Source organism: Amphibalanus amphitrite, unplaced genomic scaffold (genome assembly GCF_019059575.1).
Source record: "Amphibalanus amphitrite isolate SeventyFive unplaced genomic scaffold, NRLGWU_Aamphi_draft 000049F_arrow, whole genome shotgun sequence".
NCBI lineage: Eukaryota > Metazoa > Arthropoda > Thecostraca > Balanomorpha > Balanidae > Amphibalanus > Amphibalanus amphitrite.
The window spans coordinates 399,144-676,319 of NW_024881545.1; the positions used below are offsets into that span (position 1 = coordinate 399,144).

At 49.1% G+C, this 277,176-nt stretch overlaps 9 protein-coding genes and 1 long non-coding RNA gene across 28 annotated transcripts; 5 read left to right on the forward strand and 5 right to left on the reverse strand.

Moving 5' to 3' along the window:
• Positions 1 to 5,693: 5,693 nt before the first annotated feature.
• On the reverse strand, positions 5,694 to 30,855 carry LOC122377692 (calcium-activated chloride channel regulator 1-like). The gene is made up of 18 exons (XM_043358023.1): positions 30,604 to 30,855; positions 28,601 to 28,738; positions 28,277 to 28,436; positions 27,786 to 27,954; positions 27,167 to 27,299; positions 26,693 to 26,823; positions 26,322 to 26,427; positions 24,587 to 24,814; positions 21,059 to 21,228; positions 20,094 to 20,253; positions 19,606 to 19,833; positions 18,698 to 18,774; positions 12,113 to 12,250; positions 11,750 to 11,879; positions 11,270 to 11,423; positions 7,438 to 7,611; positions 6,875 to 7,075; positions 5,694 to 6,679 (listed from the first exon to the last, which is right to left on the reverse strand). The coding sequence occupies exons 1-18, from the start codon at positions 30,772 to 30,774 to the stop codon at positions 6,489 to 6,491; spliced, it is 2,859 nt and encodes a 952-aa protein (XP_043213958.1). The 5' UTR covers positions 30,775 to 30,855; the 3' UTR covers positions 5,694 to 6,488.
• Positions 30,856 to 40,833: 9,978 nt separating this feature from the next.
• Positions 40,834 to 84,565, forward strand: LOC122377694 (synaptotagmin-17-like). The gene is made up of 9 exons (XM_043358024.1): positions 40,834 to 40,963; positions 64,243 to 64,484; positions 66,010 to 66,149; positions 70,375 to 71,067; positions 73,380 to 73,500; positions 77,750 to 77,855; positions 79,658 to 79,779; positions 81,152 to 81,249; positions 82,378 to 84,565. Exons 2-9 carry the CDS (start codon positions 64,433 to 64,435, stop codon positions 82,405 to 82,407), a joined length of 1,362 nt encoding a protein of 453 aa, XP_043213959.1. The 5' UTR covers positions 40,834 to 40,963; positions 64,243 to 64,432; the 3' UTR covers positions 82,408 to 84,565.
• A 3,927-nt stretch (positions 84,566 to 88,492) lies between these two features.
• LOC122377696 (calcium-activated chloride channel regulator 1-like) lies at positions 88,493 to 108,804 on the forward strand. Its single transcript, XM_043358030.1, has 18 exons — positions 88,493 to 88,794; positions 89,817 to 89,954; positions 90,100 to 90,259; positions 92,952 to 93,120; positions 93,287 to 93,419; positions 94,314 to 94,444; positions 97,756 to 97,879; positions 98,208 to 98,435; positions 98,623 to 98,789; positions 99,153 to 99,312; positions 99,692 to 99,919; positions 103,121 to 103,197; positions 103,825 to 103,962; positions 106,089 to 106,218; positions 106,724 to 106,877; positions 107,334 to 107,507; positions 107,863 to 108,063; positions 108,267 to 108,804. Exons 1-18 carry the CDS (start codon positions 88,624 to 88,626, stop codon positions 108,455 to 108,457), a joined length of 2,874 nt encoding a protein of 957 aa, XP_043213965.1. The 5' UTR covers positions 88,493 to 88,623; the 3' UTR covers positions 108,458 to 108,804.
• A 246-nt stretch (positions 108,805 to 109,050) lies between these two features.
• On the reverse strand, positions 109,051 to 116,779 carry LOC122377698 (all trans-polyprenyl-diphosphate synthase PDSS2-like). Its single transcript, XM_043358032.1, has 6 exons — positions 115,942 to 116,779; positions 115,515 to 115,655; positions 114,646 to 114,847; positions 113,658 to 113,906; positions 110,623 to 110,808; positions 109,051 to 110,223 (listed from the first exon to the last, which is right to left on the reverse strand). Exons 1-6 carry the CDS (start codon positions 116,352 to 116,354, stop codon positions 110,086 to 110,088), a joined length of 1,329 nt encoding a protein of 442 aa, XP_043213967.1. The 5' UTR covers positions 116,355 to 116,779; the 3' UTR covers positions 109,051 to 110,085.
• A 767-nt stretch (positions 116,780 to 117,546) lies between these two features.
• Positions 117,547 to 156,006, forward strand: LOC122377695 (protein lap4-like). Of its 4 annotated transcripts, XM_043358026.1 has the most exons (31): positions 117,560 to 117,901; positions 118,237 to 118,354; positions 118,709 to 118,787; positions 119,163 to 119,252; positions 122,871 to 122,991; positions 123,511 to 123,585; positions 124,007 to 124,224; positions 125,216 to 125,349; positions 125,766 to 125,877; positions 126,250 to 126,425; positions 126,802 to 126,947; positions 127,447 to 127,572; positions 129,413 to 129,605; positions 130,005 to 130,152; positions 130,183 to 130,354; positions 130,628 to 130,876; positions 131,125 to 131,253; positions 131,628 to 132,707; positions 133,000 to 133,080; positions 133,639 to 134,421; positions 144,891 to 145,004; positions 145,413 to 145,592; positions 146,085 to 146,300; positions 146,730 to 147,056; positions 147,457 to 147,594; positions 152,131 to 152,352; positions 152,684 to 152,879; positions 153,126 to 153,339; positions 153,657 to 153,852; positions 154,111 to 154,281; positions 155,228 to 156,006. In XM_043358026.1, exons 1-31 carry the CDS (start codon positions 117,740 to 117,742, stop codon positions 155,297 to 155,299), a joined length of 6,438 nt encoding a protein of 2,145 aa, XP_043213961.1. In that variant the 5' UTR covers positions 117,560 to 117,739; the 3' UTR covers positions 155,300 to 156,006. The 4 variants fall into 4 exon arrangements, with proteins under 4 accessions (XP_043213960.1, XP_043213961.1, XP_043213962.1 ...); XM_043358025.1 differs by having other exon boundaries at positions 117,547 to 117,901; positions 130,005 to 130,354; XM_043358027.1 differs by having other exon boundaries at positions 130,005 to 130,354; positions 154,111 to 154,337; positions 155,228 to 155,358.
• LOC122377699 lies at positions 134,933 to 136,597 on the forward strand. Its single transcript, XR_006255907.1, has 2 exons — positions 134,933 to 135,673; positions 136,186 to 136,597. It is a non-coding gene; the product is annotated as an uncharacterized LOC122377699 (long non-coding RNA).
• A 286-nt stretch (positions 156,007 to 156,292) lies between the features above and the next one.
• Positions 156,293 to 158,149, reverse strand: LOC122377697 (alpha-amylase 1-like). The gene has a single exon (XM_043358031.1). It carries the CDS (start codon positions 157,904 to 157,906, stop codon positions 156,404 to 156,406), a length of 1,503 nt encoding a protein of 500 aa, XP_043213966.1. The 5' UTR covers positions 157,907 to 158,149; the 3' UTR covers positions 156,293 to 156,403.
• A 2,299-nt stretch (positions 158,150 to 160,448) lies between these two features.
• On the reverse strand, positions 160,449 to 172,546 carry LOC122377700 (parafibromin-like). The gene is made up of 12 exons (XM_043358033.1): positions 172,232 to 172,546; positions 167,588 to 167,693; positions 167,147 to 167,266; positions 166,702 to 166,844; positions 166,361 to 166,479; positions 166,002 to 166,096; positions 165,316 to 165,636; positions 164,888 to 165,012; positions 164,497 to 164,595; positions 164,041 to 164,171; positions 163,537 to 163,678; positions 160,449 to 160,803 (listed from the first exon to the last, which is right to left on the reverse strand). The coding sequence occupies exons 1-12, from the start codon at positions 172,360 to 172,362 to the stop codon at positions 160,767 to 160,769; spliced, it is 1,569 nt and encodes a 522-aa protein (XP_043213968.1). The 5' UTR covers positions 172,363 to 172,546; the 3' UTR covers positions 160,449 to 160,766.
• Positions 172,547 to 173,020: 474 nt separating this feature from the next.
• Positions 173,021 to 218,840, reverse strand: LOC122377701 (protein vav-like). Of its 15 annotated transcripts, none has more exons than XM_043358039.1 (21): positions 218,619 to 218,806; positions 216,321 to 216,794; positions 215,704 to 215,820; positions 215,224 to 215,282; positions 214,603 to 214,677; positions 210,168 to 210,267; positions 206,058 to 206,228; positions 205,239 to 205,442; positions 204,029 to 204,148; positions 198,532 to 198,654; positions 196,793 to 196,914; positions 195,950 to 195,998; positions 188,631 to 188,702; positions 184,695 to 184,885; positions 184,141 to 184,258; positions 182,242 to 182,418; positions 181,240 to 181,278; positions 175,263 to 175,513; positions 174,966 to 175,112; positions 174,220 to 174,397; positions 173,021 to 173,795 (listed from the first exon to the last, which is right to left on the reverse strand). In XM_043358039.1, exons 2-21 carry the CDS (start codon positions 216,537 to 216,539, stop codon positions 173,754 to 173,756), a joined length of 2,574 nt encoding a protein of 857 aa, XP_043213974.1. In that variant the 5' UTR covers positions 216,540 to 216,794; positions 218,619 to 218,806; the 3' UTR covers positions 173,021 to 173,753. The 15 variants fall into 15 exon arrangements, with proteins under 15 accessions (XP_043213974.1, XP_043213970.1, XP_043213971.1 ...); XM_043358035.1 differs by having other exon boundaries at positions 181,240 to 181,362; XM_043358036.1 differs by lacking the exons at positions 188,631 to 188,702; positions 210,168 to 210,267 and adding exons at positions 185,833 to 185,853; positions 212,600 to 212,717 and having other exon boundaries at positions 181,240 to 181,362; positions 218,619 to 218,793.
• Positions 218,841 to 253,171: 34,331 nt separating this feature from the next.
• LOC122377703 (amino acid transporter AVT3C-like) lies at positions 253,172 to 267,241 on the forward strand. 2 transcript variants are annotated; one of them, XM_043358052.1, is made up of 10 exons: positions 253,172 to 253,397; positions 255,354 to 255,440; positions 255,621 to 255,682; positions 255,972 to 256,140; positions 256,972 to 257,145; positions 257,416 to 257,660; positions 259,965 to 260,174; positions 260,448 to 260,640; positions 260,939 to 261,124; positions 266,370 to 267,241. In XM_043358052.1, exons 1-9 carry the CDS (start codon positions 253,330 to 253,332, stop codon positions 261,078 to 261,080), a joined length of 1,350 nt encoding a protein of 449 aa, XP_043213987.1. In that variant the 5' UTR covers positions 253,172 to 253,329; the 3' UTR covers positions 261,081 to 261,124; positions 266,370 to 267,241. The 2 variants fall into 2 exon arrangements, with proteins under 2 accessions (XP_043213987.1, XP_043213985.1); XM_043358050.1 differs by having other exon boundaries at positions 253,216 to 253,397; positions 256,972 to 257,660.
• Positions 267,242 to 277,176: the final 9,935 nt, after the last annotated feature.

A 277,176-nucleotide genomic window follows, 5' to 3' on the forward strand; every position in this document is an offset into this window, starting at 1 on the left:
AACAGTACCAACAAAAACCTTATTTACTATACTTTTTGTGTACCCCCAATCTCAATGATCTGTATCCGCCTATGATTTTTGAAAATGCATATTTTTAGGATCCATGTGAATTCCTGGTTCATTCTCTATCGATCGGCAAAAGTTGCGTTAAGATTGGTTCAGAAACCTGGCCGTGATAAACAGTCTAAAATGTATCTGCAATTTGCCCGTTTTTACCCCCCTCTACCCCCCTATTGACATTTTTAATTTTTATTTTTTAGAATTGTAGATCACGTTGAGCGAAATCGAATGCCGTTTGAATTTTGAAAATCGGCCCGTTAGATCTCGAGATATCAAGGGGGGTCGTAAACAGCCCCCCTGCCACTAATAGGGGTAGCCAGGAGCCTGCCACTAATAGGGTTAATGACATGAATGGTACCAGCACTTGTCGCAAGTAGCTCTCGTCAGCGGATGAGATGGAAAACATCTGTCGCTATAAAAAAAAAACGGATAGGTACCTTCCTGTTACAGTGTTGCCAAGTTTTCATTAGTGAGAGTTGACGAATTCAAACCAGAGATGAGAGATGTATGGTGAAACACTGGATGCTCCATCCGGGACCACATCAAATGGAAAGATGTCGCCGTAGTGACATTCGGGTGTTCACTGTTCATATTTGTCCATACTCTGCAATAGCTGCAATGTTAAATTCCAGTACCTAGGTTTATATAAGGTGGCATAGCCCCATGCCAAGATTCCTTTACTACTCAGGTTGGTTCACTGGGGAACGCCGTGGTGACGTCATCAGAGGAAATCCCTTGCGTTCAAATGAAGGGGTCATTTGAATTGCTGATTTTGGCTCGATATAGTCCTATTTTTTTAGTTTCAGCCCCATTTATCGTAATGAGGCGAACTCATTGTTACATTGGTACAACTTTTGATGACACATAATCCTTGTTTTTTGTTCTCCAGCTCGCTCGAAAGATGATGAAATTTGCATACATGCCTATGGATGAAGAGCAGGGATGCGGAGCCGGAGCCGGAGTCGGAGCCGGAGCCGCCGGAGCCGGCATATTTTGCCCGGAGCCGGAGCCGGAGCCGGAGCCGTGAAACAATATAGACCGGAGCCGGAGCCGGAGCCGGAGCCGCCAAAAAGGGGGCGACTCCGGCTCCTTTTTATTTTTTGAAGAGGAAAAAAAAAATAATTGACCTAGTTCGGTTTGACAGTACAAGGCAGTGAAACATATGGTATGTACTTACGTCATGGGCAATCAAGTGAATGAAAAAAGCCGAATATCCCCAGTATCCCACAGTACGCAATCAACTTCCTGTCTGCTCCTCCCCCCCCCACGTCTACTGCATCCCCAGAACATGAGGACCGGTCATCAGGTGACGGCCATTGTTTTCAAGCCAGTGCAGTGGACTGCGACTCCCAGCACCGTCTCTGCCGAGACGGGTGTCAGCTTACGATGGTTCAGTGAACTCCGATTCGCGGCGACTGCGTTTCCAATGCCATCGCTTCCTAGTCCTTTGTTCTGCCAGTTCTCTCCGAGGTGCGTTTGCGCGGGGACGCGGTCATGAGCCGGTCATGGCAAAGAGTAACGCGTATAACCAATCCAATTTTTCTTCCACCCGTATTTAATTGATTGCATAGGGGATGTACTGAGTCGGAGTCGGAGTCGGAGCCGGAGCCGGAGCCGCCGGAGCCGGACCATTTTACTCGGAGCCGGAGCCGGAGCCGGAGCCGCCATAACATTTCACCCGGAGCCGGAGCCGGAGCCGGAGCCGATTTTTTCTCCGGAGCCGGAGCCGGAGCCGGAGCCGTCTGAAATTTCCACGGCTCCGCATCCCTGATGAAGAGAGATTCTACCGCCGTGGTGACGTCACGGTAAAGGGATTCTGGAGCTCGTGAACGGGGGCTGCCCCATGCCCCCCCCCCTCCCCGGCCCTCCTCTCGTGACCCCCAGGCGCACAAAAGGGCTGGTAGGAAGTGTGCTGATTGTGTGTTAAACCCATTAAAAGCCCCATACGGGCCAGAACATGTCCGTCAAGACAGCCCATATTCAGCCCATTATTAACATGGCCAGAATGCCCATTATAGGAGACAGGCAAACCGCCTCCTCAGAAGGGGCAGGTCGTTCGACACCAACGCCATCTATGATCATTATGATGAACTAAGCGAAAAGCCTTGTTGCGTTTCCTAGCGTAGAGTAAAAACAAAAAGACCGACACGGGTTTTTAACGGTGACATATCGTAGGCAAGGGACCAATGTAACAGCCACATTTTTTTTTGATAATTTTTGTTCTTTGATTTCTAGGAGATATTACCGCATTTTGTCAAAAATCAGAGTTTTGTCCCTCAAACTTTTTGACTTTGCCATCGCGATTTTTTTCCAAAATAGCACTTTAGTGCTCATTCCGTGATCACAACACTCATAGGATCAGAATTTGACCTAAAGCCATTGATAAAAAATAAGTTGCAAAAACCACCCACCCTAATGAGTACCTACCCAGTAAACATGCCGACGTCAGCCCGACGTCGGCCGACGTCGGGGTGACGTCGGCAACTCGGCATCGACATGCCGACGTCGGCCCGACGTCGGTCCAACCTCGGCACGACGTCGGCTGGATGTCGGATATGCCCGCATGTTCCGACGTCCAGCCGAGGTCCAGCCGACGTCGGACCGACGTCGGACCGAGATCAATTGCTGAGGTCCAGCCGACGTTGGGCCGACGTCGGGGCGACGTCGGACCGATATCGGCCGCTGTTTTGACCGTTAAAATAATATAAAATACATGTTTCATGTTTCATAAAGAGCTTCTGTATTCAAAATATCCTCAGGAAACTCAAATCTTCCTCCACGCCGCAACCCCCTGATCCCGACTGGACGGGAAACTTTATCCCCGGGGATTGCCCGTAAGCCGAGCTCGCCCGTAGCCGGGTGCGGTGAGTGCTTGGGGGCTGCTCGGCCTATCCTTTGGTCAGGCTCAGCCCCGGCAACTCACCAGGGCCGGGCCCAGTTCATATAGAAAGGCCAGTCGGCAAGTGTCACCTTGCCAAAGTGCCACTTATCAAAGGGACACTTTGGGAAACGTTGGTGCAGGTGTGTAAGAGTGGCTATATGAATCCATTGTGGGGTCGCCCTTTCTTTCCAATAAGTGTCACGTAACAGCAATAGGACCAGGGACCCTATATGAACTGGACCCAGGGTGCTCGCCAAGAAGACCAATGTCTCCATCCTATGATCCTTCCGGCTCTGAAATGGTCTTGTCAGACCGAAAGGGCATAACCCAACAAAACAAACCAAGTTCGTTAGCTGGCTGCGTGGTGTAGTGGTTAGCGCACTAACCTCGCGTACGAATGACACGGGATTCGAATCCCATTGCCGGCTGATGCTTTTAGCGTGTTGTCCCAGTAAATATGCCGACGTCGGCGACTGGGGGGCTCGAATCCCGCCGCCGGTTGATATTTTTGGCGCGTTGTCCCAATAAACATGCCGACGTCGGCCCCGTCGGTCCAACGACAAACGATCTCGTCAACCTCGGCAAACGATCTCGGCCCGACGTCGGCTCGACGTCGGCTGAACTTCGGCTGGACGTCGGAACATGCGGGCATATCCGACGTCCAGCCGATGTCGGGCCGAGGTTGAACCGACGTTGGGCCGACGTCGGGCCGAGCCTCGGCCCGAGGTCGGGCCGACGTCGGCATGTTTACTGGGTATGTAGGTACCTATGTAAGAAATATTTTGAGTCAATATTACAAACATTGTTATCATCTTTACGAGTATAGCAGTGTATTATTAATGTAGGGTAGCCTGGGGCAAGACGCCCCAGATAATTTATTTTGCTACATTACTTTTGTCCCACATCACCTGGAAGGCCAAATTTGTGCTCAATGCGTTCTTTGGACATTTGACTTCAAATTCCACCCCTCAAATTCATTGACTTATGCTCGGACTCCTAGCTAGGAAGTGATTTGTGAAGCAACTGCAAATGGGGCATTTTGCCCCAACCCCAGGGCAAAACGCCCCACGGCCTGGGGCAAGAAACCCCATACTCTATAGATTAAAGATTAGGGGAAGCCGGGGGAAGCCCGGGCGCGGGGGAAGCCCGGCCACCCCGTTTCCGGCTAAATCATTCACAATAAAATGCTCAACTGTTTGTCCTTTCAGCGTGGCAGCTAAGGTAACGCCAGCAAAAAAGTTAAGGCTGACAAAAATTGCATATTGTTTAAGTTATAGCGCAAAAATGATATTTTAAGGGTTTTTAGCTAAAAAGTGAGATATGTTGCACTGTTAATGTTATGCCATTCAGTACTAATATTTATACGAATGTTATGTAAGGACCGTTTAAGTGTTTGTAGTGAGGGGTGACGAGGCAGGCTGGCTTAAGTATGACATTTTTTTCGAATATCGCTGTTCTAAAATAAAAATTAGCACATTGGGGTAACCCCGGGCGAGTGGCCAAGCTTACCCCCAACCGAGAGCAATGCCACTAAACCACTATTTTCTATGAGATAATAGGTACTGAGCAGGTTTGGTTTACACCTAGATCAAAGATAAATTTCGAAAATAAACATGTTATCTTAGACAAAGCCAGTCATGTCACTTAAGGTCAACTAGGGTTTAACTACGTTTTTGCAGATAACGCGACAGACAATGAAGCTAGAGCTTCAACAATGGTGTCGTTGTGTTCTTCTTCATCAGCCGAGTCGAATGATATGCAATATGATGCATTAAGGTAAAAAGAAAAAGAAATTTTAAGGAATTTGGAAATACACGTTTTTTGTTAATTTTGCATCACGATTTTCATCGACCTGTACTGTATATGTAGTAGACGCTAGCTAAAATACCAGTATAGTGTCATAAACTCTAAGATGTCCAGAGCTAATCAGTACCTTAATATTTCACTTTCCGTTACTTTTTGGAAAACACATAATGGTTCCATCAACTCGTTGTAAAGCGCTGGGGAGGTGGCCGGCGTTACCCCTATCCCGGGCTTACCCCAGAAAAATCAACACTTTTTTAAAACTCGATTTTCTCAACCTCATACTTATTCCACGAAACCGAATTTTTGGGAAAACACGGCCAATGAACTTAGCTAGCTAGCAGGCTATCAACATTTTATACGGCACGTATGGTATGTAATAAAAATGAAAAAGAGCTTACTATGCCGGGCTTCCCCCGGCTTCCCCTAAATATGCTAGTTGACTTAAATCTTATATGAGAGGTCTGTTAGACCTTGGGAAGCACGGCACTGAAGTTAGCTCCTTCCATCCTATCAGGTGTTCAGCTATGGCACTATTGTATGAGCAGGTTTTTCACCTGCCTCATAAGGCCAAATAATAAATTATTGCAATGGAAATTTTAACAAAATACTTCCTTTGCCATCCAGTTGCTGAGAAAAGTACATATAAATGCATAGAAACTTACTGTTAGCCAGCTATCGAACATTAGGAAGTGGGTAGTCCGAACAACACATGAGGTAAAACGTCCCATGGGGCGTTTTGCCCCGCGACCTACTGGGGCGTTTTACCCCATCGCGTAGTTCGGTCAGAGATCAACGCCTTGCACTCCAGCAAGGCATAATTTAACACGAACCAACCCGGCATTATAAGCGTTAGATAAAGTTGTTCAAAATACATAAAAGTCGTTAACCTGATGTGAACCATAAAAGAACGCCATGATGCATATAAGCTGACAACAAAACATAAAAATCACTCCAAAAACAAATTTTTGGGTATATTTCTCTAAAGAGTCATCACAATTTTTTTCCAGTCTGCTCATATAATGATCATATATATAGTGCACGTTTTATAGAAGAGATGATGTTTCTCCAGAACCTTGCCAGTTCCGAGAAACATAGGTGAGTCGTTTTACCTCGGCGGGGCGACTTGCCCCGGTCTACCCTATTTACACATTCTCTCGCATCTTACGAACAATCATTTCCATACCTAACAAATTGTGATTTTTATATATAATTTCATGCAGTAAAACGCCTTATACCTATTCATTTCATATTCTGGATAACATTTGGCACTTAGCAGTTAGCAGTAAGGTATAGGCTTCATACAGTCCATCAAAAGTGAAAAGAATTAACATTCTGGTTATGGTCCTCAAAATACCTAAAGATTATGTCAGCACAGAAAGAAGAATACACGCTGTTGACATGAGCCTCCGACGATTATCTAACTTCCTAGTCATTTCGCATAAATTAAGGCAGTAACACTAACATCAAAACATTCATAACTCAATCATTACAATTAGGTACCTATTCTGCAAATGCGGTCACAAATTACGATGTTGATACATGCCTTGTCTTTTTCTGCAACAATACAGTGCCACTGATATAGAGGAAACAACTAAGGAACTATGACAAGTATGAGCGAATTTCTCTTGTCAACCAGCCACGAAACAGTGAACAAGTGGGTAAGTCGAGCGAGTGTCAGCAATTAAAAATAATCAACAGCAGGAAGCAGGTAAAGTCAACCGGCCGCCAGATGGCAGGCCGATCACGCGCCATCCACCTTCGTACGTCGACGGTTGTTGACGAAAACGCCGATCAGAACGACGGCGACGACGACCACCAGCACGCCGATGACGATGCCGGCGATGGCTCCGGGCGACAGTCCGTCGTCGGGGGGCGCCGGCACGGCCCCCATGTAGAGGATGGCTGTGTTGGAGACGGCGCTCCAGTTGTCGGCTGGGGGCGGACACGGGCTGCCGTGAGTCTTCATGGATGGGGAATAGGCAGTTCGGGTCTAAACTTCTCACACTACCCACTGTCGGTGATTGAACATGGTGCCATTGCTTATTTTTAACGGCAATCGACCGCATTTCCAACGTTCAAGCGTTGGGAAATGCCAATAGGAGAAGCGAGCTTCAAGTAGGGACTCACTCTGGTCGTCGCGAGTGCGCATGGCCATGAAGAAGCTGCTGGCCTCCAGTCCTTTGGGGACGTCGATGGTGAGCGTCTGGATGGTGCCGCTGGTCTCTGGTGCCGGCACCAGCGTGGCGTTCACCAGCACCCCCTTGGTGAGGAACTGGGACGGCGACAGGTCGCTGGACACGTTTGACCACCGGAACTCGTACTCGGTGGCTGGAAAACGGGTAGATGATACAAGTGAACACGAAATGAGTGAAAACCGACATATAGGTACGACTGAACACGGGATGGGTAGAAACGGACAGATACTACAACTGGACAGGGGGTTAGGATGTGTCAAACTGCAGGGTAAGCACTAGGCAGCACAACTGAACACAGACTCGGTGACTGAAAAGGGACAGTGATGGCAGACGGGACTGAACTTTGGAGCTGGGTGTTAAATGCAGTATCATTTATAACAACACCACACATCACCCTTCCGCCTGATTTTCATCCATTCCTAGTCCGTGAGCATTTGGCATATATCCAGAAACCTTCATCACAGTATCATATACCATAGCCTACCGACATCTTACCGGTTCCCTGGTCCAGGTCGGCGCCGGGAGCGGTCCACTGGACAGTGGCGGTGTTTTTGGAACGGGACCGCTGCTGCAGCACCAGATCAGTGACCTGACCCGGCGGCAGGATGCCCTTCTGAGGGTCATTCATGATCTGGAACGCTCCGGCACTGATTGTTCGCGTGAAGTTTCCTGTCAGAAGGAGAGAGCACGATAAAACGGTAACGCTTCTCCGCGCGCGTAACATGCGAGGAAGCTAGACTTGATTTGTTTCATTTATCCCGCGCCTCGCTGGGGGGGGGGGGGGCAGAATATGCACCCTCCCGTTTTTCGCCAACAACTTCTAAACGCGTTATGCCAGCGACGTCAAATTTTCAGTACCTTATTGTACATCAAGTTGACACGTTCTCTGAAAGTTTGAGCGAAATCCGTTGGAATTTTTTTTGAGAAAATGACGTTTAAGTGACGTCATGTCACGCCATTTTCGCCTCAAAAAACGGCAAAACTTCAAACGCCGCTAACATCTTCATTTTTAAAGAAATCAAGACGCAGAAGAAGGTTATACGTGTTTTTACTTTGTCTATCAAATGGCTATCTCGGTTTTTTGAAACTTTTGAATTTTGGCCCTTTTTTTCTTGAAAAATCTGACTTTTTTGGAAAATAATTTAACCCGGCCGGGCCCGGGGGGTAATCCCAACCACCGCAGCCCGGGGGGCGTTTTTCGCCCCCCCTGTCTAACTCCGTAAATAAGGGAGCTACGGAAACAAAAGCGATACCAAATGAAAGGTCCTTACGAGACGATTCTAAAGCACCTAAAATTTTTGACCTCAGGTCAATTTTCAAGGTCAGAGGTCAAGGTCAAAGGCAAAAACTGGCACATGTGTAATGATCTCAAAGTAAGCCTTCTAGAAGACGGCAGGCGGCATCAAACCGGCAAAATTGGGTGTCAAACGAAAGAAGAGAATCTGAGGATTCTGAAAATGTGCTCAAAGTGAAAGGTCAAGGTCAAGGTCACGCTCAAAATTGACCTCAAACTTGGCACTTTTTCGCACATCTTGCGTGCTAACTTCCAATATGTTTTGAAATGTTTTGAGGCTTATCAGTTCCCTATTTGTGGTTCATCTTACGATACAAGGCTGCTCAAAGGTCAAGGTCACTGAAGAGTATCCCTGCTAGAGGCTATTTCACTAATTCAAGTTAGTAATAATAAATAAGACAATTTTGCCATCCGGAAGCTCTAAATGAAGGCTTAGAGGAAAATAGATGCCAGATTCGTGATCAGCGTGTACAAATACATCATAAACGACCTTTCATGTGTCAAGGTCAACCAGAGGTCATTCGAGGTCACATGAGGTCAACATAAAACTTGACCTTTTCCGAACAAAATATATATCATTCGACGCGGCTTGACAAGGCGAATGCGATGGTACCACTGCCGTAGCTCTAGGACCATTTTTGTCGAAGTTATTTGCGAAAAACTAAAACCACATTTCGGGGTCGTTGACCTGACCTCTGACCTCAGGTCACCAAAACTATTTTTCTATTTTTCTCTAGGTCAAACGCTACACAACCGTGCTCGTAATTTGTCTTTATCTCTAAAACTCTATTTTTAGCAGCTATTTGAAGTTTGCGTCTGTGACGCCGAAGTTTGCCGTGCAGGCGTCTAGAAAAATGGACCTTGTGACGTCATCAAGGGGGCTAGGTCCAAATTTTTTACTTCAGAAGATGTCAAATTGATGGGAGAAAAGGTACTGAAAGTTTCGCTTTCCTATCCCTAAGCGTTTGGGAGCTATCGCAAATATTCGCCAGGGGGGGGGGGCGAAAAACGCCCCCCCCGGGCCCGCGAGGGTTAAAAATCCAAAATTTTGAGCGTATAAAAAACGGAATATATTCAAAGAAGTGGTCTATGTGCACTTACACCTACCAATTTTTAGAAGAATCGGTTCAAAAATGTTGAAGCTATTCAAAATGATATTACGTCACGACACACAATTCCTTCTTTGGAAAATTATTTTTCTTGGAATGTTTAGACCTCGTACGGGAACTAAAATAGCACCATTCGATTCGCCGTGTAAAACTGCATCAGATAGACACCATTTTAGGTCTAAACAACCAACTTCGAAATTTGACCTTACTTGACCTGACCTTGACCTGACCTCGACCGAAGATGCATCCAGATGTGGTCCATATCACTTATTGAGTGTGCCTTTTGGATTCTATGAATAAAATGACCCATAAAATATATTTCGCACATGCCCTTTCTAGATTTCGTTTTTGGTGACCTGACCTGACCTTGACCTTGACCCTTGCGTGATATTTTATGCCTCAACTATTGTCTTGGTAGCCTAAGAACACGTTTTGGGCAATCAGTCTCAGTCCATTCTTCGGCAACTACGGTGCAAGGCCGATACTGTAGAAACTTGCATTTTGCACCCTTAACCTGACCTTGACCTGACCTCAGACCTACTTAAGCAAAAAAATAGCTCTTAAGATTTGCGTTGTTGAGAGCTTTCGATTGCCGTTTTCCCCGTCTTTCTACGACTATCGATTCGGAAGTTAGACAGGGGGGGGGGGCAGAATCTGCCCCCCCCCCCCAGCAGGGCGCGTATGGCTGAATAGCCCAGCGGGGCGCGGGTTATGACACCCTTGTTCCTGACAAACAAAACAAAAAGTGAATTATTTAAACGGGTCGCTGCCATATTTACCCACCGATGGGATAAGTTTTTTTTTAATATTTTCGTTGCCCGACCCGGGCTTTTGTCGTTAGTAGCACATATTCATACTGGGTTAGTACACTATATACACGGCAGTGGTACGAATCGTTTTCGGCACCCGCTACGCGGGACAGCCTTGACCGCACGCTTCCTGTCACTCACCCCAGGTGACACCGCACTGGTGCGCACGCTGGGGCTATCCCGCTTTCTCGGGCCCGGCAGGTCAGAGGGCTGCTCCGGGACATGAAGCGAGGCCGTGCCCTCGGGACATGTCACCGGACCGAAGGATCTGTTTAAAGGCGGATCAGGCCCGTGTACCTGCGGCCGGGGGCGCTGGCTGGCACAGCGGTAATCCCCAAGACCGAGCAAACACTCCCTAGTTACTGCCATCTCCTGGGTAGGAGCCGGCCGAGGAAAACGCTGCCAGAGGTCAGCTTTGATCCAAGGACCTCCCACACCAAACGTGAACGCACTTGCCAACTGCGCCACAAGGGTGGTACGATGGGATAAGTGCTACCATATGAACGGCTAAACACACAAGTGGAACGTGTGGTGCCACATATGTACTAGTGGTTTAACTTCCAATTTTGCCCAAAGCGAGAGCAATTCCAATTCTTTTTCGATTATTTTGCATTTTTGCGTAAATTTTAAAAGCGCATTGGCCTTGTGTTCCGATGAATTTCCAAAAAATCTTAAGAATTCCGTTCAAATTCCAAATTGAAATTGTAAAAAATGGAATTTCAAGAACAGAAATTCCGATTGGCACCACTAATAGCCGTTTTCACGAAGGGCTATCCGGCGAGTGCACCTAATTTGACCAAAGATGCACCTAATCTCTTTTACAGCAAATATATTTATTTTATGAATTTATTTCAGTGTTTTAATCGACGATACTCTGATAATATGACAAAACAGGCACATAAGTAAATAGTGCAACACTAGCTGATAGCTACTAAGAGACACACTGAACCTAATTTGACCAAAGCTTCACCTAATCTGCACCAGATGTGCACCAAATATGTACCAGATGGTCGTCGTGAAACGGCTAATCTATATTATGAATATGTACTTATATTTAGGACGGGAGTTACCATATGTAACCGGTGGGATAAGTACTACTACATATGTGCACCCACCGGTGGGACGGGTGTTGCCGACGGGACTCGTGCTGCCACAGCACCACGAGCTGTCGCTGTTCTTGGGGTTCGGCATGGCTCCAGAGGCGCTGAAGCCCTCGTTGATGACTGCGTTACCGTCGTTTCGTACCTCGCAGACCACCGAGTACCGACCCTGGAAATTTGATCATTTTAAAACAAAATAAGCCGTGACGAAGGGCTGAATTGGCAGGAAAGTGGCTGGCAACAACTCAGTACCTATCTATTGACAACGCTGCAATGCTCCTCATCAGCTGGGCAGCCGATGATTGTGCAGTACGTGCACGTGTTTGACTTCGATGTTCAGTGGAAACTCCAGTTTACCTACACGACTTATTGTGCTAGCAAATCCATTTGATGCTATTCTAGCGACCAACAATCGCTAAGAGCCTGAAGCTGCCCCTGCACTGTGCGCTGACCCAAGGTCTCTTCACCTGACCTTAGGTGGGCACGACTGTTCACCTTTTTGTTGAACTGAGTAAAGTACTTGGTGTAGATGCCGTCATCGCGGATGGCGTCGGCTCCCACTCCAGTATCGAGCAGCTGCATATCGACCACTCCTGAGGTTGAGTCAGGAGTCGTGACATGTGCCCTGTTACGGACAGAGGTACGGTCAGGCGGAATAGCATTAGGTACAGCGGAGGCTGGTGATTGGTGAGCCGCGTCTGGTAATAAATAGGTGATAATATCGCATATATTCGAGAGCTCTATGGGGAAAGTGCGACATTTAGATGATAGCGCTCGGGAGGAAACGTCAACTTCAAGACAGCTTCACAAAGTTATGCCAGAAGCTGACATTAGTGATCCGAAGACAGAGCTACTCACATGACAGTGGCCTGGAGGACGGCGTTCTGTCCCTGGCGCACCTTCCCGAGCACCGAGAGCCGGGTGTTTTTGTCGACCGTTACCTGGCCGGTACTGCCGATCCAGCACTCGACTGTCAGCGGCAGCACATCGTGGGACCTGCAGAAAAGACGCGGTGGGGGGGGGGGGGAAGGGTGACTTAACAGGGACGGGAGATTAGAGGGTCTAGGTGGAACAGGAGCGTGTATGTTTGGGGGAGGGTCGGTCATTGAACAATGAGCATGTAAGGCTGAGTGCATGCGGAAAAGGACCTGATGACTTGCGTGTGCTAGTTGGAACGTTTAAGCATACAACCCTTCAAACCCAACCCAACATAACCCAGATAATGAAATTAGACCGGCATATAACTAGTGTATACTGTATAACATGTTATATTTTTAAGGGCCACTTGAAGTCAAGTCGGCTAAGTGGCAAGCAGCGGCGTATTTAGAAAATCGCGAAGGGGGGGGGGCCAAGGGTTTGGAGGGCGCCACCTCACCCAAGGAGGGCGCCATACGGTCGCGAGATAAAAAATCGCTCAGTGGGGGTTGGGGGGTTGGGAGGCGTTTTTTACCATGCCACCAGTTTTTTTTTTTTGCGTAACCTCGTATAGGTCGTGCTGCATTGATTTTGCATCGTGTGTATTCTTTATACTCCAGGTCACAAAAGGTCAAGTGTTCTTGAAATGCTGCGCCGAAGGCGCGCGAAATTTTTGAAAACAACCTTTTCCTCCGCTTTTTTAGGCACGCCTTTTATACGATCACTGTATAAAGCTCCTCTCGCTCTTTTACCAAATTTGAAGGTGTAAAAAATACCTAAGGTTTGGTCGGGCCGCTGCCACACAAACTGTAGGTGTAGGTACAGAAAGCTTGGCTCATGGGTGTCGATGTATAAAAGTTTATTGGCGGTGGCATATCTACGCACCAGATCACCGTATCGGATTGATACCGGAGCGCGAGATGCGTAAACATCATCCAAATTACCTCAGACCAGCCTTCATAGCCTTCTCACAGATGCATACAGTGTACCCACATAACCAGTTTCAATCACCGAAACTTCAGATGCCTGCTGTTGCGCCCGAACCTGTTGACAATACTTAATCGTAATCCATATAGATGCCATGATGCACGTAAAGTAGGATCAATCCCAAAGACGTGTTTTATGCATCGTAGAGCGTAGATAGTTTTGGTAGGTATAGATACTTCATTCATTGTGCTGAATGCACGTTCATTTGTGGCAGTTTTCACAGGCAAGACATCAACTATGTGCAATAGAACGACTAAGTTGAAAAACATGCCAAAGGAGTAAATAAATGATAGGAGGGCAGCGATCAACGGATGTTGCCAATAGGTAGAAGGGCTGCGATCCACAGGAGGGCACTAATAGGTAGAAGAGCCCCGATCAACATCCCGAGTTTCGACAGTAGGGCACCGATAGGTAGGAAGTTGGCGAGCAGCAGGAGGGCGCCAATGGATAGAAGGGCAGCGATCAACAGGAGGGCACCAATAGGTAGGAGGGCGCCGATCAACAATCAACAGGAGGGCGCCACCAGGTAAGAGGGTGGCGAGGAACAGGAGAGCACCAATAGGAGGGTGGCGATCAACAAGAGGTCGCCAATAGGTGGGAGGGCGGTCATCAACTGGAAGTCGCCAATGAGCGGAAGGGTGACGATTAAAATGGGGGTGGCAATGGTGAGGAGGGCGCCTTTGCTCAAGAGGATGACATGAACAGGAGGGCGTCTGTGCGGAGGGCGCTGGTCAACAGGAAGGTGCCAGTGGATAGGAGGGCGGTGATCAACAGGAGGGTGCCAGTGGTTAGGAGGGCGGCGATCTACACGAGGGCGCCAATAGGAGAAGGGCCCCGATTAACATTCAACAGGAAGGACTAGGGAACCAGTGGCGCAGCCAGGGGGGGTCAGAGGGTCAGCTGACCCCCCCGAAATTTCTGTCAGGGGCCCGCTCGAGAGAGAGAGTGAGAGAGAGAGAGAGAGAGAGAGAGAGAGAGAGAGAGAGAGAGAGAGAGAGAGAGAGAGAGAGAGAGAGAGAGAGAGAGAGAGAGAGGAGAGAGAGAGGTCCTAATCTAATCGGACGAGCCCGCTTCGAGAAATGCCCACTGCGACACCTCGGGTGAGGGGTCGGCCTGGGGCCCCAGGTGGACAGGGCCCGGGCCCCCAGGAGAACGGGCCCGGCCCCCTGGGTGGATGGGACCCGGGCCCCCTGTAGATGGGTCCGGGCCCCCGGGTGGATAGGGCCCGGGCCCCCCGGCGGATGGGGCCCCGGTGGATGGATCCGAGCCACCGGGAGAACGGGCCCCGGGTGGACGGGGCCCGGACCCCCGGGTCCCGTGAGAACGGGTCCAGGCCCCTCGGGTGGATGGGGCCCGAGGCTCCGGGAGAGCGGGCCCGGGCCCCCCGGGTGGACGGGGCCGGACCCCCGGTTGGATGGGGCCCGGGCCCCGGGAGAACGGGCCCGGGCCCCCTGGGTGGATAGGGCACGGGCCCCTGGGTGGATAGGGCACAGGCCCCGGGTGGATGGGGCCCGGGCCCCGGGAGAACGGGCCCGGGCCCCTTAGGTGGATGGGGCACGGCCCCCCGGGTAGATGGGGCCAGGGCCCCCCGATGGATGGGTCCGGGCCCCCGGGAGTACGGACCCCAGGCCCCGGGTGGACGGGGCCCGGGCCCCCGGCTGGATGGGGCCCGGGCCCCCTGGTGGGCGGGCCCCGGAGCCCCGGGTGGACGAGGCCCGGAGCCCAGGTGAACGTGGCCCGGGCCCCCGTATGGATAGGGCTTGGTCCCCCATGTGGATAGGGCCCGAGCCCCCGGGTGAATGGGGCCCGCTAGGGTGACCCGCTTGCTTCGCAACGCGAATAAGGGGTATTTTCGATCGGTGGGCGTTTGGTTGGTCTTGTGTCTGTGGGTTATGTATCCATTACGGTCGATTGCCTTTTGACGGCTAAGCATTTTGGTTTTGGGAAAAAATATCCATCGCATCGAGGTGCTCGTGTCTGATAATAACCATGCGTTCTACTATAGAACATGCCAAGTGTATTTCATGACATAGGTTGGCGTAGGGTATTGAAGAGTGAAAGCCATCGATGAATTACTATGTAGAGGTTTGAAACATTTATTTTCTTAAGAATATTGTTGCTCGTCATGCAAAAGCGATGATTGGACCTTGGTCACAATTGAATGCTCTTCCAATCTATGCCCATTTCAATTGTCAAACATACCAGGTTATGTAGCAAAACCCCTGTAATTAAGTAAGTCATAAGCAAATGCTATTTTCTCCAGCAATTTGTTCCACCTTGTTTTTGATCAATTAGCTTTTCACAATTTTCCCATGAGAGGCGGTAGGTACATTTCTCTTGCCAACAAGCGTTGTTTGAACCCGCTCCGTCTGACAGTCACCCAAAAATAGCATTAAGTCCAAAATCCGTCCAAAACGTCAATTTTCAAGCATAAGTGCCCTCACGGGTGCACGTGGCGCGTGCCATCCCTGCACCGCACACCATTCGATAGCCCGTTCGATTCTCATGCACGATACTGTGTTCCTCGTGCCGATCGGACCCACGGTTACCGAGATACTGCACGGGGACCGGACCCGTGTCGGGCAAGTTGAGCCATTGTCGCCCATTTTTGCAAGCCGATTTATGCATGTAACGTCTATGACGCGAATTTGCACTTTTTGAGCACGCGCCATGTGCTCACCACCGGCCCGATCGAGCTGTGACTCTTCACAGGCACGTTACCCATCCTTGTTCTATAAGTTGCGCGAATTTCAGCGCACTATGGAAGTTACGTCGCGATCAGCCGCTTTTTTACGCGAGTTCTTCGCGAAAAAAACCTTAGGGGGTTGCATCAACCCCTCCCCCCTGTGCCGGCGAGGGTTAAAACTTCTTACGAGCGAATTCACGTAATGAAGAAGAATAAAAGCACAATCTACTACAGCAGCGAATAGATGACTTAGGACAGGCACATGGGACTACTTTTAAATCTTGTGCGACAGAAGCAGGCAACAGTTCCGATTGCATATAATATGCTATGCATATTGCGGAATTGGGGCTCATATCGGACTCGAAAGATACGAAGTCATACGTCATAGTAACATATTTCTGTCGTGGTCAATTTGCGTAAAAAGTGAAGACCGGGTGATTACCGAGCTACTGTTCTATGCAAATTTTCTGATTCAAACTCGCTCAGGGTTATCGTGCAGGTAAAGGGGGCCCGCCCAGCAGAATGCGTATGAAATATGGAGAGATTCTGAAAAATGGGTGGGGGCGCGCACACTAGGGGGCCCGCTTTGGAAGCGATGACCCCCCCCCCCCCCCGAAACGAAATCCTGGCTGCGCCACTGTAGGGAACCAATAGGTAGGAGGGCGGCACTGAACAAGAGGGTGCCAAAAGGGAGAAAGGCGGCCTTCAAAATTTCACATGAGGGCGCAATAGGTAGGAGAGCGCCAATAATTATGAGGACGCCGATCAGCAGAAGGGCGGCAATGTGTAGCAGGGTGGCGACCTACAGGAGGGCGCCTTCGGGTGAGAGGGCGCTTATTTACAGGACAGCGGCTTACATAGGCGACCACCGTTACGCTTAGAGAGCTACAGCCTACAAATGTGGTTGGAGGGCGCCCGAGGGAGCCCTCCAACCGTATTTGGAGGGCGTATTTGGAATGGGCGTCCTCCGAGGGCGCCCTCCATCCGTATTTCCCTGTAAACACATTCGCGATTGGAGGGCGCCCTCCAGTCGCGATTGTTTTTCGATTCGATTATATCACAATTGCATTTGCGATTGGAGGGCGCCTTCGGCGCCCAAGGGGGGGGGCCATGGCCCAGTGGCCCCCCCCCCTGCCTACGCCCCTGGTGGCAAGTGACAACTCCGTTGACAACTTCATGGGAAAAGGTGCAAAAGCTTAGTGCTCATCACTCATCAGAAGTAATCAAATACTTTACCAGTTTAAGCGTATTCTTTCGTTATTAGAACATTTGGACTTGTGTGACGTTGTAAGTATATGTTGTAGGTATATATAAGTTTAGGTATTCGAAGTGTTTCGTCAATAAATCCCGATCAAATTGAACTAGCGAGTCGGAAAAGGCACTAATGCGCTGAATGGTGGATACCTAAGCTGAGCGGCATTGTACTGCCCCCATGGCCTAAAGTCCAACACCTTTGACCTTTCCAAAGCAAAAGGCTCATTATTCGAAGCAACTGAACTTGACATATGTATGTGATGCACCAAAATCTCTGCTAAAGAAACATTTTGGCGAGGATCTGACCGTACTGAACCCTACCAGAAATCGAATCTGGCTTACCACACAAAACTCGGATTTGAGACTCATCGAAACTGCCTTTAACCCGCGCGGGGCTGGGGTCTCCAGCCGAACGCGCGGGGCTGGGGGGGGGGGGGGTAAATTTTACCCCCCCCCTGTTATCTCCCGAACTAATGGTCCGATTTGGAAAATTCAAACGCCAATCGAAAGCTCTCATCACGAACTACTAAAAACATGTACTTAATTTAAAGTTTGAGGTCAAGGTCAAGGTCAGGTCAAGGGTACAAATTGCAAGTTTCTACAGTATCGGCCTTGCACCGTAGTTGCCGAAGAATGGAGTCATGGACTGAGACTGATCGCCCAAAACGTGTTCTTAGGCTACCAAGACAATATTCGTTGCATACAATATCATTCAGAGGTCAAGGTCAAGGTCAGGTCAGGTCAGGTCAGGTCACCAAAAAACAAAATATAGAAAAGGGCATGTGCGACACATGTTTTATGGGTCATTTTACTCATAGAATTCAATAGGCACACTCAATAAGTGATATGGACCACCTCTGGATGAATTTCAGGTCGAGGTCAGGTCAAGGTCAGGTCAAGTGAGGTCAAATTTTGAAGTTGGTTTTTAAGGCCTAAAAAGGTGTCTATCTGATGCAGTTTTTCACGGCCAATCGAATGGTGCTATTTTTGTTTCCGTACGAGGTCTAGAACTTCCAAAAAAGCCATTTTTAAAAAAATTGTGTGTCGTGACGTCATAAAATTTTGAATAACTCCCACATTTTTGAACCGATTCTTCTAAAATTTGGTATGTAGGTGCACATAGACCACTTCTCTGACATATATTCCGGTTTTTTCGATAGACTCAAAATTTTGGATTTTATAATGATTTTCCCAAAAAAATCAGTTTTTTGAAAAAAATTAGGCCAAAATCCAAAATTTTCAAAAAACCGAGATAACCATTTGATAGACAAAGTAAAATTACGTATAACCTTTTTTGTTACGTCTTGATTCCTTTAAAAATGAAGATGTTAGCGGCGTTTAAACTTTTGCCGTTTTTGAGGCGAAAATGACGAACATGACGTCACTAAAACGTCAATTTCTCAAAAATTTCCGACGGATTTCGCTCAAATTTTCAGGGAACGTGTCAAATTGATGTAAGAAAAGGTACTGAAAGTTTGGCGGCGCTGCGCGCCGCCGTTTTTGAGATATCGCAAAAATTCGCGAGGGGGGGGGTAAAATTTACCCCCCCAGCCCCGCGCGGGTTAAACTCCAGAAGTATGTGAATGACCTCATGCGCTTACCGTGCTTTTGATGTGGTGGTGATGACCATGTCTACTGAAGCCCTCGTGAAAGTGATGTTAAAACTCCAGTCACCTTCCTGCAACAACGAGATCACCCAACGGGATCAATATAGGACACGATGGAAATGCGACTTGCATACAGCGTAATGCGTATCTCAAGCGTTGGTATTGGTTGCATTTTACTCGAAATGAACAAATCTACGACCAGTGGCGCGGGAACCGGGAGAGGGGGGGGGGCTAGCGGGGGCTGAGCCCCTTCAACTTTTCGGCTGGAGGGGGCTCGTAATGTAAATTTGAGCTCCCCCCCCCCCCCAGCTGGAGGAATCGAAATAGGAAATCTGCCAACATAATTTCATAGATTCATACATAAGCGCGGGAACCGGGGGAGGGGGCAGTGGGGGAAGCTTGCCCCCACAACTGTGGGGCCGGGGGTGGTGCTCCACAACTTTTCATGAGGTCAAGAACCGTTGGGGCAGCTTGTTCTCCACAAATTAGTGGTTGTGGGTCAAAAAGGAAGAAAGCATGTAAGTGAAAAATCCACCTCTTTCACTGGCTCGGCAACTCATTGGCAGATCAAAACCTTTATTTCAGGTTGCCAAAACGGCAGTTCCTTCACTCAGTTGAGACATAATTATTTTTTTGCAAATATTTTCGTTTTTTTTTTTCGTTGAAAAGGCCAAGGTCCATGAAAAATAAGTGGCCTAAAACCGGTGAGAAAACTTGATTTGTGGGTACCCTAGGTTGATCTCTATTATGGTTGAACCCCCCCCCCCCCCCAGTCTTGAAGAAGCCTGGAAGACAGGTTTTGAGCTTGCAGATCGATCTTCAAGCGTGCAAAAGTTCCCGCGAAAAAAACGCATTGGGGATGATCGAACACCCCCGGCCAGGCGCGGGCTAAGTCGACCTACCTCAGCCATTGGCACTTCGATGGTTCCGAAGTTCTCCCCGGAAACGTAGGTGATATTTGTGACATGTGCTCCGCTTGGAGACAGTAAGATGACAGAAGAGATCTTGCTTGGAGCTGAGGCGTCGGAATACTCGATTTTGAAGATGAGGTCACGGCCAGTGGTCGGGTCGATTGAAAACATGCCGGAGAAAGAGTTCACAGCAGAGGCTCCAATGTGCTGTTGGAAAAGCTGTCGAAGATATCGAAACAATTAAATCAAACACCGCACCATACCAATTACGGACGTTCAATGTGTTAACACTTGAGCAAGGATGCACTGGGATAGTGTTACACGAGCAAAACATGACGGAATCGCGTTATATAAGCCCTACTCGACTAAATCAGAAGTCTGTCTGATCCATGATCTATCTTTAAACTCTTTGGGCAGGAACATTGTCTTCAACTTGAAAATTATTCGATTATCCGTGGCCGTCGACTCTTTTCACTAACCACGATGTCCTTTTCGGTTTCGACGGTGATGTCCGGTTGGTAGGTGAGGCAGCCCTGGAACGCCTGGTCCAGGTCCAGAGCCGCCTTTGTATCGTCGATGAAGTAAGTCCTCCCACCGCTTATTTCGGCAAACTTCTCCAGCCTTGTGTCTGCGCTGGTGCTGTAACCAAACACTTCAATTCAGCTGAAAATTTACAAATGAGCATAAGAACAGTTTGGTATAATTATAAACAATGGTGTTTATGTGCATCAAAGAGCAAAAGCCCACTCCCACGTTTGTTTAAAGGGACCCTCCCACCTTAACATTAGATTTGAGTTGAGATAGCCAAAATGGGGTCCCTGGCTCACAATTACCGGTTTCGGCACTCACAACATCGAGAAATGCCTTAAATCGGAAATATTGAATTTCAAAATTGCAGCATTTTGATTCAGAGGGGCTAATGCTTAGGAATACCCCTCTGAATGTGTGACGTCAGCGCAGATATCTAACGATTTTTAAATGTTTGACTAAAACGTTTTGTAGCACGCGGTGGTATATGCTGCTTTGCGCGCAACAAGTGCCGCACTTTCAGCTGCCAAACTATTGCTTCCAAATAAAGTCGCTAGGAACAGCGGAGATCCCAAAAAGTAAACAAAAGTAAAAGTCTAATATCTTGAAAACCGGTGAATATTTTTCGGTGAAATTTGGTAGATATTCGTTTTCGCTCTTTCTGAACCGAGCGACATCACTTTCATGCCAATTCATAAACTTTTTTGAAGGTGGGAGGGTCCCTTTAACAAAATTCAAGCTGTCAAAATACATTGCCATGGATTTCATCCGCCGTGACAACATGCCAAGGCAACTACCTCGCTACCGTTTTTACTTCATAGCCAACGTTGATGAAATACTATATCAGGACAAATCTGGAATTATTTTATGTATATTGTATAATTAACCAACAACCGAAAGTTGTCGCTCCCCTTACCCAAAGGCCATGGTGACCACAATGACCTGGGCCTCCTCTACCGGTCCGTAAAGATCGGTCATGTCCCATGAGTGACCGGGTGCATTGGGGTTGACGCAACCGGTATTCTCGTCACCGTCCGTCATAAGAATAATGATTCCACCGGGTCCACCGAGGGCTTTTTGCAGAGTCTGGAACACACATAATGTAAACGCCTCAGGTCATATTGTAATATAGGATGGGATATATTTCGCTATGGACTTTAGTTACACTTGCACGTAATACTCAGTTCAGCTGTGTCGTCATGAGCCGGGCACACTGGCGGATCCAGGGACGCGGTCTTGGATGCTGCGGGGGACATGCTCCCCCCCCCCAAAAAAAATCGCCAGATTCCGGGAGCTCATCGAATTTCGATCCCTTATTGCACTGCTGTGCAGTTCAAAACAAACTTTTCCTGATAAAAGTTGTTTAGTTTCGTTTTATTTTCGAAAAAACCGAAAATTGTCGTCATTTTGGGCGCTGCGGGGGATTACCTCAAATGCCTCTCCCCTGGATCCGCCAGTGGTCGGCGAGACAGGCAACTGTGATTCAGGCGATCGATCCGAACGGGTGCTGTGGCCTGTGTGCATGCATTTGCGCTCACAATGCTTTCTAATGCAACACTTAATTGATTAAATGAACTGTGCTAAAATTAACGTCTGACATTGCAGAAGACCATAACGAAGCCATGGAATAAGGAGGGGCAAAGAGAAGAAACATTGCCCTGTGAGGTGAGCCGACTGTTGTGGTCGAGTCCACGTCAAATCCGAAGGGAGGCCGTTGCCGAGCCTGCAGTTCAATGGGACAGTAGGAAGCGAGAATTCAGCTCGGGTGACCCGTCAAACCATCTCTGGCTGGTGATGCCGGAGAGCGAATTACTCGTATGTATGTTATGTATGTATGCCGACTGCAGTTTGTTGCATCATGGATGCAAATGCAGGTGCTGCGTAGTAGATCTACCTTAACCCGCGCCCCGCTTGGGGGGGGGGGGGCGGAATCTGCCCCCTCCCGTTTTTCGCCAATAACTTCAAAACGCTATAAGCCAGCGACGTCAAACTTTCAGTACCTTATTATACATCAATTTGACACGTTCCCTGAAAATATAAGCGAAACCCGTCGGAAAATTTCTGAGAAAATAACGTTTTAGTGACATGTTCGCCATTTTCGCCTAAAAAAACGGCAAAATTTCAAACGCCGCTAATATCTTCATTTTTTAAGGAATCAAGACATAACAAAAAGGTTATATGTGATTTTACTTTGTCTATCAAATGGCAATCACAGTTTTTTGAAAATGTTGAATTTTGGCCCAAAGAAAAAAAAACTAACTTTTTTTGGGAAAATAATTATAAATCAAAATTTTAAGTGTATCGAAAAAAAAAACGGAATACATGTCAGAGAACTGGTCTATGTGCACCTACGTACCAATTTTTATCAGAATCGGTTCAAAAATGTGGGAGTTATTCAAAATTGTATGACGTCACGACACACAATTTTTGAAAAATGATTTTTGGAAGTTGTGGACCTCGTACGGAAACAAAAATAGCACCATTCGATTTGCCGTGAAAAACTGCATCAGATAGACACCTTTTAAGGCCTTAACAACCAACTTCAAAATTTGATCTCACTTGACCTGAACTTGACCTGACCTTTACCTGAAATTCATCCAGAGGTGGTCCATATCACTTATTGAGTATGCCTATTGAATTCTATGAATAAAATGACCCATAAACCATGTGTCGCACATGCCTTTTTCTATATTTTGTTTTTGGTGACCTGACCTGACCTGACCTGACCTTGGCCTTGACCTTCGAATGGTGTTGTATGCAACGAATATTGTCTTGGTAGCCTAAGAACACGTTTTGGGCAATCAGTCTCAGTCCATTCTTCGGCAACTACGGTGCAAGGCCGATACTGTAGAAACTTGCATTTTGTACCCTTGACCTGACCTTGACCTGACCTCTGACCTACTTAACCCGCGCCCCACTGGGGTCTGCGTATAACACGCCCTACTGGGGGGGGGGGGGGCTATTCATAGTCCCCCCTCCTAACTCCGAAACTACTGGGCCGATCGTCAAAATTCAAACGGCGTCTGATAGCCCCGGAAAAACTGTCGAGCGAAACCTAATTTCATTGACCTCGAGGTCACTGATGACGTCACAGGTCAGGTCAAAGTAAAAATTATTAGCATTTTGGCTTGTTCACGTTTTGGGCTCTGGCCGCCGTCTTACAAGTCAGATCAGGCTCATTTTTGGTTCACACACTCGTGAACAGATGATCTAGATACCCTGAGGGTACCAAACTTGTACTTTGATTTTCAGGTCAAGGTCAGGTCATCACAGGTCACGAAAATATTATATCATGCGTCGGTCACGTGACACATGTTTTATGGTCCATTTAGGCCAAAGATTTCGAATTTGATGTCGTCTGTGTCATTCGAGGTCATTTTGAGTCGAATTTAGCTTAGGTCAGGTCACTTTCAGGTCAAAAAAGGTCAAATTTTGAAGTTATAATTTTTCAACAGAAAAGATGTCTGTTGGATGCAGTTTGAGCTCAGGAACACGATGGTGCTATTTATATTGGCATACGATGTCAAATACGCGGTGAAGAATTGATTTGAAAAATTAATAATTGTGAATTTTTTGCAATAATGCGTATAACTTGGCCATTTTTGAAGATATTTAGCTAAAACTTGCTAGAGTTATTCATAATAACGCGTTCTATCACATATATTCCGTTTTTTTCGAAAAGTCAAAAACTTTTTGAAAAAAATGTAAAAATGTAAATTTTGAATTTTATTATAATAAATTTTCAAAATTTTCAAAATTTCGAAAATCCGAGATAGCAGTTTGATAGCGCAGTCTATTCTGAGTCCTCTCATGCAAAGAAATTGGATCTAGCTTAAAAACTGAGCCCTTGGGAGCGATTGCCGTGGTTCAATGTTTTGCGTCGAAATCGGCCGAACATGACGTCACTCTGACGTCATTTCCGGCCGACCTATGGTAGCTACGAAGTTCAAATTTTGACACAAGGTGTCAAATTGATGCAGCCGAAGGTACTGAAAGTTTGGCGTCGATACGTCAAGCGGTTTGGAAGTTATTGCAGAAAAACGGGAGGGGGGCTTTAAATAGCCCCCCCCCCAGTGGGGCGCGGGTTAAGAAAACAAAAATTTGGGCTCTTAAGACTGCCTTGTTGAGAGCTTTCGATTGCCGTTTTCCCCGTCTTTCTACGACCATCGGTTCGGAAGTTAGACAGGGGTGGGGGGCAGAATCTGCCCCCCCCCCTAGCAGGGCGCGTAGGTATGGCTGAATAGCCCAGCGGGGCGCGGGTTAAAAAGTTTAGAGAACCATGAAGGTAAGAACCATTCAACTGGATATTGAGTGCCTATTTAACAGGATATGTTGATCCTTTGTGGGACAGTTGCCCCACTAAGGATAACGAGGCGTGATGTATGTTAACATGACATACATGACAGGTCACGAGGTGACCAATCATGTATTTTCTGACTCTTACCTTGAGGGCCTTGTCCAATCCGTTGCAAATGCAGGTGCCTCCACCTGCACTTTTCGGCACATAACTTGCCAGCCTGTTTCGAGAAGCGTCGTCCTCGATCTGTATGAAATCAGTTTGCAGGTATCCGACGGTAGTAAATGTTACGATAGATACCCAGGTACCGTTCTGGAGCTCGTACTTGATCCATTTGGTTGCTGCGTTGTTGAGCTGGGCGATCCTGCTGCCGCTCTGAAATGTATTCGTAGATGTTATATGCTGCTTATCAAGAGGCGATCAGAAAATAGTAGCAAGAACAACTTAAAATTGGAAACAGGATATCATATCTGCGCACCACCATGCAAGGCGGCTTAGTAAGGTTGGTATATTACCATCGTTTTGGGCAGCTGTAACCATCAGGATATTTTTCAACAAAGCTATGGCTTGACCGTGGATCGGGCTTAAATCACATAGGATGTATACAATGTACCGACACAATGTACAATGTATACTAACCCTCGCATGTGTGCGGCGTTTTCCAGCTTCTAATGTGTAGGGGGGGGGTCGGTTGGACCCCCCCCCCCCTTGCCGTTTGGCCCCTGATCGAGCTAGAGCTTCGCGGAAAAAACGAGCGTGTTGCCCGTGACGAGAGGAAGCCGATGATACCCAATTTTAAGGTCCTAGGTCATTGGTTGACCTTCCAGGTCAGGTCAATGACCCAAGGTCGGGAAAATCGGGACCTGTTAGAAAGTCGTAAAGTGTGGCTGCTAAGGGGTTTTCCGGGGTGCTGATCACGAATATCGTGTTAGTTTTGATCACAGATGATGTCTTTAAGCATTTAGACCAGGTCGGGTCAGGTCAGGTCAGGTCAACCAGTAGGCGTCGTGACGGGTATTAGTATTACGTGTCAACCGCCTCTGACAGCTTCGTAACATGTTACGAAGTCACCAAAACTACTTCGTAAATGTTCAAATGGTTGCTAAATTCGAATTCAGCTCCAAAAACTTGCCTAGAAACATGTAAAACTCGAAAAAGTGCACCGAGGTCACCAAAGGTCAATGACCTGACCTGACCTTCAGGTGACCTTGACACCCACCCTGATGCATGGGAGCAACATCAAATCACATGTTTGAACGTTTGAAACCACGAAAAGCTTGCAAACGCGCGGCTAATGCGAGCCGACATACGCGGAATCGCGATTCCGGCCAAACATGGTCTCGGAAAAGAGGTCACAGGTCAAAGGTCATTGGGGTCAGGGTCATGAAATTTTCAGGGTAGGTGTAAAATTGATCAATGCGAGGGTACTGAAAGTTTCGTCGCGATCGGCCGCTTTTTACGCGAGTTATTCGCGAAAAACCATGGGGGGGGTCCATCCGACCCCCCCCCCCTACACATGCGAGGGCTAAGTAAATACAGGTGAACGCACAAATGCGACTTTACGTACTGCACTATCCTTGTGTCACCAGTTTTAAAAAGAGCCTTTAAATTCAGATTTCTAGTTTTTCTCCTTTTTCTATTCGCTCAGGGACCATGCTGCTTGAAAACATAGAAAATCTGGATGTATTTAGTTGTAGGTATTTGTTTATCCAAAGTTGTTTGTATATCGAATATTTTCTTTCCTAGCTTGTTTCGAAAGAACCGTTTCGCATGCCTTCGTTAACGGCCCAGCTCCAGTCGGCCTACCTATAGGGGTAGGTTGCTTGCGGTTTGCAAACAATCTGCAGCATGCATAATGTCAGTTTCTGGTTATTTGTCTCACCATGCTGCCGGATGTATCGAGCACCAGGACGTAACGAGCGTCCGTCTGACGCACCACCTCGAACGAGGGCTCGATCTGGGTCGGGGTCAGGTCGGCCGGCGGGTTCCTGGTCAGACAGGTCAGAATGTTATTGCTTTACAGCACACCAGCATGAGAGAGAAGTCATGCGCGTATATATGCATGCCACGTAGATTATCTACACGCTACTCGTATGCATTAAAGTGTTATTGGTTGATGTTATCGTATTGAACATGCCTCCTAAAATGTGAATAACCATAGCTGCATGGTTTCAGCCATCACTGTATGATCGTCTATCCCTTAACAAGTAAATAGTCTATCTGTCCTAATGAGAGTTCAGCGCTAGTTCTTACGCGCCGCCGGCGAAGTCGTCGTTGTCGGCGATCACATCCCAGACGGATCTCTGGTTACAGCGGACGTTGTGCTTGTTGGGCGCGTCGGCACGGTGATGTTTCTCCTCGGTGCTGTCACAGAAGTGGCTCACCTGTCGAGTATCTGACGTCAATGATGGCATGACAGGGAAAAGGCCACATCATCTATCTTGTCTCTACCGATCGAAAGCGAAACACGTAGCCATGAATTATGAAGCCATTAAAAAAGTGAAGATGGTGGCATCGCATACTGCGTGTGTATTGTCTTTATTCAGCGTACCGTAAGCGTACTGCGGTTTCTCACTTCCTGCAATGCTCCACGTCTGTAGTTTGTTTGAAGGTTCAGATGCAGATAGAGATGAGGGACCCTCATTAGTCATTAGCAATGAATATGAATGAATGAATGAATGAATGAATAAAGGGACAAATGAATGGCACTAAAATAAATCAGCCTACCGATTCGAGGTAGGTGAACGACATGAGTGACGTCACGGCGTCGTTATCGTCGTACGGGTAGAACCAGCAGTCGCTGTCCGGCAGGCCCGTCGAATCGTCGAACGTGCAGTCGCTTCCACCGGTCTTTCGGTTGCTGTGAGCGAGAATTAATGGAACTGCAGACAGGCACATCAGTTTTGTATATGTCAAACAGCCTCGAGTCGATCGGTGCACATTTTACCAGATTGATGGCAAATACACGAGATGATATTTCAAACAGGAAACTTTATCAGCGTGCCGACAACAGACACATATCAGTGGTTCTTTCTGCACATTTTATGTGTCGGAACATGCTGCACATGCACGTGAACCGCTGGGTAGGGTCATACCGCTCATGCAGGTGGACGGTGCACTCACAAATATATGAATTTGCAATCTCAATTATATTTATCATTGCACTATTGATTGATCATTTTATTGAATGACAACGTTATGCATTTGCTTTTGTACATATGCCCAAGCTAAGCGAATGGGTAATGAATATACTATACATGAGGGGAAAGATGCAGCCCTGTACACTGTCATTATTGAAGTGCCCTATACATATAAGGTACGAGCAGACGTAAGCAATTACACCCACTAAGTCTGTCCCTTGAGGGTGGTGTTGGAGCAGAAGTTGGGCACCAGCAGCGGCTCGCCGTTATCCTGAATGCTGTAGTAGAAGAGCGGGTACGCCGGGTCGCCCGGGTAGCCGTACTCTTCGAACACGCCGTAGCGCAGGTGGGCCCACTCGTGAGTCACCACCTTGCCTGAAAACGTGCACAAATGATGTGTACCATGGTGTCAGGGCAGATGCTGGCACGATCGCAAGGCGACAATCTACAAGCAAACATTGCGAGCAGCATTCACTATCAAACTGCCCTCATGGCTCATGTTAGCTGAAGTCTAGATCAACAATCCGAGAGTGATCTTGAGATTAGATGCTTTACAACAGCAAACATTTTCATACCTTGAATGACGATGAAGTCACATGCACTGATAGTCACAAGCAAACAGCCAAATGTTTCAAAATCTATTTATCTTATCGACATGCACACCTCTCGCTGTGTGTGCGGACTTGCGGCCACCCACCTGCCGGTCCGAAGCGTCGCTTCATGGTGTCGTTGATGAAGCGCAGGTAGTCGGGCGTCACGTGGATGTACTCGCCCGGCTCGCCACAGCCGCCCGGCTGCAGCGTGTACGGGTTGTCGCCGTAGGCCGGGTTCGGCGGCGCCACGCGCACCTCCGACTCCTGCAGGATACCAAAATGACGTTAATAAACGATTAATAACATATTGAACTGAACACGAACAAACATAAAAAAATGCTGAGTTATATCAGGCGAAATTTTGTCATAACAATACACTGGTGAGCTCAAATGCTCTTATGTGTGAAAAACATACAGTACATACATACCTCGTATACTTCAGAATTAGCCATCCTGTCGATGGAGGTATTGGTCCACGTCATGGGAATGAGAATGGTGACCTTCTTGAAGTAGGCCCGCTTCTCCGTGGCAGTGAACAGAGCCGGTGACGCCTCTCGGAACATGGCCTAAAACAAAACAGCCAAAGATGTCGAACTCATTTCTGAATCTGGGGAAGTATGTGTGTGGCAACTTTTCGTGGTCGCCATTTCGTAGATGTGGCATATACAGGGTGATTTTTTTTAACTTTTAAAAAGTAAACGTCAATGGTGGCCCCTAAATAGAAAAATCTTGTGCAAAAAAGCAATGCACGTGATAGATAAATCTGGGACATTTTGTATGGTGTCATGATTTGTCCCTTTTAACCGAAGGCCTCGGCCCCAACGGAGCCTGAAAATGTCTCACCAATCGGGCACGCATGGTCCACCGCCGTTCAGTAAGGAACGACACAAAACGGTGATTTTGAAGCATTGAGGCAGTTCGAAGCATACGATCATCAAGGAGATACCTCAGAAAGACGTTAAATAATGCACGAACAAGCTTGTAGTCATAAATAACCTTCAAACGGTCCATCTGGCGTATGTGCAGCCTCTGAAGAATCAGTCTTCAGGGACAAACAAAAACAGCGAATCAGACACCACCAGGGTCGCCAGTAGCAAAATCCTCGACCTGCTCTTTCTATACTTCTAGTTTTTGGACCCAGGTATGGCAGATATAACAAGAAAACATTGGAAATATCTGGCAGAGCTGAAAATGGGTGATAGAAGCCTTTTCAGTCCGCCTAATGAGCATGGGAGTCCATGGTGCTGTTCAACACGTGCTCAGGCGGGCTGATTCGTGTTGGTGAGAGAGGGGGCAACTTCAAGCACAAGTAAAATACACGATGGACGTTCCTTCACATCGTGTCTGCATGAAATCAAAATGTCCCAGAATGCTCGTCATGCTGGTATATAATTTTACAATATATATTTGCATTTTAACGCCACTAAACCTCATTACTTTTTAACAAGTAAAAAAAAAAAATCACCCTGTAATCATGAAGGCAGGTGGCCATTTCTTTTTTGTTTTTACCCCATGGATAGAATGAAATACTGGGACATGTATGTCTGCAATTCAGGTCACGACAATAAGACGTTATCAAAGGAACAACTTATGACAAGAAATAAGAGGCCGAAAATTTATGCTTTCGACAGACAGCCCCTGACTTGAATGAGCAACAGGATGTCCCAGAAGCTTTGATGCCATTTCGGTGAAGTGTTACTCGCATGCGCACGCATGAAAATAAATACCAGTATAACGCCTTTTGGGGCGACTAACGGAGCGAGCGAGAGGGTGAGCCTTGCACGTGCGAAATTGCGAAATTGCTCCAACTAAGTTGTGCACGACACCCTACTAACCGGTCTCTAGCGATGTGCCAAATTTGAGCACAATCGGCCCAGCTGCTCTCGAGATCTGGAAACGGCACCCTGCACGTGCGCACGTGCAAAATGGGTCCCAACTGACTTGTGCACGGCAACCTGCTAACTGGTCCCTAACCGTGTACCATATTTGTGTTGGGGACGCGTAACCGTGTAACATTTATCCCCCAAACCCCCCATAAATATTAACCTAGAGCAACAAAATTTGCACAGGGGCGAAAACTTCAGAGGGCCCACCTACCTACCAAATTTGGTGTTTCTAGGTGCCGTAGGAGCCAATCGCGAGGGGGTGTCGCATCGACCCCCCCCCCCCTGCCAGGCCTGTTATGAAAAATGCCCTGGCAGGGCGAGGGTTAATATAACTATATGCATTATGCAATGCAAAACGTGTGCCAAATATATGCTGGCAAGTGCACCAAACTTGACAAATCTAAGTAAATGTCTGTTACAAATCTATTCATTCAATATTTATCCTTTATTATACGTTTGATAACCCACTCAATTACACAAACATCATAAAGCCGTTTTAACTTTTCCAGCCGTAACTTTTCTCGAGCGTTCTAAGCGCCTCGCACCTTGATGGCCTCGATGAGCTGCGGTCCGTCGTCCTCGGGAACATCCTTGGAGATGCCCACCACCAGTCCCGAGTAGCCGTTGTCGGTAATGGTGACCTCTGCCGAGGCGGCGGCCAGCAGGCCAGCGGCGACCGCCAGCGCCGTCAGAGCTCCGAGCGAGCAGCGCGTCATCGTCCGCGGAGACGTGCCACCAGCGCCACCGACACCGGTCGAATGACGCCTGACCAACCGAGCCGGCCGGCAGGCGGCCCATATCGCATCCGGAAATCACAGCCAGACGTCTGAGCAATAAGTGCTATCGCAGCAATTGTGGTCAACATGATACAAATGCGCAATGATTACTCACAAAGAAGTACCGAGCGCGAGAGAGCTCATGTGATCAAAGCATGATATGCCGTCGATTGCGCTTAAGAACTCTGCCGAATACTCGTATGTCTTGTGACATGCGTTCAGATGCATTGCGTGGTAGCAATCGTGTGACAAAGTTCAAGTGTATAGAGTTTTTCGCCTCAAACTCGGCATACTCTAAGACCGTGGCCACTCAAGGGAGCGGAAACCTATTTATATGCTTGCTAGTTGTTATTACGAGCAAGCGAGCGCAGCGAGCGAAGCGAACTCTTTTCAATATAGCGGAAAAATCTCAGTATGGGCCGGGCTGGGCCGGCCCGGCCCAGCCCGGCCCGGCCTGTAACGCTTTTCAGAGGCTTATAACTCAGCAACCGCTGGGCTGATTGACATGCGTTCTTTTTTGTTGGGTAGCCCCATCCCTTCTTCCCCGTGGTTGACTATTTTTGATGCATCCAGGCGACCGTCGTGGTACGTGCCACGTGAAAAGTCAAGGTTGTTCAAGCAGATCTACAGAAATAGCGCTTTTGGGAGGCCTATATCTCGGTAACTGCTTAGATGATTGATTTGCGGTTGTTTTTGCAGGGTAGTTGCATCCCTTCTACAAAACATAGAATACTCTCAATGCATGTGGGGCACCCCCAGTGCACGTGCAAAATGCCACAAAAAGAGGTGCTAAATTTGTTCCCATTTTTATAACTCGGTAATTACTGGGGCGATTTCGCTTAACCCTCGCCCGTATCGGTGTTTTTCCAGCCGCGAACGTATAAAGGGGGGGGGGTCCAGTTGGACCCCCCTTGCCGTTTCGCCCCTGATCGAGCTAGAGCCAAAGGTCATTTGGGTCAGGGTCATGAAATTTTCAGGGTAGGTGTAAAATTGATCAACTCGAGGGTACTGAAAGTTTCGTCGCGATCGGCCGCTTTTTACGCGAGTTATTCGCGAAAAACCGAGGGGGGGGGTCCGTTCGACCCCCCCCCCCTATACGGGTGAGGGTTAAACTTGCCATACAGGTAGGCCCCACCAGGCAATGCATTCCTATATGTTGCGGTTAGGGTGCTACGGTACGTCCGCAGTGCGCACGTGCAGGGCACCAGATCTCGAGAACGGTTGGGCCCGCTCAAATTTGGTACACGGTTGGGGACTGGTTAGTAGGGTGCCATGCAAAAGTCAGTTTGGACCCCGTTTGCACGTGCGCACGTGCAGAATGCCGCTTCCATATCTCAGGAACGGCTGGGCCAATTGCATTCAAATTTGGCACACCGCTAGCAACCGGTTAGAAGAGTGCTTTGCTCAAGCCCGTTGCAAGTACCTTCTCGCCCTTCCGCACGTGCAGGGCTCACTATCTCACTCGCTCGTTCTTCGACCAAAAGGCGTTTTACTGATGATAGCATGGTTGGATAATCTACAAAACTAATAATAACAAGCGACAGAGAAGCATAAAGCTAATACTTTGGTCTAATGGAAACACATCGGTACGAGCAGGCCATTCCAGCCTGGTCCAGCGCGGTCTGTAGAACACCTTTGGAATGCTACATTGTATCAATCATAAGCAAGGTTTCACAGATATCCTCTATGCTGGGTAGTCCTATCACATCTGCCACACATTCAACGACTGATGCTGTACCCGCATGTCTGCCACGGTACCTGTCACATTCTGAATACAAGGTGCTGAAATTGTTGCGCCCTTACACTAGCTCTGGAATAGCTGTTTCGATTGCGTTGAAGCTAGTCTTATCGTTGGGCAACCAAACGGGCAATACATTTTGATTTTGATATGCTACGGTTGGTGTGCACGTGCAGGACTCCTACATACATGCGGTCTCAAGAACCGATGGACCGATTGCACTCAAGGCTGGTATGTCACAAGGATCCGGCTAGATGGGTGACGCGTAAAGGTCAGGTTGGGATTTCAGGGTTCATTTATTTGCATTTCCAAGTTATCATGAAGTCAATTTTGCGTGTAGAAGCGCAAAACTTAAACCACCTGTAAGTTCCTGGTGACAAACTGCGTTGGATAGACATCCGTTTCATGCTAAGAAACAACTTTTAATCTGACCTTGTTTAACAAGATTTTGACCTGACTTTAACATAACTTTGACCCTATCTGTCGTTAATGGCCAAGAGACCGCTGCTCATGAACTTGCGATCCAAACCTAATGACATTTCATTGGCCCATCATATATTTGCAGCAATCGGTGACCTGTTGGGGCCTGGCCAGTGTGACCTGGCCTGGACGAAAGTTGGCGTCATCTTCTGATATATAGCTTGAAGCAGGAATAGCAAACATTGTATAAGCTTTTAATTTCTGTGTCATTTAACCCTCGCCCGTAAACGGCGATCTGCCACCTTCGCCCATGCAGGGGGGGGGGGTTGGTGCGACCCCCCCTGTTACGAACAAAGCATACATGCATTATAGGTAATAGCCGGGTGTTGTTGATATGGTGGCGCCCGAGGCTAACGAGTTCGTGCAGCACGTGTTTTATTTAATTTCAAAATGTAGGACAAACATGAAAATGTGTTGTGTGTGGTCAAAAATGTAGGCTTAGTGTTGAATGTTTAATTTTGAAGAGGGATATCTTTAAATACAATGCATCGGCCTCAAAAGAGATTTTAAGTTTACAACATGGTCCTCCGGGCCGGATCTTTAGTAACCAGTAATTCTAATGGATCCGTGTTTTTTCTTTGTTTGGAATGATATACGGGTAAAATGAGTAGCACAACGGAATCATTAAAAACCCGTAGTGTCGTGTCTGCTTCGTCGAGAAGTTCCACGGTAAGGCGTGAGGCAGAGCTGGCCAAGCTTCGTCTGTCACAGCAGCGACAACGAAGCGAGCTGGAGCGACAGCTTCAGGAGGCTGAGCGGCGACTGAAAGAGTCCGCGCTCGCTCATGAGGTCGAGCTTCTCGAAGCGGAGGCAGACCTCATTGAACGGGACGAGCGGGATGTTAGTGATGACGAGCGTGTGCGTGGCGGCGGCGACTCCAGAGTGCAGTCGCCCGCGGCAGCCGGACAGCCGCCTCCCACTGCTGTCACGGACCATCAGCCGCCGTGTGACGCGGCACCGGTGACTGCCGCCGATCGCACCAGCCGCTGGATCAGCGAGCTGGGGAGCCGGGCCTGCTCCCCGGAGAGAACGCCGCCTGGAACCTGGATCGACCAGCTGCTTCCCTCCACACGTCCTGAGATGGGTAAGCCAGGACAGCACTGCACGGCCGCAGCACCCTCTCCTCTACCAAGACTGGCGCTAGAGAAGTTTCAAGGTGACCCGCTGCAGTGGCCCAGGTGGAGCGCTCTGTTTAAGTCTTTAGTTCATGATAGACGCGAGCTGTCTGACGCAGAGCGACTGACCCACCTTCAGACGTGTCTCGAAGGGCCGGCACGAGACGCCGTCAGTGGCCTCCTGTGTGACGGCTCCCTTTACGGAGAAGCTCTCCGCGAGCTACAGGAGCAGTTTGGTGACCCGACGGCGGTTGTGAGGTCCAGCATTCGTCAGGTGCTACAGCTGCCTCCTGTGACGGAACACAGCCTGACTGGTCTGGCCGAGCTGTCCCGCGCCCTGCACGCCGCCGTCAGCGTGCTGCGGTCGATGGGCTACCACGCTGACCTCGCAGCTACCTCTAATATCGCAGCAGTCGTCTCGAAGTTGCCTCTGTCACTCGCATGGAAGTGGGGAGAGGAAGCTCTGGCGAAGAGACCTGCGCAGCCTACCCTTGGAGAGTTAGACAACTGGTTAAGAAGACAGACGCTAGCTGCACGTGCAGTACGAGACGAGCCAATTGAGAGAAGCGACCATGAGGGTCGGGACAGCAGACGGGACGGGACACTATCGACCTCGAGACGGGACTCTATCAGCCGCAACAAGAGTAGACGAGACGGAAGTCGCGGAGTGGCTGCCGGGGCCGCCGCAACCCGCACGGCCGGCATATCTGCTGTCGCGTCGGCGCCGTCTTCCCCGTGTAGCTGCTGCGGCGGTGGCCACGGGTTAGACTCATGCGAGGAACTCTTGCTCATGAGTTTGACCGACCGAATGCATGTCGTCACTCAGGCGCGGGCGTGCTACGTGTGTCTCACGACTGGTCATACCGCGCGCAACTGCGGGCTGAGGAGAAGATGTCCTGTGGACGGGTGTGACCGGTACCATCACCAGTTACTACACGGCGCTGCGGCTCCAGCCTCGAGTATACCCGGCGCTGGCAGTGCGATGGCTCAGCTCTCGTCCGTCCGACCACACGGGGGTATGGATTCTGTGACCCGGGTGGGCACACAGACCACCGCCGGAGCTGACGGATCACCGGCAGCCGGTAGGGCTCATCTGATCCTGCAGGTGGTGCCGTTAACTGTCCACGGACCGAACGGGAGTCGCAAGATAAACGCTCTGTTGGATCTGGGAAGCCAGATATCCCTAGTGACGGAGAACCTGGCAGGTCAACTGGGTCTGACAGGGCCAGTGCAGCCCCTGCGGATCGCCACTGTCGATCACACCACAGCCAGGCCATCACGGCGGGTTAAGTTTAGTGTACAGCCTATGGAGTCCGAGGAGTCGTTCGAAGTGGTGGATGCACAAACAACTCCTACGCTCAACATATCCGGGCAGGCCGTGAACTGGCCGTCGGAAAAGTTGAAGTGGCCACATCTGGCGGACCTAGGCCTCCTTGAAGCGACCTCGGAAGGAGTGGAAGTTTTGCTCGGAGCCGATGTATTTGGCCTGATTGTGCCCCGTGAAGTCCGAGAGGGCCCATCAGGGAGCCCGTCGGCGGTGCGCACACGGCTGGGCTGGATAGCAACCGGTCGCCTTCCAACGCTCTACCGAGATGACACGCGGCTGGTTCACCACATCCGCGCGCCAGATGATGACGTTCTACACAGCCAGGTGGAGCAGTTTTGGACGACAGAGTCATTCGGCACTAAGTACAGCTCGCCGCCGAGGAGGTCAAAAAAGGAAGAGGCGGCGCTCCAGATGCTGGAAGCTAGCACGATATTGAGGGACGGCCACTACGAGACTGGTCTGCTATGGAGTCGACCGGACGTCGAGTTGCCCGATAATCGTGCTGCCGCCCTCACACGGCTGCATCACACAGAACGGAAGCTGGATCGAGACGCGCGGCTGGCACGTCGGTACACGGACGTCATCGAGGGCTATATCAAAGACGGATATGCGCGAAAGGTTACTCCTGACGAGATAAGCCGGTCAGAGCGTCAGTGGTACCTGCCCCATCACGGTGTCATCTGTCCAAAGAAGCCAGACAAGCTGCGGGTGGTGTTCGATGCCGCCGCCCGCTGTCGCGGAACGTCTTTGAATGAAAACCTTCTGACAGGGCCCGACCTAGCTAATAGTCTGGTCGGCGTCCTCCTGCGCTTTCGACAGAGGCCATTTCCGGTATCAGCTGATATTCAGGCCATGTATCACCAGGTACGAGTCACCGAGACGGATCAGCCGGCGCTGCGCTTCTTGTGGCGGGGATTCGACCGGAAGCGTGAGCCGGACACGTACCAAATGCAGGTACATGTGTTCGGAGCTGCGTCGTCCTCGTGCGTCGCGAACTATGCGCTCAGAAAATGTGCTTCTGAGAACGCTGTGGAGTTCCCAGAGGCGGCGGCGGCTGTGGAAAGACGGTTTTATGTGGACGACTACCTGGATTCGCTGGACACAGCAGAGGAAGCTGATCACCTGCAGAACACGCTGACTGCCATGCTGAAACGGGGAGGCTTCCATCTCACCAAGTGGGTAACACCCCACAAGAGGGAAGCCGATTCAACTCAGCGGGATCTGGATCTAGATGACGCACCGATGGAGAGAGCGCTGGGAGTATACTGGGACGTCGGATGCGACTGTTTTGTTTTCATGGTGACGAAAATGGACAGAGAATGCACTAAGCGCTGCATACTGAGCCAGGTATCGTCCATCTTCGATCCTCTGGGGATGGCAGCGCCGTTCGTCATGCGTGCGAAGGGGCTGCTGCAGCGCATTTGGATGCAAGGATACGACTGGGACCAAGAAATCGACAATGAAGACCTCTGCAGCGCCTGGCACGAGTGGCTGGACGACCTCAGCGACCTTGACATGTTCTGCATGAACAGGTGCTATCGTCCGACCGCCGCTCCGCCTGTGGACTGTCAACTGCATGTGTTCTGTGACGCGTCCCTGCTGGGTTACGGAGCTGTGGCGTACTTCCGACTAAGCCTGGAAGATGGGAGCGTCTGGTGCTCGTTTGTAATGGCGAAGTGTCGAGTGGCACCCGTTCGACAGATGAGTGTCCCTCGGCTGGAGCTGCAGGCCGCAGTTCTGGCTGTCCGACTCTCAGCCCAGCTTGGCCAGGAGCACGACGTTCGGATCGACTCTGTGCACTTCTGGTCCGATTCACGCACCGTACTTCAGTGGATTCGTAGCGAAAGCAGGCGATTTCACACATTTGTCGCGAACAGGGTCGCAGAGATACACGACTCGTCGGCCGTCGAAAGCTGGAGACACGTACCCGGCGTCATGAACCCGGCGGACATGCTTTCCCGAGGATGTCTCGCGGCTGAGCTCTGCCAGGAGGGCTCTGACTGGCTGAGGGGTCCCGGCTTCCTCTGGCTGCCGCCGGCTGAATGGCCGGTGGAAAGTCGCACGGAAGAGGAGGATCACACAGAGGACCGGTGTGCCATCACGGTGACGACGACTCTCGAGCCGGTCATCGACCCTGCCGACTACTCCTCGTGGCTGAGGCTCCTCCGCGTTACTGCGTGGACTCGCCGATTCGCAAAAAACTGCCGAATGCCGAGAACAGATCGTCACTACGGTCCACTAACCGCGCCAGAAATTCATGAAGCTGAGTTATCCTGGCTCCGCCGCGCGCAGAATGATGATTTTCAGCCCGAGTTGGACGCCCTGAAGCAGCGCATGCCGCTGCCCCGTCGGAGCCGGCTTCTGGCTCTCAGTCCATACCTGGACGGAGACGGCCTGCTGCGCGTCGGAGGACGGATCGAGCGGGCGGCTCTGCCCTACGAGAGTCGACATCAAATCCTACTCTTTCCGAGTCACCAGGTGACCCGTCTCATCGTGTCTGACAGACACCGGCGGCTGTGTCACAGTGGCCCCGACCACGTGCTGTGCTCTCTGAGACAGCGTTATTGGATCGTGCGCGGGCGTTCTGCCGTGAAGAAATGGACAGCCGCATGCTTCTACTGCAAGAGGCGTCGTGCTGCCCCACGTCCGCCATTGATGGCTGAACTGCCTGCCGGTCGAGTCGAATCGACGGGTCTACCGTTCAGGCGTGTGGGCATCGACTACTTTGGACCAATCACGGTAAAAAAGATGCGGAAGTCAGAGAAGCGATATGGGTGCCTGGTCACGTGCCTTGCGACCCGTGCCGTCCACATCGAGATAGCTCATTCTCTGGACGCGGACAGCCTGATCATGGCGCTGCGACGCATGATCGCCCGACGTGGCCGGCCCAGCCAGATCTACAGTGACAATGGAACTAACCTGAAGGCCGGGGAGAAAGAACTGCGCCTGTGTCTCCAAAGGCTAAATCAGGCTCAGCTCGCAGATGCCCTGACACAAGAACAGGTAGACTGGTGCTTCAGCCCACCGGCCTCGCCTCACTTCGGTGGCTGCTGGGAGAGGCTGGTGAGGTCGGTAAAGCGCGCCCTACATGCGGTGATTGGTGACCGCGCAGTGACAGACGAGATGCTCCTGACCGTCATGGCTGAGGTCGAGGGGCTCCTCAACAGTCGGCCGCTAACCCACGTCAGTACGGACCCGAACGACTATGAGGCCCTAACGCCTAATCACTTTCTGCTCGGTCACGCCTCTCCGAACCTACCCCCGGGAATCTTCGAGGACGGTGACCTGTGCAGCCGAAGGCGTTGGCGGCACACGCAGCGACTCGTGGATCATATTTGGAAAAGATGGCGTCGAGAGTACCTGCCGACGCTGACTGTTCGACAGAAGTGGACTAGAGAGACACGGCCACTGCAAACGGGAGACCTGGTGCTGATTGTAGAGGATGATGAGCCGCGCGGCCACTGGCCTCTGGCGCGTGTTGTCCGCCCGATCCCCGGGGCCGACGGCCGCGTGCGCGCCGCCGAGGTGAAGACAGCCGGCGGTGTGTACACACGACCGACAGTCCGGCTGTGCCTGCTAGAAGAGGGATAGTGGTGAGAAATGTGACTGAAGGCAGCTCAGATTTGGTGCTAATCTGATCAGTTGAAGATGGCTTCCTGCGTGATCATAGTTCGATGTTTGCTTGATCTCATGCATGGTTTGCTCGAGTTCAGGATGATAATTCGTAAACGGAGCTGGGTCGAATTATGGGGAGGCTGTTACGAACAAAGCATACATGCATTATAGGTAATAGCCGGGTGTTGTTGATATGGTGGCGCCCGAGGCTAACGAGTTCGTGCAGCACGTGTTTTATTTAATTTCAAAATGTAGGACAAACATGAAAATGTGTTGTGTGTGGTCAAAAATGTAGGCTTAGTGTTGAATGTTTAATTTTGAAGAGGGATATCTTTAAATACAATGCATCGGCCTCAAAAGAGATTTTAAGTTTACAACACCCCCCTTGGCGTTTGAAAACGGAGCGTCGTAGAGCTTAGCGGAAAAGACCAACGGATTGCTCTCGCCGAGATCTCGCGATTGGTGGTATATTTTTTGGTCCTAGGCCAACATTTGACCTACTTTTGACCGGTCAAAGGTCAAATTTTCGGAAAAATAGACTTTTTTCAACTTTCCGCGGCGATTGCGGCAAAACGGTGGGAGATATCGACTTGAAACCTTCACTATCGTGTTCCTTGATCAATTCTCTATCGTTTGGTATGTATTTCGTTTCCCTAGCTCTAAAAATGGCGCGTTGGGAGCGCCGGAAGTCGGCAAGGTCACAGTCGGCGGCAGAAATTCGAAAAATCAAAATTTAAATTTTTGAAATCTGATTGTATTTTTGGATTTGGAAGGTCCATTTGCTCCCTATAGAAGCTAATATTGCTGCATATTCCCATTGAGGTGACAAGAATTAGCAAAATAGTGGTTCGGGCGCTTTTCAAAAATAGTACCGGACGCTGTTCCTCTTGTGACGTCATAGCTCCGTGACCTGACCTGACCCGGTCAAGTTTCTTATACCATATGATAGCCAATACTTGCCCCAACATGCATGGGAAGTTTCATCACGATCCATCAACCGATGTCCGTACCACCGGCAGGAAACCTCGGGCGTTGGCACTCAGTTTGTGAAAATCCGGCCGGAGGCTGTTCCCTTTGTGACGTCATAACTCCGTGACCTGACATGACCCGGTCAAATTTTTTTTTATCAAAAGATGCGCAAGGTTTGCCCCATAAGGCACCCAAAATTTGGCGGCGCTGCGCGCCGCCGTTTTTGCACTATTTCCGAAAAACCTCAGGGGGGGGGGGTTGCACCAACCCCCCCCCTACATGGGCGAGGGTTAATTTGTCCATAGTGTTGCATAAAGGTTTAAAGGTTGAACTAACTTTTGACGTCATCTGCGACAATGCGGTCAGTAAATCTGAATTATCTGGTATATCTTGGCGGGGTTATCGATAACCGTTTGAATTTTCACCGGCTAAATGGTTTGAAGATAGAAGAGAGCCGTAAAGGCCACCTCCACGTTAAGCAGATCAGGTAGTATCCCATCGAAACGTCGCGCCATGCAAACTCCCGGCCAAAACAGAACTTCTATCACTGAGTCCATATGAGCTGCCATGACGTGCTCGCCGTCCGAGTCAGGTCGGGGTCGGCCGGCGGCGCTGGCCGGCGTCCGTCTCTGCACGTGGCGCACCATATGTTGCTGCTGCGCACCAGTCTGTGCCGACACGGGCCAGTCGATCGGCCGACGCCCCCGCCGCAGCCGACACCGACGGAGCGAGGCGTCCGTCGCCGCCGGCGGCCCCGCCAGTCTGCTTCGTCCGACGCGACGGTGCGACCTGGGCAGCGGTCGGGTCAGCCGACACCGTCAGTCATCAGCGTCAGCAAAAGAACCGGCCGCCGGCTTGGAACCCGCCAGGCCAGTGCAAGCTAAAGTAAGTCCGCGAGTTATCTGATTGTTCTGCAAATGTCGGGGTTCTCAATTGTACTGCGAGATGGTGCTTATCTCCAAATGACGGAACGATAGCCAACGACGGCAGCTCAGGTAGCGGACCAACATGCTCCTTTACGATATTTGTCGATTAGAGTAGCTTCTTTTTATCAGAGAAAATTAATATTTTATGCACTATTGGTCTCAAGATAGGGCCCAGGCGAACTGTAGTTTTGATGCAGTGATTACTCCTACCCTCGCCACAGCTCGGGCCGAGTGCACCCCTCCTCCCACCCAGTCCCCCCCCCACCCGAGTTGTGGCGAGGGTGAGGGTATTCACCGCATCTGAACTACAAGTCACCTGGGCCCTTATCTTGCGACCAATAGTACATGTTTTGACTAGATATCGAACTGAAGGCGAGTTCCCTTCCAAACGCTTATAAACCGTTGCATACATGATCGTCTCCTGGGTCGAGTGGCACTGTGGCTCTCCGCAGCCCGTTCCTCCCATCGTCCGGCAGCACCAGCTGGAACACCCGGGGGACTCGGGCACTCGCCTGCGGAGACCGCCACCACTCGCGACGCGTCCTAGCTGACGTGTCAGCCGAGATTGTGTTTGCGCGGTCCGTCCGTCTTTTTGTTTTCTCGTCCCGACGCAGAGTGTGTTTTCTATTGGAGAGTCTGCCACAGCTGTTCGAATATTTGTAGTCAATATTTGCAATCATTTTCCGCTCTTTTCTGGATTGGAAATGTGAAAATATCAGACACATAATTATTGTTTTCTAAAAAAAATGCAACTTTTTGCCGGTTAGCTGTGAAGAACGATTGACACAAAACAGAATAACGCGTTTATGACAGCATTCAGCTTGTCGATATTTGTTCAATTGCGTAAATCGGCATACTACTATATATGGCCTTGGGCATACTGAACAACGACATTTGGCGTCGAAACATCGATATCATGTATCATTTTTACTATTATTCATCTGTTTTGTTCCTGTCCTGTTGTTTATGGGTAGCTTCTGATGCCATCTTTTTTTCTAAGCACATCGCCCTCAGCGTTCACTAATGTGCTGCTGCCGACTAGGGTAACTGAATAGCGATAGAGGTAATTCGATTACACCTGCTAATGTGAGCGGGATTAATTAGGCAGACTTAACAATCAGCTGTAGGTACATGCATCATGCCAGATGGTCGTTAGCTTATCATGATGGAGCATTGGAGCATGATTGTGGTAATATATTTCCTCCTCCTTTAGTAGCAACAATAAATAGGTAGATAGCATTGATAACTGTTAGACAGTGAAACTTGGTCAACATTCCTGTATGCATGCTTATGCAGGAATGCAATTGCCATTCATCAATTATATTTATCAAAATAAAAAATACACTGATTGGAGTGAGCTGGTCAAATTCAACATTTTCTTACCAATATAGACAGTAAATGGATTGCTGTTTTCAAGTTGGACTAACCAAATATATCATTTATAAATACAAATGCATGAAACTTGATGGATTCGAGAAGATCGCCAACCAAATCCGACATTATGATACCGACACGGTAATAACAAAAAACACACGTTTACAAATTAGTCATCACACCAGTTTCACGGTTTTCTTATTACATTATCCATTCCCGAACGTTTATGTAAATGAAAGTAGGCCTGGCGCCAGCAGACGGTCATGCTGCACCGCCAGGCTTTGGTGTACTGCGGCTCAGTCTACCAGTGCAGAACCTCTCAGTCCCGGCGGGTACGGATAATTTATATCTTTTCAATGGATGCTTTCAACCTAGCTGGAATTGTGAACTAAGTTCGTCGAATAAGGCTAGGCTGGATGCAAAGAAACCATTGAAAAGGTCAGATAGATCAAACTAAGCCTAATGCACCGCCCATACTGTGTTAATATGTTTTGGTTGGTGTTTTCTATATAATAATGCGGGTTAAGATAATGATCTCAGCAGCGACATCTTACGGCGTTAAGGTCATCTAAGCTTAGATGTATGGCATGAGGGTTATTTAATTTAAAAACTATAGTTTATATGTTCTTGATTATGTTGCTTGCATTCACACCACCCTCCTCATGGTCGTGGAAAAGGCAACAGCGGCTAAATTCATCGCCATCATTTAGCGATGCAGCATTTAAGCAGCAGTTACCGGCTAGGGCAGAAAATCAGTATATCTGAACGGTCGGATGCGCCAAAAAATGTTTACCCCATCGCGAGTCCTGCCGTCATTGGTTCAAACTAGCCACAAAAAACATAGTTAGTGGAGCTGACTGTAGCTAGCGAAGCCGGAAAATTTGATAGTGGCTCGACTGGGCGCAATTCGAGCCTGAAAGCCTACGTGTCCGATCCAAAAGATAGATGGATGTTCAGGAAGCTGAACAGCTTCACCCATTAACAATTATCACTCAGGCGAAAGCATGCTCAATTGCATTGTGTTCAGAAATCTGAACCAAATTGCAATGTCACCATTTGGCTTGTGCGGTCATGCGCGAAATCAAATTGCAGCGCCCACTGACGCTGCTCTGTTTGATCATGGTATCTGCACACTAAATATGCCATGGTATCTGTATTGGTTTGGAAACATGCATGCAAATACAGTTTTGTGGCTCATGTAAGCATGCATTATGTATTTATGCTCTACGCAACAGCGGCCGATTTTGTGGTTCCGCACATTATAGAAGCATGGACATTGTACATTGCACAGGAGACTTTTTTTTAGGCAGTATACAAGCTGTAATGTCTTATGAATTGCCATGTGGTTCGGGTTTCCCTGTTTGAAATAAACCGACATGTTTCGGCTGCGATTGATCATTTCTGCAATAAAAGTAACCGTTTTCATATTTGTCCTTTACTTATAACGGTGAGGTCACGTGACCCACACAGCCTCAGTTGACTTAGGGAAAATTTTGAGGCAAACAAATTTTGAGGCCTCTGAAGGCTACAAATTTAACAGCTGTAAAGCGTTGGGGGTTCTGTAAAGCGTCGCAAAAAATGTGGGGGAATTAACGCCCCCCCCCCCCCAACCAGCAAGCTGCTTGTAGTTAACCATCAAGTATTACTACAGCACTACAACATAACTAAGCCTGACCACACTAGTCACGATATGCATGCAATAGAGATAGGATATATTGTCCAAGCCGACTTTTTTTATCGTTCTTTGATACTGCATTGCATTGGTTGGTATGATAAACTCTGAAAGCATATTTGTATTATTAGCTCAGCATAAGACCATTCTTATCATCCACAAAGGACGTCGCATCAAACCCATATCCTTCTGAAATGAAATATGTTAACCATACGTATTGATATGGAATTATCGGTAAGTTTTAACCTAGCGGCGAAGTTGATAACCCAGTGTTGTATGATACAATAAAGTAACGCATTGAAACATATGAGAACACTTGTATGAAAATATACGGTATGAAAGTCTTAAATACTGCTCATTTATATCGCCCGAAAAAAACTCTGATTTACTTGTTGTCATGACGTAATTGTGTGTGCTCTTTTTTTAATCAATGTTGTTATACTGATACCGATTATTATCATGGTCTGAATTTTATTGCAAATATTAGAACAGAACTTCTGAAGCAGCGTTTGAAGGGACCCTCCCACCTTCAAAAAGCTAATTAATTGGCATAAAAGTGATGTCGCTCGGTTCAGAAAGAGCGAAAACGAATATCTACCAAATTTCAAAAATATTCACCGGTTTTGACTTTTACTTTTGTTTACTTTTTGGGATCTTCGCTGTTCCTAGCGACTTTTTTCTTAGGCAGCTGAAAGTGAGGCACTTGTTGCGCGCAAAGCAGCATATACCACCGCGTGCTACCAAACGCTTTAGTAAAAGATTTAAAATCGTTAGATCTGCGCTGACGTCACACATTCAGAGGGGGCATTCCAATGCATTAGCCCCTCTGAATCGAAGTGCTGCAATTTTGAAATGAGATACTTTTGATTTAAGGCATTTCTCGCGTTGTTGTGAGTGCTCAAACCGGTAAGTGCAGGCCAGGGACCCCATAGGATATCTCAACTCAAAACTAATGTTAAGGTGGGATGGCTACTTTAAGGTGATTCCGATTAACAAAATATTGTCCATGAATAAACATTGTTGAAAACTGAGCAAATAAGTTGCCGGATTGACTCAAACAGTACTTCATCGTGCTTTTATGTACGTTTTTAGAAAATTTGAAAGCGGCGTATACAGGAGAAATTGAATTCATGTCTATTTCTCCTTTTCATAATTTCGTTACAAATTTCATATACTCAAAACCCTGACACAAGTGTCAGGGTCGGTGTGCAGGCTGAAAACGACATAGATAGGACTCTGACATCAACTACTATACCATATCATCAATGGCTGAACAAACGAGCTCTCAGCGCCTGAAAAACGAGCCAATCCGGCTGCCACTCTCGGCACTGCGGCGACACTCGACGGTCCCGACGACCCTGGCGTGACAGCGGACCGTTCGTCGTCGCTACCGACGTCCGACGACCTGCCGCGCGGTGACCAAAACGGCCTGGCCGGACGGCACCGATGGCCTCTCCGGGGGAGTGGCCGCGGGCACGGCGCCGGTCGGGATGGGACGTCTTCCTGCACTCGGCCAGAGAGAGACAGTGAGAGTGGGAGAGAGAGAGAGAGAGAGAGAGAGAGAGAGAGAGAGAGAGAGAGAGAGAGAGAGAGAGAGAGAGAGAGAGAGAGGGTACAGAGAGGGATGGAGGGCAACCCGGAGCCCCGCCCGTCCGCTGTCACCACCTGACTCGGGAGTGGAAACTAGAATTCTCGGCCGATGTCATTCTGCCGTCGCCGTGCCCCGTTTTCTGAACAGTGTCTGAGCGAAGAGGATGGGATCTCATTTTGTCTGCGAGTGCCGGCGTCCACCGTCCCCTGAGACTGTTCTATCGACGGTGTTGAGACGGCTCACGAAGTGCTCGTTCCTGTTGACGCTCCACTTGGTGGCGAAATCGCTGCCGAGACAGCGCTGGTCCGGCCCCGACCCACGCATGTGAACCCTACAGTAGAGTAGCACAGACTGCAACGCAGTGCATTTGTCGGAGCAATGGATAAACCGTCACTGAAAAGCTTCAAGTACCCTTTGATCCAATTGAAGTGTGGTACTTGTTTGTTGAGTGCCGACTTTAACTGTGCAACCGATTGCTTTATATATATTTCATTAGCTTCGATGAGGTGATGTTCAAGCATTCTTCAGCTCAAACGCATTGGGGGTGCTCGAATCATTGGAGATGACATCGATGACTGCTTGATGACAACTGATATCAGGCAGCTTGATGTATGTACACTTATGTACATACTTACTCATGGGTACGTGTAGGGTAATTTCATTAATTTCTACATCCCATCTCCATTGTTGCGTTGAATCATAGAGTCTCGTGAGTAATGTGATTGTAGCTCAACTGCCACAACGTTTACCAACATATGTACATTGTTACAAACTCAATTTTGTGTACATATTTTCTCATTTAAAACTGCAAATATTACCACAATACCTATTTTATTCCTCATTATATTATTATGCTAATTTTAGTTCTTTACTGTCATCCTTCTTCACCTTTAGATCAAAAGGCAAAAGCCCTGAACAATGTCACACTTTACTTTTCCGGTTTTCCCTGCACTTCTCGTTTCGTCTGCCAGTCGTCCTCAGACTTTGTCCGACACTCCTGATTGGCTCTCTATAGCTGTCGCAAATCCCTGCAAATTGCAAACTGCAACAACACTTTGCAAGTCCCTGGGTCTAATGCCTGGTTAAATTACCACAATAACTGTCAACTATAGAGAAAAGTAAGGACCCGACTTAGTTATTATGTGCTGCCGCCTCGGACTCACACAAGGCTCGAGTTCCGACGAGACTCAGTCAACACTCCTTTCTTCGAGTTCGCCCGATGTTTGTCCGAGCCAATGAAGCCCCAATCGACGATGTCAATCAGTGACTCTATCATGGTCGACTCTCCCCTCTCCCTTTTATCTTCTCTTTCCTCTCTCCTCTCTCTCTCTCTCTCTCTCTCTCTCTCTCTCTCTCTCTCTCTCTCTCTCTCTCTCTCTCTCTCTCTCTCTCTCTCTTTCGCTGTTTTCGCTGTTCTGTTCTGGTCAGTTCCGACTGTCTCTGGTAAACACCGGTCGAGCCCCCTCCTCTCTCCTCCCCTTACCCCCCCTCCCTATCACATCGATCGTCTGGACCGGCCCGGCCAGGTGGGCCGTGGGATCGACTGGTCCCATCCAACAATGGACATCAGACGAACACAGCGTCTGTGAAAAAGAAACAGGCGTCCTACACATACCTACCTACCTGATGACAGTGGAATGCAACGGGAAAGGGAAGCAAAGACATCGCTTCAAGAGAGCGTACATATAGAAACGTTTGTCGCCAAAAAGCATAAAGTCACATTCAACAAAGATGCTATATTTTCAGACGGGAAATGTGTTGGTTTCCATAATTATCCCTAGATTCAGTGTGTCTCCGTTGTTTTTCTTCTCGCAGGGCAAAAGTTGAATTCTGAAATGATACACATCGCCAGTCGTTTGTGGAGTGAAGTATTGACAACCACTCCTTAGTCAGCTCAGATGCCTTGTAATGCGCTGAGTCAGTCGTGCCGGACTTTGACCTTCGTTTATCCGCTGACCAGTGGCCACGGTCGTGTTTCGGTCAGCTGCAGCCAGCTCAGCACTCAGCAGTGCGCAGCTCCGGGTGGGTAAAATCCCGGTAAATGAGCCACCGACCAACTAACGACGGGACAAAGCCGGCGCTGTGCTTCATTGCCTTTCCGCCCACACTGGCTGCGGATGACTGGTCAAGCTGTGTGGTGGCGCTGACAAGGTTAGTACAGATATCAGACTACTATATTCAGACTCAGATACAGACACAGATTCAGATACAGACTAGTAGGTATTCAATTCAGTAGTATTTTTTGCATTTCTCTTTTCTCTTTCTCTCTCTCTCTCTCTCTCTCTCTCTCTCTCTCTCTCTCTCTCTCTCTCTCTCTCTCTCTCTCTCTCTCTCTCTCTCTCTCTCTCTAACACTTTTCTCTGCCCTCGCGGTATTGCTTTTTATCATCGCGGTGCCTCCGCAGAATAGTATTACAGCGCTATTGCACTGGTCAGACGCAGCCTATCTCAGCCAGAGCGTCCCAGCGGTACCTTGCCCTGTATGTCGCCTGCCACCGACGCGGACGGCGGGAGAACAGAAACCCAATCCATCCAGCAAGGACTACTGCAGGTTGTTCGCATGGGCGATGCATGTGAATTCAGTTTGAAGGGTATGGCTCGCAACTCCCTCACGGTTCAAAGAAGACTGGAGGTCGTATACGACCTTAATCTTAAAAAAATATATTTTTTAAGATTTCGTACAAAGATATTTAAAAAGTCGTACTTTCATTAGTGTCATCGCATTTGCGGTAAATCAGGAAAGAAGAGAAACTGCATTTGCTATTCGGATGCGTCATGTGATGTGGATACAACGTGTTTTGTGTGCAATTGTCTATTCAAGCTGGAGCGCATATTTCTTTTCGGTTTTGATCGAGTCTCTTTGAACTGAATTGATCATATCCAAACATTTGCGTAACCCTTCATCCGTTAAAATGATATTGGTGTTTTTATTATCACCAAACTCCTTACTAAAATCAAGCAAACTAGGAAGTAGGAAGCATTACAGTTTTCAATCATTTAAGCATAAGTAGTTGGTACAGGGTACTCGTTGGAATCTTTGATATACCTACTTACCTATTGATTATCCGGGACTACTGCGTTCGAGTGACAGCTTGATTTGTTATGCTTTTATCGTGCAAAAACATTCCACTTTGGGGCATCACGCATCATTGCTGGACAGGTTCCGTGCATCCCATACGATACACCAAAAGGCCATCCGCCTGTAGAAGCGGTACAGCTCACGGCTGCACCTGCAGTGTCAGGAGGCAGGGTCATCGCCTACTGCGTATCATCCGTCCGTGTGGATGCGTACGGTTGGACCGGGAGTTGCTGCTCCTGCTCTGCTGTCAGCGGAGAGCGGGCATTAACTACTTGAGGGGATGTCGTTAGTGGTGACTATCTCGTCACGTGGGAAATATAATAGATTGTCATCAAAGATGTAACTGATTATCTGACAGTCTTGCCCAAGGCCATATATAGTGTCTTGCCTATAGCGGCTTTGCCCAAGGCTTTGCCCATGGCCTTGGTCTTGCCGTCGAAACAGTCAGTAGGGATTTGATAAGGATGGCTTTGTTGAAATATGTTTCATGTGTTTCGCTCACCAGCGTTATGGATTACTAGCGGTTTGTGCACGGAGAGAAAAAATCACTCTATATAGAGTCAGTGACACCAAGTTTAGGAGTCATGATTCCTTTTTATAGTGTCACAAATCATTTCGACTCTGTAATTGACTCTATGTAGTGTCATCTAACGAAGAGTCATTTGACTCCCTTAAACTGACACCCTATTGGCGGATACAAATGACTCTCTACGGAGTCGTCTGCACCATGTTTGGGAGTCATAACCCATTTTTTAGTGTCACTTTTTATTTTGACTCTATGAATATTCAGAGGTGATTGACTCCTTACGGTGTCGCATTAAGAATCACTTAACTTCCATCAGATGACCCTATATTTTATTCGTATTTACAGTGTCACTCAAAAACTTTTGACGAAGAGTTAAAATATGGTATAGGTACTCAACTCATGGCAAGGCTGGTTGGCATAATGATGCATGCTTCGTTGTATAGAAGCGTTACGAAAAGAGAGGCTGCATGCGGTGGTTAGAACTTAACGTGGATTCTTCACACGGATAAAAATAATTAGTCCCCCCGGGAATCACGATCCACTATTTGGGAATCAACTGACACCCATGTTGTAATCCGATTCTGAAAAAGTGTCCATACACCACCGTTTTTTAGTGTAAATTGATCTGGGTCAGAATCACATACCCAAGGGTCATTTGACTCCCAAAATTTTGGCTCCCAAGTTTCTGCACGGTGTCAGTGTAAAATGACACATCTAAGCGTTTTTTGACGCCATCATGAGGAGTTTTTATATCCTATGGGTGTCATTTCACACAGTTGAGCGTTTTCGCAATCCGTGACTCCCTTATTAGGTGTAATTTGGTTCTCAGTGGTGTCATAATATTCCGTTCAAATGACTTATTGGGTGTAATTTGACCCTCAGAAGTGTCATAATATTCCGGTGTCATTTGAGCCCCATTGGGTTCAAATGACACTAGAATATTATGGCACCACTGAGGGTCAAATTACACCTAATAAGCGAGTCACGGATTACGAAAACACTCAACTGAGTGAAATGACACCCATTGGGGTTAAAAACTCCACATGATAGCGTCAAAAGACGTTCAGATGTCTAATTAACGTGATTATAAACACGTGCTGATATCAATACTGTGTAGTAAGTGACCGTGAGTGTGAATGACACGGGGGTATCATTGTTGATATTGACAATTTGCCACGATGTCAGACACATTCAAGAGTGTTCAGCAAAGGTACTACCGGGTGTAGGGAACATTCCAGTAAGAGTCATGAAATGTGTTAAAGTTTAAACCCTAAATCACAAGAGAGATTGTTTTGACGTCACTGGTGGTAGGAGTCAAGACCGCGAAATCAATGGATTTTCGGTGACTCAGACTTCGACTCCAGCTCCGGCTTCCAAAATCGACTCTGACTCTGACTCCAGCCAGAACTGTCGACTCCAACCGACTCTGACTTTGACTCCGTAACCCTAGTGGGAACCACAGCTCAGGTCCAGTGGTTTGAGTCGTTTGAGTCAATGCCCAATCAGCAAGCTGCATTGTCGTGTGACGTCATTTGTGTGCTGGCCATGCCGGTCCGCCACGAAGATAAAATAGCTCGACCTTGCAGAAAAACCGTTAGAAAAGCCGTTGGCGCTTCAGTTGCCGGCGGTGTGGCCACGTGCGTGCGTGTGGTGTGAGCTAGGAGAGGAATTTATTTGAATTTACGCGCTTGTTATGTCGCTAAACGTTGTTTAAAGTGTTGTTTTATTTTAAGTGATAGTGCGTTAACGATAAACTTCAGTTTTTATTTGTAGTTTGCTCATCATGTGTATTCAAATGACGAGGCGCCCTGCACTCGGTGAAATTTTCAAGACAGGAGAAGAAAGCAGCGCACCATGGAAACGGAAGCAAGTTTTATGTTATTCAATCGCAGAATAACGTCTGAGTAGCGATAATCGCCGGTTGATGGAACATTGTTGAGATGTGAGTACTTCCTCATGCAGGCTCGGACCAAAGGGGCATGCCTGGCATTCGGACATTGCGTGTGTGAGATATAGAGCGCTGGTTTGCGCGATGGTTAGGCCCAGAGTCTGCCTTTTCGGGGTTACTTTCGAATGTTTTTGAAGTGTTTAATTGGCTGTGTGCATGGTAGGTTCTGCAGGACAACCTGGCGACCGTGCTCCTTTAATATATTCCTACAAGGACCAGCTTGTTTTACTAGAAGAGTGGAACGATGCAGCCGCCACGCAGTTTGTGACATTGACAATGTCCATTTAGTTTCGCTGTCGGGTAAAATCACGATATTGCTACATCATATCGCAATTTTACCCCCGCTACAGGAGTCAATATATGGGCGTTGTTAGTGCCAAACACGGTTTCATAGTACACGACGACCTAGTGTCGCTTGACTCGAGGCGCAGGTGTTGAGCGGGCGGAGTCAAATGACTAGCATGGGTGTCGTCATAAAACACACACTGAATCAAAGAGTCAAAATCCGATTCATTATAACGTGTCGCGTGACTCGTGGAAGAGTCGCATGACACCCTCTGGTGTTTTAAGACTCTCTTATACAGTGCAAATTTACTCTACATTCCAGTATCAAATGAGAAGTAATTTGACTCTAGGCGCGGGTACAAAAAAGGAACCGAGTCATTTTTGGTCTCCCTAGAGTCATTTTTTTTCTCAGTGTGTATTGGCATCATTAGGCCGATGTTGATCAATGAGAACAATATCGAAGGTCGTACTTCTGAAATCCATAACTTACTGTGCATGGTCAATTGGTCACATACTATCACCGTAAGTCACAGACAAATGATCTGACGTAACATCACAAAGCAGGCTTATTACTAGTGACTACAATCGGGAGCTCATACAAACGACTTGTGATCGGTAAAGTGATAAATATTTACGTCATTTATTCGGCTACATGCTGACTCGCCAGAATGATTCAATTTGTATGTTTTGGCTGTCAAACCCCATTTTACTTGACTAATAGCCAAATATGTACATTTATGTAGTGTTAACTGTTAGGTGCATTATTGATGATTACATAGTCAAAGCAGTGACTCAAAGTATTCTGGGAATGAATATAGGAACTATCTAAATCATCGATGAACATTCAAAATTATTGTGCATGAATTTCTGCCGCTGTGTTTTGCCGCAGAAAAACAACCTACAATTCAGATGTGCTCTGAACAAAATGTATCAGTGGGAGATTCTCACAGCAGGTTTTAAAACGAGCGAGGTGCTGAGCGAACAGGAATAATTTGGAAATTCGCGTCCCGAGGCGTGTTGGAAAAGCAAACTGCATCCTCACGAAGAGCAGCAGCAATTCGCACACAATCGCCCCGAAACACCGCAATCGGCTTTTCAGCGACGAGCGCGGCGTTGATTCAGAGACAGAGCTGAACTTTTGCCGTATTTTCTGGGAACCACCGCCCTACCACCGACGTGTCAACAGTGACGCTCGGCCTTCAGTGACGATGATGTTGCATTGACAGTTGACGGCTGCTGTCTTCACAGGAGTTTTCCAATGTCCAGGAATGTGCTGGCAGCTTCCAAAGCCACCTGAGCGTTGCATTTCACGCTGAGGCAGATGCGACACACATCGCACTTCACCGGGCTATTGCTCAGAACGTTCGCCCATTCTTACACCGGGCATTGACACTGAACACTGATCTCACGTAAAATATAGACGCCGATCCCTCATCAACTAGGCACATTTATTACAGCGTGGTCACAGGTTCACCCATGAAATGGTCCCTGAGCCCTCGCGAAATTTAACGCGGAATGGATGCAAAGCAAAACGAGTCATTTTGCCTTGGCATATGATTCAATCGGCACCTGTTTATGCTTATGGTGTTAATAAACTGAACATGCTTTAAATGCGCTATATTACAAAAAGGGATTAATTGAATTTTTATGTAACTACTATATTTCCATTTCCATTTTTGTGAAGTATGTATATGTGACAAGCGGCTGTGCTGCTCTCCTTTTAGCAGCACACGTTGTGTTTACGTTGCTGCTATAAAATACAGGTTACTGCCGTTCGTTGTCGAACAGGTTTGGTTCATTAATGTTGGGTTAAAAATGTAAGTAAAATGTTTAAATTCTTCGTTTCATTTATTCACCATATCAGCCACGGGACATGCCCATTTATGGCCAAAGTCACAGCATATTAAAAATACATAAAAAATACAGTCTTCATAGAATTAGCCCTATTGCCAGAGTAAAAAATATAAATAAACAAGCAGCACGAATTGTACGAGTTGTATGCGTGACGAAACGGCCAAGCCGAAGCGCGACCGCAAGAAGCTGGAGTCGACATTATTTTTCAATATATGCGTGTCGAGAACATTAAATCATGTTGAGTTCGTCTCACATTCAGTGGACAAAGAGAAAAGTGATAAAAGAGCGACTATAGTCGAGAGTTTCTGAATATTCTGAATACTTGAATATTTTTATATAAATACTATGTTTCTTATGTTGCTGAATATTCTGAACTTTTGACCTTTTGGAAGCTCAGTGTTTAAGTTTTCACCTGATAGGAGCTGCGTTGAATTATAAATAAACTATTCTAGGATATTTGGAACGACGCCTGTCACGTTTCGCTAAGTTGCTGAGAAACGGGGATATGTAGAGAAGGTAGGTGCTTAAGCACTTCCCCGAGAGAAGCATGCAAGTTCAGGGCCCTAACGGCATGAGGTTTTATCCTATGACCCGATCTGCTGCTGCCGGCGGTGCTGGAAAAGTACGCACTCATCACCGGTATTCCACTAGCCTAATCTGTGCTCGAACTTCCTCAACAACTCCTAAATGTGTTCATCAGTAGGCGGCTTGAGCTTGGCCTTATCAGAGCGTACGGCGCACTAACGGCGATATCAAAGGGCATCGTCCCCCACGAGTAACCTGCGCCGCACTGTGCGGCCTCTCTGTCGGATATCATGGTGGCGGTGCAGTGTTGTTTCGGGAAGTCTGTGCCCGCGGCGGCCACCCCCGTCGGCGTTTCTCGGAGCTGAGAGCTGACCCCAGGGCAGCAAAGGTCGTGGCTTTATTGGCGTTTGTTACGGCTTTGATGCGGCTCATCGCTGGCTTTCTGAGACGTAAAGAGCATGGGCGTAGCCGCGATTACCGCGAGCTGTCCCGGTATCCGACGGCTCTGAAAAGGTAAATAGCTTAGATAGGTGTACAAATGACGTGTGTGCGGCCAGATAATATCGAGGGTGATGGTACATACATGAGTCATAGCGATAAATATGCCTTCACGGAGACTCATTCATGTATTGTTGTGCAGTTGACAGTTGACATCCCAATTAATATTGAGATGTGAGGAAAAATTGATCTGCGAACCAATACCCTTCATGAAAATTATTCTTTCTATCTCGTGTTATGGAAAGTATAAGCAGAACACTGATGCATGCATATTATATTTGTTTAGCATTTTATTGCACGCATGAAGAAGTTTATGTTAGCAATAGGTGTATACACGTACGGATTACGAATTATATGCCGCATTGGATAGGTGTGTAATGTTATAATGCATGTAAATTGTACCATGTATGTAATTGTACATACACTGTGCAGTTGTCATGAGATACAAAATTGCTACAGAGGTAATAAGAAATGGCTGTTGAAACTCGCCGCTCCGGTTTTCACTGAAATCCAATGTTTGTATTCGTCTGATCACAGGCATTGTGGATCAAAGGACTGCAGTTTATTGGGATGCAGATCCAGTTTCACGCTATTTTGAAGTGGTAACTAGATTGGCTGATTGACGAGAGACAGCGAGAGGTTCATGCAATAAACACAAAACACCGAAGAAGCTTAGGATAAGCCGAAGCTAACTTCATGTTTAGGTATCAAAACAGTCGAAAATGTGTTGCATCGCAGGCTAAGATTTGTTGAAGATACATATACCCCCGCATTTGCATTCCTTGCCTGGCTCATTTCTTGAAATTGATGAAATACGACACCGTGTGACATCGCCTTGTGCGACTTACATAGCTATGTAATACGTGCTCCAAAATGGTTAGCATCTGTGTTTGTGCCAATACTTTGCGTCTTCAGGCATCATCGCTGGTTTTTCTGAGTGGTGTAGCTAGGCATTCAGTGTACCGCTTCATGTAGTTGACATGCTTGCCGGCAGCTTGTAGCTGATTGACTCATTCAAGGCTGGAACAGTTATTTTGGCTGCAAGTGGAAGCCAAGCTGTATTCATTAGTCACACCTCATCCGTGAAGCATGAAATTGAATTAAGTATTAGTTGTTCATCCCAGCCAGGACACTCCAAAAGAGTTTTTGGAGTCTCTGACTCTACCCGCACTTGTTCAAATTTAACCCCCCTTTCCGTTAAGCGCCAGTCATGCAGAGGGCACCGCACGCATCCAACAGCCGTATTGTCATTGGTCTTCGCAGCTGCAGACTGCACAGAGCCCAGTCCTGTTCAGAGTCAAAGTTCATAATCCAGAGTTGTTTTCAACTGAATTTACTCTCCAGTATCACGCAGAGTCTTGCTATGCTGTTCAGAATGTACTCGTAGTCTCATGTTTCAATTTTGAGCCCAACTTTTATTGAATTTTAGTATCGATTTGTATAGATAGTTTTTAACTTCAGCAAGTTAAGAACTACCTATGCACTCAGTATGCGCTTAAGCGTTATTTGACCCCATGCCATGCATTTGTGTCGAAATGTCTCCAGCATCCTGTGCCACCCGATCCTGAATCCAGCACCTCGCCTACGGCAATCAATTGCCATCCGAACTCGTCTGATTGGGAACTTCCTCGAAGTCCCAGCATTGTGAGGCAAATGAGACACGCGGCGCGGGCCAGAAATGTCCAGCCACCTCCAGCCGGAGCTGCTGCAGTACGTAACTACAAGACCGAATTCGAAGTGGAAAGAGGATGAATACTGAGCTTGATACATCATTCGGAAGGTGACACAGGTCCATCAAATCACAGCCAATTCGCCTGTAAATAATTAACCCATGGACAGAGAGCAGTAGGCCGTCAGTGGGGAACCGCAGATGCTACTAATGTAACTACAGAATTTGCAATTGGTGCAGGAAGGCGACTGAATACAGGGGCGTCGCCACGGATTTTTGAGTGGGGGGTCGGGTTTCTAGTCTTCACCCGATGGGTAGGGGTGTTTTTTTTGCCACACTTGCCAGTTTTGTGCGTGCGTATGTGCATGTGTGCGCGTGTAACAAAGCGGCGTGCAGCGCCGCGAAATTTGGTATAACCTATTAGGTAGGTATACCTACCTACATCACTTGCGTAAAAATTATCACTGGTCACTTAAGGTCAGGTCGCTATGTCAAGTTCAGTTATACGGTATACCTCTATCAAACTTTCCCCTCTCGCCATTCTTGTAGCTTTTCTCCCATAACTTCGAAATTTGGTACACTGTATACCTAATGTATGGGGTTATACGTGTCAGCAATTCATGATTCTGAGGATTTACATCTATGATCTGGAGGCAGGTCAAATACGTGACCTCATCATAAGAAAATAATGAGAAATTATAAAAAGCACGAATGCCTCCTGCTTTGAAAAAGTTCGTCAGAAACGCAAAATATCTTTGGAGCCATGACAAATCAGCTCATCATTGCCAGGGACAGGGTGCAACTTATGGCGAGTGATGACTCGAAAGGTCATTAGTGGAAATGTCCATCGATGGCCACCAGCATTTTTTTTCTACAACTTTTGACGAAGACGCGGTAGAGCGATGACAGCACCTGGAAGGTGTTCATAGTTCAGCTCAACAACACGGATCCATTCATATGCAGCAGGAGGTCCTTTTTCGATCTGGACATAACGTTGACCTGAGGTCGTTTTAACGTTAATTCTGAATGGTCAAATTTTAACTCATGTGACGCGTCTCAAAGAGATAAACACAGTGGTGACAAGACAACATATGTAAATACCATACAAACTCACGGAATCTAAAGTTATTGCAAAGCAAATGTTTCGGCAGAATCTGTCCAGTTAGCTGTTTGCCTTCTATGGGCAAAACATAGACCTGAGATGAAATCTGACCCGAAGCTAGCGAAAGAGCGTTGAAAGAGCTATCAAATATGTTTTCTGCTTCACTGTAGCCCTTCTATTGGTGGGCTCCCAGTCGCTAACTTATAACGTATACTAAAGTAACGCTGATGTATGCTTTCGACCCCTGATCGATCTAGAGGTTTGCGGAAAAAGAGCATGCTGCCCGTGACGAGAGAAAGCCGATGATACCCATTTACAAGGTTTCGGGTCATCTCAGGACTCAGGTCATCGCCAATACGTAGGGAAACTCGGGACCTGCTAGAACTTTGCGAATGTAAGTTGTGATGGTTTTTCGAGGTTCTGATTACGAATGTTATCTTAGTTTTGAACGAAGATGATGACTCCATGCATTTGGGGTAGATCAGGTCAGGTCAGATCGACCAGTACCTAATAGTGGATGACCACCACCGATTGCTTCCTAACATGTTATACATATGTATAAGCAACACAACTACTTCTTAAATGTTCAGATGGGCGCTAAGTTCAAAATCAGCTCCAAAAACTATCCTATACCTAAATTAAAAGCATGTTATGAAAAAGTGAACCAAGGTCATCTTTATTTGAATCAGGGATATCGATTTATTTTTAAGTAGGTGATTAACACGAGCGCACCGGAAGTTTCGTTGCAATCGGCTCCTTTTGCGCGACTTCTTTGCGGAAGCCCGAGACGGTTTCATCTGACTCCCTTTCCCCTACATGTGCACTGTACAGCTAGTTGTGACGCCATGGGGCTGAGGCTAGTTTGTAGTTGTAGTTAGGTACTGATCCGACGAATCGACTGCGACCATTTTTTTTTTAAACGATCAGACGAACGCTCGGGGCAGTTTTGGCGCGTCCAATCCTTTGAGGGATAAAAAGGTACTAGAATGGTGGCTACTTAAAAATATTGTTGTGCTGGTGTTCCCCGCCTACAGCTAATTGAACTTTAGGTAATTGGCTAATTGGCTTTAGGGAGCTCTTGAAGCGATTCTGAATCTGATGTATTTGTTGGTGTTGCTGACGCCTGCTTCACTGACATAAAAGCTAAAAAAGCATACTCAGCATCGCAAAAAGTGGGGGGGGGGTCGACACCCCCAGTTTTCAAGAGTGGGGGGGTCACGACCCCCCCCCCCCCGACCCCCCCGTCGGCGACGCCCCTGACTGAATATGTTGCGAGCCAATTAAATTAGCTTTCCGGGCGGTGGCAAATGCAGAGCTGCCAGCAGGCGGCTAATGAACAGTGACATAACATAGGGACGCAGATAATGAAGGACGTCTCACCATCACAAACTGCTGTATGTCATTAAAGGTCAGTAGGTATCGGAAGGAAAAATATGCGCGAACGTATAGAACAAATATCATTATCGAATAGCTCATGATTACATGGAGTAAGAAACATCCTGTATTCTGTTCTGATTCTGATTCTGATTGATTGTTTCTATCGTCTGTTAATCTTGTCTGACGTGACCTTGACATTAGCCTGACATTCCATGATATTGTCGACATTCTTGAACTTCTCTTAGCAGGAAATGATAAATATGTACGCCGTTCAACATCAACGAGTCTTGGCAATGAATGTTCAATTCAATTTACACTGTATTTAAGATGCAATGATTATGGTCTTACATGAAAGGTACATACATGGCTGTTTTTGCCAACAGCGCTTCTCGGACACTGACCATTTGGCCAATGACGACTTTTCAAGTAGCCCAGCGTTTTTTTTTTAAATGAAACCTTGAATGAGGTTATGATTGACGACGCACTCGCTTCGAGGCATGATTGGGCTCACATTGTCCCTGATGTGAGCCTGCCAAAGATGGTCATGGGCCATACTGATTTCTGACCGGGAATAATCTTATCACGCTTATCACATATTCCTCAAACTCGAACAGCATTAGAGCGATCCCGGCAATGAGCAAGACCAGCTACATATCTAAAGTCCTTCACCACGCACTCATGCTCTCACCCTGCAAAGCAAGCAATCAAGTGCCGTTCTGGTATCGAAAGGACATGCCTACTTCACGCACACCGATAGGACCCAGATGAGTGATCCTATATCAGCAGTACATAAGAAGCCGTTTGGGGCAGCAAAAGACGAACTTATTAGTGATACGAGTGCACGAACGCAAGTACATACAAGATGAGACACCCAACTAAATTGTTTGGAATCGTTCTTTACGGTCCACGAGGAGTTACCAAATTCGAGCGCAGTCGGTTCTACCGTTCTTGAGATGCAAAACCAGTCACCTATTCGAAAGTGCTCGCAAAGAGAGACTCTAACTGAACTTTGCGGACAGTCTTCCTTACTGATTTCCAACGGTGGATGTTGATTTTTTGAGCGATGGATTATGTCATCGAATACGTAAACCTGAAATGATGAATAGCTTCACAAATATTTCAGTAAAATTCCTTCTATCGGGCTGTTTCATTACGACGGGCATGGTATATGGGTTACAGCATTAATTTAGGGCAATGGATTACGGCAGGATGGTATGGATTTGTACGGAACAAAAAATAACGTTGCACTTCTTGCAAGGATGGCATTATAGCAGTGACCTATGCCGTTCCACTCTCGCATCGTCTGACATCGTAGCAGCAGTCTAGCACAATAAGAACAATTATTCATGTGTTTTCGGACAAGGCTGTCGACTGATCAGCTAAATATTTTATCTACCACAAGAATGAATGTCTGTCACGATAAACACAATATAAGTACAAAATTTGGATTTTCACTATGCACTCCATCATCTTTGACTCTATTTTTTTCTCTTCTCTCTCCCTCACGCTCTACTTTTACTCCCCTCGTTTTCTTTTTGTTTCTCTCTTTCTCTCTCTTTCTCTCTTTCTCTTTCTCTCTTTCTCTCTCTCTCTCTTTCTCTCTCTCTCTCTCTCTCTCTCTCTCTCTCTCTCTCTCTCTCTCTCTCTCTCTCTCTCTCTCTCTCTCTCTCTCTCTCTCTCTCTCTCTCTCTCTCTCTCTCTCTCTCTCTCTCTCTCTTTGCTCGTCTTCCCTTCTTCTGTACCTATGTCTCAAGTCGGAGGCAGGCCTTCTATCCGAAGCGAGGCTTTTAGTTGATTGCGCTGAGCGACACCCTTTTGATGTTGTGAAAAGCTTCTTCCAAAAAAAATACTGTTCTTGCCTTATGTCATGGATGAGATAATAATGGATTGGTGTCTTCGCAGTTTTTGGCGACATTGAGCTCAGGCCTGCCATCTAGCGGGAGAATTGTCGTAAGTTAGGAGCAAGCCGAGTGAACGCCGCTGATTAGCATTGTGACACACGGGAGTGTGTTGTAGTAGCAGGCTTGTTGTGCAATTTTTCAACAGGTTATGTCCTTATATGTCAGTGAAGGCGAAAAAATTAATAGATTTATGTGCAGGGTCAGTAATAAGATAAGCAGTTCCATGTTATTTCCTCATTAAATCGTGAAACAGGGAGTTATTGGAGACTTCGCTAGCACGTGTCGTTTTCGCTATTTTTCACATGAGTCTTTACTTGGCCTAAATCAAACAAATTGTCCGGATCAAAGAACAAAACGAACGTAAGTACCTACTATCTATAAGTATAATGAAAAGTTAAACGGAATTGCTAACGTCATTGCCGCTCAATATGTAATTCAAAAGACGCTCTATGAAAAGGACCCAACCAGTGCTGCGTAGTCGATGAAATTTCAGTGACTTTGGCTCCAACTCCGATTCCGGTATTCAAATATCGACTCCGACTCCTCCGGGCAGAACTATCGGTTCACACAGACTCCGACTCTGGCTCCGGCTCTGCAGCGCTGGTAAGTCTGTGGAGTCGATGACTTTTCGGTGACCTTCGACTCATACTCAGACTACAGCTTTTAAAAATCAACCGACTCCGGGTCGTAAGAGAACCGCTGGCTCTGACTTCAATTCCGCAGCCCTGGCCCAAGATAGCCGCCTAAAACAACTTTGATGTGTGAACTTCTTCGTACATGGTCATGTTATTTTAAACAAGGAATGGAAAAGGGAGACGAAGCCTTCACAAACAGGGATCTCCTGTTGCGGATCAATCAGCTGCTGAAACAGAAAGGCATAAACACCACGCGGCACGCATCTCATTTCATCGTTTTCCTAATGACTCTGCACCAATGTAAGCACTGATCAATGCAGTGCGAGCATCGATGTGACATTTGTATACCAAGTTTGAGTGTTATCCGCCCAGCCGTTCTTGAGATATGGAAGCGGCAGTCGGCACCCCGCACGTGCGCACGTGCAGTAGCACCCCCATAGTGACACATGGACATGCATTGGCCACTGGGTGCCTAACTATTGAAGTTTTACTGTAATGGGCCCAGCCATTGCGGAGTTACTTTATGTGGAACAATTTCGACAGCCCTAAGTTGGCACGTGGCACGTGCCGTAACATTAACTAAGATGAAGAAAATCGGGCGAAATTCGGAGAAGAAGGAATAAGCCTACCAAATACTTGTATGACATATTGTCAAACTGCTGTACCCTTGTGAGTAAATGACCACATAAAAGGTACAAGCCGATCGGACTGGGCGTTTCAATACACACCGTCTTACGCATTTTATTTTCGTTATTACCTAAAGGCTGCTTGACGTTTTTGGCTTTCAAGCATTTAAGACATTTTTTGTCGTCTCAGGTCAAGTAAGATTACCTCCAACTCGTGGGAATATGCACTTCAAGCCAACTAACACACCACATCCACGTGTGCCATAATGCTGAGAGATGGCGTTCACTCGGCTTGCTCCTAACTTACGATAATTCTCTCGCTAGATGGCAGGCCTGATCCCAATGTCGCGGATCCCAATGTTAATTTCCACGAGACACCAATCCAGTGTTATATCATCCATGCTTATGTTGTGTGCTACCATTTTTAAATTTTACTTTGAACGACTTGTCATTTAATCTTGTCAAGCTTCAAGGGCATCCCCCCTCAATCACCCCCCCCCACACACACACACACATACAGCAGGGCGTTTTGGTGAGGCCTCCAACTGGCCAACTGCGGTTCGGTCGGACGCCGCAGCCCGTCGCACTGGCCCGGGCATCGATTCAGGTGTGGGCGGTTCTAAGTTGGGATCTCACCGGCCGCGGCTGGGCCCAGGTCTGGGAGCGGGCCCTGGGGCCGGGGAGGGGTCAGGGGTCAGGATGCATGCTGCCGACCAATAGCGATCGATCCGGCCGATGGCCGGTCACTATCTGCGGCTGGCTCGACGGGACAGCCGGTCGGCTGGTGGGCGCCACGGCGGGGTCTAATCGCGACACGGGCTCGGACAGCCGACGGACGTATTGTGGCCCGATGGACAGCCGACGGTGGTGGTATTGCGGCCGGGACACAGCCGCAGGGGGTTATTGTACCGGGACCCGCAGAGCTGACACGCTGGCCGCTGGATGGTGATACTCTGCAGGGTCACAGCCGCCGCGGGGTGCCTGATATGTGGCGAAAAACCAAGAGTGGTGTATACCCAGCGGGACCTAAGACGTTTTTTTTTTTATTCACTGGGTACTTGTTGAAACACGGGTCTTATGCACATGGGTCCTTAAAGCACGTGCTCTGGTACTGTTCTATGCTCTTGATACTGCTTTCAGTTAGTACTGTTCCAATATCATGTGATGAAAGAGAGGGAGAGATAGAGAGAGAGAGAGAGAGAGAGAGAGAGAGGGGGGGGGAACAACGCTTGCGCTGATCACTCATCGTCCAACTTCTTATCATAAATTAACTTCCTGGAAAATGTTTCCAGGATACTTTTACTTTCTAGGATACTTTTTTGCGCCGAAAAGTATCCTAGCATTATTTATTAATAAAGATGTTTGAGCTCTAGTTCAATACCACCGCATGAATAATTTTGTTGAGCGTTTCAAGTCCCAATAGTCACTTACATACAATAAAACGCTTGATGAGAGCAACGCAGAGTGAAATTTGATAACTTTGATAGCTTCTGTGTAGTGTCTAGGTAGTTACATATGTAGTGCCTAGTAACATTACCTATACATTGTATGCAAGTACACCGTTAACTACTCGTATTTTATGTAACTCCTGGTGCCTTTAGTGGTTTTATTAGCATTACATCGGTACGTGTTGTTGGTCACCTTTGACTTACAAATGGTTGGTATTTGCCAATACACAGCTATTCGTATGTACCACAAAACATGAATACAGAGATCAGGTATTGTATAGGGTAGGTCTGCAACATCAAATTTCACATGCAGGCTTCAATACAGAGTTCAGGTATTGTATAGGCCATAGGGTAGGTCTGCAACATCAAATTTCACATGCAACGCTTCTCAGTAGCCAGCTTGACCTTACCGGGCTCAAATTAAGACGTGCCTTGACAGCGGACATTGAGTAGCATACAAAACAGTCAGCCTCACAAGAGTGAGCTTCAGCTTTCTTATTCATCAGCTTTTGTGGCGCTTTATAAAACAGTAAACATATTTGTTTAGCTCTAGTTTTCCAAACATCACATTATTTTTTATTATTATGCCCGGGAATATTCTGTATCCAATAAGTCTGTGCTGTATGAGACCTTGCATAACCTCTCTTATATTTCCAAGTCACGTTGTCTGAACCAATCAAATAATAGAGTTGATCCGGCTTTCGCATTCTGTCCCAGTGCACAGCGCGAATGCCTGACGTTCACTGCTCTCCAGTCAGACTCCAGGGTGATTCTGTTACACCGCAGCCGAACAATGACCTCCTCACGAATGGAGTTGGTCTAGAGGCGAGACGTTGGGCCGCAGCTGGTCCACCGGCCTCCATTTGGACGCCTCTGTGGCATGCTCATTGCTCAGGGTTGGCTCAGAGCACCGCGTCCGGCCGGCTGCTCAGCGCCTCGCGGCTGCACGGCAAACAAATCCCCCTGCGAAATTGGCTCCACGAAATCGAATGTAGCCGACGGCGGCTCGGCGTGGCGTCGGTGGGGAGGGGGGAGGGGGAGGGGAAGGGGCAGGAGCGGGACGGGTCGCGAGGTGGCACGGTTCGCCTCGTTTTCACAGACGACTGAGCGCGGCTGTTGCTCATTTCAGGCCAGCCCAGCAGTGGGCCCGGCGGCGGCGGCGGCGGCGGTGCCGGCTCCCCCGGGTGCCGCCCACTCGGCCGGCGCTGATGACGTCCCGCGGCACCTGGAGGACGTCATTTGGCCGCCTCTGGTGACGTCACGCGGTCTGATTCTGGTGACGTCACGGCCAGCTGCTGACAGCCGTTGTCGGTAGCAGTATGTTCTCCGATCCGGCTTTCTATGCTGACGAGGAGTCGGAGGAGATTGAGGGTGAGTTCAATACCCGGGGAGACCGGCGAAGAAAATTTGGGAGTTTTGTTGATTGCCTCCAACTCCTTGGGGGATGAAAAGAAAGCGCAGTAACCAACATTCTCCGGCATATAACAGGAACACAAATGTTAACCACCCCATAGTTGACAGTAGATGTATGAAGACAGGAAGGAGATACGAAGCAGCAATTTACTTAAAACAAAAAGCATATTTTGACCTAATTTGGGCACCGCTCTCAAATAAATTTTCTTTTGCCAAATGTGCGATATCCGAACAGCTAGATTCCAAAGCTTCGGCCTGTTACTTGTAACACTGATGTTTTTGTGTCAGTGTCACAAGCCGGCACGCTTTGACGCATAATGAAAACAAACAAACCATAAGCGAGTGATCGGGTGAACTTCAGCTTTGAACCTTATATTTTCATTTGTGGACTACTTGACATCATAGCCAAGATTGATTCTGGTCTGGTGACCTACAAAACCTCACACTAACACAGATCCTTCAAGTTTAAGATCAACATCATTAGCGAGTTCTCTTTGCGTCGCTCCCCGTCTCAAGAGTACCTGAACCTTGGACTCAGTCAATGTTGAGAGCGAGGGTTTCTGGCGCCAATTACGGATCAGACGCTGCGGCTACCGATAATCCCAAAGCTTTGGTATCCGTATGTTTACACGGAGTGGAACCTTTTGAACAGGAGTTTAGTGGTCAAATGCATTGATTCTGAACATTTGTATGGCCTGCACACAAAATGTACCAATGGTAGGTTTGAGAGCTGTTAGTTATGTTATTCTTATTCATGATGTGTCCATATCTTTACTTGACGGAGCAAATTAATTATATGAATCATCCAAATTTTCAAGTACCGCACTCCCAAAACCTGTCAACAAACCGCACACCACTGCCTACTGTTAATACGTAAAAGCAAAAGGTGCCTATACTTTACCTAGCTAGTACAACTTCAAAACTAAGGGTGCCCAAAGTGGAGGCTCAAGTAACAGTTCAAGGAAAGTTTGGAAGGTTGGAAGTGATTTGGGTATTGCGATAGTTATCCAAAATTTATACTCAAATGTAAATGGGAATATTGCATACGCATTTGCATGATTGTAAGCACCCATTAAATACCAAACTTATGCATAAGCCTTACCAATTGGTAAGACTTTATCCACCCTGTGCACTTTATCTTTATTTTATTTTTTTCAGCTCGCAGTGCCGTCTTCTGCGGAGCGAGCTAGAGCCCATGCAGTTATACCGCGCATATCCCGCTGGGACGCAGGCAGTTTGCAGCTCCGGGAGGTCCACGTTCATAATGCCAAGTCGACTGAAGTTATGTCCGCGGTAGTGCATAACATGACATTCATGCCAAGACATTCATTATTTCTGGGAAGAAATTAAGTGGAACGACCCTTACACTGACATTTGTTGTCACAGCCAGAGAAACTACGACTATGAAATCTGTTCGGAGACTTGGATGGCCTACCCCTCGTTCAGCTGACCTGATCTGACCTGACCTGACCTTGCCCGGCAGGTGAGCGGCCTTCGGCTGCCTACAGGCTCTTCCACTGGATCTGCTGTTGCGGTTGCATCACCTACTGCGTCACGTCCCTGCAGAGCTGGCAGCAGCGCACTGCCAGAGATCGCAAGAAGCGCAGCATCCGCGTGATACGGGTACGTCGAACGAATGCCTGACGTGTGGACGGGTGGGTATGGCGGACGGACAGATGGAAGACGGACGGGCAGACTGATGGACGGACGGGCCAACGGACAGATGGACGACAGACGGACGGATGGACGGACGGCTGGTGGGTTGGCGGGCGAACGGGTGGACAGGCGGATGGACGGACGGACGGATGGATGGGCGTAAGCACAGATGGACGGGCAGACGGACGGACGAGCACGAACGAACGGATAGAGGAACGGAAAGATGGAAGGATACGCGGAGGGATGAATGAAAGGAAAGGACGGAAAGACAGAGGGATGGGGCAGTAGGCACACCAGCGGATAGGCAGTGGGACGAACGGATGAACGAGCATCCGACCAAGAGATCACGCGAATGAAGATAGACGGATAGACGATCAGATAGATGGACGAAGAGATGGATGGATAGACGTAGACGGACGAAAGGCGGACGAGCATACGCAATGGCGCACGCACTTTCACGCACACGCCATTTGCCTGGCGCTGATGTATGGAGCAGGATGTCGACCGACGACGGACCATTACTTTTGCGTATACGGTAGCTGAAACATGGCCAAGTATTCAAAAACACCGTCCTGTGTACTGTTATGACGTGACGCCGTATCGTTGCGTCGCTCGGTAGGTCGTCTCTCGGCGGCCATGTCTGCCTGGCTGGTGGTCCTCGGAGGCTAGTTTCCGCGTGCGATCAGTTTATCGATTTATCGGCGACTGTGTGGTGTGTGTGCCGTCGTACGATCAGGTGCGCCGGACGCAGTCGGGACGTGGTGCACTGTGTTCACTAGTAGAGGCCATAGATAACGTCACGATGGTGCAACAGCGGCAGGCTGATGTCATAATTGCCAGAAGGGGTCTACCGCAACGTTACATCGGCAGAGCGGGTGAAACGTCATACCTGTTCGTGGTAGGGTGGCCGCAACGGTGCGTTATGAGATTGGGCCGTCGTTCGAGTTATCGACATATTAGTGCAGACATTGTTTCGTGTTAGTTCGGTCCACCGGAAATTGCCCAGCGAGAGGTTGGTGAGACATAAACCACGACCGTTTTCCGAATTTATAGCGCGTTTTTAGGCAAGTCAATAGGAAAGTTTAAAACAATAAGATATTACAATAACAATTTCAAACAATACCATTAGGACAAGCAGTGAGAAACCTGATAATGATGACAGCCTTATGAAATAGATGCGTAAAATATGCAGCACAAAATCCCCCATTCCGATCCATTTAACGAATATTTCATAGAGCGTGCATATACATGGAAAACTGCGGAGATTTCGTAAAAGACGAGAAGGTCAAAGGTTGTGTGTCGCGGACTGTAAGAGCCCTGGATGTTACACGGATCACCGCTGCTCTCGTTGTAGCAGCATGGTTCGGGGTCACGGAGAACTAACGTGGGTCGGACGAATGAAATCCGATGCGCAGAGGAAAAGAAGCGAGAGAGGCCGATATGGAAAAGATGGGAGAGAGGATGAGGGAGGGCGGAAGGTAGGAAGGGAGAGAGGGAGAGAGAAAGCGTGAAGGGAGAAGGAAGTGGGAGGATGGGAGGAAGATAGGAAGGGAGAGAGCGAGAGGGGAGGGAGAGGGATGTAGGGAGAGAGAGAGAGGGGAGAGAGAGGGAGAGAGAGATAGAGAGAGAAATAGAGAGAGAGAGAGAGAGAGAGAGAGAGAGAGAGAGAGAGAGAGAGAGAGAGAGAGAGAGAGAGAGAGAGAGAGAGAGAGAGAGAGAGAGAGAGAGAGAGAGATGGCGAGAACTAAGAAAGGGGTAAAAGAGGCTGGTTAATCTCTTATATCCACCCTCTCTTCATTTCAAGACTGGGGATTGCCAGCCAAGGCTTGTCTGGCCTGGGTCGCAAATAGTTCTCCAGCTGCCCTGTGTGCCTCACGTGAATGTCAATGAGGCCTACCACCCTCCGACTCCTTGGCTTAATCTAAGCAAGTGACTTGGATGAGATTTGGCAACACCGCCTGGATTAAGTGCCCGTACGTAAACAGCACAGTAGACAGAGGTTTTGCGCCCATATGCAGCTACCTGAGTCACCCAGCATTGACCAGCCAGAACCTTGCCGAATAACATGGTAACTACACATAACGACGGTATCATCGAGACATTTTCAAATGGCATGAGTATCAAATGACCAACTATATAGTATGGGTCATTCGGTAGGATTGCGGGCCGGGATGAGCCCCAGCCGACCAGCCTGGCTATTTTGAAGTCGGCATAATCATTGCTACCTGATGGTGGAAGCCAATCTGCCACGCTGTCCGCAACGAGACAATTTGGTCCGGACTTTGGAGATTGAATGAGATGAGTTTTGCATGGAGCGCTCAGTAAAGTCAAGAGCGGAAACTGGATAACTTCGGTACAAATACTTTTACCTACTTGCTGGTCAATATCCTGGCATGTTAGCCCAGGCAAATGAATGCTATTGGCAATGTCTTTGATGCCAGAAAACTGCGTATTATTTTGTTAAGAACCGAGTGTCTTGGAACATTACATTCGAGCTCAACCCGACTTTGTTGAAATGAACATATTCATAGGGATATCTCATACCGCTACCACACAGACAAGGGCTGCGCAACGTGCAATGTGCAATACTGCCAGTTTTCAGTTCAGCATCAGGCAGGATGTGAGCTGGCAATCGATACTCCCAACGGAGACGCGATTCGGCGGCAGCCGAGCTTTGCAACTTGGACAGGCCGGCGTCTTTCATAGAACTAACCGCGACAAACCTCAACGTCTCTTGCCAATTTAATTTCAGGTACATCCAGAATAGGTTGTTACAGCTTACAAGAATTGAGCTTCCCGCTCTCGTGGAAAGCTTGTCTAAATCCTCTTACCAAGAGGAACGGTTGTCCTAGGGCTACATTGGGTATGGTCAAAAATATTAGTTAAGGACATGAAAATCAAGTCTCTGAATGCACCAGTTCCAAGTTTGTAATATGCTTCGGTGCTATAATATTTTGTAATATGCTTCAATGTTTCAGTGTTTGAAAGCGTGCATCTGCGTGCTCCATGCGCTGAGATCTTCCTATAGCTAAATGGTCCCAGGGGAGGTCTTACAACGCATTAGCCGTTTTCACGACGGGCTATCCGGCGAATGCACCTGATTTGACCAAATCTGCACCTAATTTCTTTTACAGCAAATATCTTCATTTTTTGAATTCATTTCAGTGTTTTAATTGATGATGCTCTCTGATAATATGACAAAGCAGGCTTATAAGCAATTGGTGCAACCCTAGCTGATAGCTGCTAAGAGGCACACTAAACCTGATTTGACCAAATCTGCACCTAATCTGTACCAGATGTGCACCAAATGTGTACCAGATGGCCGTCGTGAAAACGGCTATTATGTACTTTGTAGGTCCTTATGATCTGCGTGTATATCAATTACAATTTTCAAGCCACGCTACCTCGCTGTCCACTGTCCAGCTAATCAGGAGTCATTTTCTGTATGACTTGGCCCACGTAGATCCCGTAACCCCTATCTTGATATACGGCAGGTCGCTCCATGCTATATGCGGCTCATTTACCTGACCCGTTCCCGGATCTGGTTGCCGGACATTGGTCTCCGCCACCGGTGGCTGAAGTGATTAAATCGGCCAGCACGGTCCGGCCGTGTCGGCGCCGACCGACCGGGGCCGACCGACGGCCATGGACGGCCACCAAGGCACCATTACGGGCCGTTGGCGAGGCGCGTGAGACACTGATGGCTGGCGTTCATTTCAGGCCGGACAGCCACAATGGCGCCACTATGGCGGCGCGCCGTGCGCCATCACTCAACCATGCACGATCGTACAGAAATAGCAGTGAACGCTGCGAGCGACATCCAGGGAATCAGAATCGATTTATTTTGCAGTCGGGACAAAATGAAAAAGCAGTAAAATTAGTGTTAGTGATAATTGGTGAAAGTAAAACACCAGTTTGATGTTGAAAAGATTGGAGTTGTTGACACCTACCTTTGCAAAAACAGGGAATGTTCATAGTCCTATAGATGATTAATTTATGATCATTCATCATGCTTATATGTTTTTTTCTTTTAACAAGAGATCATCCTCAAACGCACTTCAGAAGCCGTTTGGTGAGTCGAAGACTAATATCGGCAAATCGCTGTGTGCACCGTCCACTAACATCTGTGCCACTGACGGCGCCGTGCTCTGATATCTGAGCCACTGACAGCGCCCGTCCTCTGTCTCTACAGGATGACCCGGAGGACTCGGCGGCCGAGGAGCGCTCTCTGCTCGGCCGCACGCCCTCCCTCACCTCCTCCGGCTGCAGCTCGTCCTCGTCCCGGGACCTGAAGGCCGACCTGTACACGCAGATCGAGCGGCGCCGCTCGGCGGGCCCGGTGCGGCCTCTCTCCTGCGGCGGCCAGGTGCCGTTCTGGCCGGGCGCGCCGCCCACGCCGCCGGCGGTCGGCACTCCGCGCACCCACGGCCTGCAGCCGCAGCTGTATGAGGTGACTGAGGAGGCCGCCAGCGCCGGTCCGCAGCCGCCCGACCTCGGCCAGCTGCAGTTCAGCCTGGCCTACCGGCCGCAGCAGGGAGCGCTGCTGGTGCGCGTGCTGGAGGCTCGAGACCTGGTGGCGCCGGCTCTGCGCGACAGCGCCGACCTGGCGCACTCCAACCCGTACGTGCGCGTGTGGCTGGCGCCCGGGCCGCGCCGCTGCCGCCAGACCAGGGTCCGCCGACGCACACAGAACCCGCGCTTCGACGAGACATTCAGCTTCGATGTCAGCGTGGCGGAGCTGGAGCGGGTGCGACTGCACCTGCTGGTGAAGGACTTTGACAAGTTCTCGCGTCAGTGTGTGATCGGTGAGGTGACGCTGCCGCTCGCGCAGCTGCATGGAATCTGTGGACAGCTGCTCTGGAGGCCACTGGCGCCATGTGTGCAGGTGAGCGCATTCACTTACCCTTGGTAAAGTAAAGAGGTATACGGTCACCTCCTGTGGAGGCCAATGAAGCCCTGTGTTCAGGCTTGCGGTGGGTTTTATGACACTGGGTATTTAACACGGCCATAATGACATCATAGTACGAATGAACTTATTCAATATGCGAAGACCTTTCATTCATTTGCTCTCCGCGCAGTTCAAATTGAGCTGATGACATCATCGGCAGCGCGGTCAGCGGACAGGCACCGCGCCGGTCCCCGACGGGACCCCCGGCTATCTGCAGACGGCCGGTAATCCTAGCCACTATTCTCTAACCGATTTCACTGACGATAACCGAGCGCCCTTGGAGAGAAATGGCCAGGGAGGAGCTCTCGTGCAGTAAGTCCTGGAGATAGGTGGTCCCTCTGCGCGCAGGCCAAAACAGACCCATTGCTCATGTGTCCGTCCCGGGCTGCAACTGAGCGCTGGCTGGCGAATGTGTGCGAATTGCCTCGGAAGCGTGGGTCTAAGGAGCCAAGGCAAGGAGGCAAGACGATAAGATATGCAGCATCAGTTATCCCTGCAGTGTTTTCTGGTTGAATCATTTATAACGTTGATATTCCTTCACATGCTTTATATCACTGGCTCAGTTGTGGATTTACCGGCACCGGTTTAGTGATTTGCACGAAGGCAATAAAAGAGGTTGAAGCTGCTTCACAGCTGAGTCATATAAACTGCATGGGTAATCAAGATCATCGTTTAAGAAAAACGTGGCAACTATGTATGCAAAAAGATATGTAACGATAATAATGATAATGGTGCAGATGGAATCACAATAGCGTTTCCGCAGTAATTTCGTGAGGACATTTCTATTCGGTCTAATTGCACCGATATCCATCGCTTGCAACCTCCACCTTATATTCACGCATGAGCTGCAGAGTAGCACTGAACTCTAATCAATGAAAAGTAAATGAGTTTAATTTACGACCGATTTTTAACACACATTTTGTTAGGTACCTACCTAAAATGTTACTATAGTCTATATACCTAGGAATTATCTACTTTAAGATCTCTATCCCCTACTAAAAGTACGTAAATTTTGAGGAAGCTATATTCTGAGGCCACCAGTGCCACTCCCCAGCTTCAGCGTCCGTTCCGGTTCGCTGTCGAGCTGCTTTTATTACACCACAGAGTTTCAAAAATACCAGCATGCCACCACCCCGCAGCGAGCATTGACATCGTTTGAGCTCAAAAGTGCAGCTGTTCGCTGCTCCATAAGGTCAATTTAGGCGCTATATTTAGGCCGGGATGCGAGAAACGGTTACCCGATCCAGTCCACCTGTATCCTGTTCTGTGCACCACGTGTATGCGCACGTTTGAGGGCAGAGGTGAGCTTTGCCATTAATGAGTTTTCGTATTGCACTAACTTTATCAATAATTTTCCAAAGTTCGATGGCTCACTTTTCACTAATTGTGAGAATACAAAGTATATGTAAATCAATCGCGAATATGGGCATTCCGAGGCTGTTTTGAAAGCTAAAAGGACAATGTTGCTGCATATGCATAATATCGATTTCCACCTTCAAATATGCAGATGGTATGGCTCCGAAGCTGAAGCCTGAAGTCAGTTATCGGTCACCACCCGAGTAAAAAAAAAAAAATGGCAACTGGGTTATCGATCGGTGTGTTTGATCAAAACTGTCGTAAGATTATCATAAGCCTGATAAAATGTATTTAGAAACGGAGGATTATTAATTGGACGATGATATCATTCTCCTGTTCTATTGGCAATCATGTACTTACTTGGAGACGAAAGTTGGTTAGTCACGCTGCCTTATCAGATTCGCTCGATCATTTGCAAGCATACTGTGACCTGGCGCGATAGAGTTTACAGTTGTTAGGTTTACGCCCGGTATGCTCATATGCCTTTATTCACTTTTTAGGTTTTCTCGATGCGGGCTGGCGTGATCCGTCTGACCATACCTGTGGGAACGTGCAATCCGTGTTACTAGCAAGCCTCCCAACCCGTCCCAGGCCTTCCGACCCTTCCAACCACACCAGTCTCTTTCTGAGATGCTCTGTATTGACCTGACCTGTCCAGCAACACCTGTTTTTATGGTTAATCTGACCTGCTCTGGCCTGCTCACCGACTATGTCCAACCACGTCTGTCGTCCTGAGGTAACCAGACTTGTTGAACCACACCTGTCTTTCCGAGTCCCGAATCTTACCTGCCTTTCTCAGTTGACCTGAAATGACACAGCCTGTCTAATCGCACCTGTCTCTTTCAAACACGTCTTCCTGAGCTGACCTGACTAATTTCTGGTGGTATTTTCAGTACGAGGAGGACTGCGGGGACATTCTTCTGACGATGAACTACCTCCCGCGGGCCGGCCGACTCAATGTCGACGTGGTGCGGTGTCGTCACCTACCCGCCGTCGACCTCAACGGAAGAACTGGTGCGTGTAGTGCGGTATATGTCCATACAATCACCGTAACATCAGGTGCTTGTCACCAGTCATCGACGCTAGCCTTACCAGCTACGTCACGTAACACCTCGATGATGTTATATATCGATGACCGGAAGCAACACTCCTTTTCGACACCTAGTCTTAGCACTTCTGAGTGAGCGTCCTCGTGTCAGCTTTTGTCAAGTGATCTAGATGTGTGACGTGATTCAACAGGTTACTAGTCCAGCCCGATAGCCGATGGGAATTTATCACATTATCACTTGGTCCTACCCACTCAAAATTGGTTGGTATGGCATCTCGAGACCAATTCAAGTGTTCAGCTTAGTTCAATCGCCGCAATCGACTTACCATTTGTTGAACGGCGTATAATCTTTAGCTCATAAGGCTTCTGCTTTGTAAGCCTGCATGTCTACGTTGATCCCTTGACGAGGTTGCACAGCTTCAGCACCTGGCGGGATTGCAAAGTACCACCTCGTATGACTGCTTCTGTCGACGAATTTTCTTTAAATTGCTGCATATTTTAGTTACCGGGTAAAGGGAAATTTACACACAAAATCCATACGCGGCCCTTCAACGTTTTGTCACTTCATTTTGCAGAATGCTTAGACCACACGTCACCATTTCGGTACGTCTTGTTTTCAACTATATTTCACATTAGTTGCGGGAAATCATTCGCATGGCGCTAGTGGTCGATTGTCACAAAAGGAAAGAAATCAGACAAGTCTCCATCCCTCCTGTTCTTCGCCAATAAATCGCGCCGTAATAATTCCATTAACGTCAGATTTTCAGCAGCTATCTAGGATTGAATTACGGATCGTCCCGTGCAAGAAAAAAGTAAATTGGTCCACAACTTTTCTAGTAACAAGGGTGTAAAGTCAAGCATCCTGCCGGGTCGGCGGCCGGCGCCGGCCGTTACTAGCCGCCTGACTGGTAGACTGTGCCGGTGGCGGACGGTCCCGTCTCAGTCTTTGCATTGTGCTGCTTACCGCTGCTAATGGCCGATTCGCGTCAAACCCTCTGTGAAGATTCAGAAATGTTCGGGCAATCTTATGGTAAAAGAATTCGAAAATCATCCGGTAACATTTTGGGTTACAAGGGTGTAAACACAACATTGCTACGGAAACGTTTCCCCCGTCGCGTCGGCCGCCCCCGCCCCAGCCGGCGATATCTTACTCTTATATAGCAGGCTTCTAACTGCCATTGTTATGGTTGGATTAACCCTCGCCCGTAAACGGCGATCTGCCACCTTCGCCCATGCAGGGGGGGGGGGGTTGGTGCGACCCCCCCCTTGGCATTTGAAAACGGAGCGTCGTAGAGCTTAGCGGAAAAGACCAACGGATTGCTCTCGCCGAGATCTCGCGATTGGTGGTATATTTTTTGGTCCTAGGTCAACATTTGACCTACTTTTGACCGGTCAAAGGTCAAATTTTCGGAAAAATAGACTTTTTCAAATTTTCCGCGGCGATTGCGGTAAAACGGTGGGAGATATCGACTTGAAACCTTCACTATCGTGTTCCTTGATCAATTCTCTATCGTTTGGTATGTATTTCGTTTCCCTAGCTCTAAAAATGGCGCGTTGGGAGCGCCGGAAGTCGGCAAGGTCACAGTCGGCGGCAGAAATTCAAAAAATAAAAATTTAAATTTTTGAAATCTGATTGTATTTTTGGATTTGGGATGTCCATTTGCTCCCTATAGAAGCTAATATTGCTGCATATTCCCATTGAGGTGACAAGAATTAGCAAAATAGTGGTTCGGGCGCTTTTCAAAAATAGTACCGGACGCTGTTCCTCTTGTGACGTCATAGCTCCGTGACCTGACCTGACCCGGTCAAGTTTCTTATACCATATGATAGCCAATACTTGCCCCAACATGCATGGGAAGTTTCATCACGATCCATCAACCGATGTCCGTACCACCGGCAGGAAACCTCGGGCGTTGGCACTCAGTTTGTGAAAATCCGGCCGGAGGCTGTTCCCTTTGTGACGTCATAACTCCGTGACCTGACATGACCCGGTCAAATTTTTTTATCAAAAGATGCGCAAGGTTTGCCCCATAAGGTACCCAAAATTTGGCGGCGCTGCGCGCCGCCGTTTTTGCACTATTTCCGAAAAACCTCAGGGGGGGTTGCACCAACCCCCCCTACATGGGCGAGGGTTAAAAAGAGATTCTCCACCCAGATGAATACATGTGTACATGTATAACATGTGTACATGCTTTGAGCATACATGTGTATGCTAAAAAATGTATGCACTCTCGTATAGTAAAAGATATAGGACATTCGGTCCGTAACTTTTTGAGTGATGGGCGTTTTAACACAGCATATTCCCTCACATGGCAAGTTTGGCCACGTTTGACCTCATTTGACCTTGAAGACATTAACCTAGGGTCATGAAATTAGCACACAACAGAGTTTCCTACCGATTCCACCCACCTTCCAAATTTTGTCTTTTTGGCTCCCATAGAAGCTGAGATCTTAAGGGGGCGACGTTGCCCCCCCCCCCCCCACTGGGCGTAGTTCTCGGAACCCTTCCCCTGCGCGTGTTAAGAAGCGAAATAATGGCATTCAATAAGCGGTTGCAACAATGATGTCGTTCAGTTGTTCCTAACTTTGGACACTGGCTGTTCCTGGTAGTCATAAAGCCCTGTTCCCACCTGCGCTTCATGTTACCACCGCGATCCTCAGCGCACTCACCGGCAATCGGGCTATTTGTCTTCGCTATCTGTTCACGGCCTCTGCCGGCGGAACGTCACTGGTTTGCGGGAAACTGAGGTCATTGAGATGACGTCATTGGCTCCCGACAGGTGCGCGTCGGACCTGCAGCGTCGATCGGGAACTTCCCGGATCGTGTTCTTTAATCCCGTATTAGCTTTTGGAACCGTCACGCTGGGGTGCTCCAGATAGCTTTAAAAGTGTCCGATTCAAATGTTTGCCTGCGATAGATTTTTTTTAGAACGTTGAATAAAAATGTGCGCTTACAATTAACTTTTGCTTGTCAAGAGCATAAGCGATTCGGGTTCTGTACAGGGTGGGGCAGCGAAATCGGAAAAAACGACAGGCTGATCTGGTCATATGACATATGAAAGGTATTCCCGATTATGTTGCTTCATCCTGCTTGGAAGCTGACGACAAAGAAATTATTGCATGATGACGTTGATATAACTCGTATCGTTAAAATGGTTTGCGTTTGCCTGGCATATCTGATATGGGTATCCCGTACCTGTTTTTTTACTAAGAAAATGATATGGATGATTCAATGACCCCGATCATTTACCACGTCGATAAAGTGGTTACCAGTATCCGGACAGCCGCAGCAAGACTTGGCCTGCCGCCAAGGACGGTGATTTTCTCAGAAGTTGGCCGGCTCCGCGTCGCAAATCACGGGCACCTTTGTGGCACCGCTATCGCACTATGGGTCGTAAAGCACCATCTCTGAGACCGAGGGCTGGGGAGGGTGTCTATCGGCATGGCCCGGGGTCGCCAGGGTCATGACATCAGGTCATCACCTCCGGCGCAGGCTGATATGGCAGGGGATGTGGTCTGAAGAAAAGAGGGATGTGTTGGACTTGCTCGCTATTCAGACTAATGTTTATACAAATTTGAACACGCCCGTTCTTCACTAGCGGGAGGGTGATGGCGTCTGCTCTAGCGCTTGCAACTTGCAAAGGTGGAGACCTTAATTTTTGGGGTGCAACCAAGCACTCCACTCAGTATTTTTTAAGAGGAAGAGAGACGATCGAAACCAATTGCAAGGACAGATTTTCAGGTCGAAATGTGATTGAAAGGACAAACATTTGAAACCATACACCTCTGTATACATGTATACGAGTACACACACAGAAAAATATTAACACCGTTAGCGGTGTAATTGCACAGTACATATCTGAGCATTTGAGGAAAGTTAATTTAGTCCCTTCCCCGCTTAAATTACTCGCGCTTCTAAATGAACACCAGGAAGAAGGTAATAGAACACTGTTAGGAGGGTTGGGTGTTTTGCTACATGTAGTAAAACACCCAACCCTCCTAACAGTGTTCTATTACCTTCTTCCTGGTGTCCATTTAGAAGCGCGAGTAATTTAAGCGGGGAAGGGACTAAATTAACTTTCCTCAAGTGCTCAGATATGTACTGTGCAATTACACCGCTAACGGTGTCAATATTTTTCTGTGTGCAGAGGTCTATTTTGAAATGGATCATACCGTTTCACGAGTGCGTGCTAATCGAGCAGTCTGATGTTTCAGATCCCTGTGTGCGAGTTTCGCTTGTTCTCGGAGAGAAGCACATCAAAACAAAACGGACAACCTGCCACAAGATGACCACCGATCCGGTGTTTAACGAGCGCATTAGGTGAGTGAAGGTTGAGTGTCTCGAACGCACCCCCCCCCCCCCCACCCACCCTACCGCTAGAAGGCTGGTGGCTATCCAACCGTGTAAAACAGTGGCCTTAGCTGTGATTTATATTCAAGAAACTGAATAGTGGCAGTTGTCAGAGTCGCGATTTTGCGCTGTCGTTATTAATGCGGATAATAGGTCTGTGATACATAGTACACACATATGCTTGTGATATGCTTTCTAGTGAGATTTTATCATCTCAATAAAATGTTTTTACGAGCGAGCGAGCGCAGCGAGCGAAGTGAGTCTTTTTTCAATATAACGGAAAAATATCAGTATGAGCGGCCCGGCCCGGCCCGGCCCGGCCTGTAACGCTTTTGAGAGGCTTATATCTCAGCAACCGCTGGACCGATTGGCCTGCGGTCTTTTTTGCTGGGTAGCCCCATCCCTTCTACCCCGTAATTGACTACTTTTGATACATCTCAGTGACCGTCGTGGCACGTGCCACGTGAAAAGTCAAGGGTGTTCAAGCTGTTTTGCAAAAGTAGTGATTTTGAGAGGCTCATATCTCAGCAGCCGCTTGGGCGATTGACTTGCGGTAATTTTTGTAGGGTAGCAGCATCCCTTCTACCCAAAATAGGATACTCTCGATGCATGTGGGTCACCCCCAGTGCACGTGCAAAATACAACAATAAGAGGTGCCAAATTTGTTCCCATTTCAGTAACTCGGTAATTACTGGGGCGATTTCGCTGAAACTTGGCATACCTACAGGTAGGCACCCACCAGGAAATGCATTCCCATGTGTTGCGGTTAGGGTGCTACTGCACGTGCGCACGTGCAGGGGGCGTTTCCAGATCTCGAGAACGGCTGGGCCGATTGCGCTCAAATTTGGTACACGGTTGGGGACCAGTTAGTAGGGTGCCGTGCAAAAGTCATTTTGGACCCCGTTTGCACGTGCGCACGTGCAGAATGCCGCTTCCAGCTCTCAAGAACGGCTGGGCCGATTGCGTTCAAATTTGGCACACCGCTAGCGACCAGTTAGAAGGGTGCTTTGCGCAAGCCCGTTGGAAGCGCCCTCTCGCCCTTCCGCACGTGCAGGGCTCACTATCTCGCTCGCTCGTTCTTCGCCCAAAAGGCGTTTTACTGGTTTCATATTTCAGTCGTACATGGTATTTTTATCGTCGTTCGTTCTATTTTTGGCATAGCCCCATCCCGTGTCGCAGTTACCACTATAATTGAATCATTTATCGTTTTCAGTCTTTTGATAATTTTCTCAATTTGTTCTTTTACTATCTGTCTGACGGAAAGCCACAGTCGCTTAATCGACCGCTGCCTTTTGAGCCAAAGGGCAACAGTTAACGAGAGTTTGAGCACGAACGAGGGATAATTTCAACCCTCTCGAGTCTCGTCTTGTCGAGGCGAAATGAGTGTCGAGGGTGTGCTGCTTCAACCGAGCCCAGAAATAGAATAATGATATGCGGTCGGATATTGAGTGTCATGGAACTTAAGCATGCAGGTTCACAATTTTATTTTAACATCGATGGGATGAGCCTAAATTTTCCTGAAATCAATATACTCCGATTTATTTTCTTACACAAAAGCTGGAATTTAAATGACAAGGAAGCTGGAAGGATGACTGAAGAGACCAGAGATCTTCCTCAAACCGAAATAATACATTAGACACTCATGTGATGGAGACACTCCCACAGGCCTCGTGGCCTGACCTTGCCTCTTTTCTGCTCAAACAAGACCCCAGGTCAGCGACTGTGACTGCTGGCTCTATGATCTCGTGCTGATTGGCGTGTGAACCCCTCAGTTTCAGTGTGATGCCTGCCGAGGTGTCGGAAGTCACCCTAGTGCTGTCTGTGTGGGACGTGCGTGCTACTGCGGTCCGACAGGAGCCCATCGCCAGACTGGCGTTCGGTCGACACTCTACCGGTGGGTGACACAATCACTGTATGTCTTGTCTGTATGTCTGTCTGTCGGTCGGTCGGTCGGTCCGTCCGTTCTGCCGTCCGTGCGTCCGTCTGTCCGTATAATTGACTGACTCACTTTATCACACATCATTCTCAATTTGCCCTGCTTCTCTCTCTTTCTCTCTTTCTCTCACTCTCTCTTCCTGACCTGACCTCATTATAGCAATTGCCCCATCTCTACGAGTATGCATTCATGTTTGCGCACTTCTTTCGTAGTCTTCTACAGCTTCACCCCATGTTTGGACAAGCCCTCATGCTCGTAATTCACATCACTATACAAAGAACGTCATCATGTACCTACTGCTAAGAAAGTGGAGCAATAGTCCTATCATGATAACAGATTGCAGTACCAGTACCTATGCGTAATCGTCTAGTCCTAATCTGCAGCTGTAACCATTGCATAGTTACCTTATAAAAAAAGCTGTAACCAGTAAATGTACATCACGGACTGTACTTTATGGAAACCTAGGAAATAATCAGCTTCAATAATCAGTTGCATTCAACAGTCTGCGGAGGCCATGCCTCCTTGGTAAAGTCACGTTTCATTTCACTGCCATCATGATTCATTTTATCAATATGCTCGTATCAGATCTGCGTGATTGACATGACCAAAGCAATTGACGGACCTGGAACGAATATTATGTATTGATCTACTAATTGACCTTATTGATACGAATGATGTGACTAGCGGGGCTGAGGCGGTTCGGAAGTTTTCTATACGGACCGCACCTTATCAAATAAGACGCACGACTCTGCACGTTCGCGGGCATATGACGTGTCCGATGACGATGCTGATGGATCAATGATTGACGAAACTGACGTATCTGACTGACGAATTGAGGCTGTCGAACCACTGGTACCTGAGTGACGTTACATTTGGTTGTTCCACGTCAATTGATGTGTGGCCTGTGTCACTGGCTTATTTTACTGATGCTATATGACTAACTACTACTATGGCTACTAACTATACGTTACTGACGTATAGTATGTGAGTAGTTTGTCAACTTCATATGCAGCTGAGTCACTGGCGTTGTCCATTGATAAACGTTTTCGACTTACTACCGAGTGCCGACTGACGTCATTAACATTAACGACGCGCCTCAATGACGCTAAAGAACGACGTGACTGACGTTATCGACTAGCATCACTGCCGAATGCCGACATAGCGTCAGTAACGTTTTCTATTGCCATCAATATCGTTTTCGACTAGCCTCACTGTCGAGTGCCTAATGACGTTGCTGGCGTTTTGGACTGACGTCACTGACGTTTTCGACTAGTCTCACTGGCGAGTGCCGACTGACTGACGGCCTCACTGACGTCCCTGTGTCCGGCAGGTCCGGAAGAGGTGGCCCACTGGTCCCACATGATCCGCGCCCATCGCTCCGCAGGAACCCAGTGGCACAGACTGAAAACCTACACATTCTGCCATAAGGTAACACATAGTTCGAACGCTGGTCATCAGACCTGATATTTCCTGAACGTTACCGCAGGCCTAGGGGACTTCAAGGCTAAATAATTTACCAATATGCACAGAAGGACCTAACGATAAGCGTGACATGTTTGTCAAGTTAGCTTTTTTAAGAGAAACAAAACGCAGTACCATGTCATAGAGGCGGATGTTATCCGTGTCACAGTTGTATAATCTCGGTGTGAACAGAAGCCTTGGCGAGAGTGGAGGCCGGAGGCCAGATAAGGCGCTATGAGCTGTCGTGTCTGCGTCGACCCTCGAGCCTATCTGTTTCGTATGTTTGCCGATCTTGGGTAGATTTCCTGTCCTCCGTGCGCCAGTACCGCAGTCCGCATGTATCAAACGCAGTACAAAAACCACGATGGCGTGCTGAGCCGAGATCGGGGATTGCTTCAACTCGCATTTGGTAACAAAGTTTGGGAGGCCTCCATGTTGCCGTGTCTGAACTAGAGGTGGCAAAAGATGAAAATTTTGGGAACCAGACTCGAACCAGACCCGGCTGGACATTTCTGGAACCAGTCGGACCCGGTCTTAGTTGGAATCGGAACCAGTTGGACCCGTTCCCCAAAAGTCAATTAATACAAACTACTTGTAGGTATCATTAGTTGCATCATGTAAAACAGCATATTTCCCACTGGGAATACTCATGAGATACTGTGTGCAAAGAACCATTCACTTCATATTTTGCGGTAATGTGCAGTGTGCAAGATGTATAGTTAATGGTAGGACCCGGTTGGACCCGTCAGAAAAGTTCCAGGAACCGGTCTGGACCCATATGGGTCCAGACTGGTTCTTTGGACCGGGTCCTCGGGTCCACATTTTGCCACCTCTAGTCTGAACTAGGTGTCTCATGGCCGAAGTTCGATGTTAGTTTGTCTATTGGTCTTATAGAGGGCTGACAGTTGACAGTTGACATTTGCGTTTCCCGGAGTTCATCTCTCTAAGCCCGAAGGCTGCCTGCGTCCTTTGCATTTATATTGCAAAGGACAAAGAAAGAAAAAAGGCGACAACTTGCAAAACCGTCAAATGTTAGCAGAAGCCAGAATCGTTGCTTTACTTCTGGTAACGGAACGTCTTTCCTATTCTCCACAGGTATCGCCAGCATCTCGCATAGTTCCATGAATCAGCGCTGGACGAATGTCTCGCATCGTTTCGTGAATTAGTGCTGGCGACTCGCATCAGAACACATGCGTGAGAACAGAGCCGTCCCGCTCCATCCACAGTGCGGCGGTGTCTCAGGTCGGGTCACCACTCGGGTCAGGTCAGGTCAGAGCGTGGCGTAGCGGGCTCTAGCGAACATGCGAAGCAGCATCTAGTGACAGCACCTGCTGTATTTGCCACCTGAGACCCGGTCAGCCGGTATGTGCGGACCGTCCAGTGTCGACACTCGCTAAGGGCGCCGACAGACAACCACACGTGTGACGTTCCCAGACGGGCAGCTCCGGTCGACAGAGGGTGCGTGGACTGTATGTCTGTCAGCAGGCAGGCCGGGTGGCACCAGCTGGGCTCTGCCACTCCGCGCAGGGAACCACGAACTGTCTGCCAGCCCCAGCAGTCGTGGGCTGTATTGGACTGCATGGGGAGAGCCATGACAACTGGCACCAGCCGAACTCCAACGTCGAGGAACAACGACTGTGTGCATGGGATGGGATGGGGCCGGCATAGAAAGAGTTACGAACTGGATGCCACCGGCCGAGCTGTGATGGAACATGGAAGAGTTACGAACTATGTAGGTGCCACTGGGTGAATGTACTGAATCGGACCGCAGTCAACTGACGCGTTTGTCATTGCCTTGACACGTGACTGTCTTGGAAGTCAAGTTCTAGACTCAGTCAGGCACAGCGATCTAACGCATCGACAAGCAGTGTTTATCCCGAACGGCTGACGATAGCTGATGTCAGTCAAAGACAGATGATAAAAGCGTCCACGATCACTCACATGCTCGCGCAAGTGATGATCTGTTACTCGTGATAAGCGCTTAGTTATATGTGCATCGATCACACCTGCGCACTGGAGCCTGGCATGTGGTCAGCGGTATCACAAAATGTGAAACGTTATAATGGAGTGTTCTATGGAGGTGAACTAACTACATTGGGCGTAACACATTTGCGTGCTGCGTCACAAAGATAAATGATGACCATTCCCACCACCCGTGATAGGCAATGTTTATGTAATGCAGCAAAAGTCCCAATTGCAATAGTGGAAGAAGATTAACAGCAGGTTCAGTATCACGCCAAATTTGTGAGGGGGTTTAAATGCTGTAATCGTGTTTGGATATAGTTGTTTGAGGAACTTATCAGTAGTACGATACGGACGATACTTTTGGAATCTATAAGAACTCTGTGCGATGCAATACTCAGACCGTTGAAACAAAGTATCTGGCGTTTATCGTCACACAACAACTCTTTCCGACTGCATCCACTCAAAATGGGATTTTCGCTGCATCTAGTTATCCCTCGCCCTGGCAGGGCATTTTTCATAACACGGCCTGGCAGGGGGGGGGGGGGTCGAGGCGACCCCCCCTCGCGATTGGCTCCTATGGCACCTAGAAACACCAAATTTTGTAGGTAGGTGGGTCCCCTAGAGTTCTCGCCCCTGTGCAAATTTGGTTGCTCTAGGTCAATATTTAGGGGGGTTTTGGGGGGTATAAATGTAAAAATTTCGCTAAAAACAGGTCAAAAGTTTTTCGCTTATAACTTTTGATTTAATTAAGATAGAGCAAAAAAAAAAGCACCACTGAACTCAGCACATTAAGGCGCGTCGAATGATATACTTTTTATCTTGCTTGAATGTACTTAAAGTTTTTCTTAAATTTTAAGTAAACTTAAATTAATAAATTAAGTTAAAGTTACCCAAATTGCATCATATCGCATATCATTCGATTGGGCTGATCACCAGGAACACAATGATACCATTTTTTAAGCTCTAGCGTCATTATGTGCCAAGTTATTGGCAAAAACGTCATTTGACCTCAGTTGACCTCATTTGACCTGACCCATGGATAAGTACACCAAACAAAGAAGCACCAAGTGACCTGCTGTTAAGTACTGTGGTTTCAAAGCACAAAAGTGATAGAACGAAGCGGATATCTCCAGTATTTTCCGAATTTAGTATTTTCCCATAGGCTTAACATTACGATGTAATGACCTCTAACTGACCTCAGGTCAGTGACCTCAAAAAACCCGAACTATATGTTATACAACTCGGTGAACTTAGCACATCCTGAAAGTTTGAAGGAAATCAGTGCAAAACTGTGAGTTGGACAGGTGCAAAAAGAAAATTGAAATTTGACCATGACCTTGTACCGGTTTTTCTGACCTGGTGACCTGACCCAAGGTCACCCGAACCTGAAATTTTCAGGTCATATGTAAAAAGGTTGCCCCATAGGCTGTGCCAAATCGCGCCGCCGTTTTTACGCTATCTTCGAAAAACCTTAGGGGGGTCGCATCGACCCCCCCCCCCCTGCCAGGGCGAGGGTTATGAACATTCGGGGTCTACCCTGCCACTGCGATGGCTCCCGTGTTTTGTGTATGTACGCGTGTAAAGGATTGTGCTGCGTCGGCTGATTGTCATGTGCCATACTCGTATATACGTGCGTCGTTGTGCAGTACGACTGTATACCTACTTCCCTGTGTTGTGTACTGCACGGCTGTGTATGCCTGTATTTGCAGCTGCGATGGGGGACGGCTGTGAGTGTCAAACATGGTGTTCAGTGTTCGATGTATTGCTCGCTCCCATGGCTCGCGGATTGTGTGCCACTCTCGCTGTTGTCGCCATCTTATTGAATCTCTCCTTTCTCGCTCTCCCCTCCCTCTCTCTCTCTCTCTCTCTCTCTCTCTCTCTCTCTCTCTCTCTCTCTCTCTCTCTCTCTCTCTCTCTCTCTCTCTCTCCTCTCTCTCTCTCTCTCTCTATCTATCTATCTATCTATCTATCTATCTATCTATCTATCTATCTATCTATCTATCTATCTATCTATCTATCTATCCTACTCTTGCCTTCTTGGCTCCTCGCTCTGACTCCATATCATCTTTCTATTACTCATCCTGATCAAGTCACCCTTAATATGCGTACAACTGCCGTTTCCTGCCAGAAGTTTGGCTTAAAGAGATTGTGTGCACAAGTAGCCCCAAATATGCAATGTCAATACACAAACCAAACAATTTTCAGTCAAAGGCCGTGCCTCGGGCTCCCTAATGCCAACAGTCAATAGCACAGTTATAGCGATGAATGGAGCGTGACACGACGCGCCCCGTAATGTGCAAACACGACTCACGCACACAGGGGTGATTACTTTTACAAGACGATCGACACGACAATATTGCGTGATAGCGATGGCGAAGACTGACAAGGATCAGGCGGCGATCAATGTCCTAGTCGTTTGAGTGGAATGGAATATCGTAGGATGCAACTTATCGCACGTTGCTATTGACTGACAGGAAATGAATGTAACAATGTCAAGGGCAATGGATTTTATGCAATATGCATGCACTTAAGTAAATAATTTACGGATGTTTTTTGCTGTGTTGCGCACGAAAAGGATGTCTAATGATTTCATTTGCTAAGTACCTACTTCATTATAAAAGGTTCCTGGTTTCATCTTCACTTACATCTCATCAAGCTTGAATAATGTTATATCACTATTATCTCACATTTGCAAAGGTCCAAATGCTTTTCAAATGAACCAAAGTTGTCATTTCCATCGCCATTGTGCAACGCACGTTACAGCTCCGCTCTCATTCGGAGGCGCGCTGTCCCCACGCGTCATGGCCTGGCCACCGACCCAAATATAGCCGTCGGTCAGTGGCCGAGGGCTGTCGGTGTTCCGAAACCACCGCTGCTCTGCGCTGGGAACATTCAGAACTGTGAACATTTTGAATACATCTCTCTGCCCGTTCAGACGTGCCTCTCGTCTCGCCTTTGGTGCCTCCGCGACACCATGCAGGTATATATGACACGTCGAGGATGTTTTCCCAGACGTAACTTGAGCCTTGGAGCTCTGAGTGAAGCGCGCTCCGCCCCAGGCATGTCATTTGAGCTGGCCGATTGGCACAGCCCCGCCAAGTGTCACCTGAGCTTGGCACGTTCAGGATGTGTCTACCGAGCTGAGGCTCAGATATCGCCGGGTGTAAGCTTATCCTCAGGGAGTGGGAGACGGCCTCAGAGAGAGAGAGAGAGAGAGAGAGAGAGAGAGAGAGAGAGAGAGAGAGAGAGAGAGAGAGAGAGAGAGAGAGAGAGAGAGAGAGAGAGAGAGAGAGAGAGAGAGAGAGAGAGAGAGAGAGAGAGAGAGAGAGAGAGAGAGAGAGAGAGAGAGAGAGAGAGAGAGAGAAAGAGAGAGAGAGAGAGAGAAAGAGAGAGAGAGAGAGAGAGAGAGAGAGAGAGAGAGAGAGAGAGAGAGAGAGAGAGAGACCGTGCTGAGCGCAGTACCGATCACCGGCCAGGCAGGCCTTGGAGAATCTGACCTTCAGTGGCCGACAGCGAATGGCACACAGTTGAGTAAATGTGGTCAGCGCAGTCCGCTTGTGCGACGATCTAGATCAAAAGATCACTGGCCAAGTCTGTCGATAAAGTGGATTTGTGGAGCGTGTCAAGTGCTGTGTAAATAATTCGGTCGGCAAGCTTGTCAAAGCGGGCATTGCTTGTTCAAAGTTCAAGACGGGATTTGTTGCGTAGGCTTAGAGGAATTGAATGGTGTTATTGCAGGGGTTTTCCATGATCGTCATTTTTTGTGATTTTATATCGATTCAATGCATGCTAAGGTCTGCATCATTTCAGTACATGCTTAGGTCTGCAGCAGTTCAAACTTAAGTGATTGCATAAGGTGTTTTCAAGCACTGTAGGTATCGGGAACATCTGAACGGCTGCTTATCACTGCAAATATCGCTCTAGTGTTGGATGATCTGAGATCTCGCTAGCTTTCAGTTCGAGTCATGCCAACGACCGACTTCCAGCTCAGATTAATGGTTTAGAACAATGCTAGCATATCCATTGTGCATCATGCACACGACGGAAGACATATTAACCGTTTTCACGACGGCCATCTGGTACACATTTGGTGCACATCTGGTACAGATTAGGTGCAGATTTGGTCAAATCAGGTTCAGTGTGTCTCTTAGCAGCTATCAGCTAGGGTTGCACTAATTGCTTATATGCCTGCTTTGTCATATTATCAGAGAGCATCATCGATTAAAACACTGAAATAAATTCATAAAATGAATATATTTGCTGTAAAAGAAATTAGGTCCAGATTTGGTCAAATCAGGTGCATTCGCCGGATAGCCCGTCGTGAAAACGGCTAATATTTGTTAATATTAGATCATTTTATGTACATATATTATGTACTGCTATCGAGTTATATAGCCTTCGACAAATTTAAGCTACGTCATTGTTAGAACACTGGTCACAATGCAATAACAATTATTTGATATAATAATTTATTAATATAATCTATTTTTAGGTACACTCGCCAAAAAGCAAACGGGAAAGCAAGAAACAATAATCGGACTATGAATGAGATAACGCCGAGAAGGACGTTTTGATCGTCTGAAATAACTTTTGAGAGGTCATTTTTTCGGCGTATGCACACAGAAAAAATATTAACACCGTTAGCGGTGTACATGTACATGTACACCGCTACATGTAGCAAAACACCCAACCCTCCTAACAGTGTTCTATTACCTTCTTCCTGGTGTTCATTTAGAAGCGCGAGTAATTTAAGCGGGGAAGGGACTAAATTAACTTTCCTCAAGTGCTCAGATATGTACTGTGCAATTACACCGCTAACGGTGTTAATATTTTTCTGTGTGTGCAATATGCATGCGATGTTTCTGTCACAACCAACTTGGGTGACGCACCAAAAGGAAGTTTTTGTGTTGTATTTACCGTGCAAGGACTATGTAGTTTTCAATACTAGTGAAAAATGTTACTGGATATTGGAGGATGATATAGGTATTCGAAGGATATTTGAATTGGTTAGCAGCACATGCCTCTTACTCGGTCGGAAAGTTACAGGCACTATCATTCCGTTCCATCAAACAGTACCGATTGGAGTGCAATGAGCGCTGATACGACAGAAAAATGCGTCACATACCACCCACCTCCTCTAGTCTAGCTGGATGACCTGGCAACATATTGGAGACGATGCGTTATCATACTGCTCGCAGGAGCTCGCGGCTATCAGAGGCATGTGGGCGACCAGGCGGGTCAGTCGAGGACCTATCAGGTCGCGCGCGGGCCGAATACGATAGATAGGCGCGGCTGTGTGTGCGGGCTCGGCCAGCACGCACTCTGGCTGGCCCTTCTGCCGGTGTCAGTGGCGCTGGTGGCACGTCTCCGCGGACGATGACGCGCTGCTCGGTCGGAGCTCTGGCGGCGCTGGCGGTCGCCGCTGGCCTGCTGGCCGCCGCCTCGGCAGAGGTCACCATTACCGACAACGGCTACTCGGGACTGGTGGTGGGCATCTCCAAGGATGTGCCCGAGGACGACGGACCGCAGCTCATCGAGGCCATCAAGGTGCGAGGCGCTATAGGATTTTAAAGTGCTTATACGTCTTTGTCATTGAACAAACTCATGTCGATACGTTGATGTTTGCGAACTGTTAAGTATAGACAGAGACGTAATGCACTTTGCAAGTAAATGTTGACATTGTTTCGGAATATAAGTAATGAAACGCCAACTGCACTACCAGGTAAGACATATTAACCGCAACCAGAGTGCCGGCCGAACTCTCCTGCTCCATTTACAAAAAGGAATTTATGCGACATATCCCGATCGTTTCCCTTGTACCGATGAAAAAGGACCAGACGGGAACTCTTAAGTTGTTGCAACCGCTGGATATAGGTCTGATTCGTTTAGGATATTTCAAACATATCAGACACGTGGAGGGTCTTATGAAATTTCTTGTTTTTTTTCCCGACTTTCCATAGCTGTAGGCATCAGGACTCAGTTTCTCGCTGGGACACAAATAAAACGTGAAAAGTTTCACAGCCATATTGCCCTAGCCAGGAAGACCACATAATGTTGCCTAGATGAGATGTGTTTAGAGTTGAAGAGAGCGAACCAGAACTTTCCCAAAATGCACCGAACTGATGCGTGCAATGTTAGGCATGCTATCAGTCAAACAGCGACCCTGTGTGGCACGATTTCCATTTGCTGCGTCTTGCCAATGATGTGCGTAACAGCAGCCGTTTTCACGAAGACCATCTGTTACACATTTGGTATTATGTGCAGATTGGGTGCAGATTTGTTAAAATTAGGCTCATTGTGTCTCTTAAAAGTTGTCATTTTTGGTTGCACAGATGCTTATAGACTTCAATTTTCATACCTATTATCAGGCATTGTTTTCGATTAAAACACTGAACTAAATTCATGATATGAAGATATTTAGCTGTAAAAGAGTTTGATGCATACAAGTATTTGGTCAAATTAGGTGCATTCGCCAGATAACCCGTCGTGAAAACGGCTATTGTGAACGAGGGAGGGGCATTAACAGTCAAGAAAACAGCGTGAGATTTACTAGTGTTATCTTGTTTCAGGCCATGTTCCGAGAGGCGTCACCGGCTCTGTTCACTGCCACGGAGCAACGGGCCTACTTCAAGAAGGTCACCATTCTCATTCCCATGACGTGGACCAATACCTCCATCGATAGGGTGGCTAATTCTGAAGTTTATGAGGTATGTTTTTCACACATAATAGCACTTAAACTCACCCTTGTATTGTTATGACATAATTTGACCTTATACAATCCCGAGCATTCTGATGTTTTTCGTGTTCAGTATGTTACTAATCATTTGTTAACGTCATTTTGGTATCCTGCAGGAGTCGGAGGTGCGCGTGGCGCCGCCGAACCCGGCCTACGGCGACAACCCGTACACGCTGCAGCCGGGCGGCTGTGGCGAGCCGGGCGAGTACATCCACGTGACGCCCGACTACCTGCGCTTCATCAACGACACCATGAAGCGACGCTTCGGACCGGCAGGTGGGTCAGCTGTGGCATCACTCGTCATGGTGGTCGGTGGTGAATTGTCACTCATGGCGCGCCTGGCGCATGCGGCATGCGTTTTACTGAATTTGTTAGAGCTCTCTTCGCATTCAGTCTATCTTACTAGTGTCTCAGCGTTCACACTCCTTACCTATCGCATTTTGTCACCTCGCCAACTAACTTTTGCGATATTAATAGCTATAAAATGCTTAAAACAAGCTAGCGGGGCTGCAGCTACTTAAACAACCATATTTGAATGATGTGTAAACACACTCTTTTCTTAATGAAAGATGCCAGTGAAACATAGTGTTTTTTCATGGTTAACCGCGTCAAATAATAAACGTTGCTTCAGTCTGGCTAAGTAAGCCTAGCATGTTGACCTCAGGTCAAGGTCAGGACAAAGCCGTTCTGGTCAAGAAGCTGGTCGAAGGAGGTCATGACAGCCCTGTTCACGACGGAACATTGGGCATGAACCTATTTGGTCCTTTTGATCTGTTTGATACCTGATAAATTTTAGTAGCTGCTTATTATATAGAAGGGTTTCCACCTTCCGAACGAAATGTCGATTAATGTAGGAAGTATCATTAGAATATATGACCTTCTCCTCGGAAAATGACCAAATGAATGAAAATGATTATTTATTGATGAATTGATGATATTTCGGTCACAGACCTTCGTCTAAATCGAATTCGATTTAGACGAAGGTCTGTGACCGAAATATCATCAATTCATCAATAAATAATCATTTTCATTCATTTGGTCATTTTCCGAGGAGAAGGTCATATATTCTAATGATACTTCCTACATTTATCATGCTCCTCGCAGCAGCTCTCAACGATATACGAAATGTCGATTATTTTGCTTCTTCTCTTTCAAGTTCAATCAAATGGCTGTTCAATGTTTCGCAGTGAAAAGGACTATTGCACATCACTCATTTCGGCAGGTCTTTTTTTTCCATTGGCGGCTTCGGCTCGCTAGCGCAATTTGATCGGAAGCTCTCGACGATAAGTTCCGATAACCTCAAGCAGCCAAAGTGACGTTATACATATATGACGCCACGTATCCAAAGTCACGTATCATATCAGTCACGTATGGGTTAAATGTGCAATTTCAAGCATTGAACCTGCAAAGACCGGATAACATCACTCTTGACTCTTGAGATAGTCCCAGATGATTTTCGGCGTCAAAATAACAGCTTACAATCTTCCTCATTGGGTTACCTAATTATGAATCATAATATGGCCAGCCTGACCTGACCTCAGGTGACCTTTGTTAGAATATAATATTCGGGAGAACGCGGCTTATTATTTTTTTTTTTTTCTTAAATACATCTGGTAAGTAGTAAGTTTCATCTCCCTGCGAAAAAATTCCCTTTAGTCGAAGAGGTGAGGCCGTTGTGAAGCTGCAACATCTTAGGACCGTGCAGAGGTACAGTCCACCGCTAAAGTAATGTGCGGTTTTACCAATCTGAACGGATGGCTTTGATCGGCGATTTTTTAATGCGGAGTGATCGAAAAGAAGACGTCAATAGAAAAAGTTGCAGCTGCAAGGGCGACGATACATATAAACTACATTCAACGTTTAATTGTAGTCTGGGTAATCGTTCTTAAGCTTCAGAAGCAGAACAAACCCATGACTGAAATCGCACATTACTTCTGCTGTGGACTGTACATACACTTAAGACGTCATAGATCAGTGACCGGACCTGATCTGAAAACGCAATTGTTTTCACAAGGTTCTGTTTGAATCAAACACCCAGATATGTTAAACTCAAGCTTTCTCTTGCTAAGGTGTTCCGAAGATTGGTGAGAAAACGCTCATAGGGAGAGATGGCATCAACCCCCTTGCTTCTAGGTCGGTGCAGGTTAAAGCCGGTAACAATGACCTCACATTGAGTGGTCGTGTCGTGACTGTGAGCCAAAGTTTACAAAGCTCATGCGAAAAAAGAGTTGAATAAGGTGTGTTGCAAAAAATTATTTTAATGTGTTTCTTAGCTACACTACACTACTTTGCGTTGCGCGTCAATAAGTGTTATTTGTTTCATGACGTACACATGACACAGAAGTCGGAATCGGAGTTGGAATCGAAGCCGGAGTCGGAGACAGAGTCGGAGTCATAGGCGGATTCGGAGTCGGTTAGAAGCCTGAAGTCATACTTCACTGCCGGGGGTCGGAACAAGGTCACTACGACTCCGAAATCGTTTCATTTTGGAAAAGGCTCGTTGAGAGCTTTGAGTGCGCTTTTTGCGCTCTTTTCAAATTTTTAGATAATCGGGATTGGCATTTTAGCCTCATCACAATGGTGAAGTTGGCTGAGACACCAACCCATCACTCGCGTTTATTCAGAGGCTGACTTTTGGTGAATTTCGTAACAGTAAGCTTGTTTGTGTGTTAGAAGAGTTGGACATTTTGTTTTGTTTTTCTCACAGATAATGACAATACAATGACAATGTAAATAAAATCAGTATACAATGTTCAGCTGCTACGTAACAAAAAACGCCATTAAAAACGAATACATATACCTGCAATAACAAAATTTGCATACTGCTGAAGTCGCACCCTACTTCAATATAATTTACATTTGCTAGCATCATTAGGTACTAGCGGTTATCGAATCGATATTCTTGCTACTTTAGTTATTACCAATTGTCATAAACCAAAACCATTTGTCCATTTGCACACGTTTTCAGGCAAGGTGGTGACCCACGAGTGGGCCCACCTGCGCTACGGCGTGTTCGAAGAGTACGGCTACCCGGGCGACCCGGCGTACCCGCTCTTCTACTACAGCATTCAGGAGAACGGCGAGCCGCTGCTGGTGCCCAACTTCTGCTCCAATACCACCCTCAGAGGATACACTTAGTGAGTGTGCAATAGGTAGCAAGGTCTTTTTACAATCTTTAGTCAAACCAAAATGAATAAATAAGTTGTTTTCTGCAACAAGTTAGGCTCAAATATCCACAAAAATATGGTATCGTATCATCGTGCGAAGCGTCATGGTTATTTACATGTTATCTATCATTCATAGCAATCAGAAGACTGGCGGCGGTGACTGCACGTTCGACGATTCGACGGGCCTGCCGGACAGCGACTGCTGGTTCTACCCATACGACGATAACGACGCCGTGACGTCACTCATGTCCTTCACCTACCTCAACTCGGTAGGTTGGCACTCTTTAACTAATGTAAAGTACCGTGGAAAGTATGATGTGGGTAATCCTAAGCGATTGTGTGACTGTTTGGTTTACTGTCACTTAACGGCCTAAATTTAATAATTGATGTTAAATTATTAAGAATAACCCGCACAAATATATAGCCATAACTGTGTATGAAAAAAAATAACAGGAGAATGGCATTGGAAGTCCGCAAGTCGCTCACGATATAGGTACTTCAGATCCTTTAACCTTCGCCGGCACAGGCCGTTTTGCGTCCTTCGACGGCACAAAGGGGGGTTGGAACGACCCCCCTCGCGTTTGGCCCTTGATCGAGCTAGAGCTTCGCGTAAGAAACGAGAGTCTTGGCCGTGACGAGAGGAAGCCGTTGATACCCAATTTTAAGGTGAAAGGTCCTAGATCATCGGTTGGCCTTCCAGGTCAGGTCAATAACCCAAAAGTCGGGAATTAGTTGGGACCTGTTAGAACGTCGTAAAGTGTGGCTGCCATGGGATTCTTAGGAGTGCTGATCACGAATTTCATGTTAGTTTTGATCACAGATGATGTCTTTATGCATTTAGGCCAGGTCGGGTCAGGTCAGGTCAGGTCAAGTCAACCAGTAGGGGTCTTGCCGGGTATTCGTAGTACTGTCTACCACCTCTGACAGCTTCGTATACATACATGTTACGACCAAAACTACTTCGTAACGTAAATGTTCAAATGGTTGCTTAATTCGAATTCAGCTTCAAAAAACTAGCCTAGAAACATGTAAAACTCAAAAAGTGAACCGAGGGCATTAAAAGTCAATGACCTGACTTGACCTTCAGGTGACCTTGACATACACCCTTGACGTAAACCATATAATCCGTGCTACCGTCATCACTGACGCGACATCCCTGACAGGTGAGCCACTTCTGTGACGGCAGCGAGGAGAAACATCACCACGCCGACGCGCCCAACAAGCACAACGTCCGCTGTAACCAGAGATCCGTCTGGGATGTGATTGCCGACAACGACGACTTCGCCGGCGGCGCGTAAGAATCCGTCATGCGTTTATTTAACCCGCGCACCGACGGGGGGGCGGATATCCGCCCCCCCTGAGGTTTTTCGCGAATAGCGGGAAAACCGCGGCGCGTAGCGCCGCGAAATTTGGTATGACTATTCCCTCATCAATTTTACACATGGTGTGCAAGTTTGAACCTCCTACCTTTCAAGGTCAGGTCACCAGGTCACTTTGAATGACCCAACCTCAAGTCACTTTTTTGCAACTTTGTTACCGTGCCAGAGCTACAGTAGATGTCGGAGGCCTTTGAAAGTCGCAGGATGTTATTAGGTCATTAATAGCTACAATTTGTATATCTCGGAATTTTGATATCGGTGACCTAAGGTCAGGTCAATTTCGCGACCTCCCCATTATAAGTCAATGGGGGAAAAATCAACTCCCTGTTTTTACCACTAAAACGGGTCGGAATGGCCCCATATACCATACATGACTTCATATACGATCAACCTGCACTACCTTGAGGTCTGTTTTGCTGTTGGGCAGTTGTGAGGTCATGTGACGTCATCAAAGGTCACCAAAGGTTTTTGGCCAATAACTCCGTACAGGAACAAGATACAGACGCGTGGATGGTCTCATTGTGTTCAGCTCGTCAAGACGCATCGAATGATATACGGGGCATTCCACGTCAAATCAAACACCGAAATCCGTCATCCCCTTCGATTTTTCTGAAAATTTGTAGGCAGACTGGGCATGGTTCAAAACTGAGTTACGTATAATATTTTCGAAATTTGATAACGTATCGCTGAGATATAGGTCATCGAATATAGTGAAAAATGCCACACATCAATTTTTTAAATGGCTATAACTCTGGTTCCTTTTCTGGTATCAAAATGATATTAACAGGGTCTTATAGGCAATTGATAAGGCTTTGATTTTTAATTATAAGATGAAATTGAAGTGACCTTGAAATGCTTTTGACCTTGAATTAAAACATAAAAATTTAAATAGCAAAAAACACGTCACCTTCGATTTGGCTAATTTTTACATATTATGTCCGTCACAATGTTCCTAACCATCTGTGAAAAAATTGGAGTGGGCCATTCATAACTTTCGCGGCAAACGCCGTTTTCATGCATCAACATCACGCAACCGCGCGTGACCTTGAAAGACAGAGTCAAGACATGCTTGCTTGTGTACACTTTCTTAAATGAATGATTGCTGATTAGTGATATCCTAAACTCTGCGAGAATGGAAATGCATAGTCATCGTAGTCAAGCATTCACGTTCCATAGTAAAAGTGTCTCAGGCAAACGGTATTTTGCGGTGAATTTTGAGCCGTGTGGAAATGCATCATGAAGTAAATTCAACGAAAACATTATCACGCAACGATATCTTCACGTCTTTTGATCTTCACTATACGAAAGAACATACATTTTATAGTATGTATGGGGAATTTCTAGTTAATCCAATAATAAATATGGCAGTTAAAGGCCTGCTAAGAGTAACATGTCGCCGGCTGCAAGGCGGGCTCGGCCGATGCGGGAAATGCAGTAATCACAATTTTCTGTTTACACGTTCATATTTCAATTGTTTACCAACCGATTTTCAAAATTCTTTCACCATAAGATTGCCTGTACATTTCTTAGTCTTCTCACAAAATTGGACGCGAATCGAACGAAATCAGCGGTAGGGAGCGCGATGTAAAGACGGAACCGTTCCGTTCCGTCCCGGCACAGTCTACAATTCAGGCGGCGCGTAGCGGTCGGCGCCGGCTGCCGAGTCGCCGCGTCGCTGCGGCGACAGGATGTTCACTTTACACCGCTATTACTAGAACAGTTGTGAACCGATTTTCTTATTGCTTGCACGATGAGATGTCCAATTCAATTCTTGACAGGTAGCCATAATTAATTTCGCATTAATCTTATGAGATATTGGCGAAAAACAGGAGGGGTGGGCGAAATTCGCTCTTCCTCCTCCACTGCGCGTGCTAACATACGTTTGCATATGTGCAGTTTTCTTCAAAACTTATGAATGGCCCACTCTAATTTTTTCACAGGTTGTTAAGAATATGATAGGCAATAAAATATATGAAAATGAGCCAAATCGATGGTGACGTGTTTTTTGCTATTTCGATATTTGTGCTTAAGAACAGAGTTAAGCAAATTTCAAGGTCATATATTTAAGTAGGTGCAATTCTAAACAAATGCTTAAGAAATTACCTAAATAGTAAGGGTTATTTCATTCAAATCAAACAAGTACAACCAAAGTTATGGTCATTCAAAAATATAAAGATGCAACATTTTGTAAAAATTTGATGCCCTATATTTAGAAGACCTTTGGTCAGAATGTGCAAAAAACATCAATGTAATGTCCGGGGCCACACAGGAACTCGCTCACAAATTTATAATGAAATCGCTGATGGTAAGGTGCAAAACAGCCGATTTTTGTTCGATTTGACGTGGAATGCCCCATACATGATGACCTCGAGGTCACGTGACCTGAGGTCAACCTTTGACCTTGACCTTTCTAGGTCAACATATATGTCATTCGATGCGGATTGACGAGAGGATCACGATGATGCCCATAGTTTGTTCCTATCTTGACTAATTCGAAAGTTATTCGAGAAAAACTCTCTCCATATTCAGCGCCGCCATTTTGACTTTTTCGACCCCTGTGACGTCATCTTTGACCTGACCTGAAAATGACCTTTGTAAAAATTGTAGATCTTGACCGTGCGTATCCGATGCCGTTTACCGCTTGTCGCTATCTTGCTTCGTTCTCGAGATCTCAGGGGGGGCGGTCATCCGCCCCCCCCCCCCCCCGTCGGTACTAAGTTGGCGCAGACCCCCGTCGGTGCGCGGGTTAACTTTGAAGTCACCATTTTTACTAATCGAGCATTCTTGCCACTTTTCAACCTAAGTGGTTCTGCAATTCAGGCTTGTGGTTAACATGTTTTCATTTGATTTACTTTTTGCCTCAGGTGCTATTTGGCCATTTTAACTAGGTATTTATTGGGATATGTGTTCAATGATGACGGTACTACGGCTGAAGTGGAAGTCCACCCCACACCTGATGACGCAGTCGGGGACGATGCCCGCGGAACGGGCGGAATCGAGAATCAAACCCGAAACCCGGCCCCGCCCACACCGCGGGTCGGCGCCTTTACCGACTGCGTCACCAGGGCCTAGGTCGCACGGGTGCACATTTTTCTTAGATATAAGTCTTTGCTGCAGTGTTTTTCATATGACCAAACAGTTCATCCTAATGAAAGCTGTCTTTGCAATAGACTGTGTGTACTGGTATCCCCTTCACGTCATTCGGTTCATTTGCCCTTCCGTACAGGAACCCGCCGGCCGACCTGACCCCGACCCAGATCGAGCCCTCGTTCGAGGTGGTGCAGCAGGCGGATGCTCGTTACGTTCTGGTGCTCGATACATCGGGCAGCATGAGTCCCTCGTCAGGACAGGTGGGAGCGGCTGTTTAAAACCCGAGGCTGATACACACCGGGCGAACCGATACAATCGAGGTGTTTTAGCTGTTAGAACGATGGCAATGGAAGCAGCTCTTAATAGTGTATCGGTTAATTGACTATCGCCTTAAACTTTCAGAGGGGAACACGTTAGAAGGCTGAAGGCAATTCACCCACTGATGAGAAAATCGCTTAAATAAATACCCATGTCTATAGAAGCATGCTCCATGGGGCAGGAAAAATGCGCCTCTCAGCAATATTTTAAGCTGCTTAGCGTCGACACATATACTTACTGATGCTCACACCCCATCACGATCTGTTACAGCCTTATGACCGCATTTCGATGCTTCACAACGCAGCCACCAAATGGATCAAGTATGAACTGCAAAACGGCACTTGGGTCTCCATTATAACGTTCACGACAGTCGGGGAGCTAAAGACAGACTTTATTCGCATTGAAGACGACGCGTCGCGAGAGAGACTGGCCAGCTTTGTACCAACAACAGCTACCGGCGGCACTTGCATCTGTAATGGTGTTGACCTCGCTCTGAAGGTAGGCAAAGAGATGTGTATTGTGTAATGATTAGCCCCTTCGTTATCAAGGCCCTAATATAAATAAAAAGCACAAACATTTATTGATTAGGAGTACCTTATGACGTGGGAGCTGTGTTGACTGCAACAATTAACATGCACAATGCACATAAACAGATGTCCGACCGACCACTGCGCCGCCCTTTCAGACCCTCAACGCAGCGCTGGAAGGACCAGGCGGTATCATTGTACTCATGACAGATGGCGAAGAGAACACAAACTGCAAAAACCCGGACACCGGCAAAACCTGGGACCTAACAGATCTGTTCGAACCCGTGGAGGAGGCTGACGTTCGGGTGATCACCATGGCTTTCGGGTAAAACAGAGACTAGTTCTCGAAATCAAATGGCTTTGCTATTGTCCCTCGACAGCCAGGTCCTTCCCGCTCTTGGACATTTTTTTCTTCTTCTCAGCTTAGAACATGTTATGTGTATGTAAGTCATTCCTGTTGGCTGTACCAGCCTAATTGTTGTTAACGTTTCAGTGATAAGAGAATTTTTGCTGAATCTTGAATACCGACTGATTTAGGTAGCTAGTCCACAATCACATACACATTTGCACCCATGATGCATGAATTCATACAGGCTTGTGTAGTGTACGCTACAGTTTGCTGCAAAACATCGACAGGCATTATGAATTATGATGTTTATGCATGGTTTGCAATCTTTTTTTTCTGTAGCACCAGGGCAGACGAAAATCTTGAAAAGTTTGCTGAGATCAGCGATGGACTAACGTACTTCATCGACGATACAAAGGCAGCGTTGGACCTGGACCAGGCGTTCCAGGGCTGTCTCACCTACCAACCGGACATCACCGTAGAAACCGAAAAGGACATTGTGGTTAGTGCCATATTTGGCTATCTTTTTACATACTTTTTTAGTTACGTATTATCGTTTCATGTATCAGAAAAGGCAAGATGACTGAGGTGGCCTCCCTTCTACCGCCATCACTGACGTGAGCGCCACGCATTTTACGTGTTTATAAGAAACGAGCAATAAGAAACGAGAACTGCAACATGCATAGTTAAATTGGCAATGAGATGCTCATATGGCACCGCTTATAAAATTTGTATTTTATTTTCAGCCTCAGATATCAGCAATTGGTTATGCCGTGTTACTTTTTCAGCTTGTTTTCTTCTCAAATGGCACGAGCTCTTTGTCGGCAAAGTATGATCAAGAACTGCTCTGCTGACACATTTTGCATTGCTGTGCGTGGCAGCTTTTCCAGCAGCACTTTGGAGCCTCGGCTGTGAAGTCATTCTCCAGCATGTTTTCGATCGACCCCACCACGGGACGTGATGTCGTCTTCAAGATTGAGTTTGCTGAGGCATCGACACAACAAGATATTACTTCTGTTGAACTGGAGTCGCCGACTGGACAGATTGTCGACAACATCACCTACCCAACCGGGGAAAACTTCGGAACTATCGAACTCGACATGGCTGAGGTAAGATGCCTTTAGAATAAGGTGAATTTTTCCTAATATCTTTCCATAACGCACGCATTCAAGACTGCGCTTATCGGTCTACTATTGCTTACGAAAAACTCAACAACAAGTGCTATTCGCTAATAATTTGATGCTTTTATCAATACGTTCCACTAGGCATAGGCAAATGCAAGCAATTTGCGAACCCACGTTTAACAAAAATAAGAGCTCATCATGGGATACAAAATGAAAGACAGCAGCACAAGATAGGGGAAGCCGGGGGAAGCCCGGCATAGTAAGCTCTTTTTCATTTTTATTACATATCATACGTGCTGTATAAAATGTTGATATCCTGTTAGCTAGCTAAGTTCATTGGCCGTGTTTTCCCAAAAATTCGGTTTCGTGGAATAAGTATAAGGTTGAGAAAATCGAGTTTTAAAAAAGTGTTGATTTTTCTGGGGTAAGCCCGGCATAGGGGTAACGCCGGCCACCTCCCCAGCGCTTTACAACGAGTTGATGAAACCATTATGTGTCTTCCAAATATTTACGGAAAGTGAAATATTAAGGTACTGATAAGCTCTGGACATCTTAGAGTTTATGTTACTACTGGTATTTTAGCTAGCGTCTACCACATATACAGTACAGGTCGATGAAAATCGTGATACAAAATTGACAAAAAATGTGTATTTCAAAATTCCTTAAAATTTATTTTTCTTTTTACCTTAATGTATCATATTGCATATCATTCGACTCGGCTGATGAAGAAGAACACAACGACACCATTTTTGAAGCTCTAGCTTCATTGTCTGTCGCGTTATCTGCAAAAACGTAGTTTGACCCTAGTTGACCTTAAGTGACATGACTGGCTTTGTCTATGATGACATGTTTATTTTCGAAATTTATCTTTGATCTAGGTGTAAACCAAACCTGCTCAGTACCAATTATATCATGGAAAATAGTGGTTTAGTGGCATTGCTCTCGGTTGGGGGTATGCTTGGCCACTCGCCCGGGGTTACCCCAATGTGCTAATTTGTATTTTAGAACAGCGATATTCGAAAAAATGTCATACTTAAGCCAGTCTGCCTCGTCACCCCTCACTACAAACACTTAAACGGTCCTTACATAACATTCGTATAAATATTAGTACTGTATGGTATAACATTAACAGTGCAACATATCTCACTTTTTAGCTAAAAACCCTTAAAATATCATTTTTGCGCTATAACTTTAACAATATGCAATTTTTGTTAGCCTTAACTTTTTTGCTGGCGTTACCTTAGTTGCCACGCTGAAAGGACAAACAGTTGAGCATTTTATTGTGAATAATTTAGCCGGAAACGGGTTGGCCGGGCTTTCCCCGCGCCCGGGCTTCCCCCGGCTTCCCCTATTGCCACACATTCGAACTGCAGGTGGTTGATATCAGCGTAAGCTGGAGACACAATTTGGGTCATCATTTACAGTGGCACAGCCGAAAAAGACGCTTACATTATGTTCTAGTGCCATCTGGGGATGTAGCTTTCGACAGAATGCATTGCGGCACAGCATAGAAGTAGGCGCATGATACCATCGCCATCTAGCGGCAGTTTTCGGCAGTGTGTACTGCGGTACAGTCTGGTTGCAGGCGCGTGATGCCATCGCCATCTAATGGCAGTTTTCGGCACTGTGTACTGCGGTACAGTCTAGCTACAGGCGCGCGACTTTGCCGCCATCTAGGGACAGAGTTTTCGGCAGAAGGCATTGCGGCACAACATACCAACAGCCGCCGGATACCGGTGGGATCTGAGAACTTTTTGGAAAGCATTGGTTGGGGCACACACTGGCATATTCGGGGGGGGGGGGGGGCTGATGCCTCCACAGCGCCGGAAATCGACGAAAATTGCGTTTTTTTTTATAAAACAGAAACTAAACGGCTTTTAATTGGAAAAGTTGTTGTGAACTGCACGGCAGTGCGTACTGCGTAAGGAATCAAAAACCGATGAGTTTTTGGAATTTGGAGAAACTTTTGTGAGGGTGCGCCCCCCGCAGCGTCCATCACCGTCTTTCTGGATTCGCCAGTGGGGCACAACGGAACTGGAGGCGCCAGATTCAAATGCTATCTGTGAAGTAATTAGCAAATGCATCGCACCCTTCATCCCTGTTTATTTCTATTTTCATTAACTGCCACCAGTGACTTGTAACAGCCATCAGTTGCGGCTAGTGCAGGACTCAGATTGATTGATGAATCAATCGAGATCAGATTGATGAACATGAGTCACCAATTCAGCTTACCACATTTCTCCATTTTTTTTTTCCGGCAGAAGGGCGACTGGTCGTTTACGGTCACCACATTCGAACTGCAGGTGGTTGATATCAGCGTAAGCTGGAGACACAATTTGGGTCATCATTTACAGTGGCACAGCCGAAAAAGACGCTTACATTATGTTCTAGTGCCATCTGGGGATGTAGCTTTCGACAGAATGCATTGCGGCACAGCATAGAAGTAGGCGCATGATACCATCGCCATCTAGCGGCAGTTTTCGGCAGTGTGTACTGCGGTACAGTCTGGTTGCAGGCGCGTGATGCCATCGCCATCTAATGGCAGTTTTCGGCACTGTGTACTGCGGTACAGTCTAGCTACAGGCGCGCGACTTTGCCGCCATCTAGGGACAGAGTTTTCGGCAGAAGGCATTGCGGCACAACATACCAACAGCCGCCGGATACCGGTGGGATCTGAGAACTTTTTGGAAAGCATTGGTTGGGGCACACACTGGCATATTCGGGGGGGGGGGGCTGATGCCTCCACAGCGCCGGAAATCGACGAAAATTGCGTTTTTTTTTATAAAACAGAAACTAAACGGCTTTTAATTGGAAAAGTTGTTGTGAACTGCACGGCAGTGCGTACTGCGTAAGGAATCAAAAACCGATGAGTTTTTGGAATTTGGAGAAACTTTTGTGAGGGTGCGCCCCCCGCAGCGTCCATCACCGTCTTTCTGGATTCGCCAGTGGGGCACAACGGAACTGGAGGCGCCAGATTCAAATGCTATCTGTGAAGTAATTAGCAAATGCATCGCACCCTTCATCCCTGTTTATTTCTATTTTCATTAACTGCCACCAGTGACTTGTAACAGCCATCAGTTGCGGCTAGTGTAGGACTCAGATTGATTGATGAATCAATCGAGATCAGATTGATGAACATGAGTCACCAATTCAGCTTACCACATTTCTCCATTTTTTTTCCGGCAGAAGGGCGACTGGTCGTTTACGGTCACTTTCAAGAGGGCCTCAGTTGACATGGTCATTACTACCACCTCTAAGGCCAGGTAAGGTCGCGGCTCCTGCACCAGGCAGAGAAGTTTCGGTTCGTCTTATAACGCCAAAGCAAGGGACACAGAAGTGAGAGAAAATATCAACGTCAACATCTTCCTGTGTAGTGTTTGTTTCGTTTAGGGTTGAACTTAAGTTACGTAAATCCTTGCGTAAATCATAGGAACTGGAAGCGTTGTGTTCGCAATCAGATCGACGTAAGTGATCGCCGTTCTAGTTATATATGGCCTTGGCCGTTTGTCGGTAGATGACCTTGGCTTGACCTCACTGGATAGCTGTTGACACCGGCCCCATGACCAGTCCCGCAGTGCGATGTTTCAAATATATCAGTTCAGTATCGACAGACCCAACACTATAATGGGCTGGAACAGCTCCACATCATTGTGCGACCTTTCACAGGTCCTCCTAGTATTCTTGTTGTACATGCCATGGTGCATCCACGTCTCATCAATGCCATGGGTCTCGTCACCGTCAGGTCCCAACAATTTCCCGTATCCGCCAGATCATGACACCCCGTGTGTCCCGTCAGGTCTTATCATCCCTCCGCTTGTCCCTCCACGTCGCTCTAACCTCTCAATTCCCTACCATGACTCCCCCCCCCCCCTGCTGCGTCTTTTCTGCAGGTCCCACGATGTGCTGCCGCTGACAGTCGAGTGCTGGATCGGCAGTACCGGTCAGGTGACGGTCGACAAAAACACCCGGCTCTCGGTGCTCGGGAAGGTGCGCCAGGGGCAGAACGCCGTCCTCCAGGCCACTGTCATGTGAGTTACTCTGTCCTCGAGTCGTCACTCGCCATCATTGACTTTTGACGTAATTTCAAGATATCACCAGTATAACGCCTTTTGGGGCGACTAACGGAGCGAGCGAGAGGGTGGGCCTTGCACGTGCGAAATTGCGAGGAGGTACCTCCAACTGACTTGTGCACGGCACCCTACTAACCGGTCTCTAGCGATGTGCCAAATTTGAGCACAATCGGCCCAGCCGTTCTTGAGATCTGGAAGCGGCACCCTGCACGTGCGCACGTGCAAAATGGGTCCCAACTGACTTGTGCACGGCACCCTACTAACTGCTCCGTAACCGTGTACCAAATTTGAGCGCAATCGGTCCAGCCGTTCTCGAGATCTGGGAAACGACCCCTGCACGTGCGCACGTGCAGCAGCACCCCAACGCTGGCACTTGGATATGCAGTGCCTAGTGAGTGCCTACCTACATGCCAACTTTCAGCGCAATCGGCCAAGTAGTTACCGAGATATTGCAACAATTACAAAACTGACACCTCTTCGTTTTGCGCGTGGCACGTGCGTAAGGGGTCACCCACATGCATCGGGAATAGTCCAATACTTGGTAGAAGGAATGAAGCTACCCTACAAAAATTACCCCGTGTAAATCGGTCAAGTGGTTGCTGAGATATAAGCCTCGCAAAAGCGTCCGCACGGCCGGCCGGCCGCTCATACTCAGAAACTTCCGTTAAAGGGACACTCCCACCTTAACACCAGTATAGCGCCTTTTGGGGCGACTAACGGAGCGAGCGAGAGGGTGAGCCTTGCACGTGCGAAATTTCGAGGGGGTACCTCCAACTGACTTGTGCACGGCACCCTACTGACCGGTTTCTAGCGATGTGCCAAATTTGAGCACAATCGGCCCAGCCGTTCTCGAGATCTGGGAGCGGCACCCTGCACGTGCGCACGTGCAAAATGGGTCCCGACTGGCTTTTGCACGGCACCCTACTAACCGGTCCCTAACTGTGTACCAAATTTGAGCGCAATCGGTCCAGCCGTTCTCGAGATCTGGAAACGACCTCTGCACGTGCGCACGTGCAGCGGCACCCCAACTCTGGCACATGGATATGCAGTGCCTAGTGGGTGCCTACCTACATGCCAACTTTCAGCGCAATCGGCCAAGTAGTTACCGAAATATTGCAACAATTGCAAAACTGACACCTCTTCGTTTTGCACGTGGCACGTGCATAAGGGGTCACCCACATGCATCGGGAATAGTCCAATACTTGGTAGAAGGAATGAAGCTACCCTATAAAAATTACCGCGTGTAAATCGGTCAAGTGGTTGCTGAGATATAAGCCTCGCAAAAGCGTCCGCACGGCCGGCCGGCCGGCCGGCCGGCCGGCCGGCCGGCCGGCCGCTCATACTCAGAAATTTCCGTTATTCTACGTAAGACTCCGCTCGCTTCGCTCGCTCCGTAATTAGTTTTGAGTTGAGATAGCCAAATTGGTGGCCATGGCCTGCAAATACCGGTTTGGGCACTCACAACATCAACAAATGCTTTAATTCGGAGATGGAATTTCAAACTTGCAGTTTTCGGATTCTAAGGGGCTAGTGCATTGGTATGCCCCCTTAGAATTTGTGACGTCAGCGGAGATCTAACGATTTTTAAATCTTTTACTAAAACGTTTGGTAGCACGCGGTGGTATATGCTGCTTTGCGCGCAACAAATGCCGCACTTTCAAATAAGTCGCTAGGAACAGCGGAGATCCCAAAAAGTAAACAAAAGTAAAAGTCTAATATCTTGAAAACCGGTGAATATTTTTCGATGAAATTTGGTAGATATTCGTTTTCGCTCTTTCTGAACCGAGCGACATCACTTTCGTGCCAATTCATTAACTTTTTTGAAGGTGGGAGGGTCCCTTTAATCTAAGGAAAGACTACGCTCGCTTCGCTCGCTCCGTAATGAAATAGCCTGAGCATGAAATAGTCATGAAATGTATGACCTCCTCCAAAATGCTGTTATGTCCAACTTTCCACCATTGACCATATCGCTCTCGATGTATGAAATGTTATACCTATACCAACTGCACCTTCTTATTACCAGGCGTCATTCTCCAGCCTCCGCTGTCAGCTTCCCTACCTGACCGCACCTCTGTTCATAACAGGGCGCATGTCACGACTCCGGACGCCAACTCTCCAGTGGTCGACATGCAGCTGCTCGATAGTGGTGTGGGAGCCGACGCCATCCGCGATGACGGGATCTACACCAAGTACTTCACCCAGTTCAATAATAAGGTAAGCAGTAGGAATGGCCTATGTGTGTGTTTGTTTCAGCCACGGCAGGAAACTGGTTTCGATCTTCCCCCTCTTGTCGGAAGCATTTTAATCTATAGCTAAGCAAATTTTGATAAGGCTGCGTAGCTGTATGATAGGTATACAGCTTCTGTTTACACGCTTTCAGATAGGTTCTTCTTCGGTTATTCTAAGAGCTTTGATGCATACTCAGCTAAAATAAAAATGATGGGTAAGATGTCAGTGTCTGAGTCATTTTCTTATTTTTCATTCAGCAGTCCGCGAAGTAGCAAACGCCATAAGAGGAAGCGAAACCACCATCTCGCCCTCTATCAATGCATGCAGACTACAAATACCTACATTTTAGCTAGTGTCCTTTCTTGACAAATGACATATTCACCGAGTTTACGTCCAATACCTTTTATTTCAGATAAAATCACACAAAATGATAGCAATTAGGGAAATAACAACGATCTTACGCTCTTCAGTTCTCTGCTTCTATTTTCAGGGTCGGTACTCTGTGGTCTGCGAGGTACGAAACGACGGTAACGCAGTCATCAACGAGGGCTTCAGCGCCTCTGGAGCCATGCCGAACCCCAAGAACAGTGACAGCTCGTGGTGCTGTGGCAGCACGAGTCCCGTCGGCAACACCCGTCCCACCGGTGGGTGCATATGGTAACACCCGTCCCACTGGTGGATATATATGGTGGCACTTATCCCACCGATAGGTATACTCGTATATGGTAACACCCGCCCCACCAGTGGGAACATCAGGTAAGACGGGTCCCAACAGTGAGCATCTACATGTGGGAGCCCGGAGCACTGATCCTGCAACGGTTGATAGTTGATACATATATAGAAACGGTTCTGTCCCACATTCCACAGGCCACGCTCGATGCGATGATAGCCAAGCGTTGCAGTGGGAGGGTGTGTGCGTAATAGACCGACCTCTGGCTCCTCCCTCTGCGCCCCAATCGCAATATGGCGAACTGTCGAATGCTCGCTTCATTACTAGCCACCACCGGCTTCAGGACACAGGATTCAGAATACACGCTCACTTATATAAATCGTGTCCAGTTATACCGCCCCCTCTCTAACTGAACCCCTTCTTCCGACAGGGAACTTCACGCGCACGGTCAGCGCCGGAGCGTTCCAGATCTTAAACACGCCTCAGAAGGGCATCCTGCCGCCGGGTCAGGTCACTGATCTGGTGCTGCAGCAGCGGTCCCGTTCCAAAAACACCGCCACTGTCCAGTGGACCGCTCCCGGAGCCGACCTGGACCAGGGAACCGGTAAGATGTCGGTAGGCTATGGTATATGATACTGTGATGAAGGTTTCTGGATATATGCCAAATGCTCACGGACTAGGAATGGATGAAGATCAGGCGGAAGTGATATGATAGATATGACATGATAGTGCATTTAATACCCAGCTCCAAAGTTCAGTCCCGTCTACCATCACTGTCCCTTTTCAGTCACCGAGTCCGTGTTCAACTGTGCTGCCTAGTGCTTACCCTGCAGTTTGACACATCCTTACCCCCTGTCCAGTTGTAGTATCTGTCCGTTTCTACCCATCCCGTGTTCAGTCGTATATATGTCGGTTTTCACCCATTTCGCGTTCACTTGCATCATCTACCCGTTTTTCAGCCACCGAGTACGAGTTCCGATGGTCGAACGTGTCCAGCGACCTGTCGCCGTCCCAGTTCCTCACCAAGGGGGTGCTGGTGAACGCCACGCTGGTGCCGGCACCAGAGACCAGCGGCACCATCCAGACGCTCACCATCGACGTCCCCAAAGGACTGGAGGCCAGCAGCTTCTTCATGGCCATGCGCACTCGTGACGACCAGGGTAAGTCCCTACTTGAAACCCGCTTCTCTTATTGGCATTTCCAAACGCTTGAGCGTTGGAAATGCGGTCGATTGCCGTTAAAAATAAGCAGTGGAACCATGTTCAATTGTTCAATCACCGACAGTGGGTAGCGTGAGGAGTTTAGACCCGAACTGCCTGTTCCCCATCCATGAAGACTCACGGCAGCCCGTGTCCGCCCCCAGCCGACAACTGGAGCGCCGTCTCCAACACAGCCATCCTCTACATGGGGGCCGTGCCGGCGCCCCCCGACGACGGACTGTCACCCGGAGCCATCGCCGGCATCGTCATCGGCGTGCTGGTGGTCGTCGTCGCCGTCGTTGTGGCCGGCGTGTTCGTCAACAACCGTCGACGCATGAGGGTGGACGGTGCCTGATCGGCCTGCCATCTGACGGCTGAATGGAGAACCACTAGTCACCGTTGCAGCCGGAAAAGGCGCTGTCCGCGCACGCTTGGCGGCGGTGGACTGCCCCCTTGGACTATGCGATTTAGTGCAGAAGTGGTGCATTCAGCTCAGCTATTGGTGACAGACAAGTGGCTTAGATAATTGCTGAGGATCCAAAGGCAGGTGTTGTGTATAATTCTTGTGATTTTATCGCAGTGTTTCTATGAGTCCATCTACCTCATATCAAATATTCGTTGACAATCGCTGAGGAGCGAAGTTCAAGTGAACATTAGGGTTTGTGTGAATCATGAGCCAGAATATAGCATATACAACCATTACAAAGGCTACTGAGAAGGCCAACTGTCGGCCAGTTTCTACCACTTTCAACTGTACGTGAGGAAAGTCATCAGCTAACGACATAATTCAGCTCCAAATAATTTGGCAGAACTTATCAGAACACAAACTGCCACAATTATTTTCACTTCACGCAAAAAGCAAGGCGATAAAGAGTTGGGTCTAGTACTCCTGGCCAGCCGCTTAAAGCCATCGACACACATGACAACACAACGCAAGATACGCAACAACGCAGGACGAGTTTGTCATATATTTTTGCATAGTCCACCACCATTCTACATCGCTACGCGAAACGGTGCACTGAACAGTACCCACTAGGGGACCCTCCCCCGTTCCGCTGACGAGCGCCGGGCGGGGACAGGGAGGGGGGGGCACGCCGGTTTAGAGACGGGGGCCGTCCGCTATACATGGACGGAAACGCGCGGCCGCCGCTCTCAGGGCCGCTAAGGAGGAGGCGCGCGCCAGCCGCGCTCGACTGTGAGTATTGAGGTTCCGCTCGTGCGGGGCAGAACGGCCCAGCTCTGGGCCGTGGGAGCCTCCTCTGAGGAACCGGCCGAGTGTGGACGGCAGGGAGGTATTGGCTCAGCTCCGAGGCTCCAGAGATGGGCGAAACACGGAGAAGCGTCTACCACTAGCTACCGGCAGTACAGCTCACTCACACAGACAACAGTCACACGTAAAAACAGAGGGCTCACCCAGCCGACGGTAAAAATAGAATACTCTCCTGCTACGACGACACACGGCCAGTCGCATAACAATTTGTGCTCTGCCTAACCTAACACTGGCGCTCTAGGAGAGGCCGGAGAGATGTTCCCTCCGACCGTCCCGTACCTGACACAGTAATACTATATTGTTCGGTGGCAGCCAGCCGGAAATATCCGCCCAGTGCCGGAGTATAACGATTCCTGCCAGTGGTAACGTGTCCCGCGCAGATGACGGCGATTAACAACAGAGAGCTTTGGTCCTCTGGTAAAACAATAACGTCATAGAGAGAAAGCTCTAGTCCATCACCGATGTCAACAGAGTTAAACGGCCGCAGCGGGGAGCAGCTAGCAGCCGCTGGGAAAACTGGCCTCTTCCGCCACGTCATGGGTCTGAAAACGGCGAACTTGCTTGCCGAAAAACATTCCTCTAGCACGGTTCCAAATAGAGAAATTACAAGGCTTAGTTTTCAGCCTTTTCTCCACAGTGCCTCATCAGGCGCGGGAGGCCTGTGCGCTTACCAGTGACGTCATCCCGACGTACCAGTGACGTCACGCCGGCGTCTAGTCGCACTCCATGATGGCATGGATGATGTTCTCGAGTGCCTCGCGCGCGTCCGAGCGCTCAAAGTCAGCGAGGACGTCGAGCGCCTTACGAGCGTGCTGCATACACAACTCCAGGCCCTGCTTCACTCCGGGACCCTGTCGGGCACACGGGAGACACGATGAGTAAGATATGCTCGGCGTGGGAGGGAGAGGAGGGGAGAGCACAGAGCGAAGCAAGAGAGAAGGAAAGGGGAGAGTAATAAAATAAGTGGGGTGTATCGTAACCAGGTACCCTCGAAATATAGTAAATAACACCTGGAAGGAAAGACGTAGAAAAATGTATAACATTTCAGGCCAGCATTCAAAGTTCAAACTCATCAGAACTCAGAAGCATTCAAAACATTGCAGCTTTTTAAACGAATGATTCGAATTGGTCATGTGGATTGGCGGCAGGCGAACTCCACTCTCGACAGTTCCGCTGTCACAAGAAACCTAACAAACACACAGAATACAGACAATAGAGACTCCCTCCATGCCGCCCCCGCGTCTACCCACCTGCATGATGGTCTGGTGGAGGTACTTGAAGTCGAGGTTGTCGATGGAGTCGCCGCACGACTGGATGTAGTCAAGCAGCTCCGGGTGCTGCTGACAGTGGAGCAGCACGGGCGCCGAGCAGAGGTCGAACTGGGTGCCCGGCGGACACCGGTACAGGTCCAGGAACGGCTGCAGGTCCGCGTGCGCCTGACGGACGAACGGAGGGGGGAGGGGGTGTCAGGTCAGTGGTGCCCGGCGGACACCGGTACAGGTCCAGGAACGACTGCATGTCCGCGTGAGCCTGACGGACCCGAGGCGGAGGGGGGTGTTAGAGGTGGTATACACTGGCACAGGCCCGCGTGAGCCTGACGGACGGAACGGGAGGAGTGTTAGTGGTGGTGGACACTGATACAGGCGCAGGTGAGCTTGGCGGACGGAATGGGGGGGGGGGGAGGTGTTAGTGTTGTCATACTCTCGACAAAGGTTCGCGTGTGCCTTACGGGTCGACGGGGAGGGGTGTTGGTGGTGGTGGCCGGCGGACAGGGCCGGACACTGGCACAAACGGCTGCAGGTCTGCGTGCACTTGACGGAGGAATGGGGACGGGTGTCAGTCAGTGGTGGCAGAGACGAACGCACCGGAAAGTACAGAAGAATGATGTAACAATATGCAGTCGACGTTTGGACAAACTGCGCGTAATGACAAAGTGTGTTCCTGACATCACATGACCAATTTTGCGACCAATACCCCCCGAACCCGATTACGACTCGCTGACGAAGTTTTGTAAATACAATTCGAAAGCTTTGACCCGAACGATTTCTTGTGGAGTAAAGTCCTCATTCACTTAGTACTACATGACCATATGTCACGGAAGGATAGGGAGGTATTTAGATCATAAAAAGTCATGTGATACTGTCTCGCAACGGCAAACACATTGTGATAAAACTGTGTGCCGAGACAAGGGACCAAAGTTGATGCTTTCAGGCGTCAATGGAAAGCCCGGGATTTGATATTACGTCACTGTTTTCGGCAAATATAAAAACATTTTGCAGTTCACACGCACATGGAAAGATGCAAGGTTGATGTCTGGAACATTAATGACCTTCTGTACACGAACAACGCTGTCGCTGCATACAATTCGATGCTACATCGCCATAGTGCGGCTTAAATATTTTTTTCTTCTTCCGGACGTTTTTAGATCTATAAAAATCAGGCTTTCAGAACTTTCGGACTTTTCATATTCGACCACCGTCACCATACCATGACGTGTGCGAGTGGGCATTTGACTGAGTGGTATTAACAAGGTAAAAAAGCAGCAACTGCAAACAAAAAGCCGTTCCACCGGACCACACACCCGCCGCATCCCGTAGAAGCCCCAGCGCAGCGAACCATCCCTCGGGCCTGACTGCAGTGTGAATTGTGGTATGGTAATGACCGGAAATCACCTGTGCCAACCAGTGAAAGTTCGTCACGTCCGCGTTCCCGTGCCTGACCCCATCACTGAGTGACGTCACACGGCATCGGCCAATCACAGACCAGCCTGATCCCGGCCTACTGCGCACCAAGGGACTCGCGTGCTTTCGCCAGCGAACAGTCAACGCCAACGAAAGCGAACATTACGTGCATGGAATTTAGTGTCCTATGCTGACGACGACACCCGACGTGGTGGCCAGTGGGCTAGGCAGGCAGTAGGCACCCCGGTGGATTTAACACTAGGCCTAGCGCAATGCGAACCAGAGCTGAAGCGGCATGCCGGCAATATATTTATGCCGATGGACGCATTCCAGCCCCAAGTGCGACGTTAAATTTTTACGATGACGATGAGCTACGATGAGTAAATATTAAAACAGTTATCACACGTTATCACACAGCCAGCTATCTTGTCGTTCGTAGTTTTTGGGCTCCAGCTGTATAAGGCGCGCCACACGGCCGGCGGCGGGCGCAGGTGGCTCTGCGGCTAACGGTAGTTTGAAGCCCGCGGCCGTCGGCTGGCCGGCATCTGCCGCCGCGCGGCGCCGGTACCGTAACGTTTCCCAACGGCCGGCCGGCCCGAGTCGGCCGCACCGGCACGGCGGCGGAGGGACGGAGGAATGTTCGAGCCCAGCCGGCGAGACGCGGCAGTCCAACGGACAGACTGAACAGGGAGAGGAGAATCCTCCGTATGCTACTTCTATCAAATTGGCACTTCTCGTCTGTACCTATCGGCTATCGTATGTTTTGTTTTCTGTCTATCTGGCATCTGCCGACTTTCGTAAAATATGGAAATACCCCAGCGCGAATGAGAAGTCAAGAAAGGGTCAGCGGCTGGCCGAGAATCGATCTGACCAGGGTAGGCAACAATCGCAAATCGCATTTGTTTCGTTTTACTTGTAAAACAGCTGCGAGCCGCAGAATATGGTGTGTCTGCATCAACTATCGTCCACACGAGCAACTGACAAACACTCACTAGTAATAAATAAATAAATTAAATATAAATTCATTCATTCATTCATTCATTCAATCATTTCTTCATTCATTCCTCAATGAGTCATCGATCCATTCATTCCACGCCATGCTTCGTATTTGTCAGGCGTCAGCAGTCCCGCCAGACTCTAGCTCCGCTGAATCCGGCCGACATCCCCTCACCCTGTCCCCTCCCCTCCCAACCACCGCATACCATTAGATACGCTATCGCCGACTGGCGGCCATCGCCGGTCGTTCTACCCAGCCCGGGTCATGGACAGATAGACACGCGGATTCTACGTTCGCCCGGGACCGGCGGGGTGGGCTGGAGAGGCGTCACTACGTACCGGCGAATAGAAGCGCCTCTGACAAGACGAACGAGTATGTAACGAACAAGAGGCCAAGTGGTTTGTAATTGACAATGACTTCCAAATGAGTGTTTGTTGTGATACTCAATCAAAACGTGATCTAAAATAAGTTAGTGCAGTTTGTTCGATACCTATAAAAACAGCGTGTATCCAAGTTAAATAACGTCTAACCCGAACGAATCTCTCCCGTCACCAGCCATCTCCCTCCCATCTGCCCCTCCAACCATCGTTTCTCGGCCACGACCCACCTGCCACGAGTAGGCGATCTGTTTGCCGAACTCGAAGCCCTTCTGCTGCATGTCCTCCGAGTGCCCGGCTAGCACCAGGGTGGCCTGGCAGCTCTTGGCCATCAGACTGCCGGCAGCCAGGTAGTTGCGCGCCGCCCACTCCTCCATGGTCATGTTTTTCGTCGGGATGGCGTTGCTCTGCGTGTCCTGTACGCCGATAAACTCTGCCTCCATAAAATCCGAGATGGAGGTGCTGATAAGCTCCACCACCTGGCGATGGGACGGCAAAGGGTCAGCTGGGGAGAGGGGAAAGGGTCGAGATGAGGTACAGAGATAATGACGGGCGGAAAACAGCCGTACCTACGGCGGGAGAGGAGACCGCGACTGACAAACACGTTGGGGAGACCAGAAGAGCTGGTCGACAGGTGTTCGCGAAAATGCGTACTAATTCATCCGCAAAACGCAAAAGCCCCAGGGAAACACGCATAATATATATCAGCAGATACCATCTTAAACGGCATGATCTCAGTTCATTGACGTGAAACTCCTGGAAATAGTCGCTCAGTGCACAAGTTTCATGCAACAGCACCGACTCCGTTCCGCCAGTGTGGCCAAATTGTTTTAGCGTTAGGGGGAGGATGTATAAAAAAGTTGTATGAGGATGTCACTATTTTCAAAAAACTCGTCTTTAGTGTCATTTTAGGTGCAGTTTTTACAAGTTATGTGGAAAAACTATACCTAACGTCAAACTCTGGTGAAAAGTACCTAAAAAAATCAAATATTGTCATCAAAGATGAAAAAAACATTGCAAGCGCGACAGTACGAGTATGACGGTGCGAATCGTACATTGGAACATTTTTAGTCTTTATTCCTTCACAAGGTATGCTTTCACGACAAAAACGTTGTGATGATGTAATTTTAAAATTTCTGAGGATGTCATTATGCTTTTCATTGGGGGTGACTTTCCCCGCAACATCACCAATTTGGCCACACTGCGTTCCGCACCCACCTTGGAGTTTTTGAGGGCGGCGAGACCGGTGCAGGCGTTGGAGAGCAGGTAGTCGCCGCTGAGGATGGCGATCTTGTTGCCGAACGTCATGTCCTGCAGCGTGTTGCCGTCAGGGAAGTCGGACGGGGTGAGGTTGACGACGCCCTTATGGATCAGATGGGCGGTGTGGATCATCTCCGTGATCTCCGCCAGAGACCGCTGGCTGGAGAACAGATAGATGGATTAATACGACTGTTCGCGCGTATTCGTGTTCGTTCACACGGTTTGTCACCCAGAGGAATAAATGAAGATACAGCTCATCTATGCATGATGGTCTATTCTAGGTTGATAATGAAACGATAAAGATGAGTAGGAGGCAGCTGTCACGAATACAATACACCCGTCATCCCGTCGTTAACGTGCCGCGTCGGCCACGTGGTGCACCGGCGCGGCCTCGCACTGTTGAAGACTGTCGCGCTCCCATCCTGTCTCAGCCCTCATAGTGCCCAACATGTGGGCGTGAGAACCAGGACAGGGGCCACACGGTGACGGTACACGAGGATCGGTGTCGTGGACCGACTGCGCCTAGCGCTGGCCATCTTTGCTCTTAACAATGACAGAAGGGTTGCACCAAAATGTGTTCTCAAAAGTATGCAGGATTGGGCATTAATACCATGGGCAGTTGGGTACTGTACTGACTAAACTAAATTCACAGTATAACCAACACATACCAACACAATAAGCATCAAACACTTCACAAAACTGGAACATTGGTGATGGCTTGAGAGAATTTGTTCATTACCCACATTTTCATTAGGTACCAATGACTTAAGGGCTGCTCAATGACTCAAACTGTCTACTAATCAGAACACATGACAATATCTACAGACCTGTGTGACACTCCAGCTGGCTTGTCCTGCTCATCAGCTACTTCCAGCTCCTCTGGGTTCATGTGACCGGCAGCCTTGGAGAGGAGCAGCACAATCAGCCCGCGGGTCTGCATATTGTTCCGACCATTGTAGATCAGCCGCCTATCAGGATTACAGGGTTAAACGTCACATGATCAGGGTCATTAGCCTAGATCAAGATTACAAAGAATTGCATAGCAGCCAAGGGATGGGGCAGTTGGTCACCCCACTTTGCACCAACAATGAAAAATGAAAAAACTTGGTAGACATTACAAACTTAATAAAATGGAAAATAGGTATGACATTAATGAAGCATAACCTATCACTGCAAAATTTTTTAGAAGAAGAGTTTTAGAAGAAGTAGACAAGAATACCTACCTTGAGCCATAAAACTATCATGAGTACTTACTTCGCAGTCTTCAGAAGAGGGTGGCTGGTGCCAACTAGTTTCCGTACATGCACAGCAATATTGGAAATCTCGTCACTCAGCAAACAACGCAAGCTGAGATATGATGTTGGATATCCAACTATTTTCTCAGCATCGGATACAGCTCTATTCCAATCAGGCTTTTTTGTCACGGTTTGATTTGGATTGCTTTGCTGAGTAAGCTGTTGATCACTGACTAGTGACCCGAAGAGGCCATCAGCATAGCTGGTAGGCGAAATTGATGGCGTTTTCGACACGTTAGACATGGTCCGTGAGGGCACATCCCGGCTTCTCGTCTTGGATCCCACATCGTGCACCACTCCAGAAACTGGCGATATGTTCAAGCCTTTGTGAAGTCGCAATTTCTTGGCAAGGAAAGATATGTTGCGAGACATTTTAAAATGTTTGCCAGCCTCAAAACAGAAAACCACCACCAACAAGTATGCAACCCCACCACAGCACCACGCGTGTGAAAATAGTGACTGGAGTGACTGCTCGTTGCGTAAGGTCAAGGTGGGTAACTGTAAAATGCCAAGCTCAACTACGTGAAATGAAAGTGGTGAAAAACCAGTGACATCACAATCCGTGGACAATCGTCACAGATAAACTTGCACTTGTATGGCTCGAGTATGCAAATTTAATCAAATTTTTTATTTTAAATAAGTACTTTATTATAAGCAAAAAGTAAAAAAACGTTAACAGTATTCATAAAAGCATTTTATCTCATTTTAAAAAGACAAAATTTTACGTTCCATGACGTAAGATTATAGTCATCAATGCAAGAGTAATATGAACTGCGCTACAATTGTAATAGGACGGCAAATGTGACACGTACACAAAAGGCTTGTCCACTAATGCAGCTATTTTGCTGCTTCTCAGCGCTCACGGATTGAGATGTGCATAAAATGGTATTTTCTCTTCAATAAAATCTATGAATTTAAAGGTTCGAAGATTTGATGAAGATCATTTGGCACGAAATCAGACAAGAAAAAGTTCTTTGCATTGAATTAGTAGCTGCTTTTATCTAAGCCTTGTTTTCTGAGCTCGCTTTATACAAGTTTAACTTATCTCTTTTTGATGACGTATCCAGCAGCAACTTCGATTTATGTTTAATTCCTCTGTTTTAATGTCATTAGACCTAAAATTGTTTTGATGAATTTGTTTTTCAAAACCTGTTTTGAATGTGAACGATTACGATGTAATTGCAATTTGTTGCTATTTATCAAATGTTTAATAATTCATAGTTAACCAATGAAACTCCTCATGATAATTGCGTCATCAGACCATTTTAAATATCGCTACTCAGAGGGGTGTTCACGGGCACCGCACACTGCTGCGTGCGGTGTGTGCGGTACGTCCAGCAGGCGTGGGGGTAGGGGATGGGTAGGCGGCTCTGACGTCACGGCTGCGTGCGGTGGACGGTCCGCTGTGGCCAGTCCCGACCGGCCACAGCGGTCGCTGTGTGCGGTGACGCAAGGCTGACGTAGGGACGCAGTGGGCGGAGCTTGGAGGCTGTGTGCGGTCCGACCGCACACAGGGTCCGTGAACAGCCCTCTGATTTGCGATTCAACAAACAACAGGGGAAACTTGTGGTGGAATGATGAAGATGGGTGTGGGGTGGTGTTGTCCTTTGCATGTTGCGAATTTTTGGTGTGGTAGTTACAGTTCTTTGTTAACTAACATGCCCATACCGTAAGCTTTTTATCAAGTATTGGCTTTCAAGATTTGCTGAGGGCCTTGATTTGCTGGTCGCTGGGCTTGGCCCACAGAAGTTGCCATCATGTTCCGGTGTATGCCAATGTTCAAAGGATGCAAGAGTCAGGTTGAATGTATTGACAAGCGTCACTGCTCATTGGTATATGTACCGGATGAGATTCTTCGTTACGCTCGTACTCTTGAAGAGCTTCATCTTGATGCCAACCACATCAGAGAGTTGCCAAAGGTGAGAAATTGCCGGATAGCCAGTAATAGACATTTACATGTACAATCACTTGGATAGTTAAGTATATTTTTATTTGTGTTATTATCAACAGTGTGAATTGATATGCAAGTGATCATAACCTTTGTTATAGCTAGATTCTTCAGGAGCTTGGTTCTACTTAGTAATGAAGTTATGCATTTGAAATTACAGTGCTAATGGATTATGGTCTTTGAAAAGGAGACAAAGACCCCAACTCATTCAGAAGTAAGGTCATTAGCTTGCTGAAACATACCTATTATGTTGGATCTTACTTCATACACTTTGTGGTTGTGCTTATTGGTGTACTTGTGTTTCAGAATTTGTTTCGTCTCACCAAGCTGAGGAAGCTTGGATTGAGTGACAATGAAATACAGAAGCTGCCCCCAGACATTATGTATTTGGAGAACCTGGCAGAGCTGGATGTTTCTAGAAATGGTATGGGGGTACAGGGCTTACATATCATCCAATTCTTTATTATAATCACCAGTCTGATAGGATGTGTATTGAGAAAGTTGTCTATTATATATCATAGCAAGGTCTGCCTAGTGATCTTGTATCACAGATATGCTGCTATATTATTTGTGCTGTTCTACTTGCAAATAGCTATGTTAGTAGATCATTATGTTTCCTATTCAGAAATAGCAATGTGGGCTTCTATATGTATTATTTAAGAGAAAAGCATTTACTTTGTATTTATTTACCTATCACTTAAGAAATGCAATGCATGATATTTAAAAAATGTTATTATTAACTGTATCTTTCAAACCAATTCTGCTTGACATGCTTCAGATGTGCCTGATATCCCAGAAGAAATCAAGAACTGTAAATGTTTACAAGTCATTGACTTTAGCAGCAATCCTATTACAAAGTAAGTTGATATACTAGTGAGTGTGGTCATTTTCATGCCCCCATCTCCCTCTCCCTCTCCCTTTCCACCTCTCTTTTCTCCTATTCCTTTTCATTTTCCTTCTTCCTCTCCCTCCTCTTTCTCTCTTCAAATCGACTCATGGCTCGAATGGCAACATGCAACATTCAAAAGATGATGAGAATAATAATGAAATTTAAAGGCCTTTTCTTCGCTGCGTGCAAAGGCAAAAACAATTGCATCGGGCCAGGGGTCATTACCTCAGGCCAGAGGTTACCCTAATGGAATCGGTTTTGTCTGCTTACGGCAGTTTGGTGCTGTGCTTTGACATGCTGCTGATACTGTCTCACTCTTAGTCACCCGTTTGCTCCATTACAGACTGCCCCAGGGCTTTGTGCAGCTGCGGACACTGACGATGCTGAGCATGAACGACATGTCCATCACCTCTCTGCCCTCGGACTTCGGCAGGTGGGTCCCCGTGCCTCTCGGCGTCTCCACTGTTATCCCCGGAGCTGGGCAACCAGTTGAGGGCGGTGCCATTGAGGGGTTGTTACGAAAATGGGCAAATGATATTTAGAGACAGAGTGGTAACAGCGATGGAATGTAGGATATGCATTGAATAAACAAAGCGAGTGGGTGGATCATCATTTTCAGCAGAAAGGGGAATTAAACATTTCCGGAATTGCATCAGAGTCCAGATTTCTGGATTTGACACGTTTTGCGGTCTCTTATTCGTTGATTAATACCTGCGTAAACTCGTAACAGAATAGCTGTTGGACCAGCAGCTATTCTGTTACGAATGTTGGTACAAATGAAGATTTGTGACAGGCTTAACTCTGCGGACCTTTTGGTGCGATATCTAACCGTTCACCTGTTCAGAACCGCATTATGTCGCTCCTCCCCCCCCCCCCCGACTGCGTGCTTGCTTATCCGCCCGCCCCGAGCCGTTAGAGGGTCCGGTTTTCGGCCGTCCTTGCCGCGAGCGGCCCGATATTGTACGGTGCACTATTGCCTTTATTATCGGTCGATCGTTGAAGCGTGCGTGCGCGAGCCCGGTGAACGCTCGTGCTAGGAGTCGTCCTTCATTTTAACCGGTTGACGCTGGACCCGACATTGAGGCGTTATAGCGACCCGGAAAACGAGCGTGACTGTCACTGTTGTCAGTCATGTAGGGCGTCAGTCATGCTGGAGGGGCTGAGGGTGGAATCTCGATAAATGTGCATCACCAGGTCTACATTCCAAACTACCAAGTACCAACCATTTGCGCTGATACTCTATCCTCCGCTAGGCCGCGACGGAATGTCAGTTTATTCGCCGCGTTGCATGTCCTTATTTCTTGAAAATCATATCGCGAGCGAGCGTGTCAATTGTTTGACTTTTTATCATCGCATATAATAGGCTGATACGTAACGTGATACAGTGCTAGTTCCTTGGTCTTGAGCGGTGTTATTGTGGGTGTCAAGTTTCCTTTACTCGAAACGGAACCTGAAACGAAGTATTTGTGCCAAAGGAATGCTATTGGATGTGTTTTGTGTTGTCTTAAGCTCTTCCCATTTGTTGTCCCTGCATTGCTACCAAGTAGTCAATGGCTGGTTGAAGTTGGAATAGCGATAGCACACGTATCGTAGTACGAGGCTGCCATGTCTGCGTGGTTGTAGTAGCACCGCGTGTCTTGCTATCGTGGAACGTATGCTGAGCGTGTTTGCAAGGATGATTGTCGGTGCAAGCCGGGGGCGATAACATCCGAAAGATTGTTGACTTTGTGACAGACCTAAGACGTCGAGCTGTCTAGCATGGCACAGTTCTGGCCATTTGATACTGACAAAAGAGGTATCAGGTGGGGAATTTAAATATCAGATAAGAGTTTTGTACGGGTATGAACTATGGAGGACAACTTGGCAGGTCTCGAGAGGTACGAGCTCAGTCGGCGTCAGTCGTTTACAGAAGAGAGCTGACTGGTATTCCGTTTACGAGCGAGTCGTCGAGAAGACCCACCGCGACGCCCCCCCCCCCCCCCCCCTCGGCCGTGCAGTCCGTCGTCGGCCAGGCTGGTTCCGCTCTGTGTCACGTCGTCCGATGTAAACTGTGACCTCAGAGGCGTCCTGCCGTCTGCACCAGCTGTCTGAGAGGAATCCGACTTGTGGGGGGGTGCCGGCTTATCTCCTATGATGAGTTGGAGGCATCGTCAGCAGATATGGACTGAATGTAAACAAATACCAGAAACGGTAGCGGGTTTTGTTTGTTTTACTTTGGCAATGTTTTGGGATAGATCGATGATGAGGGACTAATTAAGCTGAGATAGATCGTTACGATACCCGTCCGACACCACTGGGAATGCGGTGAGTCCAATCGCCGGGGTGGGGGAGCCGGTGTTAGGTTGGGGAGCCCTAGGCCAGCCGGCGGACATCAGTGCAGCTGCCGGGGATGGTCCGATATCACCGCGGAGGGGAGCGGCGCTCGGCCCCGCCAGGCGCCAGGTGTGCCACCCGCCGCCGACCCGCCGCCGACCCGCCGCCGACCCGCCGCCAGCAGAGGTCAGGCGGCGTCGTGACCCGACGACTCGGCGTGTCGACGCTCGGTAACAGGCCGTAAAGCGGCCGCTGCGCCGGCGCCGACCGTGTTGGTCTGGTGGCACTCTGTATACAGAGTCATGGGCCGCGGTAGGAGAGGGGCGCGGGTGACTCTGTGACTCACCCGACAGCGGTCTACTGGCGGGCGAACATCGTTAGAGCTGATTATGGGCCGGCTCGGGATGCCGCGCTGCCCCATATACCAGAGGTATTTATACCCGACCGGGGTAATGAGACGGCGCTCCAAAACAAGGCGCCAACATATGGCCCGGGTAAGAATAGAACGACGTTCGCTGAGACAGACTATGGGCACAGGCTATTTCAGACTCGGCCATTCGTTTGCCTGCTGGCTTTTCGTTGAATGCAAATCGGGCGGACATATAACATGATACAGATGTCAGCCGCCGCGCTGGTGGAAGTCGATCTCCCGCTCCCCGGCAGCGTTACTCGTACGTTCGTTCCTACGTATCGGTCGCCGGAGAACCGCCTGTGGTATGCCGGATTGGCGCTGAACGGCCTATGAAGGGTGCGGCCGTGCTCGTGGCGGCGGGCCGGTCTCGTCGTTGCCGCACCCGAGCTGTGCCGTAGCTGCACCCGCGCCCGTGCCGTAGCCGCACCCGTGCTGTGCCGTAGCAGCACCCGTGCTGTGCCGTAGCCGTGCGCAGCGATCGTTTGGCGCTCCCTAGTAAACAGGCTGGCCTCCCGGCCCTTCCGTTCGCCCGTCGGCCCGTCGGTCGGTCGGTGACGGCGGGGGCTATTCTCAGAGCGTTACCTCAGTGACCTGGCCCGGCATGTGAGCGCACGCGGCGTGGGAACGGCGAGACTAACCGACGGAGGAGAGGGGTGCGGCTGTAGGGAGCAAGGTCGGACTGTGGAGCTGCCAACGGATGGGGTGGAATTAATCGGTAGTGATTTGCATCCCCAAACGGATGGGACCGGAGTTCTGCAGATTTCGCAATACCCAGGTTCGAGCATATGTAATAGAGCTGCAGGAATGTTCTAAAAACATGAGCTACGGCTCGCGTTTCAGCTGAATCTCATTGTTTCCAGTAGATGTAAGCGGAAAAGGATTCGTCCGTTACCATTTAACCATACACTACGAGTATATTAACAGCGTCTTTTAGCCAGTTACAGGGGATAAATGGCTGCGTATTTCACCTCTGACACGCTCCGGCACATTGGTCGCTCTTTATGGACCCTCCACTCTGGCAGCTGACTCGTTGCCTACGAGACCCGTCTCGGTTCTGCCGCCAGTCCGGTCTCGCCTGTCGGTGACACGTTAATTCATGAGGTCGGCCATTCAGTGGTGTGTCAAGATCTGGCGGGCCACCAGCCAATACTGGTCGCCTAGTGCGTCACGCGGTCTGTGCTGATGGCGATGGCTAATCAGATGCTGACGATAGCAATGCGATTGCGATGATGATGTTGATGGCTTCCTGATGATGATATGACGGTGATGATAACGATGATGGGGTGATGACGGTGACTAACATGTGCCGTGCCCCCGACGTTCCAGTCTGATAAACCTGGAGTCGCTGGAGCTGCGAGAGAACCTGCTACAGACGCTGCCGCCGTCGCTGGCGCAGCTCAGACGTCTGGAGAGGCTCGACATCGGCGACAACGAGATCGAACAGCTGGTGGGTATGACGTCACTCGTAACGGTGTGAGGTCACTCGTGGTGATGTATCTGTCTCGGTACCAGTTCTGGAGCGCGATGTTGGTGCCGATTTGGAACATGCCGGCACAGTATGAGGTGTTAGAATGGACCAGAATGTAACTCTTCCTGTAAATACGAATATGATGAATGCAGTAAGCTTTGTTTTGTTGTAACCTCATTCGCTGCAATTGCTAGATATTAGATCTATATGTCCATGAAAACGCAATAACAAAAATGTGAACTGGTGCTGTCCATCACCGCCACGTCCCGTCCACTGCGACGTATCCCTTTACCTCTGCATCCTGTCTTGGTGCCAGGGTGACTTCTAATCGATCTATTGATGCGTATAAGCCGCTCGTCGGTTACATAACAACACCTTCGATGTTTGTTACACATTGTTACGCAGGAGGTGGTGTTTATCCTCACCGAACTATCCGTATCGCCTGCTGTCACCTCTGCGGCCGTCTGACCTCGTCTAACTGCTCCTCTCTGTTACTAGCCGAAGACGGTGGGCAGTCTGCCGGCCCTGAAGGAGCTCTGGCTCGACCACAACCAGCTGGCACACCTGCCGCCGGTAAGAGCGACCGGGAGAGAGTGGGGGGGGGGGGGGAATGCGGCGTGTGTAGAGAGAGAGGAGGGATTAATTTGGATCGAAGAGGGTGGGGGAAAGAAAGCAGATAAGGATGTTGGCGTCTTTAGACACTGGGAGTTTGAACACTACTGTTACCGAATCACTAGACTTGTGTAATTGGCTTCCTACGGAAGGTGCAAAACTGCATTGCTGCGCACGCTTCGTTGAAGCTCCGCGAAACAACCCAGACACAGTGTTTCGAATGAACATGCTGCTCGTTGGTTTGGTCCAACCAATTTCTTTCAATTTCATTTGCCACTAAATTGCCATGTCAGTGGGATCCGCAGCCGCCGTTATTATCACGATTGTAGTAGGCTACGCTGCCATTCACCCGTCTGATTCCGTTTTTGTGACCACGCTGCAGGAGATCGGCCACCTGCGCAGTCTCAAGTGTCTGGACGTGTCAGAGAACCGGTTGGAGGACGTGCCGGAGGACATCGGCGGCCTCTTCAGCCTGGAGGACCTGCTGCTGTCGCAGAACTTCCTGGAGGATCTGCCGGACGGCATCGGGAAGCTCTCCGAACTGATGATCTTCAAGGTGGATCTCAACCGGCTGACGCGGCTCAACCCTGTCATCGGAAAGTAAGTACGGTGCCGTGATTGAGGGATAGGTAGTGGATGGTCAGGGAAGTACTCATGAGTACGGACTGGGCATGAGAGGCGGTCATATCACAGGCCAGTGGATAGTGGGTAGTGAATGTGAGACTGTGGTTGTGAACTTTTGGATTGTTGGAGGTGGATGTTCAACGGCTGACGATGAACAGTGAGGCGAATGGCAATTGGGAGCTGGTACTTGTGTAGAAATCAGAAACTGTAGATAGTCTGGGCAGTGGGCAGCTACTGTCAGCTAGCGGTCAACGTTAATCTGTTCGTAGAAGACGGTTGACAGTGGACTTAACACGGTGCAAATTGGGTGGTAAAGACATACTGTGATCGGAGAACGTCGCACGGTGCAGTCCGAACGGACAGCTGATGCGGTCGCCGGACTCCGAACCACCCGGTGATTGGCAGCAGTCCTCAGCCGGGCGGTCCGAGGTTATCGGCAGACTGACCAGCCCCGCCGGCGCTCCGCTGGCCGTCAGCCAGCCCCCTGCACGGCTAAGGCATCTGTGGCTCGCGGCGTAATTTGTGTGTGTCACCGCGCGTGGCCTGTGTCACGTGCCTGTGTCAGAGCTCCGTTGTTGTCAGGCTGACAGCTCCTGCTGACACGACGCTTGAGAAACTCCCTTCTCCCAGTTTACAGTCACAACGCGGCGTTGTTGGCATCCTATAAACACAATTAGTGATGGAGAGCGGGGGCCATATTTCTGCCACTCTGACAGGGAGTTGATTATCAGTAAATACGAGTAAATTGGGTTCAGCAGAGGTTATTTACCACTGTTAATTTCCTTTCAGATGCGTTATTTTAGCTGGTGGTCTCAGGTCTGTAATCTTGACAGCGAAATGAGCATAAAGTCAGCTCCCTGAAACCTCGATAAACAAGGCATGTTTACTGTTTGGCCGACTTTCCAACGTAGCAGAACCCTATCGTCGTTGACTTCCACACTGACTCCTCCTTTCTCTTCCTCCACAGGTGTACCAAGCTGGAGGAGCTGGTGGTGACGGAGAACTTTATCCACGAGCTGCCAGAGTCTATCGGTAACCTGCGGCGCGTCACGCACCTGAACGCCGACCGCAACCGGCTGGAGACGCTGCCTCAGCAGATAGGTGAGGGACGGGTGGGAACGGGAGGGAAGGGACGCTGTCCCAGAAGATAGTGAGGGACGGGAGGGGACGCTGTCCCAGCAGATAGGTGAGGGACGGCAGGGAAGGGGACGCTGTCCCAGAAGATAGTGAGGGACAGGAGGGACGCTGTCCCAGCAGAAAGATGAGGGACTGGAGGGGACACGTCTGCCTCACGCCTCGCCATATAGGTTAGGGAAGGGTAGGGCGTGGGTGGGACGGAGCCCCCAGCAGCTAAGTGAGGGACGGAAGGGGTCAAGAGATCATTGCAAATCGGAAGGGGACGGCTAGGTTGCGGTAGTGGACGCTGCCTCAGTAGATAGATGCCGTAGGGCAGGGGTGGCCATTAAGCTATCCACTGCTACAAAGTGACACCTTGTGTGTGTTTCTGTGTCCCCCAGGTCACCTACAACAGCTGGGCGTGCTCTCGCTGCGCTGTAACCGGCTCCAGTACCTGCCCGACACCATCGGAAACTGTACGGCCCTGCACGTACTGGATGTATCGGGAAACAGGTACGACGCTACGGGGCTTCTCTAGTGAGGCGGTGGCGCGACGCTGGCCCGGTGGAGTGGTTACCGGGTCTTTGTTGTTGTCGCAATGGCTAGAATGATTGACCACATATACGAGTATTGTTGTTCAGTGACGGTTTCTTTGAGTCGAACATTTTGTTTTATGTGCATTCTAAATTTCTCTAGCTAGACATAATATCGTTGATTGCTATGGTGGTTTTATTGTGTAACCGTCAGGTTAAATATGGTTCATTGATTTTTTACGCAGGAAATGTGACTAACTCAGAGCTCAATTAATGCATCAATCATTAACTCGTAAAATGGCTCAACCGCTCCCCCCTCTAAGAGCGTCTCCTCGCCCCATTCTGTGCACAGGCTGCAGTACCTGCCGGCCTCGCTGCAGAACCTGAACCTGAAGGCGGTCTGGCTGTCGGAGAACCAGGGGAAGCCGATGCTGCAGTTCCAGACGGACTGGGACGAGCACAGCGGCCAGGAGGTGCTCACCTGTTTCCTGTTGCCGCAGCTGGACGAACATGAGCCGCCAGAGAATGGTGAGGTGCCGGGGAGAGGGAGGGATGAGACGGGAGAGAGGGCGAGACAAGAGAGGACGGTTAAGTGGGTAGGATGAAGGGAGGAAGCGGGGAGAAGGAGAGCAGCGCTAGACAGAGATTAAGGAAGTGAGTATTTAATAGGAATACTCACTTTTGTTAAAGACTGAAACAGACTTTCGGCAGTCAGGAAATCGCTTACGAAGGCCTTTTTAAATATATCATCTCTCGCTCGCATCAATCGCATACATCTTCGTCTGTGCGATGGATACCTACGAGCTTTTGATGTACGTAAGAGAACCACCAATTACGCATCGTCTTATCTCTCTGAGCCCGACTCACACCCACCATCTCACTTCACCCGTCCCCCCGCCGCCAGGTCTGGAGGGTCTGAACGGCAGCACTGCCGGCGACGTGACACTCGGGGCGGGCTCTGACTGGGACCCGGCCGAGGCCAGCCGCACGTCCGTGGTCCAGTTCCAGGGACAGGGCTCGGCTGACGAGGACGGCGACAGCGACAAGGAGGTAATGAGGGACGCGGCATGGCTTATAAAGAATGAGGAGAAGTGGGTGGTGGGTGGTAGCCAATGGCTGGAGACAGTGGAGATTGAGGCTGTGTAAGAGACAAATGTTCAGCGTTTCATTGGAAACATCTTGTTTAAGTTGTGTGTGTGTGTGTGTGTTGGACGAGATAAGGGAAGTGCAGCTGCTGCTGCATATTGATGTGGGCAAGTAAGGGAAGGTGGGATGAGCCTTGGCTAACGTCAAATTCACTGCTTGTCTATCGGAACCAAGTGATATAGGATCTGGTGTCATAACCTTTACCTCTTATCGTCAAATAGCTCACAAATTGCGCAACTGTTTATTTCTTTTTGAAAATGATAGGGCAGTAATAACCCTCGTTTCGCTACCGATGGTAATGCAGTCAAAGAGTCGTCGCGCTATGTCAGGCCTGACAGCTGCTGGTCTGACCACCATTACCCACCTGACCGTCCGTCCCCGCCGTCCCATTTCGTCCGGACAGAGTCACTTTGTGCGTCAGAACACGCCACACCCGCGGGAGCTGAAGGCCAAGGCGCACAAACTGTTCGCCAAGGGAAAGAACGTGGATGGCAGCATGCTGGCGCACTCGGAGGACCGCACAGCTGAGGTGGGTGAGAGCACTGTGTGTACACAGCAGTGTACGCTGTACAGCAGCGGTACCAGGGTACCGACGTCTTGGGTTCATAGTGCAGATAAGATTCGTCTGTAGGCTGGCAGCCGCGGCCATTCATTGTTTAATAGTTGTTGTGATAACGGATTGAAAAGGATTGTTTTTCACAAAGGAGATGTTACTTGCGGTTTAGTGATGGATGGGTCTGCGGCATAGAAAGCATGGCACATGCATAAAACAAAAGTAATATCGGACTAGACTGCTATGTGAAACTCGATTCCGCTTGAGCCGATTCTGTCCTAATTCTTTATCCCTCCCTTATCACTGTTCTGTATTACCCCTGCACGCACCCCTCCCACCCGGTCCGCCGCCCCCTCCCCCATCCTGCCTGAAACAGAACAGTTTCACCCACATTTGAGTCACGCCCCTCGAACCTGTGCTGCATGGCCGTCCCAAGTTTAACGACAACCGCTGCTCGAGTCAGGGGCGGTGATCCGCCCTGTGATAGCCGCGCACGGCTGATCACTGAGGCCACGCTGCTACGCTGCTCCCCTACGTCCGGCCGACGCAGTGCTACTTGCCTATGCGGGCTCATATTAATAGTAAAATAATTGTGACTCATTTTTGTGTTCCCTTATAAGCCCGGGCTGCCACCACCTACACTATCCCGACAGTGTCGTCTGTCGGGATTGATTGTCGTCACAATTGACTGTCGTCAATTGTAGCTTTCGGTTTCATTGATTCACTTTAGAATCGCGGTGGCCTATGGCGCTACCGGTCTGCAGGCCTCCCTCACGATGTACCTGGCGTACTACCGCCATTGTTTTCTGTTTATGCTAAGATATTTCGTCCTATTTACACTCTTAGCAGCTTCTGTTTTTCAATTACGCACTATTTCACCACAAACCCGTCTGTCTGTCCTTGTCTTTATGTCTGCCTGCCTGCTTAGTAGCACGCACGACCGTGCCTCTTTCCTCTCCCGTCCCTGCTTGAGCTGTGGGTCTCAGTCTAGCGAAGGACGCCGCTCCACCTCTGACGCTGGTTCTCGGCGGCAACAGTCGCTGCTGCGCTTTGTCCTGGCAGTGCAACCAGTGCATTTAGTGCGCTCGTTTGTTAGTACCAGAGTGTCCTGCTAAGCAGTGGTTAGCCAGTTTGTGGTTTGGTGCTAACAAGTGAAACTTAAACATGACGGCCCCGACTCAAATAGTTTATCGTGTTGTTTATCGAATCAAGGTGGGTTAATAAATAAGTTTGGTCGTTTGCTGCGTCCCTGGTGTATCTGTGAAGCTCAGTTGGACGTTGTTTTTCTCAAATGTTTCCCTGGCGTGTTCATCATTTCTGAAATATTTGTTATATATTGATTTTTCTTTTCATAATGGCTATTGGCCAGTACTGTTTTTTTTTGGGGGGGAGGGGGAGCAATGGTGCTCAGGTTGTTTCCTATAATTCGCTTACAGTGCTTGTATTTGCTTCCTATTATCTTTATGTACCGGCAAAGTTCTCTCCCACTTATAATGATAAAACCCTCCCAGCACGACCGTCCGTCTGTCCCGCTGCTCGTCCGTCAATGCTCCCCTCTCCTCACCAGTCACCACCACCCTTCCAGCCTGACCTAGGCGCTTTTCGGTCGCAGTTTTTTTTTTTTTTACCAGCAGGCTGCGAGCATGCTGATTGCTGCTATTTCTTGGCTCCTCATTGGTCAAATTCACGTGGTCTCTTCATTTGACCAATTAGAGGCCAAGAAGCGCCAGCAACAGCTTCATTATATGGAAAAAACCGACAACATGCTGATGAAAAACAGTGACCGAACAGAGCTCTGGCCCCGTCTCTCGACCAGGATCAGCCGATGTCCTTCCGACCGGGACGGGTGAGCCCCCCGCCGGCGGCCGAGCCGGCCCGCCCGCCGCAGCAGAGTCGGTTCAACCCGGGCTTCCGGCGCGACCTGCCGCGGTCGGTACACACCAGCGGCGCCAACACGCCCGAGCCGCTGCCGGAGCCGCCCGATACCAGTGTCGAGCTCACCGAGCAGGGTGAGTGGGGAGGAGGAGAGAGGGAGGAAAGGAGAGAGGAGAGAAAAGGAGAGAGGGAGAGAACGAGAGGAGAATGGAGGGAGGGATAGGACTAGAGGGTAGTGGGCGGATAGTAGTCTGACGACATGGAGAGGCGTCGTGTTATCGAATTATTTGGTTAAACGTGTTGTCGAATTATTTTCTGAAATATGGTCTTTTTCTGTAATTGATGTCTCATGTAAGCACAAACGACTTCTAATCGTGCATTATTGTGACATATGGTGCGCTTCGACGAGACTGTTCGTAATTTGTTATGCCATGTGAGGCCGCTCAATGTATTATGTGTGATGTGAAAATTGTCTTTCATTTCTCACACCGCTCGACCATGTATCGCCCCTGACGCCCCGCCGCGCCCTCCAGAGGACTCTCCGACGCCTCTGCCCACTCTGGAGCGTCAGTCTGCTGTGGAGGACACCGACTCGGAGCGTCCGGAGCCGACTCCGCCGCCGCCGCCTCAGTCTCAGCAGCAGCCCTCGCAGCCCTCCCCGCAGCCCCAGCAGCCCTCTCCACAGCCCCAGCAGCCCTCTCCACAGCCGCAGCAGCCCTCGCCGCAGCCCGCGGAGCCCCAGCAGCCGCCGGAGAGGCGCCAGGTCGGGTTCGTCTCGGATGGTACCGAGGCCGATGATGAGGAGCCGGTGGAGCGCCACACCCGGCTGCACCGCCGCGATACGCCGCATCACCTGAAAAACAAACGCATCGTCACCAACAAGGTACGCTCGCAGCACTGAAGCTTTGCTTTGGTACATGCAGCTGTGCTTTCAGGCCTTGCAGGATAGCGGATTCCTAGAAGTGTGATGTGGGGCGAACAACATTCAACAGACTCAGGTGTCTCTTAACTTATTTATGAGGCTGTTGGATATCTGAAGTGACGTGTTTTTTTTTCGACGTCTTTCCGATATCGTTGCCTTGTTGCCAAGATTGTAATAACCAATTTGCGCTACTACCTAACGCGCCACTCGCTGCGTTCTCCTCTGCCCTATCAGGTTGATCAGGAGAAGGTGGCATCCATTATCGCCGAGGCCCTGCAGCGGAACGGTGGTGCCGCCGCCGGCGAGCTGGGTCTGCCGCCGGCGCCGCCCAGTCCCCTGCCGCCTGACGCTGCCGACGGACCCGCGCCGCCGCTGCCGCCGCCGCCCCAGAACCGCCAGCAGCTGGCGCAGCCGGCGCAGCAGCTGCCGCCGCCGGAGCCGACCGTGGTCGTAGAGGAGACTCAGCTGGAACTGACCGTCCAGGTGCGTATCGGCTGGACTGTAGTCTGTACCCAGAGGGTCATGCGAGAGATAATAGTTTCGATGTTATGATTGCTGGGTAAATGGTCTGCCTCGCTTGTTTCGTTGTAAGGTTTCGGTTTCGGTTTCGTTGGGTTGTAAGCGTATGAAAGTATTGATGACGAGCGGACCATGACTATCGTGTCCAGCTGCCGCAGCTGAGCTTATTACCAGGTGAACTGACAGTCACCCTGTGTCTGTCTGTGTTGCAGCGGGCATCCACCGGTCTGGGTCTGAGTATCGCCGGCGGGCGCGGCTCCACGCCGTTCAGAGGTGATGATGAGGACGTCTTCATCTCCAAGGTGCTGCCCGGAGGACCGGCCGACCGCGCCGGACTGAAGGTCAGTGACATGGCTGACGGCGCAGTGTAACGACTTTGGGAGTAGAGGGGAATGAGGATGAACTCGCAGTGATGCCTTGAAGATTGATAAAGGTGCTGGTTCTCATTTACCTCCTGGTCGTTTGACTCTTGGCCTTTGAACCTCTGAACTGTAACTCATATGTTGTAGGTAATGCACGATCGTTCCTGAGTCGTTTTCCGAAAATATATCATCATGCAACACTACTGAGACGTCTTCTGTAAACCAGTAGCTTATTAAAACCACTAGCTACTGATTCTGTGTGACTCAGCCTTCTAAAACGCTGCAGCACTGACCTCTGCCCTATGATCAGTGTCGTTGACCTGTGCCCCCCCCCCCCCCTCCACCCGTCCTAGGTGGCCGATAAGCTGGTATCGGTGAACGGGGTACCTACACTCGGCGCCGACCACTACGAGGCGGTGGGCATTCTGAAGGCGGCCGGCGCCACACTGAGGATGCTGGTTATGAGGGAGGTGACCCGACTGGTGCCGCCGACTGCGGCTCCTGCCCCGGCGCCGGCTCCTGTCTCGGCTCCTGCTCCGGCTCCTATCTCTGTTGCTGCTCCTGCCCCGGCCCCTGCCCCTGCTCCTGTCCCCACCCAGGCTCCCGCCGCTGCCCCGGCTCCTGCCGTTGCCCCCGCGCCAGCTCCAGCGCCTGTGTATCAGACGGCTCCCCACCCGGTGCCGGTGCCTCGGCAGTCGACGCTGGAACACGCTGCCACCAGTCGCCCGACAGCGCCGGCGCCGACGGCTGCCGTGACGAGCCACGCGCCGGCGCCGGCACAGAAGGTCGTCCCACAGCCGGTGGTAGCCGCTGCGGCGGTGACGGCGGCTCACACCACGCACCAACCTGCGCACACCACTCACCAGCCCGCATACACCACTCACCAGCCCGCGTACACCACTCACCAGCCTGCCTACACCACCCACCAGCCGTCGCACCGGCCGAGTTCGGTGCAGAGCCGCGGCTCACCCTCGCCGGCGCCCGCCGCTGCCCCGGCGCCGGTCACCTCCCTCACCGCCCGCCCGGCTCCCTCCGCCGGCCTGTCCGCCACCGACGGCGCAGGGGACGACCCGGTAGTGCGTCAGCGACACGCACATCAGCGGCAGCTCAACAGAGAGCTGGAGCAGCGTGCTGACCGACTGCGCGCAGAGGTGGTCTCCAGCAGTCGCGTGCCCTCCTCCAGTCCTGCCGTCACGCGCCGGCCGCTGCTGGGCCTGAGCGCTCCGGCCGTTAGTCCGGGCCCACTGCGGCGACCGACCGCCGAGCCGCCGCCGCCGCCGCCGCCGCCGCCCGCACAGGTGAACGGACAGGCCTCTGAGGAGCTGGTGCCCAAAATAGAGACAATCCACACCACACTGATGCGCGACAAGAGCGGTCTGGGCTTCAGCATCGCTGGAGGAAAGGGAGCGGCACCCTACGTGGAAGGAAGCGACGTGAGTATCGGTGGCGGTGAAAGGCGGGACTTGGGTGCATGATGGGGAATGCAGGCGTATCAAGAGGGGCTATGGTATGTTTTGATATTCAGGTAGCATTGTGAGACTCAAGGCTCACTGCTGTTAAACCGGTGTATTATAATGGATTTGATCTTGAAATGTGTGGTGGGAGACTATATCGCTTATCTCCGCTTTCTTGCGTCACCAATTAAATTTATTACGCGTAATTTCCTTCCGTTGAAAGTTAGCTGTTCGGCCCCGGTGCCTGTGACCTGTCGTGTCTCCTCCCTAGGCGGTTCACATATCGAAGATTACGGAGGGCGGCGTTGCGGAGCGGGATGGAAAGCTGAAGGTCGGCGATCAGGTTATCTCGGTGAGTATGAACCGCGGTAAAGTAGCCCGTCCATGTCGCCTCTGTCGGCAATTACAGTAGCCGCGGGCTTCGCCAACAGCCGCGGCTGTAGGCTGTGGTAAAGCTGGCGCTCTACCGGCCACACCGTGCTGATAGAGGGCGTGTGTTTAATCAACTGATAGCGCGGCCAATCATGATAGATACCAGAACACCCAAGTGTGCCAGTGAGTCATGCTTGTGTACGCCTAAAGTCTAAAGCCTGGCCATGAGCTCGATTACACAAATCGGGTGGACTTAGATTGCTGAAATGGGAGTACTGGTTTTCATTGGATAGTCCAAAAGGAGGTCGTGTCTTTTGTGCTATTCTGTGCTAGTTTGGAATGTAGGGAGCTAAGGACATTAAAAAGAGTTTTGTCAAACATGTACTGGTTCCTATCTTATCGTAATCGTTGACGATTGATTGCTGCTAAGCCCCCGCCCTATCTCACTAGCATGGTGTACGAGGTCTGCGCGCGATACGCCCCTCCCGTCGCGTCAGTGCTGACCAGGTGCCGGCATCGGCCGCCCGTGTGTCCCCAGATCAACGGCGTGGACGTGCAGGGCGCTCGACACGACCAGGCCGTGTCTCTGCTGACCGGTCTGGAGCGGTTTGTGCGGCTGATTGTACAGCGCCGCCGGCTGGTCACTGCCGCTGAGGCCGCCGCCTCGCCCGGCCGGCCGCGCGCCTACGCGGGGTACTCACCCGGGAGCTCGGCGTACTCGCCCGGCAGCTCGACTTACTCGCCGGGCAGTTCGGCCTACTCGCCGGGTAGTTATATGTCGAGTAGGACCGGGTTCGGTGCCTACCGACGGCCCGACCTCAGTGGAGCCGAGAACCGCGCGCCCGTCGCTCCGGCCCTGACCTCAGCCGCCGCGCCAGCTCCGAGTGCGGCTCCCTTCTCTGCACATTCTGCCGCTGCTGCCGCCCCACCCGCTGCTGCGCCGCCTCCGATGGCTTCCACCGCCGCTGCTGCCGGTCCGGCGCCGTCTGCCGCGCCGCCGCCGCCGCCTCCGGCCGCCGCGCCCGCGCAGGTACCTGCCGAGGAGGAGCCCCCGGGCGGCACCCTGGAGACCATCTCCCCCGAGCAGTTCCAGGAGCTGATTCCGGCGCACTTCACCCACCCGCCGGCGCCGGGCGGCCACGGCGCCTCGGTGGTAGTGGACCGGCACACCCCGCACGTACCCGTCCAGCTGGCGCAATTCCCGCCGGCGCCCACCAAACCGGGCGTCTGGACGGAGAGTGTCACCAAGAGCACCTACACGGAGACGACCACCACTCGGCGCACTGAGAACATACTGGTGCGGCCGCCGCCGCCCTCGCAGGTGAGTGGTACTGCGCCGCTGGTGACGGGCTGGTGACGGGGCCGGGATGATCGCATGGCACTGAGGGCTGCGGGGAACAGGCAACCCACTCTGACAAGTGACATGGCTCATTTGGTTTTAAAAATGTCGATCCAAAACTCAGGACAGATTGAAAATAAAACGATAGATGTGATTGCAACAGGACGATGATTCTATCCTATTGATTTACTTTATCCTGCTTCTAAGTTGCAGTCGCTTGCAGTCGTATTTGTACGTCAAAATGTATGGGATTTACCTCTATTTTTTTTAGCATTTCCTAAATCATTCATGTTGTGTTGATAAAGCAAAGAGCCGTTTTAAGCGGAACTAGGCCGAGTTGATGCTGAATCCAGTTAGTTCAAACTCCAGTGAGCGCGACAGCCATGCTGGTATAAGATAGTCCGCAATGACATACTAAAAGTTAGGCCCTTGTATATAGGACCCATTCACCTTTTACCGCTTCCGCTCCGGAGTCGGTCCCCGCAGGGGGCTGACCGTGGTCAGAGCCGTTGCTTGGCCGGGACCATTGGGCTCTGGCCTCGCGGCGGCTGTGACTTCGGCCAGTAAGGGGAGTAGCGCCCCCTCGGCCCCAGCTTGACTTGCGTTTGACCTCGGCTCTGATTTGATTGTCGGATGGATTTTCTGCAAGATTGGCCCCGCAGGGGGCTGGCGGTGGCCTGGGTTCCTTGGGCCCGCGTCCTGCGGCGGCCCTGACCTCCGCCAGCAAGGGGAGTAGCGCCCCCTCGGCCCCAGCTTGACTCATGCTCGATTACAACCGGACTCGACCCTGGATTGATAGACGACAAGTCAGACCTTTCTTGGTTTCTTTTTTTCCCTTTGTGTCTGATGAGTGTCTTTTTTGCGCCCGGTTCCGCTCCTTCCGGGTGTTTCTCCTCACTGCCAGCTTATACTGCCTTGCCGTCTTCTCACGTGGTTTGCACTAAGTTTTTGCACTTGTCTGTTGCCCAGCTTTCTTGCGAGCATTTTCATTGGTTGCCTTTTCTGCATTCTCACGCACCGCACGGACACACTCGGGTGAAGTGGAATAGCGCCCCCCCCCCCCCTCAGCCCTAGATACACATATGTGTAATCTTGACCTTGCCCACATTTGCTGGATTTGATGTTTGCACAATGCCACTGCCAGTCGGCCGCGTTGCCGTCTTCTCACGCGAATTTCTCCTGGCTGGTTTGCACTCATTTGGTTGCCTACCTCATCGGTTTCGCACGCTTCCCAGTTTTTTTTTAACACTTGCTCATCTTCTCTGTGCACGATTCCATTGCATAATGCGATTCCAGTCTCTAATCGTGCCATCTTCTCACGTGAATTGCTCTTGGTCGTCTTGTACCCGTTTGTTGCCCATATTTCTTTTGCGGTCACCGGCATTGGCTGCGTTTTCAGTCTTCTTGCGCTGTACCGGTCTTGCAGGCTGCTTGCCTCACCGGTTCCGCACGCTTCCCCAGTTTCTTTTTTTTACACTTGCTTATTTTCCTTGTGCACGATTCCATTGCCAGTTTGCTGCATTGCACTCTTTTCACGTGAATTGCTCTTGGTTGTTTTGTACCTGTCTGTTGCCTTTTTTGCGGATACTCGCGTTGATTGCCATATGTGTGATCTTGACTTTGCCCACATTTGCTGGATTTGATGTTTGCCCAATGCCATTGCCAGTCGGCCTCGTTGCCGTCTTCTCACCTGGCTGGTTTGCACTCATTTGGTTGCTTACCTCATCGGTTTCGCACGCTTCCCAGGTTTTTTTTTAACACTTGCTCATCTTCTCTGTGCACGATTCCATTGCATAATGCGATTCCAGTCTCTAATCGTGCCATCTTCTCACGCGAATTGCTCTTGGTCGTCTTGTACCCGTTTGTTGCCCATATTTCTTTTGCGGTCACTGGCATTGGCTGCGTTTTCAGTCTTCTTGCGCTGTACCGGTCTTGCAGGCTGCTTGCCTCACCGGTTCCGCACGCTTCCCCAGTTTTCTTTTGTTTTTTTTTTACACTTGCTTATCTTCCTTGTGCACGATTCCATTGCCAGTTTGCTGCATTGCACTCTTTTCACGTGAATTGCTCTTGGTTGTTTTGTACCTGTCTGTTGCCTTTTTTGCGGATACTCGCGTTGATTGCGTTTTCAGTTTTCCTACGCTGTACCGGTCTTGCAGGCTGCTTGCCTCATCGGTTTCGCACGCTTCCCCCAGTTTTTTTTTTGCACTCGCTCATCTTCTTTGTTCTCTGGTTCCCCTGGTTTTATCGGTCTAGCCGTACCTTCGGCCCAAAGACCGGGGAGAGGATGTCTGGGCGTTGAGGGGGCTGCCCTGCGGGTTAGTCGGGGCAGCCTTCCAACACATGCCTTTGGCGCCAATCCCCGGATCTGCGGGATGCCCCATGTTGGCCTCGCATGAGGGAAATCGGCCGGTCAGGCGTCGCCCTGTGCAGCACTGGCTAATCGGGGTCAAGGGGGCTGGGCGACGGGTATGCGGGGGGCTGCCGCCGGGTGCAGGGGCCGCCTGATTCCTTCAGCGCGGGGCTTAGCGCCACCGTATCCATGTCCGCGCGCGGGATCAGGTCCGGTCCCGTGCCGCATGGCTCTGCGGCGGCCGCGGCTCACGCGGCCCCGTACCCGGCGGCTTCGTCTTGCTGCTTTTGGCGTCCCGGCCCCCGTATAGTCCTGCAGTACTCCTGGCGGACCACCACCCTACGGGGGAGTGTGGCCGTCCCCCAGTTGGGCTCCGAGGTGGGTGGGAGGCTGCGGGACCGAAACAATTACACTTTCCATGGATTCTCACTTGGCACCCCCACGGACCACAGCCTCGGCTGAACCCCTTGCACCTAGTGCAGTCGGTGGAGCACGACCAAAAGTTCTTATATTCACATCCGACGAACGAAAACTCGCGTCGCTGTCTCCCTTTCAGAGACGAGAGGGCTGTGACAGATTTGGTAAGATTGCGAGGTGTGAAAAACTTAGAGACGGAGGCATCGAAGTAGAGTTTGTTGACGATAGAGAGGCGGAAAGGGCCCTGAAAGCTACTCACTTCACATACACAGTTAAGGATCAGCAGGGCAGAAAGGAAGTAAACCTTTCGGTCAGCGTTTCGCCGCATCGCACGAAAAATTCCAGCCGAGGGGTCATTTTTTGCGACGATCTGGAGGGCATGCAAAACGACGAGATCGCCGAAGGCCTGTCACAGTTTGGGGTCTCCGCCGCCCGCCGCATCTACACCAAGAGAAGTGGCGCTCTCGCACCCACGCACAGTATCATTTTGACTTTCAACTCGCTGGAACTGCCGAGGGAGGTGATGATAGGATATCTGTCCGTGAAAGTTCGACCATATGTCCCGAGTCCCATGCGTTGTTTTCAGTGTCTCCGATTCGGTCACACTCGAGACAGCTGTCGGAACAGACCAGCATGCGGGAGCTGTGCGGCAAATGACCATAGCAGTGCCGAATGTTCGTCGTCCGAGTTGAGATGCGTCAATTGTGACGACTCTCAGACTCCACATTCCTCGTTTGATGGGCGATGCCCGGCCCTCCAGAGAGAAAAAGAAATAATGTCCCTGAAGGTCACCGAAAGGCTGTCATTTCGTCAGGCCCGAGACCGCTTTGCTGCCCTCCATCCCAAGCGGTCTTATGCTAGTGTGGCCAACGGTTCTAGACAGCGCTGCCCCACTGAAACTGATACCAACAACAGCATCGGTCAGTTAATAGCGATTCTGAAGTCATTCGGCTTCTGCTTTGTCCCAGATGCCAACAGTCACAGCAACTCATCAGTTCAACAGGAGCCCCCTAAAGCGTTGTCGTGCTCCGCCACGCAGACGTCGCCAAGCAGGAGGAGAGGAGTCTCGTCCCCCTCCCGTGGGGGAGGAAGAGAGGATGAGACTGGGGCGGGGGTGGAGGCTTCAGCCGCCCCCGAGGATACGGCCACGCCGCGGGGTGGTGAGTGGACCCTCGCCCGGGGTCGTCGCCGGGGCCCGCCCCCACCGCCGCGCTCTGTCGAACGGACCCCGTTCACGTCTCCGGAGATCCGTCGACCCCCGCCCAGGGAGACTGCAGTCATGGCGGCTCTGCGCCGCGGTCGGGAGGAGCGGCTTGAGCAGGACGCCAGACTAGGGCGGAGGATGGCCCAGGCTCTTGAGGAGCGTCGAGCGTCCTCTGTCCGTGGAGGTCCTGGTGGGCCGGGGGCGGCCCCGTCACCTCTGATGGGACCTCCCCCTACCCCTCCACCCCCTCCTCCACCTCCGCCCCCTCCACCTCCTCCGCCCCCTCCACCTCCTCCGCCCCCTCCACTTTCTCCCCCACCCCCGCTCCCACCGCCACCACCACCCCCTCCACCCCCTCCACTTCCTCCACTCCCTCCACCCCATTCACAGCGTCCTTCTGGTGCCCCTCCGGTGCCCGCCTCGGGCGAGGGGTCGGGACCCCGACCCCCGCCATGCACACCACCATCGGAGCCGAGACCGGCGGGGCCGCCGCCCGCCCCGGGCCGCCCCACGAAGCGCACACTTCCGTGGGAGTTATCTCCGTCAAACGATGGTAGCCCCCGCTCGCGGCTGAAGTTTCAACCGGGAGCTACGGGCCGGCCTAGGTCGGCCGATGGACGGCTCCGCGAGGGCCATCCAAAGGTAGCCTTTGGCGGTGGCCCGGGCCCCGGTGGCGAGGAGCATTTTTAAGTCCCCGCCTTTTTTTAACTCAAGTCAAAGTCGCCAGTTTTAGACACCTTTCGCTTACCCCAAGCGCTCAAAACTACAGCAATAACACGTTTTATCCTGCAGTGGAACTGCAGAGGCTTGCGTTCTAGCACTCCAGAACTGCAAGCACTAATCCGCTCTCAGCGACCTTTGGTTGCTTGCATCCAAGAAACCAAACTCAGATCTGAGTCCAGGTTCCCCATGAAAGGATTTTCGGTTTTTCGCAGGGACCTTGCTACTGAAACCGTCGCGCACGGAGGTGTTATGGTTCTGGTCCATAACGCCGTGCCTGCGAGATGTATTGATTTAAGCTCGCCCCTTCAGGCGGTAGCGGTCCGCATTCATCTAGGCCAGCGTGACATCACTGTGTGCTCACTTTACTGTCCCCCTGGCGCAGCTCTTCCTCTTCTGGAACTACGCCGGCTAATTGCCGAGCTCCCTCCACCTGTGATGCTTCTGGGTGATTTTAACTCTCACCACTCTGCATGGGGATGTGATTCTGTGTGTACACGCGGTCGACTTTTAGCGTCCTTGATAGACGAGGAGGGCCTTTGTGTTTTAAACACTGGTGCTGCTACCCATTTCACCATGCCGTCGGGACATTCATCAGTTCTAGATCTCAGCCTTGTCAGTCCACACCTTGTGCCGCTTTTTACGTGGCGAGTGGACGCGGACTCTTTTGGTAGTGACCATTTCCCCATATGGCTTGAACTGCGTGAGCGGCCCTCGGTTGGCTGCCGGCCACCGAGATGGAACCTGCGGAGGGCAGACTGGGAGAAATTTCAAACGTGCTTGGAGGATGCTCTCTCATCTGACCCTACAGATGATCTGTCAGTAACCGATTTCACCTCCTTACTCATTGAAGCAGCCAAGGCATCCATTCCTCGTACATCGGGGGCGCCTTCTCGCCGGCCGGTCCCATGGTGGTCCGATGCGTGTCGAGACGCCATCAGAGCGCGGAAACGAGCGCTGCGCGCTTTCAGGCATAACTGCACCACCGCAAACATGATCGCGTTTAGAAAAGCCAGAGCGTTCGCTAGGTGGACGGTCAAGAAAGCTAAACACGAATCCTGGGTGGAATACATCAGCCAGCTTAACAGATTCACGCCAATCTCCGAGGTTTGGTCCCGTATAAAACGTATATCAGGTCGTTTCTCCTCATCCCCTCTTCCTGTTCTGAGTGTGTTTGGCAGAAATGTGTTGAACCCAGCTGATGTAGCGTACGAAATAGGCCGTGCGTTACATGACCGCTGTGTCGGTGACTGTTCTGACCCCGACTTCGCCCGCCATCGTGCTCGGTGCGAATCGACTGGCGTCAATTTTAACACATCACAACATTTTAGCTACAATGATCCCTTTACTATGGAAGAGTTAAAGTCCGCTATAGGTGGCCTGAAGTGTGTCGCAGAAGGCCCTGATCTTGTACACAATGAGATGCTTCGGCGTCTCCCGTCACCGGGACTTGAAGCATTGCTCCATCTTTTCAATGCGCTCTGGGAAAGAGGGCTGTATCCCGAAACATGGCGGACGGCCATCATTATCCCGGTGCTGAAGGCTGGTAAAAGCGGGCTTGATCCGCTTCACTACCGCCCTATTGCGTTGACATCTGCCCTGGGCAAGCTGCTTGAGCGAGTTGTAAACGCGCGTCTCGTCTGGTTTCTGGAGGAACAAGGTGTTTTATCTAACTCGCAGTGCGGTTTCAGAAAGTATCGGAGCACAGTAGATCACATTTTAGCCCTTGATACCGAGGTTCGTTGCGCATTTAGGCGGAAGCGACACATTGGTGCATTGTTTTTCGACATTGAGGCTGCGTATGATACCACTTGGCGTTTCGGTATTTTACAAAAGCTTTTCAAGTACGGTATACGCGGTACAATGGGCCATTTCCTCGCCAGCTTTTTATCTAACCGGTCTTTCAGAGTCCGTGTCGGTGGCAACCTCTCAGAGCAGTTCCCCCAGGTCAACGGTGTCCCCCAAGGAGGAGTCCTAAGTGTTGTGCTGTTCGGGGTAATGATTAACGATATTGCCGATCACCTGCCCCCTTCCATTGGCCGTGCCCTTTTTGTGGATGACTTCTCTATCTGGGCCAGTGGTGCAACCACACGTATAGTAGAGAGACAGCTCCAGTTGGCAATTAAAAGATTAGAAAACTGGAGTGCTGTTAACGGACTACGATTCTCGACAGCCAAAACTGTAGGTGTCCACTTTTGCCGTTTTCGCCGTAATTGCCCTGACTTCTCTGTCAGGCTAAGGGGTGCAGTGATCCCTGTGAAGTCGGAGGTGAAGTTTCTTGGGATGGTAATAGACAGCCGTCTTACCTACCGCACTCACCTGAAAGAGCTCCGCGACCGATGTTTTCGAGCTATGAATGTTTTGAAATGTGTTGCGCGTACCTGCTATGGGGCGGATCGTAAGACACTGCTCTTGCTTTATCGTGCTCTTGTCCGTTCTAGACTTGACTACGGCTGTTTTATATACGATAACGCCACGGAGACCTCGAAACGTATTCTGGACTCTGTGCACCATACTGCTCTTCGTATTGCCACTGGTGCGTTCCGGACCACCCCAGTAGCCAGCCTCCTTGTAGAGGCCCACGAGCCACCTCTTGCCTTGCGTCGCCAGCTACTGGGCATGAGATATACCATAAAACTCCGCCAGTTGCCTTCCCACCCTGCCTATGATGCAGTTTTCTCACGTGCCAACCTGGCGCTTTTCAGAACCGGAGAAGGTGCACGTACTGTCCGCTACCCCCCTTTCTGCTCTCGTATGCAATCGCTGCTCTCGGAAGCTCAAATTAAACTTCGGGGGGTCATGCGTAAGGAGTGGCCATCTGTCCCACCGTGGAGACAAGTCCCGCCAAAGGTGGACCTTTCCCTCACCGATGTGAGAAAAGGCGACATCCCTCCAGCTGTTTTAAAGGCTCGTGCGCTGGAACATATTTCAAGGTACTCTGACTACATAGCCTGTTATACTGACGGCTCAAAGACTGATGACGGTGCCGGGTGTGCTTTCGTCTGCGGCGACGCTGTGCGGTGTTTTACCTTACCTAAACATGCATCCGTTTTTTCCTGCGAATTGGTCGCTATCCTCAAACTCCTGTGTTTTATCGAGATTAATCCCGCTCGGTCATATGTTATTCTTTCTGACTCATTGAGTGGTCTCCAGTCCTTGTCACAATTCTACCCTTCTGACCCCCTCGCACAGGAGATTCTTCTTCGTGTGACAGCCCTCGACCGAGAGGGTACGTCGGTGTCTTTTTGCTGGATCCCTAGCCACGTCGGTATTCACGGCAACGAACGGGCGGACCGAGCTGCGAACCATGCTGCGCAGTATCTGTGCTCCCGCCGATTCCCTCTACCCGCCAGGGACTTTGTACCGGCGGTGGGCTATTTCCTCCTCGGAAAGTGGCAGGAGGCCTGGAGCCAATCCCACGGTAACAAACTTTTACGTATCAAGCCAGGTTTAGCTACCTGGTTGTCGGCCTCACGCAGATCGCGACGCGAGGAGGTGGTCCTCTGCCGGCTTCGTACCGGGCACACTTATGGCACCCATGGGTTCCTTATCGGCGTTGGCTCCAGGCCTATTTGTACCAGATGTGGTGACCGACTTTCGGTCCGACACGTCTTGGTCGAGTGCCCGAGACTGGACGCTGAGCGATTGCGGTTTTTTGGATTGCGTGGCCCCCAGCTCTCTTTGAGAACACTTCTCCGCGACGACTCCCCTTTTCTCGATTCCGTTCGCCTCTTTTCGTTCATCACGGCCTCCGGGCTTCAGGTGATTTTTAACCCCCGACTTTGAGGAAGATTGGTTAGATATGGGCGCCATATAGCCTCGTTGCTGGTGCGCCCTAAAACACCAAATCATCATCATCATCCGGAGTCGGTTGACAGAAGTGTGTGGGCTCGACCTCGGGAACAGATGAGACTAGGACGAGGCGCCGCGCGGGATATCACTCTGTAAGTCCGACGGCACGGCCTTTTTACACCCCATGGGGCGATTAACGAAAGCGGTAGATGCATGTGCTCGTTTTTATTAACTTTGCCTAGCGATATGACCCTGCACCCTGGCAGACGGGTGTCTGGCATCTCACGACTGGCGTTTGTGGTTTAAATTGTCGGCGGCACAGCCAGCATTTTAGTCATAAGGGCTTCAGAGGTATGCAAGGCTGGTCACTGGTCAGCGAAGCGGCATGCGCTGTGGTCTCGGCATGGATTCGGATGGCAATGAATGCCGCATTACTTTGGTTACTTGCAGCATTTCGCTTGCAGTCGTAATTGGCAGTTGGATGAAAGTTTGTTTTGATGGTAATGCTTTTTTTATTTGCTGATAGATATGATAACTGTAGATGTGACAGCTATATAACTGCAAGCGTGCACTAATGGGATGCATTTGGATTGAAAAGTGTAAATATATCGGTAATTACTAATTAGTAAGTTTTTGTGTTTTTGCATGGCGCATGCCATCATTCTTTTTTCACTAATTTTTGCCATTTTATTTCGTCTTCAGTTTAGATAAGGTTTCATTAATTTGTGATGCTAGAAACATTTCAATCTTGAGCTGAGTAGCTTTTTGCGTAGCTACCAAATTTTTTGCAATTGTCAATCACTATTCGCTTTTGTTTTGATGTAAATGTTCAGTTACAATGTCATATGGACTTATTAGCTTAGGTAATATACCAAGTGCTGACATCAGTGCGCATTGTATTCCTTGGAAACAATGAGTAAGCAAACGTACGTTTATGAATTGTCAGAAATTTAAGTTTGTTAATGTTTTTCTACAAGTCGTGTGACTTAATCGCATTGGTTTTCTAAAGAATCGTTTGCATTTATAGTCTCGTATACGTGGCGTTTCCAAACAGTTTGGCCGTTTGGCATCCGTTGTGATTTATTGACCACTGGCCAGTGACCACTATAAAAGTTGTCAGGTACAACAATGTTCCGATGTCATGGTTTGTGTCCTGGTTGTTTTACTATGCGGGTACTATTGCCATTTTGTATTGCCGTCTTTCTTCAGACGTATTGCCAATCAAATCATAGACATGTGTATCAGTAGGTGACTTATTTTGAATGCGCTCCATTGAACAGTCAGATTATATTCGTTCATACAGTATGACTGGTCGCTTGTTGGTCGTGTGGATCGGGTGTATGGCACAGACTTCTCCCCACCCACCGAGTCTCCCGCTTGCTGCTGAGGCGTTCTTTCGTTCGACCCTCTTTAGTGTCACTTTGGTTGACCCTTGTCTCCGGCTTAAACTACCTTCCCGCTGTCACCGTCCGTTACTATTTCCACTGACCGTAACCTCTATTCGTGACAATTGCCACCATTACGTGGCCATCCCCGCCGTTTGACCCCCGTTTCCCCGCTTTCCGAGACTGCTATCTCTCTATCACTGACACCGAGGCCGACTGTTCCTCAAACAGCTGATCGGCTACCTCCAGCTCCGCCCTCTTTCAATCCCCCATTTCTCGAAAGCCGTTTCCTCTAACAAGACTTGTCCATCCCCACCTCTCCCTGCTACGTCCCCTCGAGGCTCGAATCCAGGCGCCCTCGTCTAACCTAGACTCTTCCAACTCTGCCTCTTTCAACAGCTCCGCCCTTCTCCAACTCCGCCTTCCTCCAAATCTGCAGCCCTTCCCAGCTCTGTGTGCTCCAACTCCGTCCTACAATTCTCCCTGCGCCAACTCCGTCATCCTACAACTCTGCCTCATACAAATCCGCTCCGCCACCGACCGCCGCCGTCACTAACCGCTCCCCCGTTCCATCCATTCACAGACGGTGGTGCTGAACAAGGCGGGCGGTCCCCTGGGACTGAGTATCATCGGCGGCGCTGACCACAGCTGTCTACCGTTCGGTCGGGACCAGCCGGCCGGCACCTTCATCTCAAAGGTATGCTGGCCTTAGAGCGGCGAGCATCTGGCGTGTTTAGGGGAGGGCAGACGTCTTCATTAATCAGTTTAAAGGTGTGCATTGCGCATACTGTATGCGCGTCTAGTCAGTTACTGTTCGCGCGTCTAGTCAGCTGTACGCGCGTCTAGTCAGCTACTGTACGCGCGTCTAGTCAGCGTGCATGTCATTTACCGACGTGTATATGTACATAATTGAGCGGATGCCACTAGTGTTACCTTGGTAGGACGTTCTTCCTGCGCTATCTCACATTCAATTCGTCGCGTTGTACGTTGTAAGTTTTGTCCAACAATTTTCCTTCTCGGATAGAGAACGAGTCACGTCACCGTGAGCTGTCCACTGTCCTTCCCTGGCCTGTTCTGACCTGACCCCGTCTCTCTCCGTCGCCAGATAATCCCTGGCGGTCAGGCGGCGGCCGGTGGTCAGCTTCGCGTCGGTGACCGACTGCTCGAGGTGGACGGTGTCGATGTGACGGGCGCCACTCACGAGCAAGTGGTGGCTCTGTTGCGCCGGCCCGGCCCGGAGCTGACGCTGCTGGTGCGGCATGATCCGCCGCCACCCGGCTGGGAGGTTAGTTGGGGGAGCTATGGGGTCAGTTAGGGTCGCTGGGAGATCAGTGAGATTTGGGAGGGTTAAATCGAGGTTAGGGTCGCTTTGGGGTCAGTTAGGGACGTTAGGGTCGCTTTGGGGGGTTTGACCTGCCCGCCTTCGCCAGGCTTAGAGATCGGTTGGGGTCGCTTGGAGGTTAGAGTCGATTGGAGCTCATACTTAGAGAGCCAGGAAGTCAGTTAGGGCCACTGTGTGGGTGGGTGGGGGGGGGAGGGGAAGTGACCCGCCTTCGCCAGACCAGTCGGTTATGGTCGCGGCTGAGTGTGAAGTCAAATAGAGGGAGTCTGGATATCAGGGTCGGTGTGTGGATGTTACCCGCTCATGCCAGGCTGGGAGCGGGAGGTCAGCTAAATTCACTGGGACTTAAGTTCTCGTTCGCTCTGCTAACCCCTCCCTTCCCCCTTACCTTGCTAACTCTTCCCCTCCGCCTCCCCCCCCCCCCCCGTTCATCAGGAAATGGTTCTGGAGCGGAGACCAGGAGAGAAGCTCGGTATGAACATCAAGGGCGGCCTGCACGGCCTGCCCGGTAACCCGCTCGACAAACAGGACGAGGGAGTGTTCGTCAGCAAGTTGCACGAGGAGGGTGTGATCCCGCGCGACGGTCGGCTCCGCGTCGGTCACCGGCTGGTGGAAGTCAACGGCGTCACCCTGCTCGGCGCCACTCACCAGGTCGGTCGGTGTGGTGGGTTTGAGTTAGTTTGGCGACGACTAGGCTCGTTGGGAGGAAGGATGGGTGAGGTTTATGGAATGCAGTGTGAAGTGTGGTCAGTGGTGTGATGCAGATTGTGTGCATTTTTGGTTGGTAGTCTAAACTAGAAACGGTCACCTTATTATCATGCAATATTTTGATGTTTGTTTGAAAGGTATCTGATTAATGCGGGATAAATTATCAAGAACTGTGTCTGTATGAGTGCCGTTAACTAAAGTCATGGTCAAAATGATTGGGCGCAATTTATAGCCAGTCTGTAAGGACACTGTGGCGCACATGCCTTCGTCATTCCCTCCCTCCTGTCAGGATGCGGTGGACGCGCTACCATAACGTACCCTCCCCTTCTGTCAGAACGCGGCGCTCTGACCCCTCCCCTCCCCTCCCGTCAGGACGCGGTGGACGTGCTGCGTCGCGCCGTCGGCACCCTAGCCATCACCGCCTGCCACGGGTACGACCCTGCCGAGGTGGAGCAGCGTCTGGCCGACGGACAGCTGCAGCGCTCGCGCTCCGCAGTCAGCCTCATCAGTCTGGTCAGCCTGGACGGTACCTCGCGGCCCGTCACACCCGGCTCGCGGCCCGGGTCACGGGCCGGGTCACGGGCCGGGTCACGGCCGGGGTCACGGCCCGTGACGCCCGGGGCGGACCGGCCCGTGACGCCCAGCGGCGAGCACCGGCCGGTGACTCCTGAGAGCGGCCGGCGCAGCGCGGCAGAGGACGTGAGTGAGGGAGAGAGCAATGGGTGGATTAGAGTTCAGTGGGCTGAGAAGGTGAAAATTCCTGTACTTCGGAGTAACAAATGTAGGCTATCGGGTTTTGTGCATCCTGTGCTGGAGGTGAGGGATGTTTTGAGTTCCATTTTACCCGAATCATACAGCTACCCTTTTACCCCATGATCAGCCCATGAAGAAGCCCGATCAGATTCCTCTTCAATCAATAGGGCCGTCTTCTAAGGTGGCAAATATTGACCTAGCACCAAACAGACAATTAGCCCCATTATTTATTGCAGTGGTGTGTTGTGTCGCCTTGACCTCCCGACGTCCTGACTAGCCGCCGCTGTTACCTTCTCTGTCGCCCTAATCCGCCCCTCTGACTCCCTCCCCCCCCCCCCGCCGTCAGGTCATGGAGGTGGTTCGGGCGGCGGCCATCCTCTCTCAGGCGCCCGTGCCGCCCCGGTCGGCGCCTGGCTCCCCCAGTGCCAGCCACACGCCCAAAACCACCACAGTGGTGATGAGCAAACACACACTGGCCGGCACGGTGAGTACCTGAATGTCGAGACTCGCTGGTGATTCACTGGTGGTGGTGGTGGTGGTGGTGGTGGTGACGGAATGGGGAATATAGTGTATGGTGGTGACGGTGGTAGTGGCAAGGGGACTGACGATTGGGAATTGGTGGCTGTGGAATATAACTTGATTGGGAGCGTTACAAGCGGTAGCTTTGACAGAGACCTTGACGATACGGGGACAGTCTGACGGTGACAGTGACAATCAGGATAGTAGTGGTGGCAGTCTGACAGTGACTGTGGCGTCATAGGGACGATGACAGTTGGAAGGGTGACGGTGACAGTAGCAGTGATAGTGGGACAGTGACAGGTGGTGACAGTCATGACAGTGATGGTGACAGTAGCGTTGACAGTCGAGACGTTGACGGCGCTAACCCCCGGGCGGCTCTGACGGCGGTCCGTCCTTTCACAGGCGAGTAACCACGTATGATAGTGGCGCGCGGCCGACCGGCCGCACCCGGCTCCGCACCGGCGGCACTCCCATACAAACTCACACTCTCACTCACTCACTCACTCACTCAAACTCTCACTCACTCACTCGCTCGCTCGGTCTGTCTTACTTCGGGCTGCGCCGGGTCGGGGTTTCGCACGTCTTAAAGGTAGTGTGCCACCTTTGAAAGATTTCCCGTTTTATTTTTCCTAGGATAAGAAGCTTCTGTTTTTACCTAATATCGCAAAAAAAAATCAAAAATGGGCCTGGAATAGTGCCTTTTTCGCCTAAAAGTTTATCGGTTTTTAGATATGTATAACAACTGTAGTGGGCTCACCTGCAAACAGGCGTCGGGCAACAATCGCGAATGCGGCGCACTTGTGACAATAAGCAAAGGTCATTATAGTGTTACGACCATACGACGTACGGGAATGAGTTATCAGCTGTCTAATCGTAGACAACACAATGTCGAGCCTTAAACTGTAAGCCTGTATTGGTATTGTTTCTTAAATTTGGCTGTCGAACATTAATTTGTGGTTTGAAATATGATTTTATGTAAAATAATTGATATGAAACAGCCGTCTCTTAAGTTATGACCGGGACCCCATTACACCACACGCATGTGGCAGAAATGACAATGATCAGCTGACGCATTTTTCTTGGCCGAAGTCAGAGCGCGCGGCCCGACGCACCACGCGTATTTGGAAATTCCGACCGCGACGAGCATCAGAAGCCACCTAACAGGCGTGTTCGAAACCGCAGGAGATGATGATGAACGGGTTTATCGAAACTTGATTGGATGAGCCTATCGGTAATAGCGATTTTAGTGTGTGCATTTATTGTTCATAGTGGTGTGAAATGTGGTTGGGGTACGACCGACCACCCGTCGGGGCGAATTTCGCACTGGGGTACTCAAAATTTGAAGAATTTAAGACGTTTCCATAAGTTTTGAAGGTATGGATAAGTTCTAAAAATCCGGTTCTCCTTATCTGGGTCATTAACTCCATATGGTCCAAGAAAGCTGGCACACTACCTTTAAGTGTTACTGGCCATGGTTACTGGCTAGGGTTTCGCACGGCGTCGGTGCGCTGTGCCCGGTCGGAGAGAGCCTTTTGATGTCAATGTTGTGCCTCCCCGGCTGGTTTTGGGGAGAACTTGTGCGTCATCTCGTCTGGTGGTTGTACCCCTTTTGTGACTCGTACTGTTTGCGATATATATGATTGTCATCCCGGGGTCTTACAGTATTATGACGTCACTTTGAGTCAGCTGGGCGGGAGTGACCCCGCTGTGCTGGCGGTACTGTGTCTCGAATGGTGTCTATGGTGACGTCATTATGACGTCATTGTACGTTGTTGCGCGGCGATTGGCCGGCGGTATGTTGTTGATGTCTGTAAGCGCAGCTGTTGGGTGGGTTGAAGAACGTTCCGCGTTCGAGAGGGGTGTCATATCACATCCCTGAGAGGTATGTGTTGGGCAGATGAGCTGAGAGGTATCGGCAGGGTGTCTGTGTCAAATCATTCGGAGCGAACGTGTCAGGTGATATCAGTTTTGTAATCCAATACACGTGGAATGCCCTATGTATCGGTCAAACTGCATTTGTATACAAAATCCAAACACCAGCTCACTATTTGATTTGGCACACATTTCGGACACGAATGGGTACACATGTAACCTCTGCGCGGGGCTCTGGGACAATGTAGCCTCTGCGCGGGTCTCCGGTACAAGGTAACTCTGCGGTGTGGCATGTTCGTTGGCAGGACCCTGGCTGCGGGCTGACCGGCTGACCCCACCCACCGCTCCAGTATGGCTAGCTGCTCGCTCCGCCGCTATAGGCTGACCCTACCCTGCCTTTGCGGCTGTCGGCTGCCCTGCCAGGGTGCATGAGATCCCGATAGGTGTCTGCGACCCTCCGGGCGTATCCTGATCAGCTGCTCGGCTGACGATTTACCAGGCTGGCGTGTTCTTGTTGCGTGTGACCCCGCGCTCCTGGGCTATCAGTTCAGAAGCTCAGTCTCTACCCCTGCAGCTGCATTGAGGCCGAGCCTCGCCCTGACGAAGCCTCACTGCGCTCAGTTCCAGCTCAGTAGGCGGAACTATGGTCATGAGTACCCAAATATAGGAACGTCCCCATTTTTGGGAACGGAGTTCCCAAATATGGGAACGGGCGTTCCCATTTATGAGAACGGAAGGCAATTTTTCGGCCGTTCTCCCACTAAAACTCAAAAGTGCATCACGTCTCAAAAAAGTGCACGCTGATTTAAGTATCTACTAAATCTCCATAAAGTTATCTTTAATATGACCGTGGAACAAGGAAATTGACCGTGGAATGATATTTTTAATGATTTTTTGAAAATGACAGAATGGTGGAAATATGGGTTATACGACATTTAACATGCAATTTTAAGGAAAATGAAGCATTTTTTAGTTTGAGGTAAAGTATAATAATTTTCGCCTGGTTATGAACTTTCATACTATCGGCACCAGATGCTGACAAATGCAAGCGAAGACGCGGAAGGTCCCGAGGTAATATTGTTGACTTTTGTGTCGGGGCGGACGACCGCGTGGAACGTGAGTGAATTTACCGAGCTACTGTTGTAAACTCAGTTTAAGCGGTTGAAAATTATCCAGCTGTATTTTATCATCCCGGAAAGACATATTTTATTTGGATGCTAGCTGTTTAGTTGTTTTATAAGGAGCGTCATGAGCGTGGTTTTTGTCTTCCGTGTTTCTAAGCGTGATCGTTTTGGGGGAATTTCTCTTATATAGCTCGCTCTGTGTGGCTTATTTATAATTTTTATGCTGATTTCGATAATTCCTCGTGCCCATCCTACCAGGCCTTTTGCCACTTACACTCATCAAGAAAGGAAAAAACTAGATTTTCATTGGGGCTAGGTGTTTTGAGGGTGTAACATACTCAGCGTTCCCATTTTTGGATACTTCCTTGTACTCGTCAACTATCGGTGATAAACAGACAGGTGCTTGACATGTCTCCACCCTCGGCGCGGACGGTGGATATAGGTATGGAAGACCCTGTTGAACATCGCTGAGCGTTGTGAATTACGTAATCCTGCAGAGGGGGGCGTGCCCGCTGCGAGATCGACGGGAATAAAAGCGCAGAAGACCGGGCGAAACATGCGACGGTCTTGCCGGAAAGGTCATCTGATGATTGTTGCGTTAACAATAATTTGCGGCGTTGGACGTGATGCTTGTTAATGAAAAGAGCCCCTGAAAGGCGTCGGTGAAATCGTTCCCAATTTTGGGTACGCCGTTCCCATAATAAGGAACGCTTGCAGCGCCAGTGTACGAGAGCGTTCCCAAATTTGGGCTCGCGGCCCGGATGATGGACTGCTTTAAAAATAGGGGAACGATTTGAAACTACGATGGGCCTTACAATATCAAACTCTTTCCCAACAATATTGAGACAAATATCAGGCGGTTCACGATCGTTTTATATTTTTTGGACGTCATTTAACGGTTCTTTTTCTTGTTTTAAATAATGCCTACATGGCGTTCCCATATTTGGGTTTATCGTTCCCAAACATGGGAACGAAAATGCGTTCCCGAAAATGGGTACGCTTGACCATAGTTCCGCCTACTGAGCTGTTTTGCCAGGCCCCTCGCGTGCTGATCGTTAGTGTATTGTGCTTCAGACGCGCTAACCCTTCACCCACATAACGCTTCGCCTCACCCCACCTCACTTCGCCGCCCGCTCGGTGGAGCTTGCCGGAGCAGGGCTGGTGTTTGATGGTTTCAATGCATTTTGGTGTGATCGTCAACCCTTTTGAATTACATCCTTTATTCGTGAATACGTTTGTCGTGCCTTTATCACCTAAAGAGAATCATTTTGTGGCCTCGTTTGATGGTATATTTTGCATGTTCTTGATGTTAAGTGTTGTCATCATTATCGAATTTTCCGTCATTTTCTTTGTTCTACTGATTGACGACCAGCTCATTGTCTTCGCAACCAAATGAATTGAGTCTGGAACATGATCGTATTTATCTTATCATTGAAAAGCTGCTACGTTATCTATTTGTTTGCCGCTCAACAGCTAACCTCTCCCTTTCCCTCGTCGCTGGTCAGATGGATGAGAGCCCCTCGTCGGGCTCCCCAGCCGACACACCGGAGCCGCCTCCCGAGTCGCCGCCGCCTGCCGCCCCCGCCGCCGTCCCGGCGGGCGCAGCGGCCACCCCGGAGCGGCCGCCTCTGGGTCCCAAGCCGCGCATCGTGCCCCGGGTTAGCCTGCAGAGTAGAGAGAACAGCAAAGAGGGAGCCGCTCCGCCTGCCGCCGCCCCGCCAACACAGGTGGGTGTTGAGATGTGATGAGTTAACGTGGCGAGCGGGTTGAATGATGATAAGGGGTGTGTTATTGGTTGACAGTGTTACGGGTATCCGCGATGAGTGTGGATGCGGCTCAATGCGTATATCTGATCAGTCAGAACAATAACAGTCACCAAAATAGCAGCAATTGCAGTAGAATCTAGGAAGTAATAGAGATATCCAAACAGCTGCGACCAGGACCTTGTCAAGTGATTTTAGGATGTTTGCGAAGTTGGAAAATTTCCTTCATCTTATCTAAACACTGATGTATCTATTTGATGTTGCGTCAAACTCTGACCCCTCTGCCCTGCTGCAGCCGGCGGCGCCGGTGGTGCGGCCGGTCGTTCTGCCCGTCACACCAGCCGCCACGGCTTCTGCTGCTGCCGCCACCGCCACCGCCCAACCGTCCACAGAGGACGTGTCGCCCCAGCGGATGACGTTCTCGGCCAAGAAGCGGTTCTTCCAGGGCGACACGGCGGCTGCAGCCCGGCCGTCGTCCGCTCCACCGCCAGGTCAGTTAGGTCATAACTCAGGGGATTATGGCGCAAGTGTAGTTTGTACTTTGGCGGGCTGAAAATGTGACAATGTAAGCTGTTCACTTGGGATTTATCATGTGCGTGTCGGCTTCATGAGACCTAAGTCACCTATTTCGTTTTAGTTTCTTCCTGTTTGTGTCCTCTCTGAAGCTTTATTCGTGTTCTGATTATGGATAACGATTATTTAAGCTCTATGTTATTATTGGACTCTGCTGCCAACAGTGGTCGCCCAGAAGCCGCTGGTGGATACAAAGCCGAAACCGGCTGCTGTCGTGCCGGCTCCTGCCGTCTCAGCGCCAGCGCCGGTCCCTGTCTCGGCCCCAGCCCCGGCTCCGGCACCGGCTCCTGTCCCGGAGCTGGCTCCCGTCGCTGCTCCCGCGGCGGCTCCCGTCGCCCCGCCGCCGCCGATGCCGGCGCCGGCCGACGACCGCACCAGGTAAGCCCTCTTACTGTTTGGTCTGTTGGAACCGAGTAAGATGGCTTCCCTGTCATGAGAAGCTAGTAACGAAAATATTATACTTAATGGACAGGCTTGTGAGGAATCTCTGCAGGCTCAATTTGTTATCGAAGCATCCCATACGACATTGAGCTTTCTCGTAATGCTAGAGGACGTCTGACAGGCGGAAAAATGAACATCCCTTATGTGAACAACTCAGTGCGCAAGACCCAGACTCTGCCCTCTGAGCCGTCATGCGGTGAGTTGGTTGTCGTTACCAGTCGCCTCCCTAATCTGACGTCCTGCGCCTCCGTCAGTGACTCCAGCGAGCCGTCGTCCTCCGCTCTCCGTCGACCCCGGATGATGACCGCCAAGGCCGAGCGACGCCAGCGGGAACGTGCTGGAAACGCAGCCTCCACCGACGAACAACAGATGTCGCCGGCGGCGTGGCGCGCTCTCCAGGCCGAAAAGCGCGCTGCCTGGCGTCAGGCGCGGCTCAAGTCCCTTGAACAGGTAAATATGACAGCAGGACAGTGATGAAACCGATCAGGCGAGCTTAGATTGAGTCAGCAACAGTGTCGTTCTAGGGAATGCATGGCTTCATGACTTAATTCATGCCTCATTTACGCAAACAGCTTGTCTTGCTAGAATTGCCCTCTTCCCATCCCTTGTTTGTTTCCCTCATGCCTCCATGTCACCCAATATCATAAGTAGCATTCATAACTACCATAATTTCAAACAACCTCTTAATCGCTCTCTGGTGCCCGGCAGGACGCCATGCAGGCTCAGATCGTGATCCGCAAGATGAGCGAACTGGTGGAGGCTCCGGAGTCGGCTGACTCGAGTACGGCCGAGTCGGTGCCGGGCGGCGTGGACAACTCTCCTCGGCCGGCCCCGGTCACCACGGACGATAATGGCAACGGGGAGGAGAGCGGCGGTGAGGTGGGTCCGACGCCGAGACTGGACGGTCCGTGACGGCCGGCCGCTGACCACTAGAGGTGGGTGTCGAGACAGGGGGAGGGAGGGAACACTGGTGGAGGAGAGCGAGCTGTACAGAGCCGGTCAGAGGTGGTGGTGTGACGAGGGAAAGGACGGAGGTAGGCCGGCGGATGTGGGACGTGTGCTTGCGGGTGAGTAATGCGTTATAAATGGATGGCGATAAAGCGTTTGGGAGTTGAGCTGCAGTAACCAGGGCTGCCAATAACACTACTGATCATTGAGCACTTATTTGGCTGAAGCAGCTAATATCTGTCATTCGTCAGTAGCCATATCGCACCATTAATTCACTGACAGTCACTGCTAATTAATTCACTGCTGCATTTGTAACGGCCTTCCTTCCGCACACCGTTTGATGGCACGATGCGACCGTCCCATGCAGCCAGCTACTCACTTGCACAGTTCACGATCGCCATGCACTATTCACTGGCATTGCTCAGCTGCTGTTCAGCTGAATTGAGACGCACATGATCACTGGCTGAGTCACTATGCTGCTGTACAGCATAATATTTGATACGGCTGACCACCTTGGAATGTACTGACCGGGCCCGTGGCAACGTTTAATCACCCAGCGGAACTAACTTACAGTGCGATGCAGTGACGAGATGCTGCATACTCAGCTTGCACGCTTACTATTCCCGCGGTCATAGCTCTGTATTTTGATCGCCAATGCTCCGTAAATCTGCTTAAACCAAACTAATTCATCGTCACTATATACTCGAATCAGTTTTTTTTTATTGTGTAGAATAATACACTTTCATGAACGCATTTGTTTTCATTTGCGCATAAGGCGTCATCGAGTATTCACGTTGTGCTGAAACTGGACGTGTGTTCAGCCGTACCTCTGCAGAACTCGCCAGCCCCACCTAACCGTCGTTTCTCCTGTCGTCAGGACGAGCCGACGAGCCCCACATCGCCGAACGACAACAGCAAGCGGCGCCGACGGCGCAGGAGGAAGCGGTAGCCGTCTGGTGCGGGGCGGACGGGGCAGCTCTGCGCCCGGCCTATTTTTACAGCAGAACAATCAGCAGCTCGTCTGTAGCGCGACCGTCCGATGCAGCTAGTGAGTGAGAGAGAACTGTTTTAGAGGCAGCCGACTGGTGCAGCCATATCATGCGATCGCTTATCATTCCACTATTGACTGTTTGCCCGTGCAGCTTTTATTGAACTGCTTACTGCCCATGCTTAGTTAGTATTATTATAGCGCGTGCCATTAAACGCATGGCGTCTTTAAATGGCAGCGTCCGCAGAGGCTTGGGAGACGGGGAGGGGCGATGGGGGAGGCACAAAGCGGGCCGGTGGGACGGACACGGGAGGGGGAGGTGCAAGGCCCGCCGGCTGCGGTCGGCTAGAGGTTATTTTAGCCACCTGTTAGCCGCGGCGCTGATATGAGGCGATGGGGGGGGGGGGGGGGTGCAGTGCGGGGAGCCGGCTGGAGCAGAGCCGCTCAGGCCCCGGCGCCGCCCCGGTCTGTCGTCTGCGCGCCTGGGTCCGGGTGGGACCCGATGATCTGTTGACCGGGGTGCGGCGTGCGGGGCCGGGCTGTCCACAGAGTTCTCTGTGCCGAGGAGGGCTGGTTTCAGCCGCTGATGTGTCCGAGAAACTTATAGCAGAGATTTGTGCCCACGGTAAATGCTGACTACTTGACAAAAATACACGATGCTATCGTGATGCTCTCTTTTCTTCCCGGAGTCAATGGTATTGTGTAGGATGAGTGATTTTTGTTACGATTACGATTTGGTGAGGACTAGGCAATGAACTAAGCGATTTGTCAGATCGGGTAGTGTGACTTTTAGGCTATGGACCTAGCAGTCAATACATATTCGGCGCATATACCTCCCGACAGATATATTACAATTACAACGGTACACTACGATTGAACTCTACAGGCATGCAGACCGGTGAACTCTATAAATAGCATGATATCACTGGGCCGGCAGGCTTATAAAAATGTGAATGCTTAACAAAAAAATATATTCACCGCATTGTCAAGCTATGGCGCCGCCGAAGATTCAAGCCGCTGACATGGCTAAGGGGTGACAGATTGAACAGGGGGGGGGGGGGGGGCTCAGAGCTTGGCGTTGACGTGAATGGCCACCATGGGGTCCTCGTCGGATCCGCCGATGCTGATGTAGGCCCTGCCGTCGCCGCCGACGGTGATGGTCTTGCCGGTGCAGCCGCCGTTCTCCTTGTTGCCCGAGATGACGTCGCAGTAGCTGCCGGCCGACAGGGTGGTCTGCAGGTTCTGGTTCAGGTCATAGCCCTGGTTGTTGATGGCGATGAAGGCCTTGCCGGAGCGCGCGAAGGCGATCTGCTGGTCGCCATTGCTCCAGAAGTTGGACATGGCGGCGCCGTGGGCGGCGTTGCGGAAGCCGACCATGTTGTAGATCTGTCGCCAGCGGTGCTCGCACACCCAGCCGCCGCCGCACGAGTCGTCGGCGTTGATGGTGGGACTGGTGATGTGGCCAGAGCCGTCCTGCGGCGGGCCCTGGTCGTGCGAGTCGAATGCGTAGCTGCTCATGATGCGCGGGAACGCGTAAGGCTGCGCCATGACAAACGCCTGCGCCATCTTGTAGAGGCGCGCCTCCTTGTAGGTGATGACGCTGCCGCCGCCGTCGCCGCGCTGGTTGTCGTGGTTGTCGACGAACACCAGCGCCTGGTCGTCGGGCAGCATGCCCCAGCCGGTGCCCCAGTTGGAGGTGTAGGCCAGCTTGTCGCGCTTGCGGAAGAGATTGTTGATGTGGTCGCAGTGATGGAACTCGGTGACACGTCCAAGGCCGGTGTAGTCGGTGTTCTTGATGGGCTCGCCGCCGTGGTCAATCACCTCCTGGACGATGAACGGATTGCTGCCACTGACGCTCAGGTTGAACCGATGTACGGGGTCGGAGCTGACCTGGAGGCCGCTGAATATGGCCTGCAGGTCGCCGGGCCACATGTGCTTGGCGGCGTCCACGCGGAAGCCGGCGACGCCCAGGCTCAGCAGGTGGTTGAAGTACTCCTGGATCTTGCCGCGCACGTACGAGGTGCCCTGGTTGAGGTCGCGCAGCCCGCTGAGGCGGCAGTTGCGCACCTGGTTGGCGTCCTGGTAGTTGTCGATGTTGCCGTCTCCGCTGTGGCAGTTGTTGTCGTTGAAGTCGTTGCGGCCGTACGGCACGCCCGGGTACGACTCGCTGTTGGTGTCGTAGCTGCTGCCGCCGGTACCCTGGCCGCTGCCGCCGCCCGTCATGTGGTTGACCACGACGTCCACGTAGATGCGCACGCCGACCGCGTTGCAGCGCTGCACCATGTCCTTGAAGTCGTCCTCGTTACCGGAGCGCGAGACGAGCTTGTATGAGACGGGCTGGTAGCGCTCCCACCACGGCCGGCCATACTGCTGGATGCATTCATGAGGCGGCGAGATCTGTACGCCGGCGTAACCCTTGGGTCCGAGGAAGCGCTCGCACTCAGCGGCGATGTCGTTCCACTTCCACTCGAAGAGATGGACCATGGCCTGACGGTCGGGGTCGTTGTGCGGGTCGAACTGGGCGCACGCGGCGCCCAGCAGAGCCAGGAACACCAGCTGACGAGCCATGGTCTGTGGGACACGGCGACAGGCAGTGGCTCGCCGCGGCACGGTCCGCCTTTTATGGCGACGGCGGCAGGGACTATCGCCGCTGCAGCCTGCCGGTTCCCACCGGACGCGGCAGAGCCGGCCGTGGGACGCTGATGACACTGAATTGTCGGCCTCCACAGGGATCCAACGAATCTGGTCCACCACGAGCGCCGATACAACGGGATGGGACGCCTGTCCACCAACTCAGGAGTCCACTACCTTGGTCTGAAGAGTATCAACCAAACAGCGAGGGGCGCGGGCAGCCACCGGAAGAGGATGTGGGTGAAAGGGCGTGCGTGGGACGGTTCGCTGGACCCGGCCTGACAGTCTGACACCGCCGCGCGGCCAGCACTGTGAACGCTATGACAGCTACCGACCGCCCGGGGCCAGCGCTGAACATCTAGTGTAATGACTGGAGATGAAAATCACCGTCCGATCCAGTCAATAGCAGGACTATGGATGTTTCGAGTGTGTGGTTGTCATGAGTCATGTGGGCAATGCATAACATCGCTTTGCGCGGTTATCTAAATCACATGGCACGTACTTCTGGCAGTTTTACATAGACCTGTGAGACGTTCCATCGCTGTACACATGAACATTCTTTGTGGTGAGACCCAGTGGGACTTTGGAGGTTTAGCCTGCTAAACTCATCGCGACTGCACCTCCATAGCACCCCGTGTCCGATGCTAAGCGCGCAGTTCGCCACGTGCGGTACGGTTCAGACCATTCCCAGTATCGGAACGGCCGGACCAGAGGGCACCGAGAGCCTGCAGCCCGGGGTGATGGAGGACCAGCGAGCTCAGCTCAAGCCAACTTCGGTACGGAGCGCTTTACAATCGCCGCAACAAGAAAGGGAGAACGCGGTTACAAGTTACAACACTACCTTCACGCAAACATACGACAACACTTTGCGTTTTATTTTGCCAAAGCTTACTGGTAGTTCAGACGGATTATGACCGAAAAAAATTACCGCCCGCATCGTTCGGTAGACCGAAAACATCCTGTTATCGAAAGCGGGACTAATAATGTCATTGACACATACCTACTGAATATCCAGCCCCCGCGCCCGCCCCCGGCCACAAGCTGCGTAGGCGGGAAAATCCACCATTGTATATGGGAGATAGCCAACACGGTTCTAAAGCACAATAGGCGGTCAACACCGCACACATTTTTGTTTTGTCAAGCTGAATGACTCTTCAGTACATCGCTCTCCAATAGCTAGCATATCTGTGGCGCCGTCCGCTCTCCAATAGCTAGCATATCTGTGGCGCCGTCGCGTATAACACGATGTTTGGTAGAGAAAGCGGGGTACCTGCGGTTACTGGTTAGCCTTCCTTGGGTCACAAGCACGAGTTCTAGGATTTAATGGTCATTCACCTTCAGTGACCTTAGCTGACATTCACTGTTGCCATCACTCAACCTTGACTCAACCTACGTTGACCTCTGCTCGCAACTGCAGTGACCTGACTTGACCTCACCCACTGCCAGTGACCTGACCTGATCTCACCCACAACCTTTTTCGGTGACCTGAGCTGACCTCTACCCACTGGCAGTGACCTGAGATGACCCCTACCCGCCACCAGCCAGTGACCTGAGCCGGCGGATACCGGTCAGGTCAGGATACACCCGGTTCATCCCGCCGCCCACAGCACACACCCACCGGTGATGACCTTGAGTGAAGCCGTGGCAGTGCGCCCCGCCCCACACCTCCCAGCCACCTGTGTGCACTCTCACGGGCGCGGCGGCCCGCCATTGGCGGAACGGTGGGAGGCCCACACACCTCCCCTGATAGGCACGGAAGCAAACACTAGTCCGGCTGCGGACACGTGCCAACCATGGGACCGCGGCAGACCGCGCCCACCGCCACCCCCCGCTTATGTAAGCACGTGCAATTATAATATGAAATTGAGCTAGAAATGAACAGGTGAGGGACAGTCACGTGTGTGGGTGGCGGCGGGCACACTGGAGGAACATGTGATGGTTGGGTCACGTGCCGCGGTAGTAGTGCGAGCCGAGTCCTTGGTGTATTCAGAAGGCTGTAGGAGCGGGCTGGCCCTCCCGCTCGCGGCGTCCGAAATTGATGAAACTGTCACGTTTTGTTCGCAAACTTTACTTTGAAAAAAAATCAAGCTCCAAAACAAACTTATCAGAAAGCGAAATCTGTTCACGGCTAGCGGATCACTTTTTTGGGAAGAGTTTGACCAAACTATCGCAGCGCTCCAAAAACCCTTTCTGGGTTCGTCAATGAACCATGGCGATGAAATCACAAGAGAACCGGGTGCGTGCGCCTCTGTGCATACATCAGTCATTTATGAATTAAAGCACCAGAGTTTTTATCTTTCAGTATCGCAAGCAGTCCAGCAAAAACTATTAGATATGAGCCAAGCTAGCCCTTAAAATAAATTTTCTGAATTGAATTCGATTCACAATTGTTCCTATCGTCTTCCAGCAAACATCGTTACTCTGTCATGAGACCGTTTCGCTGCCTAGTTGGAACTCATCCATCTAGCACACAAAGCGATGGAGGACGAGTATATTTACAATCCGCGTTTTCATGAAAGTCATACATATCTCACTGCCGCTCTTAGCTCACTGGCGCCTGCTACGCTGACGCACCTAATAAGAACATTAACACCATCACGGGACATGGACTCGGCGACCGAGCGGCCGCCGACACGGCGGGTAAACCAGCTCGACGTCCGCCGGCGCCCCTCCAGCTCCGGAGCCGGCCGCCAGTCGGCGCTGGCGGCATCTCTGGCCGCCCGCCCACTGACCTGACACCAGATGACCCCGACCCACCCCGCCCCTGCCCCTCCCCGCAGCGCCGAGCGCGCGCCGCTCAGAACCTCAAGTGCGACTTGTTCCGGATCATAAACCTGCGAAAACACACGGAGAATGTGTAAAACCGGTTCTTCAAACTGTGTGCAAACGGGCGTACACTGAAAACAAAATGACACAAAAAACGACTAAAAACGCACAGGCAGATCGTGTTAACTAGGCTTTCTTGTGTACCCTGCATCATGCATTTTTTGACCCGTCGCAGACGTGTCAATTTACAAATGTGTTAACCCAGTCGTGTTGTGTCCTTAAACACAATATCATTGTGTCTTCAACTCATAAGGCTTGTGTGAATACATTTGCAGAATAAAAGGTAAATGTGTTACTAAATTTAAAACAAATCGCAAGTGAAAGAAGGAAACACGTGGTGATTATGTAGTTTGTTGCCGGGGCGCAGTTGAAGGGACTTTGGCTTGGGCTGGACAGGCTGACTGCCAAAGCCGGGCCCCGAGTGGAATCGGGCGCTCGGGTGCGGTCAGGGCTGAGCACCCGGCCGGCCGACCCATATGGTCAGGGCGCGGTCAGGGCTGAGCACGCGGCCGGCCGACCCATACGAGGCCGCAGACCCATACACAAGCTGGAGTTGCGCCCGGTCGGCCACTTCACAGCCGAAGGGTGAACGCGTCACGTGGATGGCTCAATCAGAGCGCCAAGTGACGATGCCCCAAATTGGAGTACTACTGTACAATACAGTTGTCCAGACATCCGGGATAAACTTACGGCCACTGATTTTTCAAATATATCCTATATAGACTGAGGAGTTTCTTCCTCCAAGCAGACGTTAATTAGCTATGCTTCAGCTTGCCCTTGATGTAATCAGCGCATATTGCTCTAAACAATTTATCATGTATCGACTCCCTCGGCTGTATTGTGCATTTTGACCTTTCTCAAAACACTTTGGCAAATCTTTACAAAAACCCAGCATAAAAGTCGGTGCTCGAAAAACGCCCTCTATTATCCCCATCTGAAGTTAAGGTTCAGAGGTCGCTCACTGGTGGATGACACGGTGTATTTGTGCAAGGGTACACGTCTACCATCCCCGACAACACATGATTTCGATACACTGATGCATTACATTCGTCCAGCGTGCTTGGCACGAGAAAACTGTGTCATTTTTCTGTTTTATGTGTTATCAAACGTGTCGAAGGTCCCGCCCAGCGTGAAAATACTCAGCATTATTGTGTTTTGGGTGCGATTAACACATGCCTGATGTGTTACCAGTACAGAACATGCCCTCACTGTGTCGATTTGTTTTCAGTGTAGGGTAAGGGCGGGTAAGAGTACGCGGGCGATAAGAGTACGCATCAGCTGTTTCGGTTGCTTAGCAACGCGGGTTTGTCGAGTTCATGAAGTGACATGAAGCCGCCAGTGCGTGCTTGTCACCAACGGAACGTGGGCGTTGAGCGGCGACGCTGTTGAGTTTAAGGCGATGAATATTATTTTCGAGCGTTATGATATTATTATGGTATGGTAAAATAATGTTGATACTTGGCAGTTCAGATAAGGTACATTTCCGCGATTGTTGTGGGAAACTTGTGAGGTTATCTGGGGAAATACTGTGCAGTGCAATATTCTGTTTGCGAAGTTTTGCACAACGTTTCGGGGTTGTTTTGTGCGCGAATTGCATGTACGGTAAGAGGACGCACTGTTCAGGAGGGTAAGAGTACGCAGAATTATACATTAAATCGAATATACAGAAATATACCATTATTAATCTATCGCTCAATGACGTTTGTTTTGTAGGTATATCATCAATGGAGCACTGTGATGCAGATGCGTACCCGAAATTCTTCCAAATACGAGTTATTCTCCCTTTTGATTGTGCATGTTTTTAAAGAAACACACGACATGATTATTTACTGATTTATAGACTTGAAAAATTTATTTTATGTTTTTCTTTTTGGATACTAGAATTAACTTGAATGCCCTCTGAGTTTGAAGTTAAGCATTTGGACAGTACAAGCTACATAGGTGTGTGTTCATATGCTTGCGTACTCCACCCGCCTGGCGTGCGTACTCTTACACACCCCATATGGTAAGAGTACGCAACTGCAGCGGTTCAGAAAATGTCAGTTTTAGACCACTTCCATTTACGCTGAAGGATCGTTGCCCCATGGGATGATGGCTAATTCAATGAACTTTAATATTCCCTATTTGCGATTTCTTTCTTTCAAATATTTAACAGATGAGAGCAAGAAATCCACTAAGTGCGTACTCTTATACGACTTCACCCTATGAGCCAACTTATTACCGGGGCTGAGACAAAACCACAGGCAGGAGAGCTCGTAACATACATAGCTGGAACAGGCACAAGGGATGCGAAAACGTTGGGAAACACAAGCAATCCGAAACCCAAAAATGGTGCGCAAGATATTAACACACGTTGCTGTTAACTTATACGTCCCGCAGTGAAACACATGATTTCAAACGCTTCATCAAAAACAGCAATATGCATGGAAAGTATCGATCATTCAAGGTCTGACGGGACAGCTGGATACCAAATTAGAATCTGCTCGAGCGATGAAGTGCATCTTAGGAGCAAATTATGACGAGATACCCCACAATTTTCTCGAGCCTGCTGGGCAATGACCTTTACGTGGACCTAATTTAACTCTACTCCGTCACGTAATCTACCTAAAACGCCATCCGATCGTTAGTTCGTGCATCGCTGCAGACTCGATCTAGTTGGTGTAGCACCTATCGCCGGACCCCCGTTCCACCCAGAGATCAAACAACACCCACACAACAGATCAGCACGGGTCGCGACTTACTTGTCCAGTTTCTCCCAGATGGTCATCAGCGTGGCGCGGTCCAGATGCCGCTTGGTCTTGGAGAGGTTCAGCACGGTGACGGCCCACCGGGCCACGTTGTTGTCCAGTTTCATCTCGTCCCACTTCAGGTGGAACGCTTGCACTGGCGGCGCACAAGAGGTGGTCTGGCGTTACAACATTGAATGGCAGGAAAAGCCATCGCTGGCCATCCCCACACTATGACGCAATAACGTAATATGAGCCAAAGTACGCATACTCCTACCCATCAAATCCACTAAGTCCAAGAACCAACGAACAGAAGCGGCTGCAACCATGATAGAAGCGGAGCGGGACTTCACTGACCGATATACGTTAACTTTGCGTTCAAATTATCGTATGGGACCATGTTTCGGATTGTCTGTTGCTCGCCGTTCTATCGATGCTTGTTGATATGCAAAATTTTACCTTTTACCAAAACCAGCATTCCTCCCCACGCCACCGCTCGCCCAAGACTCAGCAGCCCACCTTTGGTGAAGATCTCCACGGGGTTGCCGTCCCAGGGCCAGCCCTTGAACTGCCAGGCGGGCCCCATGACGAACACGGCCACCACCCGGTCCCAGTCGGCGTTGGTCAGCTTCGCTGGGTGGTCGATCACGCTGAAATGATAAGAAGGATTAGCAATGAATGACCAAGACAGACGCAAAACCATCCCCCGATCATCCTTCAAAGTGGACGGTGGATGTCATAGATAACGGTGGATGTCATAGATAAGGAGAAGAAGAAGATAACATGATATCCTAATGCCATGATATAATATCAGATAACATAGACCTTACGATGTCTTTGGAAATGTAACAATCACCGAGATCAATAATATCACAGTTAATATATCATCACTCTCCATGCCAGTCTCCAAGCACGGATGGTAAGAACCGGCCAGTGCCGATAATCGGTAGGAGAGCACAGACAGCAGTCACCTACCGGTACGGCACCGTCTGCCCGGCCGCCTTCTGACGCTGGATCAGCAGGTCGTTCTCGCGCTTGAAGCCCTGTTTCCGCTTCTCCTCAGAGGAGACGTACCTGGAAGAGGACACGGGATGGAGAGTGGTCAGAGTTGGTAGAAGAACACGTCGGAAGCTGGAACCGCCAGCCAACCAGCCCAAAAACATTGAACAAATTCACCGGCTGAGTGCGTGCTGTATTGTCAAGATAGTTACTAATCTGCACGGTAATTCTTTGCACCGATCTAGAGAATCACTACAATTAGCTGCAATGTCACAAACACCAGGCAAATATAAGCTCCTCCGGTCGCCCGATTATCGCCCTACCACACATTGCCAGCCCGTCTGAACCAACTGCCAGGGCCACTCACTTGAGGTCCTGCAGCAGCTCCTTGACGTTGTACATGCTGATGATGGAGGAAGGTGCCGCCGGGATGATGATGATGGGCGTCCGAGAGACGCGCTTGTTGGAGCTCTGCGGGGACGCCGTCGCTCGCTGTGGGGGAACAGACGGCGAATTGGTCACGCCAAAGCTGGCGGTGAGCTATTCCGACGGAACAACAAGCTAACTCAAGGAGCAAGTCAAGCTTGTGATAATTAAATTCGGACTTAATTTGTAAACGCAGCTAGAGCCACAAGATGGGCACAAGCATTTGCCATGATTATAAAGGAGATCAGCGTGCTAGGGCCACTCATAACTGGCCCATCGTGTTTTCACCCTTCACCGATTCAATCACAAGGTACCAGTCCACATGATAAATTTCCGTCCCCCGCCGCCGACAGAGCACCGCTCCCTCACCTGCGCCTGTGAGCCGATCTGAGCCGGCTGGGGCGGCGCCTTGCGCGGCTGCGAGCCCTCCGTCACCGACTTCAGTGTCATGCCGTGGTACGTGCCCATAGTGTCGATCTTGAATCCCTCAGTCTCCTCCTTGCCCTGGAAGCGCTCCTGGTCGTATCTGCTGTAGGGTGCCGGGTTCGGCCGGCCGGCCGGCGCCGGTCGCGGCGGCAGGCCAGCGCCCACGGCGGTCGGCGCCGGCGCCGGCGGACCGGACGGCTTGTGGCGGCCCTCCTCACGCGCCTTCAGCGACTGCAGCAGGCCGAATATGTTCTTCGCGAAGTTCTGGAACAGCACAGTAAAAAAAAAAAAAAACATGTCAGGAAAGATGGCAGGTTAAATGGTAGCATCTGCACAGCCAGGCTGGAGGGAAGGTATGCTGAATTGGTCGCACATCAGACTAGGGACGTATCATTCACTTCTAAGCAGCAGTCACTAAAAAAGTCGGTCAGTAGTGTTGCCCAAACATTCAAAAGCAGGCTACCAAGTTTCGTTTTCAGCCTGCAGCTGCATGACGTGCTCGTTTCGGCTAGCTGCGAGTTACGTTGCGTTCGCCAGCAACGCAATAACAGCGGCTGTTTTGTTAGCAATCGAGTACCCTAACAACGCACCGACATCCAGCCGGCTCCACTCGAGTTCAGCCACCGTACCTTTCCAGTGCTCTGCAGGATTGTGGTGCGTGTCCTCCACTGCCGCTCTCGTTCAATGATCACCTTCGTCATGTCAATGTCAAACTCCAGCATTCCTAAAAACAACGGTAAAACCATTAACAATAGTGTTGCAGGTCAGCAGCAGCTTACATGACAAAAGCTTTTAGCTGAGAAGCATATGAATGAAACAAAGTCTGGGGCAAGTTACAGAAATCTTGCTAGCTGCTATGGATTGTGATTGACAAGTTTTTTTCAACAAAAATAATAATAATGAGCTCAGTGCATCAATGAGGATAGACACAGCAGCTACCAAATTCGTCTCCTTTTCTAGCATCTTTTAATGAATCTTCTGCACTTACCCTTTAATTCTCCGCCTACGCCGATATCGTCGTTGTCTTTGATTCGAGTCCTTTTGTTGGCCATTCGTTTTGCCTTGATTTCGGCGATCTTCTCTACTGACATAGTTTCTGAGAGTGACCTGAAATGCGAGGATATGCAATCAGCAACAAACAAAGACAGCACTACACTACTACATTATATCTCACAAAGACAATGTCCACACCAAAGTGCCAGTTCCACACAAATCCCACAGAATATTACCAGGCGGTTACATGTACAGTTTCAAAACAGCGTGCATACTATCAGCTCTCCAGGTAATAACTCAATTCATAACTCATCATGGGTGCAATCGATGACTTACTTCAGTGTGTCAAGCCGGACAGAGGTCTCTTTGGAGGCGTCCAGCCTGGCAGCCAGCTGCTGCTTCTTGGCCTTCAGCAGGTCCACGTCGATGCGCGGTTTCTTGGCTGACGTCTCCCCAGTGTCCTCTGCCGTCCGCTTCACCTGGATCAAAAGGTAAGGTACCGCACGTGTTACTTCTCAAAATAAGGAGCATATAAAGCATGAGGTCTTGTGTGACACTTATCCTGGACGTAAACTCTGTGATTTACTGGCACTGCATATGGGGGGAGGGGGTGAATCGCGATAGAAAATTTTCAATTGAATTGCAGATGTAGGCAACACAATAACGATTTGCGTCGAGGGGCATATTCACAACCTTAAAGTTATCTATGACGAACATTGTAAAGAAGCATAGAGCTCTACAAGACCCTGTGAAACACCAAGGTGATGCTGTTCAGACAAACCTGTGTGGGAATCTCCAGAGGAGCCGACTTGTCGATGCTGGTGGAGCTGGAGGTGTCTCCATTGAGGTAGGCCAGCAGATCCTTCCTGTCTGGCCGACGTACCACAGGTATGTTCTCTGCCTGTGAGCGTGAACAGGAGCGTACACGTGGACTGTGGTCAACCTTCATTACAGGAGTAAAGAGATACAACTACAAGCACCTAGTTCATGTGTGTTCATACTTCATTATTCATTAGTACCTAGCTGTTTAACACAGTATCTGTGCTGGTATAAAAAACCTTATAAGAACCCTTACCATTGATGCTTGCAAAATCAGCTTGGGTCATGACAATCTTTGTGCAATGCAGTCCTCAGAAAAACAGCTTTTCGATGAAAAAAATGCACATGGATTCAGGATTCCGTCATCAACTACCAATACACGGCTCAACAGCAAGATACTTACTGCAGCTTGTCGCACATACACTGGATGAGTGACATGCACATTCTTGAGCAAGAACAGCAGACACTCCATTGTGTAGTACTCCTTGGTCTGGCCATCTTTGCCAGATCTGAAAAATTGAGTAAATACAATTAACCCGGCCATGCTGGTGATCCGAGTTAGCCATGCCTTGCTGGGGGAGGGGGGTCAAAACCCCCATCCAACTCAGGTCCTTGGCCACGTAGCGACACGCGGTAAGCAGCATTTGAAAAAAAATCTTAGAAAATACTTCAGACATTTATTAGGTCTGATCTCATTTTGATCTTACTTTTATCTCATATCAACCATTTAGTCTCAAGTGGGGAAAAACTCTTTAAAGGGACCCTCCCACCTTCAAAAAAGTTAATGAATTGGCATGAAAGTGATGTCGCTCGGTTCAGAAAGAGCAAAAACGAATACCTACCAAACTTCATCGAAAAATATTCACCGGTTTTCAAGATATTAGACTTTTACTTTTGTTTACTTTTTGGGATCTCCGCTGTTCCTAGCGACTTTATTTGAAAGTGCGGCATTTGTTGCGTGCAAAGCAGCATATACCGCCGCGTGCTACAAAACGTTTTAGTCAAACATTTAACGGACGTTCGAAAGCCTGATGACGTATTCTTTCTTACCTGGTTCTTACCTGGTGGGGTTTCCTCCACCTCGCAGCTCAGGTCAGGCAAGGGATGAGGTAGAAGGAAACCCGTGTACAAAGGGACACGCCAGTTTTCAAGATGAACAAGACGGTAAATACAACTACTCAACTCCAAAACTGGAAATGTGTGTCCTAAGTGTGTAATACAGGAATAATGCATCAATACGGAGTGTTTACATTTATATCACAATAGCATTATCAGTTCTAGTAGGTGTAACTAAACATAATCATATAGCAGATCGCCTAACGTTCTGGCCAGCAGCCGTTTAAATGTGGATACATCTACTGAAGTCACGACATCATCTGGCAGGCTGTTCCACACAGTGACTCTACGTTGCGAGAAAGAGCGCTGACGCAGGTCAGATAGAGTGCGCGACACATGAATCTTTAAACTATGTCCACGCGTTCCCCGATGTAGAGGCTGAACGAACATATTCCCAGGGGCAATTGAACTCTTCCCATGGAAAATTTTCCAGTATTCAATGAGATCAGCACGAAGAAGGCGCCCTTGCACTGAGAATAGGTCCAGTTCCTTCAGCCTCTCCAAGTAGGTCAGATTCTCAAGGCCTTCTATCTGCTTTGTCCATCTGCGCTGAACGCCTTCAAGCCTACGCATGTCGTCAATGAAGCCTGTACACCACACACAGGAAGCGTACTCCAGTATAGGTCTTATGTGCGTCTTAAGCAAAAACAACATAAAGTCTCGAGAACGACATACCGTAGATTTAGCAAAATTATAAGACAATCCAGAAGCCTTATGAGCCACAGAAGCAATATGATCATGGAACTTTAACGAGACATCAACTAATACACCTAAATCGCGTTGTGAACGGCACACAGGAAGTGGAGTTCCATCCATAGTATACATAGGAACAGACTGATTTTTAGATTTGCGGGAAAAACGTAACACAACGCACTTTTCCTTGTTCATCCTCAAGCCCCAAGACACAGATGTCTTGTGCAGCACATCAATGTCATTCTGTAACACTCCATCAGTGTGGGGATTCGACATCGAGTTAGCAGTAACTGAAGCGTACAATTTTAAATCGTCGGCGAATATTTTGTAACAACAGGACAGTTTAGAACCTATAAAGTTAATATAAATTAAGAACAACAAAGGTCCCAACACGGAGCCTTGTGGAACACCGCTGTAGACATTTCTGGTGCTACTGTTAAGTCCATTAACACACACTTGCATCAGACGGTCAGAGAGAAAAGAAGAGATCCATGATAAAAGTTGACCTTTAATGCCTATGAGTTCTAGTTTTGTAAGCAAAACTTGGTGGCATACTACATCGAAAGCCTTTGAATAATCAAAAAGCACAAGATCCACTGTTTGCCCTGCATCTACTTTGGCTGAGATATCCTCATATACAAGAATAAGCTGCTCCATCGTGGATCTACCCTGTCTAAACCCGAACTGGTGAACAGACAGTAGTTCGTTGGCTTCTAAATACGAGTAGATGTGCTTCACAATAAGGCGCTCCAACGTTTTGCAACACACAGCAGTGAGACTCACTGGCCTATAATTGAGAGGGTCATAGCGACTACCTTTCTTAAACAGCGGAACAACAGTGGATCTCTTCCAGGCGCTTGGAACTAAACCTTCCGAGAGCGATCGGGTGAAAATCACATAAATCGGGTAACTTAGGGTATCTGAGCAGTTTTTCAAGATCAGTGGGTGGAGGAAGTCGGGACCCATCGCGGAGTTCGGGTTTAAGGCGCGTAGATATGTGCGGACCTCCTCAACAGTAATTCGCAATGGTTCAATTTCACCGTCGTAGCACTGGTGAGGCTCCTGTGAAACAGGGACTTCTTTGACAAACACTGAAGCAAATGAAGAGACCAGAAATTCGCTCATAACTTTTGGGTCCGAAGAAATATGTCCATCCGCTTGCCGAAGTGGACCAACCGACATTGTTCCTACTTTCTTTGATCTTATGTAGGAGTGCAATGACTTTGGCGATTCCCGAAATCTTTCAATCATAGAATATTCATACGACGCCTGAGATGAAACATTAAAATTTCTCACTCGCTTATTAACACCAGCAAACTGACTGTACGCATCACGAGCCGCAGAGGACGTCCGACCAACCACCGACCGAACCTTTTTATATTTCATCCAAGCTTCATGTCTTTCTTTAAGCAATCCTCTAGACGGTTTTGTTGGCCACGGTGGTTCACAGCGATTGTTCTTGTTTTGCAATGGCACATTCTCAACTACATGAGCAGTGACTATATCCCTAAATTTATCAAATGAGTCAGATGCATTCAAATACCTTAACTCGTGATCCCAATCGACTACCCGTAGCTCTTCATTCAATCTCGTGTAATTTCCTTTATGCCAGGCGAACTTCTCAGGACCTGAGAACACTTCTGTTTTACTTTCGCTGAACACGTAGTCAAAAACTATGGGACAATGATCACAGGCTGGCATGGGAGCTTCGACAACTAAATTACCCATTCTATCATGCTCAGTAGTCAGTACAAGATCTAGAATATTTCCAGACCTGGGGAAAGTGGGCTCTGAGACCCACTGCATTAGGCCAGCAGACTCAAATACATCCAAAAATGCTCTCTCCATTGGAGGAACGGAACCCACTGGTCGACTCCCAACTTCGCACCACTGAATATTAGGGAGATTTAGATCCCCAAGTATCACAATTTCCCTATTCTTTATCTGGAGTTTTAGGTCTTCTAAGAGCATTTCGTTTTCAGCTACACTATTTGATGGTGGCCTATAAACACACAGGAAATACACATTGTATTTGGTCAATTTAAACAGAAGGGCATTTTCCATTGAGGTAGAAATTATATCTACTAACAAATTCTCATGTACATAAATGCAAACACCATGTTTCTCAACCGTACCAACGACATCCTTCCGGAAAAGTTGAAAATGGGGTATGTTTATGAAAGAGCTACTGATAGTTGAGGTTAGATGAGATTCAGTGACACAGACAACTTTCAAATCATGCTGGTTTATAAAATTGATGAGCGAACCCAGTTTATTACAAACACCATTTAAATTAACAGTGCAACATCTAACTGCCGTGTGTCGTGAGCTGGCAGACTGGCCTCCTAGTTTACCGGGGTGGTCTGGGACACTGTCCCTGCACTATCCTGTGCTGAAGTTGCCTGAATGGCTTCAATGACGTCATCAGATTCCCGTAATGGTTTAGAGATAGGGACCACGCTGGTCCCACCCTGCAAGTAAAGGGAAGAAATTTCTTGAACACCATAAAGCTGCGGGGGTTGCGACCAGGATAAATGGTGGTTTCTGAGCCTGGCCGTAAACTTGGCTATCTCAACTCAAAACTAATGTTAAGGTGGGAGGGTCCCTTTACACAGCCATTTTTGCAGATGTTTTCTGCAAAACTTTTGAGCCAAGAGAGTTACAACGTTGCTTTAGCCAGCATCAGGTGCTCTTGACAAGACGCATCAAATGAATTACGCCTAATTTAACCTTGAATCTTAATAAGGTCCTTTGGGAAATTTGAACTCAGGTCAAGGTGAAAAGGTTGTATCTGACTGGAAAGGTCAGATACAACCTTTCCAGTCAGATACGACCTTACACCACAAGCTGACCTTAGCTAAGCTATTTTTATTGCAATTAACATGTCTCTCAAAATTTAAAAAAAAACTGGTGGAGACCTTCCATGACTAAGATGACATCACAATGATCAGGGGCATAAAGAGAGGCTATGGGCAGCATTTTGTGATTTGGTGCATCATGTTTGATGATAATTTGGTGTTTTAGGGCGCACCAGCAACGAGGTTATATGGCTGCATCATGTTTACCTGTTATCCAAATTCCAACGTTTGAGTGTTAAGTTTACGTTTTGTCCAAAAGAGGCACACTTTAATTTCCTCCCATCGACTTGTAATGGTAATGGAAGTCACAAAATTTAGACTTAACGTTTTAGCATAAAATAAGCATGTACACATGCGCCGCTTTCGCCGTAAAAACTTACCCCCATACCAAGTAGTTCGTGTTCACGGTTTTCGGGAAAGAAAATTCTCCAAACACAATGTTATTATCACGTTCGATAATTTCCTTCTTATTGATATTGTACTGTCGAAGCAGGCCTAGAGGATCCGCCATGATTGCACTCTAAAATACAACACAAAACAGCCGCCACCGCCGCCACAAACGACGCACAATCAATGATTGTCAAGGTTACTTTTTAGGAAGACATATAAGACTAACGAATTATTTTGATGACGTCATAAGATCGTTATTTCATCGCAGCGACATCGGAAGGATCGGAAGTATCGCAGGTGCGTACATTTCTACCAGAGAACTGAGAAGTACTGCAGAGCGACATTTTTGAAGTATGATAATCGTATTTACCAGCTACATTGATATGGGGCTCACTTTCCTTTCTAACTTGGTCTTGGAACTTTGAAACGAGCCATAGGAGCCAGGAGACCCAAGTTTCCCTGTGAAACGGCACTCGCGTTGTGTGCGCCTATGGGACTCGGGGTGGGATGCTAGCCTCTCTGGACGGGGGGAGTCCGGTGCCTCTGTCTGATCATAGGTAACCGATTATTAGGGGAGAAAACTAATTCGTAGAACAGTCTTAATCCAGGTGGTTCAGCATAATGGTAACAAAAAAGTGCAATTTAGGTCCTACCAAACTAATCACTGCAGCTGTTTTTTTTATCAAAAAGATAAAAATAAAAGGACGTCAATGAAGAAATTTTTGGATCCCCACCACCAGCGACCACCTATCCATCAGCGAATCCCCGCAAAAATATCATTCGAGAGAGTAGTCTATTTGCAGCAGCGAACACATGGACACTGACGCGCCCCGCAGCTGGTAAGCTCTGTCCAGCGGCGGCCACCTCTGGAGGACCTGAAGCACCGCCCAATGCCCGCCGCCGGCGCCCCGGTGCAGCCGCACAACTTCATATATCACTTGAGTGCGTAAACAAAACGTATAAAGCGTGACGGTGCGGTCTCGCCGCGCACCGTCTGAGCACCGCGGCGCCCGCAGGCGCGCCTCACAGCTCGCCGACCGGCCGGTGCCGGGCAGCGACACCCAGAGCGGCCCGGCCACACCCGGGCGGCCAGCGCGCCACACAACAGGAGGTAATCTCGGTGCCGGCCGCCGCGCCGCGCACAGGAATGCACACATTACGTGGTCGAACGAGCCGCGACCGCCGCGCCCCCAGCGGCGGGGAGAAGCGGGCGCGCCGGTCAAAATATCACAATCCTTCCCGCCTTTGGACACTGGCTGACCGGCAACACGCGTCGGTAACTCGGCTCACGCGCATACAGACACGCGCACACACATACATGTGCGATATACAAGACAAAATTCATATTGGGTGAGCATGCGCTTATTTCTGGTTTTGGCACAGACATCAACATACACAGACCTCCATGTTGCACTCATTTACACAAAAAATTCTCAGTGAGTGATATTCTAACTAAACGCAGTCAAGCGTAATGCCTCTACTAACACACACCAACAAAACACTAGCACCGTCTCAGCCGAGCTCCTGCACGTACGACTTGGGGAAGTAACCCATCTGAAATCAAATAGAAACGCCGTCACAAAACAAACCATACACCACACGACTGAATACCACGACCCTGCTTCAAAGGCACGCCATAACTTCATTTCTTTGCACTTGATTGTATTTGAATATTATTATTGTAAAGTTGAATAGCACTGAAACCCCTCAACAATACATGATACCTCCACTGACACTAATCATCGCGAATAGGAGCCATGTTTTAGCACAACGCACTGTACGCTCCTTTATGCATCGTTTACTAGCAGCAACATGTAATCTTTTAATAGCTCCCCCATCCCTCTCATCTAAACACCCAATCATGTCCCCACGTCCGCCGGCGGCACAGAGAGGACGTACCCTGTCGCCAGTGTGTCCTTACACCAGCCCCGCGACTCGCGGCTGTCACGCTACAGGACGGGAGGGAATTAGGACTCACCCTATCGCCGATGCGTCCCTTCCACCAGCCCTGCGACTCGCTGTCGCGCGACAGGATGACCACCTCGTCTCCGACGTTCAACGGCAGCATATTAGGTGCCCGGCCGTTCGGTGTGTATTTAAACTTGACGACGGCCCGGTCGTCCTGGCGCAGCGGCCGCCCCAGCGACATCAGCAGTCTGCCGGTCAAAAATCCGGCCGATTAGGGACAGCCAAAGAACACACAGGGTCAGCAGAGGGTCACACAGGGTCAGGAAGAGTCGGGGTCAAATCAGGGCGGCATGGCCAGGTCAAGGTCACGGTAAGATGAGGGTCAAATAAGGCCAGATCATGGTCATTGGATGAGGGTCACACGTTGAGATGAGGATCGCAGATGGTCAGATCACGGTCAGAATCAGATAAAGGTCACATAAGACCAGGGACTCGTTTCATAAAGCGAGTCCGTAACTTACGCCGGTTTTTGGTCTTTTATTGCAAGCGCATGTGAAGCGATGATGATAGTTTGAATCGTTGAATTTATTTATCTTGAAAGCAAGAACAGAAGAGAGAAGGAGAAATAAATTTATCGCTTCACATGCGCTTGCAATACAAGCCCAAAAACCGGCGTAAGTTACGGACTCGCTTTATGAAACGAGGCCCTGGTCACGGTTAGCGCTATAAAGGCCACAGGGGGCAAAGAACATGCCCCGATACCCCACGCTCGCCCCACCCGGCCGGCGTCCCCATCCTCAGCGCGCGCCCACGTACCCGGAGAAGTTTTCCGAGAGGCTGTTGTGCTGGTAGTACTGCACCAGCTGGGTGATGGACGGGAACAGCCGCGCCGGACTGAGACTGTAACGGGTCGGCGTGTCGTCACTCTGGCGGATCTTCATGTGGCTCACCTTCTCCGCCGCTCTGTGGACGCACCGCGACGGGTTAGTCAGAGGACCATTTGAAACAACTATTTGAATTAGCTATGGCATTTGCCACTCGGTTCGTCTTCATCCAACTCCTCTTCCCATCCCTCTCTTCCCCTCCTACAGAATCGGGATCCCTCGCACTCACCGTAGACTGAGCACAGTCTTGTTGTCCTGCGCCGCCGAGACGCGCACCAGGAAGGTACCCGGCGCGCGGTTCTCGAGCGCGCGCTCCGCCTCGACTCGGTCCATCTCGCCGGCCCACCAGGGCTGCTCCTCCTCACTCAGATTCACGTAGTCGGGCTGGTGCGTCAGACTGATGACCGGTGAGCTCACGGCCGACTCGCCCGTGCCCGAGGAGGATAGACTGCGCGAGGCCGACAGCGATGACGCCGGACGCTGTGGGAGACAAGACGGGGAGGGAGGGCTGTCTTAGCTGGGGTTGGCTAGGCGGTCGAGCCAACAGAACTATAGTCGTTTCACATTTGCTGCTACTACGTAGTTAGAATAGAAGAGTACGTAGTAGAATGACAAAAGCGAAAATACCTATATAAAAATAAAGGCTCACGTAAACGCACATGCATATATAACGGTTCTGATGTTTTCAGCATTATTGTAAAACATCGAACAACATAATATTCTATTACTTAATAAAACAAAAACAAATCCGGCTAGGTCCGAGTTGTGTTTGCAGTTGAGCGTTTACCAGCACTCAGCAGCTTAAGAGATGACTCTTAGGCGTGCTGCATGTTTTGACCAGCACAACGTGTCCATAACTTCTGTCCCTTGAAATAACCATTTTCGGAGTCAGATTAAGTATTTTTTTTTTAAGTATTGTGAATGGTGGTTTACGACTGATTAGGTACATATTATATTGTCCGGCCAAGATTCGGAGTTACGAGAGTTTGATTATTAATACTGAGTTACGCATATGATATCTAAACAAGTATCTAATTACGTCTAAAAACAAGGAGAGTGTCTACAATGGATAACCGAAGGTTTGTTGTCAATAGTTAAAACACTATTCTTTATAATTGTGTTTTTCTATTGAAAAACAAATCTGAGTTCCCTGACAATTTGGCAAAAGCTGCCTGAGATCAGTACAACTTGATGCTCTTGAAAACGGCTGCTTCAAAAATTCTGATTTTTTCAGGATTTCTAGTGGGCCAGGTGATCTACGGTCTCCCCTCCGCGGACCATCTGGTGCACGTGCCACGTGACTTTGAAAATTCCCGTGTTAAGCCAATGGGCAAAATGAAAAAAATGCGTTCCACGGCAGATTGCTCGAAAACGATCCAAACGACCCCCCATTTTCTTCCATGCAGATCAACCACCATTCGGTGCACTACCCATGGGTATGTCGCAAAGTGGCCGGAAAAGTCCAGAACCACGTGCCACGTGCCGTTGAAAATGACCCTGCACACCGGAAATTGGGACTTTTGGTCATTTCGGCGCACCCATGATGCATACTATGGCGTGGGTGACCAAACAATGGGTGCCATCCGGTCGGCAACTGTTTAAGGTGTCGTCCAGTGGGCCAAAGTGGTAGTTTCAAGCTTTTGGGATCCACCATTCTGGGGATTCTTTTTGACAATATACTTACGTTTCTTGGCGCACTGTTCATTCCACCCAGCCGGTCGTCAATGCGTTAGGTGACCCAAATGACGATTGACCTGAAGGAAGTTGGGGGCGAGGAACACGCACGTGCCATCCGTTTTGTAATCGGGCGCTTTCATCTAGGAGCTTTTTGCAGATATCTTTTTGATTTGTGAAAATGACCAGCCTAGCGGTATGCCAGTCGTTGATAAATTATTATCTTGCTGCGGCCGGGCGCTTATTTGCGGTGTTTGCGTTTAGCGGCTGGCGGGCGACTTTAAGTCGTTTTCGGTTAGCAGTTAGCGTCGGTGCGGTGCGGGCGGTTTTATTTTTTTCGGCGTTTCGGCGTTTTTTTCTGTGTGGTTTGCGGCGGTCGGGCGATTTTTTTGCCGTTTGCGTTGGCTTTTCGGGCGTGCGTTTTACACGTTTTGCGGTGTTTACGTTTTGCGGCGGGCGGGCGTTTCGTGTTTTTTTGCGGTGTTTGTCTTTGGCGGCGGGCGGGCGGGCGGGCGATGCGGGCGGTTTTCTTTTTTTGCGTCGTTTGCGGTGTTAAATTTGTTTGCGGTTGGCGGCCGCTTTTTCGTTTTTTTTTTTTGCGGTGTTTTTTTTTTTTGGTGGCGGGCGGGCGATTTTTAGGCGTTTTCGGTTGGCGGTTAGCGGGTGTGCGATGCGGGCGGTTTGATTGTTTTGCGGCGTTTTTGCGTTTTTTTTTTATTTGCGGTTTGCGGCGGGCGGGCGTTTGTTTATTTTTTGCGACCTTTGCGTTGGCGTTTCGGGTGTGCGTTTTGCGCGTTTTGCGGTGTTTGCGTTTTGCGGCGGGCGGGCGTTTTTCACAATTCAAAGTCAAACCTTCGGGCCACAGCGCTCCTCGAAAAGCGCTGCCCTCGAGTAACGTCAATGGATAGCTGGCTGTTCCTTCCCACTAACACGGTCGCGTTAACTTCACGCATTGATGGCACGAATAGTTCACGACGAGTTCACGAGTATGTAGTTCGGAGGCATATTTACGTCTGGACAACGAGTTGCGGGGAAAAGTGCTGATTTTGTCGCAGTTTTAGGAGCCGGTGATTCGGCTGGATTTTTAGGTTACTTTTTCGTTCCGATTCCTGTATTTCATAGTGTTTAGCTTTTAAATATTTTAGTTCTCTCAGAAAAATATTACTTGCCTTAGAGATTTGGTTAAATTCTTTCATTTTTATAAGCCGACCGCTAGAGTCATAAAACAATACATCAGCACTACAATTATTGTAAACAAACAAATGGAGCACACCGCCTTGGCTCTGTTCCAAGGCCTTTTTCAAGTTCATCTGGTGTTTTCGTACTCGTGTACGTCGTTTTGTTGGAAGTTTCGGATCCCTTGTGATTGAATTATATCATATTAAAGAAACATGTTGACTGAAAACAATTCCAAGTATCCAGGAGGCTAAGGCTCCAGAGTCCTGACTCCTGAGCCCTGAGCAATATTGATATCAAGTTGAATTTAGGAAATGTTGGTTGATAAACGCAAGTTGGTCTGGCTCACTTATCAGCAAGAAAAAGTAAAATTAAAAGAGCTTATTGGTCAAAAACAAGCTATACTATTGCAGGAGATCATGAAGAGCACGCTGAGCAATACCAAGCCAGAAAATGCTGGCTGATGAACGCATATTGATGTATTGGTGTGAATATTGAATTATAACTTACAACAGCAAGATTAATTTGTGCTAACTATCAAGTGAAAAAATCTAGAATGAATGAACTCGGATAGCTTTACTTTGCAGAATGGTAATGTCGTAATGTGCATTACTCAGTGTCTGGCAAATGAAACACACAATCATTCCATTGCTACTGGAGGAGACAGCTTGCCGCTTGGATCACTAAATCAGCTTAATGTTTGATGTGATGTTCATCATTACTTTGCATTTTTTGAAAAAGGATTTTAGAAGAATTTTCAATGTGACATACAATCCATGCAACGATGTGATCATATGATGTGTTCATAGTCATGAGTGATAATTGGTCCAATATACAATAGCAAAGCTGTCAGCATTTCTTTCTGTGGATGGCCAGAAATGACTCAGAACATAGAAGTATTAATTTTCTTCACAGGACTGGGATAAAAAGTACTGAGGGTAATCTTCCAGCAAGGAACTTAATAGTTTATTTTGACTTGGTATGAGATGTAGGCACAAGTAGGTAGGTACTTAGTCATATAGCTAGTAGTTGTGGTTAGTTGGGTGCTCTTATATTAGGTTGTAGTTTTTAAATTGCCTAGTGTCCATAAAATGTGACCTGAGGGCTGAGCATACCTGACTAACCTGACCTAACCTCAATCATCATTCATCACACATATTTGCAACCTACCCAAGACCTGCATAGCAGTAGCACTCAGTTATAGGTAGGTACTTACTCACCCTAGCTCCATCTCACCTGCTAACCTTCAACTTGCCAACAGTTAGCTCACCTTGCCAAGCCGTATCCAACGATCCAGGGAAACAGTCAAATGAGGAACTGGCTCATTGGGTGGCTGGTGAGAGTCTGTGCGTTTAAAGTGTCTCTTCTCTGAAGCTGCTCAGCAGTCAGCACTACAGTGTATGCCATGTTAGATGCTCAGAAAAATGTGGGAAATGATAACTAGGCTACTTTAGTGCTTTGTTCATGCTCAAGACATCAACAAGTACAAATCCTGTGGGGTAAAGCTATGAGCTGGATGAGTAATGAGTATGCCAGGCCAGGTGAGTGTGCTGTTGGACTGTAGTAAATATACAAACAAACACAGGGTCACAGTTATATTCAATCTCCACAAAAACATACAACAAAAACGCCCATAGCCTCACTCCGACTCCGAGCACACAACAAATAGCTAAGCCTTGCAGTCACAAAAACGCTTTGATTTACAAGATAGGTATACAATATATCCTCTGTCCTTGGGGATCTTCCTGCCAAGTTGAAGTAAGATGACTGAACTTCAGGATTGATCAACCTTTTCTTCTTAGCCACAGCTTCAGCTTATATACGAGAAAGACTAAATGCTTGGTTGATTAACTGCCTTGAAAATTGTATGATCCATCTTCAATTCTGACATGAAGGCACAAAGAAAATAGTTCCCTCTCCTCTTGGAATACACAAAACAAAATATGTAAAATTTAATAACTTCTTAGTTGTAGTGGATGGACAAGAGCAATTATCATAGCTTCCCCTCAAGTAAACCTCTGGCACTGATGAACTACACTGACACCTCTGATCCAAGATAAACTTGAAATGTGTGAATCTGTCTAGTCAATCATACAACGGATGGAACTTGAGGTCAATATGATATTTTGCGATACAACGTTACTTTGGAACATTTTTGCATGTTTGCTTCATATTTTGTAACAAACGCGCAAGAACTGCAATATTACAGCACTATATACTTCTGGACAAAATGCAATGGTAGTGAAAACTTAGCGCTCATGGTATTCATTCTTGGCCAAACGTAATCACAAAATGTTTTTGTAGTAACTATTAAATTCCAGCCAAAAACAGTGCGCGGGTTCAAAAAGAATCATTCCGATGACGGTCCATTCTTGCGGTCCTGAAATCGCCACTATTTCCGGCCTCTCCAACGCAACTCGTTGTCCAGACGTAAATATGCAGTTCGGAGGTGCTGACGAGATACAAAACTACGAAATACTGCCTACGAGAGTGTGGGGTCTTCCTGGACATTGTAACGCCCAGGACAGGAATACCATGCAACGTCCTGGACATTGCCATTCCACAGGACTAAACTGAGCGATAATATTATATTCCTTGACAATATATTAAACCGTCAAAATTCGTGATTCTGGTCAACCCTTCCCTGGCCCACACTTTTTATCTTTCTTCGATGCTCTTTTCTCTTCTTTAACCTTTTCTGCTCCTCTTCAATCATGACTAGAGGCGAGCAGCTGTTAGGTGTATTTAGGCAATATCTTCTCTTCTCTGTAATACATAGTTGTGTCTCTGGCATTCCGTATGTTGTCTCCTCCGCAGGGAATAAAAATGGTGATGACGATAAGAGATAATTGAAACAAGAATGACTACATAAGTGAATATGAATTCAAAAGGAAGAACTCATATTTTCCATGTGGTGTGACGAAGCCTTCACGAATTACACAACACGCAAACTCTTCGTGCCAACATGCAGGAAATGCACAAGCCATGTGTTAACTCCTCTGGCCAGTTCGTGTCAATGTGGACACTGATGCGTGCGCATTCGTGATTTCGTGAAATGGTTATAACCTCGTCGTGAACTAAGCGTGAGCTAGTCGTGAACAGTGCGGGAGCCTCCCAGTTCGGACGAGAAAAAAAATCCCCTTGCCACGCAAAATCGTGGCCAAAAGTCGTGAAGGGTGCCTTAATCAGCTTGACTTAACCTTTGTCTCGCAGTTCATCCCTTCCGCATTATTGGTTGCTTTTAATTACCACACTTGCCTTTCCAGCCGTAATTAAACGAAATTAATGGTGTTCAGATGCAGCGATGCAACGTAACATGAAGCCACAGCGCGACCCGCGCGGCACAGGTCACTCACCGTGCGTGGGGTGGTGTAGCGGCCATTCATCGGCGACCCCTGAAAGCCAGCCGAACGCTCATCACGACATTCACTGAGGCGCAGAGCAGGCGGGGAGCGGGGGAGGGTGGCGTGCCGACGCAGCTGGGAAGGGGGAGGGGAGGGCGAGGGAGGGGCGACAGCAGGCGTGCATTGTGCGGGGCGAGTCTAAAAACTAAAGGGTGACGGATATACTGTCAAATCATATACATTACACATTATACCAACTGTGTGGATGTACGACTTAAATGCGATATACAGTACATAAAGCACAAGACAAAATGTCCTTTGTACTAACCATAAGCCTAAGATATCCATCTAGCAAGCGTAGGAAAAGACGAAAGAATGATAAGTCCCGAACTAAGACAGATAGAAAACTTGGTATGAACCTTATTTGGCTAAGTCTGTATGCCAATTGCTTATCGAAAACGCGATAATAAATGTAAACAAGTAGTAAGTACAATGAATTAAATTGCAGTTGCAAGCGCACTTCTAAAATTACCAGAACGAAACATGAACAGCTCCAAATAAACAATCAACATTCATCAAGCAGGCAGGACGATTCAAAAGACGCACACTTAGAAGCGTCCCAAATGTCATTGCCAAGCGATTTCGAAAGCGACTCTGAAGCTCCCAAGCCCCTCGGATAAGAGTTGGGACGTGCAAAGTGTCTTTGGTAACTGACAAAAAGACCCAGCCGTCAGTCGCGAGACTGGTGTTGTATCTCTTCCGTTCGTGATCAATGATCCCGTCTGGAGAACTAAAGCGTTCTGTGCGTCACGAGACCAATCCCCTTTATACTTATATCCTTTTCTACTATTTACCATTGCTGAACTTAGCGAGCCCTCCCCCAGAAATACAGCCCACGCCCGGCCATAGATGCCATTTTCGTGCTATTTCCTTCTCATCCATTCAAGCCTTGATTCAAGAACCAATTACGCCAGTGACGTCACACCACGCATACACCAGTGACGTCACACTGACCTGGTGGTGTGTAGGCGCCGAGCGACTGGGCAGCTGCACGGCACACACGTCAGCCTCGCTGTCCTCGGCCTGCGGTGGCCGCGGAGGCAGGCTGGGCGGCTGGCGGGCCCCGCACATGCCACTCGCCTGGATACAGTGTTTGTGCGCCTTCCGCTGGCACTGTGAGCACCGGTAGCCCTGAGAGAAAGAGCAGAGGTTATGAAGGTGGGGTGATGGGGACATCACGCGAATTGGGTGTCTGTCCATTAGTTGTTGTGATGGACTGATGGGTCAGCAGCTCCCACGTCGGGCTCCTTTTCCAGGCATCGAGACGGGCTCCTGCTGGCTTGTGATGAATATTGGCGAGTAATTCGATGCTCTGAATTTTATGGGTTCAATAACGGCGGTCGACAGGCCATAAATTGGGAGCGACAAAACAAGCAATATGTTGAGCGGTTTACAGTAAAACCAGTACGATATCCATTTTCCGGAAGCGACTGGCAGAATATGCCGACTAGGGGCAAGCTGGAGGAAGTTTGAAGATGACAATGACAAAAACGGTTACGACTGAGGGCAATGACTATTGAACGCGGCAAATATAACAATTATGAGGGCGTGTCTTAGTACACAGTGCAAATATGGTATAAATTCCCGGTCTTCGTAAAGACAGAGTTCGAATCTCCAAAGGCGGGGTACGATGACACATTTGAAAAAAAAGAAACGGTTGGACCGAAATAAAACTATAGCTCAAACGCTGAGCTACAGACACAAGCACGGAACAGTCAGTGGCTTCACTCCAATTTACACCCCCCCCCCCCATCCAAAAAAGGTTAAACAGCCGTTGGATGGAACAAACTGGCCCATGGCACAAGCAACGAACGTAAAAAAAATCATAGAAAATAATCGCCTCGTAAATTAAATGGTAATTTGCCACGCGCAGCAGTCTTCAAATAAGCTTTTGGCGGCACCAGCATTTCCATGTTTCTATATGATCATTTTCAGCCAATCTCAAGTGACCTCTGAATAGCTCTCCAGCACTGGCAGGTGAATAAAGAGCAGGCAACTCACCGTTGCAGTTGGGAATTTGTCCATTGCCAATGTCCCATTTAACAACAAAACCCTACATCTGCTCACGCCCACCCAGCGCCGGTGCGGACCCGCTTAGAGACGGCACCACACACCGCGCACCCAACCGGTCCAGTCACAGCGCAACGCCAACTGATGGTGTCTGACCTTGACCCGGGTCACCGCCCGCTGACCGCGTGACCTGACCCCGCCCGACCCACGCCGCCGCAGGGCATGGACCGGGAGATTAAAATCTTCGCTCGGCAGCGAGTGTCAGAGTTGGTGACCTGTTATTTGACTTCACCACAACGTCAGTTTGGCGCTTCGTTTGACTGACACCAGAGGAAGAATATTATGTGTAGAATATTATTCGCTAGTTTTGATTCTAAGTTTTGAATTGGGTCTACTTTCATCATTGTCGCCAGGCTGTCGCCGTTGTCATTCGCGTTCGCTGTCACCCGAAAACGAAAATAATTCCAAGTTGTGACAAATGCCGTTCGTAATCGCTTAAAAGACGAAGATTCTACGAGACGTTAGAATAATTATCGTCGCCCCCCTAGTCTTTGAGCATACATCACTGATAAGTGCGGCACTGATGACACAGGCTTTGTAAGAAGCATAACTAGCTGTTTATGAATAATCAATCTTGCTTGGTATAACAAACCCCTAGGAGATCGCAACACTTGTGCATCAATATTCAATATTCAAGGCTGTCTTCTCACCAAATAACGGACACAACTCATCAATCATAATAGTGACCGAGCACTACTTTAAGAACTTAGCACATCCACGGCCGTCGAGACTCGAGGGACTCCCGTGTTTTGAAGAGAAGCTAGAATCTATAGAAAGACTCACCTGTAGGAAGATGCCTTTGAGCAGTTTGAGGCAGGTATCGCACTCCTCGGGCCCGCTGAACGTGGTCAGTGAGAAGGTGTGGTCCGTGTACTTGTTCTCACTGGGGTCCACGTGCTCCCTGCAACACGGCAGGCAGACTGGTCAGACTCCGACCTCTGGTCAGTAGTAGCAGACCGCTTCTTATCAGATGCCTGACAAGAACAATCAGGCGACACTGGTCAGTCGCCACCTGTCCATCGACCAGCGCGGCGGACAAGGGTCGAGAAGGCAAGGAAACAGGCGTTACTGGAAACTACCAAAGCAGCAGAAGTAACATGCCTTGGTGCTATGATGATCTACACTACAAGACAGCTAATCTACGCCGGCTACTATGTAGAGCGTTTAAACGCGCGGTGGCGGCAACTGGCCACCTTCGAACTGATCTACCGACTCAAGACAGCTCCCACAGCTGGATTCACTTTCTTTTAAACAATGCCCACGACCGACCACCAGTCAACCCCATTCCCCCTCCCCTAACAATCACCAATCCCACCAGCACGACCACCGGATCTTACAGCGCCTCTTCGATGGCCTTGATCCAGATGCGTTTCATCTCCTCCGTCTTGGCGAACAGCTGGTAGACGGTTTTGCGCTCCTTGTGAACCAGGTGCCACGAGTGCGACCAGCGCGCCTCGGTCCGTTGAGACTTGTCGTCGAGGTAGAAGTCCCTAATCCGTAGCGAGTCCTTGTAGCAGTACTGCTCGCCCTGTAGAGAGGGGGACGAGTGGGGTCTGTTAGAAGGGAGAGGAAAGGGAGAGGAGCGGAGAGCAGCGGTTGGGCAGGATGGCTGAGGTTAGAGGAAAGCAGAAGGCTCGTGTATCAGCGGAGGACATTAGTACAGGATGGTTAGGGTTAGTGAAATGAGACGGAAAAGCTCATAGATGAGCAAATAAAGGCAAGCATGCGGAATGGAGTGGCATCAGAACGCAAATTAACGAGCGACGACAGCTGACGTTGAGAAACGTACAGAAAGGAGCTGCTAAAATGAGGATTTAAGGAAAGACGATATGTGTCGCTTGATACCTCCATGAATGGACAGGCACATAGTTTGGTCCACAGTGGCTCTGAAGGAATGGTGTTGACAGCGGACAAACATCGCCTACGGGCCCAGTAAATACGGAATGGCTCGCCCGAGGAAGGTCAAGGTGATGGGAGCGTCACCAGCTGCCGCACCGCTAGGTGTAGGGAGTCACTGAGGGGGGGGGGGAGGGCTGTTAGTATGACCGCTACAGAGCCCGAGGGGAATGGATTGGCAGGTTAGTCGATGTAGTATCCGTCCGTACAGCGGGGAACGGGGAGGGAGTGAGAGGCGTGACATGTCGGTGTGAGGGCTCAGGTGGCTCTGATGGCCGATGAGAAGCAGGAGAAAATGAACGGCAGCGTTTTACACGTTAGTGAGGGGCATGAAGACGGCGGTGAAAGGATAAAAACGTCACCTAGGCGCAATATGGATGCAGTTCTCAGTACAAACACGTTTCTTGTTAGTTAAAATGCAATTAGTGTCGATTGTCATCTTGGAAGGTAACGTTAAAGAATCGGGCACCGGAATGAATTATAATCATATCTAGCGCTGATTAAATTTACTCAGAACCGACACGGGCAGTAAGCAAAACCAGCTCAATACTTCGCACCACCCAAGCACCACCATCTTACCCAGAACATTTTCTCCACAATCTTCCGCCGCAAGTAAGAGCAAAATCAAGCGTTAGACATATCGCGCCAGGCACAGCCCCAAGCATAAGGACATCATTCACATGGCATGACATTTTCAGCGGCACGTGTGAAAATCCGCCGGTAATCAGTTGAGAACACACGACTGCCTGGTACGAGCCACGTTATGACATTCACGGAATCGCCACAGCTTGGAGGCGGGAAGGTGACATGCAACGGTTCACTCATGCAAGGGCGGCTAGGGTGCTGGAGCAGCCTGGGTTTTATAATGACACGGACGGATCAAAGTGCGGGCTGGGAGTAGTTAGTTGTCTTTCCGCTCATCCTCTGAAAACATAACGATATTCAGAGCGACGACAGCGGTGGAGCGGCACCGAAAAAGCCGAATAGCTGAGTTGGACTAACAAAGAGTAGAGACGACAGGAATGCAGCTGGATGCATCGCTTTGAGTCGATATCCTACTAAAAAATACAGTGTGACATATCGGCCGTGCCACCGTAATGTGCCCCCAGTTATTACCAGAACCAAGACCTCTGTTATAATAACATACTCAAATATAAACTTGGTGGCGGAGACTAGAGACCGGAAAATAGTGCAGGGATCGAACACAGTACCGGATATAAATGATGCAGGAAACCACGACCGACATAATTCGCTAAATCGAATCATCCCCCGAAAACGGAAGCAGGATATCGATAGCAATCAGAATTCGGGAATCCGTCGACGTTCATTCTTGACAGCTGGGCACCACGCAGGCCTCAAACCCACCCCACACTGCAAATGAAAACCCGATGAACGACTTCCAAAAAATAACTAGTCAGCCTGGTTTGCTCTGCCACCTCTGTGCAATGCCTGCCCTACACCATCAAACCGTCATATTGCAGCGGCGAATGTACGGCGGCAAGCGGCGAGCGGTGGCTGGGGAGAGACGAGCGAGCGGCGAGCGGCGGACGAGCGTCTGCCCGGCGGCGAGCGGCCGGCAGGCCCAGAAATACACCGGTCGTCTGGGACAGGCCTGCACTGCCCCAGCCGAGCCCGGTAGAATAAGGAAGCAATGCGTTTGGGGCGCGCCAGCCCAGACAGCGAGACGTCCAGGGAATAATCGCATTAGTGCCGCACCGTCCAGGCGCCGTCAGTCAGGCGCAGTGACACGGCGATGGGGCGACTGGCTCGACGGAAACTGGTATCGATGCGACAGATGGGTCATTAGAGACAGGCTGCAGCAAGCAAATGTTAGAGATACCGAACATATCAGCAACGATCAGAGCAAGATGAGGGCCAATGACGTCAATCGACCGCCAAACGCTCGGGCGTTGGTCGGCCGTGCCTGGTTTGTGTCAGGGCGAACGATTGTCGTCTGAGCTAACGAGCCAGCTGCTAAGCTATCTCAGATATTCCTCTACGGGCTCAAGCCCCGGCCGCCAGCGAGCCTAACTTAGTGAGACACGGATCGCATGGGGCAGGAAGGAGATTGGCAATCACAGGACTATTCTAGAGGATCCCCGCAGAGGTGCGGGGACTGGCTTGTGAGAATTCGTGGCACAGGCGAACACGTGTTCTAAATAACTTAAAACCCTAGGGATCCAATAACTTTGTGCGATAATTCACAGAAACGAGGTGGTTTGAATATGATAATCATATGCATACCATGCGGAACGGTACTTAAAGCTCAACAGGGAATTTCGAAACCGGCACCAGAGCTAATTTCAGCCCGGCAGCTCTGGTATTCGGAGAGCTCCCATCGACCGCAGCTGTTGGCACATATAGCCGCGCTGGATAACTTTCCAGCACAGTTATAAACAATTATGAAGGCTGCAGAAGGCTCGCCAAAACTTGTCCCATGACTGAACACAAACGCCACTCCTCATAGACGGGCGTGACACCATCAGAAGGATCAGATTATTACACATTCAGGACCGACCTAAGCTGCCAGGCAAGGCGCAGCAGAAGGACGCCAAGTCCACCGCCAGTCGTTGAACAAAAATTCGCACGTTTTCCCCGACACGAAGGTTCACTTCCGTTGAGAGCGATCGTTAGGATGATTAAGATTACAGGCGATCCGGTCTAATGCATTTCGGGTGTAGCTTTCTCTAAAAGATAGCACGTTAACGATCTGATGGCCCAACCAGTCAGAAATAGATGCGCCTCTCTAATCGAATTCACTGTGAAATGACGAGATATTCCTAACCTACTGGGGCATATGAAGACGCCTACTATAGCAGAAGAAAAGTTCGGGCTCCCATTTGAGTTCCTGGCGCGTCCTTTGCGCTGACAGTTGCAGATATTGGTACGGGCACTGAATACAGACGGGCCACCCACAAGGATTTCGGGACGTTGCGAACTCCTCATGGATACTGATACTTGCAGAAACAGGCGCCCACATCGCACGTAGCTGGAAGCGAGGACAGCCCGGCGTTCGAAATACGCGGACATCACACTCACGGAGTGACGAATGTTTCGCAACAGACGTTAGCAGTTGGGACAATGGACATCAATAATGCACAGCGACCGACGGACTTGCGACCCCTAAGCGGCTCTGATACGTTCCTAGCCGCAGCGAGACGCAACCAACTCCCCTGACGTCACAGAACACGCGTTTTTACATCCATGAGGCGATCAATGCCTCAGCGACAACCACAACCGACTAGTGCGCGATTCATTAAGCCACAAAAAGCCGGCTTATGACGACAGAACGACGCAAAGCAGGACAAAATCCGACAGGGCAGGACGGCGCAGAGGTGTCGTCAGCGAGCCGCCACGGCCCTCCGACACCCACTCACAAGAGCGAGCGCATCCTTTTCGTCCAGTTTGCCGGCGCTCCAGCGTTTGGGGGTGGTGAAAAGCTGTGAGCGCTGCCGGCCGCCACGGGCAGGGGCGGTTGGGGAGGGTGGGGTTATCGGGGAACACATCGTGGGGTCACGGGGTCATCGTGCGTACATGCACATCGCACATACACCACATGCACACAGGCATGAGTGAGTTATACAATATACACGATACACAGAGGTATATAATATAGATATCATCATATCAGACTTCAGAGTAGCGTAGAATCACCTAGATCAGTCCCACGCACAAGGGGGAAAAGCTCAAAAAATTGAGCGCTCAAAAAATTGAGCGGGCCCCATTATGAAGGAATAGGCGAAACGATGGTATTTTACAATGCCTTTAGCGTCACACTACGGCAAATATCGTATCCAAATAAGGTATCAATGGCAAGAGAGAGCAACAAGGTTTCTTCTCGAACACTCGCCGTGATAATTTACATCGGTGTTTTTGGAAAGAAAATGCCCTAAAGACGCTCAACTTTTTGAGCGCTACTTGTCGTTCGGGACCGCGATACTCAATAAATTGAGCGCCACGACAGAGGACAGTCAGCTGGCGCTCAAAAAATTGAGTGCCGGCCAGCATCTACACTCAATTTTTTGAGCGTTCTCCGTGACAGGTGAAGCCGGTACTGGCTGCCATTTTTGATGTTATGTTCGTTGAAATACGTTAAACTGAGTTGAAACAGAAATGCAGGAAGTTGAATGCTACGTGGTACCTAAACTTTTCACAAACCCATGACATCATGTCACATTTTCCGCTAGTAGTTTTATCGGTCTTTCGGATTCGGCACACCTCAAATAATTATACAAGGCTTGAATAATCCGTATGAATACTGTAATTGATATTCTCTGACTGTACTGGGAGAAGGGAATACGTGAATACAGAGATATCCACCCACCCTTGAATATTGGAGAATTATAGCAGGAAAAACTGTATTGCCACAGTTACAACTTACAAGGCCATCGGCCGCAAACAAACAAAAATACTATACAATGTGGGTTAGATTCACAAACATCATCAAGTGTGGAACACAGAGACGAGCAAAACAACATCACATTATCGCATGCCAGCCCGACCACATTGGAACCGGGTCCGGGTGACCTGCGACCGGAACCTGCGTCTTGCCAGCATACATCACAAAAGCAGGAGGCAGTGTCGTACTGCTTTGATCCAAAATATGCCATATAACAAATGATATAAATGACCTAAGCTCGGACTAAGCTTATCATTATCAAATCCTTAACATGTAAAAGACGAATGGAAACATCGAGTCTCAGACCAGCAGTAGCAACGATCACAGTAGCAACATCACAAAGAACACGCGGCATTATCAGACAGCCGTTTTGTTATCGGGCTACAGGCGGCGACGGCGTGGTTGCAGACCAGCTGCGAGGTAGCGGCGTGCGGGCAAAAGGCGCGGGCACACCTCCATGTGGCCGTGCGGACAGTGCGCGGTCGGCGTCGCATAGTAGGCGGCATCGGGCTGTCCCGGGCCGTCGAAGCCGCACAGGTTGTCGGCGCATGTGAGCGCGCGCGGTCACCACGGCCAGCTGCTCACCGCCAGCACAGACTGCGCAGCGTCGCCGCTCCGCCGGCCAGAACACGCAGACAACCCTTCTTGCAGTCGCACAACACGTCGCCAAACTCATTCACCTGCTCCACCATGTTGTTGATGTCACCGAGTCGTTCGAGTTGTGGCTCGTGCCGTCGAGCATGACCTGCCCGATCGGACACGGGTCAGCGGCTTCTGCTCCAGCGAAGTCTTCATCTTAGTGACGTCTTGCTGATCTCCACAAAGGCTCAGCAGATGACCTTACCCACAGAGACGGCCGACGTCCTCGCCAGCGACCGCTTGGTTGTGCAGACCTGCCAGAAAAAGAAAAGCTGTTTGGTGATCTCAAACGATTTTTTTCTTTATGCAGTGGAACAAAACGGAAAATATGTCATACAACAGGAACTAAAAAAAAGATGCAGCCTAGGTCGTCTAAGAAATGGGTGCAACATTGATAAAATTCTTCATTGAATGAATTCTGCAAATGCTTTTAATAAAATGTGTGGTGATTATAAGGAGACCACTTTACTATAAAATTGCTCAGGATTCCCTATCTGGACCTGTCAAAAAATCCTGACTGCACACCAACAATGAGCATTAAATCCAAAACCTCTACCAGGTACCTAGGGATAATTAAATTATGATTCAGGAAAATATTTCACATCATACAAATAAAAACCTTTACTATATTGAAACTGAAAATGTGATGCTGATCCAGTGACCTAAGGGTCTCAAAGTATAATAATGAATTAATCAATTATAAATTTGGTGGTGACTGCCGACTGGCGTCTGGCGGCCTTGAGGCTTGAAAGTGGCCTTCCTTTTCCGTTGACTCCGATCCTCCAGATGGAAATGATATAAAGGATCATTTTTATCTTATTTCATATGAGCGAGCCAGTCAGCAAAGTGGCTATCCTGTTTCAGCATTCACCCACACAATAGTTGACTGTCAGTCTGTCACGCTGTCAGTGTTGTGAAGTAATGAAGGAGTTGAGTTTTGTTGATTATAAATTGTGATGTTATGTAAAGGACTGGAAAAAGAATGTGAAAACTATGGAAACATATTGGCAGAGTATTGTCACTTACTATCAGGACATATGGATAGAGAATACATTCAAATTAATAAGAAATGCCAAATATCAAGGTACTCAATCACTGATAGCAGTGGACTATCATATGTTTTAATGTCATTTATATGAAAGTTAAGACTGAAACTACCTTTTACCTCATCATAACTAATGAAAAATTGTGTGAAGAAAACATTCACAGCCTCTTTGAAGCACTTAGACCACTAAAAAACAAAAATTTTCACGTAAATATGTTGTGTCTCCTTCCTTCAAAACATCATATCGGATGGCGCCACTTTCGTCGACAGTTACTTATCTGCACGCAAATCGAGGAAAACGTGAATTGATTGACGTTTACGTGTTTCCAAATTTAAAATCACAGCATATTCAAACTTTTCAGTGTACCTTTTAACATCTAAGTACAACTAACACGATAAAAACTTACCCTCAACACAAGGACGACGACAACCACGCGACCGGAGACGTCGCGACGAAATAAACAAACGGCGCCGCCAAATGAAAAATATTCTCCGATATTGGTATTGTGAAATTGAATCGCAATCATTTCAGTCGGTGACACACCAGGGAAATAAGCTAAAATTAGAGCGCTCTATTTATTGCTCCCGCTACTTCACCGTCTCCCATAGGGTCCTGTGTTGAGCTGGTGTCGAGGCTCTAAAAATGACGCCGATTTTTGCACCCTTCTCACGAAAACCGCTCGGACCGCCTGGAAACTAATTGTTCCGCTCTAAAAATTTCATGATCGACGGGAAAATGAATGAGGAAAAGATTGGTCCTGAAATAATTCTGAACTCCCTGTAGAACATATCGAAATATGGCTGCAAACTAGGAGCATGTCAAAATCGACAAAACAATACGAATAAACTTACCGGGATTTTTTTATTATCCATGCATCTGTGTATGAAATCAGTCGGTTTTTCGGAAAGATCATCTTCTGTTTAATAAATAATTCCACAATTGCAATCGAGAAAAAAAAACATTTCTGCTGTGACAGCAGTTTTGGCATTGTGCCAGTAGTGTGGCGTGCGCGGTGCTTCGTGGTCGTCGGGACGGAGTTGTGAGTATTTTCGGTGTTTTAAATGGTTGATGGCCATTTGAACCAGCTTTATATTATTTCCTACACATTTTTGCATCAAATTATTGCTTTGAAAGACCATTGAAACCCCTTATCTCTTCATGAAACACGATCATATTCATCGTCGACGAAAATGGCGCGGAACTCCATGTGCGTTCCGATCGAAATAAATCGTAAATTAAATAATATTCGATGATAAGTATCATATTCTAGTGACACATTTTCATAAAATAAGGCATAAACTTTGCAAGGAAGTCAACATTGGATAATTGGATTCTTATTTTGCTCACATATCCTTGTGTAGTCAAATGGCTCAATTGTTAGATAAATGTAAGCATATGTTTTGGCTTGATGTTTGCTGTGAAACCACCCAGCCACTTGCTGGTTGAGTGGTTTTGATAATTACCTGATAATCATTTCTCCTTTTCCTTAAAAGAAACTAAAATTCTTTTCAAAGTAATCCATTTTTAGGAAAGGCGGCTTGCTCATTGACATTTCATGTTCTTGTTTTGTTATTGCTGGCAGTATTTTGATACAATAATGCAATATGAATTTTTTGCAATAATAAAACCTAAGACAAACTTAGTTAATGCGTCAATCAAACACCCAACAGAAAGATTGTGAGTCTTTGTGACGTGAAGTAGAATATTCTATGAATGTGTTATATAGAATATGCCAAATTTTAAATTAATTTATAATTTGATACTGATAGCTGAGCATGTGAATTATGCCACAATATAATTTCATTTTCTGGTTTTGAAATAGCCGGCAGTATTTTACTTCAACAAATGTAATATACATGGAATACGTGTTGTTATGTTAAAAGTTTATATAATAGCAAACAGAAGGGGCTGTTTCAGCAGATAATGTTTGTACCTTATGCATTACCTTTCTTTTCTGCAGGACCATGCTTCCGCTGGGTTGTCGACATTTGCCTCCTGAAGAAGTTGAGCAACATGAAGACCACCAGATGAGGTGTCTGCAGTTCATGTGGAACTCTGCAGACTACAAGTGTTATGCCAACCACAACCAAGGTGCTGTGATCATGGAGGCATGAACCTCATGACAACACTTCAGATTTGCAGTTGTACCAAAGTGTGATTCAAACCACCTGTGGCATCTCACTCAATGTGTGAACAGTGTGATCATTGTGCAGTGTTCAGCTGCAACTAAGACATTTATTAGTGACTTGTTTTGCAATTAGCCACCAAAAGCATTTTTTTGGGCTGGCTGCTGTAATTTGTTGTGCACTGCGCAATAGTGGTAGTGTTTTGTCACTTGTCAAGCTGTCAGTTGTGCATGTTGCATGTTTCTCTTCCCTCGGCCCTCATTATCAGTTAAGTGGTGAATTGGCATCACTCAGTCTCAGTCTCCCCAGATCTCCATTGACTGTCAACCACCTAACTTGAGATGGTATTTGCTAATAGTGTCAGAAAAGAAGTGATTGTAGACATTTTTAGGAATATGAGCTCCGTTTCATGCGTGTTGCAGTGGTCATTTTGTCACTTGTCCCATAGTGTAATAAATGGAAACTGTTGTTCCCTTTTCAAGGTACTCGCGGATGCAGAAAGCGTTGGGCCTAATTATTAAACGCACCCTTCTATCAGCGACGCACGAAATCGACAAATATCATCCTTTTTAGAGCAGGAGGAAACGAAAACTTGTGAACATAGCTGTACCTACAACAGTGCATAAGGAATTGAAATTCTGGGAGTTTTTGAAATTCGGAGAAACTCAAGTTGTCGACAGGTATGCCCCCTTCACCCTTGTACGTCAAAGACCGCCTAAAAAACAAACGTCTACAAATGAAGGCAGTATTCGTATGTTCGTTGTAATTGCAGCAGCCTAGCAACATGCATTGCGGTCCGATGGCGAATTACACTCGTGCTAAAAAACTATGCCGGTAACTGCCAACGTACTTAAGTCATATAGGTGAGGAGAGGAAGGGTTATGTCAAATGTCAACATCAAAGAAATGGCTTCATCTGAGCTGTGCCTATTGTACATAATTCAACCAATCTATGCATTTCGTTTCTTGCAATCTACTCATGCTTTCACTCCAGCTTCAGAGTAATCATCCCATATTGTACGTCTTAAGATATTGATTTCTATGGCAGTTTGCAATTGCTAGCCACGTCTCACCTCAGTTTGGTGGCCCCGCATCGGCCCACTCGGCCGCTCTAAAATTGACTTACGGAGGAGGATGGTGGCTTTTATTTTAGCTTCTCCGCTGACTGCGGGGAGCGCCGTCGCCGAGGTAGGAGCAATAATTAGCTTATGTTTGGGACTCATTTCCACGCTTAATTAACATTTGAATGTTATTTTAATTAATTCATGTTAATCTTTGACGCATTCTCTTTCTATTGATACCATCCACCGGTCTGAGAATTACTGCCTTGCTGCGTAAGGGCCGATAAAAGATCACGCTTTTAGGGGTATCTCTTCAACATGGGGCAGGAGCAATAAATAGAGCGCTCTAATTTTAGCTTATTTCCCTGGTATGTCACCAACTGATTTTGGGTAGTATGAAAAATGCTCTTTCCAACAGAACCCTAGAAAAAAACGTGAATGGACAAAAAATAACTTTTATTTCGACATAAATATTGGCCTGTTTTTAAGTCATCCTGGTATGCCGTAAGATTTCGACCTATAAATTGGTGTTCCCCCAATCATTGAAGCTTGAGCAGTGAAAAATATGAAAGCCTAATCTGTTTTGCATCATTAGTGATTCTCCTAGGGTGTTGCCATTTCTCCCTAGGTGTTGCGAGTTGCTTTTGCAAAACGTGTTCCTGAAACGGCTCAATTTTTTGAGCCCTCAGCATTACGCCTATGGGAGCCTCTGACGTCACACGCTCAATATTTTGAGCGCTCAATAATTTGAGCTTTTCCCCCTTGTGCGTGGGACTGAGATATCACCTAGACAGCCAATGTTTCACAAATAGCGAGGGACTCTACTCAGGAACACAACACAGGAATGACAGAACTGTACACCATGCGAGGGACGCTCGATCGGAAACAGCAGCATCGGCATTACGAGTCATGCTAGCGGTCTCGAGAAGACAGCACAGTGAAGGTGGTATCACCATGCGAGTTAGCATACAATCGCAGGCGCTCGTCTGCGTTGGTCAGTAATTGTGTGACGTCCGGTTACCAAAGTGCACGGAATGTTGTGGGAATGAAGCGTGCAAAACACACAGGGCGACTTAGCCTATTCACAAGATGCTCACATCATGCACAATTACAAAATACATAAGCTGTGATTCAGGACGACGGTTCGGACGTTTCAAAGCGTGAAACAATCGGAATCAAATTTTATAAAGTAAAATGTTGCCACGAAGATAAACGCAACGGCAACCCACCTGACATTATACCGTAACAGCAACTGTTTTTGTCTTTGTATGTCCCTGATTACATCACTCGGGTTATCACAAATATGCCTCGTAAGTGATTTCTTCCAAAACAGCTTGGCCAGAACCCAGATAATTTTGATCAAAGAACATGCACGCCAGGTCTATACCACAGGCACAAATCACACGGGATGCGCGATTTTACTCACCCTAGTCGACTTGCACATTAGGAAAATCTCGTCAAAAATGAACACATATCTGGAAGAACGGATAAAATCGGATATCAGTAGAAGTATTTCGCAAGCACGAATAGCGGGAGATCATGTATGGAAAAATACGACACAGATAAACTGTGACTAGAAGGAAACAAAGTAAAACTAAAACGATCGGAGGGAAGGCTGGAGGATATTGATATCCAGACTCAGTCAGCAAAATCAAACATTGTATAAAGAGACTCCACAAGCACTGACCCAAACCAAACTAAACAACTCGTAGCTAACATCTTGTGTCAGAGGTATGACATGGGAACAAAGAACTCGGTGCCTTCACCGTCTTCAATCGAGCCAAACCCTCATTTTTCACGCACGACTTCATGCGGCGACCCCACATTTAGCAATGCCACTACTCTGGATATTGGCAAACGCCGCAGCGGAGCGTAAAGGTTTGCCGAGATTCCAACTGATACGGATCGTCTGTTGCCATGCGGAAGCGTGGCGTCGCGGGTCGATCGACCTTTCCAGAAGCTTTCCCAAACGACTGCAAAATTTAAACACTGACTTATAGCTAAGACCCCCGTGAGACAGGGCCTCAAAACTTGTTCAGCAGCGAGCCGAAAAGAAAAATACAGGGAGAGGGTAGTTTGCATAGCTGCTACAGCTAACGAGCAACTCTACACTACGCTAAGATGGCGTGCCTTACTAGCCGTCTAACATAGCCTGTCTCCTGTCTACCCGACCCACCAAAATCTCCGCCCGAATGCTAACTACCTAGAGAGCGGCAAGGACTAACTACGGCAGTCGTGACTGCTTCCCCGCCACCGGTTGAGAACTCACCTCAGCTTCATCTTATTGTCCGGGTGACATTTGATCTTGATCTCTCCATCTTTGAGCAACCTGCCGCAGTCGCGAACCGATCGGAACGCGCCGTCCTCCAGGGGCCAGTCGGTAATCGAGTTCTGCAACGGACCGCTAGGTCAGATCACCTCGAATGCACGATATTATGTAAACCGGATCACACAACAGGCCGTCACAAAAGCACGCGCCACCACGCATTATTCGCTGTTCGTGTCAGAGTCTGGTCGGATACTGCGATCGATGACGCAATCAAGATGAATAACAGAGGAAATGTCGCGAATCAGGCCATCCCACCCTTCTCGTCATTGTATTACCCTGCTTGCCACTGTTCCTCTTTTACTTTCTCGCTGTCTTTCTCTCTGCCTCTGTCTGCCCGCAAGATTGTCTGTCATCTCGCTCTCTCTACCCATGTAACCCCTCCCATTCGCGATTGCAGGCATCGATGGAACTGACGAGCAGAACGAAAAACACAAGCGGCAGCAATAACATTACATCCAACACCACCATTACCGCCAATAGCTTTAGCTACAGCGGCGGCGGCTGCTGCTGCTTGGTCGATAAGCAGGGGAGTGGGGCCGCCCGGAGACTAACGCCTACCGCCCGCGGCTGCAGACACGGTGCCGGGCCGTGACCGTCTGCCCGGCAGCAGCGGAGGGGGAGGCTGGGGAGGGAGGAGCGCTGGGTCGTGGATCAGACCGCGGGGCGGCGGCCGGCGGCTGGGGTCACTGAGGTCAAGGTCAAGTGGGGTGATGGGGGCATATTATTAGTGCTGGGGAGAGGAGCGGAGGGCCCAGAGATACCAGAGTCTTCGATTATGCTGAGGTAAGATGGAATGGGATAGAATGGGAGGCAATGGAGCTTTTGCTTAATTACTTTGTGAGTTCTCTAGGGACCAGGCACTAATTAGAGCTCTTAGTTCGCTCCAAATGTTACTATGTGGGATCCAATCAACTTGTTCACAGGCCCGACCAGGTAACTAAAATGGATTGCTGGCGAAATCAGAATAGAAAGACATAAGTGAGACTCGATAGCGAGCTTAATGCTGTGCAATCTCCGGACCGAGGAAAGAAAAGAAATCCTCAACTCAGAGAATCCCACTTCCTTTACAATATAATTCAATTCAATCGCTAACTATTAGATGGAAAGAAAGGTAACTTTCAGACTGCACCGGGCGGCCGACACAACAACAGTTCAGCAACGGAGCTGGTGGAAGGGACCGCCGTGAGCAATGGGACGGAAACTGACCGGGAGACGCACTCCATTTGCGCCGCAAAGATTACGCACATTGCTCGTTCCACTCACTCGCGACGGACGAATATAACTCGCCGGAAGCGAGCAGAAATACTCGCAACAGGAAAGCGTTTACAGCAAAATGGCCAGCCAGACGGCATGGTAACGTCGTCGCTAAAAGGTAACACTCGGGTGGCGTTCCTTGTGGCTGCTCCTGACAGCGGCCTTTGAGGCCGGGCCGTGTCGCAGAAAATCCAGGGAAGAAACGCAGCCGACTGCCTCTTATGGCGAGAGGCCAATTACAGAAGAAAAAACACGCCGTCACTCAGCACAAACGTGGCGAGACTGCGCCGAGCCACGCCTACAAAATTCCACAAAAGCCTCGCGGAACACAAACAACACCACTAATTACACTTCCTTGTAACGATCCAAGTCCTCCCATACCGTTTCTGCCCAGTGGGTCAGCTAGCTCTCCTCCCCGCCCGTACCTGGATGTCGTTCATGATCTGCAGCGTTTCGTTGTCGCGTTTCACCTCGTTGATGTACTCTGCCACGTCTCTCATGGCGCTCAGGGCCCGCTCCAGACCGCTGTGGTCGTCACTGTGCAGAGACTGGGCAGAAAAAAACGGCGGGGTCAGTTGGTGGTAGGCAAAAATCGAGGCATGGCTGTAAGTGTACAGCCCACCGCTAAAGTAATGCAGGGTTTTACCAATCTCAACGGTTGGCTTTGACTGGCGATTGTTTAATGCGGAGTGATCGAAAAGAATATGTCAATAGCTAAAGTTGCAGCTGCAAGGGTGAGGATACATATAAGCTACATTCAAAGTTTCATTGTAGTCTGGCTAATCGTTCCTAAGCTTCAGAAGCAGAACATACCCATGACTGAAACCCCACATTACTTCTGCTGTGGACTGTACATGTTATCGGTGATATTTCACAGAAGACAATAGTCAAATCATACACACAGAACAGCATTCAACAGACAGTGAAAACATCCACAGAACAATATGGAGCAGGAAAGGTGCTCATGAATGACTATTGACGAGTGCAGGCTGAACACATTTTGATGATAATGAGTTGTGTTATAGAGCGCCTAGACTTCAAAACTGTGACTCCTACTACCAAAACAAATGTACATATAACAAACAGCTCGGGGCGGTTAAATATGTCATTAACGGCATTAGACCACCCATACGTTTTCCCATAATCGCTCATGGGAGCTTGGATAGTACGGTGATGCCTTATCATTTCGCTCATCCTCTATGAAAGAGCCTCACATCGCCTGAGCTCCCCATTCATCGGTATAGGAGACACGACGCCGTTCTTCGACCGCCCAGGGGACAACCGCACCGTCCTAATCCATCCCTACCGGCACTTTCATCGACGACCAGTCCGGCGCACCGCCACTGCCGCCCCCAGCCCGGTCGGCCGGCCGGCCGATCCTTTTTTCATCCCACCGGGAGCGGTTGGACTTCTATAGAGCCTTGGGTTGGACAACCAGCGACAGCGGCCTTATACAGGCCTGCTCTGTATCGATTTCGATAAATATTACCGGCGGAGTGTTGGCCGGCTCTTCTGTCCACTCTGGTCTGGAGAGAGCGACGGGCAGAGAGGGAGCGCAGCCCACGGACAGTCTGGGGGCGGCCGAGCGGGCAGGCCGGCGGCGGTGGAGCGACGAAATCGGAGCAGTATTGCGGCCTCGGGCTCTCGGCGGAGGCGCGTATCTCGGACCTGGATCACGACTGGGCGGCCCGGTAGATTGGTTGGCGCTGTGTGGGAGGGCCAGCACGGAGTGATTACGGGACGGAGAGGGATGGTCTGGCTGTCTGAGAGAGGAAAGGTCCCTTGGGTGGTCTGATGTATGGCAGAACAGGCGGAGTGATTGAGAGTGTAGGGCGGAATTACTCACCTATCCGTGCTTCTATCCTCAGGATACTGAAATCCTTCTCCTCCACACCGCCACCCCCTTCCGGGCTGGACAGGCAACTTTATCTCATGCGGGCTGCTCCCTTGGAGCGGCACCGCTGCTCCTGAGGGAGCGCACCCCGTAGCCGGGTGCAGTGAGTGCCTTGGGGCTGGGTGGCCTGTCTTCGGACGGGCTCAGCCCCGGCGACTCACTAGGATGCCTGCCCAGACCAATGTCTCCCCCTAATTCCTATCATCCTTCCGGCTCTGCAATGGTCTTGTCGACCGAAAGGGCCTAACCCAACAAAACAAACAAACAAACAAACAAGCGGAATTACTGTGCACTGTGCAATCCCGAGTCCTGTCTCCACAGCATTGGCGAATGTGGAGGGTTCCAATATCGCAAACGCTCTAGGCTTACAACTGCCCTACTGGCGTCTGGGCTATTATTATAAAACATCAACGCCGATGCGAACACATCGGCTTACCGCATCCTTGCACCAAGTCAGTGAAAACCACTGAATTTTGACCACATTCTAAGCTCTGACCAGCACATCATAGACAACCTCAAACTTGCCGATCCTCCCACCCACCCACAGCGACACGTCCATTAGCCCACCCCGCTCCCATCCCACTACCCCGTCCCAATCGATACCTGCACCGCCACCGTCTCACTCCTGTCATACCGCAGCCCAGACAGCGCGGCGGCCGCATTGCACCGAACGCCTCCCATAGATAGATCGGGCCCGGCGGGGGACGCGCTACACCCCCCGGGGCAAAGGGGCACAATATCGGTGACAGTAATAGCGAGGGCAGAAGGGTCGTGAGCCAGGGGAACGAGGATACTAATTGCTTGGCATTCGCACATGCCTGGCTATACAAATAATATAAGCCATAAGGGTTACTTACTTGAACTATGGTTTCGATGTACAGAAAGCAATAAATGTATATTTGTGAACTAGACCAGCATTCCCAAATGAAGCAGAAACGAGCTATCCCACAATCAATATTGTCGTACAATGGGGTGACTCCACAAAGGCGTACAGGCCTGTCGTGTCCACGCCTCTATCCATTTATTTGAGCGCAGTCACAGAGTCCCATTCACTATGTCCATTCATTGTCCAACATCTACTGCATGTCCAGTGTCCACCTCAGCGTCAACACCGCTATTAACAAGTTGTCCACCCCTCTGTCCACCCTTGACCAAACTGTCTATCCACCCGCTATTCACGCTGTCCACCTTCTGTCCACCCTCTATCCACCCCCTGTCCACCCTGTCCACCCTGTCCACTCTCCATCCACCCTCTATCCACCCTATGTCCACCTTCTGTTCATCCCCCGTCCACCTAGCCTCAATGGCGGTGATCAGCGCGGCGCCTATCGGCTACTGACGGCGCTGTGCCTGCCGCCGGTCAATGCCGGCAGACCGGTGCGCCATTAGCCGGACATAATAATCGGATCAGGTGGCCGGCATCCCCTCTGTCGGCGCCGCCAGACCACATACGGACGGGTGCTGAGTTGGATGGGTGCACCTGGGGTACCGCGGCCTGCAACGGGGGACCGCCACGCCGTTCGCGGCGGACTAGCATGGCATGCGATAGGGAACTGTGGCCTGCAACGGGCAACCAAGACCTGCGTAGGCAGTGAAACCCTGCATGGGTAACCATGGACTGCGACAGGGAACCGCGGCCGGCACCGGGGGACTGCCGGCTGATTGGTGGCGGGGAGGGGACGTGCGAGCCGGGGTGACACAGCGAGGGATAATAAAGGGGTGGGACGGCGGGGTAATGCTGAAATTGACAGAGGGTAATATGTAATGAGATGGACAGAGGGGTAATACTGGGTTGGACAGCGGGGTGATCCTGGAACAGGAAGTTATAGTCAGCGGGGTGATAATGGAGACGGCGAGAAAGTCACGGAATGGATAGCAGGATAGTATGTAATGGGATGGACATAGGGGCAATACTGGGATAGATGGCGGATCGCATACGAAGGCCCGCTCATGGCTTTTCAAGAGCGTCAGGTAAGTCACAAACATCGATAACTGAGTAGCCATAGGTAACCCTTTACCCATAGGCTGATGCACAGACAGCTGATACAGCTGTAACACTGAACGACTCGCAAACACGATACGGGTGGCGTGCACCTCATCATAAGTGCTCCACAACACGCTGACATCAACAAAGTATGACTCACTCGTAAAGCTAGCCTGGCTTTATGGCTGTACGCTATTATGGCATTATCTCTACCTGTCTGCTTCATGGTGCTTCTGTCATTGGCGTGATACCAGCTACGGAGAACGTCAAAGCAGAGTGACCGTCGAGCCGGGGACTACCCTGGGGAGCGCGCAGTGGCACCGATCGGGTGGATTTAGAGTCCCGGCGCCCGCCGATCACGGTTTCCAAGTGAGGGAGAGCGACGCGAGATGGTGGCCACGAATCAGCCCGGTCACCGGCCGGCGAGCGGCTATTTCGAGAGGTCTTACAAGGCTGGAGAGCTGGCAGCTGCACAAACTAAAGCACTTAAGGAGTTCTTGAATATTGTACACTCATTTCCAGAAATACGCATCACTCCCAGTCTGTGAATTCCCTTATCCGTTGCTTTTAAGTGGGCCTAATAGCAACGGATTAGGGGATTAGTTTCATTTAAAAGCAACTGATAAGGGAATTCAAAGACCCGGAGCATGCATATCCCTGGAAATGAGTGCGTTACATTCAGAGGTATGTGCATTATGTGCCTTGCATAAAAACGACTACAACACTTATATCAACCATTAACCCGCGCCCCGTAGGGCTACCGGCGGACCCTACCACCCGTAGGGGGGGGGGGGCCGTTTCGGCCCCCCCCCCTAAGATCTCGGAAAGTTACCGGCCGATTTTCAAAATTCAAACGGCGTTTGATAGCCCTACCCGGGAACTACCTTGTGACCAAATTTCATTGACCTAGGTCAAACCGATGACGTCACAGGTCAGGTCAAAGGTCAGATTTTCACCGTTCACAGGCAATTCAGGAAATGTGATGTGAAATCGAGTAAATTGGTAATTTATTGAAAACCATCGATGGTATATTGTTCGTCAAACACATACTTTGCTATCTGAGGTCACTGATACCAGGTCAGGTCACAGCGAGGTCAGGTCACCGGGGGTCACAATATGAATGTGTCGTGTGATACATGTTTTATGGTCCATTTTACATGACAAATGCGATTATGTGGGTTAGGCAGCCTTTGGGGCCAGCCTAGGTCACGTTTTGGTGAAGGTCAGGTCAAGGTCAGGTCAAATTAGGTCAAATTTCAAAGTTGATATTTTTGCATAAAATGGGTATCCATTCGATGCCGCTCGTCACGGGGAGTCTAATGGTGGTCTTTGTTTTGCTCTACGAGTTCTAGAATTGCCAAAAATTGAGTTTGAAAATTTGACGTCATCATTTTTGAACAGTTTTTCGCTATAACTTGGCCAAAAAACGAGGTATCGATCTGAAATTTGGTATGTAGATAGAAGACGGTAGGTACTATCACATATATTCCGGTTTTTTTCGAAACTCAAAAAACTTTTTGGATTTTTTGGCTAATATATCAAAAAAAAATGCTTTTTTTAATTTTTGGGGATCAAAACTCAAAAATTTCAAAAATCCGAGATAGCAGTTTTGTACCCCTGTCAATTCTACCCCTTTTATGTCTTGATCATTTTTCTGTATCTTCAAAGCTGTAGGCCTGACAGGTCTTCTCGCGAAGGTCTTTTTTCGGTCGAAAATGACAGAACATGACGTCACTCTGACGTCATTTGTGGCCAACCTATCACAGCCTCTGGAAAAATATTTGGTCACAATGTGTAAAATTGATGCCCGGAGGGGTCCTGAAAGTTTGGTGGCGATATCTCCAGCCGTTTAGGAGATATCGACCGAAAAGGACAGGGGGGGCCGTTTCGGCCCCCCCCCCTACGGGGCGCGGGTTAAGACCTTTGTATACCCCGGCATATATCGGTCCCGGGATCAACTAATCCACATGCAATTTGCATCCCGCCTAGTCTAATTCCCAAGGCCCTAAAACATATTCCCAGATAATTCCCAGATAATTCTCACCTGCATCGTGTGTTTGAGCAGCTCCCGGAGCAGAATCTCGTACTTGAGTATCCGCTGCATGGGCACCGAGAGAAGGTCGCGCAGCTTGAACTTCCCGCCGTTCGCCTCCATTTGACATTTCTGACGGAAAGGGAGGCCACAGCGCGTTCAGTCGCCCGTTCATAGAGTGGTGGTTATTCGTCATAGCACGCCGGTACGTCTGGACCAAATACACCGTTGTTGGGACAAACTCCGCGGCACTAGCCGGCCAGACGGCAAACTCAGAGCCGCGCCGCCGATATTTCATCCCCGCCTGGCTGTGCACGCCAGCTCAGCGCGGCACAGAGTGAGCGCTATTGCAGTGCCGTGTTTCAGGTGATACAAAGCAGAGTAATTGGAGCCCCGGCTAGCGGTCGGCTCTGCGGCCTGCGGCGCCGCTGAAAATAGCACACAATATACATCACAGGCGGCCGAACGGAGACGGGGATACGTCCCCGGCTAGTGAAACCGCTAGATGGACTCTGTCCAGCACTCGTTTCAGGAACACCTGTTTGAGGCAGGGTCAATGGTTCTAAATAAATCAGCCATGCAACATTGGACTGTCATATTAAACAACATAAACACTATCGATTCAGCGTTCGAGTCAGGAACACCTGTTTCCGTCGGGGTCAGAGTCGTCAGCCATGCAACACTGGACGGTCATATGAAACAAAATATAGCAAATAGTCCGCGTTACATGTTGTCCACCCAGACTGTTCGGTCTACCAGGTCCATCGAGTCAACACACATCGGCCCACCGACCGCCGAGTGCTGCTCCCATTGACCGGCGCTGTGTCGGTCTTTGTCCCCACAGCGGCGCCGGCCTTTCACACATAAGTACGCCCTCCATCACGGGACACGAATGGCGCCGCGCTGCTTACCAGCACTACTGTCCCCAGGGCGGGGGCGGGGTGGGGTGGCTACAGTCCCGGCTAACATCATAAATTTCGTCATAGTAAGCGATTCTGACTCTGCGCCGAAGGAAATAGCGATTACTATTCTAATTATTTATTGGAAAAAATTGCCAAGTCCACACCAATTCTTGTGACATGCACGCCTAAAGTTATCTCCTCAGCTATGCCTACTTCATGGACCCTTTTTACATATTTATCCCGAAACATCATGTAGGTAGAATGCAGTACTTCATTCCTAGCCGTCTTTTTGAAGCCTCCCTCCTGCCCAGTCCACTCACCGCCACTTTCTGGTTGAGCGTTTCATCCTTTTCGCAGAGGTCGTCTATCAGCTCCTGGGCCGGCTGGAGGTTTGAGCAGTAGTCACCGTACAGCAGAAACCGGCTCTTGTTCTGCAGAAACACGGTCGAGATGCGCGTACCGGAGTCGGGTCGACACGCTTCCACCAGGTCACGGTGGAACCGCTTGTGGATCTCCTCCAGATCCTGCCGAAGGTGGAGGAGGTGACGGTGGTGAGCATGATGGAGACGATGATGGTGGCGATCACTGATCAGCCGTGACAATGTTAAGGATAACGCTGATACTGCTGATCTGAAGCAGATAACGTTCAGGAAACAGATTACGGCATAATTTTGCTATATATGATCCTAAGGTGACATTGATACGGCCGTGAAAAGAAAGTAACATATGGATATGAAATATATCCGACACTGACGTAATAGACAGCTCTGCTAGGAACCACTGCGCTCGCACTGGCACATACATTTGTTTGTATTTCCACAGGCGGCTGACGGCTGCCTTCCCTGCGTCCCACCCCCCTCAGCTGATTATCGACCACACCGCTCGCCACAAACACACCTGAGCCCAGCCACACTAGACCTCTCCAGGGACGCACTGGCGAGTTCCTCTCGCACGGCCTAAGCTCGCTTTGTAACACACCTGGCACCCACCCCAGTCTCGGCGACTCCCCATCGGCGCCCTAGCATGGCACTACAGACTACAGCTATTCACAAATCTCAGCTTGATAACACACCTGACCCTCCCCTCCCTAGTGTCAGCTCCGGTGACTCAGTGACACCCATCCGCGCCACACCACACACCTGAATACCCTGGAAGATGGCGACCGTGTGGTCAGGCCCCAGCAGCGGTCGCAGCGGCTCCATGAACTTCTCGCGGAGCATCTCCAGGACCGAGACGTAGTTGGCCTCCGTCTCCAGCAGCTCGTTCAGACAGTAGTCGCGCTTCTCCAGCGGCGCCTTGGCCGTCACCGGCTGTAGCACGTTCACAGGTTCAGGGACAGACGGCACAGAAAGGTTGAGAGAAGGTCAACAAGGGCATAAACACGATAATACAACTATAACAATTACCAAGCGATATACACCGGTGGAGTATCCAAGTCAATGAGATCAATGTGATAACTTGCACAGTGAATATGAAGTCAGTCTTTCTGAATTACATTTCGCCCGCTGACAGAACACGGCCGGGTGAGAATGTGACTTTATTTCCTCCGTTGGATCATTCGCCGCTATGAAGGCACACTAGTCGGTGGTGCTGAGGAGAGCGATTTCCCAGGGGGCCCGTGTACCCACGGTACATCAGGGCTGCAGCTGTTACACTACTGCAGACCGTGCACCATTGATCTGTCCACAGTGAGAGGCAGGCGCGGTCCTCCGCCTCTCACATCAATACGCACCAGGTCCGGGCGGTCGCCGTCAATGACTGTGTTACCACGACATCTAGTAACACAGTACGACGTCCGACAGTCCTTGGAGAGTCCATATCGTCCAAGCGTCGGATCGACACCCCACCGTTTACCGGGTTGACGTCGCCCACGGGGATTCTATGATTGTGTACGGGCTGTGACCTTCTTCCCTCCCGTTACCATTCTAGTGCAGTGTCCCCACATTAGCGACCCGTTAACATTGTCACATGTATAACGGGACGTGGTGCCGGCAGTCCCGCCCGACGTCACCCACGCTGCACCACTGTCGTTACAGCGCCGCATGCCGTATGGAAAAGCGTTTGACGTTACTCCTGAGCGCCTAACTGTGGTGATAGGGCTAGCAGAACACGGACACTATGCTGCCGTCGGAAGGAAAAAAGCCGTAAGTCGCATTTTTATCGATTTTTCGTTTTTGATATCGTTGGAAAGCTCTTTTCATGGTGCGTTTAATGGTACTGCTCAAACGTGTGTACACTCAAAAATGAAAATATTATATATAATATAAAAATTCAAAAACGGATTTTTTACATCAGGGATAGCAAAACACGCAGGAAGAAAGCCGCATCCTTAAATTCGGCAGATACGGCATTTATACAAAATTTCAAACAAAGAATGTGGAACTGATAAGTCAGGAAGAAAGCCGTATCTTGTAGATACGGCTTTTATTTGATGGTGGCCTGTGAAATATGAGCCGAATCGTTGGTCCAGGCAGTTTGGAAGAAAGCCGTATCTACTCATTTAGCATGGCTTCGGCATATCCTGGACGGAACAGTTGAACATTTACACAAACATGCTACGTGATCGTAGCAATATGTGACCATTATAGGGGAATTTTAATTGAAATAAAATAGGGAGTGAACTTGAGAAGTTTGAAGCCAACAGAACTTTGCCAGCTTGGTGGTGTCAGCAGGGTGCCGGGCATTCAGTATTTTGATGTGCTAACCAGCCGGGAGCGCCAGTATAATCCGACCGTTCTTTTCCCAACTTCGTTTAAAATTCCAATAAAAAATACCCGACCTAGCCTCCCCCATGATTAATTTGGCCTCCCTGTTCCCACCCTACCCCACAACCAAAATAGCATCATGTTAAGTTCGACCCGGTAATCATCATAGACAATAGACATGCAGCTCGTACTCGTAGCTGGCACGCTTAGTACGACGACCTACAATCTTTGTCGTAAAACCGTTGAAGATATAGTTGAATACCGTGAAAGGTCGATTGCTATTGCCAACCTCGTCACATTCATTGTGATAATTGTGACCACGCCCATGTATCTTTGGGACCGTCATCCCCTGTCACTTCCATTCCTGGTCAATGACTTTACCGTCTTCTTTCTGGCTCCCTCATACCCATGATGCTCAATCATATTGGAAATTTAGGCTACCTTGTAGCACCCACACAAGCCCAACATCTGCCCAGAGCCTACCAGCACAGCTGTGGCCGGTGGAGGATGCAGCAAGGCGTACTGAATAGCCCTCTGCTCTGTTGCAGTAGGCGCTATAATCAGAGCCCTGTGAATACGAGTGCACATTGGGGGGCCTTTTGAGGGTGCGCCCTCTAAAGGGCGTTCCCGCAGACGTGTGGAGCTCTCAGCAGTCTAGCGATCTCCCGGGAACCTTGCGTCCAGCTTATCAGCAACATTCCCACTCATCGTCTCTTGCCCCCTTGAAGTGCTTTTAGGTCTGCAGATCGACGATGGGAAACTACACTATCTCGGTTCTCTCGACATTGTCGCCGTGGCTCCGGCGCAGCGGCAGACCGGCACACTCATCTCTCCGAATATATCGGTGGCTCAGAATTAACTCTGGAGTCCAGTGTAATCGAAAATTGAAGCACCGTACAAAGACAGCATTCGTGATTCCCCTTGTCGGTTGCAGGCACGTAGCCAGGATTTTGCTCAGGGAGGGGCCACAGGTCGCGACCTAGTGTCGTGCCCCTCCAGAAAAAGAAAACTCCTCGGATTTGGCCCACTATCTTTTGGGGTGTGGTGCAGCTGGGGTTATTTTTTAAGTTTTATTTTATTTTTCGCCTTTAGAGGGGGGCATGGCCCCTGTGCCCCCCCCCCCTTGGCTACGTCCCTGGTCGGTTGGTCAAGATGTCTTTTGATGGCACCCTGCGCAATCAGAATCCAAGAGCCTAAAGTTACGACAATAATGCAATTATGCATGGATGATGTAGTTTAAAATGGGTATCATGTTTGTTTTTGTATTGAACGTTCAATTAAATATCCATACTTGAGAGCTGAAGCAGTGGGACGGAACATGCAGCGGAACTGCTTTAGTACTTTTATGAACCAATATGCAGTGTCAATACCATGCACCGGTGATACTGCTTTTTGACGACAATATGATTGAACAAAAATGGCGATACGGCTTTATTCCCGATCGGTTAACCAATGTATCAGACATACGGCTTTTTCATGACAGTATTGTTCAGGTGTCTCGTACGATGCGGCTTTCTTCCACGATACGGCTTTTTTCGTGAAAGAAAGATTCCGCAAACTCGGGGTTGAATTGGAAGCAAAAAAGTTTTTCGCCTTTTGCTTTAAGGTTAAAATAATTTCCCTTTTATAACCACTTTCATTGGATGTAAAATTTCTTTCCGATCACTGCAGTATGTTTTGTTTCGTTATTGAGCAAAGTTAACGAATTTTATAACAAAAAACGCGTTTTTGCCTCTCCTGAACAATTTTCGATTCGAAAAAGTGCCCCAGATACGGCTTTTTTCCTCCCGACGGCAGTATGATCCCGCGGTGAAACATCATATGCATGTCATAGTACTGTGACAAAGACGACACGTAGGTATCAAATGTCAAATGTCTATCATAGCTCTCTGATTACGACCAAGGCACTATCAAGCAAAACGCTGCAGGCCAAGTATAGTACTTGCATCATGTGTTCCCATGTAGATTATAATAGCCATAGAGACCTTCCAAGAACAATGAAGAAGTGCGCACTGCGCAGCCCTCTCGGGCAGTAGCTGGCTATCAAGGTTCGCGGACATAAACGGTTCTAGCAGTCAGCAGTACTTTACCACTTGCAAGACAAGGTAGGGGTCCTAAGAATCTTTCAGGAAATCACGATAGGTCGTTAAAAAGGCAGCAAGAGCGCAAAAAAAAACCTGCGAGGCTTCGGCAGCGGATAAGCGTCTGACCGTGGGCTAGGTTAGAGTTGACACCGCGGCTATGTTCTTATAAGTATGATGTGGCCTGCCCTGTGCCCAGGAGCCCCGTATGCTACCTGAGCTGTGATCGGCAGACTGGAGCTCCGTGAGTTGCCTGTGGTCTGGCCAGAAACCCCGCGAGTTACCTGGGACCCCCTGGAACCCGGCAAGCTACCTGCGACCCTTTGGAACCCCGTAAGTCACCTGTGGTCTGTCCAGGATCCTGGAAGTTACCTGTGAGGCCCTCTGGAACCCGAACTTACCTGTGGTCTGCCAAAGACCCCGGTAAGTTACCTGTGAGGCCCTCTGGAACCCAATACGTTACCTGTGGCTTGCTCTGGAATCCGGTGAGCTCTTCGTAGATGTCCTCTTCATGCGGCATCAGCGCCTGATAGTCGGCACTGAAGCTGCCGTACGCATCCTCGCTGCATGCAGAGGACAGAGAGCGGCGGAGGGTGCCGGCTCAGCGACGGTGGGGACCGGACATACAGAGGCGCGTCATGCACGACACGGATCGGCGTGCCACGAGACGGTCCCCCGCCCTCCCCGGGACACAGGCAGCAGGCACGGGCAGGGCGACAAGGAGGGGAGGGGGTTCATTGCTTCTATACATACATATTTATCGCTGAGACAGGCACAGTAAGCTAGCTACAAAAAAGGCGAGCTAAAATAAAGGGGGGAGCGCTCGCAGAGTGCTAGAATGAAAGGATCCATGGAAAGGCTCAAGGTTTGGCAGTGATCACTTTAATGTGGAATGGAAGGAGAGCCGAAAACGATATTATGGAAATAGGAATTGGCGGTTTACAGTGGTGTCAAATGCATTTGTCTTTTTTTTAATACATCCCAAGAGGCCGACTACGGTTTACACAAAATATCAACAAGGTAAGCCTCGTTTGTACTCATTTAGAACGACACAATGCAATATTAGTACCCGATTAATACAACCATGCATTCAACAAAAGCAGCATACACATCAATACAGAACACGACATAGCTACATCAGTCTGCATTTGCACCCCACGTCGTCTAATATATCGATCCTCCCAATCTCCTTAGTTCTGTGGTAAAAACAAGACCGACCATAAGATCGAAGCGGTACCCGCCTTCGCCACTCTACAGTTTTGTAAGAGAGAACGAGAGAAGGTGCAGAAAGTAACGCCATGACGACATCAAGTAAAAGTAATTTGCGCCATAACTGAAGACACCCTGCGAAAAGCCGGCTCACAATGCCGCTTTTACAGCGCCTTCTGCGAAGTTGAACACCATTGCTGACTTTCCACCTCCCATAAATCGGGGAGAGGGTCGCTGGTGGCCGGAGGGCCGTCGTAAAGTTGGACGGACGGCAGACAGCGCAGCGACGGGGCCGGCTCCGGCGGCGTCTCCGGCCGGTCGGCGCTCGACGACAGACGCCGGCGGCCGATCACGACTTCTGCGCCTGAATCCGCCATCTCGACCACCAGCCCCGGCCACATCTGGTGGCTCTCACGGTACCAGCATCCTGCATCCTTTACCATGATATCCTAACAAAATCACCATCATCCGCCCTCCAATAATACCTAGAACACCTTCGATGCCTAGAGCAATCGCATTTCGGTACCAATTACAATTTCAGATGCGGTATTTTAACCCATATTGCCGGATCTAAGACCTGCATGCCTAATTCGTCCTACATACTCTTCTATGCCTGCCCGTCGTGATCCTAGGCCCTTAACGATCTCCCCCAGGAGTCGGTCCTTAGCCCAAATTTCGGACCTCCCCAAACCCATCTCCCGCCGCACGAGTCCCAAACCATCCTGCACTGTCCCTCCTCGATCTATACCTCGTTCCTTCCCAGACTTTCCTCATTCTATCCTGCCTCGTCAGTCCCGTCGGCAGCGGCGAGCTAACGAGCCTCGGCCGGCAGTCGCCATCGGCGGCAGACGCTCCCGGTGCGGAATTACGTGGGCGGCGAGGTAACGAGTCGCCTCTCAGGCCTGGACAGAGTTCGACGGGTCTGTTAGACCTCCCACTGCCGCCTCCGGCACTCTCAGAGAGCCCGCAGATACCCGGCAGGGATGGGGAACGGATGGGGGTGGCGCCGTCGGGGGATATGTGCCAGGAGGCTGGGGTGGTGAAAGATGGTGGGTCAACCGTGTAGGTCGGTGGGAGACTGTCTGGTGGTCTGGTTGTCTGGCTATCAGTCTGGAGACAATTTTGTCGGCCTGCTAAGGATTATTCGATAGGGGCTGATGTTGGTCAGTGGAAGATCAGTCGCCGGCCGGTGGCGGTGAACTGCTTCGTTACATACCGGTCTTTGCCCATGGGTCTTTCTCAGACAACTGACGGTCTGTGAAGGTGAGCCCATGGCCAGCGCGCACTGTCGATTGTGGGTAACTTATCGGAATCTTCGCCGCCCCAGCACCACTAGACTCGGCACTAAGAGCACTATTCGCCTCTCTCCCTAACTACACACTCCTAAGTTAACCCACGTCTCACCGGAGCGACGTCACGCGTTCACGCTCGCCACCCGTCTCCCCCCCCCCCCCCACAGCGCGCATGCTCGCCCGCTACTCTACACGGAGGCGTACAAACATCAAACATAGATTCTGCGTGCGCTCCTGTCACATGCTCTGTCGTCTGATCAGTACGCTCTGCGCACCGCCGGCTGCTCCGACCGGGGCAGGTCGGCAGGAGGGTTACACGAGCTACACAGATACTAGTCGACGCCCACGAGACGATACGATCCGTGCCAGGGGGACGAGGGGGCGTGCCGGGTACCTTATCTTTGAGCGATACATAGCAGAGGTCTTCGTAAATATTCTCCTCCATTCTGCCATTGGAGCGCCTTCGAATTAAATGGCTACGCAGTCGATCCGAGAGAATTCGGTCATCCACGCTGCAATGCGAGAGTCGACTATTGTAAATCGCGCCGAATGTATGGCGATGAGGGAAGGAAAGGTGGTCCGAAATGCCAACAGGTCATCATATACACAACATAAATGCGTTACGGCAATGTGAGAGCGCAGATGATTTTAAGCAGATGACTTAATGTCGTTAACCTATTTTATGGGACATGCAAACAAAGCCAATAATAAAATAATTTGTTTACAAAACGTAACAGATTTGAAACTAGAAGTGCGAGCCTTCCATATGGCGAGCCTTTTGGACAGCGCAGTTTGTCTGCAGTCAGTGGGCTGGTCTCTCTACACCGGCAATTTTAGTCGGGGTTCGGACCAACTTCGAGACGTCCTTGGAAGTTGGCCCCAGAGTACACAGATGCACCACGCGAGCTCCCATGGGACCGAAGGGAAGCAGAGGAAGCAATACGTTACGACAGCTGGGCCTAGCGTTCGTAAAAGCCGCTCATTGCCAAAGTTAGCCTACCGACCGCTGAAGTCTACAGCTACGTAAAGATTCAGGCGATGTCAGACCAGCAGGATTTGGTTCAACAGAAATCAGCAATGAACGCGTGTATGCCTTAAAGACTGCCTTAGACGAAACGCCCAGCTTTTGAACATCAAACAGACTGGAATTCTGAGCGATCTGGTTGACACGTCACGTCTCTGCAGCCTTCCATTTTTAATGAATCGATTGTGAGGCGTCTTCCGAGAATACTGAGAAGCCTATTCCAGAATTCAAAACGGTGTGGCCCTTACCGCTAATTGGGCGGTGTATAGTTTAAACAACACACCAGAGCCAGCCGTAACAATATTGTGGCGGTTAGACTTTTAGGATGAAGCGTTTTTTATGGCCGGGCAACAGCGCATTGTTCAGCGCCTTTATGCATAGCCATTGTTCTTGTAGTGAACTTTGAGTCCCGGTAAGTAAATAAACAAGCGCCACGTCGCAGCCGAACATTAAATTTGACACAGCACTTACGCTATAGGCATCGGCTCTCAATAACTCGGCAGACGTGTGGTCCATCCACACAATTCAGTGTTCAATGTTCAAACGCAAGGCCCCAGGGGATAGTCTGAACGCATAGAGAAGCCTCCTGCCCGTCTGACTCATCACCGGGATCGCTGGGGACACGGGTAGCGCCGGCTGCCGCGGGCAAACGCCGCGCTCGGTGCCGTCGCAATGGATGTCCTCAATTTCTGCAAGAGCCTCCAATAAATAAATTCTTGGTTATACGGTCCAGATTCGAAACATTGACTAGGTCAAAACAAATAGGGAAAAGGTGGTTACATTGTCAAGCATTCCCTGATTTACTTATGTGTGTTGCTACCAGCACCCAGCCCACCTAGCTTTTCGTACAGATGATATAAATGCCGGGTTCTGACAGGGATGGTCGAACCGTTCCGGTCTGGTGGATAATACTCCGCCATTCAGCCGCAGCTGTGCCCGGCGTTCAGCGCTCCCGGCACGTCACCGCGGGTGAATTATCGCCGATCCTACCCTCCGAAGATGCATGCCGCTCGCCCAGAAATTGAAGCGGAGCCCATCATACAAATTACACCCGGGCCATTTGCCTCAGTGTCCCCGTTATCATAGCCCGCTTAAATTCACTGCAGCAGAGCGCTCCATTAGCCATCTGAGCAGCGACATCGGCTCAATCTCAGCCCCCGTCACTCCCATGTCGCCGGGTGCTCAGGTCATGTCATAAGCCGCCCGCTCTCAGCCCGAAGCGACACCCCGGGCTGTGTCACCGGCACCCTGGCATCTCCTTGAAAATCCCCGGCGCTGCTCCCCGCGATCAGCCGACCACCAGCCGAGCTGTCTCGCCTCGTATTACCACGGTCCCTCCCCGCCTGTCATCATCCCCCGGGGCGCACACTCACTTGGCCTGCTCGTCTAAATGCCGGTAGATGGGCTCCTCGAACTCAGATGTCTGGTCCGCGTCGGCCGGGAACCCCCTGTGCGAGGAAGGTGCGGGGGTCAATGTGAGCTACCGTGACTCATCGCAGCCGGTATCGTATTACGGAGAGGCGTCACCGAGGGAACGTGTGCCGTGACGTTATCAGATAACGCTCAGCAGGTGGCCTATGTTTCGTAAGATATTCGCGTGGCAGATAGCAAACAAGCGCGCGCACATCATGCATCTTGAGATGACAAACACAAACAAAGAAATCTAGAACAACCACGTGATAGGGAACAGTCAGCCGAGCGAACTACTTAGCTCGTATAGGTCAACGGCAAACAATACACATTCAATGTATGGTCGCTCAACCCCGGAGTATTTGCAGCGTGAAAGCGCTTGATTGATTGTTACCGGATAAATCCGATATCGCTGAGCCTTTTCGGATAGTAAACGTCTCGGGATTGCAACATTGTCCACAAATATGACGCGTGTTTGAACTAGATAATAGCCCAGCGGCAGAGGGCAGACAAAAAACTACCGCACAGAATCTGACGGCAGTGCAGTGGTTTGGGAATCCTCCCCGGATAGGAAGAGAACTCACGGGACTCCTCTGGACAGCGCCTTGGGTGTGTGCGACAGCACCGACAGCGTTCGTAGCACCTGCCGGCAGACGGGTCAGGCCCGGTCAGGAACCACCTTCCACATAGCGCTGGACAGCACAAACCCCCAGCCGGTACCTACAGCAGACCTGCTATCCGTGGGCACTCGGAACATTTAGCGCCTGCAGACACCAAACTGTTACATAATTAGGGCTTCAGCGGCATCTAAGTACCTGTTTGAGCACACCCCATAAACAGGTATTAGCAAATCAGTCTTATGATATCCAAAACTGGTACTTGTATGCCAACAATTTGTACAAATATGCATAACCACTGAGGTAATTAAGTTATCATTATCAACCCCACATCCAGTACAAGCAAAATATGTTGAAAGCACTCTGAATAATCAGCATAGCAGACACCGCCAGAACCACAAAGACCGTTCGGGCTCCTGGCCCTAGCGGCCCCGGTCGTCGCCGTACCTTGCCGAAGTCCGTGTAGTCGAAGAGCATACTCGGGTCGAAAAGATCCGCCTCTCGGATGTTATAGTGCTTGCTGCAGCTGAGCAAAAATGTACGGATATTCTTGGCGCACAAAAACTGAAACCAAGCAGCACGGTCAACAGTGAACAATCGACCCACCCACCGACCGGCAGATAGTGTGTCGGGTCAGGACGAAAGGCTGGGCGAAAAAAAATATTTGGCTTAGGAGTGATGAGGGCGGATTTGACAAAATAATCCTAGCCCCATCATACAAGAGAATTAGAGCACTCAAACAAGAACAAAAGAACTACAGCACTCTAGCAAGGGAGGACAAGACACTGCTTATATGGACATGGTAAAATGCCTTTTAAAGACCAAACTCGAAAACAAAGAACTAACCTCAACCTACCACTAGTTAGTAGGTTACCTAAAAGAGCTAACCGATGCAGTTATGCAGACAGTGAACAAACACATGCCCAGCCTTCTCCGATATCAGCAATAGTATCCCAGGCGGTGTCGGTGCAGCGTCCCTGGTTCCAGAGTAGCGTCCCACCCACTGCTCCTTTTCCGATCCTCCCCTCCCCCCCCCCCATCTCCAGCTCCCCTCGCTGACCCACCTGGGCCATCTGCGGCTTCAGACTGACGTCCCGGAAGTCGAGCGAGGCCGGGTCGATCTTGTGCAGCAGGTGGCAGAGCAGCACGCCGTCCCGCAGGGTGTACAGCAGGTCGATCAGCTTGCTGTCCGGCGAGCAGCAGCGGTGGTCGGCCGGCAGCACGCCGAAGGCCGTCAGCCACTCCACCGCCTGTCGCCACAGGCCGTCACGGTCCTCCTCCATGGCGGAGAGCCCGGGCGCCCGGCCCGCTCCTCAGCGGGGCGCAGAGGGTCAGCGAGCGCCGGCAGACGGTCAGACGAGCGCCGGCAGACGAATCTCCGGCGGAGGTCGAGGTGGGATGCAGACCGACAGGCACACAGGCGTCGATCGACACTGTCAGTCACTGATACACAGATGGAGCTGGAGAATATGGCAGGTGCACTGCTGAGCGCTGATTATTTCCTGAAGGGGGACAGCTGACCCTGCAGCAGATGGTACCTGAAAAAGGAGCAGCACAAATTAGCAATATCTCATTAAGCAAATTCATATGTGATGTAACAGAAGTGAATATCAGTGGTCAAGCCTACATTGCCCACCCACCAGACGATGCATTCAAATGTTTCATACCATTGGTGCTACTATACATATGTGAGTAGGTAAATGAAAGGGCCATTCATATTCCTATATCAGGGATCACCTTTAACAGCAAAAGTCAGTTGGGTTCTGACTCTGCAATAATCTGCATGTGTACGCGAGCAGAGATTGTTTCCCAATATCAAGATTGACTGGGTTGATTGCATTCAAAGTTGAAGCAACAAGGGCTCCTCAACTTACAGGACATCAGCTGGAAGTCACAGAACGCCCAGGTGGAAGTGCAAGGGATGGATGAGTCCAATGGAAGTCACAGAATGCCCAGGTGGAAGTGCAAGGGATGGATGAGTCCAAATTACCACCTGAATTTATATCAATTTTTCAACACTTGCTAGGCATTTATCATGTAATTTGTAAGTGTCTGTTTTCTTGAATTCCTTGTATTTAGGTACTTGCCTTGGTCTCATGTGGGTGAACAGTCAGAAAGCAAACAAACCAAAGAATAAGGGAAAAAATAACAACAAGATCAATTGGATTATAAAATGCCTCAAAAATTGCACAAATTGCCCCACATTCATTCATTTAAAATGCAAATGAAACATATATCACCAAAACATGGCAAAACCATGTCAACAGTACCAAAAGAATTAGGGGTCCTATTTAACTAGAATATTGACCTAAAATATTCATAAAACCATTTTATTCACTTTGAACAGTAACCATTGGCTGGGCTCTTCATTTACCTTGCTGAAATATGCATGTGAAAATCATACAGCCCCCCACCAGCTCAAAATATTATTTTATGATCAATTTTACTTATTTGACTATTTATCCCACCTGCCTATCCTACAAAAGTATTGATACTTGCATATAGGGCAATCACCAGCCGAATAGTTATCCTTGCAATGCTGAAGAGTGGAAAAGCTTAGGTGCCTCCCTTATGATGAAGATGAGTGAGCAGCTTCTCACCAGCACCACTCAGTAAAGCCACATATTTTCCCCCCAACCTCATATATAAATTTGGTCCAAACCTTTTCAATACAAGAACTCACAAGGACAGAGCCTTTGCTAAATGGAGCTTGTCATCATGTCCTCCACCCTCTAATAATGTGCAATTCTTGGTCTAAGGCAGTTTAAGCAGAGCTTCAGAGTCTGAATTTTAACACATGCACAATCAATGTTGTGCACGACCTGTCCCCCTCACTGACTTCGGCTGACTACAGCCTGCCACCGACAACAACAACCCATCAGGACTTTCAGGACTCAGGAGGCTCATAAACATTGAGCACATGTCGCGCTTTGAACCCTGTAGGTACTTTTATAACTGGGACTCATGCTCACCACACGGAGCCCAAGTCCAACACCATCAACTCAGCTATGGAACCGAAGGCATAGGTAAAGTTCAAGTTCAAATAAAGGTACCTATTAAGGGCTCTTAAAAATAAGAGAAGGATTCCTTGAATTAGACAGAACTACAAGAAAAGGAAACACGTAAAAGGGACTCATCCACGAGAAACATCACCAAACTCATGAGTCAGATTTTTTGTCAGCAATACTGGTTGAGAAATGGAACAACCTTCTGGGCTTGGCAAATACTTTTAGCTTCATGATTTGAAGAGGCTCTGGCTTGGGCTCTAGAGAAAAAGCTTGAGTTGACGACAGACAGAGAAGTTCAAGTTATTGTTAAATGAAGAGCGTCGAAACTCGAAAGCGAGATGGAGCGGCTCTCACCTTGTTTCTAATCCACTTGTTACAAGGCTTACCAACCCAACATGATCAAATGATAATATATGTGTGGCTCCACCAAACACTTGAACGCCTTTTCATGCAAAATCCCCACAATCTCAACCTAAACTCGACTCAAAACGCGATCCCAGCGCATCACTCCTCCGCGTTGCTCTCTCTCTCGCTCGCGCTCGGTCCCTTCACTAACAAGGTAGCAACAATACGAATGTGAAGACAAGAAATGAATGTCGGAACTTTGATTATTACGTCACAAGAACTAGTACCCACTGCCGACCACTGCCGACCGCAATCGACACTCCCAAAAGGCACGCCAAAAGGGAGTCTACTTTCAAGGCTGTTTATTTCATCTCTATCTTTACCATGAAATACGCCTTCCCTTTATATTTAAATGCTGTACAAATAATGACATGAATGATGAAACTAACGTGAAACCAAGCATTTAAGCTCCTAGCTCCTACTGAGAATTGCTGAGCATTTTAATTTTTTGCATAAAATGCGCATAAAATGTGCGGTAAAAAGTATGGACCCAGGTTAAGGTGGGAGCCCACGTAAAAAAACAATTGCAAAAAAAAAACTAAGAAACAATGTGTTTTGGACTTGGACGGCTTATGCTGTTTGTCATTGGCTTACACTAAAAACGTATTAGGTCTCATTGTTTTTTGCCCTTATAGTGTAAGCTCGGTGCCCCACGTGGCTAGAAAGGATACTCGTAGTTGGTACTTTTGTCACTAGATGACGCGCTATGTCAGCGCCTGCTTTTAGGCTGCACCGCATGACGGGCCTTACGAATACGCATGACTGTTGGCATGGATTACCTACCTACTACCTATATCTACTTCTTATCAGGGGCGGATCCAAGGGGGGGGGTCACATGGGTCATGCCCCCCTTGAGGCCCGGGGGCCCAAAGACCTGCCAGGGGCACCACCGGCCTACCAGGGGTATCACAGTCCTGACAGGGGCACCACAGGACCGCCAGGGGCACCACAGGCCTAGCAGGGACACCACGGGCCTGGTGCCCCTGGGCCCTGACAGGACTGTAACGCCCCTGACAAGCCTGAAGTGTCCCCGGCAGGCACGTGGTGCCCCTGACAGGCCTGAGGCGCCCCTGCAAGGCCGGTGGTGCCCCTGGCAGGCCTGTGGTGTCCATGGCAGGCCTGTGGTGCCCTTGCTAGGCCTCTGGTGCCCCTGACAGGCTTGTAATGCCCCTGGAAGGACTGTGGTGCCCCTGGGCCCTGACAAGCCTGAGGTGCCCCTGACAGGCCTGTGGTGCCCCTGGCAGGCCTCTGGTGCCCCTGACAGGCTTGCGGTGCCCTTGGAAGGACTGTGGTGTCCCTGGGCCCTGACAAGCCTGAGGTGCCCCTGACAGGCCCGTGGTGCCCTTGTTAGGCCTGTGGTGCCCCTGGCAGGCCTCTGGTGCCCTTGCTAGGCCGCTGGTGCCCCTGGCAGGCCTCTGGTGCCCCTGCGCCCGGAGAGGACTGGTGCTCCTGAAAAGTCTGAAGTGCCCCTCGGCAGGCCCGTGGTGCCCCTGACAGGCCCAAGGTGCCCCTGCAAGGCCGGTGGTGCCCCTGGCAGCCCTCTGGTGCCCCTGGCAGGTCTGTGGTGCCCCTGGCAGGTCTGTGGCGCCCCTGGCAGACCTGTGTTGACTGGTGCCCCTGCTAGGTCGCTGGTGCCCCTCACAGACCTGTGGTGCCTCTGGGCCTTGACAAGCCTGAGATGCCTGGCTATGACAGGCTCGTGGTGCCCCTGATAGACCAGTGGTGCCCCTGCTAGGCCGCTGGTGCCCCTTACAGGCCTGCGGTGCCCCTGGAAGGACTGTGGTGCCCCTGCCCCTAGGGGTGCTCATGGGCCCAACAGGCCCGTTGTGCCCCTGACAGGCCTGTAGTGTCCTTGCTAGGCCTGTGGTGCCCCTGCTTCCTGGCGGGCCTGTGGCGCCCCTACAAGGCCGTAGGTGCCCCTGACAGGTTTGTGGTGTCCCTGGAAGGACTTTGGTGCTCCTGACAAGCCTGAAGTGTCAAGGACAGACCCTTTAGACGCCAGTGTCAAGTTCGTCGGACTGACAACGATTTGCTTACCTGATAACGTTCCTGGTAAGTACTCACTACTCAGCGTCCACAACATATACATATACACATAGCACATTCATATATACTTGCTTACAATTGGTAATTGTGGTAGTGGCTGAGAGTTAAGATACTGACTAAAAATAAAAAATAAAAAAAACTGAAAATGGGGGCACCACCAAAATGAAGTGGACGAAATCCGTTGAGTTTTTAATTTTGGGTATAGGTAGGGCACCACTTCGATTCATGACCCTCCCCTTGGAGTTTTCCTGGATCCGCCCCTGCTTCTTATATCTACTTTCTTCTATCTATTCTATCTATATACTTTTTAGATAGATTTCTATCTATCTACTTTCTTCTTATACCTTATCGTTCTATCGTATCTACTTCATCCATGCTGATGGGTATAACGATTCTTTAGTGCCCTGGGTATAACCCTCGCCTTAGGCGGCGGAACGGGGAGGGCACCGGGGCACCGTGCCCCTCTTTGATTTTGGCATTTCAACATTAGCCCTATGAGCGTTGGATGGAAAGAATGGGACCAAAAGTCGGCAGTGCCCCCCCCCCCCATTAATTAAAGGTCTTCCGCCGCTACCCTGGCCCGCTACTGACCCTCGCCAGACCTATATGTTTTCTACGTACGCGCCGGCCGAGGGGGGTGCGATCCCCACCCCTCGCCGTTTCGCCCCTGGTGGAGCTAGCGCGTCGCGGGAAAACCGAGCGTGTGCGCCGTTACGAGAAGCAGAGATTGGACCCGATTTTAAGGTCCTAGGTCAACCAGTGACCTCTGAGGTCAGATCAAGTGCCCCAAGGTACGGTTCAGTTTTTGGTGAATAACTTCGCAAAAAAACGGCCGCAGAGCTGCGGACGCGGTTATGGCAGCATCGTGCTCGCCTCGCTCAGGTGCGTCGAATGATAAAGGTACTTTTTGTTTGCGTCAGGTCAACTTAAGGTGTTGACCTCAGGTCACGGTCAGGTCAGCGCCCCCAGTTCACGAAGCTGGTCGAAAGAGGTAATGTCGCATTGTCGCATATCATTCGATTCGGCAGGTCTTTCTGAGTCCATTGGTGGCTTTCCCGACTCGCTAGCTCAATTTGATCGGGAGTTATTGACGAAAAACTAATATAACCTTGATGACGTCATAAATGACGTCACACAAGGTCAGCATTGCAAAAGTGACGCATCTAACTTTGCAAGGAGTGCATCAAATCACGATTCTGTGTGCTTGAGATAGTTTGAGATCGTTCCCGCCGCCAGAATAGCAGTTTTCATTTTTCCCCATTGACTTATACCTACCTAACACAGTGATGCAAATGGGGTTCACGAGTGGCCATAAATACCCAAAAGTCAAGTTTACCAAATCGAGTTAATTGCGATATGGCCGAGTAGACAAATGTTTGGGGCATCTGAAATGACATGGTTTTCATGTTTTTGTCAAAACCGGCCTCGTGTATAATCGTCAGAAGTCGTGACATTTTCTAGGTCGTAAAATGACTGTCAGACACTCGCAAGTTCAAACGCCGCTGGTTTGCGTTCATTTCGTACAAATTGAAAAAATATGCATGGGAATGATCCCCAAAGTCTTCTGCTTCTAATGCCGGGTCACAAAAAGCCGTATCTCATTCGCTTTGGCGGTAATCTGTTATCTGACTATTTATCATCATGCTGCAATCGCAGTTTTTTACTAAGAAAAAAAAATGCTTTCGTTTCACCTACAGCACTTTACACAGTGTGTGCCCGTTAGTCCACCATACCATAGCCTTCCCTAATCATTTCTGAGTCGCATCGTGAAAGAAATAAGGTGCTAGCACAGGGCTGACCTGCGCTACAGAGGGTTTTGTCCGGGCGGGCGGGTGCCGCAGTGGGCGCGCGGTGGGCAGGTGGGTGCCGCCGCGGGCCCGCGCGGCGTCCGGGCGGCGCGGCGGCGCGGCCGTCCGGGCCGCCCGCTGCGCCGCGGCACCCGACCGTGCCGGACGAAAACTTCTGTAGCGCCGGTCAGCCCTGTGCAAGCGCCTTAATTCTTTCACTATGCGACTCAGAAATGATTAGGGAATGCTATGATATGGTGCACTAACGGGCACACACTGTGTGAAGTGCTGTAGGTGAATTGAAAGCAAATATTTTTGGTAAAAAACTGCGGTTGCAACATGATTACAAATAGTTAGCTCACCGCCAAACCAAAATAGATACGGCTTTTTATGACGTGGCATTAGAAGCAGCAGGTTTCGAAGATCATTTTTATGTATACTTTTTGCAGTTGGTATGACATGAACGCACGCTAGCGGCGCTTGAATTTCAAGTACCTGACAGTCATTTTACGACATCGAAAATGTCTCGACTTCTGACAATCATTCACTAGGCCGGTTTTGACAAAAACATTAAAATCATACTTTTTCAGACACCCCAAACATTTGCCTGACTGACCATATTACGATTTATTCGATTAACCCTCGCACGACCAGGCCATTTCTCATAACACGAACGACCAGGGGGGGGGGTTGTTACGACCCCCCCCTGGCGTTTCGAAACGGAAGGTCGTAGAGCTTAGCGGAAAAACCAACGGATTGCTCTCAACGGAATCTCGCGATTGGTGGTATATTTTTTGGTCCTAGGTCAACATTTGACCTACTTTTGACCGGTCAAAGGTCAAATTTTCGGAAAAATAGACTTTTTTCAATTTTCGGCGGCGATTGCGGCAAAATGGTGGGAGATATCGACTTGAAACCTTCACTATCGTGTTCCTTGATCAATTCTCTATCGTTTGGTATGTATTTCGTTTCCCTAGCTCTAAAAATGGCGCGTTGGGAGCGCCGGAAGTCGGCAAGGTCACAGTCGGCGGCAGAAATTCGAAAAATCAAAATTTAATTTTTTGAAATCTGATTGTATTTTTGGATTTGGGAAGTCCATTTGCTCCCTATAGAAGCTAATATTGCTGCATATTCCCATTGAGGTGACAAGAATTAGCAAAATAGTGGTTCGGGCGCTTTTCAAAAATAGTACCGGACGCTGTTCCTCTTGTGACGTCATAGCTCCGTGACCTGACCTGACCCGGTCAAATTTCTTATACCATATGATAGCCAATACTTGCCCCAACATGCATGGGAAGTTTCATCACGATCCATCAACCGATGTCCGTACAGTCGTGTACAGGTTGATGGTCCCCTACTCTTTATCCACCGGGTTCCATGGCTCAGCATTGGCAGCAGCCGCCTGGTACCGGTAGGCTGTGCCGCATGACCCGAGAGTGAAGCGGCACAGTCTACCCACGCCGTTTGACATCGGCTCGGGTCGCCGGGTAGAGCGCTTTGTAGACCAGCTGTCGCGTCAGACCAGCGCGGGGCCGAGGGGCTCGTCTTGGCGTGGGCTGGCGAGTGGTGTGGGGCGTGTTGGTGGACCATGGGGGCTGGGCGGGTGTGTGTGGTCACTTGCTGCATTGCACATTTTGCGTCGCTTAACAATTGCATTCCTGTTTTTGCTAAGCACAATGCACGGACGACCCAGCGAATATAATTTACTTGTGCATTGTGCAAAACGTGATTTGGCACGGTATCGAGGCAACCATAGGTCTTCTGCCACATATATGCATGATATTTAGGCAATACGCTTATGAAAATGGTAGATTGATCGGATTGATCTTGGATGTCAATTCGTATGCTAAATGTCGACATGTATTAAATGAACGAATGAATGAATCAATCAATCAATCGACAATCGACATGTAGATATAAAACAGTATAAATGGCTCGCAACCACTAAAATCAAACCAGATCCTAACTCGGAAAAGTAGCCGGAGCCCCGATGAGGCTCGAACCGGGACTCCACGTTGAAAGTTTCGTCAATGATCCATCATCATTCCCCCAAGCTAGAGCGACCGGCACCCGAAACCACAAAAACATTCATTGACTTTGCTGCCGACCTCCCGGCCCCGCCGCCCGCCCGGCCAGACTTTGCCCCGGCCGTGGCCACCATCCGGTGTAGCTCAGCGTAGGAATAGACTGTCAAACTGACCGGTAGTGAGAGGCCCGGTTCGAGACGCTTCGCGTGGTGGATGTTTATTTCTGTGTCCGAGGCTATGCGGTTAGTCCACTTAACAGAAAGATTATTTGGTGACAGGTCTGTTTTCTTTCTTTGCTGCAATTCATGAGGAGACCGTATGGACCCTTACCTGTCCTTCCGCACCCCACTTGGGAGATGGGTGTTTGAACCCCCCTGGGTTTTGTGAATATCTCTAAAGCGAATTTTTGGAGGGTGGATTACGATCGGTTCTATGCGACAAGTGACCACACACACCCAGCACCAGGTCCGCTCACTCCCTCCCCACATCACCCCCGCCCCACACCACACTCCAGCCCGCCTCATCCACCGAGCCGAGCCAAATAGACAGGCCTGACCCTTACCCCCCCCCCCCTCCGCCCAGCCGGTGTAACGCAGCGTCCGGTCAAATCGCTCTACCAGGCGACCCGAACCGGTGTCATACAGTGTGGGTAGGCTGTGCCGCTTCACTCTCGGGTCATGCGGCACAGCCTACCGGTACCAGGCGGCTGCTGCCAATGCTGAGCCATAGGAACCCGGTGGATAAAGAGTAGCGGACCATCAACCTGTACACGACTGTACCACCGGCAGGAAACCTCGGGCGTTGGCACTCAGTTTGTGAAAATCCGGCCGGAGGCTGTACCTCTTATGACGTCATAACTCCGTGACCTGACATGACCCGATCAATTTTTTTCGGCAAAAGATGCGCAAAGGTTGCCCCAGAGGGTATTGAAAATTTCAGCCCGCTACGACAAGCCGTTTAGCGTGCACTTCGAAAAAACCTCAGGGGGGGGGGGGTTGATAGTTGATACAACCCCCCCCCCCCTAGGTGTTCTAGGGTTAAGTGAACTTGAATTTTGGGCCTTTTTCGTATTTATGGTTACTCGTGAACCCCATTTGCATCACTGTGCCTAATGGTGAGGTCACGAAAATGACCTGACCTCATATGACCTTTAGGAAAAATCCGTGATATACAAGTTGTGAGACTTGTAATGGATACTAGATCCTGCAAGTTTCATTTCCCTGTGAAAGCTCCTCTGGCAGTGAGGGCGTTGCGAAGTTGCGACATCTGAAGACCGTGCAAAGGTTCGCTTATGACATCATAGGTCAGTGACCTGACGTGACTCGAAAATGTGGTTGGTGTCAAAAGATCTGGCTTGAATCAAAGATCAGGTATGCCAAGTTTCAGCTCTCCATGGTCAGCGTGTTTGGAGCTATCGCGAAAAAAAAACTATGGGGGGCGGCACCCTCCCCCTCGGCCGGTGAGGGTTAATTTTAGCCTAGGACAGGCATTACTCTGAGGCTGTGCATTACCGCGAGTGAAGCGACAAGCGCCAGTTAGTAAATAGCCTTCATATCCCTCGCCGGACCTACCGGTTTTCTTCATAACGAGGCCGAGAGAGGGATGAGGGTGGTTGGTTGAATCTCCCTTGCTGTTTCGCCCCAAATTGCCAGAGGCACGCAGAATAAAAACCGTGTGCGTCCAGTGCTGTTTTGAATCGCAGCGAATTGTGGCTGATCTTAATGTCTCGGGTCGACCGCTGACCTCTGAGATCAGGTCAAGTGCCCAATGGAAGGGGTCCGGTGTCTGGCAAGTAGTAAATAGGTAACTTGGAAAAAAATATCACAGAGCCGCGGTTTGACACCATCGTGTTCTGAATCAGGTAGTCTTAGATCATTTCCGGCGTTGAAACAACAGTTTCCATAACTCTCCATTGACTTATAATGGTGAGGTGATGTGAACCACCTGTCCTCAACGGAGACCCTTCAACACGCACCGTGCTCGGGGGGGGGGGGGGCGTTTTCACGCCCACCCCTCAGTTTTTAGTACACCTATCCATACATCTTTTCCACACATGTTGCGAAAATTTCCCGACCCGGGTCGTTCAAGGTCAGGTCACCAGGTTACAAGTGACATTACCTCAGAAAAAGTTCAAAGGCTCGCTATGGGTGGACCAAAAAGGATGGAATCATTTTGAACTCGCATAAAATATGTGTTTTTGCATGCAGGTGACTGAAAATGATACCAAACGAGAGAACATTTCGTGGAAATTCATAATGACATCTCTCTCATCTGCTTTCTCTCGTTTTCAGTCTCTCACAGCAAATGTTCGAAGAGGCTACCTTTGCGAGACAGGCACAGAGCGGCCCGCCTGCCGGCTGACGCGATAGCCCGATGACACATGTCCTCTGGTATGACTCGCACAGCCTTGGTGATCGCTCTCTTCAGATAACAGAGACCTACATAACCTTCCTTGTAGACCTGGCCCTGAGATGACTCCACAGGAAAGGAATCCATAGGTCAGATGAGAAGACAGACAGGCCAGTTCCACTTCGGTTCGAGGATGGGAGCGACAACACCGTGGCTGACGACCAAAAGCGCTACCAAGCGACGCTAAAGAAGTTGTTGAAGTGAGCCCAAACGAAGTATGGCAGTCTCATGGACCTCATGTGATTCCAGCCAGACGGTGCGCCTCCTCACATCGCAAAACAACGCTCAAGTGGAGCGCGAACCTCTTTGGTGACCGGCTGATATCCCGCAGTGCCTGTCGGAACTGGCCTGTCTGATCACCTGACCTGACCCCGATGGATTTTTTCCTGTGGGGTCATCTCAAGGCGGTCTACAAGGAAGGTTCTAAAGGCATATGTTACCTGAAGAGAGTGATCACCAAGGCTGTGCGAGCCAAACCAGCGGACATGTGTCATCGGGCTATCGCGTCAGCAGCCTGGCGGGCCGCTCTTTGCCTGTCTCGCAAAAGTGGCCTTTTCGAACATTTGCTGTGAGAGACTGAAAACGAGAGAAAGCAGATGAGAGAGATGTCATTATGAATTTCCACGAAATGCACTCTTGTTTGGTATCATTTTCAGTCACCTGCATGCAATAACACATATTTTATGCGAGTTCAAAATGTTTCCATCCTTTTTGGTCCACCCTGTATAGCTACACCGATTGAACGATCGCTTTGAAACTTCAGCGATTGATGCCTAAGAGTAACGGTGTGGCGTATATATATATATATATATATATATATATATATATATATATATATATATATATATATATATATATATATATATATATATATATATATATGTTACAGGGAGTTTGAGAAATCCGTGAGTTTGCAAACTCCCTGACCCATCAGTGACTTTGCAAATTCACTAGGGAGTTTGCAAACTCACTGACCGGTCAGGGAGTTTGAGAAATTCCAGAGCGATTGGGCCAAATAAAATCAAATGTGTAAGATGATGGTGGCATACGTGCCGTCCGTAATGTTAAAGGTAGTGTGCCACCTTTGAAAGATTTCCCATTTTATTTTTCCTAGGATAAGAAGCTTCTGTTTTTACCTAATATCGCAAAAAAAAAATCAAAAATGGGCCTGGAATAGTGCCTTTTTCGCCTAAAAGTTTATCGGTTTTTAGATATGTCTAACAACTGTAGTGGGCTCACCTGCAAACAGGCGTCGGCAACAATCGCGAATGCGGCGCACTTGTGACAATAAGCAAAGGTCATTATAGTGTTACGACCATACGACGTACGGGAATGAGTTATCAGCTGTCTAATCGTAGACAACACAATGTCGAGCCTTAACCCGCGCACCGACGGGGGTCTGCGCCAACTTAGTACCGACGGGGGGGGGGGCGGATGACCGCCCCCCCCCCTGAGATCTCGAGAACGAAACAAGATAGCGACAAGCGATTAACGGCATCGGATACGCACGGACAAGGTCTACAATTTTTACTAAGGTCATTTTCAGGTCAGGTCAAAGATGACGTCACAGGGGTCGAAAAAGTCAAAATGGCGGCGCTAGATATGGAGAGGGTTTTTCTCGAATAACTTTCGAAGTAGTCAAGATAGGAACAAACTAAGGGCATCATCGTGATCCTCTCGTCAATCCGCATCGCATGATATATATGTTGACCTCGAAAGGTCAAGGTCAAAGGTTGACCTCAGGTCACGTGACCTCGAGGTCATCATGTATATCATTCGATGCGTCTTGACGAGCTGAACACAATGAGACCATCCGCGCGGCTGTATCTTGTTCCTGTAAGGAGTTATTGGCAAAAAACCTTTGGTGACCTTTGATGACGTCACATGACCTTACAGCTGCCCAACAGCAAAACAGACCTCAAGGTAGTGAAGGTTGATCGTATGTGAAGTCATGTATGGTATATGGGGCCATTCCGACCCGTTTTAGTGGTAAAAACAGGGAGTTGATTTTTCCCCCATTGACTTATAATGGGGAGGTCGCGAAATTGTCCTGACCTTAGGTCACCGACATCAAAATTCCGAGATATACAAATTGTAGCTACTAATGACCTAATAACATCCTGCGACTTTCAAAGGCCTCCGACATCTACTGTAGCTCTGGCACGGTGACAAAGTTGCAAAAAAGTGACTTGAGGTTGGGTCATTCAAAGTGACCTGGTGACCTGACCTTAAAAGTTAGGACGTTCAAACTTGCACACCATGTGTAAAATTGATGAGAAAATAGTCATATCAAATTTCGCGGCGCTACGCGCCCCGGTTTTCCCGCTATCCGCGAAAAACCTCAGGGGGGGGGCGGATATCCGCCCCCCCCGTCGGTGCGCGGGTTAAACTGTAAGCCCGTATTGGTATTGTTTCTTTTATTTGGCTGTCGAACATTATTTATGGTTTGAAATATGATTTTATGTAAAATAATTGATATGAAAAAGCCGTCTCATAAGTTATGACCCCATTTCACCACACGCAAGTGGCAGAAATGACAATGATCAGCTGACGCATTTTTCTTGGCCGAAGTCAGAGCGCGCAGCCCGACGCACCACCACCGCACCACAAAGTATGAGCAGAAGCCGCGCCCAAAGCCAGGGCCCCGGTAACGTGAGGTAGCCGAGTCGGGGCAGCGTGCGCTGACCCAAGCCGGGGCCGCAGCTTTGGGCGCGATCTACCGCATCCCCGCGGGCAGCCCCGGGCTATCACATGACACCGGGAGGACGCGCGGCTCCGGCTTGGGTCAGCGCACGCTGCCCTGACTCGGCTACCTCACGTTACCGGGGCCCTGGCTTTGGGCGTGGTCTACCGCACCACCTAACAGGCGTGTTCGAAACCGCAGGAGCTGATGATGAACGGGTTTATCGAAACTTGATTGGATGAGCATATCGGTAATAGCGATTTCAGTGTGTGCATTTGTTGTTCATAGTGGTGTGAAATGTGGTTGGGGTACGACCGACAACCCGTCGGGGCGAATTTCGCACTGGGGTACTCAAAATTTGAAGAATTTAAGACGTTTCCATGAGTTTTGAAGGTATGGATAAGTTCTAAAAATCCGGTTCTCCTTATCTGGGCCATTAACTCCATACGGTCCAGGAAAGCTGGCACACTACCTTTAAAACAAAAGCGACTAGTGGTACGGCCGTCGCACGCTGACAAAAAGCTTACAGATCCTTCATTGTTTTACCGAAAAAAAAGCTACTTGCGGCTATGTAAAGGGAAGGTTCGGAGCAACGTGCTCCTCCGTTCCGTCGTTTCCATCCTCAGGAATCAGGATACTGAAATCCTTCTCGTCCACGCCGAAACCCCCACTCCGGGCTGGACAGGCACCTTTATCTCATGCGGGCTGCTCCCTTGGGGCGGCACCGCTGCTCCCGAGGGAGCACACCCCGTAGCCGGGTGCAAAGAGTGCTTGGGGGGCTGGTCGGTCTGTCAATTCGGACGGGCTCAGCCCCGGCGACTCTGCATACCTATAGGGTGTCTGCCCAGACCAATGTCTCCCCCTATAATTCCTATCATTCGTCCGACTCTGAAATGGTCTTGTCAGACCGAAAGGGCCTAGCCCAACAAAACAAAAACAAACAAGCAGCGTGCGCCAGTCGCAGCTGGGCTGGCTGCCAGCAGCGCCGGCTCTCGATGACACGCCTATGGCGGAGTGGGAATGGGCGTGAATTGATGCGTGTGCCTGTACTTTAGCATTAGTGACATTTAGCATAGCTTTAGTGACCAACAGTCAGCTGTTTCTACTTTGATATATTTAGCCTGACTCTGGAATAGCCACACTTGAGTGGAACGGATCTAATTGGGACGTTAACTAAATAAATGTATAACTAAATAAAGCGGCGGTACATGCATGGTAAATCACTGAACGGTTTAAAATAAAAAAGGTATTTATGGTGTGCATATGATCTATAAGCTTTTTGTCAGCGTGCGAGGCCTTAGAGCTAGCCTCCTTTGTTTTAACATCACGGACGGCACGTATGCCACCCACATGCTGCACACTTGTTTTTATTTGGCCCAATCACTCTGAAATTTCTCAAACTCCCTGACCGATCAGTGAGTTTGCAAACTCCCTAGTGAATTTGTAAACTCCCTAGTGAGTTTGCAAACTCACTGATGGGTCAGGGAGTTTGCAAACTCACGGATTTCTCAAACTCCCTGTAACATATATATATATATATATATATATATATATATATATATATATATATATATATATATATATATATATATATATATATATATATATATATATATATATATATGAATTATTTCTCTGGGGATTTTGATATCTGTGACGTGAGGTCAGCTGTCAGGCCAATTTTGCGACCTCTCCTCCTCCATTATAAGTCAATGGGAGAAAATTGAAATGCGCCTCTTTTGGACGAATGTCGTTCTAAACACTCTCAAACATCAGTTTTAGGTAAAAATGACACACTTAACCCTCACCGGCCAAGGGGGTTAAGTGTGTGGGCTAAGGGTTAATCTTTGACCTGGGTGCCGCCCTTGGTGCCGCTCCCCCCATAGGGTTTTTTTCACGATAGCTTCGAACACTTTGGCGATAGAGAGTTGAAACTTGGCATACCTGACCTTTGATTCAAGCCGGATCTTTTGACACCAGCTGCACTTTCGGGTCATGTCAGGTCACTGACCTATGACGTCATAAATGAACCTCTGCACGGTCTTCAGATGTCGCAACTTCGCAACGCCCTCACTGCCAGAGGAGCTTTTACAGGGAAATGAAACTTGCAGGATCTAGTATCCATTACGAGTCTCAACTCTCACAACTTGTTTATCTCGGATTTTTCCTAAAGGTTATATGAGGTCAGGTCATTTTCGTGACCTCACCATTATAAGCCACTCTACAAGGTTCATATTAGTTGTTCGTCAATAACTCCCGATCAAATTGAGCTAGCGAGTCGGGAAAGTCACCGATGGACTCCAGAAGACCTGCCGAATCGAATGCTATGCAGCATGACCTCTTTCGACCAGCTTCGTGACCCGAGGTCAACACTCTAAGTTGACCTGACCCAAACAAAAAGTATATCATTCGACGTGCCTGAGCGAGGCGAACACGATGCTGCCAAAATCGCGGCTCTGCGGCTGTTTTTTGCAAAGCTATTCACCAAAAACTGAACCGTACCTTGGGGCACTTGAACTGACCTCAGAAGTCATCGGTTAACCTAGGACCTTAAAATCGGGTACAAATATCTGTGTCTCGTAACGGCGCACACGCTCGTTTTTTTCCGCGACGCGCTAGCTCCACCAGGGGCGAAACGGCGAGGGGGTCGTACCCGCCCCCCCCCCCTCAGCCGGCGCGTATGTAGAAAACCAATAGGTCCGGCGAGGGCTAATCGGGGAATTGCGCCCTTGGCCCCTCTGTGTGCCCCTGAGGTCATCTCAGGTCATGAAAGGTCACCAACGTTTTTTTTTACTATATCTTTTGATAGAGACGTGCTAGCGCGGTGAAATCACGCTAGACATGTGTTCAGATCGACGATACGGATCGACTAATATGCAGCATGACCCTTACCGGTCAGGTCATGACCTTGACCTGAGGTCAAATTTGCAAAATGATCTTTCTAGGTCAACTTATGATTGATTCATTCGGCACGTCTCGACGAGAGGAACACGATGCTGGCAAAAGTAGTGTCGTGGCTCTCTTGAGTCAAAAGTTATTACCGAAAAACGTTTTCGTGAAAACGGCTACTTTTTAGTTTTGCCCTCTGGAGGCTAAACCATTAACCTGAGGTCAAATCTGAGAGTTACGCTCAGGAACGCCTGTGAAAGAGATATCGAGTGCGCTTTTCCACGGCGCTGTAGCTCTATTGGTTCCCGAGTTATGCGTCGGATGTTTCGAAAATTGTTGAAGTAGACAAAATTTGACCTTTGATGACCTCTGGCGTCCTGATCTTTGACATGACCCAAGAAATTACAGTAGTATTTAAAATGGTAAATTGACCTTATGCTCATAATATCGGAGAAATTAATTGAAAATAAGGTTCAGATATAGATTCAGATAGGTGCAGGTTTAGGTAGAAATTTGGACCTTTTTCAGCTCTTTTCTCCACAATTATGAGCATGCTGCATGAGGTCAATTTTAATATTTGTATTTATAGCAATCATGCTAAAAAACGTTGCATCATATAAAACTATGTAGCTATACCTATTGAAAGCCGCGTAACAATTAATTCCGCTACAGACCGACTTAAAACTCGCACGCAGCAGAGGCCTCGAGACCAGTGCCATAAAAACATGCATGACCCCCACCCCAACCGGCCGGTCGTGTTATAAAAGACCCTCGGGCCCGGCTGGCGAGGGTTGATGAAGCATGTCATGTTTCATTCATCATGTATAATATACCTACTCGCTATGACACGTCTTTGCCATTATCTAGAGAGCAGCAGTTCTCATAATTAGCATATAACTAAGCATTACCTTTGTAAAATATGAAATAATCAAGACACCGTTGTTTCATGTGGCACAATTATTGCTGACACGGCACAATAGAGGCAATAGACAATAGTGAAGTACGTTGTATTTTCGCCAATTGCGTGACGGAGAAGAGTTGACGTCATCCCCAAGAAGCAGCAGAAGCGGTGCGTGCCGTAAAGCGATTTAAAGTGACGTCCAGGCTAGTAATGTCGTACGTAGTCCCTTCAGAAAGCTACCCATGGTATTAGGGTGATTTACGTTGCCGATGAGTGTCACGCACCCAGCCCGACGGGCGGAAGTAGCAAATTATGTCATGCATTATTCATTTCATGAGCTGACGCATTATTCAGCGAGATGAAGTTAAATAGTGTTGTTAGGCATCGTAAATCAGGAAGGCAAATCTGGTAATCTGTTAACGTTAGGCCGCGATTGAAGGAGAAGGTTCCCCTGTCGACTCTACCGGCATTTAAAGATCTAATGCTATACGGTTTGTTGATGCTTTTAACACTACCCCCTATTAATTTTGAACTGTCTGATTTTTTAAGGGTTTGATAGAAAATGTATTATATATGACTGACTGCTGCTGCTGACATGTAGTTATGACCATGAATGAGTGGCATCCTTCAAGCATTAAAACACAGACTTCTCTATATAGAGAAGTCTGTGATTGAAACAATCATAAATAAATAACCACTGGCGGTCTCACCAGGTCCATATTTGTCGCAGACTTTCGCCACAACTGAATCCTCATCTGGCTACTGGTCTGGTTACCAGCCTGGTTACAGACATGGTTACCGGTCTGTTGACCATTCTGGTGGCACGCCGAAGCTGTCATTACGGAAGTGAAGCAGGCACAAGGTGCATGGACGGGCGGGCGACACACACCGTCAGGTCAGAGCGCCCTGGTGCTCGGCGGCGCTCGGTTGGTGCCGCACCATGTCGCTGGTGCCGCTGGTGCTCGTCCTGTGGGCGCCTGCTCTGGTGCTGGCCACGCCTGCCACCATCTATGAGCTGCCCTCTGAGAGTTTCCAGCTCCATTCGGCCGGGTGGCTGAACGGGAGTCGCGGCTACGTGACCGAAAGCAGCGCCGTGTACCGAACATTGACCGCCGACTCACTCTGTACGTAGACACAGCACCTTCGTGGGTGGGAGAGAAATCGATAGAGGCTATTACATATATTCCGTTTTTTTTTTTTTGACAATCGAAAACTTTTGGGATTTGTGGCTTTTATATCAAAACAAATAGGTATGTTTAAAAAAAAAATATTTTTAGGGTCAATTTCCAAAATTTTCCAATTTCAAAAATTTTCTGACGGTGAAGAACTGAGCGAGTGTGGCTCTGGCTGGCTACAAATGTATGTAATTTAGCTAATTGTGTGTCACTGCAGGCGCGTGCATGAAGGAATGCTTCATGGACATTAAATGCCTCAGTCTGAGCTTCGCCACCAACTCGACCGGCCTGTGCCTGCTGAACTCTGTGCGTGGCGGCCCTCATAACACCCGGCATGATGATGGCATGGCTCACAGGATTCGACCCAGACTCGGTGAGTTCGCAGCCGGAGTTCCGTGATGGAGAGCGCGTCACGGCTGGGGCAGTGGGACAGTATTATAAATTTGTTTCCAACGTGCCGTGGTAGCGTAGCTGTCCAATCGTAACCTATATATGTAGTTTGGAATGGGGCCTTTTACGCCTATCTCGCCCTGATCGTACCTCGGCTCCTGACAAGCGGTAGATGGCGCTTAAAATTTGCAAAAAAAATCATAAAGAAGTACGTACATCTGTCATTTCTATTCACGTCGATGGTGAGGTAAAAAGGGATCATTAGCCTAATTTGTCAAAGTTAACCGTTTTGCATAAACTGACTCATAACTCATGAGCTCACTGCTCAGAATCCTACAACATCGCGAAAAAGCGTTCGATATCTATTGAAAATATTTTGCTTATTTGTCCCCAGATCTGTTCGCAGGGCAACAGTTAGGTATCTCACACCGTCAAAATAGACATTTTTATTCGATGTTCTCGCTCTGGCATTAGACTTTGCTGTGGTGTTTGCGAAGATGCAGTGTCTAGTGACTGATCAAGGCTGACCAGATAAGTGCCGCTAACGTGAGTGTCTTGGTCGATGTCTGATGAGAAATCCTCGCCCCAACAGCGGCGCTGGGTGACTGGTGCGAACAGGACTCGGACTGCGCCCTGCTGAACTCTGTCGCCACCGCGTGCGTGGACGGCGCCTGCCGATGCACCGCAGACCAGCAGTGCGGTGAGTGCAGCACCCAGGGTAGTGTGCAGGGGTGTATCAATGTCATAATAGTTAATCCTCGCACGTACTGGCGTTTTCACAGCCACTAACGTGTAGGGGGTGGGGAGTCGATCTCACCCTTTCTCCAGCTGTTCGACTCATTGACTATTGAGCTAGAGCTTCGTGAAAAGTCCTATTGCTCCAGACGAGACGAAGTCGATGATATCTAATTTAAAGTGCCTAGGTCATTCCTTGACCTTTCAGATAAGGCCAATGATCCAGATATCGGGAAGATTGGAACCTGCTAGATCTTCATGAAATGAGATTTGCTGAGGTACTTTGTGGTGATTATTCTGAACTTGACATTCATGTTGTTCAATGATGTATTCGTGAATTTAGTGTAAGTTGGGTCAGGTCAGATAAGGCCAGCTATCAGGTGTCCCGCCGAACATCTTTAAAGGCTTGGCAACTTGTGGCATTGGTTAAAAAGAGTTCTCAGACGCCTAAATGAATACTAACACATTATTCAGCACCAAAACCTTCCTCAGAAGATGCAAAACATAAAGCCCAATCAAAGATAGGTACCAAAAGTCAATGACTTTGACCTGATCTTCACGCACCAGGTAAGACCGATGCTACGGCTGCAACAACTGCAGTGACGTCGGCCACTCTGCCCGGGTCCACAATTGCCCACACCACTCGGTCAGCCGCTGAGGGGACCACCTCTCTGGCACCGTCAGGAGCTCTGACAACAAAGACAGCAGGGTCAGAGGAGGCAGCAGCGGCCACCACCGCGGCAGCCACGTCGACAGTGAGCGTGCCGACAGGCAAAACGACAGCGGCAGTGCTGGAAACAGCGCCGGCGGCGGACGAAACGACGTCATTGGCCACAAAATCACCGACTGCAACTGAAGTCACGGTAGCTGAGGGCGGTGCAATAACAAAGCCGACGACGGTGGCCCAGACGATGCCGGCAAAGTCGACTACAGCTGCGGCATATTCAACGGCAGCAGCCTTATCAAAGGAGACGACGGTAACGATGGCAGCTGCAGCGGCGACAGCTAAAACGACAACAGCTGCGACGACTACAACTACAACGGCGACGACAACGAAAACGACATCAACAGCGACGACGACGACAACGACGACGACGACGACGACGACGACGACGACAACAGCAACAACAAAAACAACAACAACAACAACAAAAACAACAACAACAACAACAACAACAACACCTTCTACAACGACTACAAAAACCACCACTTCTACCACGTCCGGGACGATTGCAGGTAATTTTACCTAACAAACAATGGTGTGGCTATTCTCCTCATTGCGTCCATGCGAGAAAGCTTGAAATTCGCCATTTGGCTAATAACTAGCACTGCCGCACATGAGTTCATACCTTCAGTGCTTACTGCTTTTATCATATGAAAAAGCATTCCCATATCTGAACATTACATTTAGAGGCAGGTTTTAATGCCCTCTGAGGTTTTGATGCTTTAGAAAATGAAAAACACTGCATTTACTTTCAACATAGAAGCCTAATGCTGTGGCAAGTGAAATTATCCTTATGCTATGCAGTGACGACTAGGGTGATTAATGTGAAACGCCCTATGCAGTCGCTCTTCAAGGTGCTCTGTCTTTAATATTGGGAAGGAGCTACTTTGGCTCTTGGAACAATGATAATTCGTGGCTTGTGATTATATGGAGGCTGATTATTATATATGTACCTAGACTACAGTTGAATGTAGATTGTAGAACCTATAGATAATATAGGCATGTGGATTAATTGCATAGGCGGCTGGCATTGGGCAGCCGCAAGGCTTCGCAACACAATATAAATTTTCTTTTCGGACACAACACCTTTGTCAGCATGTCTTTGTCCTAATTGACCAGTAAATGATCTTTTGGTGTAGTCTACAATTCCAATTGAATTACGCCAATCGATCTGATAGAGTAAGTCTGACATGGCGCGCGTAACGACTCCTGTGTTTCAGTTGCTCCAGTAATGCAGGAACCGGGTAACACCCGCGTTTCAACGATGGGAGAGTTTGCCAGCACCTACCAATACTCCTGGGGCTGTAACAGCGGTGGTACTGTAGCCTCGGCACTGTTCGGACTGAGAACAGGCGGAGGAAACCTAGATGTAAGTGTCTCGCCTCACTGCTGTTACCACAGAAGGTATGCAAATGCTCTGGAAAAAACGGAAATAGATCGAAGATTACGTCATCATTAACTAACATAACTAACTTTAACTAACTAACGCTTTTGCTCGAGGGCACCTGCCCTCTACAACCGGCTGTCGAGTGACCTGACACCGCTTAGCCAGCAGCGTTTTTCACGTACCGTGAAGAGACGCCTGCTGGATCTCCACCGAACGTGACCGTTCCGACAGCCGTGGCCGCCACAGCACAGGGGTAGCCCTGTGTACCGTGTATGAGTGCGTGTGTGTGTGTGTGTGTGTTTTTTTTTTATCCATGACAGCGACCATGTTTGACTCGGAGCTTAATAGCCACACTTTGAGTGGACCGCTCTACGATGGCAAATACAATACAATACAATACAATAACTCGAAAATCATAGAGCAAAAACGCGCGCTGCTTCATACAGAAGAGAAAGCAAATTACCAGTGGCGTAAGGACTATTCAATCCAATCGATAACATTTACATCCGTGCGATAGCATAACATCTTTGTTGGTGCATGAAAAAGTGAACACTTGACGGCTATCTTTCATCCTCGGTTTAATGATCTGGTTTTCATTCCGAGAAGAGTTGGGTATGTGCAGATTTACGAGTATATGATTTTTTTGGCAGTTTGGATTTATTTTGGCATACCTATTTGGCAGTACCTATGTAGCTACTTGCAGAACGGCTCAGCCCCCGCTAGCCCCCTCCCCCGTCATGCCCTTGTGCCTATGAGGTTAAAACATGTGCATATTGAGTGGCTATCCTCAAAATAACTAGCATGATTCCAAATCTCACGCTATAACGCTCTTCCAGCGTATCGACGGCTGGGCCTGTATGGATTTCTCACACCTCCCAGGCTTTAGTCTCCGGCTTGATCAGAAGGTTACCGTCGAAAAAATGGGCTCGAGGGTGAGTTTATTTAAGAAATATCGGGTAAGCAGGGAAATTAGGTACGTCGTTTGCTGCCCAGGCAATGAGCGGAACGTTTGGTTTTGTTGCGGTGTTCCGTGTTCGCCAGAATTTGCCAATTAAATGAATCTTTATTGCAATGCTGGTGCAGCGATATGACTTTCTTTTCCTATGCATTCACAGTACGAGTGTTCGACGCGAAGTGTCATGGTGGGCTTTCTGGACGACCACGACCGAGCACACCACGTGGACAGAGCGGTCTGCGCTCCAGTCGCTGCCGGCTTCGAGGTCAACTGCAGGGACGACGCAGCTGAGGTGCTCACGATTGACGGCGGAGTGGACACCTACTGCAGATACCCCCGAGCCATTGTTGACATCCGATACAGCAGCGACGGAAGCATCATTGAAATGAAGTGCTGTGAAGTGGCCATCCAGATGTCTGGTAGTGGGTTTTGAAATGGAATGATGAACTTGCTTGCTAGGCATGGCAAACAATTACTGTATGCCTGGTCTATTCAAATACATTAGCCAGAGGGGTGTGGTAATAACTGGTGTAAGCAAATTGACCACGGTCAAAAATGCATTACCAGAATGCACTTAAGCCAACATTTTGGGATGTTCTCGTTCCTAAGTCGGCTAAGAGCTTCGGTCCAGAAAATAAATTTATCGTTGGCATCGTTGGCATACAGTAAAATACATACCAAACTCGGCCGGTGATAAATTTTCAAGACCTCAGTCCTTACTGATTTTTGAACTCGGCCTTCGGCCTCGTTCAAAAATCCAGTAAGGACCTCGGTCTTGAAAATTTATTTACACCGGCCTCGTTCAGTATTATATATTATCGTTGGCATCGTTGGCATACAGTAAAATACATACCAAACTCGGCCGGTGATAAATTTTCAAGACCTCAGTCCTTACTGATTTTTGAACTCGGCCTTCGGCCTCGTTCAAAAATCCAGTAAGGACCTCGGTCTTGAAAATTTATTTACACCGGCCTCGTTCAGTATTATATATTACTACTTTCAAATTAAACTTGACCCGAACCTCGCTCCATATCTGTACTGAATAGTGAACATCCTCTCGAAGACCTCCCGATCCACCGGGGAGCCGTCTCTGTGAGTCGCGTGCCAGTCTGAAGCGCTCGGTTTTTCGCGAATAATTCGCGTAAAAAGCGGCCGATCGCGACAAAACTTTCAGTGCCTTCAAGTTGATCTATTCTACACCTACCTTGTAAATTTCATGACCCGAGCCCAAATAACCTTTGACCTGTGACCTACTTTTGGAAACCATGTTTGGCCGGAATCGCGATTCGGCGTATTTATGTCAGCTCGCATTAGCCGTGCGTTTGCAGTCTTTTCGTGGTTTCAAGCGTTCAAACATGTGATATAATGATGTTGCCCCGATTCATTAGGGTGAGTGTCAAGGACAAGGTCACCTGAAGGTCAGGTCAGGTCATTGACCTTTGATGACCTCGGTTCACTTTTTCGAGTTTTACATGTGTAAGGGACCCGCCTATTAGAAGAAGAAAGCGCTCGTGGGCCGTGACGGGTACCGAGTAAAAGACGTGTGATTTGAGCCGAGTCAAAGAGCTAACCTTGATTTGTGTACACGCTGGCGAGGAATGATCGAGAAGGTCGGCGTTTTGGGCGTTGCCCCGTGGCGTTGCTGAGGATATTGGGTTTTGTTGTGTGGCCGGCCGGAGATCGTGTGAATACGACGGAAAATACCAAGATAACGAGTGTTTTTATTTACACGTCGCTACGGAAGAGTAAGCGAGCTCTTACATCAGCGGTGGGATACTGATACGACGCCCTGAAGGACTGAAAATCGGGTGATGTCCCTGAATGGCGGCGAAAGCGGCGCAACGCTATCAGAGAAAATCAAGATGGAACCGGGAGCTAGTGGGAATGCGGAATGGAGGCCACCGGTGTTCTGCAAGAATACCGAGGACATTCAGAGATATTTTCGTATATTCAAACGAGTGGCAAGGGCTAACGGCTGGTCTGAGGCCAGACAGCTGTCGGTCTTACCGGCGCTGTTCACGGGGGAGGCAGAATGGGTGGCAGAGGAACTGGAGTCTGCAGCACCTACCTCCGTCGAACAGGCCGAGCAGCTGGCTGTGAGGCTGCTGTGCCCTAAAGAAAAGCGAAAGGTGAGGTTGCATCAGTTTTATGAAGCCAGGCTGAGTGAGAAGGATGAACCTCGTGAGTTTGTTCAACGGCTTCGTGAGTCGCTGAAGGCAGGGATGCCAGACCTGAATCAAGAAGGTCAGGAAGAGCTGTTGATGGAACACTTACCCCGAGTGGTACCGTCAAGGTGGCAGCTAAAATTGTTGGATTGTGATGCAAGTGATGTGGAAGGGTTGGTCAGGCGGCTGGAACGCATGAAGACTGTGGAGCAGTTGCATCATGATATGACGAAGAAGCATGATGATGCCAGCCAGGTGAGGCTGGTACAGAGGACAAAGCGCTGCTTCAACTGTGGCCGCCAGGGCCACCTCCGAGCTCAGTGTTTCCGGGGACCCAGGGTTCCCAGTGCACCAGCTCCTCCAGCAGCGACGTCTGCAGGTCCTGGTGCCACTGCACCGGCTTCTGCACCGCAGACCAGGATGACTGGAACCGGTGATCGCCAGCCAGCTGTGGGTGGTCTTCGCTGCTTCACCTGTGGAGGGGTAGGCCACTTCCAAAGGGAGTGCCCCAGTCGCAGAGAGGTAAAGAAGCTGAGCACCAACAGGGAGTCTGAGGTTAAAGTCAGAGTCACGATTGGAGGAATGTCCAGTGTGGGTGTTCTGGATACGGGTAGTGCTGTGAGTCTTCTGAGTGAAGAAGAGGTTCAGGAGCTAGGCCTTGACATGCGCCAAAAGGATGATATCCAGTGTGTTGCTGCCAATGGGACTACTGTACAAGTATGTGGTCTGGTGGATGCCCCGATTGTTGTTGGGAAAGCTAGTGTCGAGCACACGTTTCATGTTGCTAGGAACCTGGCTGACCCGTTGCTTCTGGGCATGGACATACTGAGGAAGCTGGACATTGTGATTCACTGTGGGTCTGGAGAACTAAGTGTGGATGGAGAGAGACTGGACTTGTGTCGTCCTGAGGATGTCATCACCAGGCACCAGTTGTCCTGCCCACCACTGTCTGAAAGCTTTTTCAGCATTCGGAGGGTAGCAATGGCTGAGCCCCAGCTGTTCGAACCTGTCCCACTGAATGACCTTGAGATAGCTTCATCACTGTTCCTGCCCTGTCAAGGTGTGCCAGTGCGCTTGGTGAACCGGACAGATGAAGAGATTCTCATTCCGGCAGGGACTGTACTCGGACACAGAGAGGAGCTGAAGACAGCAGAGCTGGTGATGCCCGAAGTTGCAGGAAATCAAGCTGCTGAGTCTGTCCAGGAGCCCAGGTCGTCTGAGCAAGAGACGCTCCAAGCTCGCAGAGGCCAGCTGGAATCTGGGAGTTCAGCTGGTGTTCCAAGTGTCACCCTGGAAGAGGAAGTTAGCAGCGCAGCGGGTACCTCTCGGTTGCCAGAGATCGGGCATGTGCCGGAGCCCTACCAGTCGCAGCTCCAGCAGATGCTAGTGGAGTACAGGGATGTTTTCTCACAGTCGAATGAAGACATCGGACGGTACGTCGGTGACAAGGTCATGAGCATTGACACGGGAGATGCGAAGCCCATCTGTCAGCGTGCGTATCGCACTCCGTTCCATGTGCGAGACAAGATGAAGGACAAGTTGGAAAGAATGCTACAGCAGGGTGTGGTCGTGGAGTCCCATTCGCCTTGGGCGAGCCCCGTCGTGCTCGTAAAGAAGAAAAATGGAGACCTGCGCTTCTGCTGTGATTTTCGGGCGGTGAACACGGTGGTAAAGCATGATGCGTACCCTTTACCCCGTATTGAAGATCTCTTGGAAGCCACTTCTGGGTCCAGGTACTTCTCCATTCTGGACCAGACCTCTGCGTACTGGGCGATCCCACTGGACCAGAGCTCCCAAGAGAAGACAGCATTCATCACAGAGTATGGCCTGTACCAATGGACGAGACAACCATTCGGTCTTAAAACCAGTCCTGCCTCCTTTCAGAGAATCATGGAGGATGTGTTGGGTGAGCAGCTGCAGAAGCAAGCAGTTGTTTACCTGGATGATGTGATCCTGTTCACTGATGACCTGACCAGTCATCTGAAGTACCTGAAGGAGACACTGGACAAGTACCGAAGCCACGGGCTGAAGTTGAATCCCCAAAAGTGCCTGATCGCAAAGACTGAGGTCGACTTCTTGGGACATCGTGTGAGCTGTGAGGGAATCCGACCATCCGCTGCCAAGCTGGAAGCACTCGAAAGCTGGCCCACTCCGAGGACCAGTAAGGAGTTGCGAACGTTTCTGGGCTTCGCTGGCTACTATCATCGCTTTGTTCCAGGGTTCTCTCAGAAGGCAGCACCTCTCACTGACCTTTTGCAGAAGGACAAGGACTTCAACTGGAGTGAGGAGTGCGACAGGAACTTCAAGCAGCTGAAGGAGGATCTGCAGTCGTACCCGGTGCTCCAGTGTCCTCAGATTGAAGAGGAGTTCACACTCACGACTGATGCTAGCCTGACCGGCTGGGGAGCTGAGTTACGCCAACCTGCGGGAGTGATAGCATTTGCTTCAGGCAAATGGAACTCAGCCGAGTCAAACCGAAGTGTCACGGAAAGGGAGTTAACTGCAGTAGTGAAGGCCGTCACGAAGTTCAGACATTACCTACTGGGAAAGCACTTCACTCTGAGAACGGATCACGAGGCAATCAAATACCTTCAGCGCTCGAGAGTACCGTCGGGACGGCTGTTTCGCTGGCTGGAACTTCTCCAGGACTACGACTTCGCCGTGGAACATGTTCCAGGACGAGCGATTCCACACGTCGACGCGCTCTCGCGGCGTCCGTCCGAAGGAGCTCCGACCGAGCGACCGGCTTCACAACTACGACCAACGGCCCCTGAGTTCAAGCCGAAGAGTCAACAAGAACGAGAAGAGAAAGAAATGGAGGGAAAACGAACGGAGGAACCTGCTGGTACTCAAGCAAGCCGAGCTGTGATCAGAGAGACCAGGATCCTGGATGATGAAGAACTCTCTCTAGCTGAGGAAGTTGGAAGAGATCCAGTGCTGAGTCTGCTGAAAAGTGCATTGCAAGGCAAGGCAATCGATCCGGAGGCGCTGACTTCCGACCAGCGAAAGGAACTGGAGTTCTATCAGAGAATGGATGGCCTCATGCTGAAGCAGGGAGTGATCTGGCGGAAGACATCGGAGTCTATGGATCCACAGATGTTGGTGCCTGAGAAGTTGCGCGCCAGGGTTTTGTACTTAGCCCACGACACGCCTTTGGCAGCACACGGAGGTGTCAAGAGAACATTGGGAAGAGTGAGCAAACGCCACTACTGGTATCGTATCAGGCAAGACGTCCACGACAAAGTACAGGCATGTCCTTCCTGTCTGGCGGTGAAGGCGAAGACATGCAAGACCAAAGATGGACGAGGGACGGTGCCCGTGGTGGGAGAACCTCTGACGCAGTGGGCAGCTGATATCCTCGAACTACCAGCAACGAACGAAGGCTACAAGTATGTGCTGGTCGTTACAGATTATTTTTCCAAATGGGCGGAAACGTTTGCATTGAAAAACCAGACAGCAGAAGCGGTAGCGGAATGCCTTCTCCGAGTGATCTGCCGTTTCGGTGTGATGAGCTCCATACTGACTGATCAAGGTCGCAACTTTGAGAGCAGCCTGGTCAGCGCGCTGTGTAAGCTACTCGGAGTACGCAAGCTGAGGACCTCGATCTACCACCCTGCTTGCAACGGACAAGTCGAGAGATTCAACCGTTCTCTGGTGGAGAGTCTGAGACATTTCTGCCAAGCGAATGGCTCGGACTGGGTTCGATGGCTACCGTTGGTTACTTTCGCGTACAACTCGGGTGTCCATGCTGTGACTGGATTGTCTCCATGGGAACTGGTGTTCGGCAGGGAGGCTCGGACACCGGTTTGTGTCGAATTCGAGGAAGAAGTCAAGAGCCTGTCACATCGGGAGCACCTGAGTCGACTGAAAGAGAGGCTGAAACAACTCCGAGAAGGGACGCTGCTGAAGATCGAGGAGGACCGATCGAAGAGAACCGAGACGAGTGAGATGAATTTCCAAGTGGGAGACCAGGTCTACTGCAGGAATTTCACGGCGGCTAAGGGCAAGAAAGGGAAGTTGCAACCGCGGTTTGAAGGACCGTATCGGGTGGTCGATGCGAGACCCCCAGACTACCTCATTCGGAAGGGGAGACGAAGGCGTTTGGTTCACGGCTGTCACTTGAAGCCAGTGAGAGGGCGCTTCGCTTCTCTGGCGTTCGACTCTGGCATGGCTGGAGAAAACAGCCCTGCGGAGGCAGCATTCACGGGAGAAGCGCTGTCGCTCTGTTCAGAGGACGAGTCAGAGGAGGTGCTGCAGACTGGACGGGAGTCTGCAGCTGCCGTTGGGAGAACGCCTACAGACAGGGACGCCACATGTGGTACCGGTACGTTCGGGTACTCGAGCCGGGGGACGGAACACGGTAGCAGACCACGGTGTGCGGTGGAGGACCGCCACCAGGTACCAGGTTCCGGGCGCCAGGCGGCGGAGGGCCGTCGGCAGGACCCCAGCACGGACGAACCTGAGGCTGCAGCGACTCAGAGCCGGGGACAAGAGGGCGCTGCTGTTCCTGAAAGTGCAGTGACGGAGGGCCGTGGACAAAAGGGCGCTGCTGTTCCTGAAAGCGCAGCGACGGAGGACCGTCTACGGGAGGAAGCTGGTGTGCCAGAGAGCGTGGCGGAGGAGGACCGCCGGCAGGACTCGAGCACGGACGATCCTGAGAGTGCTGTGGTGGATGGCCGTGAGCAGGAGGACGGTTCTGCTCGGGAAAGTCGAGGGACGACGGAGACCGGGCTGCGGGACGCAGCCGGTGCTCATGCTGACCCAGAGGCGTACGGGTATACGCGTCGTGGTCGTCCGTTACGACTGCCCGCTAGATATCGCGAGTAGTGCGGCAGTGCTAGAGCCCTAGTGAAGTGCAAGTCGTTGTGCTGAAAACCGATTTAATGTGTGAGTCTGTGAAGTTTATCGTTTTCAGTTCATTTGGTATTGCGATTCGGGGAGTTCGAGTCGGCATAGTGTGTTTGTGCGCGTACTTTGAAGCTGCTGCTGTTAAGGGTTTGATCTGTGTTTGAGCCGTGCATAGTGTATGTAGCGTGATGACTGATGTTATCAGGTTCTTGAGACAGGGGGAGTGTAAGGGACCCGCCTATTAGAAGAAGAAAGCGCTCGTGGGCCGTGACGGGTACCGAGTAAAAGACGTGTGATTTGAGCCGAGTCAAAGAGCTAACCTTGATTTGTGTACACGCTGGCGAGGAATGATCGAGAAGGTCGGCGTTTTGGGCGTTGCCCCGTGGCGTTGCTGAGGATATTGGGTTTTGTTGTGTGGCCGGCCGGAGATCGTGTGAATACGACGGAAAATACCAAGATAACGAGTGTTTTTATTTACACGTCGCTACGGAAGAGTATGTAAGCGAGCTCTTACACATGTTTCTAGGCTAGTTTTTGGAGCTGAATTCGAATTTAGCAGCCATATGAACATTTACGAAGTAGTTTTGGTGCTTTAATAACATGTTACGAAGCTGTTAGGTGCGGTTGACACCTACTACGAATACCCGGCAGGACCCCTACTGGTTGATCGGACCTGACCTGATCCGACCTGGCCTAAATGCATGAAGACATAATCTTTGATCAAAACTAACACGACATTCGTAATCAGCACCCCGAAAAACCTCTTAGCAGCCACACTTTACGACGTTCTAACAGGTCCTGATTTTCCCGACTTTTGGGTCATTGACCTGACCTGGAATGTCAACCGATGACCTAGGACCTTAAAATTGGGTATCGTCGTCTTTATCTCGTCACGGGCAACACGCTCGTTGTTTTCCGCGAAGCTCTAGCTCGATCAGGGGCGGCTTACGTTCGATTACGATTACGTTCGCGGCTGGAAAAGCACCAATACGGGCGAGGGTTACTAACAAGTGCTACACGGACTGACACTGACACTGACACTGACACTGACACTCATAGGCAGCGAAACGGGGAGGGCACCGGGGCACCCTGCCCCCCTTTGATTTTTGCATTTTAACATTTGCCCTATGGGCGTTGCATGGATAGAATGGGACAAAAGTCGTCAGTGCCCCCCCCCCCCCCCTTGAAGGTGTTCCGCCGCTACTGCTAACACTGAGGGTGGATCACACTCCTCGCAGCTGCTTCCGTTTCGATTATTGCATTGGTCCCGCCCCGGCTTATGTCCTGGAAATTTGACCATGGGATGCATGTCTCATGACTGGTTTGTCCACCATCATAAGCTGGCGCACGGCTCGCCTAAGGACGTGGAGCGCGGTGCGGATCAAGCTTCATTTGGAAGTTAGAGCTTGGAACTTGGAAGCAACATTACCTTTCAGGTGTGCCGTCGCGGCTTTAGGAGTGGAGGGGGGCTTCCAAAAAAAAGATGCTACATAAAACCGTCAGACATAAATAACAAAGAATAACAATTGAAAGATAATATACTGACCCCGTGTTCAATTCCGCTTGCTATGCATTTATGTAACGTTTCCACCCTATACATGCATTTAGAATGTCGAACGCATTGGTCATAAAACCTATCTGGACCTATTAATTTTCGATATAAGTGAGGCCGGGATATGATGAACTATGCCCTTCGTCGTTTCGCTCTTGACAGAACAGGAGCTTAAAGGAAATCAAGAGCTGAACAGCGAACATACGTATTGACCGTCAATGAGTTAAGGATTCAGCGCGTGATCTAAATTTTGAAACCTTAAGTCAACCGCTAATTTCTGAGGTCAGGTCAACGATCCAAAGGTGGAATGAAGCTTTCGATAAACAAATTAAAGAAACGTCGCAGGATAGCGGCTTTAGCGGATAGCGGATAGCGTTTTTTTTTTTGCTAAAAAATGAATGCTAGCTTAACGTCAAAATAAGACAATATTTGGTCAAGTTAAGGCTCAGTCTACAGAAGTCCTTTCATGCATATCGCTCAAGTCAGCAAGTTAATTTATGCCTTCCTGACTCGCTAACTAAATTGCAATCTTTCACTGAGATGCACAAGCAAGAACATGCGTGTTATAAATGAAATTGATAAAGATATTGGCCGCAAACTCAGTGCAATGCACAATTCCTTTGCTAAAATAACGCAACTATAATCAAGGCAAAAAAATGTTAGCTAACACTAACGTATTTTTAGGATGCTGCGATTTGAATGATTGTAATGTGCTTTCAAGCGGTATTGAGTTCGTCTTTTGAAATGCACGGACGAAGTCAGAGTCAACTTATATTAAGGGTTTATGATTCGGGGCATGCGTGAATAGTGGAATGATATTGTCATATTTCGTCCATTTTACCTATAGGTCTCTGTAGTTATATCTTCTCTGATTATAATTATCCTAGCAAGAAAATGAGCCTGTCAAATGCATGTGCGCAAATACATTACCATCAGTCTACAAGTGAGTATGTCCCATTAGCCATTACCAAGGTCAAAATATCGCTGCCTGGTGGCCGCCGGTATCGTGGCTAAGACGCAATGCGACACATTCGTAAATTCTGTGTAAACGGGTGTAAATTCTGGAGCCTACGGGACACCGCCTTTAGACATCGATAATGACCACTGGCGTCCAACGTTCTATTTTCGTGACGCACTAAGACTTGTCTTACGAGACTCCGTGTGCCGTGTGTTATAGTGAATGTGTGTGCCACTGTGTGGAGGTGCTTTACCCTTTTATGGGTTCTTTTGTGGCACGCATTTATGTTCTTACCACAACACTGAGGATCCAGAATAGATCAACGCTTGTTTAGCTTAACAAACAGCTAAATAAAAATATAATGTTTGAGACTTTGCCTTCTTTGATGCACTGAGGAAACAACAGACGAGTTCGATACCACTTAAACACATACGGAAAATCACATATCTTGCGACCCTGCCCGTGACCGGACTGAAACACGTATCAGACGCTCACATCTTCTGCTTCAAACCATCATCTGTTTGAGAGTCTTTCTTTAGTCTATTCTGACCTGTACATTTCCCGTTTCTCACAGAATGCGTTTTTTGACATCATCAGGTGGTATTAGGGGATGTCACGTCCCAAATTAGGAATGCTGTCTCTTGCTTTTCATAGCCCTCTTTTACTTTCTCCTCTCTCTCTGTCTCTGTCTCTGTCTCTCTCTCTCTCTCTCTCTCTCTCTCTCTCTCTCTCTCTCTCTCTCTCCCTGTCTCTCTCTCTCTCTCTCTCTCTCTCTCTCTCTCTCTCTCTCTCTCTCTCTCTCTCTCTCTCTCTCTCTCTCTCTCTCTCTCTCTCTCTCTCTCTCTCTCTCTCTCTCTCTCTCGGTTTGCAGTCATAGGAAGTATTGTACAAAAACATGCAACACTGCAAAATATAGTTGCTCTCACTTTCAGCAACTGTTTCCTTTTCTAGCATCTGTTGATGATTCATCTCGATTGTTGACGCCAACGTTCCTTTTTTGTCACCTTTGATGATCCCACAGGTGTTTCTCACAACTTTCCGGCCCATATAATTTCGTCACAGCAGCGACCTTTGTAATATGCTGCACATTACTGTCATAGATTGGGAAAGTCTTAGAGAGACCGCAGCTGATATTGCATTTGGAGCTCGACTTGACAGGGCTAGCCAGCTAAGATTTGTGCTACGTGAGACATTTTCGCCCGTTATCTAAATGATGGAGTGCACCGATAAACAATCGTAAGTACTAGAGATGTCAATCGGATACCAACTATTTGGTATACCGATACCAAACCGATACTGACTTGGTATTTGGTATTTCAATCGTAATGTGTTTGGTATTTTGTTGGTATCATAAGCCCTCACTAATGTATAAGAGGCTAATAAATCGGCAAAAAGTTGGTATTTCCCTCAGTTTCCAAAGTTGGTTTGGTTTCGGTATTTTCCCGTGGTTTTGGTTGGTATTTGGTTTGGTATCGGTATTCCGATTTTCCGTAATTGACATCACTAGTAAGTACTAAGTGTAGAATACCTGTAGGCTGTACATTATTTAGAGGCACCTGCGTCCGATGCTGTTTAATGACCGTTCTTATTTGACGTCGTAAAGGTAAGCTGGCCATGCTGGTGACACTTACTTTTAATTAATGATTTTTGTTTTCCTTTTTTGAAAGGCTTACTTAACCCGCGCTCCACTGGGGTCTGCGTATAACACGCCCTACTGGGGGGGGGGGGGCTCTCCATAGCCCCCCCCCCCTCCTAACTCCGAAACTACTGGGCCGATCGTCAAAATTCAAACGGCGTCTGATAGCCCCGGAATTCGGAAAAACTGTCGAGCGAAACCTAATTTCGTTGACCTCGAGGTCACCGATGACGTCACAGGTCAGGTCAAAGTAAGAATTATTAGCATTTTGGCTAATGGCTTGTTCACATTTTGGGCTCTGGCCGCCGTCTTACAAGTCAGATCAGGCTCATTTTTGGGTTCCACACTTGTGAACAGATGCTCTAGATACCTTGAGGGTACCAAACTTGTGCTTTGATTTTCAGGTCAGGGTCAGGTCATCACAGGTCACGGAAATATTATATCATGCGTCGGTCACGTGACACATGTTTTATGGTCCATTTAGGCCATAGATTTCGAAGTTGATGTTGTTTGTATCATTCGAGGTCATTTTGAGTCGAATTTAGCTTAGGTCAGGTCACTTTCAGGTCAAAAAAGGTCAAATTTTGAAGTTAAAATTTTTCAACAAAAAAAGGTGTCTGTTGGATGCAGTTTGAGCTCAGGAACACGATGGTGCTATTTATATTGGCGTACGATGTCAAATACGCACTGAAAAATTGATTTGAAAAATTAATAATTGCGAATTTTTTGCAATAATGCTTATAACTTGGCCATTTTTGAAGATATTTTGCTAAAACTTGCTAGAGTTAGTCATAAGCATGCGTTCTGTCACATATATTCCGTTTTTTTTCGAAAAGTTAAGAACGTTTTGAAAAAAAATATAAAAATATAAATTTTGAATATTATTTTATAAAACTTTCCGAAATGTTCAAAATTTTGATAATTCGAGATAGCAGTTTGATAGCGCAGTCAATGCTGAGTCCTTTCATGCAAAGAAATTGGATCTCGCTTAAAAACTGAGCTCTTGGGAGCGATTGCCGTGGTTCAATGTTTTGCGTCGAAATCGGCCGAACATGACGTCACTCTGACGTCATTTCCGGCCGATCTATGGTAGCTACGAAGTTCAAATTTTGACACAAGGTGTCAGATTGATGCAGCCGAAGGTACTCAAAGTTTGGCGTCGATACGTCAAGTGGATTGGATGTTATTGCAGAAAAACGGGAGGGAGGCTATATAGCCCCCCCCCCCCCAGTGGGGCGCGGGTTAAGTGCTAAGGACATTGGCTTGATATACAACGCGGTCCTGTCCTTTGCTATCCATCCTGTTTATGCAGAAATTGGGTTTGAAATTTTTATTCCTTTCAGCTCCTGTGCACTAAGTGCGAGTATTGTCTTATCTAGTGTGCTAATAAGATTTCTGTTAACTTATAAGCCATATTTTTGCAAAGGGTTCATAAATTGCGGCAAAGACGAATCATTAAGCCGTGCATGATTGGGATACTTTACTTGGGGTATATTCCGTGACAGAATTGATTTAGCGGAAGCGCTACTTCTAGAGCTTCCCTCCGACCCCAAATACGCTTGTCTCGATTTTAGAAATTAAAGTGGCGTTTGATAGCCCAGCAAAAAATGACGTGTAACATATAATTTTATCGAGGCAATCGAGGCAACCTGTGGCGTCAGAGATGAGGTCAAAGTTAACGTCTAACAAAAGTTTAAGCTAAATTATCAACAATTAAGCATGGTCACACTTTGTATTTTGGCCGCCACTTAACAAAGTCTCATCGAGCTCAGTTTTGACTTACACACTCAGATCTGTGCCTAAGATACACTTTGGATACTGATTTTATAGTTACTTGGCATGTTTAACGTCGCAGCTAGGTCAAAAATTGTCACGAAAAGTTTCAGGCATGAATAGGCCATGCAACACATGTTCTGTGGTCTAGTTGGGCCAAACAATTCGAAAAAAGCATGTTCTGTTCTGCTCGAAGCCACTTTAATTTGCGGAAGTAATGTTACGGAGTTGAAGAGGCGGCAGTTACGATATAGGTGGTACTTACATAGGGGAAGGTGGGGTAAGACGGCCCAGCGGGGCAAGACGGACCACCAGCCCTCCCGGCTGAGCCGCTGCTGGTATCTACTGCTTTATGCACTCACTATGTTTGTTTTCCTTCGTAACAATGGCCACTTTGAGCTCATGCTGCTAGGATGCATAGCTTTTGAGTTATTGAGAAAAATGTTGTTTTTCGTCAAACCGATCTAATATAAGAGGTCTACGGGTGATTCAATTACGGCGCCTTTCTTGCATGATTAGTTTCTATTTTGCACTTAACTGTGAAGAACAAAGTTATAAACTTAGTTATAGTCACACTTTAGGAAAGGCAAGGTTTTGCAATGTTGGGCTATTTGACATATACGTCATGATAATGACAGAATTTAGATTTGGGGCAAGACGGACCACTGTGGTCCATCTTACCCTGTGGTGGTCCATTGTACCCTGCATATGGAAAGTTCTTTTCCAAAACATTGACACAAGTTTAAGTAAGCTAATTTTTCAGGAAGGAGTCTTTGTTGCATGTGAGCCATGCATGCAAGTGTTCAGTTAGCATGCATTCATGCCAAACGACAATCAACACACATGTTCCCAGCTTTCAGCTGCACTTCCATCACACATGAGTAAAGAATAAAGGCTCATTTTGTTATTTTACCATTCTGGTTACTTTTTCTTACAAGAGTACAGAGCAGAAGTGTAACACACATGAACGGATAGCAGGCACTGCTGGGTGGTCCGTCTTACCCCACGTTTTTTCTTGCCTGAGTTTTTGACATGTCCCCTTTTAAGAGCATCCACCACCTAGATGTCTTTAATTTGAAATTTAGTCTTTACACATATCAAGAGAGGAAGGATTGAGCATTCCGAAGACTATAAATAATATGAATTACGAGAGCAGTGTAGCAAGATATGCGGCCTCAAACCTTAGCTGGTCCGTCTTACCCCACCTTCCCCTACCTACATGAACTCTACGATTCGTATCTGAAACTATAAGTACAGCAATGTAAGCAATGATAACGAGTGGCCCTACATTATTCAATACCCTCCCCTCCACCCCACACACACTCCACAACCTTACAAGTGATGCCATCCTCGCCACGTGAGCACGTGGGGTGTCCCGCCGCGTCTTGCCGCTCCTGTCCGGTTGAGAACATGTGGTCCAAGTCCGGCACGTGCCCGGTTCCGCCCCGCCCCGCCCCGCCCTAGTCACCTCAGTCTATAAATCAGCGGGCGGCCTGGCCCGGTCAGTCGTCAGTTTAGAGCGAGGGCGCTGTCCAGACGGCCGTCAGCGCAGCCGCTCCTCTCGCCGACCCCTCCGACCGCTCTGTCTCGACCGGCCGGTCAGTTTGACCGTTGTTGAAGATGGGATTCCAGGAGGTACAGACGGGCTACTTGCCCCTGCCCGATACACCGAGCAACAGCTCTGAATCGTAAGTGAAGCTGGTGCCGCGGGCTAACTTATCATTGGTTGCATTTCTAAGCCCGTGTTGTGCGTGATAAGCTATACCTCGCAGTTTTGGTCTCAAATATACAGGGTGATCAAAAAAAATTGGAACCCCTAACTTAAAAAGTCTGTAAGTCAGAAAATTTTCATTTTATTGATAAATTGCAAACGCCATTAGAAAGAGCGTTCAATTCTCTATAAAACAAAGTTAATTGTACTTACTTATTATTGTATATATTGCCCTAGACATATGCCTAAAAAATTTGCGTCACGAAACTCAGTGAAACGGTTTTGAACATTATGCGCAAATCAGTGATTGACGGTTTACTGTTCTGACCATGTCGCTTGTTGGATATTCATGAATAAAAATAGCTCATTCACGTGCTATTGTAAGGAAAGGAAAGGCTGACGGCCTGCTGAGACCAATTGTCCCAGAGACTGCTGGCCCGCGCAGTCGGAGCTGTCCCCATGAGCAACTGCAGGCCTGCGTGACGGCCCCCGGAGCTCGCGTTGAGCACATGCTGGGATGAACAGCGGAAGCTAGGACGCGTGTATCTGTTCTACTGTGTGCTTCTGTGTTAACTTTTATGAAATAAAATTAAATTTGGATGTGTCGTTATTCGCAAAAAGACAACAGATAGAGTGCTAACGGATTTCAGCGCATTGTTAACATTTGGCGATTTCGTTTCACTCAGTTTTCTGAAGCTTATTCCAAAAGCTAATAGTGTGCCAATGCTGTACAACATACATGCACTGATTTGACGTGATTTTATAGAGGATTTAATGCTCTTTCTAATGGTGTTCGCAATTTGTCAATAAAGTCAATACTTTCGGACTTATAGACATTTTAAGTTAGGGGTTCCAATTTTTTTTTGGATCACCCTGTATAGTCCTAATGGCTAATAACCTCAGGTCAGATTACCAGGTCACACAAAGCGGCACATAGGATAAAACTAGCATAGTTTAGTGGAATTTGAATACCCTCGAGTGCGTTTCTTTTTGCAGCTGGCATAAAAAGGCCACTAACTTGGACATCTCTATAGGGCATTTTTGACAAAGTTCCTAAAAAAGTTAAGTGCTAGTGGTCTAAGGCAAGGTCATCAGGTCAATTACATACCTACTCAAGGTAGAATGGGAATAACCTAGATTTTGTTACATAAACCCAGAGTTTTGCTTCGATTTCATTTAAACTTGCAGAGGATGCTAAGCACACCGGTGCCATTGTATTTTTCTTTTCTTTTTTGCTGTTGACCTGATGCATAGGCTACTCTATATCAGTAATAAAGTAGTCTATGTCTGAGGTTATCTAAAGATCAACATTTCGTAACGTTCAAAGTAAGAGAAAATATTCGAAAAGTTATTATTGAGAAAAAATATTGGAGGCATTCACTCTATTTCATCGTCTTTGTCTCACACCACCTCAGTTTATACGGAACAAAGTTTGCCTTGGTAATTGGTTAGCAAAAAAAAAGCGGAGCTCGAGTTAACTGCATTTAAATTGGGTTTGCGTTTTCACTTTTCGTTAAATACTTTGTATTGTCTTGCTTATGCTGCATATTTCGCAATGTGCAGCATGACCTTGTCCGGTCACTTTAAGACCTGAGCCTTTTTACTATTGAGACTCATGGAGCGGATATACGGAAAATGGGCGTGAATACTTCATCCCGTCTTATCTGTCTCAGGGTGTAACTTCTGACATAAACGATTGGCGAACGAATGTTCTTATTCTTGCGGCCTTGCCTTCACGTCTGGAATTCATCAGAGTTCTTATGTCCACACTATTCACACCGTTTATCTATTGTATAAGCGAAATAGTGATATTGGTGCCACTGCCTATTATACGACAGCACATTCGAGTGATAGTCACATTATTCAATTGAAACCTTCATTCAATCAATGGTGACTGTAAAGCATTCTAATCACGCTTCCCTCGCCCTTCTAGGATAGACACGCAGCCGGAGGCTCCCCTGCTGGGAGATCAACCGAAGAAAAAGAAGCGCGCCCTCACCATCTTCTCGGCTGCCATATGGTGAGTACCCGTTCAAAAAAGTCTTCAGTGAACCACGTCCGAATTCAGAGCAACTGTTTGCTAGTTAATTTAAAGTTGTGTACTTTTATGCACTGTACTTATAAAAGGTGTCTGTTAATATTGGTTTGCAATTAATGCGAATGCGATGATCACTAAATTGTTATGTTTTCTTCTGCGCAGCATCATCAACCTGGAAGCTGGGAGCGGAATGATGGCCTGTCCGAGAGCGACCATCAACGCAGGTGAATGAGCGCCTTTCATTTCTCTTAACGACTGTGGGAAAACGATAATTCTTTATTCGAATACAATTCATGGTTATTTCATCGTATCTAATTTACATTCACATTTCTCGCTGCGTAACCGATTAATTTTTGTTTTGGACAATTTTTGGTCTGGTTAGCTTACACAGGAATCTGCCGTGCATAATAGAATGTCAATTTCATATTTCACTCATCTTTTCGCCGTCTCCCTCCCTCCTTCCTCCATTCACACGAGTTTAACCTCCACATGCCTCGCTGCGCTTGGTTGCAGGCTGGATGGGTTTCGTGCTGTTCGTGCTGTGCGGCAGCATGTCGGCGTTCAACGGTATCCTGCTGACGTGGTCGCGCTCCATTATTGAGGAGCGCTACCCCGAATACAACGGCCACGTACGCAGTCCGTTTGCGGAGATCGCTACCAAGGCGTTCGGCAGGCCTGGCAGGTGAGTGACCGGTCATGGATGGGGGGGGGGGACTGGTGTGGGCACTGGCGACGGGGCAGCGGGACTGGTGTAGGCACTGGTTACGACTCAGCAGGACTGGTGTAAAGATGGTGACGGCGCAGCGGGGATCCACTTGGGGCTGGCGTGGTGCCAACTGCCACTAACCTGGAGGTGACAGGTTAGTGGCACTGGTGAAGGCAAGGTGGCAGGACAGCGGGACAGGGGAGTAGTCACTGCTATGTGTTATTCAGTAATCTATGAACATTTTACTTACGTAACTATTGTCTGACTGGCTCTCTCACGATTAGTTTGCTGATACCAGGCAATTTCACTGCTTGCAAAACGGCCCTTGTTTGGTCTTGACCCAGTGAACTTTGGTCTAATATGTCACTGAAGAAAGTACCATTTATATTTACATTGAAAACTTTTATCATAGTTAGTCCGTGTCCGCTGAATATGTGTCGCGCCTGCAGTGGTGGCAAAAGACACCCGAGAAGATAAACGTCATCCGTGTTTATTTATTCAGGAGTCTAAAATCCACGCATAGATAAGTTATGTCCGTCTGTTCCATTTTAGCTCTGCGCCAGGAACTTCACGCTCCGTCTCCGTGAACGAAATATTCTACTTCAAAATAAAAACGTGCGGCAGAGGCAGAGCGCCATAAAAACTCCTCAGCTGCCCATGTTTGTGTCATCGGTGGGGTAGCTGTCGCCGCGGGAGTGATACCATTCTGGGCTGCTTTTTTAGACACCCAGACGACTGACTAACCGTATGATTTAGCCTCGACCTCCCTCTTTGATGCCAACTTTGGCTTCCCTCTCCTGCCGACAGAATGCTGTTCAACTTCTGCATCTTCATGAGCCACTTTGGCGCCTCCGTGGTGAACATGCTGCTCTGTGCAGAGCTGATGGAGAGCTTCTCCGGCTGGTCGCGCTGCTTCTGCATTCCTCTGATCGCCTTCTGCTTTATGCCGTCATCGTGCCTGCCCTCGCCGGCCAAGTTCAGGTGGTTTTCAGGATTTTCGGTCAAACGGCACAAGTTCGGTTTATGCTCAGTTCAAGATAGTCGTCCGCGTCTGACCATGGCGTTTGTAACGGTCCAGTGCGATCGAAGTAAGCCTCATCCATATGGAACCAAACAACCGAATTCCGACACTTTACTATTTAATAAACAAACCGTAGCGCCGTCGCCGTTCATACTTCACCAAACAATTTTCCCGTTTAAAACCACACCACGAAAAAGCGTAACATTTCTTTCCTCTGCTGGCACCCGCAGGAAGATTATCTACATGGGTCTGATGGCGGCCATGGTGGCCTGTTTGTGCTGCATCATCCGGCTCTCGATGTGGATCTCTGAGATGAAGGAGCCGGCCGTGCGCACGCCGCCCAGTCTGCAGACCTTCTCGCTCGGCCTGGCCACCATCATGTTCAGCTTTGCCGGCGCGGGCGCGCTGCCCACCATCCAGAATGACATGGCTGACAGAAGCAAGTTCACGCGCAGCGTCTTCCTCGGATACGGAGGTGAGCGCTAAAGGGTCATCTGCAGTGAGTGGGGCTCATTGGAAACGCTGTCAGTAATTATTAAGTTTCAAGTACGCCCATCGTCTGAACATTGAAGGATAGTGGGCTTTGAATAGGCGTATGTACTATGTACCAACTAAGTAAATCTACTTGATGCTTCCATCTTCGCACATTTTTTTCTGTTGATAGGTGCCTAGCTTTAACCTACCACCTGATGCTTTATAGTTTATAACTGCTACAGCTCGTGGAATGGCATTTAAAGACTCCACGGCCACTGCGCTGCGTGGCCGTGGAGAGACTGTTACCAGTCTACGATTAAGTGGTATGCATACAATACCTGTCTGTGTATTTTTTAGGAGCATGGCAATGAAGTCTTCAGGCATAAAATTCGAATTTTCGAAAGTCTTATTGCTGTTATAAAATAACGGGTCTATCTTCATTAAATCCTTTGAATTAAAACAGAAGAAGAAAGTTGTTTATCAAGTAAGCGTAAAATAAAAAATGCAGTATGTAGGATGTAGGGAAAATGTAGGTGATGACCGCAGCCGGGCGGCTGATTTCATTGGTAACCTTCCCCTTAATGTATACGTGATATCTATAAGGCCAAGGCCAGGTGCTCGGCAACGCAGGTGTCTATTCTTCCTCGAATACACAAAAGAAGCGTGAGATGCCAAAACAACGGCATTGCATCAAAGAACCGTGACCATTTGAGACCAGTCAGCTGCTGTTCTCCGTACACAGCCGTACAGACCATACACAACTGGACTAAGCCAAGGACTCCTCGAAAGACAAATGCAACCGAGTGCAGTGCTCCCCGAGCTGCGTGCGTTTAATGAAAAGCGAAGCTTTTTATAGGAAACTACCGCAGCCGGGCGGCTGATTTACTGTTTCCCTTCACTTAATGTAACGCCAGAGTTCTCTGAACTATTTTCAAGGACCACTTGCGAACGATACTTCAGACTACTTTGAAATGTGATCAATAATTCAATACATATGCAACGTAGCGTAGGGATGATTTCAACATTAGAGCAAAACCTAATTCTTTGCTACAGCAAGCTATGCTTGCCTGGCCTGGTATTATCCTATACCCATGTATGATTTTAAAATAAACGAATGCAATGGCCGAAAAACTTGCATTGAAATTTATCTTTTGTAAATGCTTATCATTTTGTTTCTTGTTTCGCTGGATCTATAAATGTCATTGTCACCGGTAACAATGTAACTACTAACTACCTAGTATTTCCGAAAGCATAAACTGGTATCAACTAAAATATTCTGTTACTGTTTTCTAGCAGTGTAATCTTCAGTTAAATGTTCGTAATTGCAGTTGCCGTGCTAAGTGAGTTTTTGGCAAACCGCCGCAGCGAATGACCTCGTTTGTGATCTGGGATAAAGTTTTTGAGGGTCTAGGTATGTCTGAACACAATAACGTAAAATATGTGCTTTTTGGAATAGAAGAGGGCCGTAATGCAGTAAATCTTATAATCTTGCTTATCAAACAATACATCGCTAATTGTAAGCTACGGCACAATCAGATAAAACCATCCTACGAAGGGGCTCGAGCCACGGTTGTTCATCAAGTGAGGGTAGAAAAACATGCAGCATTTGTCAGTGACACCCTTAAAGCCTTTATTGAAAAGTGGCAAAACATATTCTTGTGCAGGGACATACATAGCATGGTGATGAATCGGTAAATAAGGATTACGATGCGTTTCAATCGGCACAGACGATCGCACAGTGCATCCTTTTGTAGTATGCATTGCTTAGTATGCTCCTCGCGCATCATGTGTATCTTGTATCTTGTGCTATGCATGTGAGTTGAGTGAGCTGTTGCTGATAAAATAAGCAGCATATGCGCACTGCCCGCCCCTAACCCAACCCGGCTAACCGGAGGCCGGCACTATTAAGGGTCGGCCGGCCGGCCGGGCGCGCGGCTCGCCAACCTATCAGGGTGACGGGTCGCGGGCCCGGCCGGCGGCCTGGGGCATCGCCCCAGCGAGGACGAGCATGTGTGTCAATCGCGGGGCGATGCGGGGCGGGGCAGGAAGGCATAGGTGTATTAAACGCAAATGGAAAGTGAAACAATAAGGTGTAAGTGTGCAAATATCGTGTGATTGTGAAAATATATGAACAAGTTGAAAAAAAAGACCTCGTTTGTGAATCTGCTCCAAGTAGCCGTTTTGAGAGGCACGATTATATGACACTTTGCTCGCGTTCCACTCCCTCACATTCAGTTCCTTCTTTATTTAACCCATTAAAACATAACACCTCTGACGTGCCAACCATCTCTCTCTCGCGCCTCAGGCCTGATCGTGCTCTTCAGCAGCATGTCTGCCCTCGGCTTCACCGCGCTGGGCGACAAGCTCTCCGCCAACATCATCAACTCGCTGCCGGATGGCGACTTCCGCAAGATCAGCCAGCTGGCGTTCACCATCAGCCTCATCACGGCCACGTACACCCTCATCAACCCCGTCTTCAGACAGGTGGAGGGACCGCTCAAGATCGAGGGACCCGGTAAGTTCGGAGTCGCGTTGAAAGCTCGCACTCGTGAAAAAAATGTGTACTGTCTCGTGCTTATAATGTCTGACCACCTGTTTAATTGAATGAAATGAGAATATTTATGCATGTTGCAGTTTCAAGCGGAAAAAATAATCAATTTGTCCTTAGAATTACGAGACATTAGTGTTATGTTTTGAAGCAGTTAATTTTAACGTCTGTAAGATCCTCAGCCTGCACGCTGTCTGCTGCCCCAATTTTACACTAACTCACCTGCCCCACCCTTGCCAGACATGAGCCTCAAGCAGGTGCTGGTGCGTACGGTGGTCATCGGTCTGATGGTGCTGGTCGGCCTCACCGTGCCCAGCTTCGACAAAATCCTCAACCTGCTCGGCTCCACGACCATCGGCGTTCTGGCGTTCATAATGCCGCCCGTGTTCTACCTTCGTCTAGTCACTCAGCATCAGGAGGGATGGCCCGAGAGGTGAGCGAATGGTCGAATAAATCACGTGAAATGGTTTGAAATTGCAGCACGCGGTATCAACATCTAAAATCTGATAGAAATGGTATCAATATGACACATGGCTTTGCTGTAGGTACGACTGAAATAATTTCAACGTTTTAAATGATGAACACATGAGCTATAGTACAATCGACCATTTTCATTTTCTTATCCATGAGGCTCAAGATTTTGCTGCTTACCATTTTTACTACCCGGTACCAGTACTTATCTCTCGCCGACTTCTGGATCCTGACCGCCTCTCTGTCGCTCTGTTCTCCAGGAAAGTGTCCGGCTGGCAGAAGGTGGCCGTCCCTGTGGCCATCCTGCTCAGCATTGGCGGTACTGGGTGCGCGCTCAAGGCAGCCCTACAGGATCTGGCCAGTGCAGAGGCCATCTCTGGCTCGTGTTTGATACCCATGTAACCGGCTGGCGGCCGAACAAGGCGCTGGGATCTCAGGAAGTGGTGGTGAGTCATGCATCAAGGCTGGGTCATGGTTGGTAGGAGAATGCGGAAGTCGTGAATGGGCGTTTCTAACAAAATATCTGACAGCACTCCACTAAGTCGATTCATAAATGCTATAAGAAACATTGAAAAATATGCGGTTCAATGTTCATTTCTTGTTTTATCGTTAACCAGTGCTCAGTTATAGTTAGTTTTTGACAATTCATAGCTCTCGTAAAATGTACCATCTATTCCAAAAGTGCTAAAGCAACTGAATTATTCAGTATTCACTATAAGCGCAAGCCTATCGGTCTATCCACAGTGCTAAATGCGCAGCGGGCCATGAAGGCACTCAGCTGTCCCCATTGGCAAATTGACCGTTGCCCTAGTTAAGCGTCGCAATTGCCCGAGAACTCGCGGCGACGCAGGGGCTGATGGAAAAGTTCCACAACTGTATACCGCAAGGCAAACATTGAAAATCGTGACAGATGTTTATAGCAAGAACAAAATGCCGGAGCAGTGGCGAAAGATGTCGCGTGACTTACGACGCCCCTAGTTTGTAGGTGTATAAAACCATAAACTGGAAACTGACTGAAATGAAGTAGACATGCGTAAACGAGATTAGCAAGTGCTATACGTTTGATCGGCTATGATAAACTGTGGTAGGACCCAGACAGCCAGATATCTAAATAAAAAATGTGTTTTAGCTTTCCATGCCACAATAAATGCTCTTTTCCTGGGGCACCACTAATGATTTTATCTATTCTCAGCCCGTATCTACATTCCTCTATAAATGTTTAGTGCAACAAGCACCCAAATGCTGAATGTTAGCCTGATGAAGTGCAATAATTAACAGCGATTGCATAAATCACCAAATTTGCGTCAGCTCACTGGATTCCAACCGTAACGAGCTACCAACGCCACCGCGATCTGTCGTCCTCACTTCTATCGCAATATAGTCGGCAGAAGTCGCGTCACGCCAATCTCGCCGTTACCGGTCCACGTGCCCTTCCCAGTCCTCTTCCACCGAACACTCTCTAGAACGGGTCCCCTGAGCTCGTCCATCCGGCCAGCAGCTGAGTATCAGAGCGCGCCTGACGCGGTCCAGGGCAGCCTCTGTGACAGGAACACGAACCCCGCCAAACGCGGCGCGTGAGACTCAGCCGCAGCAGGCGCCGGCCGGACGACTTGGCTGTTTATTCAGCCGGCCGGTACCATTGTCAGCTGCTCGGGCGCAGTCTCGGGGGCGAAACGGGCCCCTTGAGCCTGGCAAGGACGCCGCCCAGACAGTGGTCATTTGAGGATTATTTGTCTTATGATGGGGCCTGGTGGCAGTGCGGTCTCTTGAGGGCGTTAATTCTCCGCCTGGATGGTTCACAAGGTCAGGGACACCGCCATACGGACATGCCATATTTGAAGAGACATGCGTGCGTCTGTAGATGATGAGTGCGGTGGCACAGTGAAAAAAAAAAGATTTCCTATCATGGAGATCCAAGCGAGGAAAAATACAGAACCGCACCGGCCAAGTTGGCGTCGCACGTCTGGAGACTCGTTCGTCGTGGTACTGGCGAGGGTAGGCTGTGCCGCACGACACCCGTGTACTGCGGGCCGGCCGACTCCGACTTACGAGCATGCAGCAGCTCCCTTTATCGCCGGGGCGCGGCGAGGAAGATGGGATGGGATGGATGGAAATAAAGGAGAGAGAAAGAAAGAACAGACAGACAGACAGACAGACAGACAGATAAACAGACAAACAGACAGATGGAAGAGAGAGAGAGAGAGAGAGAGAGAGAGAGAGAGAGAGAGAGAGAGAGAGAGAGGGGAGAGAGAGATTATCTGCAAAGTAATTACAGAACATTTCTAGAAGTGGAGCACTTCTGTAAAAGTTTGTGAACGTATTCTATGAAGGTTACCAAAGAAGTATGTAATTGACGGTCACGGAATTTAGTTGTAGAATGTAGATAGCTGAAATAAAGCCGCTTTAGGCTGATGCGCACCCATTTAACTGGAATTTTCCATCGGCGATATATCAAACTACCGATTGCATTCTGACTTACGTCCTAGGGGGAGTAAGTTATCAACAGTAATCAGTCATGCGATTGATCGTACATTTCGCAAGAGCCAAACATTTGCGCTTTTTAAAATGTTTGTCCTCCGGGATTGTGTAAGGTCCCAGCGGCCTATATATAGTGCCTATGTGACGCATGGCCTGTGGAAACGGTCGTTACCCACGGGAAACTCTTGCTCAATGCTCACAGATAAAAAAAAGCGGTAGAAGCGTAGAGAACAAAATCTACATTAAATGCTCTTGATTCTTGAATATTTTCTTAAGCCACTACTTGCAACTAGCAACCAGACTATTGATCTAATTGAACCGATTGCGGTAATAATAAAGCTGTTTGATGTACTTAAATTATTAAAATATAGTTACTTAAATGCTGCTTCCCAAGAGCGTATATGCATTATACATATCGTAAGGGTTTATATCTTGATCAATACCTTCTTGCTATTTGTTCTTCAAATACGTGATATAGGTATTCGCATATCTAGTAATGGAACACAAATTCGTAACCAATTTCCTGATATTATCAGCCACAAGGAACCGCCATAGCTATCAAACCTCGGACGTTTTGTTTATTTGCCTTTTTACACAGTTAAATGAGAGGCTGCGAGCCAGTTTACTGAATTCCAAACATTTAAGTTTGGTGGTGATAAAAGGGTTTTTTAAACTAATAATCATCGGTAAGTTCAAAAGCAGTCGCTCCACAAGATTACTTTACTACTCGCTCCAGTAGCCTGCGCACTGCGCATCCTGGCAGCCTGCATTTTCATGATTCATTAACCTTCCCTCTGCATGAGGTCGATTAACTTGATAGTTTACTTTGTCAGTCTTGAAAAATTAACGGGTAACAGGGTGCAACCGTGGGGAAGACTGCATTCTTATTGAAATGTTTTACTGTTTTTAACCCTAGAACGCCTAGGGGGGGGGGTTGTATCAACCCCCCCCTGAGGTTTTTTCGAAGTGCACGCTAAACGGCTTGTCGTAGCGGGCTGAAATTTTCAATACCCTCTGGGGCAACCTTTGCGCATCTTTTGCCGAAAAAAATTGATCGGGTCATGTCAGGTCACGGAGTTATGACGTCATAAGAGGTACAGCCTCCGGCCGGATTTTCACAAACTGAGTGCCAACGCCCGAGGTTTCCTGCCGGTGGTACGGACATCGGTTGATGGATCGTGATGAAACTTCCCATGCATGTTGGGGCAAGTATTGGCTATCATATGGTATAAGAAATTTGACCGGGTCAGGTCAGGTCACGGAGCTATGACGTCACAAGAGGAACAGCGTCCGGTACTATTTTTGAAAAGCGCCCGAACCACTATTTTGCTAATTCTTGTCACCTCAATGGGAATATGCAGCAATATTAGCTTCTATAGGGAGCAAATGGACCTCCCAAATCCAAAAATACAATCAGATTTCAAAAATTTAAATTTTGATTTTTCGAATTTCTGCCGCCGACTGTGACCTTGCCGACTTCCGGCGCTCCCAACGCGCCATTTTTAGAGCTAGGGAAACGAAATACATACCAAACGATAGAGAATTGATCAAGGAACACGATAGTGAAGGTTTCAAGTCAATATCTTCCACCGTTTTGCCGCAATCGCCGCCGAAAGTTGAAAAAGTCTATTTTTCCGAAAATTTGACCTTTGACCGGTCAAAAGCAGGTCAAATGTTGACCTAGGACCAAAAAATATACCACCAATCGCGAGATCTCGTTGAGAGCAATCCGTTGGTTTTTTCCGCTAAGCTCTACGACCTTCCGTTTCGAAACGCCAGGGGGGGGGTCGTAACAACCCCCCCCCCCCCTGGTCGTTCGTGTTATGAGAAATGGCCTGGTCGTGCGAGGGTTAAAGGAAAAGGGCCACCTTCGTGAAATATGAAGATATCGTTGTTTTTCATTTTGACATTATTATTTTTCATTTTCTTTTTAAAACTGGTGCCAGAAGTGCACAATTCGCGAAAAAAGTATTTAAAACTATTTAACATATTGGTACTATGTTGATACTCTCTACGGCACCTACTGTATGATGGCATAGCGATGACGTCACACTCAAGCCAATCAGCGTTCAGAAGACAGACTCGTCGGATTGTGTCAGATAAGCTGATTGGTTAGAGCTGAGCTGGTTGGAGCTGATTGGTAAAAAACCAAAGCCTCGCCGCGGGTGGCTGTATTGTCGGATAAGAACGCATTCCTGGGATAAGGACGCATTCCTGGCGTATTTTCTTTTAAAATTGCCGATAACCACGAATGGAGGCCGAAATCGGCCGTAAGGAGGAAGACAGTTAGGTTTTCGAACACGGGCTACAAGATGGCTATCTCAGTTTAAATCCCCATGTTAAAGGTGGCCCTTTTCCTTTAAGGGGGCAGCTAAAGTGCAATAAATTAATAGACGTGAATTTTCCTGGGGATGAAATTGAAAACACGACGTTTTTTATAAGGTGTCTCAAAAAGACCCACCTAGTATATTTATAATGGAAAATAAAGTATTTGCTGCTGCATTCGTCAGATCTTCTTAGGTCACTTTGCAATGCTTTTATTAAGTTATCGGTCAATTTTGCGTACAAATAACACAGTGCACAAACATGCCATTTCTAGTTGAACATCTAGCTTAAAAAAAACGCGTCAAATCGACTCATTTTAAACGTTAAAGTTAAACGCTATAATGGTTGGCACCTGAACCTGACCTGTGCGACTGACAAAATGTTTCGAGCATCCGTTCTAAGCAAGTGCATGGAAAAAGAGCACACGCTTAACATACCTTCATGTTCATAAGGTGGCGAACACATAGAAAATTAAGCTTGGTATATAGCTGATGTCATAAAAAGGGGTCTGTCGGTTTTGCTTTCTATTGAAAGAAAATCGTACACCACCATTTTTACGTTCGTAACGAGATTTATAAAATGGCGCCGATGAATTTACGTTTTTTTTTTGCATGACGTATAAATGGTAAAAAGGTAATGAATCTTCCCACCAACCGTCAACTTCGTGAGTCAGATTCCTTGAGCAGGGCCTATGCGCGCCTCATTCCTTTTCTGGTAAAATCCACTCGACTGCCGCCGTTCCATTGAACGAGTCGGCTGGTCCGCCTTTGAGGCCTCCTAACAGTTACCATGGCGACCATTTTTGCCCGTGTCCGCTCCGTTCAGGGGGCACGTGGTACGCGGACGCGGGCCCTACTGACCAGGGCTCCATGCCTTGTGTGTTTACAGTTCGGTACGACAGGAATCCAACGGCGGCGGCCGCCGCAGTGCTGTACTCGCCGCAGACGAGCCGTCCTCCGTAAACACTGCCGCCGTCGCGTGCCACCGACGGGCGGCGCCAGACTGAGCCGGACGGCTGACACGCTGCTCTCGGAGGCCCCGTCCCGGTCACCCGGCTGACGCGACCCGGTCACAGACACCCCCCGGGGAGACGGACCGGCACGCGCCGCTGAAACACGAGCCGCCGCCGGCTCGGATGGCTCCGGGCGCCCCATCAGCTGTCGGGTCGGCGTGTGTAAGACTGCTAGAGCAACACGCAGGGTAACGCAAGAGATCGACGAGACTGCGTGACACAAGAGAGGACATGAGAACAGGCTCGATGGAGACACGGCGGCGGCGCGGAAACGAATGGGGTGAACGGAAAACGCGACCGAGGCGATTGCAGTGCTGCACTAGGTGGTGGTCGTCATGCGTAACATTACCGATCGACGGTCACTCTACTCTTCCAGTAACATGAGAGGTGAACTTCCTGACCTCAGGGTGGCCAGGCCAGCTGCCCTAATAGTCATCATATCGAGCTTGTGCTAACAAGTCACTGACATGTTCAGGTGACGTACTGTGATGTCAACTGGCGACGGTTCCTTTTGCTGTATGGGATGGTGCTGATAACTGATCCGATGCGTTCACCCGGATGGCCGTACCGTTTAAGACTGATATCTAGTTACATTTTAATGTAGGTATATAAGCATTGAGCTTCCCAATGGAATAATTAACGAGATGATGTGAACTTATCATGCAATGATGATACAACACACGGATATTTGGTGGTTTATCACCTTTGTCTGTAATATGCAGTTTTATGAATAAATGTTGGAAATGCGTTGTGTTCTCTAATTAAAAGCCAATCACCGTTTAAGGTATTTTTGAGTTCCGACACATTAACGACAAACCTTATTTATCTTTCCGCTGCAACGATGAAATACGACATTTGCCTTGCAAAAATAGAAAAATGGACAGGAGCTAGGCGAAAACCCAAATCATGGGGGCTAAATTGTGTCATTTCGTTCCCGTCAACATTACGCATTACCGTATCATGCTCGCACTTCACGTTGTCTATTGAGTAAACAATTAGACGATTTATTTATTATAGCTACGCCTCAGTCAGACAGATGCATGGCCATAGGTCCCGCTGCCATCATTCCAGTGATATTGAGCCGAACATATCACCATAAATGGCAATATGGATCACATGGTTCACAACGGATCATATCATAGGCAATATCAGAAACGCGAGCAACTGCTTCAATAAGAACCATTGCTCGTGAAATGATTGGTCTAGGAAAACTTATCCTTTTACAGTTCCGACTTCAAAATGAGGTGACATTTGATAGTGCTCTCTCCACACAGTCTTTGACGTTAATTCGCGGACCGGAAAGGTCTGCAGGTTCCAGGGTCCAATCTTACCATTTACCGATGCCGTGAATAGGATATGGCAGCACTGGCCGGAGTTACCGGTAATAATATCAGCGGTATTATTGCTATATTTACGTCCAGCTAATTTGGTTGAATGAGTTTAATGGTGTGAATGATTATGAATGTTGCCTGAACGAATGGATAAATGAATGTGGAATAGCTATTATGAATGTTACCAAATGCCGTGAATGCGCATTCACGGCATTTGGTAAGATTGGGCCCAGGTTTTGTTATGGTGGGGGGGAGGGGGGGAGCCGGTGGAGGTAGGCCCCCGTCGTACAATAACCTGGTCGGAAACATATAACGGCATTCGAAAGACCTCATCAAGATGCACAACATGCAGCATCGATTACCTTGATTTTTGACCTGTGACGTCACAGGGAGGTCAAACAAGGTCAAAGCTATCCAAGTCACAATGACGAGCAGTCAGGTAAAAACAGAACCTAACCTAACCTAACCTAACCTAACCTAAGGTCCCAAAAGAGGTCAGCCTCGACCAATCAATCAATCAAGGGCAAGGCGGCAAAAGTCTCGAGAAGTGCACAAAAGGAAGCAGAAAAGGAAAAAAAAACACACCACTTATAAACAATGATCAGAAAAGTACAGTCCACAGCAGAAGTAATGTGTAGATTCAGTCATGGGTATGTTCTGCTTCTGAAGCCTAGGAACGATTAGCCAGACTGCAACGAGACTTTAAATGTAGCTTAGGGGAGAGTGGGGTAATTTGGCCGCTTTTTTTAGAAAACGATGTAGCTAAAAATCGACAACACATTTCTGCATTTTCTCAACGTCGACAGCCGACAGGTGTGGCATACATTCTACTTTCTTGGACAGTAAACTTGAAATGATAGGGTAACTACTTATATTGAAATTGTGACGCATTACAAAGGTCTGCAAAGCGGCCAAATTGCCCCACTAGCAGGGTTATTTGGCCGGGGGTGTGGGGCAATTTGGCCGGTGTTAGTTTGAGGTCATGATTTTTGTTATCGGCGAGTCAGCTTCACATTCAGCAATGACGCGTGTCCTACGACGTATCTGAAGCATTTTGGAGGTTGACTCAGCCGTCACAGGGGTCGAAAATAGTCAAAATAGCGGCTCTAGATGCGATGACAGTTTTTTACGAATAACTTTTGAAGTAATCAAGCTAGGCCAAAACTAAAAGTACCATCGTAATTCTCTCGTCATTCCGCATCGAAACATGTATGTGTTGACCTCGAGAGGTCAAGGTCAAAGGCTGGCTTCAGGTCACGTTACCTCAGGTCGCTTGACCTCAAGGTTACGTGAGTTCAAGGTCATTATGTATATCATTCGATGCGCCTTGACGAGCTGAACACAATGAGACCATTTGCGCGGCTGTATCTTTTTTCTGTAAGTATTTATTAGCAAAAAACTTTAGGTAACCCTTGATGACGTCACATGCCCTTACAGCTGTCCAATAGGAAATATGGCATCAAGGTAGTCAAAGTTGGTCATGAATTATGTCCTTTATGGTATAATTGACCGTGACAGCTCGGCCATCCCAGCATAGTGACTCTGAGCGCACCGGCCAAGTTGCCCCGCTAGTCCCGGCCAAATAATCCCACATTGCCATTCTGAAAGTTTTTGTCTATAAAGTCGTCATGGCTGTACAGAACTAGATGAAATTGCTCTTGGAACCGCTGAACACCCTCAAGAATGGCGCTATAATGTTGGACTTCGTTTACAGCCCAAATACTACATGTTACACAATTTTTTTAAACGGAAGTAAAAGTTACCATTTTCTAACGAAATTCACGTTTTATTAATTTTGAATAAAAGTAAGAGGGGGAAAGTTTTGACATTTGTTCTGGAGTTAGTTCTGCCGATGACAAATCAATAGAGACTAAAGTTATTTCATTCACTTTTATCAGCTTTCGTACAGGTGGGGGCGGCCAATTTACACCACCGGCCAAATTACCCCACTCTCCCCTACATGTATCTTCACCCTTGCAGCTACAACTTTATCTATTGACGTCTTCTTTTCAATCAGTCCGCATTTAACCCTATTCCTGGCGGGGGGGGGGGGGCCTCAGGAGCCCCCCCCCTGAGGTTTTTTGGTTATTTCTCCCAAACGCGTTGAGCTAGGAAGCTCAAATTTTCTGACTTTTCCTTAAAGGCTTCTACGCAACATGTCTAAAAATTTTGAGTTGATCTGACCTCAGGTCAGGTCACCAGAGGCGGTTTGGTGACCCTACCTCAGAAAAGTTTGCAATCACGCCAGAGCTAGAGTTTTTGACCGATCAATTTCTTCTCTTCAGGGTTTAGTTAGGGTACCAGTATGTGCAATTTGTATATCTTGGAATTTTGATATCGGTGACCTAAGGTCAGGTCAATTTCGCGACCTCCCCATTATAAGTCAATGGGGGAAAAATCAACTCCCTGTTTTTACCACTAAAACGGGTCGGAATGGCCCCATATACCATACATGACTTCATATACGATCAACCTTCACTACCTTGAGGTCTGTTTTGCTGTTGGGCAGCTGTGAGGTCATGTGACGTCATCAAAGGTCACCAAAGGTTTTTGGCCAATACCTCCGTACAGGAACAAGATACAGACGCGTGGATGGTCTCATTGTGTTCAGCTCGTCAAGACGCATCGAATGATATACATGATGACCTCGAGGTCACGTGACCTGAGGTCAACCTTTGACCTTGACCTTTCGAGGTCAACATATATATCATTCGATGCGGATTGACGAGAGGATCACGATGATGCACTTAGTTTGTTCCTATCTTGACTAATTCGAAAGTTATTCGAGAAAAACTCTCTCCATATCTGGCGCCGCCATTTTGACTTTTTCGACCCCTGTGACGTCATCTTTGACCTGACCTGAAAATGACCTTTGTAAAAATTGTAGATCTTGGCCGTGCGTATCCGATGCCGTTTACCGCTTGTCGCTATCTTGCTTCGTTCTCGAGATCTCAGGGGGGGGGGCGAATCGGCCCCCCCCCCCGCCAGTTTCTTGTCCCGGCGGAGCCCGCCAGGAATAGGGTTAAAAATCGTCGGTCAAAGCCATCCGTTGAGATTGGTAAAACCACACATTACTTTAGCGGTGGGCTGTACAGTCTGTCTTAAAAGTACCGCGCAAAGTGACGGTGGATCCACCAAGCCTGACTGAGGAAGGGCCTGCTATAATTCTAAAGTCACCGAACCATTGGACCTGGGGAATGGACGAGGATGTCCATTGCTTCGGTGGCTCAAATTTAACAGTCCTTCATCGGCCAGGCTTGATGGATCCACCGTCACTTTGCGCGGTACTTTTAAGACAGACTGTACATACATATAGCTCGACGCTTTTTGGATCCCGAATATCTAAACCAGTACTTTTACAGCCAGCTTAACAGAGGTGTATAACTATTTTGGCCTATGAAAATGATGTCCACTGGTGACTAAGCATTTCAATCGAATTATCATTAAGCCAAGCACCCACTTAGAGGTGCTGTCTGAAACATTAATCATAACGTTATGTGATGTGTCCATGTGTGTTGTGTGTGCCGGCGCATGCTTTGCAGCGCATCCCGCATCCCGCTAGGGGCGCGGGGATGTTGCGTGCGCTGCCGTTCGCGCTCGCGGCTGCGCGTGCGGGGCGCGTTGCTGATGGTCGGAGTGCTCAGGTGTCTTCAGCTTCGAGGATGGGAGGTCGTGATGGCGCTGAGGTGTTCGTGTCGGGCGCGGTGGACGATCGCAGGGTGGAGTGGCTTTTGGACACGGGTGCTCAATGTAGTGTTGTTTCATCGGAGGTGATATCAGGTTTAGATGTTAAGAAGATACCTCCAGTGAGACAGCCAGTCACGGTGGATGGGAGCGCCCTGGATCTCATGTGTGTAATTATTTGTGATGTCACTGTAGGTGAGCAAACATTGCGTGACCAGCCTCTGTACGTGGTGCGTAACCTGGCTCCTAGCTGTATTTTGGGAACGGATGTTTTGAAGAGGTTGGGTACTTCTGTTTCGATAGACTTCTCAACCAGTACTGTCAGCGTGCGTCGATGCAATGTTTCTGAGATGGCAGATTGTGTTCGTTTGTCAAAGGAAGTATGCATCCCTCCTAAGCATCAGAGTGTGGTATTGTGTACGGTGCCACCGGGTGTTAGCGGTAATGTGGTCGTGGAATCCAGTGACCTATTGTCCGAGCGCCTTACTGTGATGTGCGCGAGAGCTATGACGCTGGTTCCCCCTGACCGCTTGATTCCAGTGATGTTGCTAAATCCTACGTCTCGAGAGGTGCGCCTGCCGAGCCACGCGGTAGTGGCGCGCTTGGCGTTTGATTCGAGCTTGTGTGACACTGGCGTCGATGTGAGTGGTGCGTCTTGTGACTGGGTGGATCCGTTGATTCGTGACTCTGATTTGTCAGAAGACAGCCAGCGGAATGCGTTGCGCGACTTACTCATGCGCCACGAGCGTGCTTTCTCTTTGAATGGCGAGCTGGGACAGTGTGGTCTTGTAAAGCATGCCATCCCACTGGTGGAGGGCGCTGAGCCTGTGTCGCAGCTCCCGAGGAGGGTAAACGTCAATGACAGGCGTGACGTGGAGGACACCATCCAGAAGATGCAGCGGGATGGGGTCATCCGGTCGAGCTGTTCCCCATGGAGCTCCCCGATCGTACCGGTACGTAAAAAAGACGGGTCTTTGCGACTGTGCATAGACTACCGTCGTTTGAACGATGTTACCCATGGCGATTCCCACCCACTGCCTCGAGTAGAGGACTGCCTTGATGCTTTGTCTGGCTCGGTGTGGTTTAGCGTTCTTGATTTGCAGTCCGGATACTGCCACTGAAAACAAATCGACACAGTGAGGGCATGTTCTGTACTGGTAACACATCAGTCATGTGTTAATCGCACCCAAAACACAATAAGGCTGTGTATTTTCACGCTTGGCGGGACCTTCGACACGTTTGATAACACAGAAAACAGAGTAATGACACACTTTTCTCGTGCCAAGCACGCTGGACGAATGTAATGCATCAGTGCATCGAAATCATGTGTTGTCGGATATGGTAGACGTGTTCCCTTACACAAATATACCGTGCCATCCACCAGTGAGCGACCTCTGAACCTTAACTTCAGATGGGGATAACAGAGGGCGTTTTTCGAGCACCGACTTTTATGCTGCGTTTTTGTAAAAAATTGCCAAAGTGTTTTGAGAAAGGTCAAAATGCACAATACAGCCGAGGGAGTCGATACATGATCAATTGTCTAAAGCAATATGCGCTGATTATGTACATCAAGTGCAAGCTGAAGCATAGCTAATTAACGTCTGCTTGGAGGAAGAAACTCCTCGGTCTATATAGGATATATTTGAAAAATCGGTGGCCGAAAATTCACCTATCCGTGCTTCTATCCTCAGGATACTGAAATCCTTCTCCTCCACGCCGCAACCCCCCTCCGGGCTGGACAGGCAACTTTATCTCATGCGGGCTGCTCCCTTGGAGCGGCACCGCTGCTCCCGAGGGAGCGCACCCCGTAGCCGGGTGCAGTGAGTGCCTTGGGGCTGGGTGGCCTGTCCTCTGGACAGGCTCAGCCCCGGCGACTCACTAGGGTGCCTGCCCAGACCAATGTCTCCCCCTAATTCCTATCATCCTTCCGGCTCTGTAATGGTCTTGTCGACCGAAAGGGCCTAACCCTACAAAACAAACAAACAAAGGCCGAAAATTTATCCCGGCTGTCTGGACAACTGTATTGTGAAATAGTCCTCCAATTTGGGGCATCGTCACCTGGTGCTCCGATTGAGCCGTCCACGTGACGCGTTCACCCTTCGGCTCTGAAGTGGCCGACCGGGCGCAACTCCATCCCCGCGCCCCTAGCGGGATGCGGGATGCGCTGCAAAGCATGCGCCGGTCGACCGTCGATCGTCGTCCGCCCCCGGGGAGCCCTGTGGGGGACGGGAGTTCTCCCGGTGGCCATGACGACGTCCATGATGACGTAGAGCCAGAGTATGTGGTCTTACCAGTGGATTCTGCTTCGGAGTCTCTGGACATCCGTGGTTCGGGTGCTTCCTCTGAGACTGTTCCACGTGATGTGGAACTCGATGATGATGATCATGGCGGTGGTCCGATACCTGATGGGACCCCGTCTTCGCTTCAGCCGGAGAGTGTTGACGCGACAGAGTCGATCCCAGGCATTGAAGGTGAGTCTGGGGATGCGCTGGCTCCTTCTGAGCAAGGGGAATCAGCTGGAGGCCCAAGTGACTCTGCTGTGCCCCACGAGGAGAGACGAGATTCGCGGGCTGTCCCTGAGAGCCACTCGATTTTATTGCCAGTTGCAGAGCCTGATAGTGGGGTACGCAGGAGTGGTAGGTCACGACGTCCTCCAGATATGTTCGGAGACTGGATTCGTTAATCGTTAACCGTTTCGATGTTTTGCGCTTCGTGTGTGTGCTTACGACGCGGTACGGATGCTGTCGGGCGGGGAGAAATGTGATGTGTCCATGTGTGTTGTGTGTGCCGGCGCATGCTTTGCAGTGTGCACGTCTCCTGCATGCTAATGCATGGCCCCCTTGCTTTGCAGTGGATGTTGTGACAGCCGGGCCGAAATATACTTAAGATCTGAACACGACGGGTGTTACAGTTATATAACACAAGCACGCACGCCCCGTTAAGTGACCAGTACCTATCCCGTTTAGGAATGTAGGTATAATGTATGCTGTATACGTTTCTCACTATACCGCATAAATAAACGTCTTGATAGTCCATTCCATAAAACATTCCGATCATAGCGGCCGTCTGATCGCTGCATATCGTATTGCCAAGCGACGCTTTTTCTCGACATTCGCGCATACGTCTACGTTTTCCCCCTAGGGAGGCACGACTTCCCGCTAATTAAGTCGAAGCGACTCCGCAACTTGCCTTGGACTCAATCGTTGCATCGATCCATTTGCGCAGCATATGACAGAAGAAGACGCTTTCGCGGTTGAGGGACTTTTCCACTGTTTGACAGAAGTGGGTTATGAGTCATTCTAGAACACTCGCTGTTTATATTTCTAAGACAGCCGTAGCGGCCTTCAATGCGGCAAAATTTTCCTTCGCCAAAGTTTCTTTATTTACATGTGGGTAACACTATGCACGATTAGCTTCGTCACGAGGACGTGAGGCGACGCATCGGCTTGAGTCATACATATTAACCCGCGAGTTGCTGGGGGGGGGGGGGGCGTTAAACGCCCCCACTTTTTTCGCCGGGCCATAGCATAAAAATGGCGCGCCGCAGGCGCGCCAAATTTTGGGTACCTCTAGGGAATCGATTGAAGGTTATTGTGACAAAGTTTCAAAACAATCGGTCGGAAAATTTTTGAGATATCGAGGTTTTAGTGACGTCATGATTTCTGAGTTTTCGACCAAAAACGGCATATGTTAAAAAAAATCATATAAAATCACAGAATAGACATACAGACATGCCGTAAACGCCATTAGAATGCCAATACCATTAACAATCAAATGGCTATCTTCGATTATTGATTATCGTTCCGCATTTTCCGAAATCTTGAACTGAATCTTGACAATTTCTCGTGACTACTTTACGACCATGATACATGAATTTCTTAAATTGAACTTTTTGAGCCAAACACGTACACATATGATAAAATGAATGTCACCATCGTGTTCTACGGCCCAAATTACCCATAAAACATGTGTCATAAGCTGCGAATATCAGTTTTGATTTTCGGGGATATGGTGTCTACCCGGTTGACCTGACCTTGACCCTGACCTATGCTTGGCTGACCCCTACATGGAACTGACACTCTTGTAGGCCTTATATGATGGATTGTGCACCGTTTTGACAGAGTTTCTGACGATAAGCGCCCATTGCGAAATCCTGAAGTCCATGCTACTGAAAGCCCGATTTCAGGTGTTTGACCTGACCTTGACCCGACCTGTGACCTCAAAATTCAACTTTAAAGTACTCATCTGAAGCGTCTCGTCGCGTTCTTTCGTTTGCCGCCTCGTGCGTTTCGCTGCGCCTATTGGTTCTCGAGTTATCGGCTGGGGGCGTTTAACGCCCCCCCCCCCCAGCAAACGGTGGGTGGCGAAATACCCCAGCAACTGCCGGGTTAACGTGCAATAAAAAGTGAACGAGGAAAAAACATCCTCCACTTCAGGTAAAGCGGACAATTTAACCCTCGCCCGTATGTGGTGTTTTCCCAGCGTCTAACGGGGAGGGGGCGGGGAGGTCCGTTAGACCCCCTTGCCGTTCGGCCCCTGATCGAGCTATAGAGATTCGCGCGGAAAAACGAGCGTGTTGCTCGTGACGAGAGGAAGCCGAAAATACTCAGTTTTAACCCTCTCCCGTATTTGCCCGTATTGGTGTTTTGCCAGCCTCGAAAGTATAAGGGAGGGGGGTCCGTTCCGTTGGACCCCCCTACCGTTTTGCCCCTGATTGAGCTCAGAGCCTATTTTAAGGGAATTTGACTGGGGGGGCAACCTGAAAAATTGTATTTAATAATCCATTAACCTTCGCCCGTATTGGTGTTTCCAGCTGCGAACGAATATTAGGGGGGGGGGGGGTCCGTTGGACCCTTCCCCCTTGCCGTTTCGCCCCTGATCGAGCTAGAGCTTCGCGGAAAAAATGACCGTGTTGCCCGTGAGGAAAGGAAACCGATGATACCCAATTTTAAGGTCCTAGGTCATCGGTTGACCTTCCAGGTCAGGTCAATGACTCAAAAGTCGGGAAAATCGGGACCTGTTAGAGCGTCGTAAAGGGTGGCTGCTATGGTTTTTCCGGGGTGCTGATCACGAATATCATGTTAGTTATGATCATAGATGATGTCTTCATGCATTTAGGCCAGGTCAGGTCAGGTCAGGTCAGGTCAGGTCAGGTCAGGTCAGGTCAGGTCAACCAGGGGTTTTGCCGGGTATTCGTAGTAGGTGGCAACCGCCTCTGACAGCTTCGTAACATGTTACGAAGGCACCAAAACTACTTCGTAAACGGTCAAATGGTTGCTAAATTCGAATTCAGCTCCAAAAACTAGCCTAGAAACATATAAAACTCGAAAATGTGAGCCCAGGTCATCAAAGGTAAATGACCTGACCTGACCTTCCGGTGACCTTGACACCCACCCTAATGCATGGGAGCAACATCATATCCCATGTTTGAACGTTTGAAACCACGAAAAGACTGCAAACGCGCGGCTAATGCGAGGCGACATACGCCAAATCGCGATCCCGGCCAAACATGGTGCCATGGTGCTAGGCCGCCGGTGCATTTGAAAAAACTGTGGTGCCCCTGACAAGCCTAAAGTTCCAACGACAGGCCCGTGGTGCCCCTGACAGGCCTATGATACCCTTGCGAGGCCGGTGGTGTCCCTGCGAGGCCGGTGGTGCCCCTGCCAGG

Bases quoted from the DNA above. Each gene is read 5' to 3' on its own strand.
- LOC122377694 (XM_043358024.1), top strand. From the start codon at position 64,433: ATGTTCTCCGATCCGGCTTTCTATGCTGACGAGGAGTCGGAGGAGATT. The intron at 71,068-73,379 runs GTGAGCGCATTC...TGGTATTTTCAG, and splicing joins CACTGGCGCCATGTGTGCAG to TACGAGGAGGACTGCGGGGA. The intron at 79,780-81,151 runs GTGGGTGACACA...TGTGTCCGGCAG, and splicing joins GTTCGGTCGACACTCTACCG to GTCCGGAAGAGGTGGCCCAC.
- LOC122377701 (XM_043358034.1), bottom strand. From the start codon at position 216,539: ATGGAGGAGGACCGTGACGGCCTGTGGCGACAGGCGGTGGAGTGGCTG. The intron at 188,703-195,949 runs GTGAGTAAAATC...GGCGGCCGGCAG, and splicing joins TAATGTGCAAGTCGACTAGG to CGCTCACAGCTTTTCACCAC. The intron at 181,363-182,241 runs GTCAGTGTGACG...CCCCCTTCCCAG, and splicing joins CGGCGCCTACACACCACCAG to CTGCGTCGGCACGCCACCCT.
- LOC122377703 (XM_043358050.1), top strand. From the start codon at position 253,330: ATGGGATTCCAGGAGGTACAGACGGGCTACTTGCCCCTGCCCGATACA. The intron at 255,441-255,620 runs GTGAGTACCCGT...TCTTCTGCGCAG, and splicing joins ATCTTCTCGGCTGCCATATG to CATCATCAACCTGGAAGCTG. The intron at 260,175-260,447 runs GTAAGTTCGGAG...CACCCTTGCCAG, and splicing joins GCTCAAGATCGAGGGACCCG to ACATGAGCCTCAAGCAGGTG.
- LOC122377692 (XM_043358023.1), bottom strand. From the start codon at position 30,774: ATGACGCGCTGCTCGCTCGGAGCTCTGACGGCGCTGGCGGTCGCCGCT. The intron at 11,424-11,749 runs GTGAACAGTCGT...TCAAATTTCCAG, and splicing joins TTACTCAGTTCAACAAAAAG to GGTCGGTACTCGGTGGTCTG. The intron at 6,680-6,874 runs GTGAGTCCCTAC...GTCCGCCCCCAG, and splicing joins GCGCACTCGCGACGACCAGA to CCGACAACTGGAGCGCCGTC.
- LOC122377695 (XM_043358025.1), top strand. From the start codon at position 117,740: ATGTTCCGGTGTATGCCAATGTTCAAAGGATGCAAGAGTCAGGTTGAA. The intron at 145,593-146,084 runs GTTAGTTGGGGG...CCCGTTCATCAG, and splicing joins CGCCGCCACCCGGCTGGGAG to GAAATGGTTCTGGAGCGGAG. The intron at 153,853-154,110 runs GTAAATATGACA...GGTGCCCGGCAG, and splicing joins GGCTCAAGTCCCTTGAACAG to GACGCCATGCAGGCTCAGAT.
- LOC122377696 (XM_043358030.1), top strand. From the start codon at position 88,624: ATGACGCGCTGCTCGGTCGGAGCTCTGGCGGCGCTGGCGGTCGCCGCT. The intron at 98,436-98,622 runs GTAGGCAAAGAG...CCGCCCTTTCAG, and splicing joins GTGTTGACCTCGCTCTGAAG to ACCCTCAACGCAGCGCTGGA. The intron at 108,064-108,266 runs GTAAGTCCCTAC...GTCCGCCCCCAG, and splicing joins GCGCACTCGTGACGACCAGG to CCGACAACTGGAGCGCCGTC.
- LOC122377698 (XM_043358032.1), bottom strand. From the start codon at position 116,354: ATGTCTCGCAACATATCTTTCCTTGCCAAGAAATTGCGACTTCACAAA. The intron at 113,907-114,645 runs GTGGGTGCGGAA...TCCCATCGCCAG, and splicing joins CCGCCCTCAAAAACTCCAAG to GTGGTGGAGCTTATCAGCAC. The intron at 110,809-113,657 runs GTGGGTCGTGGC...TTCGTCCGTCAG, and splicing joins AGATCGCCTACTCGTGGCAG to GCGCACGCGGACCTGCAGCC.
- LOC122377697 (XM_043358031.1), bottom strand. From the start codon at position 157,906: ATGGCTCGTCAGCTGGTGTTCCTGGCTCTGCTGGGCGCCGCGTGCGCC.
- LOC122377700 (XM_043358033.1), bottom strand. From the start codon at position 172,362: ATGGCGGATCCTCTAGGCCTGCTTCGACAGTACAATATCAATAAGAAG. The intron at 166,480-166,701 runs GTAAGTCATCGA...CTCGCATTTCAG, and splicing joins GTCCGGCTTGACACACTGAA to GTCACTCTCAGAAACTATGT. The intron at 165,637-166,001 runs GTACGGTGGCTG...GTGCTGTTCCAG, and splicing joins TCCTGCAGAGCACTGGAAAG to AACTTCGCGAAGAACATATT.